Source organism: Chaetodon auriga, chromosome 20 (assembly GCF_051107435.1).
Source record: "Chaetodon auriga isolate fChaAug3 chromosome 20, fChaAug3.hap1, whole genome shotgun sequence".
Taxonomy (NCBI): domain Eukaryota; kingdom Metazoa; phylum Chordata; class Actinopteri; order Chaetodontiformes; family Chaetodontidae; genus Chaetodon; species Chaetodon auriga.
In genome coordinates, this window is record NC_135093.1 from 13,742,471 (window position 1) to 14,025,577 (window position 283,107).

The 283,107-nt window shown below is 43.6% G+C and overlaps 20 protein-coding genes and 1 non-coding gene across 33 annotated transcripts in view; 13 read left to right on the top strand and 8 right to left on the bottom strand.

Annotated features, from left to right (window-relative positions):
• The first annotated feature begins 4,020 nt into the window (after positions 1 to 4,020).
• fam20cb (FAM20C golgi associated secretory pathway kinase b) lies at positions 4,021 to 50,617 on the top strand. The gene is made up of 11 exons (XM_076759744.1): positions 4,021 to 5,369; positions 5,577 to 5,752; positions 9,614 to 9,692; positions 42,657 to 42,749; positions 45,951 to 46,066; positions 46,716 to 46,896; positions 47,217 to 47,326; positions 47,508 to 47,589; positions 48,295 to 48,354; positions 48,501 to 48,651; positions 48,762 to 50,617. Exons 1-11 carry the CDS (start codon positions 4,858 to 4,860, stop codon positions 48,876 to 48,878), a joined length of 1,677 nt encoding a protein of 558 aa, XP_076615859.1. The 5' UTR covers positions 4,021 to 4,857; the 3' UTR covers positions 48,879 to 50,617.
• Positions 45,454 to 45,526, top strand: trnar-ccu (transfer RNA arginine (anticodon CCU)). The gene has a single exon. It is a non-coding gene; the product is annotated as a tRNA-Arg (tRNA).
• A 4,402-nt stretch (positions 50,618 to 55,019) lies between the features above and the next one.
• foxl3 (forkhead box L3) lies at positions 55,020 to 57,839 on the top strand. Its single transcript, XM_076760538.1, has 3 exons — positions 55,020 to 55,211; positions 56,330 to 56,498; positions 56,636 to 57,839. Exons 1-3 carry the CDS (start codon positions 55,105 to 55,107, stop codon positions 57,107 to 57,109), a joined length of 750 nt encoding a protein of 249 aa, XP_076616653.1. The 5' UTR covers positions 55,020 to 55,104; the 3' UTR covers positions 57,110 to 57,839.
• A 5,179-nt stretch (positions 57,840 to 63,018) lies between these two features.
• Positions 63,019 to 75,324, bottom strand: tom1l2b (target of myb1 like 2 membrane trafficking protein b). Of its 2 annotated transcripts, XM_076759773.1 has the most exons (15): positions 75,220 to 75,324; positions 74,711 to 74,795; positions 73,861 to 73,939; positions 73,500 to 73,649; positions 72,220 to 72,354; positions 71,941 to 72,102; positions 71,242 to 71,358; positions 70,983 to 71,116; positions 70,793 to 70,844; positions 68,559 to 68,727; positions 68,043 to 68,172; positions 67,727 to 67,802; positions 66,817 to 66,876; positions 65,430 to 65,466; positions 63,019 to 65,331 (listed from the first exon to the last, which is right to left on the bottom strand). In XM_076759773.1, exons 1-15 carry the CDS (start codon positions 75,269 to 75,271, stop codon positions 65,183 to 65,185), a joined length of 1,587 nt encoding a protein of 528 aa, XP_076615888.1. In that variant the 5' UTR covers positions 75,272 to 75,324; the 3' UTR covers positions 63,019 to 65,182. The 2 variants fall into 2 exon arrangements, with proteins under 2 accessions (XP_076615888.1, XP_076615889.1); XM_076759774.1 differs by lacking the exon at positions 66,817 to 66,876.
• Positions 75,325 to 75,546: 222 nt separating this feature from the next.
• On the bottom strand, positions 75,547 to 79,509 carry atpaf2 (ATP synthase mitochondrial F1 complex assembly factor 2). The gene is made up of 8 exons (XM_076760860.1): positions 79,131 to 79,509; positions 78,979 to 79,023; positions 78,580 to 78,728; positions 78,010 to 78,107; positions 77,193 to 77,273; positions 76,935 to 77,047; positions 76,614 to 76,729; positions 75,547 to 76,370 (listed from the first exon to the last, which is right to left on the bottom strand). Exons 1-8 carry the CDS (start codon positions 79,246 to 79,248, stop codon positions 76,233 to 76,235), a joined length of 858 nt encoding a protein of 285 aa, XP_076616975.1. The 5' UTR covers positions 79,249 to 79,509; the 3' UTR covers positions 75,547 to 76,232.
• A 241-nt stretch (positions 79,510 to 79,750) lies between these two features.
• On the top strand, positions 79,751 to 95,311 carry LOC143339305 (uncharacterized). The gene is made up of 11 exons (XM_076760474.1): positions 79,751 to 80,110; positions 80,517 to 80,576; positions 81,084 to 81,191; positions 81,277 to 81,378; positions 81,475 to 81,605; positions 83,500 to 83,559; positions 93,619 to 93,627; positions 93,780 to 93,907; positions 93,989 to 94,096; positions 94,451 to 94,568; positions 94,687 to 95,311. Exons 1-11 carry the CDS (start codon positions 79,919 to 79,921, stop codon positions 95,309 to 95,311), a joined length of 1,641 nt encoding a protein of 546 aa, XP_076616589.1. The 5' UTR covers positions 79,751 to 79,918.
• A 6,921-nt stretch (positions 95,312 to 102,232) lies between these two features.
• On the bottom strand, positions 102,233 to 118,079 carry tex2l (testis expressed 2, like). Of its 2 annotated transcripts, none has more exons than XM_076760752.1 (12): positions 117,967 to 118,079; positions 112,442 to 113,882; positions 109,392 to 109,592; positions 108,473 to 108,791; positions 107,208 to 107,467; positions 106,753 to 106,902; positions 106,539 to 106,638; positions 105,832 to 105,964; positions 104,547 to 104,678; positions 103,987 to 104,196; positions 102,942 to 103,062; positions 102,233 to 102,856 (listed from the first exon to the last, which is right to left on the bottom strand). In XM_076760752.1, the coding sequence occupies exons 2-12, from the start codon at positions 113,849 to 113,851 to the stop codon at positions 102,683 to 102,685; spliced, it is 3,210 nt and encodes a 1,069-aa protein (XP_076616867.1). In that variant the 5' UTR covers positions 113,852 to 113,882; positions 117,967 to 118,079; the 3' UTR covers positions 102,233 to 102,682. The 2 variants fall into 2 exon arrangements, with proteins under 2 accessions (XP_076616867.1, XP_076616866.1); XM_076760751.1 differs by having other exon boundaries at positions 106,726 to 106,902.
• Positions 118,080 to 121,383: 3,304 nt separating this feature from the next.
• neurl2 (neuralized E3 ubiquitin protein ligase 2) lies at positions 121,384 to 122,962 on the top strand. Its single transcript, XM_076760715.1, has 2 exons — positions 121,384 to 122,450; positions 122,847 to 122,962. Exons 1-2 carry the CDS (start codon positions 121,664 to 121,666, stop codon positions 122,960 to 122,962), a joined length of 903 nt encoding a protein of 300 aa, XP_076616830.1. The 5' UTR covers positions 121,384 to 121,663.
• Positions 122,963 to 123,742: 780 nt separating this feature from the next.
• msrb1b (methionine sulfoxide reductase B1b) lies at positions 123,743 to 127,037 on the top strand. The gene is made up of 4 exons (XM_076760111.1): positions 123,743 to 123,914; positions 124,647 to 124,789; positions 124,874 to 124,991; positions 126,512 to 127,037. The coding sequence occupies exons 1-4, from the start codon at positions 123,860 to 123,862 to the stop codon at positions 126,526 to 126,528; spliced, it is 333 nt and encodes a 110-aa protein (XP_076616226.1). The 5' UTR covers positions 123,743 to 123,859; the 3' UTR covers positions 126,529 to 127,037.
• A 16,281-nt stretch (positions 127,038 to 143,318) lies between these two features.
• Positions 143,319 to 163,718, top strand: LOC143339073 (heparan sulfate glucosamine 3-O-sulfotransferase 6). The gene is made up of 2 exons (XM_076760082.1): positions 143,319 to 144,117; positions 161,968 to 163,718. Exons 1-2 carry the CDS (start codon positions 143,639 to 143,641, stop codon positions 162,584 to 162,586), a joined length of 1,098 nt encoding a protein of 365 aa, XP_076616197.1. The 5' UTR covers positions 143,319 to 143,638; the 3' UTR covers positions 162,587 to 163,718.
• A 20,049-nt stretch (positions 163,719 to 183,767) lies between these two features.
• meiob (meiosis specific with OB-fold) lies at positions 183,768 to 188,157 on the top strand. The gene is made up of 13 exons (XM_076760479.1): positions 183,768 to 183,824; positions 184,054 to 184,111; positions 184,303 to 184,434; positions 184,606 to 184,678; positions 184,854 to 185,049; positions 186,086 to 186,186; positions 186,408 to 186,460; positions 186,649 to 186,744; positions 186,877 to 186,969; positions 187,283 to 187,427; positions 187,538 to 187,724; positions 187,874 to 187,960; positions 188,044 to 188,157. The coding sequence occupies exons 1-13, from the start codon at positions 183,768 to 183,770 to the stop codon at positions 188,155 to 188,157; spliced, it is 1,392 nt and encodes a 463-aa protein (XP_076616594.1).
• Positions 188,158 to 188,865: 708 nt separating this feature from the next.
• On the top strand, positions 188,866 to 193,747 carry mlst8 (MTOR associated protein, LST8 homolog (S. cerevisiae)). Its single transcript, XM_076760841.1, has 9 exons — positions 188,866 to 188,926; positions 189,225 to 189,398; positions 189,857 to 189,908; positions 190,039 to 190,201; positions 190,282 to 190,357; positions 190,487 to 190,639; positions 190,747 to 190,871; positions 191,041 to 191,204; positions 191,366 to 193,747. The coding sequence occupies exons 2-9, from the start codon at positions 189,270 to 189,272 to the stop codon at positions 191,482 to 191,484; spliced, it is 981 nt and encodes a 326-aa protein (XP_076616956.1). The 5' UTR covers positions 188,866 to 188,926; positions 189,225 to 189,269; the 3' UTR covers positions 191,485 to 193,747.
• On the bottom strand, positions 192,510 to 196,330 carry bricd5 (BRICHOS domain containing 5). Its single transcript, XM_076760842.1, has 6 exons — positions 196,246 to 196,330; positions 195,817 to 195,954; positions 195,564 to 195,713; positions 195,332 to 195,439; positions 193,901 to 194,054; positions 192,510 to 192,604 (listed from the first exon to the last, which is right to left on the bottom strand). Exons 1-6 carry the CDS (start codon positions 196,297 to 196,299, stop codon positions 192,510 to 192,512), a joined length of 699 nt encoding a protein of 232 aa, XP_076616957.1. The 5' UTR covers positions 196,300 to 196,330.
• A 542-nt stretch (positions 196,331 to 196,872) lies between these two features.
• Positions 196,873 to 199,035, bottom strand: pgp (phosphoglycolate phosphatase). Its single transcript, XM_076759130.1, has 2 exons — positions 198,155 to 199,035; positions 196,873 to 197,937 (listed from the first exon to the last, which is right to left on the bottom strand). The coding sequence occupies exons 1-2, from the start codon at positions 198,747 to 198,749 to the stop codon at positions 197,612 to 197,614; spliced, it is 921 nt and encodes a 306-aa protein (XP_076615245.1). The 5' UTR covers positions 198,750 to 199,035; the 3' UTR covers positions 196,873 to 197,611.
• A 615-nt stretch (positions 199,036 to 199,650) lies between these two features.
• On the bottom strand, positions 199,651 to 201,401 carry zdhhc4 (zDHHC palmitoyltransferase 4). The gene is made up of 6 exons (XM_076759781.1): positions 201,278 to 201,401; positions 201,096 to 201,169; positions 200,794 to 200,972; positions 200,543 to 200,668; positions 200,175 to 200,419; positions 199,651 to 200,054 (listed from the first exon to the last, which is right to left on the bottom strand). The coding sequence occupies exons 1-6, from the start codon at positions 201,398 to 201,400 to the stop codon at positions 199,761 to 199,763; spliced, it is 1,041 nt and encodes a 346-aa protein (XP_076615896.1). The 5' UTR covers position 201,401; the 3' UTR covers positions 199,651 to 199,760.
• Positions 201,391 to 236,293, top strand: grid2ipb (glutamate receptor, ionotropic, delta 2 (Grid2) interacting protein, b). 6 transcript variants are annotated; one of them, XM_076759775.1, is made up of 26 exons: positions 201,391 to 201,466; positions 202,411 to 202,559; positions 206,287 to 206,540; positions 206,640 to 206,969; positions 207,459 to 207,613; positions 216,141 to 216,428; positions 218,638 to 218,723; positions 221,173 to 221,242; positions 223,205 to 223,357; positions 223,553 to 223,708; positions 224,389 to 224,540; positions 224,862 to 224,999; positions 225,965 to 226,050; positions 226,325 to 226,475; positions 227,199 to 227,500; positions 228,687 to 229,436; positions 230,038 to 230,190; positions 230,665 to 230,752; positions 231,254 to 231,343; positions 232,117 to 232,313; positions 232,405 to 232,560; positions 232,641 to 232,727; positions 232,816 to 232,945; positions 233,317 to 233,435; positions 233,528 to 233,692; positions 233,937 to 236,293. In XM_076759775.1, exons 3-26 carry the CDS (start codon positions 206,295 to 206,297, stop codon positions 234,006 to 234,008), a joined length of 4,320 nt encoding a protein of 1,439 aa, XP_076615890.1. In that variant the 5' UTR covers positions 201,391 to 201,466; positions 202,411 to 202,559; positions 206,287 to 206,294; the 3' UTR covers positions 234,009 to 236,293. The 6 variants fall into 6 exon arrangements, with proteins under 6 accessions (XP_076615890.1, XP_076615892.1, XP_076615891.1 ...); XM_076759776.1 differs by having other exon boundaries at positions 201,410 to 201,436; XM_076759778.1 differs by lacking the exons at positions 201,391 to 201,466; positions 202,411 to 202,559 and adding an exon at positions 205,425 to 205,443.
• Positions 236,294 to 236,658: 365 nt separating this feature from the next.
• Positions 236,659 to 264,019, bottom strand: arhgap17a (Rho GTPase activating protein 17a). 6 transcript variants are annotated; one of them, XM_076759787.1, is made up of 22 exons: positions 263,498 to 264,019; positions 255,735 to 255,774; positions 251,558 to 251,662; positions 251,289 to 251,321; positions 250,740 to 250,816; positions 249,916 to 250,027; positions 249,311 to 249,387; positions 249,084 to 249,201; positions 248,173 to 248,241; positions 247,906 to 247,987; positions 246,742 to 246,869; positions 245,105 to 245,216; positions 244,618 to 244,699; positions 244,362 to 244,442; positions 244,167 to 244,280; positions 243,875 to 243,966; positions 243,148 to 243,295; positions 242,528 to 242,812; positions 241,582 to 241,730; positions 240,601 to 241,143; positions 240,464 to 240,485; positions 236,659 to 238,966 (listed from the first exon to the last, which is right to left on the bottom strand). In XM_076759787.1, exons 1-21 carry the CDS (start codon positions 263,548 to 263,550, stop codon positions 240,481 to 240,483), a joined length of 2,505 nt encoding a protein of 834 aa, XP_076615902.1. In that variant the 5' UTR covers positions 263,551 to 264,019; the 3' UTR covers positions 236,659 to 238,966; positions 240,464 to 240,480. The 6 variants fall into 6 exon arrangements, with proteins under 6 accessions (XP_076615902.1, XP_076615900.1, XP_076615901.1 ...); XM_076759788.1 differs by having other exon boundaries at positions 238,832 to 238,966; positions 240,471 to 240,485; XM_076759785.1 differs by lacking the exon at positions 240,464 to 240,485.
• Positions 264,020 to 266,030: 2,011 nt separating this feature from the next.
• On the top strand, positions 266,031 to 273,149 carry lcmt1 (leucine carboxyl methyltransferase 1). Its single transcript, XM_076760756.1, has 11 exons — positions 266,031 to 266,452; positions 266,871 to 266,962; positions 267,323 to 267,444; positions 268,026 to 268,102; positions 268,655 to 268,716; positions 268,846 to 268,948; positions 270,124 to 270,244; positions 270,430 to 270,531; positions 270,617 to 270,708; positions 272,156 to 272,253; positions 272,491 to 273,149. Exons 1-11 carry the CDS (start codon positions 266,367 to 266,369, stop codon positions 272,511 to 272,513), a joined length of 978 nt encoding a protein of 325 aa, XP_076616871.1. The 5' UTR covers positions 266,031 to 266,366; the 3' UTR covers positions 272,514 to 273,149.
• A 1,700-nt stretch (positions 273,150 to 274,849) lies between these two features.
• aqp8a.1 (aquaporin 8a, tandem duplicate 1) lies at positions 274,850 to 278,454 on the top strand. Its single transcript, XM_076759904.1, has 5 exons — positions 274,850 to 275,136; positions 275,504 to 275,630; positions 275,788 to 275,996; positions 276,622 to 276,756; positions 277,652 to 278,454. The coding sequence occupies exons 1-5, from the start codon at positions 274,871 to 274,873 to the stop codon at positions 277,692 to 277,694; spliced, it is 780 nt and encodes a 259-aa protein (XP_076616019.1). The 5' UTR covers positions 274,850 to 274,870; the 3' UTR covers positions 277,695 to 278,454.
• A 1,051-nt stretch (positions 278,455 to 279,505) lies between these two features.
• aqp8a.2 (aquaporin 8a, tandem duplicate 2) lies at positions 279,506 to 281,359 on the top strand. Its single transcript, XM_076759905.1, has 5 exons — positions 279,506 to 279,765; positions 279,942 to 280,068; positions 280,174 to 280,388; positions 281,064 to 281,198; positions 281,314 to 281,359. The coding sequence occupies exons 1-5, from the start codon at positions 279,506 to 279,508 to the stop codon at positions 281,357 to 281,359; spliced, it is 783 nt and encodes a 260-aa protein (XP_076616020.1).
• Positions 281,360 to 281,678: 319 nt separating this feature from the next.
• Positions 281,679 to 283,107, bottom strand: part of hbae5 (hemoglobin, alpha embryonic 5) — a 1,598-nt gene continuing 169 nt past the window's right edge. Inside the window, exons 2-3 of the mRNA XM_076759832.1 lie at positions 282,196 to 282,403; positions 281,679 to 281,832 (exon numbers count right to left, since the gene is read on the bottom strand). Coding sequence (XP_076615947.1) covers positions 281,704 to 281,832; positions 282,196 to 282,403 — 337 coding nt within the window. The 3' untranslated portion in view covers positions 281,679 to 281,703. The remainder of the gene's footprint in view (positions 281,833 to 282,195; positions 282,404 to 283,107) is intronic.

The window sequence follows — 283,107 nt, forward strand, 5'->3', positions numbered from 1 at the left end:
TAAAGAGCTGCCAAGATGTCTTTTTTTTAAGGCCCCAGGCATCATCTTGAGGAACAGTGAATTCTCTATGAATATTACATTTCTTCTAAATGAGATGCCAATTATTTTTATCACCAACTTCCATCCTTTTGCAAGTAAGAACAAAGTAATGATGACAAAGAGAACACACATCTCTCCCGCACATCCCTAATATGCAATCAAGCAGAATGTCAACCTTGCTTTGTGCTGACACCCACAAGTGATAATTGCGTAAACAAAAGGCGCATCCTTCATTCAAACATGATCAGGAAATAGTTGAAAAGGGGTAACAAAAGAATACAAACAGTATCAAGAGGAGCCACACAGCGAAAATTAAAGAAGAGACGCTTTGGGTGACAGCGATTCAGAAGCAAGTCTGTGATTTCAAAATGTCACCAGGTCTCCTGTGATTGTGATTGTTTTTACAGCAGTGATTATCGTGACAGTTTAAACGTGTCTGTGTTTACACATCTGGCTTCTGAACTGAGCAACTGTAAATGGAGTTTAGGAGGGGCTGAAGGAAGCGGAGGAGGAGGAGGAGGAGGGTCGAGGAGACGGAGGAGCAGCGAGAGCAGCGTGAGGCTTATTGGGGCCAACAGAGGGCATTGTTATCTGTAATATCCATTCAAATGTGCCGTATCAGATGCAGTGAGTGCGGCGCTGCTCAGGGATGGAAATTAGTCTTGTTCCCCACTAAGCCCTGGTCACGCCAAGGGCAAATACAGACAAATGAATTTACTCAGACAATACATATGGAACGCTGGCGATACAGAGGGATGCATGAATGGCAGAAACAGTGGAGGGATGTGAGGCAGAGAGGTCCACGCCTCAGTACACCACCCCACCTGCCCTCACTTTCTTTTCTTCCCATAGTAAACAACAGTCAGCATTTTATTTCCACGCAGCTTCAGGGTGACTTTCCCCATTTCACTTCAACTGCATGTGCATTGCGAAAGCCTTTTACAATTCGCCCTGTTGTTACAACAAAAATCACACAATAACTGTAACCATGTATTAACAACTGAACCCATCAGACAGCTGCATGTTGTTATAATGCTTCTGCATTATGAAAAAATATCCATGTGACTTCTTGATGCACTCCAGCGTGAGACAGGATGTTAAAATGAGCCATAAGTTTTTATGAGTAAAAAAAAAAAGCACTGGGGTGTCACAACTTCCTGATTCTTCTAAATTAATAAACTGGGATGCAACCGAACATTAGTAATTTAATCTACCAGGCTATGAAATCGCTGTTAAGGATGAAAACAATCCAGGGAAAAAGCTCCAAAAAGAAGATGATATTTTGACACAGAGTGATGAAGGGACAACGTTGTCGTTCACTTTTTACGCTAAATAGATGTGTGTTATGATATGAGATATCTGCTAACAAAATGAAAATGTCACTTTTCATATTGACTTGAATCATCGCCTGCCTGAATCTATTTTCTAGACTTTGCACAGCGGCAGACCTCACCCTTCACTAGTGCAGATAGGAACACGGATAGTGCTATCTTGCTATCCCCTGTGCTATCTCGCTCAGAGACACTGTGAGGTGTAGAGGACATAAATCTTGTGTATTTACGACCTGTGCTGTAGTCAGCTATCTGTTAGGATGCCCTGCCCTCCTCCTCCTCCTCCCGATCTTGTCTGTGCAAGGTCTGGGTGCTTTTAATACTGTTGTCACATGGGCTATCAGAGGATGGTGTTTCTCAATCAGCCTGTTGTGCGACAGATTGTGATCAGGAGGATCTCCGTCGAAAAAGCCTGGTCGCAGAAAATATGACCACTGCAGACAAAAGGGTGAAATTTGACACTTGAAATCCCCGAGTTGGATCCTTTTGTCTGTGGATTTGTTGTTTTCTTGCACTGTCATGACAGCTTGCTTTTCTGCCCAGTAATAGAGTGAGATTATTAATTTTGAGTTGCAAATTGTCATCTCACAACAGTCCACTTCTATTACCAGATCTGAGGCACTAATGCCATTTGACAGCACGTAAAATGAGAGTGAAAAAAAAAACAAAAAACAACGTGTTGACAGCCACAGAGCGGGAGAATCGCGCAGTCCGTCTGTTGATCCCTCATGAAAAAGCTCAGCTACGATTGCACAAGACAGGCCTTGTGAGGAACCATTGACCCATCGACTGCTGTGATCCATGTCTGACTGACATCAATACACATTCATCTGTGTTTGTTTCACCTCGGGCTAGTGGACCACAGGCTACAGTGGCTGGCGTGAGATTCGGACGGGCAACAAGCATCACTTTGTCTTCTGCACTCGCACTATCACTGACATCAAACACCAGAGGAGGCGATCTGATGGACCTTTTTGCTTTGTTGGGAATTAGTCACTGTCAAAGGGCCCCAAAATGTCAGCGGTCGGTGTATCTTATGCATGTAAACCCTCCATTACACAGTCATTTGGAGAAACAGGCGGATTCTTACAATGTGACAACACAACAACCTTCTCTCTGTGTCTAACACAATGGACAATGTGTGGTTTCCTGAATGACACCTGATGCTTCTCTCTGGACTTACCCTGACAACTTCCCGAATGCTAACCCTAACCTTAATCCAAGTCTTCACCCTAAAATTTAATGAATTACATTTGAGCTGCAAAGATTAATCAATTAGTTGTCAACTATTAAATTAATCACCAACTATTTTGATAATTTATTAATCAGTTTGAGTAATTTTTAAGAGAAAAAAAACCCCTTGAAATTATCTGATTCCAATGACTTAAATGTGAATATTTTCTAGTTTCTTTGCTCCTTGATGACAGTAATCTGAATATCTGTGGGTTGTGGACAAAACCAGACACTCAAGGACGTCATTTTTGTCTTTGGGAAACACTGAACAATATTTTTCACCAGTCCCTGACATTTTATAGACCAAACAATTAATCAGTTAAACAGGAAAACAACTGACAGATTAATCCGCAGTCATTTGCAGCCGTAATTTACATGATGGGGACTTCCGTTTTGTCCCTATAAGGATTTTATGTCTCCACAATGTGAGCAATACACATCCACACACACACAGACAATTTAGTTGTGAGTTTCAGATTAGCAAAGATCTCTCTGCTGCTGTTTTAATTTCGCCTGTATATCAACTTCATTAAGATTCACAACTAATGTTTTGTTCCACTGGGTAAATCCCCCCATAGAGCCTATCTTAAGCTGCCTCCACTCCTCTCATGTGAATCTATTCTGTGCTGGTGCGACCGCCATCTCCCTCCCTCCCTCCCTCTCTGGGCTCTTTTTAATTATAAACTAATCTAGAGAGGTAATCACAGACAGCATGATCAGTTACTCATGCATATATGCCATACTATGAAATGCAAGCAGTTTATTACCCTGTCTCTCCTGTCTGTTTACAGCCACTAGGATGCAAGGATGCAGCCATAATGCTGTGCCAATTAGCTGTAAAAAAGACACATTAGTGCACTGACTGGATATTGGAAATTTGGTGTGTGTGCTTCGTGTGGTGTATGTAGGTTAGAGGTTGGAGCAGCAGGAAAGTGTGCAGCCAGTTTATTTCTCCACTGCATGAGTCCTTTTTTTTTTTGTTTCTCTTAAAAAGCACAGAGCTCAAAGGTTTTCATTTCATGCAGTCTTTCAACATTATTGAAGATGTGATTGCGGCTGAGTGGCAGCAGTGCAGGATGGAAGTGGATCCTCAGACTGATGAGCGGTCTAATAGGCCTGTCTAATGTATCATCGATGGATTGACTGCCGTCTCGGAGGAGACATTTCTGAGGGATTCCAGCAGATGAATTTCAGAAGAGGAAAAAAAAAGTCCTCTTTGCTGCTGCGTGTGAGTACAGGCCTGTGGAAAGACGCCCCCTTCTTGCACAGCCAGGATGTGCAGGGAGGATTTATTCCAAGTGGTCTCTCTCTCTCTCTCTCTCTCTCTCTCTCTCTCTCTCTCTCTTCTCAGCCAATCTGCGCACAGTGACGCTGCGCAAAGGCAGGATCTAGTCTTGGCTTCATCATCATATTTAACACACCCACCCAGATTCACACATGCTACAAGAGGTGTATTCTCTTATGCCGCCGTACTGCTCGAGGTTGCCTGGCCCCTGCGGGAGGATTCCTGTCTCCAGTTACCTGTGCGATTTATTCCGCTGGCTCGCCTCGGGTGATTACACGGGACTCGATGTGACAGAATTACGCACTCTGGATCGCTGAGGTGGATGAGAGCACACGCGTCGACTACTTTTCGGGGACTTTCCCTGAAATAAAAAAAAAAGAACAACAACATTTAAACGTGAAGAGCTGCACTTCCCGTTCACTTTTCCCCTGTGCTGAAGTCCCAGCCGGTCTGATCTGCTCTTCCCCGCACAGGATCGAAGCTGGATGGTGAGACCGATGCGCGCCCTCGAACCTCTTGGACACGCACGTTTAACGGATCGTTCCCCCCGCGTGTCACCGCTGCTGTTGGATCATACTCGTCTACTGCTCTGCCTTTCTTCTCAAACATTTGGTGGTCGGCAGGAGAGGGGAGAGCGGCAGCGTGAAGAGGATGTGGCTTGCGCATATCGACCGCTGGTCTGAGCCGACCCGACCTGCTTTACCTGGACGCTTGCGGATGATTTTGCGCCTCTGAAACGTCGCCAGGACACCCGCGCAAATAAAGCACGACTCTGATGTTGAGAATACAAAAGGCTGAACACTGAATCCTTTACTCAAGACGGCAAGTGAAGATGGGTCCTACGTGTTTAATGTATATTTCATTAGATTGGCGTCCAGTCTAATAAACATCATCAGCGATGTAGTCAGCCTGTTCATCTGCGTGCTGATCATTTGCAGTAAATACTCACATCTGCTCAAAAGGGAGACCATGAAGATGATCCTCCTGCGCAAATTCCGGTTTTTGATCCTCATGGTGTTCCTCATTGCATGCTCGATGCACATAATGATAGACTTACTACCGAAGCTGGAGAGGCACAGCAACAGCGGCTGCTCCTGCTCGCACACGCCGAGCGAGGAGCCTCAGAGCTGGGGGAAGCAGGGCTGGCCTAACAAGCACACCCTGCGGATCCTCCAGGACTTCAGCAACGAGCCCAGCTCCAACGTTTCCTCCCACTCCCTGGAAAGGATCCCGGTTGCAGGCGACAAAACGCAGGCGTTCAGGAGGCTGGAGCATCACGGCCAGCGTGGTGACAGGAAGAGGCAGTTCATCCAGGACGCCACGGTGACCAAGAACATGCCGGTTAAGGGTTCAAGGTTGTCGGCTCTCTATGACCATCCCTTATATAAAAGATCCGTGCCACCGCTCACAGACGAGGACACGCTGTTCAACGTCAACACGGACATCAGATTTGACCCCAAAGCAGCAGAGGATCAGGCATGGTAAAGTGTTTATAAATAAACATTTTATTAATACTACTAAAGATCGCATTAAAGGGCTTACAGTTTGGTTCTGTGCAATCACATTATTGTGACTCTGCATCTATGCCCATGGGCTGTTGTACAACACCTGCCACTCTTTACATGAAAACCTGACAATCCTCTTTCTCCCCTACCCCCCCCCCCCACCCCCTTCCTCCCCTCACCCAGGAATACTGAAGGCAACATGGATGAGTTCAGCCCAACGGGGGAGTTGACGGCCGATTCCTACCCCAACTGGCTCCGCTTCCACATTGGGATTAATCGATATGAGCTGTACTCTAGACACAACCCGGTCATCGACGCTCTCCTGAAGGACCTGGTCACCCAGAGGATCACCAGCGTCGGTGAGTCATGAGGAGGCAGAGGGATGCAGCAGCCAGCAGGAGGGCTTCAGTGCAGAGGTGGAGGGTTAGAAATACACTTAACTCTATAGATACCGAGCTGAAACAGCAGAAAACTGTTCATGCTTTGGTTAGACTGTTGAGGTTTAGGATGATCATATTTGTGCTCGTGCTGCTGTAGGACATCAGCTGGAGGTTGAATAGTTCGCCCACCTTTCAAGACCTATAATAAACAAGCTAGTAGGGATCTTCATAAAGGTCACTTGGACAGGCCACTTGTCTACTGGTGGACACACATATTGATTGTGTTTGTGGATTAAACCTGTGCCGTTATTGGCTGGGTATCTGTGTGTGTAAAAAGTCTCCATAATATTTCTGTAGTTCAGAAGATGACAAACAGATACAGACATTTGTCCCAAATACCTGCATCTAGACAACAGTACACATTTGATCTTAATAAACTTTTAAAGTTTTGTCCAAGAAATACTTTTATTCGTTTAAATAGATGAACGCAAAGCAAGGGTTGCAGTGATTCATGCAATTACCGCAACCCTTGTTACAGTAACGGTTGCAGATTACAGTAAAAGGAAAAGTGAAACTGAAATGACGTCTGGTTTTGTTAGTCATAAGTTTCTCAGTCTAAAGGTTTTTGTAGGAGAAACCATCCAAATGGTACAAAAAGTAGCACAAATTATCACAAGCCACCAAAGCAAATTTAATCCATCCAGTCAAATAATAAGAAGCCCGATTAGGTGGAAACATCCCAGTCTGGCAACACTGAGTGTCTAACAGTGCACCAAAGAGGATCGTGTGCCTCTAATATGACTGGATCTACCTGTTAAGAGTCCTAAGTGATGGACAATTGTGCTCCTTGCTGCTCCAGGCACTGTCAATGTGAATACACACGCACACACACACACACACACACACACACACACACACACACACACACAAGTATGCACGGAGATGGAAGTCAGCTGCAGGCTCTCGCACGCCAGCGCTGAATATGATCAGCCTGCACACTCCTGCCTTACAAAGTAGAAGGAATAATGAAACAGCTCAATCTTCTCTCGTGTGTCCCTACAAAGCGTCACAGCAGAATACATCAAGGCCGAGGCGTCACCTGATGTCGACGCAGCCACACATCACGGTTTGATCCGTATCAAACGCTGCGGCTCTTTTTTATTTGATTGACAAGCGCGCACTGAATCTAGCTTTCTGCACAAAGCCGCAAAGCCTTTGCTGCAAGTAGATACCTGACAGAGGTGATAATCCATGCCGGGCCCATTATATGGAGTCTATTTCTGCTTTTTTTCCCCCTTTTTGGGTGTATTGTCTTTCTTTTTGGCTCTGTCCCGCTCCCACATTCCAAGAGTGCTTGTCGACTCAAGGTCGCCCATCTTGCGCTCGCTGTACAAAGTGATTGCAGATTTCAGGTTCGCCTGCCAATGACAAAACTGTAACTGGCCTATAGCAACGATTAAATGCTTATCTGGGAGTCGGATTAGCTGTTTATAAAACTAGCATCTCTGCCCAGACTCTGAAGGAAGAATTTTGGTCTTTCTTTTCGCTCTTTCTACTCCAGATGTTCTCTAATTTTCTCCCTCTTGCTTTCTCTCCTTTCTTGCTTTCTGTCTCTCAGGCTGGGTGGATAGAGGAAGCAGTTCTCAGCGTCTCTAGCCAGCTAAATACATGGTGGCTCAGTAATTACAGAGCCTTAACACAGGCCTGGAGCAGAATACCAATAGAAGGCAATAGCAGTCGCTTATTATCTAAACTTAAGGATAGGAGCGCTTGGATGCATTATACTCTGTAACCTCTTTTGATCAGCGCTCATCAATGAAGACATAGCGTGCAAAAACAGCAGATATGATCAATGTTATTACAGATTGCAGTGAAAGTCTGTAATTTTGGTGGCTGCAGCGCACAGCTCCATAAGAGACGGGGTAAACACTTTCTCAACTTGAAGTCTGGACAAATGTGCCTTGCTTACCGTGAGTGGAGCGAAGTGAAACGGTATATTCATGGTCCCTGTATACAGTTGCTCTGAATGCATGAGTGCCTAGTAATTACAGTTAAATTTACCCTTATTTAAAATGTCTCCAGTCTCACGCTGCAGCAGTTGAGGTCAGGCAGACGTAGGTCTTTTCACTTGTAATTCTTTTCTCTGTAAATGTTTTGCTTGTCCCCACGATCCCCGTATGTAAAAATAAATGAGAGCATTGATTGAGCAGGTTGTTCTTTGGCTAAAGGCCACCAAAACACTGCTTTCAATCGATCAGTTGAAAAAAAAAATGAAAAAAGAACAGGCACAGAGGCTGCTCGGCTCTTTGTTATGTGAATTTCGTTGTATTTTAGCCCTGTATAGTCCTCAAACCAGCACTGAGCCCAGTCCCATGAGTGCCTTTAGACTGCATTATCATGTACAAAAAGGGAGGAAACATGAAGGATAGGAGGATGAATAGAAACACAAAGAGACAGAGAGGGAGAGAGAGATGGACCCTCCAGAGAATACACAGAGAGAGTAAACAGCAGAGGAACAGAGAGCGTCGGGCGAGCGCTGGCTGTCCTTCACCCCCCTCACTCTCCCTTCCCATCAAACAAACACTGTGACATCAGCACTCAAAGCACAAGCACACACACACACACACACACAGGCTCACAAACTCACATCTACGCACATATGCAAACTTGCACACACAACACAGCACCTCACCAACATGGCTGAGGAAATTGATGGTTCAGGCTTCAGGTGTGCAGTGACATGTCTGTAAAATCAGTGTCAGTCAGCGTTACATCTGAGTTCATATAAACAGAATATTGTGCTGTCGTATCACGTGTATCTGACTCAATGTCTTATCTCTGAGCTTTAGGCACTCTCCGCTTCTCATATGACACTGACCGATCGATATCTGATGTGTTTGTGTGAGTGAAACGATTAGTCTCTTAATGAACTGATCAACAGAAAAGGAACTAACAGTTTGATTATTATGGCCAATAAGAATCTACTCAGCCCTCATTTCTGCTTGGTTAATATGCCGGATATGTCCGTGCTTGTTCGATAATTTTCCACATTACGCCACAGAGCTTGGTGAGCGCACTAGTTTCTGAACATGCTTCACATGCTTAGTGTGTTTTTTCACTTGTATTTTTAAGGGGGAAAGGTTTTCAGAAAACACTTAAAGAAGAGTTTAATGAAGGATGAACAATTAATCATAATTTAAGTCATTTATGAGGCAGGATTGTCATATGTTCACTTGTTTCAGGTTGTCAAATGTGAGGATCGGCAGGCTGTCTCAGTTTTATATATTGCACATTCAGCATTTTTAGGTTTTGGACTGCTGGTTGGCGAAAACAGACAATTTAAAAAACATCACATTGGGTTTGGAGGAATTCATTCTTACTCTTTTCTGATATTTCATCATTAGACCATTAGCTGCTGCCTGATGTCTGTTTCATCTTGCTGATTTGTTGCAGCCTTGAGTTTTTCAGATTGTTTGCAAACTTGTTAGCGGAAGGCAAAAACTGGTAAAAACAGCAACTTTCAGGCAATGAGTCATTTTATTCTGTAGTCAACATGATCTAAAACAGTCATCAGCGACTTAATTATCTTACCTAAAAACGATAGTTTTGCTTGTTTGAATTTTGAAGCTAACTAGCTAACACCATTAGCTAATACTTAGCCTGTGAAGTTAACTAATCTTCAGTGCAGCCTAGCTAAAACCCCGCCCTAGTGGGTCAATTTGTGTGAAAGCCCAAAAGACTGTGAGGCCATGACTCGAGCTCATTTCTTTGGTGTAATCTTTGTATTTGCTTTAAGTTAATGTGTTGTTAATAGCAGGGTTGTCTGTTTTACTTCAACAGCAATGAAGTCTGGAGGCACCCAGCTGAAGCTCATCATGACCTTCCAGAACTACGGCCAGGCTCTCTTTAAACCCATGAAGTGAGTTATTCTGCTCTTCAGTTCAAATACATTTGACGTGTTGTATGTGTTCTTGGTAGCCCTGTTATGCCTTCGGCTAAACTGCCCTCTCATCCCTCCTCCTCTACTGTTCAGTGACGGGTCCACTCTCTTTAAGAAAAAGCAATCTCTTTCATATCGTGTTAAAGCTTGAGTGCCATTTCAGCATAAAACACCAAGTATGCAGCTTTTCTGCCTCGACTGACTTCCTCTTCGCATCCGACCACCTACTCATTCTCCTCACAACATCAATCTCATTTCCTCTTTCTCCTCTCTGGCTATATCAAATTGCTTTCATTTCAGCACAACCTTGATATTCGATTGAAGGCCGACATCATTCTGCTGTGTCAGAGCCAAATGTTGAGGAAGCGTTTCACCTCACGAGGCTGTTAGGTGACACAGCACCATCCTTTAGTGGCCATGTTGGAGGTCCTCAGGCTTTAGGAAACACTGGCTGTGTCAGATGTGTTGCTCCGTCCACCACTTTGGTCCAGACTGAAATATCTCCTCCACTATTTAATTTGATTGGCGGGAAATTTGATAGCCTAGGGGGCCTAGAGGATGAATCCTAATGATGATGATTCCCTGCCTTTTCAGATAGCACCACCATGAGGTTTACATTTGTGGTTTTGAATTAAATTTCTCAACTTACTTTTTGTTTGATAGCAAAAGACATGATAAATATAACTGCTAAAGATCAGCATGTTAGCATTGTCAGGGGCAGTGTATTAACATTGTGACAGTAGCATTTAGCTCAAAGTATAAGTACAACCTCACAGAGTCGCTAGCATGACTGTAAACTCCTGCAGGGTTCCTGAAATAATCGAAATTGCAGCTGAAAAAGTGCCAGCTCGTGTTTGTGCTATCATGCATTCCATTGTGACGTTTAATTTGACACCTTAAGGTGTCTATTTTTGGTTTAGTGCCCACTTGTGGCTAAACGCAGCCGCCACTCAGGTATCACTTTTGCTAACCCAGACGCTACATATTTTGTCATTATTTTTCTGAGCTGGTTCTCTATAATAGTGCCAGACATAATTGCTGGGAGCTTTGTCATCCAACCACTAAGCCCCTGTTCTTCGCCTCATCTCCTTCTGAATCCTATTCCAGCCGTGATATAAGAATGTCCAACCACTGAACTCTAGAATATCATTATCTTCTCATATAAAGTGGTGAAGACAAGTGAAAGCAACACTTTCATGTCCTCTTGAACCTGAGCTTACTTCGGCACACCTTGTAACACACTTTGGCTTAACTCCTAGAGAAGATAAGTCTACCCAAAACTGCACCACTGGTAGATACGGTGTAATATTTGATTAATTCACATTTCCTTTATCCACACTGTCATATTTAGACGATAACGCATCCCAAGAGAAGTGCTCTTTGCTCCTAATCCCCCCACGATTGGTGGATTTAAATGTCACCCGTCCTTTGTTATGGTAATTGTAATTTAATTGTGGGTTAATGGTTTTCTACACACAAAACCGTTGTCTGGCCTCTACATGTCAGCATGGAGAGCAGGGTTAAGCCTGTGGATGATAGGTAGCAAGGTTTTTCCGTGGGAGGAAAAGCTATTCAGAGACTGTTGTAATTACTGCTTCAATCGTACCACACTAAGTCAGGCCAGACGCAACAAGCCTGAAATCATCCTGACAGGCTGGGAAGAGGAGAGATGAGTATGAGGTGAGAGGAGAGAAGAGATGGGAGATGAGAGGTGTGAAGTGCAAGAGAGGAAGGAGGAGAGGTGAGGGGGCAAAGAGTAGAGGAGACGGGGGGGTGAGGAAGAGAGGCGGACGAGGAGAGGTGGGCAGAGAGTGTTGTCAATACAGGCACAGAGTCAAAATCCACAGATTATCTCGATGCGCCGCCTCGAATTTTAACCCAGACGGGAATGTGAAATGACATTTTCCGAGAAAAGCATGGGGTGATGGGGTTGGATAGAAATCTGTTGCTTGACAGTTGTGGTTGTCAGAGCCGCCGTGATGGTTGATAATCCTGAAGAGTGAAGGGGGGCTTTTTCATCCCCTCCTGCTTGAATGCACTTGACTTTGACAAAATAGGGCAACGCATGCTGGCATGTGTGTCCATGTGCTCATTTGGACTGCAATCAAGGTCTTGACAGATTTGCACAGTCATTCCCGCGATATACATCATTTCCCTCGCAGAGATCACACTTGCACACGTGCCAACATCCACACACACACACACACACACATCCACTTAACACCCAACATCATCTCCTAGTTCCCAAATCTGCTGGTGTGTTTCCACATGGTGCATCAAAGAGACAGAGGCTGAGAGATCAAAGACTTCTCCGGCTGTGCTCCTCTGCTCGGCTCCTCTCAACTCTAATGCAAATGTGTGCCAGGCAATCAGGCAGCGAAGGCAGGCAGGCAGGCAGGCATGCATGCGGTGTCTGGGTAACGATCGACCCTCCAACCATCCATATCTGTGGAAACCTGCACCCTCGCTACTCGGCTCTCTGTTTATCGGCCCCTCTGTGTCTATCTCATTCTCAGTATTCTCCATGATTCTTTCCCCGTCTCTGCAGCTCTGTGTGCTGTTTGTTTTTCTCTCTTGCATGTTCTTCAATGAACGGCACAGATGAAGAAATCCATTAACAGGCTTGCCATATCGATCCTTTAGGTATTCTCCTTTTTCTTTTTTTCCTCAAAGAGATAGAGAGAGAGAATGGTCAGATACGTTGGTCAGTGCCTCTGCTTTGTGGTGGCAGGGCTCCTCTTTATGTGTTGGTCAAGTTAAAAACACCTTTGCATGATTTCACTGTTTACATCACAGAGATTTTAATGAGCTTGAGACACCACAAAATGGCCTGCAATACCTGTCCACTATGATGTAAGATAGATGACTCAGCCCACAAATCTGCTGTCTGCGGTCCAGTTTTCCAGACGTGGAGTAAACCAACTCTTAACTAGTCTAATCTAACTCAAGGCTTGTTTTGCAATATTTGTGAAGACTACAGGTTTTGTGAGATCAGAGAGGCTTCAAGGGATGGTACTAAAAATCCCAGCTGATGATGCCCAGCCCTGTGTTGCTCAAGCAGACAGATGAAAACATCATGGTTGTGCTCTCTGTCACAACTGCATTATAACCTGAATAAAGCTGAGTCTGATGACTAAGCTCAATTATCATCTTCGTCATCCCCTGCATCCTGTCATGCCTGTGGCCAGGACTGAAATAACCCTGAATTGCGGCATTTCCATAATTTCTGCTTTTGTTCCCGCAAACAAACAGAATGTGTTGTCAAGTAAGGAGCGTCTACCTAACATATGTGGGTAAAATGAAAAAACATTTAGATTTTTTCCACATGGCCCTCAAAATATACAGCATATAGGCCTTTAGAGGACATTGTTCAGGAACTTAACTTGAAATAGAAAAAATGCACACTGATGCTTTGGCAGACCGAGAACAAAATAGTCCCAGTTGTCCCAATAGTTTAGTCTTATGGTGTGTAGCTTGTAGGCTATAATACTGTAAATCAAGTGGTGGGCTGAAACAAATACTTGCTTCAAAATTATTTTTTGGTTTTGTTACCGAGCCCTGTACAGTCATATGGACAGAGAACGTGCTTTCACCAAGAAGTGATAGTTCCATGACAATTTGACAATAGAAAACAATATCAAAACTGATATTCATGCTGACACATGTCAAAAAATTGAACAGAAATGTTGTCCTAATAGATGGCTAATCATTTACATAAATGCTAAATGAAAAGGGGACCTAAACAAGAGCCTTGAGGGACACCAATAGAGCACTCAGAAAATGATGTTTTTCTTCAATTCTTGTACAATGTCTTTAATTCTCGTGTGCTGAGTGGTGTTCCCGCCTTTCCCTGCAGACTGTAAATGCCCCCAGCAACCTCCACAAATCACAGCAACTCCAGCGTTGTCTTACATGTGAAACTGCGCAAAACAAAATAAACATAACTCACATTAGCTAACTTAATGCTACACTAATGCCACCAATCATGACCATTTTGACCAGCAGCTATGAGAAAACTACAGCTACAGCTAGAGACTGGGCTGTGAGCTCATGGCTGCACTCTGTAGTGCTGTGGAATAAAAAGGTACCTTTTTCTCTCTTTGAAAAAGTGCAGTCCCTTTGGGAGGACTGCTCCAGCAACAAATCATTTTGTATTGTACCTTCAAAAGCTTACCTTCAACTTCAGATAATACTAATACATATAATATGCCTTTTGCTGTCAGGAGTGTCCATGCACCTTTTAGTACAATAAAAAGGCATGCATGTAATACCTTTAGGACCACCAGGGACCTTTGTTACGAGTACCTCTGCATATCTAAAATAGACCTGTACTGTACGTGTTTGAGTCCCAGCTGTGGTGTTGTATTTTGCAGTACTTTGAACCTTGGGCCCGGGTAGAGAACACTGACAGTGAACACAAAAACAGCCTTTTATTTTTTGATTTTCTTTGTCTTTTCCTCTTTATTTTTGTCTTTCTGCCATTATGACTTTGTGCCAGCATGAAATGGGAAGACATGATTGTTATATTTACAGTGAAATTTGTCCAAGAGCACACAAAGCTCATTAGATTAAGAGCGCAGATGACTGATGAAGGGAGGTGGAGGAAGGACTGATGATTGATATAATGACGGTCTTCCGTATCTTCTCGCTTCCACTTAATTGTATTGCTTGTCAATCAGGCGACTGTTGGCTTAGCCACACACAAATCAATTCGAGTATTCATAGAAGAGATATCTACACTTTTCCGCTGCTCCTCCCCACTGAGCGATCTATATCTGTGCCAAGTCGGCTCCATGAGTAATTTTTGATTGACACGTCGGGGAGACAAGAGACGGGAGCCACCTAATGTCACCTCGTTTGTGTCAATAACATATTGACAGCAGCAGAAATAACAGCCTGGAGGAAATGTCTGTGTTAAATGTGAAATATTAGTAGGAAATTGGCTGCATATAAGAGTTGATGTTGTATCATCAAGCTGCATCAGTCGTGGGAGGTGAAAGAATAAGATTGAGGGAGCTTTGTCTGAGGATGGGGTGGGCATGTCTCAACACAAACCCTTATTATCCTTGCTTAAAGCTGCCCAGATTTGTCCTCGAACAAGGCAGCGACTGAACACAGACGCTGGTAAAAGGCAGGACAATTGTGCGATTGTTGCGTATGTCGCCACACAAAAGCACGTCAAACAAACCGACTCCTCTGTGGACCGACCTTAGTTTTTGCCCCTCATTTTTTCTGTATATTTTGTCGGTTTGGTTGTTTGCTTGTCGGCGTGCGTGCGTGCATGTGCGCTTATTTACTGTGTGATATTATATTCACAAGGTCTTCTGTGCCTGTGCTCTGACTTTGAGTCAGGAAATAAAGGGATGAAGCGCCTCAGGACAAGTCATTCAGAACACAGATGATGAGCACAGCTCTGTTTGGGAATGGAGGAAATTCACAGCAGCACAGTGGCAACATTAAAGCTGAGGGTTAGAAAGTATCATGTTAACCCTCAGACTGCTGGCCCACATGTTTGGAAATGATGCAAGACACACTTCATCCATGACATAACGCATTTAAACATTATCACAAGAGGAATTGGAGTACATATTGTAATTAATACTGTACAAACTTGTGGCATGCAATAGGTAGCACGTCAATGAAATTCACTGTAAATGTATTTGCATGCATTATATGCTTTTAATTCAAGTGAAGGATATATCTGATACAAGCAGTTTTTATGCACCCTCAAACTGACATTGCAGTTATCCCTGTGTGCACAAATAAACATCATATTCAGAATATAATGAAAAAGAATGAACTGCACTTGCATATCTTTGGATCTCCCAGCGATCACATTCAAGTTTCTCATAATCAGAATACGAGCCTACCTGGACTGTAAATGCAATAGGGCGTTCGGTTTAGGATGTGGAACACACGCTCCACATCTTAAACCGAACACTCGGGGATCATGAATAATAGTGGAGTATTGTAATCGCTTGTAAACGTACCGGCTGACCTCAGGAAATATCTCCGTACTGTTCATTTCTGCTGTAGCACTAGTTCTAGTGCTCGAGAAAACAGTTGAATAATTAATCTAAAATTACAGCCACTGTGAGATGTGTGATTTAGCAGCACTTAAGGCTCTGCACTGCTCCCTGCTTAATGTTTTGACTGTTCCCCCTATGTTATAATTGTTTCACCAGGGTATTATTGTGCGCCGTGCAGTTTGTGCTGAAGTCGAAATTAAAGTGTTTATGGCAAAAAAAAAAAAAAAAAAAAAAAAAAAATTTGGAGGAACAAGTAAAGTGCTCAGTTTAAAAGAAATAAGTACAGTACACACACACACACACACACACACACACACACACACACACACACACACACACCAGTGATCACATGTACTGTAGATGAAATTAGCGGTAGCTGAGCATATTTTTCAGAGTGCAGCAGAGTGGTACATATGATCAAATGGAGCCCCCAGGCTTAGTAATCTGACCCCTTTATCCCAGCAGACACTGTGACACGCTGCAGGCCATTGGTTCACCAGGATCATGTCGAGCACAGCCACACTGTGTTTCCCCTCTATGTGTCTGTTCTTCGCACACAAGATGGAGGAAAATTGATGAAACAAAGATGGCAAAATCTACCCTGATTCTACATGTCCTTAGAAATATAATGCTAATTAGCTTTACTGACCCTGGCTGCCCATTACACGTGTATTCAGCCCTGATGAACTGGTGAAAAGAACAGAATGAGAGCATTAGCGGAGCATCCTTGCTAGAGCAGGCTGAGTCCATAAAAACATTGCTGATGCGATCCGCGAGACAACGCAGAGTTAGATGAAGCCGTGTCGGATTCACATGGCTCAACCTTTGCTGGAAAATGAACCTGCTTGTTTTTATTCTCTTCAGTTTTGCTAGAAAGTAGAACAACAGAAATGATCAATGCCGGACAAGGCAGCGCCGTAGGGCATTGATGCAAACTGTGTTACTCAGTTGTCTGGTTTCAGTAAATCACTGCTTTTTTTATTCAAACAGATGATCAAGGCCCAAACCAGGGTGGTGCATGTTTTCTATAGAAACACAGAGGAGTCATGGTCAGGTTGTATGTGTTCCAGTGCACATTGGTCAAAGACTGGCCTACATGGAAAGGCTTTTTAGCCCTCATCACTGACTCCTACAAAATGAACCACTTTTCCTGCACAGCGAGAACATACATAATTTTCACACTATAGGACAAAAATAACTCACTCGTGCTTGCTGTGTTAAGTGAATTTTATGTTCTGATGTAAAAGTGTTTAAGGACTTGCTTGCCAAGCAGGTGCCGCTGTGAAATACCCTGTAATTAAAAATAAACAGCAAACTCAGATCATAACTTCTTTATATGAGGCTAAAGTTGCCATGGTAATGGACAATAAATAGTTCAGACCTATGGTCCAACGTACTGTAGAAGAACATGCTGTGAGGACTCAATAACAGAAGCTTATGCAACTAATCTATGGTCTGGAGGGGGTGGGAAAAAGCTGCACATGAGCAAGTACCCGCTGTAGTAATCTGTTAATGTACTGTTGGCATTCTGCCATCAGCAGTAATCAGCCATCATGATTTATGTAGAATGTAGATATTATTAAACCAGTGATGTTTTCCCCGGTAATGTATTCTAACACACTGTGCCAGTTTTAATCACTGTAGCTGATTAGCATAATCGTTAACTTTGACACGTCTGTTAGATGCTAATCCACTCCCTTTCCTCCCTTTTGCATCCTTTTTTTCTGCACTTTCTAAAAACTCAACATCAGCATCCAGTCTTCTCTCGGCCTCGTCACTCTGCGCCGCTGTCGCTACAAGTGAGATCTCAGCGTGTGTGTGTGTGTGTGTGTGTGTGTGTGTCACTGTTTTACTGCCACATCTGACCACTTTGGACCTACAGTGTACCAAACTGTCACAGTATCATACTGTATTTGCTTAGGAGACAGAGAGTGGTCATATTTCGTTGTCTTGGTGTGTTGATCTGTGTGTACGTGTGAGCCTGTTTGCTTACGCTCATGTGTGCGCCTGTGTATACGAGCACCACTCTGCAGTGATACTGTTATGGCAAATTCCACGCAGCCCTGGCTCAGGCCTTCCAGGAGCAGAAATGTCTTGACGATATTATCAGTCAACTGCCCCCTTCAGGTAAATGTTATCAGCTCTAATGTTGTGCTGAAGGAACGATAACACAGTGTTGCAGCCAGCAGAAATGACAAGCCAGCATCCAATCTGCATATCAAAGCCTCGGCTAAATTCCTCTGCCATCTGTGTGTACGCGCACGTTTGCGTGTGTGTGTGCCAGAGCTGCAGACACACACACACATACACATACACACACACACACAGGCGCGCACATGCCTGCATTTTAAATGCGTGCTGTGCTGCCATTCCTCTGCAGTCTCAGAGGCAAGTTGTTCCTGGTCTGCCACAATCGCAGTTCATCCCTGATAAACTCACTCATTGTTTCTAAGAAATGGTGAAGAGAAGCTTAATCACTTGCCCATAAACATTTGAGAAAACCTGATCCAGCTCTGTGTGTCTGCGGGAATGCAGGCTTTGATACCATCTGTCATCTTGTCTCCTTGCTTTGAAGGAGCTGTCACTCAAAGGCAGGCTTTACTCTCTGTCTGGACACAGTACACCTCAGCAGCTGATGTGACAATCGCAGCAGACATTGATTCATCTGGCCTGGGCCCGGCCCTCGCTGCTGCCACTCTTATTGTGGACCAGATGCTGAAAGCAGAGGCGCAGAGGCTGTTTCATGACTGGAAATGAGTCTTTTATGTCTTTCCATGAATCAGTGAGCAAAGGGACAAGGGTGGCGTCATGTGTCCGGGAGAGTTAAGTGGAAACAGCATTTTTAATTGTTCAGATTAAAAAACTGAATATTCATTTGGCTGAAAATGAACCTCGTTAAAGAAAGCATATAATGCTTAGATTGTAACTCACACTTTCAATGGTGTGATCACATCATAAGCCAATCCAGGGTTATTTAGTCTCAGGCTGCGTGATTACAAGGAAACCAGCTCCTATAAACAAAAGTCACTCTGACTCACAACAAACTGGTTGACTGAGCGGACTTTTGGAAAACCATCAACCTACAAGGTTGGAGATTTTTGGCAGCAGGATGACTCTGAATCAATCTAACTTGAGTCCCTTTTACTTTAGCCCAGAGTCAGGGAGTCATTTAGTTTCTGTGCTGCTTATACCGCTGAGGAGCATGTGAAGAAATAACCGAGCCTGAGCATCACTCCTCACTGCAGCTTGTTTTGCTCGGGCCGGCAGCTATCAAATGTCAGCCTTGCATTTTTGGATGTTTCCTGCAGTTGGCCTAGATACACTTCTAAGCGACGGAACCACATTTCTCTTGGAAGAAGCATTTCCACCTGTCTTGGGTCAGTTGCTTGAGTGTTCTGGCCAACTTAACTTGTAAATGCTCCCAGAAGTTGATGAAACTGCTCCAAATGCGTTTTGGGTGAAAGCGTCGTTAGTCTCATTAATTATAGAGGGAGAATGTGCTTTGATTTAGATGAAGAGAGGTTTTCTGAATGGGGCCAACATACCTACAAAAGAAGTGAACAGAAAGCTCCATGCTTTAACTTTTTTTTTTTGATCTGAGAGCTGCGATGGCCTGAAGAAACATCCGTGCTCTGTGGTTCATATAAAACACACAGTATCTGTTCTGCTGCCACGGGGCGAGACAGCTCTAGTTTTACAGAAGTATCCAGCGTTTTATAGTGTAGCGGAGCTTCATATCTGGTGTGCGGAGCTCAAGGTTTCTCCTGTGATCTCCCTCCTTGCTTTCTGTCCCCACCTTCACTTGCCATTAAAGCTTCCCGTGTCTTCACACCGTCCTGGCAGCAGAAACTGATCCTTTTTATAAGCTGTAGTTAGTGTCAGGGAAAACACCTTAGGGGGATCATTACACTGTAATGAGGCAGGAGGTAAAATACCATGTTCACCCGTCTCTCTAACATTCCTGATTGTCAGGTTTAATTATAGCCCCGCAAGGTCTTTTGGGCGTCCCTTTTTTTTTTTTACTGCATTTATCTCATTTCTTCAGCTCATCCTCCACCTCTCGCTTTCAGCAGATGGACTCTTGGTCTAATTAGGCTTTCTCTTCCCCATGAAGAGTGGCCCTCTGAGGGAGACGTGCAGGGACGTGGCATTACGAGGGCATGTTGTGATACGTAATTAGCAAACAGCAGAGCGGCGACTAAGGTTACGGTGGGAAAGAGGTTGTGTGAGCCACAGCTGTCAGTGCTCTGGCAGCGGTATAGGTGCGGCTCAAACAACATCTGTTTCGCACTGCTGCATACTGTATGAGCTTGATTAAAGTAGTCTTCCCTTACAATTCAATATCTGCAACCCCCCCCCCCCCCCCCCAAGCACCATCGCTGACGTCCTCTTCAGAGGAAAAGAAGGAGGTTGGATAGACAAAACAAGTGATGCAACCAATCTCAGATGGGAGGAGATTAAAAAGCCATCCGCAGCATCCAAGTTCCAACATGAATGGCTGCCTCACATGAAACAGGGTGGAAAAGGTTTCATGTACTGTACCGTATCAGTCAGTCTCTCTAAAACTCAGACTGCTCTTGTTGTCTTGGAAATGAGCATAATTTAAAAATGATGACAGCGTATAATTTGTTTCGCTTGGGATGTGCTGCTTAAGTGGCACAATGATATACTCAGACCGAGTCGCCTGTTTTTTATTGGCTCACTTTAATTTTAACTGTGTGTAACAATTCAGTGTCATTACAGTTTATAGGTGTTTTATTTGCACGGAATGTTATTGCAAAGAATGGCAGCCATTATGTAACGTGACAGAAGTGACAAATGCATATGGCATCATCCTCACATCAATGAAAAAAATATATTATCCACTGAAGAATGTAAAAATATTCCTCATTTTTCCAATGAATACCTTGTCAGGTCCAAAGAAATGCGTCCACACTGTTATTATGGCAGTTTTAATTGATTCTTTTGGGCACTGGGGGGCAGCTGTGAACACAGCATTGAACTATTATCATCTTATACTGCAGATAGCGCTAACATGTTAGCAAACAATGGCTTATTCGCTCACCCAGCAGACAAGGAGCAATGTTAGCATTCAATTTGAGTTTTTTTTCTGGTCATGCAACAAATTTAAGTGGCATATCGCTTTGAAATTTACGTTAAAAAATAGCAACCTCAAACCTGCAATAACTGATTGTTTGGCCACTTGGGGGCAGCACAAACAATCTGTAAGCATAAAACATATTATCGCCTTTTAAGTTGATATCGTGAATTTGTTTGTACAGTTGTTGATTTACATATCCAGCGGATATAGAAGTCATGTGTAAGGTCATTTAAACCACTGTTTTTACAAAGAAAAACCTGACTAGTGTAGCTTTAAATGTTGCTCCGTTAATTGTGTAGAACCCTTGATAGTTTCCTCATCATGTACACTAAAATACTGACATATCAATGATCTTTTAAACAATCCACTTCAATGAGAATGTCATTTCCTGCTGAAAGAAGTATAAAAGGGACAGTAGGATTATTTGACTGTGGGGAATGTTTTTGGCCCTACACCATCTCCCCAGTCCTACAGATTATTAATGTCAGTGGGGTGTGGATAAAGAAAGGATAAAGAAAAGACCATATGGTCGGTCTCACCACAGGATTATGATTTGTTGTTGTTCGCGAAAAAAGAGAGAGAGGGAGGAGAAGTGACTTCAGCATTGTTAGGCCCAGCGAGGAGAAAGCAGCTTGGCAAAATGGCACAGATTAGCGTGCTGCGAGAGGGAACGCTTTCCTACCAACTGTGATGCTGTGCTGTGTGTTCATTTAACTCAGTGCAGCGTTGGGGCGGGGGTGGGGGGTGGGGGTATTATGATGTTTGTCCAGCGCTTATTCAAATATGAGCTTTGGAGTCTCCGTTCGTGTCCAAGCACGATCTAACTTCAGAGGAGGCGTGGCCGGCTCGTCATTCAAAGTAATGATCCGGCAAAATCAAAAGCCCGGCATCTGGAGCAGGGCGGGGGCTTCCACCTTCTATTCCACATGTCCTCCCCCAATTCACTGCTCATGAACATCTCAAGCAGGCAGACCACTTAAACCCGCAGCATGCACTATCCAAAACACTCCCTCTCCTAAATATAAGAGTACAACTCATAATTTATTAGTCAGCCCGAAGAGGGGCTTTCACATCTGTCATGGCGCGTAAGGAAACATTAAAAGCAGTTTGTTTGAGCTCTCAGCCAATATGCGCTCCTTTATTCTGCATTGCAGTAATGGAGGAGCTGCAGTTAAGTGCGACAGACTTGAGAAAGGGCTATATTAAATGCATCTTTTTCAACCGTTTCTAATTTCCCAAATGAAACGTGCATGCATCTGTCATGGTGTGTACGTCATTAGCAACTGTTGCTAGCTACGTTTCAGCCCAGCTTTTCTCAAGGCTGAAGAGAAACTGGCGTGTTACACGAGGATTTACTGCTCGGTTCTCTTGTTGGAAAAAGCGTGACAGCACACAAGGAACTAAGCGGCAGTTTGAGTCTCGATGGCCAGTTGGCTGCTGCCTTTTCTTTCCTCTTTACTCGCACACTTTCTTCCCTAATGCAGGAGATGCACGGCACTGCACTGTCACTGAGCTGCTTCACTGAACTTCCTGTACACTCGTGGATTTCCTCAAAGCTGTTCATATGAGCATGTGGGTCTTCTTATATGACAGACTTGGAGGAGAAGGTGTGAAGCATCCTTTAATATCTTTGGTAAAGCTGTCAGGATTGTCTTATATCTTCTCATACGGTCATTTCATCAACGCCTTTTGTCTTCCTTTTCTCATTCTTGCTTTTATTTCCTCATCCACCTCCCTGCTTTTTTTTTGTAACCCCCATTTCCTGTTTTCCTCTGTCCCCTCTTCTCTCCCCGTCACTCCTTTTTACCATCACTGCTTTCTCCTCCGGCCACACCTCTCAATCTCTGCTCTTGGGAGAGTAGAAAGCGAGAGGAGAGTGCCGCTTACCCTCCCTGTAGCAGCACCTTCATTTTCTCCTGATATGATATGAGTGATTCAGCTGGGAGAAACAGGGCTCACTTGACGTTGTCCCTCTCCGTCCTCTCCTGTGAGTTTCTTCTACTTGCTCTCGCAACCCCCGCATCCCTGGAAAATCTGAATCTGCCGTTTATTGCTCCTCAAACTTGTTTTTCCCTGCTCATAAAGCCTCCCAGACGGTCCTCATAAATGCTTAACAAGGTCAGTTTTGGATTGTACTTTCCAGCAGCCATTCGGCTTCCTCTTGTATTTGTGGGGTTGTAATGGGGGTGAAATAAAAAAGAGGTCGCTCCTCCTGAGGTTGGAGCAGTGAGATGTTCACTTTTCCCCTCGTTTACGGCTCTTACATAACAGAAGAACTGACTCACGGCGTTAGTGAGATCTGATAAAGTTTATTGCTTGTATGTTTTGCAGTTAAATCTCCTGGATACCTTCCTCATTCCATCTGATTTGTGCTTTGTGTTTTTCTTTTTCCACTCCTCCTCCCTCTAATAGTTTATGTCTACCTCCCACCATCCATCTTCCACCTCCGTCTCTCTGTTGTTTTCCCCGGAATATTTTTGCAGCAGCGCTCTGCAGCTCCAGCTTGGAGCCTCCCCTCCTTCCCTCTGCGCCCTTGCCATGCTAGTCCCATGGCTCCAGGGTTTCCCTATGTGTATTTATAGTGTATTTATAGGCGCTGAGCCCTGCTTTCTATCTGCTTATCAACAGCCAGTGTGTACCCCACCCACCAATTTACCCGACACAGCCCTGGGATTTCAGGACACCACAGGCCCTGGCTGCAGTCACTCACAGCTCAGCAGACCTTGATGCCTGTCCTCCCCCTCTCTCATTCGCTGCTTTTACTAAAGTCTTCCCAAATCCCTTGATTTGTGTCCTGCTGATTCATTTTTTTTTTCTTTCACCACCCAGCTTTTATTATTCCTTTCTTTTACGGCCTCTCTCTGCTAACCCACTTTTTGAGGTTTCTCTCTCATCAGTCAGTTCTCTCTTCAAAACATCTGTAGGTCTGAGTGGCTCGCTGCAAAACAAAACAGCAGCAGCTTAAACGCACCTCTCCCCTGTCTTCGTCATGTGTGTATTACTTTAGCTATGAGGCGCGAACTGCGATCTGCAGAGATTTGTGTGTCATAAATCAGACACGCTAGTCGCCTATCAGAGCGTGTTGCCAGATCACATCAGAGCACATTTTTACACAATCTCTGTGTTTGTGCTTTTGCAATAACATGTGAGGCAAAAGTGGAGACACACAGAAGCACACAAGTCAGATCCTGTTACAGAGGCATGCCACCGCCTTCTCAACCATCCAGCAAACAGTATAATTAGACTAATTGTCTCAGCAATAAATTTCCATCCAGACATGAAAGAATTTGGGGGGTTTACATTGCTAATTACTCACATAGTTTGCGGCCCATGTTCAGAGATGAGACACAGGTTTTGGTGCCAGAGACTGGCAGCGGTCGATGGTGGGTAATTTTAAGCCATAGTTTATTAAAGTAAATCTCACAAGTTGAGGCACAGTTAAATGAAAATGTGCACAGCAGCAGTGAGATTAAGAATGAAAAGGGGGTCTTGTTAGTCTGGAGTGCGGTGTATGAGGGATAGAGACAACATGGGAGGCAGACAGGATGTAGTGCTGCTTGGCAGAAAAGGACACTTCGGCTGGATTTAATGGGACGTTGCGAACAGATGTATGAATGGTTTATCTTCTCGTGTCTGATTCAGCCCCACTCTGTCCTCATTGTGTGCCCCTCTGAATGAGGCGAGGCACTACAGGCAAATACAGGAGGAGAGTCCTTTCAGCCCATCCTATTGACTCTCATAAATGGTTAAAAGTAGTCACGTGCCTGACATATTATACTTCCGATAATCAGATTAGGGTTTTTTTTTAATAAAAAAAATGCTCAAATTTAATTCAGGAATGCTTTATGGATGTTTTTTTTCCACAATAGTAAATATATTGCACAATGAAAGAGTATTACGTATATCAGGGATATCCATGATTATGCAACCTGTGTTATTTGCTTTCTTGCTCAGACTCAGTTGAGAAGATTGACCCCACCATCCTCTCTGACTTTGACCCAAGAGCAAAGAGGATATTAGCTTAGCTGAAAGACTGGAAACAGGAGGAAACAGCTAGCATGGCTCTGCGCAAAGGGAAAAAAACCTCCAAACAAACCAAAATATAAATGAGTTCTGCTTTCACGTGGAGTTACATGATGTACAATTCGTGAACATTAGTGTTGGAAGGGTGACTTTTTCACCTCTGGACAGAGCCAGGCTAGCTGTTTCCTTGTATACATTTTTTGTGCTAAGCTAAGCTAACCGTCTCCTGGTTGTAGCTTAATAATTAGCACACAGACACGACAGTGGCATAAACCTCCTCTAACCCTTGGCAAGAAGACAAATAAGCATATCCATTAAAGTCCAGTTTTTCTCAACACTCAAGCATGTCCCAGTAAAGTTCAATTCAGTCCAGGCAAATTCTAAATTTTTACCTGCGTTGCCTTGTGTCATCATCCATTAATGATACACACATTAAAACACAGTCAGCCATGGTATACGATGGGCTGCATTAAACACTTCTGAAGTTTATGGTGATGAAAAGATAGGCCCTTTAGTCTCTAAATTAGCACTGTTAACAAATCCCTACTCTTCCCATCAACAGCATCTTTGTGATTTTTTTTTCTTTCTTTCAAGTCCGAAGCCACAGGAAATGAGGAAAATCCATTACCCCCCCTCATACACTCACACACACACACACACTGTACATCAGTCCAGTGGAATCGCACTCCTGCCCTGTGGGCCTGTATGGCAAGGGCAGAGGAAATGGCCAGGCATTAATGGCAGCTTTGATTACTCTCCTGTCACTAATGTAGCCAACATGAAAGACAAGAAGAGGAGAATGATGACTTCAGCCTCAATCAGAGGCAATCTGATGGCATCTACATGCAGCCAGGCCATTGGGAGCACACAGATAGGCTCTGGGGGGCACGCAGACATTGTTCGATCACCACATCCCTCCGAGCGCACACCTCTCATCTGTATATCTGGATGATTAGTTACCGGGGAGATTACAGGCTCTTAGCTCTCATCTCTGTCCTTCATCTGCCCTCTGAAGCCGGGAGGGTCGCTGTGCTGCTGTTTGCTACAGTGTTGTCGGCCAGAGATGCTTCAGCTGCAGAGATGCACGGCGTGAAGCTGCACCGCTTGCAGTCACATTGGGTGTGGCAGCCTCTCACAACCCGCTCTAAGACGTGGTGTAACATTACAAAGCTGGAGCAGAATGTCATGTGCATTGTGTTAAGAGTCTGGGCACGTTTGATTCAGTGAGTACGTGTGCTCACTTCTGAAAGAGTTTCCACTGCGTGCACCTGTGTTCATATCAGTTTTGTAAACAAGACAAGACAAGACACATGGTAAAGGAAGTGGAGACCGTATTGGCTTGTGGAAATAGAATATCTGACTTTTATATCCTATACAACCAGTCAGTGTTATTATTATGTCAATAATTAGTCACTCAAGTCACTTTTCAAGTAAAAAAAGCTGAACATTTGATGATTACAGGTTCTCAGATGTGACATTTTATGGTTTTTCTTAGTTTTATTGTAACAGAACATTTCATGACATCACCTTTGCTCTGTGATACTGTGATGGGCATTCTCGCTTTTTTTGCTTATGTTTTATAGAACAAAATAAAAGGAAATAATCATTAGTTACAGCCCTACATAAACACCGTATCATGAATAAATGAAAAGAAAAAAGCCATTAGCACTAACATGTTTCTGTTTTCCATTACAGTTTTTTCTTTGTTTCTTTGCTGTCATTTATCAACTGCGGTACTTTGGCTCTGCCCACTGAGGTTCGTCTCAGCCAGTGAGGTTCGCTCTGCCTCCAGAGACGCTCTGGCTCCTTAAAATGTTTGGATAACAAAATTTCCAATTTGCCATGTGCGTGTCCCCAAGGGCATCAGTGTGTCATATAAAACCTGATCATGTGCTCAGAGTGCAGACGTGTCGTGATCCATCCAGTTCACAATGGGAGCCTGTGCACAGTGGAGCCGTCTGTGTGTCAACCTGAGCAATGTAACGGCAGCCTGTACAGTGCCTGTCTGTACATGCACACATAGAGCCATACATACTCTACCAAGGTGGTATTTTACCACAGAAAGACTGAAGTTTTAAAGGGCTCAATTGAAGGGAAATGACTACATTTAAATTCAAATGGTTTCACTCAGTCCATTTGAAATCTATATGTATAATAGTGCATTTTGAACTTGATTTGTGTGTGAAAATATTCCCATCTCACCAGTCGCAAATGATGTCTGCGATGGAGAAGAACACACTGTCCCCCTCTAATTGAGATGCTGTAATTTGTCTTATTTGCTCAATGAATAGATGCTGGGTCCTGAGCACAGGAGAAGCGAGAGCAAAACACAAAGCTGTCTTCTAAAAAGCAGCGAGCGAGCACTTCGCACAGAGGACGCTGGACTCAGCAAAGATGTCCAAACCTGCTGTGAAGAGAATTTTTTCCCTTTGTGCTTGAGTCTAATTTTCATGCCAGCACTCATTCTGTGATGAGCGGCATTTGGAAATTCTCATTTTATACCAAATCTTGGGTGATTATAACACATAAGTGATTTTTTTGCACCTTAAATTTTTCTTAATTTGATTTTTGTTATGATGGGATTGCCAATGTTTTGAATCAAAACCCATTTAAGAAACAGGCATTTTGAAGCCATATGTGCACTGTAAATGCTTTTTAAATGACCTTAAGCACTTTATGACTAAGTTAATAATGTGAGACAGGACCCTGGAGCATTATAAACTATTAAAGCACATTGTGTCACGCTGCTGAGCTGATTGACCCCGGTTTGAGGTCCTGTGCTGTGTGTACCAGCGTTCATCGGCCATGTCCAGCTGTTTCCAGATAATCAGACTGCTCTGGCTTCAGCCTCTCTCCTGGGGAAACACGCACTCTTCACAAGCATTACTGTACAAAGATGTGTGTGTGTGCATGTCGAAGACAGCTGGTAGCCAGTGTGTGTGTGTGTGTGTGTGTGTGTGTGTGTGTGTGTGTGTGTGTGTGTGTGTGTCTGTGTACGATTTGAAATTCTACTTTTCCACCTGCTCGCTCAGCATCAAACCCTCACTGGAAATAGCATTGCCGGCTTCTCCGCTTCTGTTTCTCTCTTTTTCTCTTGCCTGCTTTCCCATCACAGATGTGGATGGTGGACTCCCCCCGGGTGCTCTTACTCTGTGCCTGGGAGTTCATTTAGTGTCAGCCCCGGCCTTATTGACTGGAGTCTACACAATGGCTACAACACATGTCCACAAGACCATCTCGCCTCCTCTGGAAAAGAATCCGCTCTCAACAGAAACATCGCTGCCATTCTCTTCTCCTTTCACTCCCTCCTCATAATTCTATTAGCGCTTCCTATTCAGGAATGGCCTGATAAGTCCACGACACAATGAGCGGCGCGATGGAGAGGTTCTTCTGGGGTTTGGATGGCGCTGGCCTGTGTGATGTTTCAGAGTGCCGTGGCTTTGTGCTCAGTAGTGTAGCAGCTAGTGCTGCTGGTACAGTAAGCTGCAGTCTATCAGCTCTGAGAGGCGCTTGATGAGCTTAGGAAAGGCCCGTGTCTTTGCCGCGGCTTTCATGCTCTGTTTCTGACGCCACAAATGGCACGACATAGCATCTTAAGCGTGTGAGTGTGTGTGTCACTAATATGCACTTGCATACACATAAATGAGCAAACCTAGAGACATATGCAAATGCAATAGCACATCCGTGTTTCTGCTGCCTCAGGGAATATATGTGTGTGTGTGTGTGTGTGTGTGTGTGTGTGTGTGCGTGTGTGTGACTTGGCCACTCTCTCAAAGGAAGATTAATATTGCCGGTGCCTGTCTGCAGTGTGGTGTTTGTGCCATTAAGCTGTGTCAAACAGAGAGCCATAATCTGGATTGAACAGTCTCTGGCATGGAGATACTCCGACTGGGTCATCATTAATGTTCTGGTTAGATGTAGAAAAGTCAGCTCTGTCAGCAACATATGTGTCATGAATGATGTATGTACATATGTGTGTGTGTGTGTGTGTGTGTGTATACAGTCAGGGGCTTCATGATGAGACACATACATTGAAGGTTTGATGGAAGGATGAATTGAGTGTAAAATGGAAAAGATAAGATGCAACTTGCTTGATGAAAAGAGGAGGCCAGTTTTCATGTTAATACAAACTCAGTGAAGCCACACAGCATCATTAAAACAGACTTGTGTCTGGTCGCAGGCACAGATGATAAAAAATGTATTTTAAAGAACGCACTCTTCTTTCCTGTCTCCTCTCGTGAATGTTGCTGTTGTGTTACCTCTTATGTGTCTTCCTCCCATGTCTGATCCCCGTCCTCTCCAGGCTTCTCCCCTCCTCACCTCCTGCACCGTGTCCGTCAGGATGTAAGCACGGTAACACTGGGCCTTCTTGGTAATACCTTCTAATAAATCCATTGCACGCTGCGAGAGCAAAAGGGCGGATGAGGGGATTGAGGGAAAGGAGAGGAGAAAGTGTGGCGAGGAGGGGGGGCGGGCATGAATAATGAAAAGCGCCAGAACTCACGCTGTCCCATCAGGCCCAGCGACACCCCGGCATCCTCCTGTGCTGTTTTGGTTACAGGCAGATGAAGGCTGTGTGTGCAGAGGGAGAGGGAGATAGGACCGGAGAAGAATGGCCTGAGAAGTGAGCGGATGGATGTGTGCTACGTGCTCCGCGTGCTAACAGCAGAAGCTGAGGAGGGCTGAGCAGCTGATAATTAGCAGTAAATGTTGTTCAGGGAGGGGGAAAAAAAGGCAATTGGTTTGGGTTTCATCTCAGGCGCTTCTCTGTTTATGTCGGAGAGTTTCTCCTGTTCTCTGCTGTGTTTGTTTGAAATGATACTTTATTACATTTCATGTAATCCCATGGCCGTACAGAACGTCTGAGTGAAAATATTGTTGCAACAATTTTCATTATCACCTAATCTGCTCTTTTATTTTCTCAACTAATCAAATGATTTTGAATGACAAATATTAAACATCAAAAAGTAGTTAAAAATGTGCCTTACAAGTCATCGAATGTCTTGTTTTGTCCAAAATTCTAAGATATTCACTTTGCTATATATAATTTCAGATAATCAAACGCAAAAAGTACTCACATTTAACAAGCTGGAACCATCAAATGTTTGGCATTTTTGCTAGAAAGCGACTCGTCTAATTACACGAAACCAATCATTTTAGTCATATAGGCTTTCATTTGTAATATGCAAACCAAAGTAGCCCCTCGGGTACAGTAGATAGATCCTTATGAGCGGCCAAGCGGACATGAAAGATGTGAAAATGAAGCAAATGCTACAGATGTGCTACCTCTGATTTTCAGGAAAATGTCATACATGCTGTGGCAGTCGGCTTGAAAAAATACAACCTCTAGAATCTACTCATTTAAATCCTTGATCTCTGAGGACATGATTTGATTGCTCACAAAGGGGGCGTGACTTAGAGCTATGCAGAGCCATAGTGAGACACATCCACACCTTCCTCATTTGTGTTATTACATCGGGATGAGGACATAGGAGATAGAAATAAAGTCGACCTCAGCCGCATTCTTTGGTCATATAAAGCACTCATCCTGCCATCATGGTGCTCTGCTAGCTGCTAAGACCCACGAGCTAATAGTCAGATTTGTTTTAATATGATTGCCAGAGGATGAAGAAATGAGATGCTATATATCTTCTGCATACAGCAAAAGATAAATGAACAGTTAACACACAACCTGAAAGTCTTCACTTTGTCTTGCTCGAAAATTCTATTAAATAACATTACATTTTACAGGGAATTGGAGGCAGCTAGTTTGTCTGTTGTGCAAAATGCAACCTGACAGCCAAACTGCCTGCAATGAACTTTGACATTTTTGACAACCAGCAAACTAAGGATTATGATCATGCCAGGATTTGAATATTCATTTGCATTTCATGGCAGGTTAGATAAACACAACCAACGCAGCCTCGGAAAATGCACAGCGCGCATCTAACCGAAAGAAAAACGTCTTTGTCGTGTGACGAAATGTTATGACCTGACCGACAACGTGTACAATGACCAGCTTGTGCGGTGTGTAAATACAGAGCTGTAAAAGCATGTTTCCCTTCTGCACAGTTCACCGCCCTGTAGGAGAAGAGAGCGAGAGACAGACAGAAAAAGAAAAAGAGAGGCTGAAATGCAGACATAAAATAAGGGAAAGAACGGCCATGACAGAGATGTAAAGGAGCAGCCCTGTATGTAGTTACATAGCGGCCAGGGCTGGAAGCTTTTGTTGCTGCACACTGGAGAGGAAAGCTCAGAGTAGCTGAGCGAGCTTACAGATGATGGAGGTATGGGGAGCTTTCAGTGAGGCTTGAAATTTAGGAGACTCTCTCTTTAGGATTACCCTTCTTAATGAGAATCACTCTTCAATTATTCATCTCAAAATGTCATAATTAATGTATTTAAAAAGGAATTATGTAGAACTACATTTTGATAGAATATGTCAAGCTTCAGATAACACAAGTATCTTGTTGGGAATTGCATTTTTACTTGAAATATATGCAGATAGAAAATGTTCCATCCATCCCTGCAATGGCTTGCAATGATTTTTTTCCCCCCATGAAAGTGGTGATGTCTTCTACAACTAACCTTTAACCCCAAGCCATCCACCTGCATCTCATTACTGCAGACAATAGCAATGGTTATCCTAACCCTACCTACAGTTACATGGGTGAGCTGTTCAATTCCAATTACACTGCTGTGATTGCAACACTGTAACAAAGCCTGCAAAGACTGTTCAATGGCGCACGACCACACACACACACACACACAGACACGCACACACACACTGGAGAGCAAGAGTGGCTATTGTTGACGCAAGGAGAATTCAGAGAGGCTACATCAATCTTGTCATCAAAAATCAACATGCTTGTTAGTCTGTGTCTGTGTGTTTGTGTGTGTGTATGCATGGGATTGGCTGTGTGTGTGTGTGTGTGTGTGTGTGTGTGTGTGTGTGTGTGTGTTTAGAAATGAGATTCACCTTTTGGTCTGAGCGAGGTTTTACTGGACTGTGGGTCGATAGATCAATGTTGAGTGGAAGGCACACACTCAGCAGAGCCAGAATAGCTCTGGAAAGGCCACAGCAATCAGTCTTAGCCAAGCCTGTCCCCTAATCATCCCGTGGAGATTCTCATTCTGAATGGAGGCTATTTTTACAAACTGGCACTTGAAGCACTTCCAATGAAGTCAAATATGCAGCAATTACAGATATGGATAATTGACTGTGATGACGCATTCACTGTCCATCTTAAATCAGGGTTGTTTATCGCGTATTTGCTGCTGTTTGATATTCTTAGTGTCACCGCTAAAAAGGAGTACAAGTTTGAATGTTACAGCAGCAGGTCAGACGTGACGTTAATACTCAGAGGCAGAAGGCAGCAGATATAATCGCTGTGCTTGAGTTCAACCTAAATGGGCACAGCCAAAACCACAGATTGCTCGCTGGCAAGCTTGAATGGCAAATAAATAACCCTGATCAAAAATGGCCAGCATCCATCAAGAGAGCGGGGATTCATAATAATACTGTAGCTGCTTTCTCTCTACCATTGAGGTTGAACTCAACCGATGAAATTGTTCCTGCCTCAGATAAAAGCTTGTTTAACCAATCTGCATTATAGAAAGGTCTTACTTACTGTACTTCCCTTTCTACTGCAATAAAAATCAGTCATCTGTAATTGTTATTATTGTAGTTGTAACTGTAGTATAATTTCATTTTGGAACTTTTAGGAAATTTTGGTTGGTGGTTACTGTCACAAAATGCAGAAAAAAAGCAAAGAAACACATGAAGTTAACTGTTTCATATCAGTTCAATTACAGTCTCATTTTAGGATTGTAGTCATGCTAACAGCAGGAACAGCAATATTGGTCTGCCTGTTGGCCAGACTGAAATAAATATTGCAAATTAGCAAAAATGTTAGCATGCTAACACACTAAACTAAGACGGTTAACATATTAAACCTTAAACGTCCTTAACATCAGCATGTTAGCATGATTATTCTGAACATGTTAGCATGCTGATGTAAGCGTTTATCTCAAAGCAATGCAACACAGCCCCAAAACAGCTGCTAGCATGGTTGTACAGTCTTAGCCTTGTCCGCTAAAGATAGATGCTAGCGCTAACAACACCATATTTTCATCGTATATTTTTTAGAAGATGTCTAGAAGCTGTGTCTTTCAGAGGAGTTGGGGGTAACATATTTAACAAATACTCCTCAGTATTAGCATGTTAGCATTATCATTCTGAACATGTCAGCATAGAGATGTTAGCATTTACCCCAGAACAATGCAGTACAGCCTTTTAGAAATGGTAACATGGCTGTACTCTCTTGTTTAAATCTAAAAATAACACTTTATTTCAATCATTCAGAATACTAAAAATGCATTTTCGTACAGTAGTACTGTTTCTTTAAAAGGAAAAATCTTTTGAGCTAAACCAGTGGTTCGCCTGCACTGTAGAACCCTTTAGTCAAATCACAGTAAAAATCTCTAATTTGCAAACCATAAAGACTGTAATCTCTCATTTTTGCCTCTCGACACAATTTAGGTTGCACCCGTGTTTCACAATATATATTTCAGAGGCACAATTCAACTCGCTATACGTTCACAGCACAATTGTGCAGTATAATGTGATTATTTGGTAAATATGCAGCCCCCTTGTGCTGTACTCCTGTGCGAAGCGACTGACGGTGGCACCGTTTCATTGATGTTGTTCATTTGGAACTGAATGAACAGTGCAGATTAAAGATCATCTTTTATGCCATACGGGGAAATTCATCATCTCCCCTTCCCACTCACCAAGACACACGCGTGTGTAATCCACCCCTGCTTTAGAAATGGAGATTAGAAAAACAGTTCAGTTTTCCTCTTATATGGCTTATATGAGAATTCAATGATGCATGTTTACATTTCTGTTAAGAGATTCGGTTTAAATCTTCAACATGTTTCATCGTCCCTCCGTGTTTCATTTCCTGGTTTGGTGCATGGAAAATAGGATTTCTTCTGCCTGTGGAAAACTCAGGAATATTAAGAGAATTTTTCTTCTATCTATCTATCTATCTATCTATCTATCTATCTATCTATCTATCTATCTATCTATCTATCTATCTATCTATCAGCATGGACGATATTCACTGTCTGTGTTTCTGTCTTTTTAAACCTTTCCTCCATCCACATTTAACTCTGAAGCATCCATCCATCCATCCATCCATCCATCCATCAATCAATCATCCATGCACACATCTTCATCTCACTCTGTCCAGCCCTTCCACTCCAGCTTTCAGCGTGGAATGAATAGCATCAGGCGTTTTGCCGCGCTTGCATTCCCAAACTGAATTTTTAATCCAATGCAATTTAATTAACTTGGAGCCCTTCCTGATTTCCTGCTGGCTTTGATGCATTTGAAACGACATGAAAAGTGATTGGATATTTCCTGTAATGTTCCAGCAGTGGAGGGATGACTCCTGGAATCATCCCGCTGGTTGCCTTCGCTCATGCAGAAGAGCTGCTGTGCTCCGCCGTGTGCACGTTCGCCCCGTCAAACCATGAAAAACATATCCCGAAAAAGTTAAAAAAAAAAGCCTGGTCTGGGATGAGTCTATTTTTTCTGAGCGGTGGATCCAGATGGAGAGAGGAGCTGACAGTCAGAGGTAGTAGGGTTGATGGGTTTTTTTTTTTTTCTTATAAAGAAAGACTTACAGAGACATGTAAGGGAGATAGAGGTGCAGAGATGAGAGCTGGTGCTGTATTAGGATGTGTACAGTCGGGAGGATGCGTCCTGCTGTCAGAGGCGGTGGTATATCTGTCTCGGATTATGTTGAGGTGATGGCTGCATCTTTATGGCCTGTTTATCTGCTCAGGATATTTACAGGATGACGTGACAACAGCTCATTCATCCGTGAGAGGAAGAGGAGGCCGGGTGGAGCATTGTTGCTCCTGGGGTATTACTGTGTGTGTTCACATGCTTGCATGTGTGCCTCTCCATGAAGGATTAATGCAAAGATAATGCACATCCTTGTAGACTTAAACTAATGGCACACACATTTCACCTTTCTGTCCCTTGTCTCTTGCCGTCATCTAAAAAGCCTCTCAATAACAATCAAGCTGAACATCCGTCTCCCAGCGTCTCCCTCCTCCTTCTCCTCCTCCTCCTTCCTCTCGCAGCTAACACTCTTCATGGTGCCTTGCCACACGTTAAACCTCTAATAGCTGTGTTTTGCTCAGTGATTTTCATTTAGGACAATTCTTTGCTCAAGCGCAGGCCTCTTTGAAGTGTCTCCAGATTGAAAAAAAAAAACCCCAATCTGTTGTGTTGTGAAGGAGTTGGCTATTTATTCAGGATGGCATCATTTACATGGTGCTGGCCCCTGAGGACTCAGAGGCTGAACTTGAAACAGGATGTTGTTTTTTTTGTTTTTTTTTTTAAATCATCTCTGTTGCATAATTCATTAAATTGACATTATCTTTATTCATACGCATTGTGATGTGTGTGAATCATGGTTATGTCTATGAATTGGTCTCAGAAGGAGGGTACGTTTAACATGAATACATAACTGTTTTTCCATGGAGAATAAGTAATTTCTAGATAGGAGGCAGGCTGTAACGGCGTGTATGTGTGTGTGTGTGTGTGTGTGTGTGTGTGTGTGTTATCCTAGTTGTCAGTATGCTAGCTTCCTATACTTTCATCACTTGCCAGTGTGTGAGTGTGTATGTGTGTCTTCTTTCTGTGTAGCCTATATATGCCTATTTGTGGCTCTCTCCTGCTCCTTCTGCATGTCTATCCTAATCTGTCTCTCCCAAATGTGTGTGTGCACGCACCTACCTATGTGCGCGTGTGTGTGTGTGTCAATGTGTCAGAGAGATAGAGCGAGAGAGAGAGAGAGAGAGGGAGGGAGGGAGGGAGAGAGAGAGAGAGCTTTGCTGGAAGGAAACAGCTGTCTGTCTGTATGTCAGGCCTGGGATCTGAAGGGGTAAGGGAGTAAAGGAGGAAGAGGAGGAGGAGGGAGGAGGAGGATGAAGAGCACTGCAGTGCCTGAGGAGCTATGACAGCCATCACACTAATAAAAGTGCAACACACCCAAGCCACACACAAAGACATGGCGCACACACACTCACCTGGACCTGGTGTGAAGGTTGTTTGGGGAGCCCTTGGGTGTTTGTGGCGCGCTAGTAAAAAATCCTTGAGTGAAATTTTTACTGGCCGGCTCATTATGTCTGTACACACCACGGTTTGACTTTGTGGGCTTTTGAAGGCCGATGCTGGTATTTTAAGACCGGGATACAGCAAGTGTTGTTACATTCGGGTGTTTTCATTTCCAGCGTTCAGGGTTTTTCTTTCAAATGTTCTGTCAGTGTGGAAAAGACGCTTTGAAACAACGTTCAGCTCTGTTGTTCAGTGGAGGATTGTTACTGTGAGACCTTCACTGAAGAATGACTTTGTACTGATCAAGTTAAATGAGTAAATAAAAACAATTCAATCATATGGCAGCAGGTAACATAACTCCTTCCTTGTTTACTTCTTTTATTCCTTGTTCCTTCCCTTGTTTTTTCATTCCTTGTTTTATTCTTTCCTTCCATTCTTCTTCTGTCATCTGTCTTCTCTTTTCTTTCCTACTTTCATCCTTGTTTTCTTCCTGTTTTCTGCCCATCTTCTTTTCTTTCTTTCAGTATTTCCTTCCTTCTTCTATATTGCTTTCCTTTGGTCAGTCTTTCTGACTTTCTGTCCTTGATTCTCCCCTTCAGTTCTGCTTCATTCCTTCATCCCTCCTTTCCTTCCTCACTTATTTCTTATTTCTTTATTTTATTCTTTCCTCCCTTCTTTCCTTCTTTCTTTCCTTCCTTCCATCCTTGTTTACTTCTTTTAGTCATTGTTCTTCCCTTGTTTTTTCTGTCCTTTCTTTCTCATCTTCATCTTTGTTATCTTCTTTCTTGCTTTGGTCTTGCCTTCGTTCCTTTCATATGTATTTACCTCTGTCCGTCCTTCCCTCTGTCTTCTTTCTGTCCCTCCTTCTTTCTTTCTTTCTGTGGATGTCTTCTCCCTGTCAAGCACAAAATGTCATCTCGGTGTGTACCACCTCCAGAGCACTCACTCATACAAAATAACCTGTCACAGCTTCCCATTTGCGCCCCACATCCTTACACAAGATTACAGTCAAGGGTTATAGCAGCGACAGCGGTAAACAGTAATGCGTATCGTCCATGCAAACATGCAGGTACCCTTGTCTTATTTGCTGGCGAAAGGCTTTATTCTCAATTTATCAAATGTCGTTGCTCAAAAGGTCAGCCTTCACATGCGTTATGCTTGAGATAAAACAATGTCCCGCCTCCGCTCATCTCCAGTCTCCCTGTGGTGGTGATGGTGGGGATTTTTTTTGACCCTTAGATGGGATTCGCTATCTTACCCTCTCATGCATTTAAAGCTTACCTGCTTCTTTGCAGCTCAACGCCTCCCTCTTGAGGTTTAAAAAACCTCTTTTTCTGTATGTGTCTGCGCGTGTACAGCATGATCCTATATTTGTGTATGGGTACATGGATGGGTGTAGATTTTGTGCGTGTGCGCGCTCACTTCGCCATGCCCGTGGGTTTGACGGATGATGTGTGACAAGTGTGTGGAGTCAGCCCTTTGGTGGGAACCCGCTGGGGCTGGAAGATGCCCTTGTCCTTTTCTATTTTACAGCATATCTTTTTACTCCTCTGCTCTGCTTCCCCTCTACGCTGTGGTCTACAACCGTGGCTTTTAGCTTATGGTGATCGATTGGCAGTTTGACTTTGAAACTACATAAAACATCCTCTCCACGCTACGCCCAAATGCACAGTAACACGGTGATACTCTGGGTATTATACATTACCTTGGAGAAGATATTCACGCTTATTGTAATGTCAAAAGAAAGAACACTTTGATCATATTTTGTTTCCATAATTCAGCTCCGTTTTGAAATGAAATGCACACAAACAAGGATTGCAGAAAAGTGAGCAAGTTGGACCATGAAAAGCTTGGAAAGAGAAGGAAAATAAAGTCCACTGTGCATTCAGTTGTGTGGAAGGAGTTCACAGTGGAAGGCCTCATGCATAATGCTGAGCTGTCACATCTTTTGGATTCTTCATAATGAATAACTTGTAGCCACTGGGATGCAACACTGATGTCTTCAAAATGGAAACATGGATTTGAGATTGTTGTGAGTGTTGTACCAAAGGAACGTTTTGCACATATTTATAATTTTGTTACTGTAATGTGACATGATTGCATTATGGGAAATGTAGGCCTTTTTGGAGCCCTAAACAAGGCACTAAAAGTCAAAATAGCTCTTCTTCCACTGCTCCAATTTTGGCCATTCCTTTAAAAAAAAAAAAAAAAAAAAAAAAAAATCTGTCTCCAAAGCCTCTCAACTTTGTGGAAAAGAAATCTTAAATCGCTCAAGTGACTGAACTTTGATAGCCTGCAACGGTGTATCAGCCAGCTGCACACGGCAGCCTCATGCTACACGTCTACCGGCTCCCTTTCAACTGATTGCCAAAGGCAGGAAAGGGACCAACATAAGAATTTTATTTGGGGAGAGTGAATCTGAAGAGTGTATTTTTATTTGCAGCTCAAGGCAAAAATACCTTTTTCCAACTTGATGTCAATAACAGGGCAAAAGGAAATGCCTCCTCCCTCGTTCCCCTCCTGCCTCTCTGTCTCCTGCTGGTGTTGCACAGGTCAGCTGCTTCCTGTATGCACAGGTAGATTTTCCAGATGCAGCGCTCCCATTCACCTTTATATTTTCACACAGCTGTGTGTTTGCTGCTAGACCTCCGCTGACCCTCTGGCTGCCGGGGCCCCTCCAGAGTGGTGAGCGGTGCCAATAAACTGTCTGGCCACCAAGTGTAAACTATGTGTTTACAGCAGGGCCAGGGTCACACTGGGCGTGCTCAGCTCAGTACGTCTCACCTGCTGCTGATGATAAAAGATCTGATGTCGGTGCAGACAGGCGGTTATAGTGGCGTCACCAAAGCCTACTTTAAAAAAATCTACCGTTTCTGCTGCTCCTTACAGAGCAGCGTTTGGCAGCTCTACTATACCTTGCTGAAGAGGAAAAGAAATATTTGCTTCTTCTGGCAGCTTGCTGCGGGATATCTTCTTATCATTCAGGATTAATCTGCTGTGGATTTGTAAATATTTTAAAGGTTAAGCTCAACCAGGCAGTCCAGAGTGAAAGGGACGAGTGGCTCTTGAGCAACGTCTCTGCCCCCCTCTCTGTTTTCTCGGAGCTCTGTGCGTAGTGTGTACTCAAACATTTATAGACTTTATTACGTGGTCATGCATTTATGTATGTTTCCTCTGCTTTGCGTTGACGGCACAGCATCCTTGAGACAACACACCCCTAATGGGTTGCTTGATCAGAACACGCTCAGATTTGCCTGAACACAGGTGCTGCTGTTAGAGGAGCCAAACGCAATGTTACATAACGCCTAACAGCTGCGTATTTGTTAGTTCAAAGAACACTAAGAGACATCTTCTGTAGTTTGTCCTCTACACTGTCCCTGGTTATCCTCCCCATTTAACTCCGCTGCCTTTATCACAGATAATCTCTTCTCCTTTCTTTACTTCTTCTCTGTCTTCAGTTGTCCTCTCTCCTGGTCAACGGTGGAGGGGGGGGGGGGGGGGGGGGCGGGCGTCATGCCATGCTCTAAATAACTTTATTGACATTTGAATTGGACGTGGATCACAGTAATTATCCAGCCTTCCTGCTTCCTGGCTGGCACTCAGTGAGAGGAGAGCATCAGTGCAGCCACATCTCAAGCCGGGCCACAGGCAGAGAAACGAGTCTCAAACGCAAACACATGCTTGTATTCACATGCCGCTCGCTCATATTCGCATTCACTTGCTCACAGAAAAGCAGGGACACAAAACATGTGCACCTCATCGAGCACACTGGAGCTCATGAATAGAAGCATGAATAAAGCAGCTTATTGTGGTATCTTCCCCTATAGAGACTGCAATGTAGTGGGACTATGTGAAGTATGCCTGTGGGTTTCTTTAAGGCTGAATGACCATGAATCATTGCACTGGAGTGTTTGCTTATCCTCCAAGAAATCTCCATGACTCCTGGCAGCGTGGTCATGAACTAGCGGCAAGTTAGAACTCATTTGTCAGTGGAACTTAAATGCAAAAAGACTTCCTGTGAATGTGACTAGATGGTGTCTTTTTTTTTTTTTTACAAAACATGATTATGTCAGGCAGCTTTAGCTTGGAAACAGGGACGCAGCTAGCCTGGCTCTGTCTGCATGTTACAAAATCCGAAATTCACTAGATGTGTATGTCACATATTAATTGTGACATGCTAAACGCTAATGCTGAAAAATATGTATAGTTACTGCATCATGGTTTTTAGGGTAATCTAGTAAATCAGGGGTTTCACGAAAAGCATGTTGAGCTAATGCTTTAGTCACCAGTTTGACTCACTAAATTACTGCTGCATCAATGTTGCGTCAGTGTTGCCGTTTTTCTTTTTCTTTTGATCTTTGGCATAAATATGCTGTTTAAAGTTGTCATTTTTAAACAGACATAACATGTTAATTAGTGAGCTTTAGAGGTGTTGATAGGTGGATTTTTTACCTTTGGACAGAGCCATGCCAGCCGTTTCCCCCCATTTCGAGTCTTTATGCTAGGCTAAGCTAACTGGCTGCTGATCTTTGCTTCATTTTCATTGCCATTGTCAAGTGGACTAAAAAGAACAGATGGAGGCCTTCTGAAACATGTCGTTTTTATCCCATCATGCAGTTCCACCAAATGATTTCATTGGCCTTCAGTTTTAATCCTTCCACCTCACTCCACTCCTAAAACAGTTTATCCCAAACTTTATCTATTGTTGTCTCCGCAAAACATCACTGATTTATTCACTCAAGACTTCCTGACATAAATCCAAGACCTGACGTAGCACAACTGTCCCCATCGATAAAACAGTTGTAGTCGCCTCGTGTGCCGGACTGAATGATATTGTCCCGTTGCAGGCGCTGGTGTAAATAGACGCCGCGCTCTGCTTTCAAAGTCAGTATCATTTTTCCTTGATGTAGAGCGAGAGCTGTGTCCCTGAAGCAAGGCTATCCAGAAGAAGAGAGCGATACAATCAACAGACAGCGCTCAGCCTTTACCGGCAGAGAAGTGAGGGATGAGCGGGAGAGAGGTGAGGAGAGCGAAGACGGCGGCATTGAGAAGCATTAAAGGAGGGAGAGGTTATCATGACAGACTGCATATGCTCCATGTGGATGCTGATCACAGCACACTGCTGTGGATATTTAAAGCTATTATCACACAAAATATCACACCACATTTTGATTTTCTGTTTACTTTGGTCAAAGTCGACCACCCAGCTGCACGTGGCTGTGTGTCAAAGGCTTACAGGGAGCTTCAGGACGGAGAAATATGAGAGAAAGACAGAACAAGAGCGATACAGAGAGGAGGAAATTGAGAATTTTTAGTGGATGATTGTGTTTCTGGGCTCCATGTTGGGTTAGTTAATGACTGGTGCATATGTCAGCCACGCAGCTGTGGAGTTACAATCAGCCAGCCAGCTGAGGGAGGGAGCGACGGATGGAAAGGAGAGAGAGAGAGGGAGAGGCAGACAGATATAAAGTATTAAGCTGTGGACGTGGAGGGAGGAAAAGCGAGAGAAAACAGTTCTGCGTGAGGGAGAGCGGGGAAGCAGAGGAGGTGAGATAGAGGATTTTGAGAGAAATAAACACAGAGAGGCATCCGGAGGGAATAGAGAGAGAAGGAGAGAAAGAGAAGTTGCCAAGATAGTTTCCATTCTTCTCCTCCTCCCTCAGCTAGCTGAAGCAGAAATGGCAGAGGCTGCAGTCCAAATCATTACACTCAGCTGCCTTCCTGGAAAGTATTTACTGTTGTCAATAAAAAAGCATTGAGAAGGCAGCGCGTATAAAAGGAAAAAGAACTAAAATATGCAGCTCCTCTGCAAGAAGGGTTCAATTTGGTGACGGACCGCTCGGCACTCCTTGTTTTTTTTTTTTTTTCTTTTCAAAGACATTAACATATTTTCTGTGTCCACCACCTTCTCGGGGAGTCTTTTCACCTCCACTTCCTTTGACTTCGCCTTTTTACCCCGGCTACCCGTCCTGCCCCATCCTGGCCCGTGTTCCATCAGCTCTGGGATTTAAGCCTTTAAGAGCCTCTTTTCCCTCCAGTAAGAGCTTTAAGGCAGAATGTGTGTGGAAAGCAGTTTTTTGGGGAAGGATCAGAGCCGGACAGAAATAGGTACAGATCGAGAACAGGAAAGGATGCTTCAGGAGGAAGTCTCTGACCTTCAATTGTCCCCTCTTCTTGTTGCCCCACAAAACACCCACAGTAGCTCCAGCGAGGGCCTCTTTGTGAGGCAAGGACACTAGTTTATTGTGCCGTGGTTATTGCTCACAAATGCTGTCGGTGGTATTAGGTACACGGGTGTGAAGCCGGAGTGTTTTATCACTGACCGGGCTCCTCAGGAGTGAGACATCAGTGGAAAGGTGAAGTTGTGATGAAGACGTCTAAATAATGCAAAATGTACTGAGTGTGTTTTGGATTGTTGGCAAGAGAAAACAAATCATTTTGGGACCTCTGCGATCCTTTTTTTTTTTTTTTTTGCTTGTATGATTCTAGAGACCAAACCACTAAATGGAGAAAATAATGGTTGCAGCTTTACTTTTAATGTGCTGCATTGTCCGGTCAGCGCTAAGCCTTTTCCATATTGCTGACTGTCAAAACCTTGGCTTTGCCTGACAGTTGTACTTGACCTCTAATTCTTTTTCCTTGTGTCTCTGCAGGCAGACCCGGGAGCAGGAGACCCCACCAGACTTCTTCTATTTCTCTGACTTTGAGAGACACAACGCTGAGATCGCTGCCTTTCACCTGGACAGGTCAGTCCCCATTAGACGGTCTCAGGGGTGTGCGCCTGTCTGTCTATGTGTGTGTCTTTGTGTGTGTGTGATGCATGTTTTTTGGGACGTCATGTTCATCTGTCTTGTCCTCTTCTCTTCTCCTCCTGTAAAACAGACATTTCAGCGTCTTGGTAAGCTAGGTGTTATCCTATGGCTGCAGGGGTGGTTTTGGTAAATAGCCTCAGACTCCCAATAATACCTTTAAAAGTGTGATTAAGTGAAACCGCTGAGCCATAAAACACAGAAACAGCTCTGGTTAACGATATAAATCAAGTGTCGGTGAGAGATGTAAGCCAGGCTGCTCCGGCTTCTGTTGTTTTGCATCTATTTGAGGAGCATTTTGCAGGCGAAAGCATTGCATTGCACTCATAAAACGCTGTCAGTTTTTTAAAAAATAATCATGATAGATGACCAGAGATGTTTTATTCCACACATTCTTCCTTCAGGTGTAGCCCTTCATGCCCAAGCACTTCTTTCCATCCTTTAGGGCCAGCCGCCTGCAGGTTCTCTTCCTCCCTGATGGTTAATTTGATTCTCTTCGTGTCAGCTCATTAACCACCAAGGGGACCAAAATTGTGCATGACACCAGACCTTAAGGGGCAGAACTGGGTACCTCTGTCTTAGCTTGTAAGGTCCCCCCAAGTATAGCAATACAGATGTGCATGCATTTGTATGCAGGCATGCCCAGCTTCTCTGCTCTTATTTGTACATTTGCTCCTTCTCACCACCTCCTTCCCTCAGAACTAGTCTTTTTGGTTTTTGTCTTTTTCAAACGCAGCGAGCGGTGTGAGCCGCTCTCGTACAGTAGAGGCTGTGATCTCCAAGAGGCCATGAGTCATAGAGAATGAATGCCGCCCTCCCGCAGCCAGCATCTGACTGAACAATGACTGCAGCCTCCTTGCTTAGCTAACCACCACGCTCTCTGACTTCACTGCCTTTACAAGGTTAACACTTTATGGCCGGCCTGCTGGAGAGACTTTAATGAAAAGAGAAAACCTCATGAGGCTCTCTGATGGACCAGAGAGAGCGTTGCGGTGGCGTTGCTATTAAAGTCCAGCTGACGTCACTGTGGCACTATGGTATTATGAGCAGAGGGATTATGTTGTAGTGTGTGAATGCTGGTGATACAAGATGATGCTGAGGTCACACACACGTACCCACATGTCCACTCACATACACACAGAGGGGCCACGGAGGGTGAGAGTGATGTTGAATCTGCTTTTCCTTGAGGCACGATGACACAGTTCAGCAGCAATTGCATTAGCAGCAGCTTTCTTCACCAGTCTGCTACACATCTGGTCCTTTATACGCGCACACACACGCGAAAATATGCTCACACACTCCCGGCATATGTGTGGGTTAAGGGGAAGAGGAGGAAACCAAAGGCATGAAAGGCCCTGTGCCCATTCTAAATATAAGCCAGGCAGGGTTTGCCAAAAGCAGCGCTTTATTTTTTTTCCTTATTTTGTCTGTTCTAAATTAGAGCCTGGCTACAGAGCTGCTGCTGCCGCTGCTGCTGGTGCAGAGACAGAGGCTACACTGCCTCCCAGGGGGCCCACAGACACACACAGGCTCTTTTAAAAGCAGCATTCACACAGGCGCGTGCATACACACAGCCCCTTGTCTTTTCTTATATAGGCTACATTGCTATAAGCATCATTAATTATGTCATTGGATTTCAGTGGGAAGTGCACTTAGCATTGCTGCATCCGGGGAGCTAAAGAGAGCAAGACACAAAGGCATACAAGGACCGATGTGATCTTAAGATATGAAACCATGCAGCTCCAAATTCATTAGACCCAGTGGTGTCTTCGGCATGTTTCAGCTGGGGAATATGCGAAGTGATGATTCCCGCTCTGTTGTTCGCGTGCAGCTCTTAGCTGGCCTCTCAGTGCCACCCTGAATAGAACACAAGTTTCAAATGGCTATCATGGGAATAAGGTTTATCCAAGGGACAAGGTTGGAAGAAAAAAAAAAAGCACGACTGATGAACAGAAGCGAAGACGGCTCTAGCTGTTCCTTTAACATGGCAGCCGGCCGGAGCCCAGCAGGCCAGATGGTGCTGTCCGGTGCCTCATCCTGCGTCCGAGGGAAGAGTCATGACTGTGGCACGATACGGGATGGCACCATTTCTGCGATGAGCTCTCAGTTAACAGTTTTCGCATGGCTCTTTCCTCTCTCTCTTCCCTCGTCTCTCTGCCCTCAGGCCTTGGCCATTAGGTGTTGTCAGGGGTATCAATTTTTAAAGAGCCTGTGCCGATGTTGTAGCCCGGGTGGTATTGACGACAGGGGCCACACATGCATAAAATAGGCATGTGGCACGCACACGGGAAGACAGGCACGCCATCTCTCAGTAAAAGACAGCTTTATTAACCCTGTCTCTCTCCATCTGACATACATATGCAGAGACACTAATGCTGGTTTCCTGTTAAATGAAGCAAAGACACAAAATCACAGTGGCCACACAAGATGGAATAGAGATATAGGTTCCCTGCATCTCCAAATCTATTACACCAGACAGCTGTGTGGAAGTTAAAAATGTGTTTGATGTAGAATGATAGCCACATAAAAACCACAGGGAGGTTTACCACCATGTGGTCTAACTGGCAGGTCATCACTTATGCCACAGTGCCCCCTGTTGGTAGCGACGTTAAATTACATGTGTGTACCCTCATCTCTGGCTGCCCCAGTGGCCTAATGGATAAGGCACTGGCCTCCTAAGCCAGGGATTGTGGGTTCGAGTCCCATCTGGGGTGGAAAGTGTTTTCTTTGTACAGACAGCTCGTCGCTGTGCGTAGACGGGTCATTAGGTGAAAACGTGAAGCTGATTAGCATTCTCCAAATGATCTTAAACAAGGCAGCGTTTTCAGAATATCAATACCATTTTTTTAACCCATGTTTGTGCACAATTTGGCAAATTGGCACCATGAAAAGTATGCCAAATTAGCTATTAACTGTTCCTGTTTGCAGTGTACCCATTGATGTACAGACGGCTGTCACTGGATCGCTTTGATCCTGAAGAAAACTAAACACGTCATGATTTTCAGACAAGTTCTGGAGTTATAAATCTGCCTTTTACATGATCTCTAAGCAGATTTATCAACATTTATCTGAGAAGGAGTCCAATTTGATTCTCCCTGACCAGACTGCAACCCCTCTGCATGTGTCTCTGTCCTGTAGGGTCCTGGACTTTCGCCGCGTCCCCCCTGTGGCCGGCAGGCTTGTCAACATGACGAAGGAGATCCGAGATGTCACGCGAGACAAAAAGCTCTGGAGGACCTTCTTCATTTCACCAGGTACACACCGAAAAAAGGGCAGAGCTATTGGTTTTTACAGACACATCTAAAAGGAACCAATTGTAACCATGATACCATGAAATTGATTTTGCAGCATTCACAGAGGTAATAAAAATGATGCACAAATTTCTTTTCTATTCTCTTTAGTTCTTGTTATGCATAGCCCAAAACGGCGGGACACACACTGTTTTACAACCGTCAGTCGCGTTTTTGTAGGGATCTCAGTGCAGTTTTTTTCATCATGCAAAAGTGAACGCCAAGCAAGAATGAGTTTCCTTCCTCATAATGTGGAGCAAAGCTGGTTCTGTGCCCTGAATTACTGTGATTTTCATTTGCATGGGATTAGTGTTATCAGGGGACTTTAGCTTGTGTCTCAGCGCGACAGTTTATTAATGATGCAACCTTTACTTTACATATTATGCACATGGAAAATCTTTACTGGATTAAAAATACTGACAGTCTCAGCAATTAATACAACTCACTGAACGTCCCCAAGTCATTTTAATCTTGAGGAAATGGTTCCTTAAATATAAGTGTTGTGCACATAATAGGCTGTATTCAAATATACCAAACGGTCACTTTTTAGCTGTTATAAACAATGTTTTCACGAAGAGGACACAACAGCTTCAGTTCTTTTTCCAATTCTCAGCCAACAACGTGTGTTTCTACGGAGAGTGTTCGTACTACTGCTCCACCGAGCATGCTCTGTGCGGTAAACCCGACCAGATAGAAGGATCCCTGGCTGCCTTCCTCCCAGACCTGGCCCTCGCCAAACGCAAGACGTGGAGGAACCCGTGGAGACGCTCCTACCACAAGCGCAAGAAGGCGGAGTAAGTGATTGATTGCACACTCACTGAATGAAGCACACACTGAGGGGTTCACTGTAGAGTCCAGTAGGTCCAGCTGCCAGAGGATGTTTATTACACTCACTGTCAGTTACCAGGAGCAGTAACTCATGAGGTCTGTGGTGTGTGAGATATCACGGAAACCATGCGTCATCCATGCCTTGGTTTCCCAAAATCATATCAGGATGCGACAAACATCTTAAAAGATTAGATTTCAGTGATGTTTTTGCAAAGCTGAAAAATTCTAGTAAAAGTGCTAAAAATGTAAAAAAGTTGTCTTTTGTGTGATATTTTAAACTCTTCAGGTGGGAGGTGGACCCGGACTACTGTGAGGAAGTCAAACAGACTCCACCCTATGACAGCGGGACGCGGCTGCTGGACATCATGGACATGACCATCTTTGACTTCCTCATGGGTGAGTTAGCGTGGTGGTCTGAGCACTGTTTCTGAGGCCAATGATGGTCAAAACATTGTGTATACACACACACACACACACACACACACACAGTGACAGTACATGACATGTAGGAAGCTGCTTTCTCTTCTTTATTTTACCACTGTTTCACTCTTAGCTGAATTTTTTACTTTCAATCCAGGAAACATGGATCGACACCATTATGAGACGTTTGAAAAGTTTGGAAATGAGACCTTCATCATCCATCTGGACAATGGCAGAGGGTACGTCACTGCATGACACTACCATGACTCAGAAAAGACTCTTTTAAACACAAATAAAACATACACTCAATTGACAACAGTACAAAGACATTATGTTTAATGTTTTACCTCATCAACTTCATTATTATTTTTATTTTCATTATTATTTTTGTAAATCAATTGATTGAGAGCATTACAAAAACAAGGACATAATGTGTGGGTGACTTGAACATACATTTGGAATAATCTCTAAAATGGTTTTACCACATAAAAATAAAACATTTACTTAAAAAACGCCCAAAATGAGTGATTAAGACGTAATAAAACTAAAGAAGCATTTTCTGAAAGGACTTATGGTCATACTTTTGGATGGCTTATAGGAAAACTCATTAATCTTAATGTGTGAATGTTACAGAAGCAAAGGGAGTGACTAAGAGCTTTAAAAACATCATTAGGCTTTAAGGCATTATAGTAAATAATTCATAAACTCTGTGTGGCATCATAATGAGCTTGCATACAGTTGATCAGTGTGTAATACTGAGCTTTTTGAAATTCAAATGAAGCCTGTTCTGGACAAGGACCGAGATATAGAGTATTCAATGGATGTATATGGGGATTGTCTGTAAATACTAAAAAAACAGCAGTTAAAATCACAACAGCAAAGGAAAAAATATAAGATACCAGTCATCGTTTCAGTTCCATTCATGCCTCTATCTTTAACCCTAGCTTTGGAAAGCACTCCCACGACGAGATGTCCATCCTGGTTCCGCTGACCCAGTGCTGCAGGTAAGACGCGTCCCTGGTGTTTTTATGTAGCTTGGTAAGATGTGATGATGTGATAGCTGTCAGTGTAACTGAGCATATGGCTGTGTGGCTGTGAGTGTGCGTGAAGCCACGCTGACTCTTCTCCCCCGGCTGCTCTCTTTCTGCAGGGTAAGGAAGTCGACCCACTTGCGTCTGCAGCTGCTGGCTAAGGAGGAGTACAAGCTGTCCATGCTTATGGCGGAATCTCTGGTGAGGGACCGCCTCAGTCCCATCCTCATCCAGCCACACCTGAATGCCATGGACAGACGACTACGCCAGGTCAGTGCTACACCAGCGCCACTAGTATGAGTAGTTTTGGGACTTAGATGACGACCTGGCACTAAAATTCAACCTTTTTTTCTCGTCTTGTGGTATTTCTTTGTCTCCAGGTGCTGAATGTGCTGTCAGAATGCATTGAAAAGGAGGGCTACAGTTATGTCGTAGAGGACGACTTCCACGGCCACCAAGGAACAGACCACGCCCACACCGGCCCGCGACGGAGGTAGCTGTCTGAGGGCGCTGGCAGCTGGACGGGACTGAATCCCTGGAGATTGGAGATCCAGTCACTGTCTTAAAACTGGACTGGCATCCTGTAACACAGATGAGCTCCATCTGTGCTGACTTTCTCAGAGGGCTTGTTTTTTTTTGGCTGAACTCACAGGGAAGCCCACCTGCCTGAGGTCAATATAAGCTGTGTGGAGGTGGAGGCCTGCTGGATGGGACTGGACTTTGAAAAACAGTGCAATGACTGGACCCTGTTGCTGATGCCCGAGACGCAGGTGATGTCGAAGACTTCTGGATGGATCTGGGGCCGGGTCACGGACAAAACTGACCCACCCCAACGTCACCTGGACTCCTTAAAATAACCAACCCCGGCTCTAGTGTAGGATAGTGTCACCCAACACCCACCGGCCCACCGCAGCACTACCAAACCATGAAAGTCTTGCAAGAGACGCCTTCTCTGTCTTGTTTGGGACCCTGTTTTGAATTCAGTGAATTCTGAGGGACTTGTAAAGAACCGCCTGACCCCCCCCCCCCCCCCCCCCTCCCCTCACTCCCACCACCCCCCTCCCTCTCCTCACAAGATGAATTATGTGTTTCTACGTATTGTTGGTATTGCAAGTGTTTCGATTCAGCGTTCACAGCAGAGGCGGAGGCGGAGGAAGACTTCCTGTTGTCTTAATTATCAAAATGATGTTTTATTGATTTGCTGGAACATGTTTCATTGCATAGTGTCTTTTTTTTTTTTTTTTATTTCTGCTGAGCCGATTCAGCTTCTGTCATTGGCATTCAAGATGGAGATATTTGATTGGAGTGCAGGTTTACTCCTGGATTTGTTCCTTAGTTTTGCCCATAAATATTACTTGTACTTGAGAGAATATTTATTAAAAATTCATATTTATTGTTTGAAATGAATACTAATCAGTAGCATCTGTTCAGATGAACCATTGACTTCACATCACAGTGGTGTACTTCCTCATTTGTCCAAAAGAGGGCAAACTGAGCATGTGCAAACATCGGTGCCTCTCAGTCAAGTTTCACCCCATCAAGCATCAAGCTCGCTCTCCGATTGGTTTACAGCTGCCAAAAGTATTGGTTATATTCAACCGAGCCTGTGTTTACATCATTTAATCCAACTACTGGTTTCATTTCTTTCAGTGCAAACAGATATGAGGTTAGATTTCTGGTACCAAAAGCCAAATGTGACACTAATAGTTTTATATTATTGTTTTCTTTGTAATATATTTGATGTCCAGATGTTGCTGTTGTGGAGAGATTATTTTTCAGGATGTATATTTCATTCATAACCAACAGCTGATAGCTTAACTGTTGGTGTCAACGATTCAGTCGCTGGCTGAAAGTTAATATATACAGTAGGAAAATCTAGTGCCTGTGCAATGATAGAAATACTTGAATGTCTGGTTTCATAGCAGAAAGGTTTCAACTCCTCCCGGGTACGAGCTATAGATAAGACACGGAGGTCTACATGTATCTGTGTGCTGACTTCATCTGATTCATGAGGGTTTTATTATACAGTCTGAGTTTCCATAGTCCTGTGTCAGGTCAGTACGGTGTGTATGGACGTGTGGGTGGATCCATGGAGAACCTTTAGATGGTGTGTTCTTAAAGTGAAAATGCTTCTTTTTTTATTCAACTCATTGTTTCTGTGGATTTTTTTTTTTTTTTTTTTTTTTTTCATTTCTTTGCATCATGGTAAAAGTGCAATAAAACAAGATAAGCAGAATACAGTGATTCTGTGCTTTCTTCAGATGTGACAGCTTGTCGGTGTGTTTTTGTCTAATAGGAACGATACTGAAGAGATGATTCTTATTTAATCATGGTGGAAGATGAATAGAAAGCTGTTATTTGATCTAAACTGGTGACCGGCAATAATTAAAACAGCTTCTTCTTCTTCATTTAGCAGCTCAGCCTCTGCTCCTGAAAGCTGTTTCAAGCTTCCAATAATCACAAACAGTCACAATTAAAGTACTAAAATATGTAAAGCAAAATGTATTTGAAGTGTTACAGTAAAAGTACTTGCTTTCACAGAGTTCTTTCATTATATCTGTGATATTGTTGGAATACCAATCATGATGCTTTAACACATAAGCAGCATTTTAACGTTACAGCCGTTGATCTACTCCTAAAGAGTCCGCCGTTTGGAGTCATTTGAGGTCACGCGGTAGCTGAGGTTGTTAAATTCCATTGTTTTGAGTGTAGAAATGTAAGTCAGAGCTTGCCAAAGGAAAAAAAAGTGAAGTTCAGATCAGTATCCTGTTTACAAAGTTTGGAACTGACACACATGCGGCTCCTGAAAATCTGAGATCACATCATGCAGCAATGACAGGAATTTGGAGTTGGACCAAAGGTGTAACTGTTTTGTGAAATATTAGTAAGCTGGAGCAACATTTGATTCCTTATAAGTATTTTTTTTTTAGCAATGTTGACTCCACTTTGAATAAATAAGCTCCTCTGTCCCACTGCAGCCATGAGCTCCAATCCAGATAAACGCAGTGGACCCCGTGAGTCAGGCTACAGCAGGAGCACCCAGGTGAGCGCAGGCCTGTTGTGGAGGTCTTATCTGCTCCCTGTGAGCCGCTGTAATTTGACAGTGAGGATGGCTGCACAGTACAGTGCAAAGGAAAATGGCCCTCAGCCCCAGCTCGTAAGCATGTTTACAGTTCCCAGTGCACTGCTGTGTTTTCATAACCTTTCCTCACAGAACAGCCCCCGGAAAAGCAACTTGGTTGGTTTACATAAATGCATGCACACACACACACATGCACACACACATACGCAGGCAGACAGAGCTATGAATGGAGGAAGCGGAGTCTGAGACAACCATCAGAGGGACAGAGAGTGACCAGAGGAGAACTAAGGGCTGTAATCACTGCGGCCGGCCGCAGACAGGACGCCAGAGGAAGCCTCGTCATGGGAGTGAACCGTGAGGTGCTTATCAGATCTCAGTTCAAACCGACCTGATACGGTGACCTCCTCCTCTCCTCTGCGCTGCCTCTCTCTGTTGGTCTTGCAGCTTTGTATGAAACGATGTGTTCTGTTGTCTGGAGCGAACGGGCCCAGACGACTCCTGACAGCTGAATGAGCTCGTTTTGGAAGCTGCTTGTTTAATAGAGTCGGTTCTGTTGATTTTGTGGAGGAGCTGCAACTGGGTGAGATCTTCACGATAACAGTCCCAGAAAATACCGCGGTTTCACGATATCACTGTGTATAGTTATTATTATTCAGATTATGATTATTATCATCAGGTACAATGATCCTTAATGAATGAAAACAGAACAGGTTCTTTTTGGTGGAACAAACACTTTATTATGATTTCATCAAATATTATGTCCTGACACACAAGAAACTACGTTTTTAAATAAATACCTTAAATGAGAAAATGTACTGTAATATGATATCCTTCATACCTCAGTATACCACAAAACTGGTATATATAGGTATATATAGGAAACTGGTATTTATAGGTTAATCAAAACAAATCCATCATTTTTAAAAAGATCACCATATTTTTGTATGTAAAATCTTAATTTCTAAGTATATCCACAGCTGAATTTGATCATCTGTATTTCTCTAGTAATCTTAAAGGAGTATGAAGAACCATGACATAGTAATACTCAAGTAGTACAGTGAATAAACGCACTTTAAAAATTCCACCCTGGCAGTACTGAGGGGGAAAAAAAATGATACATTAAATTAAAAATAAAATTGTTTTTAGGAAAGAATCATTTGAACATGAGGGTTTTGATTCATGTAATGTAAAAAATGAACTCAATGAAAAGCCTGCTACATGCTGAGACATGCTGGTGTAGCTTAGCTGATACCAAAAATCTAATCAAAGATTAGAGGGATTAAAGATTCAAAGATTTTAAAAAAACAAAAATGAAAAGAAAGAAAGACAGTTCAGTGACAAACTGAGAACACAGCAAAACACAACAATCACATGCTGCAACGAAGACATTTTTAAATTCTAACTGGAAGTTCGTCTCAAAACGCTGGTTATTAACAACATGTTAAAGTCTCCTTTTTAAATCTTCTTTTTATTCAGACTTGTTTAAAATAAAAATAAAGAATGCAGAGAAAAACAAATGATGTTGGCATATATTGATGTGATGTGTAAAACCAGTGGAAAGTCCCTGTAACTGTTCAGTTACATCACCTGTAAAAGTTAATTTTACAACAGGAAAGGTCGACATGTGCTTAAAGACATGCATTTATTCATAGGCTTAAAAGCAGGAGAATCTATATAAAGACAAAATATTAAAAACAACTGGAATCAGAGAAAAAAGCACATGAGCTCAGTGTCTCAGTGGTACAGGATTTATTTTACCTGTGCGTCAAAAACACAGTTTCATGTGACAGAGAAGAAAAAGCCCACTGATTTCTTCTCATGCTTCAAGATGCGCTGCAGCTTTCTCATAAGCCGCTTAAAAAATCTGGGCCTGCACCTCTAACTGAGTACAGCATTGACCTTTTAGCTGCTTCATTAGCCAATCAGGAATAAAGAGAAGATTGCTTCAGTGTCTCAGGGTCGGCCGATGTACTGCCTACAGGCCTCTGCTGCAGCAGCGGGGGCCACACACAGAGGCCCGGCAGACCCCAGGCTGTTTTCCCGGCCTCTGTCGCCTCACGGGAGACTTCCAATTGCCCTTCAAAATACACATCCCCCTGTTTTATAGACACGGAAACAATTTATGGCCATTATGGAGCATTATAGATAGCATCTACAAAACTTCCCGTTGTTGGCTAAACGTCTGCCAGAGTGGACGCACACACACACCCCAAAGAGTTAACGGAGAGAAAAAGAAAACAAAGATGCAAAGGATCTTGTTTGTTGGTTTGGGGCTGGCTGTTTTAAGTACAGTTAGAGAGATTAGGCTATAAAAAGAAGCAAAATAAAACATGAAGGCGGTCTACAAGCTTGGCGGACCACCCAGAATCCCGCTGGAGGTCGGGGAGAGGAGCCGTTTGTCCGGTACACTTGCTCCGGGTTCAGGCTGCTTCAGCTGAGACGGGTCCAGGTTGAAGGCGACTCCTCTGATTTGATGTGTCGAAGAGTACTACTGCATGTGTGAAAAAAGGTGTATAAAGCGTTCTGTGGCTCCAGAGGTCTGCCTCGAGTGATGTCACTTGAGTCGGTGTGAGTCACAAAAGAAGTGAGCTTACGAGACCACACCATGTCTGCTGGAGGCCAGCAGCTCGAGGCTACATTCACCACCACTGGCATGATACACCTGAACTCACACCAAAGTGTGGGTGGTTGGGTTGCATTGTGGGTAACGTAGGCAAAGTACAAAGAAGAAGAATGCAATGGAATGAAATACACGACGTCTCTGGTTCTGCTGCATTGAGCACATTTTTTTTTTTCCAACCGATCATCATGAGTCCGACTGTTTTAATGAAGTGTAATGCTAAAATGGTGATAAAGAGTTGGTGTGATCTGGATTGGGATCTGGAAACTGACCCCAGATAGCCTCCATTCATTGCTCAACAAGGGCCAACAGCCCAGAGTTGTTGTACACTGCTGAAAATACAGAAAGAAAAAGGAACAATCCAGCTCAGCCGAACAGCTAGAGCACTTAGCCGAAAGCAATGTTGGGGAACCGAAGCCCACTGGCTCTGCACTTCAGTATTTCCTGTTTGCTGGACTTGTTACTCTACACTTGAGAGAGAAAACATCCGTCTACGCCACTAAACTTACCCAACAGCTGTAGGAATGTTGGAACTTTACAGGAATTAAGTTTTAATTGCAAAAACACAGACTATTAAGATAAAAACCAGACCCTGCACAGGTACAGCATCTATAATACGGAGATATGTTTGTATATTTTATACATTTCTTTCATGTAAAAATTTAATCGAAGTTCAAGTTTAAAGCGCCGTCTGCACTAGAATAGGTTATTTTGAAAGAAGAGGTACAGTCTGCAGCGCTGTGCACGAGACCAGAAGAGCACTTCAAAGACCTCAGAGAGGTGGTCCCGAGCCTTGAGACCTGCAGCCGTTCCTGGAGAGCGGCTGGGACGAGGAGGGGGCAGAGGGGGGCTGCAGGCAGCAGTCAGCAGCAGAGCTCAGAGCGAGCAGGCGTCAGCTGGCTGAGCAGAGCATGGTGGCAGAGCAGAGCAGCAGGACAGGCTGTAGCTGCTGGGCTTTGGCCAGGAGAGTCAGAGGAGCCGAACACTCCGGGTCACACATCTGACTCCTCAAGGTGCAGACATGTTTGATAACTCTCACTACCCCTTCAACTGTTTCAACTACGATGGAGACGGATACCCTTCGTCCAGCACTGACGAGGAGAAGAAAATGTGCAGACCAGCGTACAGGTAGGAACTATTTCGTCCGTCTGCCAGTATGTCCTGTGACACTTTGCAGGTTTTCAGATTTGATAGAAAGACACTGGAGTTAAATTTCACTCAGATAAAATGTGGCCCTTAGTGTCTATTGATTCCTCATTTTTATTTCTCCTTTCAAAAGTGTAAAATTAACTTTGTTTTCAACATAATTTTTTTTAATTCATCATCATCAAGTTTGTCAGTTTGAACAAAACAAAACAAAAATATTTTTTAGAACTGCAGCCTTCTTCAGTTTTACCAGTGTGATAGCTTTTAAAACATATTATCAAAAATGAACCTTGTTTTCAGAGCCGGGGTTCCATATTGGTGCAGTTGACTCTTATATTTAAGCAGCTGCATCACTGATATTTACCATGTGCTCTTTTTCTGCTAAGATTCAGTTGATTTTTCAGTTTTTGAAAATGTTGTTTCATTGACTTTTGACACAATTTCAGGTAAAATAAAGTGGAAAGATGATTTGCATCTGTTTCAACTCAAAGTGAAATTAAAAATAATATTCAGAAGCTTCCATTCGTTCCTCACTGAGGAGGCTCCTCCATGGAAAACATTGTTTCACAGCTTCATACTTGACCATGTTTCCTAATTTTATGAGAGTAGCTCGACATAAACATGATGTTGAACTGGTGTCAGTGATCGGCTTGCTTCACCTCGCAGGCTCTCAGAGATCACGGCTGGGAAACATCCAGGACAATGAATTTTCATACGCTGTGTGTCTGACTTTTTACCACATTCAGATTTCTGTTATTGGACTTTCTTCATAAGAGATTTACTGCAGTGTAGCATCACTTATACACAGAACATAAAATGTATTATTATTTGCTGTAACAACCATGAATTATGTTAATATTTACATTTTGTCACCTTCATCAAATTGTTAAGGGTGTTGCAGAGGAAATGTTAACACTTCTTTTCTTTATATTAGGTTTGAATAGAAGAAAATAAAATAAAATCGTAATTGTCAGTATTTTTACACACACACACAGCAGTGTGGTCAGTGGGTCAAATAAGAGAATATATAAGGGTTAATAGCCTTTATCAGGTACTGTCAACGCTGTGTCACCTGACTGAAGTGTGCGTCTGTGTGTCAGCTACATAGCTCTGATAGCCATGGCCATCCAGCAGAGCCCCGAGCAGCGGGTCACTCTGTCGGGCATCTATGAGTTCATCATGAAGAGGTTTCCTTACTACCGCTCCAACCAGAGAGCCTGGCAGAACTCCATCAGACACAACCTGTCTCTCAACAGCTGCTTCATCAAGGTAGAGCACAACACACGAGGCCCCTTTAACCACGTAGTTAATGTGGGCCTGTTGACTGTTTTTAGTAGCAACAGCGTTATTGTTATCAGTTGCATAATATTTTTAGTCATCCTGAAGTGTTTTTGTATTTCCCACAGGTTCCTCGGACAGAGGGCAACGAGAAGGGAAAGGGAAACTACTGGACTTTTGCCACCGGCTGTGAATCCATGCTCGACCTGTTTGAGAACGGAAACTTTCGGCGTCGCCGGCGCAGGAGGAACATGAAAATCGGCTTCCGTGACTCAGGAGAAATCCCTTTCCACCCTTTGGAGAGCCACAGCAATCAGCGCGTACCTGCAGCTCGCCGCCCCGAGCCCGAGTCCACCATCTGCCCTCTGAACCCCGAGAGGCCGAGGCCAGGCCCCCAGCAGAACCACCTCATCCCCAACACCACCCAGCAGGGGAAACCCGAGTCAGAGATCAAGTTTAGCATTGACTACATCCTATCCACTCCGGATCCACCCCTGCCTGGGCTCAGATCCTCCCACGGCCCCGTTCACATAGGGCCCACGGGGCCGCCCATACACGTTCTGGAGCCCCAGCATCTGAACCTGCACTTCTGGACTCTGTAAGAGGAGCTCAAAGCAAAGGCTGGACTAAGTCCTTCATCGTCGTTTGTGTCCAACACTGGGAAGCACTGTGAGGACACGCAAAGACAGAAGAGAAACTCCACCGGAGGAATTTTACTGACTTGAAAATGTAAATGAGGAACAAAGAAAGGAGGTACAGTATTATGTGATGGGTTCTACAGTCACTTAGAGAAAGCATCACGCTGTCTAAGAGTTCATCTAAAATATCATATGTGAACAGTACAGAACATCACTGTAAAGCATCCGTGTTGCCATTAGTGTATGTGCAGTGTCCAGTGCTGACATAGACTAGGTTTACACTCCTCTCTCTATGTATATATACACAGGAGCTGTGAGCACACGTATGATGTGTTCAAGAACACTTGGAAAAATCTAATTAGGTGAAACAAACTGCATTTCCTGGATTTATTAGATCAGATCAGAAGTTCGGATGGTTTGCCTCATGAAAGAAGAGTTGATTCAGAATCTCATGGTTTTCCCTTGTTACCTGTCATTTAGCCAGAAAATACAGCCTGTTCACCCTGAACATGATTTAGGATTGGTTTCTGATCAATGGCAGATTTGGTTATATTGCTTATTTTGGTGATTGTCAGGACAAATGTTTTTAATCAGGAGTTCAGCTTTACAGTTTGGTAAAAACCCTTTTATTTTTAAGGCTCCTCTCCGCACAAAAATAAGTTCAAATAGTTTGTTAAAACTCAATTCTAAAAGTAGATTTACCCCCTCTCCCTCATTAAAAAAATGCTTTTTTTTCAGTATTTATGAGTATGCAAATATTTTAATTTCAAAAGTTTAACTGTGACATCCAAAGTAAAGTAACAATAAGGGAAACACATTTCTGAGCCGAGTCAGACTTTGACATTTTAACATTTAGTGAACAATGTCAACAGAAAGAAACGGAATTACTCGTCTCGTTTTAACTTTCTCACAGAGGACATTTTGACCTGTCACAGCCAGGAAAGCACGGGTTTAAAAAATAAAGTCAGTGGTGGCCGAATTCCATTTAGCTGCTTCAGCATCAGGGTCCTGTGAATGCTGGCTCACTGTCGATGTGTCCTGCACCCATAAAACATGCAAATCCTACACAGTGCTGTACATACTAACAAAGTATACAGTCTGAACAGTTAATATACTTTAAAAAAACAAACATATATTTTCATCCCATGTAGAAGGAAATGGAACAGTATGTGTGATGCTCAAAATGTGGCTTTGCAATGTGTCACTGCAAATTAGATTAAACGCAGAGAGTAGGTGTAGCTCAGATTCAGGCCTCCAGAAGTCTCTCATAGGGATATTCAGATTTTCCACTGAAAAGGTCAGGACTGCATCTCAGGACTTCCATTAAGCTGTTGCAGTGTATAGAATGGCTGAAAACCACGTCAGTGAGAGCGAAGGAATCCCATACTGATGTGCTTTGGTCTCTCATTTTGCAGGTGATGTTAGTAATTATCTGATGTGCGGAGAGTAATACTGGCACGGTTAACATTTCGAGGTCTACAGTGCAGTGATGGAGGGTCAAAAGCAGCTGGCTGATGATACATTCATTACTTTCTTTCACTTTAACTACTATGAAACATACACATTAGTGATTCAAATGTAAAATACCTAATGCAAAATATTATACATATGACACCCACGAAGGGGGGCCAGCAACTGCATCAAGGTGGGTTTGCTCTTGCCTCAATTCTCCTACAGTGCAATGCACAAAGGAAATAGAGGAGCTGCTCGCAGGTGAAAAAACTGTAATAAATTGTTGACGGTGGTGATTCTGTTGCAAGAGCACCTCAGAAAAGTTCTGTTTAATTGACAGGGCCCTTCAAAAGTCACACTTTGGCTGTCTTTGCACAGAAGGAGTATTGCATAATTTCCTGTTTTCGTCCAGATTTTTAGATTCGAACTGCAAAAAAAACTGTCTGTCTAGTCTGAATACTTTATTCTTTGTTTTCCAAGATTTTATTTTTTTTCCCAGCTGAGGAACTCCTCCGTTTGCTGTGCGGACTGCATGCACCACATCCAACATTTGTTTGGAATCAGTGTGTAGTAGGAAAACAGACACTGTCCACAGAACAGAGCCTCACATATAATAATACTACATATTAGAAGCAACACCGGTGCTTTTCCCTGCTGTGGAAAAAAAAGGCCTCTTCTGACCGAGCTCCGTCGTTTCAGACCCACTTTCTGCCCACATTTGGCTAATTTTTCATTGACCTTTTGAAATCCTGATTGAGTGACGCTTAAACCCTAATCCAGTCACTCCGTATCGTAACATATTGTACCCACACCCTTAAAAGAGGCCTAACGAAACAGAGGTCTGCCTAACATTTCTTGCCTGTACAAAGGAGATCAATCATGGCGTGTTGCTGCGCCGTCGAAGGGACATTTTTCAATTTAACCTTTATATTATGTGTTGACTACATCAGAGGAGGGTTTCAACACACTTAACATGAGTGGCATTTAATATAGCATAACACTTGCAAGGTGAGGCCGAGATGTGACCCTATTTAAATACAGAGGCCCCTGCCTGAGCCTTAACAGCAGCACCTCCCCCAACACACACACACACACACACATCCCCCCATGACGCAATTATAATTAAACACACCTTATGCCTCCTTTGCAAATGCCCCTCATCGATCTGTGAGGTTTTTAACATTCATATGTGAACTGCCCCCCAGCAAACGTCTGCGGCGGCGCAAACGTTTATGGATCAGCAAGTTTCCATTAACAAAGTTGTTGATGTTGAATAGCGGGGGCCGCCGCCGCCGCCATGATGCCGCGGATATATTTGGGTAAATTAACTTAGCATAAAGTGCTCCGAGGCTCCGGGGGTCTTCTGAGGCAGCTAAAGAGAAAGCAGCAGTCAGGCCCGAAAAGTCAATGCACATATTATGTTGTCAGTGAATATATGGAAGTGTAGCTACTGGCACAGTGTCTCAGTGAATGGCCTCTATTAAACAGCTGCTTTAAATGCACCCACTTTGTCCCAGTCATAGTTAATCCCTCGAACATCTCGAGCCAGTTGTTTATAATTATCTCAGCAATGATATTTCTCATTTCTGGGAGTGTGAATTTGTTTGAGACTTCATTACGTGTGCGCTGCCAGGTAAAATGAGCTGCTCAGGGGCAGGAAGCAGCGGGATTGCAGGTAGAAGAAATTGGGAAACTGCTGATCTGCAACGTTAATATAAAGTAAATCATAAACACAAATAGGTCATTTAATCTTGAGTGCTTGTTTAGCGATTGGATTTCACTGAGGCTGTGGTGAGGATCCCGGCGAGTGGATGGTGTTCTTCTCTGAGTGCGTATCTCTTTAGTGTGTGAGCATAATTTCTCTGATCTTAACTGTTTCCTCGTGCTGTGGCTGGGGGAGTGTGAATGGCCCGCTCTGAAAAGACACTGATGTCAGTATGAGCTGCCAGCTAATGAAGATCAGTGAAATAGCCTGAGGACTTTGACACACACTCACATCTCTGCCCTTTGCCATTTCACGGCACGTGCGAAGCCGTTGCAGGTACGGCCGGCGCACACTTTAAAGGCTGGAATATGCTATTATTTTTAAATGGCTTCAAGTGTGTGTGTCAGTAATGAGAAACTCAACACAGCATGTCAATCAATGGCAGTTGGGTGACGTGTTTACATTTGGACCGTTAGAAGGACGTCCCTGCAGAAGTGGCCGACTGGAGGTGACCAGGAGGGTTTTTTTTTTTTTTTCCAGGAAGAAAATGGAAAACAGGCAATTTAATAAAAGAAAGGGCTTGACATTCAAATGAAAATAGAACTCAGAAATCTGCCAGATATCTGTTTAAATGTGTCAGTGTGATAAACACTTCACCGGTAGTCACGCTTCAGGAAATGTTAAGTGTTTCTTACACTAGAGGGTCCCAGTTTGACCCTTTGACCCACCACTTGATAGCAGCTGCAGCCAAAACCAAAAAGAGCTCTGAAGACGTAAACTAAACAAATAACAGTGAGGCTTTGCTACATCTATAATGTCATATAATAAATATATAATAGGCGCACACACTGCCATATTGAACTACCTTTTGACAAAGCTCCAATTCAAAACTTTACTTAAGGTAAGTACAAAAGTATTTGCATCAAAATATGCTCAAAGTACCAAAAGTAAAAATACTCATAATGCGAAATAATCAGTTTGAAAATAATGGATATTATATCATTGGATTATAATTACTGATGCATCAATGTGTTCATTACTTTAATGTTCCATCACTTAAAGCCATTGGTACTAGACATACAGAGGTAAAAACAAAAAAGTAGTAAAAAGTAGTAAGAGCACATGAGTAAACCTGTGTATGCCCTCAAACTCCAACAGTAATCACAGTTCTGATGTTACTGTGTGAGAACACTTGTGTTGAAGTGCCGAGTTGTTATTTGACCAAGTTCTGTGTTGCAAAGCAGATCCATTGCACTGTGTTAGCGTGACATGCAATGCAACTACAATGCACCACAGCTCTGGGCGGCATGTCCGCTCTCATTTGGGACATGTGGAGGATGATCCAGAGGTTCCTGTGGGGGCTCTCGTTCTCTGACCGCAGGTTTACGCTGCTTTCTGCAGAGGATTCAAATTCGTAATTATTGGATGATGAATTTCTCATCCTCCTCCGCTCAGTTTGGCCTCTGACACGTGTGCCGTCAGGCTCCGCAGTCCAGCCACCAGGGTGTGCTCACTGTAAGTGCATGAGTGGTGGGAATCACAAACACCACAGTGGATCCTCCAGATTTCTGCTCTTCGTGAACCAACAGCTCCTCACGCTCTGGCCTCTGCAACAGATGACAGTCGAGTGATGTGATGCTCGGCAGAATGTGACCAGTGTGGCTAAGTTTGATTTGAAGGGGCAGCGCTGAATCTTTGTCCAGATCACTGTCTCGCCATCAACGGACAGCTTACAGGACAAACTGTGGCAGACACACAAACAGTAACATGGCACAATCTCACACCAACGAGCAGCATGTGGTACCTCAGCTAATGTTAAAAAAAATAATTTCCCTCCTGAATTAGGACCAAATATCTGAGCACGTTTCCCTCCAGTGATCTAAAATCCAGCCTAAAACAACAGCACACGCGTCTGAAAAGCCAAGACCTTTGCTTGAATCCAGTTTTCCCTCAGTTGTGAACTTGAAAACATAAAAGCATTTACCTCTGAGAGAGAAATCCAGCAGCTCTTTTGTGCTGCGTGACTTCACAGACCGTGAGGCGGTCACTCATTCAAAAGCAGCACATGTCGAGTCAAACATGGATCCTGTGTGCTGGTGCCTTCCAGTCCCACAGACACACCCCTCTTTCTTTTTGACCGGGAAAAACGCTCCAGCGTCCGAGGCGCAACGTGAGGGGCCACGTTGCGGGATGAGGCGATTCCTGGCGACCAATGGGGAAGCCCCTGGTGTGGGGCCCACAGGCCTCCAGAGTGAGGAGGGGGTGGGGGGTGGGTAAGGTAAATGGAAAGGGTTTACTACAGGTCAGCTACCATGTGAGGAGGGATCCGGGCGGAGGATGGCCCGCCGAGGAGAGGACTACAGTAGCGGCAGTGTGCTGCAGAGGAGCGAATAACAGAAAGGACTCTAGACAACAAAATAAAGACAGATGCGGACACACTGCTAATGTTTTATTAGAGTTCATGCAGAAGTCAAACAACACAAAGAGAAATGAGAGATGAGGCAACTCAGAAAAGTGGCAGTCACACAGCACAGCCTCCCTTATCAGCATCTCTTCTCAAATCATCCAGAGACGCACAAAAGAAGCGGATCGACGGCGAGTTTCAGGTGAAACACCGCCGAGACGGGCCGGGGCTGATCCGGGCCGGCTTCAAAAACAGGAGAATCACAACATGTTTTCTTTTGAACACACATTTGGAGGCTTCGTCCCCCTCCCCCCCCCCAATCAACTGAGATCAAACATTTCTGTGTTACAGAACAGCTGACACACACACACACACACACACACACTAAGTTGAACACTAAAACAAGGAAGCAGGAGGAGGAATGAGGTTTCCCTTTCAAAATGTGCAATGTTGCTGCTTTGTCCAAAGTGTCCAAAGTAGGTTAATAATGTCTGTTGTTGTCATGTGCTAGTCAGTCCAGAAAATGAAGAGTGAAGCTATTAAAACGTGTATCCTTCATGAGATGAATGGTGTGATTCTCTTCCAGCTACGGCTGCCCTTATCAACTCCGTCCGCGCTTTTACGTCACGGACACATTCAACCAACAAGAATATCCATATAACCAATAAACCCTGACAAATAAGAGAACATTAGCCAGCAGCAATGTATAAAAAGGAAAATCTGAACTCCATAAAAAGCGCTAAAACACACACCGTCGTGAGGATTTCTCAGCTCCTTTCCCATTTTCCCTACAATAAAAATGATTTCAAATACTGATCTGAACAAAAAAACACAAAAACAGTGCTGAATAAATTAATTCTAGACTCAAATATCTTCTGAACGGCTCTCATTAATTACATCAGGCTAAGTGTTAAGTGATTTACAGTACAAGTTGAAAGGTGACGCGGCTGGCAAAGTGCGCTCTTGTTTTAAGCTCGTCGTGATTGTGTAACATGTTGCTATTTGCTATTGTCTAGAACGTCTCGTTTGCGGCGCTGCGTCTGCAGCCGGCTCATTTCTGAAAACAAATGCCGCGCTGAAAGGTCAGGCCTTTTAAGGTGTCGGCGAGGGAGAAACGATAACGCGCCAACGGCTTCTGTAGTGTCACACTGGATTCTCATTACATCTCCGAGACGAAGCTGCGGATTTTGGAAGAGCGGAAAATGTGCGAGCAAAGCCCAATTATCCAGAATCTCTCACATGCGGAGGAAAGAGTTTGGTCCTCGATTTCAGAGCAAGAATCAGAAGGAAGGAGTTAAAAACGGCGTCTCCTCAGCGACCAGTAAGACCAGTCCTTACTGGAAAATAACATCCCTGTGAACTCAACCCATGTCAGTTCATTACTGTTCAGTCTGAGGGAGACTCCAGAAGCGACAGCAAATTGGAATTAAAACTACCTGCAGAAAACTCAGACAGCTGCCTCAGGCCAATAAAATCCCAGCAAAATAATCTCTTGTGACCAACTTATCATCAAAGTACTGCGGTTAAGTCTGCCAGAGAGAAGTGTACAGCATGTGACTCAGAGGAGGGTCGGCGAACACGTTTGTTGGTGTGGTGCGCAATTATGCCAATCACAAAAAGCAAATTCCCTTCTTCTTCTTCTCCTCAAAGGACTTTTTGGATATGATCCGATGTGTAAGCGTTCCCTTCTCTCGTGAAAACCCCCCAGTGAGGTACATCCCTGTCGTCAGAGCAGCTGGAAAGATAAACCCCCTCTTCAAAAAATCTACATTAAATCAACATCTCTTTCATACATATGTAGCTTAAATATACACACGAGCCATAAACTTGACATTTGTCATTTACAGATTTACAACTCAGACTGACTTGCAAAAGGAACGGACACGAACAAAATACCCAAACGAAGCGACGCCCTCGCCGGTACGCTCGCCGCGTTTCAGCAGCGCCGGCCCGGGAGGTTTTCTGCTGGGGGCTCTTTAATTGTAAGAACTGAAATGGTCGCGTTCGGTGGCGTTAATGCATGCTTTAAGGGCTTGGGTAAGAAACCGATTTGCTACAAATGACAAGAACAGCAGGACGCCTCTTTTATAAAACTCTGTTTTTAGGATTAGCTGCAACACGAAGCTCTGCAGTCCACGACAGGCGGAGGGAGACTCTTCACACATAAAAGAAGAAGGTCAAAGCAGGCCGCCTCACAGTCTCTGACACTGGTCATCGTGTGGGTGAGATCCATCGAATCGAGACGGGCCGTGTGTTTAGGTTTTCCCTTTCCTTGTGAGAAACGAATGGAAAACATGAATAATTCCCTTTTTTACGAGGAGAGCATGTACAAATCTCTGTAGTGTGAAACAGGGTAGTGTTGTGATGAGTAAGAGCGGAGGTGGATGTGTTTTAGTGTCAGGTCAGTCTGTCCTCGGGTGATGCTGCTCGGATGGTCGGGTCTGGGCCGGGGATCTGAAGGGCGAAGGTGGGAGGTCTACATGGCGAGCAAAGCGTCCTCCGGTCGGTCCGGCTTCTTGCGACTGGGGTTTCCCTGCGCTGCGCCCGGTTCGCCACTGGGGGGCGACGGTAGGCTGGGGGTCATCTCTGCAGCTTTGGCTCTCTCCTCCAGGAACTTGTCGAACTCTGGAGGCGTTGGAAAGAGAAGAGGAATGTGAATTTGAGAGTTTTGTGATCAAAATGTAGCAGGAAAATGAGAGCAAAGGAGATTTAGGTGGTCCTACCTTCACTCGTCACCCCTTCCTCACCTTCGTCTCCTTTCTGTTGAAAAACAAGGACAACAGCGTCACACCTGGGACTTGACTCTGCAAAACTTAATCCACTGCAAACCACAAACAGAGTACAACCCTGATGCTGTGCACACCACCCACATCAGCACCGCGTACATCTCTCACACACTCACCACCACTTAGCTTTTATTATACAACCAGGAGCCACTTACCTCTCATCTGCACCCACCCAAAGCTGGGCGTATTATTTGGGATATTATGCTACATTTCTTGAATTTCCACTTACACAACCCTGACTCCAAATGAGTGGAGACGCTGTTACCTAAATAAAAGCGTTTTTGCAAATGAACTGTTTTCTGAAGTGTTCCTGAACCTCTCTCCATCCTTGCTAGTGAGCGACTGAGCCTTTCCAGGACGCCCCTTCATACCCAATCATGATACTATCACCTGTTACCAATGAGACTTTCCCAGTGTTTAGTTCCTCCTGCCCCAACTTCATTGAAACGTGTCGCTACATCAAACTCAGAATAAGCAGATATTTACAAAAATCAATGAAGCTGCTGAGGTCAAACATTGAAGATACTGTCTTTGTGCTGTTAGCAGATGATCACGTGTCGTTCTAGTTATGTGTCACTCAGCGCCCCAACTTTTTTGGAATCCAGGTTGTAGGAAAGGTGTGAACACCAAAACAAATCCACCAGCTGTTTCCCAACCAAAACAGCTGGATGTTACCAAGGCAACACAGTCTCATCAATTTTTGTAAAATGAGCATGGACCCTTGGAATGCTTTACCACAAAATGAAAGCGCCGTTCTTCCCTTTTGCCAAAGAAAGAAAAAAGTTAACTTAAGTAATCTGTAGGTTTCGGTTGTGATTTGGTTTAGATGAGGCAACGAAAACTACTGGATCAGTTAGGAAACGTCACACAAACGTACAGCGACAACTAAAAATCTCACAGTGGAGGAAACTTTAACCCTGGTTGTCTGAGCCTGAGGGCAGACAGACAGTGATTTAGAAACCAGAACGTCACTGTGCTGTTTCAGTTCCAGACTACAGCCTGATTGGACACCTGACAGTGTGTCCACGGCTGGTGGGAAAGCATTACCTCAAACTGTATGCAGCAACACACATCTGCATTCAAAACCTCATGCCCATTTTACTGAATTTTGTCATAAAAAATGACAAAATTAGTTTGTCCCCACAGCACACTGTTAGTAACTTAAAGTGAACTATTAATATGTGATCAGGAAGTGAGGGAACGTGAGAGAAATAAGTTCTGGCTTTAAAAGCAGTTTTAAAATGAGATAAGAGGAGAAAAGAGAGCTGAAAAGGAAAGAAAGGGAGAGAAGTGCAGGCAGAAATAAAAATCATGATGGGCTCACCACATCAGTACACAGCCACTCCTCTATGTCATCCATGACAGAGGACTGGCCTCCGACACCCTACGGGGCAGCATCAAGACCGCCACAGGTGGCCGGAGGGGGAGGGGGGCAGCAATGCCACAACAGAAAAAAAAAAAAACGCCCAAACACAACAAAAATATGACTTAAATGAACTTCAGGGTCAACTCAAATGCAACTTAAACCATTTTGTGAGGGAAAAAATGAAGGACTGAAGATGAACGTTCGTGAAAGGAGTAGCACGCACGCACACACACAAACACACACACACACACACACACCGGTGAGAACGACAAGGGGTCACATCAATATGCAGGAGAAAGCTGAACGCGTCCGACAAGCTGAGGAAAGTAAAGCGGGTGGAGGTGAGCGCGGCGAGCAGCGTCGTGTCTGACGGCACAGCGGGTCGCTTCAGCCAGTAGCCACAGTCACTTCATTCAGCCACTTTACACAGTCAACAGCCCACAGAGCACATTCACACCAGGCGTGTTCGGAGCGCAGACGCTTCAGCGTGACTCTCTTTGGATGAGAAGATCACTTCAAACATAAAACAAACCCATTAGTGACATCTGACTGGCCTTTATTCCCTTTCCTGCTTGACAGTTCAGCAGTGTGACAACATGGTTCTAACAAGGCTGCGCACACACACACAGCAACTCAGACAAAACACGTCAGTGTTGGTAGTAATTTCTCAGCACTGCACACTTAAGAAGCTGCTGTTAAAGTCTTCCAGACAAGCTGAAACCTGCTTTTTCTCTGTGTTAACTGAGCAGCACAGGAGAAAACGGCTGCTTTGTCGTGGCACAGCTCAGTGCATGGCGCGCAATCAGACACACACTCCAACATGTTTGAAAATGAAAGCCCACACCGGACGCAAAAGCCCGAGACTCACCGCTCCTGCAGTTGGCTGTAGGACATCCAGAGTGGGAGGGAGGCTGCCGGTGGCAGCGCTGTCATCTGCAGTAGAGCTGAGACGAGATGAAGACAAGAGCCTTTGTACAGTTACACCGTGTCAATGTGAGGATTTGTTGTTTTCTGTCTTTCCTATCACTGTAATCTTTGGATTCTGGACTGTTAGTGAAACAAAACGAGAGCACCTAGACAAGAATCTTCAAAACGATGGCAGGATCTGCAAAGCCACACTTCATTTACTGTAAGTTTTGATGCCTAAAGCTGAAGGTGGGGTAGAATCAACGAGGCGTCCTTACGTCTTGCGTGCTGGTTCAGACAGAGCTCCGGTCCTGGTTTGAGCAAACACATCAAAGTCATCCTGGGTGGGAGGGGGCTTACAGCTAGACAGAGAGCTCAAGGTGCTGCTCACGCTGTCTGCGCCCATGTCTACAGAGATAAGATAAGAGAAGACAGAGAGTACACAGAATGTCAAGTAGCCCTGCAACGCAAAACAGAATCCCACTGCATGAACTGCAAAGAGGTGCGTCAAAATCCTCTAGCAACCATTAGCATCGCTGGGGGCTAAATTAAGTCAACAGTACTCTGTGGTGGTGCGACTGCATTGATTAAAGGAACAGTTCAACTTTTTGAGAATTACTTCTTCTCATATTGGTGTGATTCAGCAGCGCATGTTCACAAACACATCCAGCTCTTATTGTTAATAAGACATACGTTTAAGCCTTTTAAGTCTAATTTTAGACAGCTGCCATTGCATTTGCAAGATGTTGAACAACGTGAACGCTGGGCTAATGTCAGAGGAAGTGTGTGCGTACCAAGGCCGGCCAGGCGGGAGGCCAAGGTGGCCGGGGAGGAGGGCCTTCCCGCGGGGCCCGTGAGGACAGGCGGCAAGCTGGTCGGGGCTGCGTTTGGCATGTTGCTGACCACCGCCGGGGAGCCTGGGCCGAGGTCTATGAGGTTGTCCTCCGTGGCCTCACTCAGGACCTGGAGAGAAAGACGTGACGAGACATGCTGAAGCTCTCGTTACACGTAGGAGCTGAGGGGAGGATTCAGGGGTTCTGGCTCATGAGCAGCAAAACAAATCCGTTTGTGGGAGGCTAAGGAAAGGCAGGGTTATAACAGTATAGCGTTCCTTGCGTGTGAAATATATGAAGGAGAAAAAAAAAAAGACTTGTGGTGGAAATAAAAAATGAAGGCATGGCGCATTATGAGCACAAACGTGTTGGTTAGCTTCAGGAGAGCATGAAAATGTTTGGAACTGAGGAGAGAAGGAAATTAAGCAACTTTCTGAAAAACTGTTTCTTAAGGGGTTCCAAGTCCACATCAGGTCTACATATTTAGGTTTTAAAGGTATTCATGTAGAGGAAATGACCTTCATCCATCAATTCTTGATTATCATAAACTATAGGAGTGCCGGTTATCCACAAAGACAAAGCTATCCCCTTAAGAAGGTAGAAATACAACAAGGAGGGAGAAGGGAAGACTGAACCTCTGGGCTCTGGAGGAGTTCATATATCAAGACGGCTTTGCAAATCCCAAACTGCTTGAGATGATGCAAGCGCAACATGACAGCGATTCATTTCAGTGCCATCTTAAGCTCGTGTCATCGTCCGTCTACCTCTAGCTTCATCATATCACTGGCTGTCGGGGGCTGCATAGTCAAAACATGCCATATGGGGTGACAGATACTGGTGGAGAAAAGGGCCCATATCATTTAGCCATGTTTCAACAGTTGCTGTGTGTGGTGACACTGGTCATTTACGGAGGTTGACAATATTTTCATACTTGCCTGTCTCAGCTAGCCACAGAAACAGAAGAACAGAAAAGAACAGAAAGGAAGAGACAGTGAATACCATTAACATGCCTGTGCAGGGACACAATGCAAAGGCATGATAACTATGGAAGCTACACCATGCCTGAATAAAACTGGAAACCCAATGAAGAGGTAAGGATGTGCCAGCAGGGGGTCTTAGCTTCATGCCTTTCTTCAGACTCCTGGCAGTGACTCTGGTCAGTTTACATTTTGGTGTATAATTAAGAAAATGTGAGTTAATACAGAGATGAGGCGGAGACAACAGGAAACTGACAAAAAGGCACGATGCAGTCAAGGTCCCTACTGCAGGCATGTGATGCACAGGACATGGACCTGTTAATGAGTCCCTGGATAAAATCTGCTCTCCTTTTTTTGGATTTAAAACATTGCGAGGCGGGAAAATGTATTTCAGCACAACCCTGACGAAGCAGGATAAGTGGAAGCTAATCTGAAAACAGCGATATGATAGATAACAGACAAACAGGAGTAAGTAACAACGGTTTGCACATGTTGCTGCAAAGAGGCTTTCAACAATGCTCTCAGGTCTTTTGGCTGATGAATCCTAAAGCAGCCTTTTTGAGTGCACCACTTGGCCCGCTCTACGGCTGTGACCGGACTGCTGATTGTGTTTCATTCTGCCATTTATTTGTATTCATTCAGTTTGGTCCTCAGGGACCGTGTGCATTAATAAACATCACTGTAAATATGGCAGAATGAGCCAAAAAGAATGTGCAAACCCCGGCAACCTAAAGCCAGCCTAAATCAAGACGCAAGTTTACAATAATAATCAAGGACAACACGAGTGCATCTCTAAATACAACCAGCTCAGTTCCAGCACTTCCCAAAATGAAATGACTTTGCTTTAGACTGACTACTGTTATTGTCCCAGTCAGTGTTTCCCCCTACTGGACAGGACTTGAACGCAGCAGGCCTGCTCTGACTGAACTGTAGATGGACAATGGAAAACAGAATATTCCAAATGAATAAATAAAATTGTCAATAGTGATATTTGCTTTGCATTGTAGGATGAAATATATGTCTTTGTTGGGTTTCCACTCGATTAGGCATGTACATCTGTTAAACCACTGACAGAACAGCGCTTGAAAGACACTGCAAAGCCTGACTGGTAATGTAACATGCAATCCACATTACTGCCAACATCAGAGGATGAGAAAACATGAGCGCTGATGCAAACACTGGGCGTTTCACCACCTGAGTTAGTAACTGCTGACTCACCCCATTGTTGACGCTCTGAGCTGAGGACCTCCCAGACCTAAACCTCTCATACCTGAGGCGGAGAAAGAATGGCGTGAGAGAGATGACAAAGAACTCGTCACTGATGTGCCTAAGCAAATCTGTGCAAACACACAGTGATGTGGAGGTAAAGGTGAGCTTGCATCTGCTTTTTTGTACGTTTGGTTCTAACCTTTCGTAGCGTAGGAAAATGTTATTGAGGTCATCGTTGACATGCAGCAGCTCCTCAGTCACTGCCTCGTTGGAAACGCAGGAAATGAGCTCCACTATCCTCTGCTGCATGGCTCTGCAAGTCCTGTTCAGCTCCTGAACACACGCATGCACACAGCACATACACATATGTAGAGTGATGTCTTTATAAGAATAGAAATACTTTTTTTTTTTTAACGGATAATACACAAACGCAACCACACCCATAGGTGGTTCCTTGCCTGTAATAACTCATAGTCTGAAGCATCCTCCTGTCCCGGGACCATCTCAGTCAACATCTCTGACATCACCTTAGTGTTTCCACGAACAATGTCCAACTCACTGCGCAGCCGGCAAATCTGTGTGTCACAGAGTTACATTCAGCCACACTTAGTTTATCAGTGGGAAAAATGGTAATTTGCAGCCAACAGCATTACTTTAGGACAGTGATTCCCAGCCAGGACTACTCATAGGGGGTACTTTGTGAAGGGAATCTAAGCTAATAATTACACTTAACTAAAAAATACAAACTGGACTACAACATGTAAGTTGCCCACAGAAGTTGAAATCGTTAGCTACAGTAAAGCAGAAATATTTCAAATCATTAACAGCTGAAACTGCTCACAAAAAGTCATGAGTAAATATTTGAAATTGCTCGCTAAAAGTACTGAATAAATAATTGTTTAAACAGAACAGTTTCTTCAGCTCCAAATGTTCGTGGAACAAAATCAACCTTAACTCTGACAGTTAGCAGCCATATTCACATTATCAAAGGTGTTCACCAAAATCCAGCTTATAATCAATTCATTTGAAGATATTCTTAACATGGCTGGTGGTGAACATGACAGGACTGTGGGGGGACATCTGGCAAAAAAGGCTGGAACTGAGAACCACTGGCTCCTTGTCAAAGAGGAGCAGGTTGCTACGAGGTGATAGCGTACCTGTTCAGGTGTAGGATTGATGGATCCAGAGGCATGAATATTGGGGACCTGAGGGGTGGGGTAGGCTGGTGGGACAGCTTGTGGCGTGGGCTGAGTGGTGGTGGTGGTGGTGGTGGTGCTGTACTTATGTAGGGCGGAGTCACCCTCTGGAGCAGATGCTGCCTGGAAGCAACAGAGAAAAGACAAAATACTTAATGAACTGTGACTGATGACCTGGGAAGACAGTCACACCGTCAAACATCTCTACACGTTTAAGCTGCTTAGTACGACGCCTCCCACCCGCTGAGGTGTGTGTATAGGTGACAGGGTCTCCAGGTCGGACATGGGGAACTCGATGCCTTTCCTCTTTAGCTCCTCGTAGATTTGGACCACACCTGTGAGGTCTGGACTGCTCCTGAATGCATCAGCCCATGCCTGGAACAGGAAGAGTGAGGAAGGAGTCAAAAGAAAAGAGAGCCAGAGACTAAACAAATGAAAAAAAAACAAAAAAAAAAACAGAAAGCAAAACAATGGGCAAAGGGAAGGCTGACACAGCACACAAAGCAAGGGACGTCAGAATACTAAAAGAGGCCTGTTCTCAGATCATTTCGTTTTGTCTGCCTTGAATACATTCAGTCAGCAAACCACAAAGCTCTTGGCTCCGCTCTCTCTCTCCGCCGCGGACAGGCTGCAGCTAAACTGGGCCACTACGACAGCTCCAACACATCCCACACTTTTAGAAAATAAGTGGACAAGTGTTTTGATCCAGAAGTGTTCTCCACTTCAAACCACAAGTCAGTTTGATCTAAAATGCAAATTTCCAAAAATGGCTCCCTCGGTTTGGTTGAAGTGCGTCTGAAAACAACATAAAGCCGATGCAAAACCAATAGAGTTAATTAACTAACAATGGCTTTAAGCTCGAATGCTGTAAGGACAATTAACTGAACACACACGCTCGTTTTCATCAACTACAAGGTACACACATGAGACAGGTGGCTCTGTGGCCACACAAAGACATGTCAACAATGCTCTTGATGTTGTGTAAAGGGAGTGCTGCTCAGTGCATTTTTCCCACACAGTTTTCCCAGCTCACCCTCCTCTCACAAACTCGCTTTGCTAATGACTAGACAAATGAGAAGCAATTAGATTCTCCCTTCTCACTCAGAGGTACTGGACCCCCCCCTCCCCCCCCCCCTCCTGGACCCATGCTGTAAAGCAGGGGTCACATGGTTTCCCTGGTGGAAATAAGAGCGGCCCACATGAGCCTTGCAGGGTTACCCGAGCTGTGCCAGGTAACTAGAGCTGCTCCTGCCTGAAGCCCTGGAGACACTGTGCTTTACCTGATGCTCTGCCTGGAGAGGACAGGACACCTTCTGGACTGCCGCACAGCCACATGCACTACAACAAACGCCTATGCTGCAAACCCTCACACTGATCTACAGCATTAAAAACAGAAAATCCAGACGCAGTACCCGTCATGGGAATAGCCTATCAAGGTTTATGACATGCAATGACTAAACATGACACACAACACAAGGCAATAAACTTACACGGTGCACGAAACGTCAAAGTTATCTCACCTGAATCAGGGCGAGCACTTTATCTTGAACGATCGTGGGCGGGTTGTTTTTAGGGGAGATGACTTTCACAAGCACGCCATCGACAAAGTCCCTGCTCGTGACCAAAGCATGAAAACGATGTCCACAGTTCTTCACGCACGTCTCCAGGACCTGATGGATGCAGAGAAGAACTAATAGGTGGCAAACTGCAAATCCAACGCTGAAGCTAGACACAGGACGGGCGTGATATGTCGGACTGTTCATGCAAATTATGTGATACAATCAAGAGCCCACAGCTGATTTGCTCTAAATTAGATTACATTACGCGAGAGGTAAAAGGAGAACTAGGCTCCATGCAGCTGCCCTCCTCTTGCCCACTCACCGTTAAAGCCAGCATCACTTCCCTGTAGTTCCTGTTGCCATTCAGCCTCTTCTTCACTGCTCTAATGGCGTCCTTTGGCCTGCATACATGCAAACGCAGGGACAAAAGCACACATTAAAGGACAGCATTGCACGCTATGCACACAGCTTTTAAATGGAGCGGCAAGTCATTCAAAGCAGATCTAACACAGTTACCAAGAACTTTATGACGGAGGGCTTAAGGGGGCATTTTGAATGGCTCTGACAGGACGGTGGACACAAGTGCAAAAACTGGGAAGAATTCCAGGCGCAGGCACACGTCAATGATTCTTTGACTTGTCACAATCTCTTCAATGACAATGTGGCTCCACAGTAGTAATAATTAACTTATAAAGTCTTTGACGGATACAAACTAAAAATCAGCCTCACAGCAGCGGGCCTATAACTCCTCTCCCATTCCCCAGAGAGAAGAAAAAAGTGGAGTCAGACCTCTTTTTATAGACTGCTGATCCAGAGCGCACTGCACTAGTCTAGACCCACCTGAGCCAGTTTACAAATGACTAATCAAACAAGACCTGGACTTCACACACCAGCTTAAACATACAGTGCAAGGTTAATGGAGGGGGGGTGAGATAAGCAATGAGGCCTTGCACAAATCCACCTCACACAGCCAGAGCTCTGCTTCTTGTCTTAGTATGACACAGACAGAAACATGAGGAAAAACACTGAGTACAATAGTATATCTCGCTGCAGCAATGCCTTGACGTTAACTTAACAGCACAGGAACAAAGACGACAGAATTCAACGACTGCATGTAAGAGAGTTCATCAATAACAGGTACAGATATCGACTGACTTTCCTTGGGTACTCACCCATCCTCTGTTTCATTGATGATGTCACATATTTCCATGTTGAGGGTCCAGTCCTCACTTTGCAGAGAGCCATCGGTGGCTCTCTCTGAAAGACACGGGAAGTTAGTTGAGAAAATAACCTGAGGTGGTCTCAGTAAAACACAGCACATCGACTGAATGACGATGACCGACGGCTAGCTGACTGTTAGCTAACTTAGCTATTAGTCATCATTTAAGATACAAGTAATTGTTCTGGTTAGTGGTTTAGGCACTGACCGAATTGACAATTACAGAGAACAGACCTATAGTTTGTTAACAATATTGCTCGCACAGTGACAGTAGATGTTACCGTTACTACTGGTTAGCTAGGCGGCTAACGATGGCTTTCCAGCTGTAGAGAACTCATTCAGGGACGTTAGCATGCTAACGGTAGCAAGCCCCTAAACGACTACCACATAAAACAGATGCATTCTCACGACATATACGTCTATCTTCCCGCGGTGTAGTTCCCAAAACATCTGGTTACATACCAATGCAATGCCCCACAGGGGTACTGTAAGGATTTCCCAAAAGGAACTCCATCTTGCTCGACAACAAACAAGTCAGTCCATGGGATGATGATGATACATGAACCAAGTCCCGCCCACAGAGCAACGCAAGTGGTCAAGAAATTCTGACCTTTGGCGTGATTGGATAGCTAGATTATCCGTCACCAGAGTTGGACGATTGTAAATAAAAGGCAGCAAAGGTTGCATCGATAAAACTCAAATGGCCACTTTGTGACTGACGCACTTTATACGGACATTAGATTAATCTGAGCAGAATATGCACATGTAATTAATTATGACAGACATATGTTTTGCCTTCTTTGGGTTTTAATTCAGAAATAACTTTCACATGTATTGCTTATAATAGATGGAAAGACAACAAACATGAATGACGTTCTTTTAATTAAGCTGATCAAGCTCAATTGAAAAAAATAAGAAACTTCAGCTTTATGCATGAACATTAGGACTGGATGAGGATGCAGTCCACTTTTCTGTTAAAATCTTTCTGGAAACAGAACATTTGAATGAACTATGTTTCACCTCCTCGCCATTAGCAAAAACTACACACAGCACAGTTAGTATAAATAAAATGCTGTTAGGATGGCATTTGCGCTTTTCCAGTATTCAAACATAGCACACAGAGAAAGCAGGCATGGAATTAGCATTCCACCACTAAACAGACAACAACATTAGTCATCATTCTGTTGAAACCATGCACAGTGTCCAAAATGTCATGGATGACTGAGAACTGCCTGGAAACTTGGTGAAGGGTGTCACACTTGGCAGCTGCCACACATAAACACTGCAGAAATACAGCCAATGTTTTACTGGGGTGACATGATTCTATAACAGATCACAGACACATCAGCTGTCACGCTAACTATAACAGGTGTTTGTCTGCATTGATGTAGAAACGTGGATGAACAGAGGAGCTTGGGGTGTCTCTCAGTCTGAGGGCGTGCTCGCTAAGAGTTTCACGTTTGACCTGATCCTTCTCAGTCCTGCATAAGTTTGCTTTTGACAGATGAACTCTCAGATGAGAGGTGGACAAAAAGAGTTCCAGCAGCAGTTCGTGCCCTCAGCTCATACATGTCGTAGTCATGAGCCCACTCCACATTTCCCCAGCGCTGAATCTGTGCAGGGGGGAAAAAAATATGTTAGAGGAATAAACAGAGAACAGCAAGACTGTCTGCAGGAGGAGAAAGCATTATATGCAGCAGTACGAGATCAAAAAATAATTTGTAGAATTTCTGTAAATAAGAGCAGGACACAGACAAGCAAAGTCAGCATCTACACTGCACTGTACATTGTGTGCTACCAGGTTGGGTTATATTACCACACACACACACACACACACACACACACACACACCCTACCTGGTATTCTTCTTCCAGTCTGGAGAGCAGCACAGCCTGTTCCACACTGAGATGTCTGTCAATCATCCCCATCGACAGCACAACAGACTTCAGCTGCGTGATCACATACTCAAGACCTGCACAGGACAAAACCACATTACTCTCTATCTCTGCCCTACTGCTATTTCAGCTTCTTATAGTATGTTTACCCAAGCAATAGGATTAAATATCCCAACTATTACACTACACCACTCACATGCCAATTTCCTCATTTTTTAAAGTGTACAACTTACTGTTACTACATAACTATGCTTATCTTGGACTGGTTTGGAGATGTGTTACCTGTCAGGGACCAGAAGTTGTAAGAATTCAGGTGTTGCCGGAATGTGTCCTTGGTTGCCTCTGGGATCTCAGGACCCAAAATGCTGGATGAGGAGCCAATAGTGACATTATATCTGAAATTGAATTGTGGGAGATAGAGACTATTAGGAGAGAGCTTAATAAAGTAGCTTAATTTACAAGGACTGGATCACCATTTGGGGGGGTGTTTAGTTCCAGCCAATGTGCCATAACTATGACAAAAGCTAATGCTGCTGTTACCTGTTTTCAATCCATTGCAGCACAGGGTCCCACTCATTCTTCTGTAGCTCAACCAAACCGTAGGGTTCATCTACTCTGTAACTGCACAAACCATAAACACCATAAACATTCAGAAAGAGGAAACACTGTGCATATTCCTGCTCTGCAAGAACAAAAGCTGTTATGACATCAAAATATGCTCCTGAGTGTGAAAGATTTCAGGCATTTGGCGAGTTTCAAGGACAACCTACAACACAAAGCTTTAGAGCAACAACCTAAAAGCAGATCTTTTCAAAACTCACTCTTATAAAGACTCGGTTCTGCTCAAGACCGACTGACCCAAACCTGGAAAAGCAGCTGTGAGTAACATCATCATCTCTACCATCTGACATCAGACGCATCGCCAAAGAGAGGCAGTTGCTTCTGTCGCAGAGGTTAGTGTGATATATTCAATAATTTAGCATGGTCCTTGTGGGCTGTTGTAAAAACTGAAATGGTCCTTGATTGGAAAAAGGTTCCCCACTCCTGCTGAAAGTCAACAAGCTTGTCCAAATGCAGGACAGTATTTTTTCTGCAGCAATCAAGTTCAGGATAAGTCAGTTAAATTGCTGTTGTCACTGTGTTGATTTTCTATGTCTTTCACAAACAGAGTTTTTGATTGAAAGAGCATCCCTTCATTGAGACAATGGACATTAATATCCACTTTGTCATTATGTTGATCTCTCTTTTGCTTTCATTAAATGCATTGATGTCTAAACAATTCATAATAGTAAAGCCTTGTTTTTAAAGGGATTCATTTGATTAAAGGTTACAGCCAATAAGTAACTAAGAATTATACCAGACAGTATCAGTCTCCAGGAACTTCAGGGCGGCACTGATCATTTGGTCCTTGTTACGTTGGGTGGGATTGTCCAGAGCTGTGTTGCACAGTGTCGTCTGCAGGGGGAGCGTACAAACACTTTTAGTCAGTTCCATTTTTAGTTAAACGTCTTTTACTAGTGGCATGAAAAATCAAAAACTCCACGACGAAAATTCATCAATAGAAGATCTGGGATGCAGCCGCTCATCATGTAACCTTTGTTTCTTTCTGTCTCCTGCGTATACAGCAAATGAGGGCTTCTCATATATTTTGAAAACCATGAGCTAGCTTTCCAATCCCAAATTCTCACCTTCTCATCTGAAGAACTGTCAAGTTGCCATTTAAATTACCATGTGGCATACAGCAGGGAGTTATACATGTATTGTGTATGTACAGTAAATGAAAACACATTAAAAACATCAATATTGCTGTTTTAACATTCACTCAGAATTTCATCTGCTATATATCAAGCAACACTGAACCTGGTCTGATCCCAAGGATAAGAAAGTTCTGCTTTAAACCCCTGCAATTCCTGGTTAAAGGCCATACCAGGTGCATGGTGTAGAACTTGAGTGTGTCCCTTTGAGCATCCCACTCAGTTGCCACTGCGATGGCCAGGGCTTCATTTGGTACAGTGAACAGCTTCCCTCCAGGAGTTTTCAGTTTCCTTCTGTCTAGGTTTATCTCATATAAACCACCTATATGGAAATTGACAATATTCACTTAGCAGAAGAGTTACACAAATATGGAGAAGGACCAGTTACTTAAGTCATTACCTCTCGATCACAAACATTAAACGTGCACTTTTTATCGGAAGAGAGAGCTAGGAGAAACCTCGTCCATAGCAGACAGCACCTTTTCATCTCAAAGTTAAGTCTAAGTTAGCATCCTTATTCACAGAACTATTTTGGAGTCGGAGTTATATTACTAGTGCCATGTGCCACTTACCTTCACCTTGGGATATACTGACATCTTGATAAAACCTTTTTCTTTCTGGAAACAGCAGGGAACAGTAGACCAGTCAGCACTCGCTCAGCAAGGTTAAGTTATGCAAATGTATTTGTATTTGAGTTTTTATCCATATTGATTATGTGTCTTACCTGCTGCGGCTGTGGAGTATTTCGAGGCAAACCCAAGGTTTTGACTTCTTCGGCACACTTTGCTGAGTGAAAGGATATTTCCAAACGGACTCTGAAATCTAACAAGGCTCCTTAACATAGCGGCAGTTATATGAAGATGTAATGTTTTGAAGAAAAGCTAGCTGAAAAGCTAGCTACCTGTGTTGGCTAAGCTATCTATTTATGGCCGCAGTCCATTAGTTAATTGGATGCAACATGTCTATACGAGTGGTTGTTTTCCATAATAGCATTAATTCTCGTTTATACTGCACGGGCTAACGACGAAAGTCGCTATATCTCTAGTTAGTGCCGCACATTTCTTCGTCGGCTGTCACATAGCAGCTCTGGCGTTCAAAAGCACGCGTGTGACCTTCTGTGTACAGCAGAGAGCGTCGCAAATATTTTTACTATTTGGGAAATGTAGTTTTGTAAGTGCTTCTTCCTGCCCTCACTAAACAGGAAAAAACTACACCCAAATATTCCCATAAAGCCTTCCGCAAGTCCAACCAATGAGCGTTGACGATCTTAGAAAAGGGAACTCAGTTAACCAATGAGAAAGAAGGATTCTGCTGCCCACAGCGCCGCGTCGAAGTCCAGTTACTTTGGTGGCAGCTTGGTGCCCGGTAAACGAAACCGTGGAGGAATCCGGGGGGGAATTGAATGTTGGTGGACTTCTTTCGTCCTCCCCCACCTCTTTGTAGACGCCGACAGAGTCCATCGCCCTGACGGCAATTGCCTGCGGTCGTTGCCTACCCAGCGAAGCGGGAGCCATGCCTGTCCCCGCTGGATACATCAGCGACTCCACTGCCGCGGCCTTCGCATCCTCGGCCTCGCTTATCCCGCCGCCGCCGATAAACACCCAGCAGCCCGGCGTTGTCACCTCGCTGCTGTACAGCGGCTCCAAGTTCAGGGGCCACCAGAAGAGCAAAGGGAACTCATACGACGTGGAGGTTGTTTTGCAGGTGGGACTGTGAGGAGAATATTTCACTATTTAGGCGAGCTGTCAGGGGCTTTTGGTGATCTGTCACACGGGCGGAGTGATGATTGACAGCTGGAAAATCAATGAGCCCCGGCCTGTCGCCGAGTAACTCGCCTAGCTAGTTGTGGATGTAGCAGTGCCTGCGACTGCTTACTTGCAACCCATCTCAAGTAATTAGTAGACATTTTATTTAATGTGTTATCAAATATACCATTTAATAGAGGTTTGCTCATTTTCAGAGGAAGACTCTTTCAAACCTGCACGTTTACGGCTATTTCGATGTCGGGGATATTAGATAGTATTTCATAATATCATCCCCACTGATTGTCACTTCAGTGAAGATGAAGCTCGGTAATACTGATAAATGACGTTTCTTGTGTTGTTTTAAGCATGTCACCATGGAGGATTCCTACTTGTGTGGCTACCTGAAAATAAAAGGACTGACTGAGGTGAGTGATTCACTTTATTAAGCCACAAACGGAAATAATTTAAGCTTGGTCTGGCCACTGCTCATTGTGTTTGCGTCCTTTTTAAGGGACTGGTACAGTCTAGCTGCTGGCTTTTCCATTCTAGAGGATGTCATGTTATGCCAAAACAGATTCAAGCAAAGTCACACACAAACCAGTAAACACACAGAACGTGACAGAAAACCTATTCTGGATCAGAGGTGTGATCATGATCCAAGCACACAACCAAAGTTAATATGAACTGATTGCTTTAAATTGTATTTTTGGCAGTTGCATACATACAGTCTGACTACAGTGACTGAAGATAAACAGTGAACATCGGTCAGAAGTCATTTGTTCTGGAATGAAAACACTGAAGTGACAGACTTATTATTGGGTGCGACATTCTTTCACTTACAAAGAGAAGAAAAGACAAAGCAGCTTGTATCAGGTCAGCTGCACCTCAGCAAACAAAACATCACTGTGTCTCTGCTGCGTTCACTGTCGCAGGAATACCCAACGCTGACCACGTTCTTTGCTGGAGAGATCATCAGCAGGAAGCGGCCGTTCCTCACCCGGAAGTGGGATGCAGACGAGGACGTGGACCGTAAGCACTGGGTAAGAGCGTTCATTTGAAATCTACGCGAGTGCTCTGCTGCAGGCTGCTTCACTGTGAATTAATGCTTTTACTTTCTGTGTCAAGGGCAAGTTCCAGGCCTTCTACCAGTACGCAAAGACGTTCAACTCGGATGATTTTGACTACGAGGATCTGAAGAACTCTGACTACATTTTCATGAGGTGGAAGGTAAGGCGCTGCCTAAACTGAGCCTGACCTCATGTTGTTGTAAGTCACCTCTGAACCGCAGCTGCTGCTATTTCTCACCCTGTCCGTCGCCCTCAGGAGCAGTTCCTGGTCCCTGACCACACAATCAAAGACATCAGCGGAGCTTCCTTTGCTGGATTCTACTACATCTGCTTCCAGAAATCCACGGCAACGATCGAGGGCTACTACTACCACAGGAGCTCTGAATGGTAATGCAGCACAACGCTAGTTATTGTGAAGGGGAGTTGAGTCATTTTTACAAATCAGCAGACTAGGGAAAGGCTGCTGGATCAAATCCCAGACCAGCTTGAAGAAGTTTCCAGATTTCTAACAGCTTCTGTCAGGGTGCCCTGAATTCTTAATTTCTCCATGGGAGCCGCTCCGATGATTAGTAGATGAATGTGGCTTTTCCCAACAGCTCCAGCTCAGGCTGCGTGTAACCTTATACGGATGGAGCACAACAGTCCAAGCCGCAGTTTGTTGCATTTGATTTATACGGTCACACTGCCTGGTTATGAGCAAACCGAGGCCAGATTGCACTCTATCTTTAGTGTTTTCGTTTTTATTTGACATTCTTTGGCATTTCTTTCGACTCCCTTTGCACATAATAGTTTCGCTATTGTTACAAACGCCCTCTGATTTCATTCCATTCAGTTTTTTTTCTCTCCTCCTCTTGACCAAATACTTGGAAGCTGTTTTGTTTTCCTCTCCGATCGCGGAAAATCTCTACTACTTCATGCTATTTTTCAAAAGGGGCTTAACAGCCAGCGCCTCCGCAATACTCCTGTAACATTAGTGTTAAGAATTGTTGTGAGGACAGAGAACAGTATTCACTGCAGACTGAATGTTGTTATGGACTTCTCAGTAGTTTGTTCATAGGATCGACTTTGTGCTCTTTGCTGCCTTTTAGCACCTCTGCTGTGAACCCTGCAAAACCACACATGGAGAAAAAGCTGAATATGAGCATCAGTCCAAACTGTGGTTTGTCCTCATTTTATCCTCAGCTATAATTAACGATTGGCTTTCAGATGTCAGCATCCATCTTTTTTTATCCTAGTAAGCCCTTTCATTTGGGGTTGTTTTTGACAAACCAGACCTCATGCAGTTCATTTCACACCACGTATCCCCTGTCTTTGTGATGTAGATTCTTGTCGGATAAAGCAATGGTTTAAGTGTTATTATTGGTTGAAAAAATTCTACTTCTCTCAGTTGTAATACTTAACATTTCAGTCCTGTGCAGCAACTACAGTAGGCTACAGCAAACACTCATCCAGCTACAGAAATAACACAGAGGAGCAGCTGGTGTATCTGTTTACTGTGCAGCCAAACAAGCTCACATTGTTTTAATAAATATGTCAGCACTCTGCCTCTTTCCATCATACTAAGGGTGCGATTGGATCTCTGCTGCAGGTGGTGCAAGTAGTTTTGTCACATAGCAGCATAGCAGTAAATGCTGATGATGACTGAAATTGTTGGATGAATAATTGCAGTCGGTGCAAACCTCTGTGACAAATGCACTAAGTTTCCTGTGCCGTCTTCACAATAAAGTCCTTCCCGTGTTTCGCCACTTGCGTGGCTTTAATGTGAAGCCGTGGCAGTCGGATGTTCCGTTTGAATTAGTGGTATGATTTGGTGAAAAAAGAGGAGACATATCAGTGAGGTGGAAAATACATTAGATTACATGCACGGACTTCACCATGAATGACGGAAACTAATGCATACGGAGGCAGTTGCTGAACGTAAATACATTGAAGGGCTGTTGAAAAAGTACTGACCATAAATAAGGGTTTGATTTCATTAAATTAAGTTATTATGATTATGTCTTTAAGCCAAATAAACCACGTAAAAAGGATTTGGATTATCTAAAAACATGTTATTCTAGCCCATTAAAGGTTGATGTTTTTGGACATGCGTGGTTTTCACAGGACAGAGACCTCATGCAGCCTTGATGAACAGGGTCTATACATTATGTGCATGCTTTTTCTGGGAGCTTGTGATTACACATGATGAGTTTATGACAAAGTTGCCGTGCACTCGCTTATTTTTTCTATTTCCGACACACAGTGGTCACATTCTCTAACATGCACTGTGTTGACACTGCAGGTACCAGTCTCTAAACCTCACCCACGTTCCCGAGCACAGTGCAGCCATCTATGAGTTCCGGTGACATCGGCCGGCATCGTGGATCTTTTTTTGTTGATGGACAGAGACTTAAAGCAAAGCAGAGGTCTGCGGATGCAACCGAGGAGGAAAAGGAGAACGACCCGGGGTGAGAATTTGGGCTTTGGACAAGTGCAAACTCTTACATGTTCCCCATAAGTGGACGGGATGTGGGACAGATGAATGTATGGACGAGATGAGAAGAAAAGAAGGCAGAAAGTGCAGCTCTGCTCCCAGACCCGGGGCTTGTAAAGTTCAAACCAGCAGCTGAGACTGGGTGTGGCTCACATAGTGTACCCCGTTCTTCATTTGTTTTAACGTCTGGTTCTAAGAACGCTTGGTGCAGCATCTCGAGACACTTTAGAAGCCGAGCGGGGAATTCCCCGTCCTCTTGTCTTGCAAATGTTTCCAGCTTTCATCCGGCCGATGCGGCGCGAGCAACATAAACACATTTGACTGCGTGTTGGACAAGGACTCCTCTGAGGCGTCTGCGCTTGTAAACACAATCTCTGAAGAACTAGAAGTCTGTGCAGGCGGAAAAGGAAGAGCGAGGTTTGGATTGATTGGAGCTTTAATCAGCCCATAAGCTAGAACGACAGTATTTTTTTAAAGCTAAGCTGGTTCTTTGTTTGCCCGCCAAGAGGATATTTTGCTATTTTACCCTAAACAATGGATGCAGAGTGGCACTTTTAAAGAACGCGATGTGAGCGACACACAAAACGAGCTTTTCCCCCGTGCTCATGCGACTGCTTGGGAGATTATTATCACATGTGATTGCTGTGGATCTTGTTCTATTGAGTTACATTTGCACAAAGATGGACTTTATGTTACTAACGCTTGCCATCAGGATTTTACACTCACATGCCCGAGTATACACACATCAAGGTGGTACGTCAAGCTTTTTGACTGTGTGTGTGGGGGGGGTTCAGAGCCAAAACAGTCACATACAAGTATTCAAAAAGAGAATATTTTTACCTTGCACTCTGCATTAAACAAAGAGCTTTTTACTCCCTCATGTATCATTTTAAATTAAGGTCCCCCATCATCCCTACATGTATGTCTCCTCGACTATGCAACATTCAACGCAGCACTCTCCAAACATAACACCTTCAGCTATCAGAGACAGAAATTTATTCTATCCTTAGAGTATATGAAAAGAACAGAATCTATCTTCACTAAAGGAAATATTTTTGTTAAATTGCCTATGAAAATACTCCCTCAATCATGTTCCCTTCCCACGTGATGGTGCCATGTTTCTAAAGCTTATCAGAGTTGTATTATAACAGATCCGAAGTGTGTTTGTTTGAGAATAAGCCTGGATTTGATTGATGGTGTGGCTGTAAAGAACGGATTACGGAGTTTAAAAAAAAATCATAACAAAACACCTTTCACTGTGTCTTGCCTGTTTGACCACTGCGTTATGAATATCATGAATACTCCAGTTATATGCTTGTTTTCAAGACTTAAACTGTGAATTGTGCACAGTTAAATCAAAATTCTGAGTGTGTCAACACTGATAAAAACATAAATAATAAACTTTATATATTTCCATGCTGAGACAGTTCTAATGCTGCTCCTGGCTGAACGTTTGGAAAGTCACTTTCTACCCTGCACTGCCCTCTGGTGTGTTTAAACATTTCACACAGTCTTATGGTGTTTTTATAATAAAGAGTTATCAGAATAAGATTATTACTGCTGTTTCAGACACAGGAATATTTAGAAGAAGCATGCACTAACGCCACTTAAACGCAGTGTTTGCCTGTCAAAATTTGACAAAAAAACAACTATGATTCTTACCGTTATTAAATCTTGTGTCTTTTTACAATAATCAGGGTTGTGCAAATAACGCATGAAGCATAACTGGCAGGAGCACAGCAGATGTAGCAATAAGGAAATGGGACATTGAACAAATCATCCTTGAAAGCCCACTGAGCAAAGCCGTTGAGGACAAAACAACTAAAAAGTAAGAGTCTGCAGCCATGCTTGCAGCCTTGTGAGGCTTTACTTAGTTACCCAATGAGCTAAATGCTAATGTTAGCATGCTGATGCTGCATGGTTCGATCCCTGCCTCCTCCAGGCTTCTTGTCGAAGTGTCCCTGGCTGCTGATACTGAATTGCTCCTGATGGCTGTGCTGTTGGTGTGTGAATAGGTGAGTGTGATGTGCAGTAAAGTCGTTTAATAGACCAGAAAAGCACTTTATAAATACAGTTCATTTACTATTACTGTCCAAATTTAAATTTGGGCCTGACAATAATGCTAGATAAAAAAGTTAGGGCATCAGTGATTTCAGTTCATCCTGAGAAGAATATACAGGAAATGTATAAATATAATTGTATGTAGCAGCTTTCATGACAATCCATCCACATGTCAACCTCACGGTGGTGCTACAGGAAAAGCCAAGTGATCACCGAAGTGCCAATCCAGTGGATGGTGAGATATTTAGCAGAATAAATGAAGACTTTGACCTTGACCTAATAGATTAAAACTCAGGGAACTGCCAAAGTCGTTCTCTCTCACCTCTCTCAGATTTTTCCTGTTTTGTCAGTTCACACTCCAAGTGCAGACTGTAACTATCTTTGCTCTACATTTTAGTGTAGGTGTATTCTCTGTGCTGTACGGTAACCAGGACATATTAGGCTAAACATATCAAGTTTAACTTGACATTGTTTGACTTGGCTTAGATTTTCAAGGCTTGGTCACACTGGTGAATAGCACGTGCATCTGGTAATAATGTCAACAGATTTGCGGATATAAGCTATTAAAGCTGACCTGGCAGCAGCCTAACAATGCAATACAAATATCTTTGGTATTGGTTTCAACAGCCAGTATTAATATACAGAACAAAAGATGTGACTCAGGAGTTGATTTGTCATTCTCCTCATTTTAGGTCATTCAAGATGAAGTGAAAGCCAAAAGCTGAACAGCACGTGCATTTCCCAAACCTGCACGATTACAGGTCAAAGGGAGTCATATGGCATCATCATGCCAGTTCCTGTTAATTCGGCAAATGATAGTAGTTCAACATTCTTTCAACATAACCACAAGTGACACTGTGCTTTTGTGCCCGTGCTTATTTATAGCTGCGGTACAGCGAATGAGCCTTTCCTTCCGCAAGTCATGGAAAATGTTCCCGAATCTGCACGACTTCTCAGTTACAACCACGATTTCTGGATGACTGCAATTTGCAATCCTTTCACTTTCACGGCATTTTTAAGTCAAATTTTCAGTTTGTCCAATATTTTGGTTACTAAAAGACATTCCCATCAGCCTCGGCTGTAGCCTCAGCAGTGTGTAATGTTGATTAGCAAATGTTAGCATGCTAGTGTGCAAAACGAAGATGGCAAACATCATGTCCACAAAAAGAATAAGAATGAAATCTCAAAGGAGTCGAGGCACATAAACATAATATCCACTTTACATCAGCATGTTAGCATTGTCACGTTAGCGTTTAGCTGAGCAACTTCACATGCATGTTAGCATGGCTGGAGAGTCTTGTTAGGTTTTACTTCACGAGTTATCCCAGAAGAACTTCATTATCTCAATCATATAACTGCAGTGTGTCATTTCAGGTTTCTGCTCAGCTGTGACCCACATCAATCAATGAAACCAAAGAGTTGGATTTCAAGTTTCACAACAGCAGGTTAATCCCCACTAAGTGGAAGGAAGGGCTGCAAAGCGCGTGTGTGTCAATTGTACAAATAAAATGACTCATCAATGCCCTCCTTTTGACTTCATGCATTTGCGTTACCCTTCAGTTGTCTCATAAAGGTAAAACATCACAGGGTCATAAGAAGCCTTGTCTTTTTCAAGCCGCGGTCATAAACATCAGCTCCCCCTCCCCAAGCGTCTTTAAAAAAATTTAAAATACAAATGACCAAACATTCCAAACTAAATGCCTAAAAAGTAGAAGAAAATGACAAAGGCAACATAACACCTCTATGGAGGACATCATGAGAGCAACCAGGTGGCAGAAGAACAGCTAGTTCTAGCTGGCTTTCGTCTGTAACTTAAATGTACTGTATGCAGTAGATATACAATAAGGTCCATGTGAGCAGGGTAAACAGGTCTTCTTGCATTGCAGTGGTGAACCAGCTAACAAAAGACTACCTGTTCTGATCGTTGTTCCAACCCTTCCCGAAGATGTCCAGATCAGGTGTAATGTCAAAGAACTATGTCATTCAGTGCCAAATGTATGCAACAAAATAATAAGTGCTACATGAAATGAGAGAACACACCCTGTAAGCATAACTGTTATTCCCACCTCTGCTTCCATAGTACTACTCACAGCTGTGAGTACTACTACTCACTACTCTTCAGTATTGTGGCAGAGGGAGAGAATCCCACGGCAATAACTTCAGTCCGAATGATTCGCCCTCTGTGCCTCAATCATCGCGCCTCAACTGCACCAGTGCCCAAAGTGCACTTGAAGGACATTTACTCTATTGAAGTTAATCCAGCATATTGGAGTTTAGGTGATGGATGCTTTCTGCTTTGTGTTTAAGCTCTGAGGGAACTGAAATACATCCCACCAGCTAACCTGCCCAACAAAAGTGTCACCTCTAAACCAACTGTAAGGGAAATTCTCCTTGTTGCTTGTTGGGAGTTGCTAATTCTCAGAAGAATTACAGACTCGGTGTGATGAATCAGGTCTCTTTAATACATGCAGCATGGAGGGAAGACTCATGCAGAGTGTTCTCTGCAGATCTCCACAATGTCTTCGCATTTATACTGTTCAACAAAAGGTTGTCACATGCACCTGGTAATGATAAAATCTTTCCTTCAAAAACAATGACAATTTGGGGGAGCTCACTCATCCTGTTCCCTGAGGTTAATACTATACCATAAACTTCTCAGTTACAATGGATCGCACCCTAAAAACTTCCCCCTTCATCCTGTTCCCTCATTGAATGCTATTCTCACCTGAGTGATCAAAGGCCACAAAAAGACTTTTACAATTCACAGACTGATTCCCGAGATTAGCAAGTCATCTAATTCCTACACAACTAACCAGCCGGGTCAGACTTCAGACTTCGTTAGTCTAAGCTGGTTTTCCCAGTATGGACTCATTACAGAGGTTCACAGTGTCACACACAGAAGAAAGAATGCAACTGAGAGGTTGCACAACACAGAAAAACAATGGCTTGGCAGAAGAATATATCCTCTGATGTCTGATTAAGACTCTCAAGACTCATACCAGAGGATAGAAATATGACAAAAATAAAACAAAGAATTAATCAAATAAAACCCAAACAAAATATTGAGAAAAAAAATCCCCATGAGTCACATGATAAATTTCAGCACTCTCTATTATATTTTTGTTGACTCAGAGGGTGTATCAGGTGTAACCAGTGCAATCAAATACCCTGGGTGTTTGTGCACGTGTGGCATTATCTCTGGAGAAAACACAACATTTACTGGTACTGGCCATAGAATTACAGTCACCGGTTTGTTAATGACTGCACAGCTTCCGCCTACTTGTGATAGCCACTTATCCTCTGACTCCACCTTCTTCTGCGCGGGCTAGCGGACAATCTTCAGCCTGGTTCTCAAGAAAGACGCGGCTGTGGAAGTGTAACTATAAAGAAATGATTATTTACTAAAATAACAACAGCTTTCATATCAGCAGCATGGCGTTTGGTGTCAGGTTCACATCTGCAACTTCCTTGTAGAAGATATCTTAAATCTTTGGCTCAATAACAGTGTCAGAAATCTTGATGTGACTGATACGTGTACCTTATCAGTATTTCCTTGGCTAGAAGTCAATCTGTGCTACAAACTGATTCTGCTTTGGTATTTGGAGATTTCTATGTCTGTTTTATCACAGATCAACTGATTTATGAAATGAAGGATTTCTTCTTCTTCTTTTTTTTTTTAAAGAACTGTCTTCTCCAGTATGAGTCAGACCACCAATGTCAACCTGAAGACCCATTCACAATCTCACACCTCCTCACACACTACTTGTAAATGTTTGTCAGGCTCTCTGCGTCTTGTCACGTCCTCACCACTGTTTCAGGGGTTTCCCCCTCCACCTTTTCCTGATCAAGTGCAGTAAAACACAGACATGCAGTGCTTGTAGATGTGAATAAAACAACACAAATCACTCCCTTACTCATTACATAAAAGCGTGACAAGGACGCCATTTTTTGCTTTCTTGTCTTTGTACTTAGAATCACTTTTAAATGACAATGGACAAGGTCAGGACACTTCATCTCGAGGATCGGACGATCTGTTCCCACTCACGCAGATACAAAGGAGCCTGTCAGGCTAACATGTGCAAGTTTTTATTTCCAGCCAGTGAATTTTGCTATGCCGTAACACTCATATTCCTGTAAATGTTCAGGAGAGATAGGGGGAAATGAAAGCTATCAGCCACGCACCTGCACAATTTCTCTGACATTTCCATTGTCAGTGTCAAGGCAACCCAGACAAAGAAGTGATTGTGAAGACGGTCCAAATCAAACACAATGATGCTCTGTGGTGCTATGTGGAAAATCCTAATGAAAATATGTTGTTGTTTAAACCAGGAAGGAAAGCCATTGTGACAGAAAGAGTTATTAATCCCACCTATAAAATTTTTGGCACACAGAGATCCACTGTATAGCTGAACACCACCTCATCATTTTCAAAGACTTATATAATTGTGTGTGAGCCAACAAATGATCTTAAGGAGTACTCTGTGTTCTGCTCTGAGGAATGCACCTGACAGAAGACGGAGGACATCTGAGCAGTCAGCATGCTGCGAATTCCGTCAGCTCTTACATTTTGCAGATGTATTAATATTGCTTTTGTATACAGAATTTTGACAGCTGTGCTGGGGCGGTTTTGCTGCAGTGATATGATGGTTTCGGGGGGGGGGGGGGGGGGCTCGATCAACATCAATAAGATGTGTCTAATCAATGGGCTAACAAATGACACAACAGCTATAAGTGCCATGGAGGGATCGTTTCCTTTGAATCAATGTAGGAAATAACGTCTGTTACATCACAACTATTCGACGATTGTTCATTGTTCTGAAGGCATTGTTGTTATGACCTTGTGGTGTAAATTCCTTCCTTACATTTTTTCCACATTTCCAAGAACTACACCAGCACTTTTTAAAAAGATAATACGCATCATGATTAATGATGTGATGTTTCATGAATCAAACATTTTTGGATCTCTAAGGACTAGACTTTAGATACTGGTCTAATATCTGGTACTCTATTCTCACATCACTTAATATTGTACAGTCTAATAAAGTTTCCAAATACTCACATTGCACGTGTATGTACGCTACTTTAATACCTATTATTTGTACATTATTTGAAACATAGAAAGACCTTGAGATGTAGGTAGTTTCAGAATAGGTTAGATATGGAATGTACTTTTTATAATGTGCTACCACAATATGCTCAGAGAGAAATGTATGTGTGAGCAGTAACTGTGTGAACGACCACTTCTGGACCAAATGACTGCGTGTTGTGTGCATTTCATTGTGCTGTGTGCCCACGTGCAGCACACATGATGTATTGCTCTCTGTGCTCCATCAACAGATGCCCAAAAAATTCAGAGTCATGGTCCTTGTGCTCAGTGTGGGAAACCTCGTGTGGCTTTACTGTCAGGTGTTGACATCTCCTCAGGTCGTACACAAAGCTGGACAGTCCTGACCTTTTACACCACAGCACTACGTGTGTGTGTGCCTGTGTGTGTGTGATAGAGCTCTGGCATCACTTCAGACAAGGGCTCCACACCCACGTGCATGTGATGAGTGGTTGGGATAACCCCCTCCGACTCTGGCCCTCTCATGAAATCCTCACTTTGAAGAAACACCTGCTCCCCCCAAACACACACGTGCACGCCCCTTACCTATGTCGTCAGTCTCAACAGACACACACATACACACACAGCTCTCCACACTAGTTTCTGATAAGGGATATTGCTGTCAGATGACAAGTGTCAAGTGATGGCACGTGCAAAAAAGTTTTAATTATTGGGGTTGAGGATGCAAGAGATGGCAGGAAGCGATTGAGGAAGACAGGAGAGGAGCAGCTAATATTGTAATAATGTCTGGAGACTTTGTTTGCTCGCCTTAAAGAAATAGCTTTGTTTTCAGCATTTTGGGAATCGTGCTTATTCACTGTGAGTTACGTGGGAACATCAATACCACTCTCATGTGTGTCCGCTAAATATGCAGGTGCAGCCAGTAGACCATTAGCTTAGCTTAGCATAGAAACTGGAAACAGAGGAAACAGCTAGCCTGGGTCTGTCCAGCACCTGTAAAGTTTACCAATTAACATCTTAGCCTGTATCTCGTTTGTTTAAAAAAGAAAAGAAAAAGAAATAAAAAAGAAAACTGAAGTGTAAAAATGTCTCGTTGTGGTTTCACTAGGGGTTTGGTCCTGGACTTCTTCATGGCCCAACCAGCAGAATGAGTGATACTGGAGAGTCAGGCTAACTGTTTCCCCCTGTTGCCAGTCTTTGTGCTAAGCTAAGCTAACAATCTCCTGGCTGCACAATAGCTTAATAGTTGGGTAAGATTTTATTTATCCCACATCAGGGAAATTCAATTGTTACAGGAGCAAAATAAAAAAGAGAGGTGCAAAACAGAACATGTAAAACAAAATAGACAATTAAAAAAATAGTGTACAAATATGAGGCGATCTTCTCAACTGACTCTTGGCAAGAGGGTTAATTAACGTATTTTCCAAAATGTCTAACTGTTCTTTGTTTACACCCATACTTTGCTGATACTTTGGCAGAAATATGTCCTCTCATGGGTTTAAGTCGATCGAGTAGATGTAATATCACAGGTTTTAAAAAGCAGAATAATTAGGCTACATCACAATAACTGGTAGGTGATGATATAATAACACCATCGACGAATAATACACAGACTGAAAGCTTACCTTACTTATTTCTAAGCTGCATTATTGCCATTAATTGTTATTAGTCAATGAAAAGTCCATGTAAAGAAAAAAATAATAATTTTACAGCTTCCTCAGGGTCACATGCCTTTCTTGAAACGCCGCACCTGTGAGCGCTGCTGTCGCTACTGACCACACCTCTGGCTGCGCGCATCCTCTCCTCCAGCACTCACGTATTCCAGTCACGTCCCCGCCCTCACAGGATGTGAGAGAGGTATATCTACCGGAGCCGACGCCGAGAGCTGGCAGAGCAGCGGAGGCAAACCAGCCGGGGACTGAAGGTCAAAAGCAGCCATTCATCCACACAGCTGAGGCCCTAACCAGAGGAGCGCACGATGGCCGGTGACCAGCGTTTTGTGATCAGTGTCCGCATTATTGGCGCCGTCCACAGGGACGCACCGAAACTCAAGGCGAGTTAATACCTGAATTATGCTTTCTTTGATATGTTAGATAACTTTGCTGTGTTTGAGAAAGTGTCTGCTCTCTGATCCTTTATGCTTTTTTTTCTTTCTCTTCACAGGTGTTCATGATATCAGTGTTGTGGTCCGATGAAACTGAGGTGATTGTCTACAGGTCTTTCCAAGATTTTAAGAAACTTCATGTAAGTCCAAAAAAAAAAAAAAGAAGAAGAAGCACTTTGTGTACTTAGTCTGCTGTTTCCATAAAAAGAATAAAAAATATAATAGAAGTATTCCTCTTTTTTTCCAAACAGAGGCAGCTGAAACAGAGGTTCCCTCAAATGAACCCTCTTCGGAGAAATGACAGAGTGATCCCCAAATTCAAAGGTAAGATCAACTGTGTGCTCCCTCTGATTGATTACAAAGTCTCTATAAATGCTCTCCAGCAGCCAGTGATGAACAAAAACAGTTTTGTATCTCTACAAACAAATTTCTTTATCATATAGCAAATATTAGCTTTACAAATAGATTTCCTATGCTCATCCTCTAATATTAATCTTGAAATCCTCTCCTCTGTCCAGAAAAGGCCAAGGGAAGCAGCCCCCAGCAGAAAGGATCCAATCGATCTGTCCAACGCATGAAGATCCTGGAGAGCTACTGTGACAGACTGTTGAAGTGCAACCAAACTGTGACTCAAAGCTCAGAGGTCATCCAGTTCTTCATGCCCAAAGACCAGGACCTTCAGTCAGACTTCAGCAAGAACTGGTAGGTTTGCCATGTCAGTGTCTAGTTTGAATTGTGTGAGAGGTTTGATGGGAACTCTGTTTTCAACATAGCTTCTCTCTCGCGCAGCATCATGATCCTGCCGCCTGAAGATCTGCCTGTTGGAGAGGGTGGAGTGACCCAGCGGCCTGCCAGCAGCATCACCCAGCCGTTTGTCACCCGCACTTACTGCTGCGTGGCTGCTTATGAGACAAAGGATATGAAGAATCGTCCATTCAAGGTTGCTGTGGATGAGAAGCTGGATGTCCTGATTAAAGATCCTGCAGGTCAGTGCTTTGGCATTCTCTCTGAACCCTGAGCTCCCTTCACTCATTTCTGTTGTAGTTAAAGTTTTATTTGCTCTCCAGGTTGGTGGCTGGTGGAGAACGAGGATAAGCGTTTGGCTTGGTTTCCTGCTCCTTACCTGGAATTATGGGAAGGAGAGGAAGAGGATGATGCTGGATTCCAGGAAAGAGGTGTGATATTTACTGTTAGTCGCAGTTGAATTTTAGCGTGGGCACATACTGAAAGAACTGATCTCATTTTGCATTGGTTACATGGCTGTACTTTTGCGAGCCTGACATTGGTGTGACCATTGATTTCATTTGGACTCAACAACCCAACAGATGCACATCAGATGCACATATTACTGTGAAGCCTAGTTATTACAGACAACCAACACTGGGGAGCACTCTTGAACCAGTTAACATGCATCTATTGCCCTCTACCAAAACTCTGTGCACTCTTTTTTGTAAAGCTAATCTGTGCAGATTTTTGCCCTACAGCAGTGTCTGCTTCAGTGTTTGAGCTTGTTTTCTTGTGACCTTTAGGTGCACTGTACTGCGCCGTGAGGAGTTACTCGAGTAAGGATGCTGACGAGGTGTCTGTACCCATTGGCTCTGTGGTTGAGGTGCTGAGGAAGTCTGACAATGGCTGGTGGCTCATCAGGTATCCCACTCTTTACTGTCTGCACTGCATAAATAGAGAATAGGAAAGAGTGTTATCATAATGACCTATGATTTACAGGATGAAATAAATTCCCTTTTCCTCGCCATCCTCTCTTCAGATTCAATGGCAAGGGAGGTTATATCCCCTCCATGTACCTGCAACCCTACAACAACCCACGGGCAGGCTTCTACAGCCTGCAGAGCAAGATGCATAGCTCCACTCTGAACCTGGCAACCGGCAGGGAACCTCAGGCTTCGTCGAGTCAAGAAAACAGGCCGCAGATGGATTCTGCAGGTCCGTCCAGAGGCGTGCCCGGGCCTCTCCACAAGGCCCAATCTCTGAATGGTCTCTCTGAGATCTTGTCACAAACACAGATGGAGAGGGATGCCTCCACATCAAACGGCCGTGCACGGAGCAGCAGCAACACAAGCTTCTCTGGCCTCTCCTCAAGCAGTGAATCATCCTCGAGTTCAAGAGAGGAAGCGCAGCAGCAGCGTCACCAGCCTAATGACAGTGACAGCAGCCCCGATCTCAGCCTCTCACACCGCCGCGGCTCCAGCACAAGTTCCAGCTCTGGATCTGTCTCGTCCAAAGGCAGCGAGACGGCCTCAAATGGTCCCAGAATACCACCCAGACCCAAAACTGAGGAGATCCTGACCCGCTGCACCACCATGACCCGCAAGGCGGCCCTGGCCACCAAGACCCGACGTCAGATTCAGCCAGAGTCCATCCACAGCCGCTAGAGAATTACACTGTGACACTTTGAGTTATATCCTTAAGCATAGTCTCATGTTTATTGCAGTCTTTTTAAAAAATATTTAATCTGTTCAACTCCACAGTCAACTGGGTTTTGTCCAGCATTGGTCATATCTCTGTCTTAAATTCTTGCAATACTAATGATTGAAGAGATAGCAGTCATGACAAGATAAGTGTATGCTGAATCCCATAAGATGATGTCAAGGAATTGTCTATATCATCAAATGGAGCACGGTATCTGAGGTTTGACTGTTTCACTCAGTATAAGAATAATGTAGCTTCAGTGAAGCGCTAAACAGAAGAAAATGTGCGTGACATTTTCATACAGGAGTAAAAAATGTTTTTTTCTAGCTTTAAGGCCACTTAAGGTGACATTTAAATTGATCACTGGAGTTGAAGGGGTTAAATATCTACACTGATCTGTACCTCTTTTTGCTCTTTATCTCAGTTTTGAACACATAGAAATCAGTGTATGGTTACAAGTTATGAACTGTTTGATGCCTGATGAAAAAGCTAATAATAATAATAATAATAGTAAACTTTATTTGTATAGCACATACAAGAAATGCCTTTACAGAAAAAAAGACATGGAATGAAGATAAAAACAGAAAAAAATGTAAAATAAGATGGAGAATTTATGACTACATTATTATGTACTGTGTATTTACTATATCATTTCCAGCATTACTTTAACATTTTACGATGCATTATATTTTCACTCTAAACTGTTTCTCCTATTGGAAATGAAGGTATGGCCTCCAGCAGGTCAGCCTGTTGTAAACAGCAGCAAACAACAGTCCAGATTGAGAGCCTGTGTTAAGACCTTTTGACTGACAGCTAAATCAGAGCAGTGAGGTCTGATGGGTGTGGCAAGCAAGCTGTCAGCAGAGAGAGCGGGAGGATTTATCAGCGTCCTGCCACACACAGCATGTTCTTATTTAATGGTTACATTCTGTTTTTGTGTTGCCACTAACTGTGTGTGACTATGTTGTACCTTTATGTGCAGTATCTACTGAAGTATAGCCTGTAAGAGTTCACATGTATGAGTTCATCTCTAAGCTTCACAGCAACAGGTCAATAAAATCAAATTTGCAACAAGATCATTCATGAGTGTTTAATAAAGCACCCTAAAGCATAATTGTTTTTGTACTCGTGGAGCCAGAAGCATTAAGATAATACCAATAATAATCTTTATTTATATAGTAATTCTAACAGCATGTATATAGCTTTTGAATAAAATTACAAAGTGCTTTACAATAAAAACAAAACTAAATAAAATCCAAATATCCAAAGGACAAGATATTATATAAATAAAGTCATTTTAATGACACAAAAAAATACAACAAATACCATCAGTTAAGAAACAGCAATAAGATAAAGGTGATTTTTTAAGAAGAGATTTAACAGAGCCGCAGGACTGTGACGCCAGAACGCAGGGCTCATGCTTGTCCTGTCTGTGGTTAGTTTAGGCAACAAAACACTTTGGTTTAATGTTGATTAAGATCCTGATGTTGCTTCAGTGTTAATGAAAATCATTTTGTGGAATAGTGATTAAATTTAATCTGTAGAATCTGTGTACACGGACACAAACTTTCCATTTGAAAGGCGTGAGTGTCATGAAAAAATTAAATATTTGTGCTACAGGAATCGTATAGATGATATTTCAAGGCATGATTTGCCCCAGAGGAAGCATTTAAATAAGAGGAGACCCAGAATAGAGCGCTGGGGGACTCCACAAAATAGAGAGGGGCCTGTCTGACAGATAGAAGAACAGATCCAGAGCCACATCACTGATGCCAGCGTAGTATTTCAGACATGTTTCAAAGGCTTATATGATGCATTTCACAACAAGGTTACAAGGTTTTGCACAAATGAGGTATTTACTGTACGAGTACAACTTCAGATTACACAAGCACTGATAAAATCACAGCATAAGGAAACATAAAAGAAATGAAAAACACGTTAATAAAACCAGTCAATGAAAGCTTAAGAGATTTAAAAGCAGACACAGAGGTAGTTGAGCTGAGAGCTTCTGGTAAGCTAGTAAATCATTCACCATCTACAAGGAAGTGTTGTATTTTTGTTCTCTGGTAATTTGACTGTCTAGTTGACTTCGTGGGATAGTGTAACAGCACCATTATGTTTACTGCAGCAGCTCCAAAGAAATACGTCAGTGCTCATTTTCTCCATAAAGAGATAACACACTGACGGCGTCTGTGACACCTTTGTCAGGAGGTCCACATGCACTCTTATGGCAGAATCTGAGCGGGGAATGCTATTTGCTGACATTTGTGACTAATAATACATCTGACCTGAGGTTCAGTGTCAGCCTATCAGAATGAAGGGCTTCTTGTTGGAGCTGCTGTCAGTCAAAAACCTGTCCGAGAGGAGGCTGATGCACCTATTTTTGAATAGACAAGAGTCTCAAAGGACCAAAATATAAAGCAGCAATTCTCAACGTTCTCAACTTTGACACACATACTGCACTTGGATGCCACTTACACACACACGCGCGCACACACACACACACACACACACACACACACACACAGAAATAATATGCTGCATATGAATGGATCATGCAATCAAGCATCTGCTGCTATGTAATGGAGTTACACAAAGGAGAACAGTTACAGAGGGAAGCAGAGAAGGAAAGATGTGCTAATTATAGACAGGAACTGGCACTGTGTCTTGCAGCAGTTAGAGAAAAGCTAATGATGCATGTCACCTTATCGTACAGAACAGGTGTCAGCATCATCTGATTTAAAGTTCGTGTCTGTTTTTATTAGAATATTAATGTGAATACGAATGTTGAAAATGAGCCTGACATCACTGAAATGACTCGTGTTTCACATGCCTGTACGTGATGCTGCTCTGGTCTGCCTCTTCCAGTCTGCCTGCTCACTGCTGCTGCCACCCCTGACTCTCTCTTCTTACCCTGAAACACTTGGTCATGATGGATAAATTGCAAGCCCAGTGAACCCTAAGGAACACTGCATTCTCTACTTGCAGTGTAATCATCAGGAAAAGAACACATTAAGTCAATTTTTAACCCCCTCTTGCACTCTGTAGCTGGGAGGCTGTAATTTAGTGTTTGTACCGGACCCTGTGCTCTCTACATTCACACAAATCAGTGCTGATGGGCGATAAAGGGGTATTTCATGCATCATTATGAATTACCATCAAAAACATTTTGGAGGGTTGGGGAAGCGTATCCCCGCAGCATTGCATTGTTTTCTACAGACGTTCATGGTCCCCAGAGTCTGGTAGCTTTTCATCCAGTGCAACCAACAGGTCAGAGTTTTCACTCAGCAAGTGCAATATCTTGATATTTACAAGATGGGTTCACACGAAGTTTGCAGACATTCATGGTCCCCAGACAGTGTATCTGAATGACTTGTATCAGATGGATTGCCTGAAATTTGGTACATATATTCACACACCCCACAGGATGACTGAACTGATCGTGATCCCTTAAAATTTCATCATCAGGTCAAAATTTGAATGAATCCAATAATTTGCTTTATGACCAAATACCAGCAAAATTAATATAATTTCCTCCGCCTTTGTGCTTGCTTTTATTGCAAATCAGCAAGAACGGTAAACACCTGCCAAACATCAGCATGTCTTGTTGCCTGTTCAGGTGGGATCAGAATACGCAACAGCATCATATGTGTTGTGTGTGTGTGTGTGTGTTTGTGTGTGTCCTTAAAGTGTTTCAGGACTTTCATGCAGGTTTGCAAAGACGTTCCTCAGAGACCCAACAGCTGGCTGGGATCACAAAGGCGTTAGAGGTATTTCTGAGATTACATAAGTCAAACAAAACGTCTCATCTGAAAGGTGAGCCGCACCCTGTTCAGGTTCTTCAAACAGTGATGAAAGATTGAGCCACAGCAGGTGCATAACGATTCGGTACCTGGTTACCAAGCGTACCTTGAAACCTGGGTCATTAGTCAGTAAAAAAGTGCATTTAGCCATTGACATTAGTTCACATTTGACAAAGATAAAGTACGTCAGTGTAATATTCAGTGTTTTGAGGTTTCCCTGCTTTCAACAGTGATAAGCAGTGATCAAGCACACCGGCCTCCAAATCAAAGCATTGTTTCAGTCCTTATCGAAAAGGTTTCTGCAGCAGTGAAATATGTTGTTGTTGTTGCCTGTTGTTCCAAACACACTGTGTGACCTGAAACTCAATCGTGCAATACATCACCATATTATTCAATCTGATTTACATTTTGACATTCTTGGACAAGCACATGCAGTTGTGTAATTAGATTTTATTCTGAAATCACCTGTCAAGAAAACTTTAACCATAAGAAACGCAGTGCCCATATCATTCGTGTGCAGTGCAGTAAAAGGAACTAACTGCTGTATTTTTCTCACCAACGATCACGTGAACTCCTCAGTTTACTTGAGGAGGGTCAGTCGAGAAAGGATTTATTGTATTTACAGACAAAGACAAGGAAGCCTGAGGTGAATTATTAGTCAGAAATGTGGTGTTGATGGGAAAAGATGCCCTCTGGTTAAAGTGCCGCCATACTTTTTACAATTGCCAGTCCAATTTTATGATATAATGACTCTCTCTCTCTCTCTCTCTCTGTGTGTGTGTGTGTGTGTGTGTGTGTGTGTGTGTGTGTGTGTGAGACTGTGCTATATTTACAGTCACCGGGAACCTTCAGGAAGTGGCCTAAGATGTGGCTTTGATGAGTCAATTATGTTGAAGGAAGTCAGGAGTGCATTAGTCTATTACACACGCTGTAGACTGCTATTAGGTGTAATTACCTCCAATTCCTTTGAACAGAAACACCCTAACCCAGCTGTTGATAGCTGGTGCAGAGCAGATCTTTCTTTTTTATGTAAAACAGTGTATGAGCATGTTCAACACCAGACCCTGAAACTGAGGCAGCAAAATGGAATTCAGCCAGTATCCAGTTAACTATTGTAACAAGTCAAAATGTCTTCTGTGAGAAAGGAAATTTATTTTTCGTTGTCTTGATGTGAGGAAATATTGTCATGCACAGTCAGGTTCACATTTATTTCCACCATGAAACCTGAGCAAAATTTACAATTTAACCAAAGCTTCACATTTCAAGATAAATAAAATTTACCTAAAACAGGCAATATCTAGTCTTTACTCTGTAAAAAATGCATTCTAAAGCTAATATCACACTTCTGTAGTCGAAGTTTCACAGCTCAAGTGACTATCATCCAAAGGTGTTACTCCGCTGAGGAACACGTTTTTCAATGGAGAGAGCCCCGTTTTCAAAGACATGGAACATTTACAGCCAAAAATAAGGCATTTACTGTACATCTACAGTAGTGATGTGAGCTCTGGATTAAGATATGAACGTATCTTTTAAGAATGAGCCATGCAGTTCGCCGGCTGAAGGAGTGCTGTGCTATTGTCAGCTAAATGATGAACAGTGCTGCCCTCTATTGCTTGCCTGCTGAGCCTACGTGGCATCTGACCAGTGCACATTTTCAACAGTTTGGTAGGATCAGTGTTCCATCTAGATCTTCCTCCAGTTTCGTGTCCAAGCACTGATCGCATGTAGACCCAAAGAAAGATGTTGTGAAACTTGTAAATATGGTTGGTAAGTTGTCGACAGTTATTATAAATGACTTCATAACACGGCTGATTTCCACTGTGGAATAATTACATTCACTGCAGCGATGAATTTGCATCTCCTAACAGTTTCAAACACAGTCCTGGGGTCTGTCTAATGAACCATTCTGCAAATAAGTCAACAGTATCCCACAGAGGGACATGCACGCGCGCACACGCACACACACACAACCTCCCACACATTATCACACTTCTTCCCCATGTGATTTAATTTCATGCATCAGGACCTTTTCTCTGGTTGTGAATTTCGTACAGGCTGTTTTTCCACCACGTTCTGTTGTCGAACACTTCACTGGAATCTTTGCTTCACGTCTCGACTTCTGTGTCACTGATTTATTTGTTTTTTCTTGAATTAATGAGCATTTGTTACCATTATCTCTTATTACTGTGTTTTCATCAGTAAATTTAATATTTAAGTTCTCTTTTATGAGTGTTTCTGTTTCCAGGTCAAGCAGTTGCTAAATGTATCTGCCGTTCTTACACCTTAAATTCGGAGATGTGCATTTGAATAAATCCTGAGGTTAATGAGTCGTGATTTCTGAAGCATCGGAGCATGAAGGAGGTTTTTTTTTTTTTTTTTTGAGTGCAAAGAAGCACATTCCCCCGTCTTACAATTCGCCTTACCTCTCCTGTTAAACCGAGCTCTGCATATGAGATGATGGATGACAGTCATTTGTTCTCTCCCCCAAACTTTGTTAATTCACAACAGCTGCAAATGACATTCATATTATTCAGGTCAAGTGATCCAGATCCGTGTTGTTCCTCTCAAGCAAACCAGAAGAGTAATTTACTGTGCAATCAGGTGCTGCTGTGGTAAAAGTACACTCTCAGTCCAGCCTGTAGGGGGCAGATATTTTCTCCGACTCAACAGGGATTTGACTGAGGTTGGCGCTGATGATAAAAAGGCAAGAGCTGTCACTGAACTTTGGTTACGACACAGATTTTTGCCTTGGAACAGTGTGTTTGTATTGAGGACAGTGTAAGATATGTCAGGTCATAAGCAAAGGATCAATGAGCTACACCACAGTAAAGTCTTAATCAAATATTTTAATACACCGGAATATTATGTTTAATACATTGAAATTGAGCAGGAGGTCCGTGAAAGTGTCGCACATGAAAAATGCAAGTATGTGCAGATTATGCTGACACATTCACAAACATTTCATCTTTCCATCTATTGTTGGAAATGTAAGATTTATAGAGGTCGTGTGCTTTTTGAAAGTTTCACACTTACTCTGTGTGTGACTGTCATGTGCTTGAATCAAACTGGCAGCTGTTTTTAGAGCTTTTCTTTAATTATATCCATCATCTTAAATCCAAAGTGACATTGAGCTGTAAACATCAAAGCAGCAAATATTTAGATATATAATCTCATAGGGATCATTCACATGTAAACATTTGCAAAAGGTATCACTTGTTGCTTGTTTTTTTTTCCTTTTTTGCTTTTACATCCCTCTCTGACTACAACCCATCACACATCATACATCAATACTCCTCAGACTCTCCATCACATCACATCCACAAAGCTACACATCAGACCTTTAGAAACTCCTGGTTCAGACATAAACACAAGGGTTAGTAAGTCTGCCGAAGAGCTACTGAAGTCTGGAGGCAAAATCATGTTCTGTTTGATGATTCTCATTCTTCTTCTCTTTCTCTCACTGCGTGAATATATAATGTACTGAATCCATTTTGCAGGGTCAGTTCTCCTTTGACCGTGGACAGTGAGGCACTAGTCAGACTCTGCCCCAGAGATCTCAGCTGGGATCCTCTCTATGGACTCTGTGGAGGAGCTTTGGGACCGCTGGGACTGGGAGGACAGACGCTGCGATGCTTGAGGGCTGTCCACCCCAGAGTTCATCAGGGGTAAGTAGATGTCATCCATGTTTGGCAGCACAAACACTTTCTGGAGAAGAAAACAACATGATGTGAGAGAAAAGCTGAGAAGAAGCCATACACAGGGGTATTTTCTTCTTTTTTTTTTTTTTTACCTGGAACTCATCCTGCAGTTTCTTTTCAATCCACTCGGTCACATGACAGAAAGTCACCTCCCTCTCCCCTAGCTTGGGCCGGACATGCAGATCTAACTTCGGGGGCACACAGAAGCTGTACCTGCAGAGGAGACCGTCACATCGTCAAAGCTGTTTTTAGCCCTATACCAACCTGGCGCTGCTTTAGTGCGTCAAACAGGTCTAAGACTTGACTAAAGTGGATCGGTAGAATAAATAAATGCTCTACTGGCAGGAGATAGAGTGTGAAACATGAGTCACACCACAGAAAGTCACAAACACAACATGCCGCCGCTGAACACTGCGAAGTGAGGATTGCTTCTGAAGCATTTATGGCAGGCAGTCATTAATACATCAGGGTGACACTGGTTTTTAAAACGTATGTATACAGTCGGAAATCAGGACGGTAATCTCAGTGTCCAGAGGAGAAGTAGACCAACAAATCAGCTGATATTGCCTTATTATATTGCCTTATCTATATCTTATTGTATAACTGTATACACAAAATCATGTGTAAATATCTATTTCTATGTTTATATTTAATGACAGTGTCACCAGTACATAGTTTAACCTTTTGCCTGTTTATGAGACTTTGGATTCCTGCTTGCTCCTTATTGGTTGGACTGCCTTCTGATTTTGACCCCAGTCTGCCTCACTTGCTCTGTAAGCTTATGTACCTGAGTTTGTATCATTAAATCACTGAACAGCACCAGATCTGCCTCAGTGGGCTGCTTTTCCTCCGCGTTCCTGTGCTCCACATCAGTCATGACAGCAAATATTTGATGGACAAATTCTGCAACCATCAACTTTCCAAAGCATTTGCCTACACATTAACTGCATGGATGCTTTGGAATAGCGTCAGTACGTACCAACTGACTTCATAAATTTAGCACATTATTTATTTGAATGGTTTCTGTTTGTGTGCATATACATGAGTTAAAATCATCTAACTCAGTAATGAAGGCTGCACTCTTCTTCAGCGGACATGCATTAAACTGGATTTGAGCCCTCAAGCTTCAGCACTTACCATATCCTGTCTGTAGGGGGCGGCGGGATGTTGACCACCAGAGTCCCGGACAACTCTTGGACCTCCACAGTGAGCAGCAGGGGCGTGTTGGACATCTCCTCAAACTTCTTCTTAATGAACTCATTCTCTGCCGCCTTCTGGAAGTACTTGGATTTAGCGATTTTGTCCACAAATCTCAAAATCTTCCTCCCGGTCTTCCCACCCCCTGTCCTGTGAGAGAGGATTAGAGGAGTTTTGAATTTGAGAGCAGATTTAGTATTCAGATGCTAAAGTCAAAACCCGAGGAGAGATGTGAGTCTGAAATGTAAATGAAAGCGACAGCCATCTGGAGTGTGATGTCGGCACACTTTATTTTCTGCTTTAGAGAAAGAGAATTCACCACACAGAGGGGGAAAAGTAACACTTCCTGGTCCTGCTAAATGTTACTTTCTCCCTTTTTAAAATGGCTTTTTATATAAAACTTGACTTAACTGTCACACAAAAGAAGCTGATGATGTTACATTTTCATTTGTAATTCTTTTAATCATCATTGAAACATCTTTTTTTGTATCGGGGTTTACCCATCAGCAGCTTGTGCAGATCCCTTCTCCCCCAGTGGACCCTGAGGCTCAGACAGAAGCAGCTCTTCCTCATCAGACGAACCAGCACTGGAGGACTCCTCATCACTGTCTGCCAACACACTGAAGATGGGGCTGCAGGAACGGGCAGATGGATGACAAAATTAAGGTATGGATGGAAGAACTTTCGTCATTTTTGATGCAAAAAAAAGTGACAGCTAAGAGTGCAGATTTAAGCTCTCATCGGACGTGTGCAAAGATGTATGTATGTCAACAAATCTTGCAATTACTGTAAAGTGGAAGTTGCTTGAAAAGATTAACAACTCCCAAATTTTCTATCTCTCCTTAAAGCTTCAGTTGCAGCACAGGCAGCTAATGTGAAGCTTTGCCTGGACTGTAATCCCCAGCACTGTGGGCCTACGACGGGCAGGTCTACGCTAATCAATGTAATGTGAAGCTCTGCTCTGTGGATCAGAGGCTGGAGTGGATCAGCGGATAGAGAGATGAGTAGGTGTGTATTTGTGTGTGTGTGTGTGTGTGTGTGTGCAATAGAAATGATGACGATGAAAATACAGGGTTTTGGGCTATGACTCCTGCTACTACACCTGGGCAATATGATGAAATACAGCTTAAGGTGATAGAAATACTGAGGTATTGATTTCTTTTTTCAAAGGACCCCACAGATTTCACACAAAGGGTAGTTCACTCATCCCAAGGATTATTACTTAGCCCGAAAACAGAGCTGTATAAAAACAGCTGTACAGTGTGTGCATTGGGTTTGGACAGAGCTTTTTAAAGTTTGAGAACATAGATTTGATGATGCCCTCAGGCGCAGATGGTCTAATTAAAAAGGCTGTTGAGTTGCTTTATGGGGACTGTAGGCTCCAGCGCGTTTTAAGCTTGACTACTGACTGAAAAACGGGATGAATCTGCCTGGACTGCTTTTATTTCCACCATTAGAAATATATATATGGTGTTGTAATAAAAAATGTTTAATGAGGTACTCAATGCATTTGATGACTCAGTTATATTAAATGTATATTTTGGGCTGCAAACTGTTTTTCATATTGAATTTGTCTACATTGAGATGCTATTTTTAGCAAGCGGCTTTATGTGTTAAAAAATAGAATCCTGTTAGTCCCTTTTTGGGAGTGCTGCTAACACAACAAACAATATCATATTCACATTATTTTATCCCCAAAAGGAGCTGAAAAATGCTACAAAATGCTACTCAGAAAGCGTATAAAAGTAAACAGCTGGAGCATGTGTTCATAGTGTCTATGCTGACCGTGGGCTGCTAGCTTCAGCTGCACAGTCCGCATCCTGACCGCCCTCTTTGCCCAGCTTGGACAAGTTGAACTTGGTCTGCAGTGTCATCTGCAGGGCACCAGTGTAGACCAGCTGCAGCTCCACCCACAGGCCTGCAGGGGGCAGCACAAAGAGGTCAAAAACCAGAGCGGCGAAATTAAGACAAAGCCTAATCTGGACACACGCCGTTTAGTGGCAGATTAAATGGCTTTCACTGTGATTATCGAGCCTCGAAATTAAATTTATAATAAATTACGGCAGATTATAAATCCCCTTCAGGAGCTGACACATGTGGACTGAGCAGCAAAAACAGTCAGAAGCTGAAAACAGGATAATTTGCTGACAGACGGTTGTGTAACGGTGAAGTGGGCACAGAAACAGACAAAATCACGAGGTCACACGTAGGCACACGCTGACACACTTAAACTCCCCTCGTCATTAAGAGTGTTGTCTGCCAGATTGCCTGATTTTAAAACACACACACACACACACACACGCAAGCCAATATGCTCTAAATGTTGAAGGCCATGGAGTAATGGCTCTCCTGCTCTCTGAGATTACAACAGGATAACAGCGTCTGATCTGATGCTTTGCAGTGCTCAGCTGTAATCATGTGGGCATCTTCTCACTCATCTCTTGCTGTCACGGCGTGTGTGTGTGTGTGTGTATGTGTGTGTATGCACTCACCTCTGTGGTTGACCTCTGGTCTGGAGGTAGTGGTGATATGGGGCATGGAGCAGCCCATATCCAACTCAGTCAGAGTCAGCTCATTCATGAAGTAAGGCAGCTGTAAAGAATATAGCATATCACAGTTTTAAAGTGATGTGAAACGTCTCACACTTGTGGTTAACCTTCTCTGTGACTTTAAATTAACTTTGAGTTTGAGTTGAACCCCTCGCACTCTGATTTTGCTCAGCTTCTTCTGGATCTTGTGGGAAACCACGTCGGCCCAGTGCTTCTCTCGCAGGAAGTCCCAGAAGATTCGGCCAATTAGAGCATTAGCCCATGCAGTCTGGCTTGTCCCAGGGTGCTCTGCGAGATCACAGGTACACTGTAAAAAAGAGTAAGAGCTGAGCAAAGATGAGAATAGTGCAGCTTTAATACAGTTTAGAGCTAAAAACAGGGCAGTAAAGAACAGAATAATTTCACAAATGCTGGGAAATTCCCCACTTGCTTTTCCATTAACAACATTACATTTTATCTAGTTTACTCTGTCATTTGTTCTCTAACTTTCATTTAAGACGGTCACTTTACCGTCTGTGCATGCTATGCACCATATAAACTGTCCAATTCTTGAATGTTCCGACAGCTTCACTTAATTTGCTTTGCTTAATTTTATCTACAAGCGTGACTCACATTTGCTTTGATGGTGGGACTTGTCTCTGTGCTGCTGGCTCCAGGGCTGGAGAGCGGGGTCAACTCCTCTGTGGCCAGGAGACGAGCCATGTAGCGGGGGTAGTCTAACACGGAGCCCCTGGTGCTACTGGAGGTCTTACTGACATGAGCTGCAGAACTGCTGGGTGGAGGAGTGGAGGGGGCGTCATCATCGCTGCTGCCCATTCTGTTGCTTGGTACATTACCTGAGGCGCTAACGCTCTGTGCCAGTGCTGGGTTACCTGGGAGAATACAGGAAACATTTACCTGGCTGGTGAAGATAAGCATGGCAGAATTTTTTTTTTTTTTTTTTTTTTTTTGTCTTACTATCAGTGCTTTGGAAATGAGTGCCTTTTGGTTAAATTAGAACTAGCAAGAAGTAACTAGTGTGATTTTTGCAAGAGAGGATGCAAACACCCCTTTTCACACAGAAGATATTCACACACCCAATTATCTCTGATGCAGGTCTGTTCTGATGGGGGCGAAAAGAGAAAAACACTCACACAGGAGTGTAATTGCACTTGCAAACTTTCTAGAATTTAGTTTAAATTTTGCACTTATGAAGGATGGAAACCTGATGGTAATCGGCTGATCGGCTACTCCCATTGGTCATGTGACCCGCACCTTGCAGGTCATAGCTGTTCCAAAGTCCACATCTTTGGACAGAGCCAGGCTAGCTGTTTCCCCTTATTTTCAGTATTTATGCAAAGCTAAACTAACCGTCTCCTGGCTCCAGCTCCATACTGCACAGACATGACAGTGGTATCAGTCTTCTCATCTGCATGCCAAAAAGCAAATAAGCTTATTTGCCAGATGCCAACTATTCTTTAAAATCACTTAACCAAATCCTGTTCTTGTATTAATCATGAGCTATTCCCAGGAGTGCAACAGAGCAACTGTTTTTATATGGTGCCCATAAAACAGAGTGTAGCGATGGAAAAAGGAAGTGTGACAGATGACAGATCAGATGACAAATTTGCATAAGAAAAGCAAAAACAAATGAGTAATATGTCTGCTCATGCAACAACTCAGTCATTTTCTTCCAAATAAAGCTGGTGAATCTAATAGATGTTTTTCTGATGCCTTTGCCCTGTCAACTGTGAGATCTGTGTGTTCCCTCAGAAGGGATTGGCTTTGAAATGCAAAGAATTGGAGCATGTAATCCATAATCCACACATATAGCAGTTGTATAGATGCCTTATCTGGAAGCCTTCTCTTCTCTAATGCATTATTAACGTTTCTCGTACCCGATCTGGACGCACATCTGCCAGGCCTCTGTTTTTCCCTCTCTGTATCCATGGATGCAAACAGGAAGTGACGAAACCACTCTTCTTTCTCTCGTCCTGTGCGGCCGAAGAGGTAAAGAGTGGCGGGAGGGTCGTGGGTGTGTTTGGAGGAAATCTGCCGTGGACTTGCCGGTTCAGCTCCTGGCTCCTCTCCCAAACCGTCCTCCGACGTTCCTCCCTCACCGCCCTGGGGGTTTGCTTCCCCTGCCACTTGGATGCAGATGGGATACTTTGGGTTCCACACCCTCTTTCGAGCCAACACAGATGGCAGTAGGAATACCTTTGGGGAACAGTGGCAGAGTTTTCCTATGTCAAAGCACAAAGCAACTGTTAATTGGGCAATGCAGTCAGATGTCCCATTTATGAGTTCTAATTAATGCTGAGGAGTTTAACCAGTATTATAGGTTCATTTAACCGTTTCCTTCCAGTTAACCTTAATTTCAGCTACGCTTCTTCTCCACATTTTTTTTTATGTTCTCACACACATTACTAGCAAGTTCAGGCGTTGTACTTAATGGAAAACGTCACTACAACATGGATGCATGAATTACAACAAATCCTGTGCCTCCATTAATTGGATCCTGAATGCTTTCATCCAAAGCCCCTGCAGACAGATTTATTTCCATTTTAGCCATGCTAGCAGTGCAACTTGATGGCAATCTGTTTGTCAACCACTTGAAATATCTAGTCTGGCTGAAATCTGGCGAGCATGAGGTTGAATTAAAAGCTCTGGAGTGACTACATGTAGGATCAGAACATCACCAGAATATCAAAATATATTAGGTCTTCACTTTCTTTTCGATATCACTTTGAAAAAAAACAACAACCTCAGACACAGAACAAACCCCCCTTAATGCAGTTACTTCGGCAGACATCATACTTTGCTCTTTGCAAGCTGAAAGGAGCGTGACTTGATGAAGGTGGCCTCGAGGACTCTCTCGTCGTACATGGCCCTGCGACTAATGTTGGTACGCGGGGAGTCCAGACGGAGACAGGAGCCCTCCAGGGTGGCAAACACAGAGTGAGTCAGAGCTGGATGGTAGGTTTCAGGGTCATAGTCCTGTATCTCATTCATCCAGCCCTGCAAAGGTAGAAAATAAATGTTAATTCCAATTCTACAGTTTGAGTTTGTGTAATTAGCATTTGATCTGGAAGTCACGTTCTGATGTTTCTAATCAGCCTAAAAATGAAGATAACAGCAATAAGTAAATGTGATTTTTAACACATATTGTGGAACAAATGTCGTGCAAAAGGCAAGTTTGCGATTTGAGGGTTCAGAGGACAAGTCCAATCATTATAATGTTACAAGAGAAGATGCATGGATATATAGAAAATAGCCTTTTGTTTGGAGGGACATTGTGCTCTGGATTTTGCTTCTCAGGCAATGCATCATTCCTGGCTTCTTTCTGCTGTCAGCTAACACAGTCAGAGGCTTTAGGTTACAGATGGTTAGATGCGGGGTTGGGGTTAGAGGAAACCAATCCTATTAAACTGAACTCAGAGCAAAAGAACTCCTGACCCTCATATACACTTTACATTCAATATCAATATGATGGCCATGACATTCCAGTTTGCCATGTTGAGAAATGTGCTTGGCTAAACTAATCGACGAAGTTATGTGTGAAGTTATGTGCTAGACCTATGTCTGAGGAATGACAGCCTGCCACACTGAGACTTCCTGGAGATTTCTTAACAACCTCACAGCATCAAAAAGAATCCAGGAAGTCACTGTGATAGAGTACTGCAGGAAAGAGTCCTAAAACACAGAAATGAGTCAGCATTGTTCCACTATGCGGTTCCCTCTTCTCAAAGTCAAAGGCATAAAATATGTCAGTAAATACCGCTCTGCTGAATCCTGAAGCTTTTCTGTGTCTTAAAAAAGGCAGTTGCAAACATGTGGCTTAATGAGGCTGCAGACGTTGTCTGGTCACTAAAGGTCAACACAGAATGTGAACTGTCCAAGAGACATGTTTCATTCATGTCATTTTCATATAGAGCACCTTATACATGGGACAACCTGCAAAAGGCCTTACACTTGGACTCTCTGCCGCCACTAATTAGTATAGTGCTGGAGTGTTCATTAGAACAACTTTAAGTAACATGAATGCTGTAAAATGAACCCCCTTTAAGACCCTGATGCTCCCTCTTACTGCTCCAATTCACCAATAAACTATGTATTATACATACTGAAAATGTATTGACACAACAGTGTCAGCCTGTGCCTTGGCCCAGATGTGTTCCCACAATCAATCCCCATAACTGATCTCATTCTGTCATCTGATTATCCATCAACCTCTGAAACACCTCAAAAACCTTGCGGCTCCAACTTTCACATTGTAACAGCGCTCAGACTGAAACTGCTAATGATCAAACAAGGGAATTATCGCAACACTGAGACAGTAAACCCCCCGTTTCCAGCCATCGCCATCACCACCACTCTCCTTCCTCGCGCCCTGCCAAATTACAGCTTCCTGCTGCCTGGATCTCCCCCTAATTGCCTGTGGAACTGACAGTGTCTGGGTGGTAGCTGTCCTCTCCAGTTGCCCAGTGTCAAGCTCAGCCAGGAGGAGAGCAGTAATTACCACTGCAGCTCAGGCAGGTTTTATTATTGAAGGCTTTAATTGCATTCTGGGCACCAAGTTGTATGCCACGTCCAGAAGCTTTAATCTGTGAAGGAAACAGTCTGCAGAGATGTCACAGTGACTCGCCAACTTGACACTTTCCTAACTGCTCTATTAGCACAGCTGAAAAATAATTAGGAGTACTCTTGTTACTGTATTAAGAGTAGCCTTTGAACATGTTCACTTTGAAATCAGTCAATTTCACCACGTAGGTCTGCTGATGAATAGTCTGCAGTTATGCCATTATGGCACAGTCAGAAAGATATTAACGTTGTTTTGAGCCTTTTTTTCAGTTCTCTTGTACCAATTAGTCTCAGCAGCATCACTGAATTAGAGAAAAATTGGTTGCTAAGGTGTAGTCATATTTCATAGTTTCATAGTTCTGTAGTAATGAATGTGTCTCCATTCACTTGTTTTTATGTGCATTTTCAATTTGTGCAACCTCTGAATACATGAAACAAACCAACAGGTCCTCACTCCTGACTGGTCAGTGGCCCTATGCTTGAAACTACGTACCCCTATAGTGTCAGTTTTGCATGTACATGGCTCCATGCTCAAGTTATCAATAATAAATATGTTATGTTCAGTTAGCAAAACCTGGCTAGAGTTTCAAAATAAAGCTTGCTGAGAACTATAATAAACACATAATCAAAGTTATACTATGAAGGAATTGTCAGTGACTGTTTATAAAGAGTTTTCGGCACTGTGTCTACTATTATTGTAGCTTCCTCTTGGATACGTGCTGCTTGCAGTCTGACACCTGGTCGCTACCTTTTTATAAAGTCCTAACCTCACCTGTGCGCTGTGATCAGCTGGCAGCAACACACCAACTGAATAAAGGCTGATACCCAGAAATGTCCCAACCACAGCAAAAAAGAAGAAAAGGGGACAGCATCCCTGCAGAATAAATACACCACCACACACTCCTAGTGGGTCATACATGCTAACTGAGAGGAATTACTTTTGTGTGACTCTATGCATTGTTTTTCAGGAAAACCTGCATACTATACTATATAGATCAAGTTACACAACTCTTTTAATAATGTCTGGCTCTGTCCAAAGGTAACCATATTGGTAACCATCCACCAAACGCCAGCTATGCCTTCAAGAGACAAGTGCTGGGTAGAACAAAGAAATGACATTCAAAGTCCGATGATTTCTTTATGACACCTACATGTGTCCTTTCTCAGGTGTTATTAATGAAAGACATGATGAGAAATGTGTCAGTATTGGAGTGCGACTGAGGTGGCTGAAAATAGGGTGAGAAGAAAAATGTGCCATTTTCCTCCTTAATGACTCATTCATTTACCTTGAGGGTGTCAGGCTCAGTGGTGACAGTGGCACCTGTCATAATCCCCTCTCCCAAAAGAGTCTGTGGTGGTCTGTATGGAGCATCTGAGCAGCGAGACCTGGAGGAACCCATTCTGATGAGCCACAATCCTAGCAAGAAGCCCAGTGCTAATCCCAGAGCCAGACCCGAGAAGTATGGGCTGAGAGGCAGTATGAAGTAGCCATACGACAGCACTGCCACGCAGAATAAGCTCATGCGTGGCAGAGGACGATGGGGTTGAGAACGGGGAGAAGTCCTAATCAAGGGTGGTGCAATGACCTGAGGTCCAGCAGGTGATCTCCTCACTTGTCCATGAGTTTCAAAGGCCAATATTTGCATCATGTCATCATCTGTACATATTTCCAGCTCCTCATCCCTGTGATGTTGTCTGTTGTGATGCACAGGGCAGTGACTGCGGTGGCCTCTCCCAGGATGTCGAACAGACGGCCAGTCAAACACCGGCAAAACATCAGCATCTGCTCTTCTACTGTTCCTCACAGGAGACTCTGAGAGAACTGTGTCTGTGCTACTTTCACGGCCCAAACCTCTGCAGCTAACCTGGTGAGCAGCCTGGGTCTTACTCTGGTGTTTGGGGCTGCCTACACTCTCCTCTCTCATGATCTTGCTGAACATGCAGCTCAGAGGCTCGTGCACGGCCTCAGAGAGCTTCCTCTTGGTGTCCTCTAATTCCATTTTGAAGAAGCCCCCTTTCAGACCCTCTGCACTTGGGGAGAGTGAGCTCGGAGAAGGGGGCGCAGTGCGAGAGTCCCCATTGCTGCGGGTTTTTGATTGGGTAAGCTGCTTCCACAAGTGGAGGTTGAGGCGGGAGTCTGATTTTGACTGCGATACCTCTGGCTCTGAGCGGGAGATCTCAGTGGAGATGGACTTGACGAGGCTGAGAAGGGGCTTCGGTCTGAGGGTGGAGCCTTCTTTGAGCTCCAGCTCTGTGGAGAGAGACTTGACCAGGCTTGCAAGGGGTCTGTGGGTGGGTGAAGAAGGGCCTGGGGAGAGGAAGCTTGGGCCAATGGTGGAGCAGTTGCCCAGAGAGCCAGGGGACGAGGGAGAAAGAGGGACGTGGAAAGCTTGGGACTGCAACCCTCTGTCATCCTCAACAGAAAGCTGCCTCTCTCTGGAGAGAGAGATAGAAGGGTAGTCGTCATCGTGGTCGAGGGAGAAGATGAGCTCACTGTCATCCAGACTATCCCATTCCCCCTCTGTCCCAGTCAGCTGGATCACAATCCCACGAGGGAGATGTCTCTTGGTCCCAAGAGAGGGGGCACCGACTGGTGAGAGGCCAAGACCGAGGGTGTGGGGCTCCTGGAGAGGTCTGCCACCTCTTCTTCCATCATCCTCGCTTCTTCTTTCCCCGTTTGCTTCACTTTCTGCCATGTCTTGTTTTTACATCGCACAGCCAAGGCACCTAAGAGTCAGTGAAGGAGAATAAATAAAGTACATGGTCAGCTACATTATTAAGCCTCGGAGGCAGAGCAAACAAAAGCAGCCAGGGAATGAGCCATAGAGAGGGAGGAAGGGCATCCTTTCTACACTCATGCCTCATTTTCACAAAAACTGCTTTCCAATGCCAACTAGGCATTAATGTGTGAATGTCATGTAGTTTAGCTCTTAGGAGTTGTGCAAATCTTCATTATTCTGAAGAGAGAGCCTGAATCAGATCCAAGTGAGTACCTCTCCCAAAGCTGTCGTTCCACATACTGAGTGAGGTTTAGAGGCATGCAAAAATAGACAGTCCGTCTTCCCCAAATATTGCACAAACTAGGGCAATTCAGGCTTGGATCTAATGGTTTTTTTGGGGCTGATTGATTACACAGTAAAAGTCATTCAATTTCTGAGCAGGGGCTTTCTGCGCACATGAACATGAAATGAAAAAATCTAATTTGAGTAAAGATGCAGCCTTTCAGCAAAAAACAAAGAGCAAATACTTAATGTTTTCATGACAAAATAAGCATTACCACACATATTCAGCTTGTCATCTTTCCAAGGAAACAGCACAGTGTCTTCCAGTCTCATCCCCTAAAGAATTAACTGTCATCAGTAAAAACCTAGAGTCATAACCCTCCCTCTGATGTCTTCTCGAGCTGTTTAAGGAGTTACTTATGCAGCACTGAGATGAACAGTGGGGGGAGTTCAAAGATGCTCTCTGTCATTCTCCTCATGTGGCTTTTGTGTGTCAGTAGCACTGCATGTTTCCACATAACACATTAAACAGCCACCACATACTGACTTGTCAAAATGATACCAACCACAGAACAGGGAGGCAATGTGAATTATGAGCTGTCATTTTGTTGGAGAAAAGAGCAGTTCTGCATCACTGGACACAAGCTGAGAGACAGTACAAAGGCCCAGCAGGGACCCTTTCATTCGCTGCCTCTCTGGGTCAAGTGCCTTGCTCTTTATGCAAGTTAAACCCTACCTCTGACTGGTCAGACTTACGTAACCGTATTACAAAGCTGTGTGGCACAATTTCAACCAATTCCACAGCAGCTGGTGGATTCTGACTAATCTGCTCTCACCCAAAATGGACGGTGGGGAGACAGACACACATGCAACCCGGAAGCATTAGACCTTCAGCATAGCTTTTCACAGGGTTGAGAGAGGGACCAGAACGTGCGAGGTGCCAGGAAACAAACACGCACACGCACAGGCACATTAGGCAAGCTAAACTACTTTTAAGCCAACAATGTTTTGTCCAAGCTAATAACAGGGCAGGCGAATGTTACCATATTGTCATGCTGCTGAATATGGACTCCAGATGCTGCTGTGATTTTCACTAATCCAGATGTTCTTAAATCAGATACAAGTCAGTTTTCTGAAGTGGCCTACCCCATTGCAACTGGACCAGATCAGCAAGTTAAATCTTTTAAGTTAAGTTTGGATTGATCCACAGAGCAACATTGCTATCCACTGACTAAAGTTTAAAAGTGATAAACTGGTCATATAGGTCATATAAACTGGTTTGTGTATGGTATGCACAAATTATTAGTCCTATTTTTAAATGTTTTATTTGGAGAAATATTAAATATTTACCCCCTCTCTGATCTCTCTGCTGTCCTTTGGGTTTTGGTTTAACTGTGTTGTTAGAAGTATTCAGCTGTGACAGACCCAGAAGCCACAGAAAGCCGAGTAAAACTGTGGATTAAACAAGGAAAATGAAAGAAAGACAGAGGGTGAAACTGTTAAGATATTACATGCAAGCATGTGTTCTTTTTAATAGATCAGTGTCTGCTTGGTTTTAGGACTCCACGGGCTGTGGTCACTTGGACCAATCATGCAATTTGAGGTCCTTAACAAGATGCTTAAAGACAAACTCCTGTAGAAGAGCTGTTAAGTGTTCCATAAGGCTGTCTGTGACACACAGAGTGATCATGTGACACTGCAGCACGAAACACATCTGCTCTGAGTGCACTGCAATGTGTTCAATCAATCCATTACACTCTCAATCAGTGGCAGTATAAACACAACAGCATGTGTGTGTGTGTGTGTGTGTGTGTGTGTGTGTGTGTGTGTGTGTGTGTGTGTGTGTGTGTAGGGGTTTGTGTGTGTTTGTGTTTGTGTGCCACCCTCTGATCAGACACGAACAGTAACAATCTCAGATTAACATTAATGCAGGGTTTTACTGTGAAATCTGACAAATCACACAGCCGGATTATGAGCTAAACCAACATTTGGTGGGCCGTGTTTCCAAGCTAGCTCATCTCTGTGACCCCATGTTGATTGTTGTTATTAGTACCATCACAACCCTTCAGAGTCCATTACTATCAGTACTATTCTTCTCATGCTAAAAGTCATATACAGATGGTTGAAATATTAAAGGAAAAATCAGAATAAATGAGCAAAGAAACAGATGCAGGTGCTTCTGTACAGGGCACAGGGGTTCACTGAGGGGTCTGACGAGTTTGGAAACAGACTGCAACCATTAGGAACACCTATGGGAGATTTTGAACTGAAATGATATGCAACACTTTTCCACAGTAATTGTAACATAGTTACTGAGTATGTGGGCTGTAAAATAAAGCAATAAGTAAATATTGGGTACTATGTGGTCTATAATATGTAGCACTACTTATTCCAATACAGTCTTACCATTAAACAGAAAACAAAATGTGTCCACCTTAGTGTTAAAGCAGATGTAATGAGCAAAAACATTTGATTCGATGTCTTGTTAACAAAGCACAATGAGTATAGTTGAAGAAGTGCCACATGTTTACAAAAACTTTTTATGGCATACTGTTGGTCCCCTGTCTGGAGCCTCGAATTATTTAATGTGTACTAGATCATTTTAAAATTAGATTGTAGCGTCATTTATTGTAGCTCCCCCTCTAAAAGCAAGGCAAAGCGCACAGTTAGCTGCTAAATCAAGCTTACCTACCCATTATTAAACCTTTATTTAACCAGGGAAGTCCCTCTGAGATCTTTTTTTCAAGGGAGCCCTGGTCACGATAGTAGCATTACAGTGTTTCATGCAAACATTGAAAACACACAAAACCTACAAACATACATGCCATAAAAACTTGGATTACAGTGTTTCGAATAGTATACCCGCAAATGTAAAAAACCCAAAAAGAAAACATACAGTATCAGCAAGTTCCAGTTTGCCAACAAACCCTTCACTGTACAGAAGTTCTTCAAACCATGAAAGATGTCTTATGTCATTTCATGTGAAAGCCACACAGTATGAAGAAACTGCATGTACACCATGTGGTACACAAAACTGAAACAATTAGTCGCTTAATCAATTCGTCAACCACAAAAAAATGACCAAATATAATTAAAATTGAATTGTTCTGGTAATCAGTTATGTCTAATCAGTCACTTTTCAAGCAAACACATCTCAAATATGATGATTTGCTGCTTTTCTTTGTCATATATGACAGTGAAGGGAGTTTCGGAGTGTTCATCAAATAAAACACGAACCTGTAAACATGTCATTTTGGAAACAGACATTTTTCTCCACTTTCCGACGTTTAATAGATTCGATTAATTGATTAATTGAGAGAAAAATCAACAGATTATTACACACTGAAACTAGTTAGCTGCAGCCATATGGTACAGCTAAACGGCAAAGCACAGAGACGGATCTCTACACTACACTAACACATTATTCTGTCACAGCAAAGTACGTGACCCAGTCTGACAACAATAGGGCCATATTATAAAGTATAAATGTACACAATTAAGCATGTGGCCCCAAACTTGTGCAGTAGCTAAAATTCAGGTCACAGAATTCAGTGTGACACCTCCAGTCAGAGCTGCATTCACATCCACGAGACAAGTGTGACATGCAGACATGAAGTAGCAGCTAAAGTGACTGAAACCATGTCCCAAAACGCAGTCAGTGCGCACTGTCAGGTAAAATGTCTCTGATGCGCTCCACGTCTGTGATGTTCTTGATTCCTGGTCTGACTTTTGGATAAAACTACAGATGTCTGCTGATGCTTTGCAGAATGAGAATTCAGCATAAATGGAGACAATGGAGATATACTTACCCGAGAAATGATTCTGTGCGTGGAAATGTGACTATGCCCGCCGGTCAGCGTTGTCCGATGCTGGTTTCCTCTCCATTTGTGCGCGCAAAGACCGCGAGGTGAGGAGTCTCTCTCTCTCTCTCTCTCTCTCTCTCTCTCTCGCAGTCACACACACATACACCTCCCCTTTGCCGAGTGCATGCATCCAGATGTGTCATGCGCTGCCGAGAATCACAGCTCACCAAACTGATTATGAAAAGCATAGCCGCGCTGCATGATAATCCAGATTAGGAGTCCTGCAGCCCCAACAGACGCACACACAAACGCACCCACGCAGCTCTGCATCCAGAGTGTGAATACTGTCTAATTGTACAAAACAGGGTGACAGATGAAGTTCAGCCCGAGGGTTGAAAATCAAATGCAGAACCCAAATTGTAACTAGTAGGTCTCACTTTTTTCATATTTCTTTCATTCATGTGTTCAACAAGATGGAGTTTGGAATGTTTTTGTGATAAAAAAGAAAGAAAGAAGAGGACAAAACAAACAAATTTAACGCCTTATCTATCTGCCTCTCCATTTCTCCCTCCATCTTGGCCTACATAAGACACACTGGAAGCCCTAGAAATGACAATAAGAAGAACAGGGCAGAGTGGTGTGCAGGCTGCAGCTGGGGTGAGAGACAATAACCCCCATCCATCACTGACGGAGGAGATGTTCCTGAGCAGGCCGGCTGGCTGGATCCATGACTGACTATACTCACGCAGGACCACATATGAATGTGTGCAGAATATGTACAGTTTGGGGATTTTAATAATTTCAGTTTCTATTTTTACTGTAAGTCTTCTCTTATGTGCTCTCTGTGTATGATTAGATTTTGCTACAGATCTAGCTACACACAGTTATTACAGCATGTCAAAAGAAGAGGGCTGAAATGTGCAAAGACGTTAGACTATGAAGACTGTCTAAAATGCATTACTTATTACTCTAATAACCACCACAGTTGCATGTGTGTACTTGCTAATTTGGGGAAGGGAGCCCACTGAGGCTTCTTATGTACAGGGTCCAGATTTATGTGCTACACCACTGCTTAGAAGTAATGCAGTACACTGTAGTTTTTTCATTATTACACGTTCATGTCACTTAATAATGGAGGTATTATTGACACATGTGATTTATTCCACAGTCTCTACACAGGAGGTGTAGCGTGATCACTACGTTAGCAGAGCAGCTGCTTCAGTCCTCAGTCTAATCACTGTAGATGTGATTGTAAAACACCTTGAAGTGCTGCTTAAACCACAGCAGGGGAGGAAGCGCGTGGTGAGAGGAGCTGAGAGGTAGCTGCATTGAGACTTTTGAAGCAGTTGGAAAACTCTCGTCAGCTCAGAAGTAGAACTCAAGCTTAATAACTGCAGTATTACAACATTAATACAATCAGCCCAGGGAAGAGATGTAACACAGTACATTTACTCAAGTGCATTTATAAACAATTTTGAGATATATGTACTCTACTGTTCCTGTTATTCAGCTGACACTAAGTGTATCTCAAGCTGTTTCATGTCACTTTTCCATCAACGGGTCTCAAATATTGGTACATATGAGGGGAGACATTCAGGAGCACGATACCTGCAGGAAAATCAGCCCTGAGTTAGATCAATAATGGTGTAAACTCTCCCTGTGTGTCCTGGTAATGTGGTGTTATGTGTTGCACTTTCGATGATGTTCTCCTGTATTAGAGTGACTTTATGCTGTATCTCTCTCTGCTCTCCTTCTATGCAGACGACCTCAAGATTTTTAAAGGAAACACACTTAGCAGGTGTCACAAGGTTGTGGTCTTCCTTGTGAATGCTGCAGCACTGAAACAGACAGGGCGTTGAACACCAATCACTATGAAATTGCTGACAGGTAAGAGAGGAAAGCACCATCCTGAAGCAGCTGTGGCGTCTGGATCCACTTTCAGTATCATGAGGTGGCATGTTTTTTTTCTCTGATAAGAATCACAACAGCTTGAACTTCAAACCAGCCAGCATACTATGCTCTGGACTGCAGATCATAACTTCCACAGACAGAAGAACAGCTAGCAGCACTGCAGATTTATGACCCCATACCAGTTTGCTTATGAGACAGGCTTCCATGCTGAGGATACCAGATACATCAGGCTCATTCGATGACCTTGAGCAGGTGATGAAGATGAACTGTGCACACCAGAGAGACCATCATCTATTAATAGATCTGGTCAAGAGGATGCTGCAGCTGGACGCAGACCTGCATGTCCAACTCCCTGGTGGTTGTGCAGCATCTGCTCTTTACTTGCAGCCTCCCTAAGATGACACCTGCATCACAGCAATGGACGCAGGGGAGGCTCAGAGAGACATCATCTGGCAGCCTGCCTCATATCCAACAAAATGACACCGCCAAGGACCCAAAGGACCTGGAAGAGGCCGACGTCCCATGGGCATGCCCCCATAGGAAAAGTAGAGAAGAGTCTTGAGCGTATGACTAGCATGCTAACACTCGTGGCTCAGTCATGTCAGTTATACAGCAATATTCATGTTAAGGTTGTTAACATGAGCTAGCACGAGCCACTATGAGTTCCTGGTCATACCTGACCCAGTGAGGCTGTAGCAGCAATACTCCTGAGTGTATTGAAGTGAGTAGGGGTGTGTTTTATTTCTCACAAATGTGGATTTTCAGTTGCAAGGGAAGGTGTGGAATGGGATGGTGTTATTTCTGCTGATTAATGTACTTAGTCTCACTTTAAAGCTCTAATTGTGATCAGTGATCTCTGTCCTAAATCCTGCAAAGAAATCATTTCTTACTGTACACATGACAAATTACTGCACATTACACTTTGCACTGTAACTAAAGAGCGTTATACCAGGTATGGGGTGGTTCTGATTTATATACTGTATGATTAATACCTGATTCCCTCAGACGGAAATGATATGAACTACTGTAAATCACCTGACATAGTGTGCAGGAGCCTTTACTCTCAATCATAGGGTGTATAATGACTATAAAAAGTATCACCTTCCCTTTTTAAATACAATTTCCCTTCATATTCTTAAGCTATAAATCCATTATCATCATAAATCTCCACAGACCTCTTTATCTTGGTATATTACTTTAATTGCTGCTTTACATAAGAATGAAATCCAGAGTGTATTTGTGTGGCGTGCCTATATTTAGAGCACAGCTACGAACGGCCTGCTGTTCAACATATCTCCCTGGCATATGGTATTATGATAATTATGCAGCTATTACTTCAATACACGGGTTTGTGAAATTGAATGAGCGCTGGGCCCCCGGGGGGCTTTGTTGCTCCCACTAACCCCACCTCAATCTCTGTGCACGTCTGGTGTGTGTGAGTGAAGGCATGTGCATGTTGGCCACCCCTCTCAACACACACACATTCACACACACACATACCTTGCCATCTGTTGACATATGCAGCTGTTTAAAAATAGCCCTCTACCAGAAGCTTCCCTGAGTGGCTCACAGATAGGCAGAGCAGGGATCTTGTCAGTGCAACTTGTTGTGCCTCCAGTATGACCACGTGTTGGCTGGCAAACCGCTGCAAGACTGTTTGACTGGAAAGTTTTGGTAAGTTTGTCTGTTTGATATGTTTTTTGAAAGCTGTCCAGCTGGAAATTTCTTACTTTGGTACTTTTTGTTCCCTGAGTCAGAGTGACTGCTTCTGTTGGTGCGAACAGAACTGAAAATGGAGCCTTTTTCTGACCAGTTCATGGAATTCCACCCCATCCATGGTACCAATGTCAGACTGGACCACTCAGGGACTCAGGCCACCCGGGTGGAGAGCTTTGCAAATGGAGTGTGTTTCAGCAAACATCCTCTGAAGCCCGGGGAGATTTTTCTCATAGAGATCGAGGATAAGGAGCTGGGTTGGTGTGGACACCTCCGGGTCGGCCTGACCGCCAGGGACCCAAGGGACTTAGAGGTGGTACCTGAGTACTCCATCCCAGACCTGACAGACTTAGGTGACAGCTGGGTATTTGCCATCACTCGCAACCACAACAAGATCATAGAAGAGGCTGGAGAAGAGGGTCAAGAGGATGGAGACGGAGGACTGGCTGGGGGCCACAGGCTCGGAGGAGGGGAGGTAGAGGATGGAGCTGGGGGTGGAGATGGAGGAGGAGGCAACAGCAACAACAACAACCCAAAGACTTTCTTCACCGATTCTCACTTGTACATTGAGAATATTCGGATCCCCAGAGACAAACTGGTCGGTCGGAGCAGGCCCGGACGATATAGCCACATTTTGGATGACTTGTATAAGACTAACGCCCTGCCTCCCACTGCCAGACGCAGCAGGATAGGAGTACTGTATGTGCAGAAAGGGCGAGACCTGGCTGATATGCATATTGTCATCAATGGTGAGGACATGGGAGCGAGTGCAAAGGGAATCCCCGCCCTCCAGCCTCTCTATGCTGTGGTGGACGTCTTTGCTGCCACTAAGTGTGTCCGCATCGTCCAGGTGGAGTATGGATGTGAGTGTGACAGTGATACTTTAAATCACGGATTGATTATGAAACAATGGGCCTCTCTGGGCGTAGACGTGTTACTGTGTGTGTGTGTGTGTGTGTGTGTGTGTGTTTGTGGTGGTGCTGTACTCTTCGTGGTTGTTTTCAGTCTCTTTGTGTCTCTTTGAGACTCTTTTTTGTGTCTCTTTGTGGTTGTTGTGCGTGTCTTTGTGGTCAGATGACTGACTTTCCAAAAAGAAATATTAACTGTCACTATGAATATAGGCTCTTGCCCAGGGACCCATTTACTAATCAATCTTTCCTTCCGATGCAAATTTCTTGATTACTTTTTCTCATCGCACCATTTATTTTGCTAATCCCCGGTCTTTCTGTCTCGTTTGTCCTCTTCCCATGTTGCTTCAGTCTCATCCTTGCAGACGTTGTGTAGGAAGGCCATCCAGAAGCACATTGTCCACAGGATGGCCATTGACTGGCTGGAGCTGCCAGAAGCACTTAAGCACTACTGCAAGTATGAATGAAGGCTACAGAGCAGCAATGGGCAGAAATATCAGTTATGAGCTCTCTTCCTTTCTCTACCGAGGTTATTTATTTTCATGATGTGTCATTAATAAAATAAAGCGAACAGGGTTAGGCTCTTGATAAATGCCAGGCACAGACAACACTGACATCCTTTGTCTGCGATGACAAATAAACTGAAATAAATTCACAATAGAAGTCTGTCTGTGTGATTCTACTTTCCCCTCACAATAAAATCTGTATCATTTACTATGTAAATCCGGTTGTTGCAATGGACATGGACTATGGAAAGACATTTGACATTTATTCCATAACCTTGGTATCAGCTTTCCTTAATGGCCTCACATCAGAGCGTGTTGCACTGAGAAGGATCTGACATTAATACATTTCCTCAGAGGTTGAAAAATCAAACAAAAATCAAATGTTTAACTACAGCAGGACAGAATCCACATTCACATAGTTTTTTGGGATGTTTTACACCAACTGTCACTTGAGTTTGGGGTTTTACTAAATAACACTGAATGAAACGATGTCCCAATTGGCAAAATGTGATGGAAAATGGATAAGACAGAAAACTGACCGACTTATTGATAACTGTTTGTCTGGGTCACCGACACAAGTCCAAGTCTAGGGGCAAATCTGTGGTCGGGTGAATTTTCCCTGAGTGATTGACTGTCCATCACATGCCTCCACCGCCTCAGCGCGCCTCCTCCTGGCTCCTGTGGTCACACACTGACACCTGCTGTTCACACGGGGTACAGCAATGGGCGGAGCTCCTCCTCAATCTCCAGCCAGGATCTCTTCACACGAGAAGTGGAAAACAGGATCATCTGTGGCTGCCGTTTGAGGAAAGACTGAGCCAGATTAAGATCTATTTTGACCTGTGCAGACACCGCAGTATGTCTTTCTGTCGGTTTTTTGGCGGTGAGGTGTACAAGGATCATTTCAAACCAGGTGAGCAGGCGGCGGCTGTTCTGCAAGCAGAGGTGTGATGTAACCTCCAAACTGACTGGATTAAAATGACCGTTTTATTTTAATTTTCTGCCTTGTTTTGAAGCGTGTTTTTTGCTACAAATGGGTGATTTTTAATGTAAAGTTATTTTTCAATTTAATTGTTTAATATGACAGCCATTAGTAGAGAGTACGGGTTCGTGGTGTGACATTAGGGGATATGTCCAATTGATAAAGAGCAGTTAACCTTTATTTTAACCCAGTTAATTCAGATTTGTTTCTAAAAGACAAAGACAACTAATAAATCTGCTGTCAGTGATAATGGTAAAAACAGAGCTGCGATAAATAGAATTTAGTTTCAAACTAAAAGCTTGTCCAAGCCATAAAGTTATGGTTAATTTAAGTAAACTGACCCTCAGAGAGTGTTTCCAGCCCTTTTCAGGTGTGTGATCCCTTAAAATGAAGCCATCTGGGACCCCTCCTCACATGTTATGTTATGTTTTCAGCTGTTTCAGATTATTTCAAAGAAACAAAAAAGACGGATCTTAATTTTGTTTGTTTGTTCATTCTTATCCCTCTAATCATCTTTTGACCTTCAGATTGACCTCAGGACCCATTTAGGGTCTTGAAATCCACACTGGGAATCACTGTCCTATCGCGTTATTTAAATAATTATCATTTTCATGGAGAAAATGAAACAGTGCAACCACCGTAATGGGTAACTGTCCCCTGCAGGTATGTATGTGTGCTCCCAGTGTAACCATCCGCTGTTCTCCAGTCGGTCCAAGTTCGCCCACTCGTCTCCTTGGCCGGCTTTCACTGACACCATCAGAGAGGACAGCGTCACCAAGATGATGGAGACGCTCACTGCCTTCAAGGTTTGACTGAAACTCTTGGGTCAATACTTGATCGTGTTGTTTTAAGAGGCATGATGTTGATGAAGCTGTGTTTCATGCATGCAGGTTCTGTGTGGGAAGTGTGGCAACGGGCTGGGCCATGAGTTTGTGAACGACGGCCCGGAGGAAGGAGCATCACGGTTTTGAATATTCAGCCACTCGCTCAAGTTTGTCCCCAGCAAAGGTAAGATGACCGCAGAGGCAGGAGTGAGGCAGGACAAGATCATAAAAACAAATCTGAGCCTGCTTTCACAAAGGAGAGCGAGACCAAAGACGTCCAAAAATGCTGCATGATGACATACATACATATATATAACTGGGAGTTTGTGTCAAAAGTAACAAAAGTAAACATACTCGTGCCAAATGTCCCTTAGTTGTATGTATATTACAATGTATTCTAATTGATTTTATAATTGAGATATAATTGATGCACCACTTTAAAACATGTTGGGCTGTGTAACCTGCAGATGTCCTTTCAGTTCTTTAAAAATTGATTTGCATTGAAGAGATTTTATCACTGATCCTTGATATTTTGGAAGCAGTTCACATGTTTTCTTAATGAAAAACAATCATTAAAACATGCACAGGAAGTTACTTCTAGTTGCTTTCCACTACTGCATTTTATTCTATATGTGTTAACAAATTTGTGTCTATTTCTTCATTCATCCACTAAACTGATGCAACATTCTGCAGCTACGCTCCACATGAACCCATGATTTCTCGTCCTGTAGCGTACAGAGCACAGTGGGACTCTCCTGCAGCTTCCATCCCCTTCTTAAACTTATTAATTCTGCTTTGGCGTCTCCCTGTTACCTCGGTCGGGGACAGACACCTTGACGAGTTTGAATTTGATTTGGTCTAAGACATGGAATAATGGTTTTTTCCTCTTCCAAGCGTCGTGCTCATCAGCTGATTTATGCACCGACTTAGACTGAAGCTTACAATCTGTGCAACAGGTGCTCCCTCTCTAAATGAGGGTCCGTGGTGCGCATGTTTTGGAACTGGGTAACTGTGAAATCTCTCTGGATACATGTTGGTGAAACATTAGTAAATGTTTTCCATAAACATCTTCCATTCTGTCCAGCCATCTGGCTTTTTGGTCCGAACCCAAAGGTTGTTTTAGCACATGGAGTGAAGCGAGTCTTTCTTTCTGCTTCAACAGCTGCACAGAAGCCTGAAAAGCTGTTTCGAAGCAAACGTTGTATTTATCTTCCAGAAAATTCTACTGCCAATATTAACGGTGCACGACTGGAGACATCGTCCACCTGCTCTCACGCTCGTGCAGATATATTCTTAGGCTGTTCTAACATGCATCTTCATGAATGATCGATGGAATGGAAACAGTGTTTTTCAATATGCCTGAACTGTTTGACCTTGTGTGAAAATGTAAACTAATATAATTTATTATAGTAGTATATATTATGACTAACTTATTATCATGTTATTTCCACAACAGCACCACTTTCTTTTTTTACACATAACACTCTTATTTGCTTTGTTTCTATTTTTGTGTTTGCTATGATGTGTCTGCTGTTTAATTTGATTCATTTTATTTTTTTATTTCTTTCTTTGTTTAATTTAGTTCGACCTTTTTGTACACTTTATTTCTCACATCCACTTTCTGTCGGGTGCTGTTGAGTTTTAAAACAAATGAATAGTTGTTTGGTGTAATTGTGAATGAACTTTTTTGCTTTTGTGTTCCAGGCAAGGACAAGCAGTAAAGAGCGAGCTTTGGCTTTTACCTCCAGCTGCTGTATCTGCTGCTCGGTCCAGGACCGGTGGACAGGTCGGGTCAGCGGGTGACGTGGACGGGACAAAGGCCTGAGACGCACATCCTGTCCACTGAAGAGTCTTTGACCAGCCTGTGACGCAGGGACCGGACCACACCTCTGCAAATATTCCTTTACAACTATATTCCTCCAATACCTCATATTTAAATACGTATTAAATATTATGGCACTTGCATGCATCTGCATGTCTTGTCCATTTGCACTTTTCTGTGTTTATTTCACAGTTGTGCTACAGCAAAGCAACTGTTAACTAGCTGTATGAATCAGCCACATTTTTGTTCTTAACTGTGCAAAAATACAGGATGCATTTTACTTTGAAAAACTCACATCTGTGTCCAGAGTTTAGTGGGAATAAAGGAAGGTTTTGATTTATCCTCCGTTTTCAGTGTATTCATATGAAGGAACAATCTAATAATACAAATAAATTATAGTTTGATAGATTTTTGTGTTATGATTTAATTGCTGTGGTGAACTTTAAGTACATTTACTGTACAATTAGCAATATTTTGAGGTACTTCATACTGTTAATTTTAAGATTTTGCATTTAAGATTTCACATTCAAAACACTGCACGATGAGCACATAAAGCTTTTGATACTTTAAGTGCATTTCACCAGTAAAGCTTAAATACTTTTATAAGTAAGAATACTTTAAATTCAGGACATTTACTTACTGTATAATGGAGAATTTGTACAGTGTGATCTAGCTTAATTTGTGAGACAATCCTGACCTCTCAGATAGGCAGAGGAGCTGACTGACCTCTAGATGGAGTTCTCCTCCTGCCAGATCGCAGTCGCTCCTCTGCACAGGTTGAGGTGAAAAGTCTGATATAAACAACGTGTGATACTGTTTGTTTTTGTGTGTGCTACCTGCGCGTTTCCTCTGCTGCATGTGTAGAATCTTACTTTGGATGAACACAGGCCGGATGTGTTCGTTGCCTCGCATTAATTATGAATGTTGGATGTTTCAGGAGCTAACAGGGGCTCAGCTCTCTCTGAGGCCCAGCTGCAGGCCATATTCTCTGGGATCCGGGGGTTGGCAAACACCCTGAGGTTTAGAGGAGTAGCCTGGCCGCCTGGCGAGAGACAGAGGGCTATCATTACGAAGGAAGTACACACACACACACACACACACACACACACACAGACACACAAAACAAACACGCACGCACGCAATCCTAGAAAAACCAATCAACCTTTCGGACGTCACACACATCTCTCACGTCTCTTTTCACCTTATGTCACCACGTGAATTGATGGATGTCTTACGTACAGCACATACACACATGCCAAGACACACGCCAAGAGACACACACCGTCCTCCATTTTATTGGTCTCACCACAGACAAGTAAAGTTTGAAGCGTATTTTCTTTCAAAACATCGCTGCTTGTAGTGTGCAATTACGAGGGGTCATCATAACATTGGGGGATGTCACTGAACTCTCGGCATCGACAATTTGAATATTCTGGAGCGCCACTCCACATCCATCCAGCTTGACTTCTCCACGCTGCCAAAGGTATTCAAATGAATTTCAGGCCTCAGTGTGGTGGAGAAGCCTGACCTTGCATTGAGGTTGTCATGGCTGAGTAAATTTCCTCTTGTGTTGTCTTGGCAGGCGGACGCTCAAGCAGCGCAGCGCAGTCCATTTGGTGGATGTTTTTACCCAAGCTGCCTCACTGTGCTGCGAGTGGCCACGTTTTTAGCATAGGTGGTCCCGCTAGGAATCAAAGCCACAGCCTTGGCGGCGGCGCTGTTATGCTCTGCCCGTCAGACTCAGCAGGAGTGGCCATGTGAGATTAGCGTAAAGCGAATAGAGGGAGATGAGAGTGTGGCTGCCGCATCAGAAAACTGCAGTGAACTCCGTAATTAAAGACAAAAAAACAACCCATTCCGTCAGTCTGCCAAGTTTGGTGCATTCCAGCCACCGTTTTACGTTTCGATGAGCTCACTGTGCCTTTGACCTGTCATTTATTTTGGGTTACTTCACTTTTTTTGTCTCCCACATTAACTTTTCCTCAGAGACAGACTCGCTCCGTTGTCCCTTCATTCTTCTTCAGCTGCCTAAAAGGAGCGTCCGGTTACATTAGAAAATACTGTTACAGCCATGCTAGCAGCTGTGCTTGGGTGCATTGCACTAAGAGCTAATGTCAAAGGTGTAACATGCTCTCAATAACAATACGAACATGCTGATGTTTCACCAATGTAACCATCTTCTTTTCGTGTGTTAGCATGCATGCTAACATTTTCTAATTAATTAATTAAACCAAAATACAAATGAAACTGATGGTACAGCCAGCGCAGCGACTGTACAAACAACTAACCAACTATGGTTAAAACCCCTTTGCTGCACTTTTACTTTCAAACTTTCAGTTTATGATTTCTAATGTTTCCCACAATCGCTTTCCTTTTGATTCTCTGAGACTGAACCTTTGATGGTTTTCTTTTATTTTCCCCTCATTTTTCTTTTTCTTCCTTTCATTCTCTCTTCACCCGACGAGACACGTAACTATTTTTAATGACATAATGGCATCCTCAGGAAAAAGAAAACACACACAGACACTGTGCTTAAATGCTTTTTTCCGGGAAGGATGATGAAGGCAAACGACAGTAACCTTCCTGATTAGTGCGTTATAATTCTTTTTCCCTGCAAACCAGAATTCAAAGGAGTGTTTTTGGCACTAACAAAGTGGCATGTGTCTGGACCACTAACTGCCAAACTGGTTTAAACAGCGATGCGGTTCGTTCCTCTTGGCATTCTGTGCTCAGATACTCAGACAGATGCATCAGCAATGATTTATCTTCTCATCAGTGGCACTGCCCACCGTGTGACTCACATTTACAGACCTGTGCAGCATTCGGGGGGTTTCACATTGTGCACATTTTCAAGAATCTACAGAAGAGAAGTCCTCTCTCGAAGCAGTGTGAACTCAGGACACCTTTTTTTTTTTTTTTTTTACCACTGAACTTGAGGTTAATGGTGAACCTCCTCAAAGGTCACACGGTACGCTCCTGGGTTGCACAGGCACTGCATTAACCCAGCTGCCCTGAGACATTTTAAAGGCGAGGTTAATGTTTCATTCAGTGAGAGGGAAATGTTTGCGTAGGCACAAAAGAGCTACCTACATGATATTATAAAAGGAGAGGGTATTCAGAGGACAGCTGCACCTTCTAAAAGGTCATTTCTATTTTGCTGTTGCATTCAAGGACTTTCACCTTTCCTTTCTGGGCTGTACAGGTGAATCTTCCATTAAATATGAACAGCTAACAGGCAAAAAAAAAAAAAAAAACTCCCACAAAATGATTGAAAGGGTAAATGAAACCAAATTAGTGTATTTTCTGAAAACAAACACTTCTCCAGACTTGATCAACATTATTTTAGAGAAACAGCGGAAAAACCCACCATTTCTCTCAAAGTGGATAAAACCCCAGAGTATTTTGGAATAGACGACTTTTCACATTTACGCTCTGTAATTTCTCTGGGTTTCAGCTCATGAGCTCCAGATCAGATAAGATGATTATCCAAAATTGTCCCATCTGTCATCGCAGCCCCCAGAGCCAAAATACAGGTGGATGACATCATGGTTATTAGGGCATATTAGAGCAGCCTGCCATGCCAAAACACACAGACAAACACTAAAACACACACACAGACCAAAGTTTTGTTATAGGGCAGTGAAGCGCTGTCCTCTAGATCTAGATAAAGAGTCAGATTTTACCCACTGAACATTCAAACAGAAGTGCATCTGCTCATAGAGGCAGCTGCTGCACTTTAGCACACAAGCATTGGGGCATGTTAGTGGTATCCTGCCTGACAGGAAGACAGATAATCTCCTTTTTCAGGAGTATTCTGCAGAATGTGGCCTGGTTAAAACCACTGACTGGGAGGTGTGATTGAATGTCGCACTTACGGGAAGACGAACCCATGCAGGTATCACAAACATGTTGTAATTTACATTTTTGGTGGGAAGTTGCCCCAGAAACCAGGCCTCAGCTTGCTTTCAGGCAAAGGTGTGTGATCTAATTTTGCTTGAAGTAATTATATTCTGCTTAACCACTGTTGGCAGCCAGCTATTTCTTTAAACATCTGGGTGTGTCTCATGTTGTCTGCCATGCCCTGTACCTCTTACACCGTGATGAATCCCCCCCTGTATGAACACTGGTGCTAAATAATTTGATAGATGGTCCAAAAACTACAGGACTGTAGCATCCTGTTGGCTAAAAGGTTAAGGCGCGTACCGTACAGAGTTGTGAAGTGGGAGTTAACATACAAGCACAGGGCTCAGGACAGGATAACGAAACAAAAAGCTTTTCATTAAAACCACCAGTTTCAATTACTGTTAGCAGCGTGCATGACAGAACTTTAAGCCTGTGGTTGGATGTTTTTTTTGCAGAAATGCACCTCAGGAGTCATTTTTAACTTGTCCCCAGAACGTTTACAGACTTGTATCTTCTACTGTTTATCAAAAAAAACAGTTTTAATTTAGACGTTAGTATTTGAATTGATGATTTACCCGAGAGAGTTTCACGCCGATCTAAGCTGCAGAATAATAAAGTCGATAAGGGCCTCGTGTTCAAAAGAAGGCCTGTTAACAAAAGCTGTAAATTCAAAGTGCCAGCTAACCAGTCCATCAATGGGACAAGAGTCACTCAGCATCTGGGCTAATTTATGCCCAGTCCCCTGGACACAGAGCAAATCTCCACCATCCATCTTGATGTCCTGACATGTGGAGCCTGTGGACTGCAGCGCCCAGCTCACCAGGACTGCTCTGTCCCCAGTGTCAGCGGCATGTCTCAGGTCCCTGCGGACCCCCCACACGTATCTCCATACATCATACTCGCAGACCCAGAGCATTGAGCCGCTGCTCAATAAGTCAGCGAACAGACGGCACAGACAGCAAGGAATCGACACCTTTCAGCTCCACATTGGATTCGAGTTAGAATGCAATAAGGGATTTTTCTCACTCGCTGCCTGTCTTTCCAGATATTGCACAACGACTCCGATTCAGTCGATATGGCACGTGTCTATATGCACGTCAGTCCCTGATATGTTGCTCAGAAGAGAAGCTAACACACTGTTGCACAATGTTTCTGTTAAGAGGAGATGGTGTTTCAGGAACACGAGTCAGGGACCACTCAGTGCAGAAGACTGAAGCTGAAGGCAGCTGGAAGCCTGAGGCCGGGTGATGCTGGACGTGAACTGGTGTCAGCCACATCTGAAGGCACAATTATATGCTTTTCAAATGGCTCTACTGCAAGCCGGGTGGAGAACCCTGCCCGCATAGAGAGGGCAGGGGGCAATAGTTGTTCAAATGGAGATAAAAGCACATACTTTCCTCAGAGGTATTCATGGCGTTGCACTTATTTGTGCACACAAAAAGTGACAGAAGAAGTTGTGTGCAGAATGAAAAAAGGGAGCTTAAGGGAAAAGGTCACCCCAAAAAAAAATGAAACAAACAAAAAGAAGAACTGATTTTTATCTTCTGTACCTCTAGCGGCATCTTGCCCAATGTTTTGAGATCAATCTCTCATGACATACAATAATAGATTTTTCTGTTGTTTTTCTGTGCTGACACGTTTGATATTCTCACGTTTACTCTGGAATAAAATAGAAATAGCAGGTTTCCGGGAGCTCTTCTGTGGATTAAGCCGACCATAACATTGTTTCTGGATGGACGTGTTTTTAAATTATTTTTCAGATATTTTATGCTTTTATTGGACAAGTCAAAATAGAGAGCGAACAGGAAATAGGGGAAAGAGAGACAGATAAGAAATTAGGATTCATGGTTGACCACCAGGGTCCCCCCACTGTTTGAGTCTTTAAATGGAATTTTAAGTCTGGGCAAATAGAACCAAAGCTGTATCTGCACCTTCATATCCCACTCGCACAGTGAATGACACAATATGTGTCTTTGTCATTTGGGTGAACTGACCCTTTAACAGACATGAAAGCAGAAACAGTTTACACAAAGTGCTTGATGGCGTGTCTGGCAGCAGCGGGGTGAAACACATCCAGCTTTCGAGCTACATCTGCTCAATCATCACCGTCTGATTTGCCTTCAGTTGAGCCACGTTTCTGCTCCACCGTGGATGCCTCCTGACAGCGCCGCTGACTGTTTGTAAACATCATCTCTGAGCGCTGTCTAACTGCGTTATCTTCAGTCCCGAGAGCAGATAACAGCCAAACACAGCGACTGGCTTCAAAGCTGCTGAGCTCCCCGAGCCGGAGCGACGCACGCTCCAAAACTATTTAATCAGGAGCTTTTCTCTCGGCCTCCTGCTGCAGACCTGGAGCTGCGATATGCTCTGAAAGCAGACGTCGGTGTGTGTGAGAGCTGCTTGTGTGTGGCTGCAGTGGTTAAGGGGGTCATGTTTGTTTAGGCTGCCTGTCTCTCTCAGTGGGCCAGGCTCAGGATCATAGAGGTATAATTCTGCGGCGAGACTGCTGAAGATCTTACTAGGTTTCTGAGTTTTCCTGAGGCCCCTCGTGCACCACACTCCATTGATTTCTGCATCTTAAATTTAATAATCAAAGAGAGGATCCTAAGGCATGTCAGTGAAGTTCTAACTCTGAAAACGTAGGCGTCTACTCAAACACAATGTCAGAGCCCTCTGCAAGCATTAGTCATTTTTATTTTGTCCTTGGGTTCTGCAAGTACCTATCAGATGGTCTACCAGGGCGGCGTGCCTCTATATTTACAGCCGTGTCCAGCTTCTGATATATCATCCTCCTCTGTGGAATTTCATAGCAGAGAGAAGTGACCAGAATGATTACAGGCCAGGCTTTGTTGCATGAATGACATCATGACTGTAGATCATGGAATAGTATGGCTTTGGAAATCCTCTATACACGGCGCAGTAAATCGCACAGTAGCTGTAGCGTGCCGTCCAAGATTCTTGGCTAAATGTTTGAATTTGATGCAGAGGAAAATGGAAGGTCAGCGAGGGGATGCCTGCATGCAAGAACACACAGGCGAGCATATATACTGCACTGGAGTGGCTGACGTGTGGCTCTAATCAGCGCATTTTACAGGGTGGCCTTATTACCTTGAGCCAGATAACCTATCAAAGAAGCTGATTGCTTACTGCTGTGAAGTGCAGCGCAGATCAGCTGATAGCTCTGCTGTCTTTAACAGGGCCTGACGCCATCTGTACTGTTACTTCATTCCTGTGTTTATTTTACATACAGGAATAGTCTTTTATTTGCTTTCTTGTCCAGAGTCAGATGAGAAGGTTGATGCCATGAAGCCACAACCACGTGACAGTTAAATTAGCTTAGCTAGAAGTTAATTAAACACATTTACTCAACTATGAGACTGTACTTAAAGGACCAGTTTGACAGCTTGGGATATATGCTTATGATAAGATGACACCACTGTCATGTCTGTGTGGTAGATATGGAGCTACCGCTAGCAGCAGCCAGCTTAGCTTAGCACAAAGACTGGAAACAGAGAAACTACCAGGACAATGTGTGTGTGTGTGTGTGTGTGTGTGTGTGTGTGTGTGTGTGTGTGTGTGTGTGTGTGTGTGTGTGTGTGTTGTTGTTGTTGTTGTTGTTCTCGATCTTCTCTTGGTGAGAAAATGTAAAGGCGCCTTTCACAAAATGCTCTGCAGATAGATATCAATCTCTCAACAGATTAACGCAGTCACATAAAGAAGTTGCAACTCCAGTTTTGTTGATACTCTGTGCTTTCTATTTATGAAACCTTTTCAAACCCAGCAGCCTCAAGGAGTCACGTAGCTGGAGACAGCTGTTTAAAAAGCGAACATTTTAACAGCCTTGGACCACTTCACTCGTAGAAGGACGTGTCTGACATCTGAATGTAACGTTTTGTTTCAGCGCACTTTCTTCTCTGGATCTCGCGGCAGCAGAGATGTCAGATGTCGAGAGATAAACTGATTTCTCTCCGTGCTGTTTTGTCTGGATCTCAACGCTGCATGACACACCTGGGTGTTTTTTTTTTTTTAATCTCCTCCTGCATTCTTACACCACAATGTTCTGAATGGGCTCAAAAGGCTGGAAGCGTGTGATTGGTCAGCATGCTGTCAACAGAGATTAACAGATCATTATGGATTTCCCCCAGTTTTATCACACGGAGATTACACTTAAAGTGACTGAGAGAGTCAGAATGTTTTAAGGCAAAACCAAAAATGTTTCCAAGAAGCAGGAACCATCTGAGGTTCATTCATCCCATGACAGTTTTTCTCTCAATCGGGACACTTTTCCCTTCAGTTTACAGTCAAACAACCCCCCAAAAAATTATAATCTGACAAGAAATAAGCACAAGTAAAAGGCTGATATAGCCCCCTTTAAACAACCAGTGCAGAAGAACTGGGAGAGACATTGGCCACTGTTTAACCACAGTAACCTGCAGTAAAAGTGGAAATATGATAAGACAGAAAGGCTTCAGGTTGAGTTTCACGGAAGCAGCTACTCTCACCTTTTCCTTCAGTAATGACTCAGCTTTAAAGTGGTAAACAGTTTTTATTATTACCCTCAAATTTCCCCATGTCACACACAGCGAGGCGACGGTCCTGTGCAGGCATGCCTGCCACTTTACGTGCCTTCTTTGCTCGTCAATTGAAAACATTTTTCGAGCAGCGAGCTCGTAGCCACACCCATGTGATAATGTACAGTGCTGCCGTGCCCTATACTTACCCAGCTCGCCGCAGAGCTCTGCCCTGCAGTTATGGCTGAGAATAAGGCCCTGCCATTGGCTTTCACACAACACCCAGGATCACAGTGCACAGATGCAGGGGCTGGATGGACTATCCCATTGGCTGGTGCCTGTGCCTTGGTTGTATGTGAAGTTTTAAACTGGGAATCTACAGGGGTTTGTTTTCTTCGTGACATGCACATATTTGGTGCAGAGCAGAAATTCCTGCAGTGTTTACTGTGGTGAATGAGAGTAGATGTCAGTCACAGAGTTGGTCCAGCAGTTGCTGCAGCATTTTTTTTTTTTCCCGCTGGTTGTTTTGTTGATAGAGTAAGAGGTGTGTCCAGACAAGTTCCTGTCCCAGGTGTGTCACAGCATGGCACTGTAGCAGCAGGGGGTTAAAGCACAAATGTATCAGAACAGCTAGAACAGACACAATTGGCTAACATGAATTGTTGTCATTTTTTCCCAGTGGCCAAACACACAATGCCAACAACAAAATCCCTCCAGCCCTAAAAGCATATTCCTCACAGAGCCCCATTACATAAGAACCTACTGCAAGTGTGTGTGTGCATGCATGGCACTTGCAGAAGGGATGAAAGGACAGCATTGTATGTGTGTGTCATGGTCGTCTTGTAGACCTCTTCCTCTTTTGAGGTTTCTTTTTTTTTTTTACATAAACAGCCTCCTTGTTCACACCGTCGACCCTCTCTGTCCAAATCTTATCTTCCAGGTGGAGGTCTGGACGTTCACAAATCTGGTCTGGGCTGAGGTTGGATCTAGTGTGAAGTGTGCTGTCTCGTAGCAGTCATTTGCTTGTGGTTTCCACCACCTCCATGGATGGTAGGCATATGTTTAGAAAGTAAGCAAGTAATTGAGTTAATTCTGCAGATAATGGGCCTAATGGGGGTCCTTCTTTGTAGATCTTGGGAAGCCCAGCATGCATTGGATGGCTTCTCCAAGACACAGACGATGATACTGTTCACGACCCTTCTCCTTCTGCAGCTGTTGGAAACATTCTATGGCCTTTGTCTTGTATCAGTGGTGGGATCTCACCTCTGTGGTTCATTAGTATCAGTGAGTCTTGTGGTGACTCTGGCACGTTAGTCCACTGTGCACCTTCCTTTATGAGCCGGTAAGATAGTGATGCTTTGGTCCTTGCTCGGTGACGTCACAGCCTTCCTTACCCAGATTGTGAGGTAGGAAGGGGGTGCAGGTACCTTCAACCTGATCTATTCTGCCTCCTTTTCTATTAAGTCGTTTTTTTTTTTTTTTTTCCTTATGCCTGATTCTGTTGCAGTGATGAGGTCAACTACTGGCACATGCTGTGGTGTGATAGCAAAGTTTAATCCTTTAGCTAGCACATCTCTGCTCTGGTTAGGTAAGATCCCTGTCTGACAGGTTCTTTACCCATCTGATGTGTCTTTCATCCTGTGTGGAATTATCTTTCTTTTGCCTGCAGGTAAGGTCTTCTGCTTTCCTTGCATTGCTGGCTTGAGACTGTAGGTTTTGGAATTTCTGTGTCTGTCTTTCCTTGCTTTTGGTGTGTTGATAGTTGTGCCTTCTCAATGAAATCAGTGACCTTCTCCAGGGCTGCACCGGGCAGATTTGATTTCAGTTTCCGGAGTAAGTCGTCGGCTGCTTTATTCAAAGTTTCAATGATGGATTGGACCTGTCTCACTCTTTCATTTAGTAGTTGGTTCAGTGCCCTCTCTTAGATCAGAGATCTGGTCTTTCACCATAGACATGGCTGTTTGGTGTTAGTCTGTGTTGTCAGCATGTCAGGTTAAACCACAGGAGGTTTCTCTAGTCTGCAATTTTCCTGACTGTCATTTCATCCACCACTGCCAAGTTGTATCAAAGGTTTGTCCTGTTAACTGGAGAAATTAAAAATGTTTCCATTGCATAAGAGCATGGGATGGCAACTGTATGGCTTATGAAAAACTTGAAAATTGCATGAAAATATAAACAATTGGTCTTTTTCTTGGCAAGTGACCATGGTTTAAGTGGAACTGTTGTGTTTCGGCAGGATTTGAACAGCAGACACGTGGACAGGGGGCAGGGGTAAAATAGGAATTTATTGAGTGAATAATGAAGGAAAGGTGAGAAGGGAGATATGGATTGAAGTCCAGAAACCCTGGGGCTCGTGGCTCAAAGACACAAGAAATCAAGTACTGCTAATCGACATGAGAGAAACAAAGACTAAATATAAACTTCGACTTGCAGATAGCGCTGATAAAGCAGCCAACTCTACCACTAAGCATCTGGGCTCAAGTCCTCTGCAGTCCACAGCCTTTATGCTGTGCTTGATTGTGATGAGTCCCAGCTGTGTTGGAGCCAGCTCCCACCTGGAGAACCACGCCCAGCCTCTGCCAAAAAAGGACACACAGGAACCAAAGCCCCACACGTCTCCACAGCACACAAGAAAGTACCAGAATTTCCCAAACCACCACTGGAATAATTGGAAGGTCTTCCTGGTCTTCCCTTTCTGCCAATGTGGCATTAAAGTGGCTTATTCCCCTTTTTGACTTGCTAGCAACATCAGTAGGTCAGTGAATCACCAGGCCTCTCTTTGACTTCATAGCATTCAGGATATAAAGTAAAAAGCGCACTGGTGTGCTGTCATTAATTTAGACACTTATCCATCAACTGTCAGATGTGGTGTGGGACTCATCATGGTTACCCATACTGCTGATAACCAAGTTCATCATCTTCTCATCCAAAATAAACTGTGGTTGCAGCTGACATGTAAAATGCTATGACTGTCTGCACACAAGGATTACAGCCTGGAAAGTGTAAGAGCTTTTTCCAATATTTGAGATTGAATCATTGGACTGACTTTTAAAAAAAATCCTTGATGATTTTTGAGGGGACTTATTTCTGTGTGTGTGTGAGAGAGAGAGAGAGAAAGAGAGAGAGACACACACACACACACACATTCCATCCAGGTGAGTTAACAGGCCATTTGAAGACAGCTCTTCAGGAGCTAGTCGCATGTATTGTATCCTCAGTGATCCGGTACAACATCGGGACAATGCTTTGTGTTCTCCCGTGGGACAATGACTGCTACGCCCTTCAGGATAACTTGAGAAGTCTGGTGTTTTCACTTTGACCCGCAACAGTCAGGGGATTAGCTATTGTGAAAAACACAATAACAGAAAGCCTTTTAAAACAGACACACATCAGAAAAGCAGTGGGAGTACATGCTTTGGCTTAAAATGCATTGAATTTCTGAGGTAAATCTCTGCTCTCCCACTGTCATCAACAAGGTCAAAGGTTAAAGTGACTACAATTTAACGTGACCGTAACTTTAGAGAAAGAAAAGACTACAGTCTTTCTCTCATGAACATTAAGTTGGATGTTCACAGGAGCGTATATGAGGACCCGCTTGCCAGGTGAGACCAGAAATCATCCCTGGTAGAACAGTCTTATCTCCCTGAGCTGACCCTGACGTCTGCACACCGGGTTGATAAATGATGTAATTCCTTTTGGAAGATAAAATTTGGTCTCTCTGTCAGAGGTTAAATAAAATAGGTATTGTTAGTTTGTCTGAAAGTCAAGTACATGTGGCATGTTTTTACTGGACAGAACCTTTGGAGTCATCATATGTACAGATATCAACACTTTTCAACAGGAATCAATAAATATCTATATAAAGGCACAGGTGAGATGGTGACCTCACTGGTCGTACACGGTCCTCTGCAGCTTGGACTCTTTTTAAGTTTGAGCTCCGAAGTAGGCGAATCCGAGCTTGGAGTGATCTGTCTGGAGGAAGGCGTCCTGTCTTTGAAGCAGCCGCTGCAGGTCGTCACAGGGACTTCACGCAGAATTACAGAGCAAAACAGTCACTGCTGAGCTTTGTACAGCTGTCTGCCTTCCCACAGCCACAGACCTTACACAGGTGGGCAGGAACTCAACACGCAGGATGTCACTCACAGACACAGGTGTGTGTGTGTGTGTGTGTGTGTGTGTGTGTGTGTGTGTGTGTGTGTGTGTGTGTGTGTGTGAGAATGCCTCAATTCAGGTGTTCTCCTGTAAACTGTGAGCACAGTTCCCATACATTAGACTGTCATCCAGGATTAGACATATACTGTCCATGACACATTCAGATATGATGGTTTCTTTCTGTAGTTTAATAATCCAGAGATCAAGTTTTTTTTTTCCTTTGCATGTTATTTATGAATTATTTAGATATTCTATGTCATGGCTTATGTTTAACTCATGTTTTCATGTCTCATTGCATTGAGAAAATAAAAAAAATAAGATTATTCAGATATGCCCTCTGTTTTCACTATAAATATATATTATGTCATTTACATTTGCATTATCTACAAAACTGAGTTTAAAACACTCAGTGTCTTGGTACTGGTGTGACAGCCACAGCTCATCTTACCACTTGCAAAAAAATACATTTACTTAGTGATTTCTCCCTATTGTTATATGTTATCTAAAAATGTGCATTTTGTTGTAATGTTATCATGGTAATTCACTTGGCTAAAGCTAGCGAGCATTGCAGAGAAGCAGGAAGCGCCCTCACGGCTTTGGACTCAGTTGGAATCCATGCAAAGGTGTAATCTATCTTTAGGTCACATATTCAAATCTCCAATATAGTAAAGCAATTAATTAATTAAGACAGACAGACAGTTAACTAACAAGACAGATGCATTTAACCCTGTAAAATAAACTTGTTCTTTTTTTAATAAGTCACAATTTATTCAAAGGCAGATGCCCTTAAAAAAACATATTACAGACAAATAAACAAATATGAGCCACTTGAGCATAAAGCTGCCTTAAATAATCCCTTGACCCTTCTACCTAAAGAGAGCACAGCTCTGTGGCATACATTAAACAAAACAAAGCAAATCCACATTATTGATCACTTTGACTACAGAGTGGCACGTCTCCGATTGTTTTTCAACATCACCGCAGATCAATATGGAGGAGTGCTTGGAGAGTACAGAAGGGTAAATGATGCCTTCTCTGTTTAGAGACTTGGGGAAATTGACATACTGCCAGGTTGGAAGAAGCCGGGGTCGATAGATATTGTCATCCCCTTCAGATTTATCTTCCATATGGATGTGCTGCCATGTAGCACCTCACTTATATTTCAACATATACGGTGAAGGTGCCAATAAATTGTGATTTATACTGTAGCACATGCATTGTCAAAAACTATTTGGGGGAAAATGGGGTTTCAGAGGCATCCATTTCAGAGAGGTCTCACACTGAAGGTTGGTATTAACTCAACAAAGGAGGATTTTAATGCGATCAGCCCAAGAATGCTCCACAATGGCACAGTGAGTCTCACCTGAAACTTCATAGTACATAAAGCATGACGCCTTACCAGGAAGCTAAGTGCAGTTGAAAGAACAGTAACGAGAGCAACACTGAAAGTTTTTTAACATGTACAAATGGGACAAGGAAGGAAGAAAGCAGTACCGTACTGGGCTGCATAATGTTGTTCAAATTCTAATCCAAAATACTGCATCATGGTTGCATTCCACTAACAACACCAGCTGAGCAGATTCCAGCTGTGGCTGTGCTGCAGTCTGGCCTATTAAGGTTTCTGTGGGTTTTGGAACGAGTCGGTCTGTCTTTGTCTTCTGTGATGGAGCCTTCACTGTTCGACTGCTCATCGTCTGTGTCGAACGGGTAAGCTCTGATAAGACATGCGTAGGGAGTGACACCAAAATCTGTTTCGAAAGCCATGTTTAAATGATAACTCCTTTCGGAAACAGTTTTTGTTGTGGTACTGCCTGTTTTTTCTGGGTATCAAAATAAAAGTTAATGTAAAGAAACAGAAGAGGAGATCGTGGGGCTCAGGTACCTGTTTGGTGACACCTGAAGTTGTTGTTGTTCCCCCTGGATTCATACTTTTTACAGTGTTTTACAGCCTGCTTACATCTGTCTTTTGTTTTCCTAATTTGCATATACTGGGATTTTTTTTCTTTCTTTCTTGTTTTATTGTCTTTCCATGGACACAATATCTGGCCTTGTGAATCCTAGCAGTGGACAGTAAAAGTTATCCATGTGTTATCCATTGCTGAACAATTCATTTTTTTGGCTGCTGTTGAACTAACCACAACACTTTCTTTTGCTTTTTGGATGCAAAGGAATGCCTTTCACTGTTACCTTAAAAAGAAGGTTTTTCCTTTCAGGGCTACGTTTCTCCATTTTGTTTCAAAAAATATATTGTTTTGATTATTTATGGTCCACACTTCATAGGGATTAAATATAGAGTATCTCCGTATTATTAGCTGTCTGGACACTATAAATACTGTCAATGTCAAGTCAACATAATAATCTACTATTTAGTATCTTATTTGGCGTTAGCTGGGTCTACATCATGATTAGCTTTAGCTGCTAGCTCATTTAGTTAAAATTCAAAAAAATTCTAAGGTATAATTTTGTCAAAATTAATATTAAAAAATAACAAGTAACAATAAGGAAAAATCAGTAAAGGCTTAAATGTAGTTTTTACTTTAGCTTAGACAAAACTTGGTATACTGTCGCTCTTTGGCTTTAGCGTCTAGTCAGCTGTTTTTCTGCAGCAGAGAGTGCAGTAAAGCCTCCAGTAACTTCCTATTGTATCTAAAAATGGGGACCACTGGATTTCTGGCAAGATTTTATGTGAACCCTGATTTGGAGAAACTCACACAGCTGTAATTTTTCAAATGGATGCAACAGTGCAGCCACACAACACAGCATCTTCTACTTGGTATTTCATTCAAGCTGTGTGTCACCATAACTTTAAAGCCACTTGAGGGAGAATTTTATGGGAAATACTGGGATCATATGGGCTCAGTTAACTAAAATAGACTGAGCTGTACAGGAGCCTGCGTGTGTGTGGGTGTGTGTGTGTGTGGGTGTGTGTGTGTTAGCTTACAACACAAGACTGTGACAGTGACTCAGTGAGGAGACTCAGAGAATGGCCAAGATGGCAGAGAAAGCACGTTTCCAACAGAGGAAGCGGCTGTAAACTGTGAGAAGCATCAGGGAGCATCTTCAGGTTGCAGGAATAAAGCAAGCGGCACCTCCACTCCACCAGTATCACAAGGAGGAGACATTTTATCCCTCTGTGTCATTGCTGCTGAAAATTTAATCTGTGTCCTGAGGCTTTCTTGGCAAGATTCACGAACAAATTGGTGGAGTTCCCAGGGACACAGAAAGGAGTTTGTTCTCAAAACCTCTGTCTCAGCAAATGGCTCAAATGACAGCTACTTTTTTTTTCCCTAAAAAAAAAAAAAAATCAATTATACATTTCGTTTTGGTCTTAATGATTTAACAATATTTATCTGCGCTGCAAAAAAGAAAAGAACGTGGGAAAAAAGGGAAAAGTAAAGTTGAAAAGTAGAAGGTGGCCTCGATTCACTTAATATTTACTATAGTTAACTGTGGTCTCACATGTTTACGCAAAAGCACACACACACACACACACACACACACACACGGGGGGTGGGGGGGGGGGGTGGGTAAAGAATCTAGAGAAAGCAGATGACACCTGTCTGTCCCTCTTGGCTAGGAGCGTAAAGGTTAAATGTGTGTGTCATAGCTGGCTCCACGGGGCTGTGTGGTCAGGAGGGCGAGCCGACAGCAGGTGGCCACTCGCCGCGTCCAGAGCGCACAGTTTGGGCCAGAATCAACCTGGAGCTCGGAGGCCTCCAAATATGCACAAGGCTTCGCACTGGATTTGGTGATTTAAAAGGAAATGAGGGGAAATTGCGTCCTCAGTCTGGAATCAAAAACTAATATCCCATTTTCACCATGGCCCAAAGATCTCCCTCCTCCTCCTCCAGTGCATTAAACACAATTAAACTAACGACTGTATTTCTCTCAAATTGCTTTCAAAATAGTGAGATGAGAGTTTCTCCCTCTGTGTCAGCTTGGAGAGGATGCAGCGCGCCTATTAATTATTTTTTCGCTGTTATTTTAGCGTCGTGCGGGCTGAGGATGGAAGGGGCGTGTGTTTGATGAGCAGGGCGTGGATTTGGCAGTGAGACGGGAGGGGGGTGTTGAGGGTTTCCTATAGACTCGCTGCCAAAGGAGCGCACAGAACGTACGGAGCGCTGCGGGACAAATTCACAGTCACCTCTCAGCCGAAGCTCGCTGGGACTTTTCCTCTGCTTAATGAAAAATCTTCAAGCTGCATTTGATACTCTGACGAGCTGAAGAATTCCCACAGAGGCAAAGGGCGAGAACACAAGCGGAGGAACATGTGGAGCTTTTTGACGCGCGCAGGGCAAGTTTTGCGCCACTTGCTGTTGCGGCAGGAGCGCGGTGTTTTTTTAAAAGCTTTCTCAGTTTGAGGAACTTTTAAAGTTAATAGTATGAAGTCTTCTGATATGGCATGTTTCCTGCGTTGTGTCCTCATGCTCAGGATTGCGACTCATGGGATGTAGTAAATGGAGAGCTGCGTTCAACTTTGGACACCTGAAGGTGCAGTCCAAGCTGTCCGTCTTCTTTACCATGATCATTCTCTTCACTTACCTCTTTTACTGCCTCAACGGATACTGCGACTCTTTGCCCAGGCCTGTTTATGACCAACAAAGTAATTTCCAAAACAAAATTCTCTTAAATGATGGGCATGAGGCGTCGTCGCAGCAGCTCGGCGCGTATAACGCGTCTCAGGGCTCGTTTGTGCGGGAACAGCTGTCGGACTTGTCGAACAGCGATGCTCCATCGAACAACATCTCTATAGCCAATAATTTCGGCAGCAAAAAGTTCCCTCAGGCCATCATCATAGGGGTGAAGAAAGGTGGCACTCGGGCTCTGCTCGAGTTCCTGCGCATCCATCCGGACGTGAGAGCCGTCGGGTCTGAGCCGCACTTCTTTGACCGCTTCTACGATAAGGGACTGGAATGGTACAGGTAAGCTGTGTTTTCCGTTCTTTTCTTTCTTTCTTTAATTTTTTTTAACTTAATGATAAAACAACTCATTAAATATTTACTTAAAATCATGAGTTTCCCTGCGCTCCTCAAACGGAGGAATGACCGCAGCAGTAATGAACTGTAAGGGTCAAAGTTCAGGTCAGAAGTCCCGAACGCCTGATGAGATGTTGTGGCTGCTTACTCTCATTTGTCGGAAGTGAAATGCCTGATAATTGAAGTTTAAATTAGAGCTTTAGACTTTCTTTTTCTTCAGCAAGATCTACATACACGTGCAGAAGTCTAGCTGGAATGTTAAAAAATGCATTTGTCTTGATTTAAGATGAATTTATTAAAAAAAAAAAAAAAAAAAGATCAAACATATTAATCCTGTGATATTGCATTAGGCCTAGCAGTTTTATTTTCATGAGTAAAATCCAGTCATGCAGTGTAAGTAGACTGCAGCCCTCTTCACAAGAGTCCCCCTGTTCTTCTCTGGATTCTTCCAGACTGCTTGTAAATATGCATGATGTGTATTTTATCTTCAGCAGTTGCACATTAAGTGTCTTTAGTGGAGCTTGTGTGGGAGCTTATTTTGTTTCTTTGGAAACAGACGAAACAGACAAAGCGTGTTTAGAAAAAGGCCTTTAAATGATACCGTATGAGGGTCTCAAATTGAGAAGTGAGCGCTTTTTAGTGCCACATGTGCATCAAGGACTTTTTTCCTGTCGCGTTATCCCCAATCTGTGACCTTAATGGAAAAAAAGTGCCATCCTGAAGAGCCAAATGTACACAATCCTTTATAATCATGTATTTTCTCATTCCCTTATCACAGTAAAGAATTAAACATTAGTGGCAGAGTGAGGTGTAACAAAAACAGAGCTAATTCAAATGCACTCTCCACTTATTAGTCCACATAAAGTATGTCTTTGTAGAGGCAAACGCATTATCTCACACTGGTGTGATCGGTCCCGCTCCTCTCTTCCTGAATATCTCTCAGCACCAATAAGAGGCTCTGCTGATAGCCTCCAAAGATGGCAGCGTATTCAGTCCCCTGCCAATAAATTGCTGTTTATTGAGCTGACACGCTGCTTCCTTAAGTGTCCAATGTTGGTCCCCTGAGGGCCGCACTACCAGTCTGATCACAGGGGGAGGATGGGCTATGGCTGTGGCTGGTGTTAGTGTGGATGACCCCTCAGTCAGGTAGTCGTGTGTTTGCTTGAGGATCAGCCAAAACGACCGTATTGACGGTGGATATTTCTCTAATTAGAAATAGTCTCCATTTAATTTTTTCCAATGAAAACCAGACAAGTGAAAATTTTCATGTAGAGAAACATTAATCTCAGTTTACACATTCAAATTTCCAGGTTTAAAATCATCAGTGAAATGGCTGAGAAATATTTTGTGTAAGTTAACGATGTTTTAAGTGGCCGGCTGATGTCTGAAAGCACAGAGACCAGAGAAAAAGAGACGGAGAGGGACGGACGGACAGAGGAAAACCATTACAGAGGAAGAATGAGGAAAAAAAAAAAAACATCTGGGGAGTAAATGACAGTTTGATAAAGAGACAAGGAGAAGAGATGAGGACATGGAGGTGTGGATGAAAAAATGTGGAGTGAGAGAAGGCGACGGGAGGCGCAGGGAGAGATCAATACAGGCGGATAATGATCTGTTCACTGTGAGGCTCAGGTGGAACAGCAGTAAGTGACATCAGAGATCAAAGCGTGTGTGTGCACGAGTGTTGGTTTCCTTTCTTATTACTTAGAGCGATTGTCAGGAAGAGGAAGAGGAAGAGGCTGGGGCTTTCCTGCTGTATGCAATGCATGTGTGGTGATGATGATGATGATGCAGTTGTGGGTGAGGTGGACAGCAGCTTGTTGAGGCAGTCTGACTTTAAAAATGAGTCACCTGAAATAGTTTCAACACAAACATGTGTGTTTTACTGGAGTAATTGTTGGTTTACATAGACGTGAAGATGCAGGATGAAAAAAAAAGAAAACTAAATTTTAGCTAACTGACTCTCCTCCTGCTGTATTAATGATGGGGGATACAAACAATTATTCATTAATCTGCGGATTATTCCCTCAATCCCTAGAATCAAAGGTGACATCCTCAAATTCCCTGTTTTGGCCAACCATCAAATCATAACCCAACAATTCAGTCCACTATAGAAGACAACGAAAAGCAGGAAATCCTCACAGTTGAGAAACTGAAATCAGACAAAACGCGTCCTTTCTTCTTTTCTCTTTATTAATTTCTTTTTAGCATTACTGTCCTATTCTCAGGAGGTGTAAGGGGATACTTTGGGGAAAATGAGGGTTCGAGAGGTTAACCGTTGGGTCATGTCTCTCAGCACTCGCAGACCAAACGCACAACAGCAGGAAATACTCAGCAGCAAGTGATCCTTTAAAGCAAAGGATGCTGTAGAATATCTTAAAAAATGTATTTTATACCCTTGTATCCCTGCCCCCTCTAATATTTTCTCACCAGGTTTCAGATCTTTCTCGCCGATCGGACAGTAGATTAACAGAACTCTGCATTCAGAGACGCACAAAATGAATTCTTCTGCCATCTTCAGGAAAAAACACGCTGTAGGATCTGTAGTTATCTGAATGGTGACAAAACAGAAGTGAACACCAGAAAGGGTTAAAGGTGAGGAGCCTGGCGGCCTTCACATGTTCCTTTTACTGCTCTCTGTTGTTGGAAAACTGACCTTACCTTGTACTCTCTTAACACCGACGTGACATATTCACCTTTTTTTCTTCTTCTTCTTCTTCTTCTCTTTTTGTGTTTTGAAGGCCTAATGAAACGTGTGTGTCCTAATCCGCTGACAGCTCGTGTCAACACTGTGTGAATTGGACCGGTGTAATGACAGGACAGGCATTAACATGGACAGCTCAGGGACGTGCAGAGCGGCCTGAGAGGGATTAGGCCCCCAGTTGCAGTTAAACAAGGCCTTATGAGGCATTAGACAACACCACCAACCAGCCGCCTCCTCACCTCGCAGCGCCGACCTGAGGAGCACATCAGTATTCCTGCTACACCTCAACCTTTAGTGCAATAGGGGAAGCTTATGGTCCCCAGGGGCTGTGTAGTTCACCGCCTTACAGACAAGAAATGAAAGTTACTTGGGTTTTTATATACAGATGTAAATGTTCGGAGCATAGACAGCAACCCTGTAGCCCAGTCTTGAAGGTACTCATCCAGTCACCAGGGGACGTGTGGAGAGATTGTGGAGAAGCTCGACTTATTTGAGGTAAAAAAAAAGCCGAAAATATAATTTGATTGAAAAAATATCTCCACATTGAATCAGCTGCAACACAGAGAGCGGCTTTCCAAGAACAACAGAATCAGTTGTTTCAACGTTACACAACATCTCTCCATTCACGTGCAAAGCGCTGTTCTGGCCGTAGGTGTTGCGAGCTGTCTGTCAGGAGGAAAGCACGTAAAGAGTCCACAGAGGGATGTTTTCAGGCTGGACGGGTGGATGGACTTCACCATCGGAGCCCTCTGTTCGTTTCTCTCTGACAGTCAGCTTATTTTAACCGTAAGCAGGACAGTTCCCCAACCTAACCCTCCCTAACCGCAAGGTTGTTCCTTTAGCCATGACGATGGAGGTCCCATAATCTTAATGAAGTAATAATTTTAACCCAAACCATGACGTTCCCCAACATGTTTTCCAACAATAACTGTTTTGAGAGGCACAGACAAACGGAACGTCAGGTCATAAAACGCCTCCGTGTTGGTCTAAAGGGCAGTTACAAATAATGTTTTTTTGGTACTTAATTTGGACGACTTCTTGGCATCACCTGAACATTAGCTACGTATTATTATTACGAGGGCATGAAAACTAGTTAGCAAGCAGCACAGAAGTCTAAACTGCTATCTAAAAGTAATGGATGAATGATTACAATTAGCCTAAATTAATGGATCAGAGGTTGAACTTGTGAGCTAAAATTAACATTAATGGATAAATTGATAAAATGATAGGTAAAAGTAAAGGATAAATAATTAATATGGTTAGGTATGGTTGAAATAGTTAGATATAAGTAATGGATAGATAGTTAAAATAAGCTAAATGTAATGAATAAATAGTTAAAATACAGAGTTAGATTATAGTGATGGATGAATGTTTGAATTGTCAGCTAAAAGTAAGGGATAAATGGTTGATATAGCAGCTTAAGTGCATGGATAAGTAGTTTAAATTTCCATCTGCCACTCCAAGTGGTGCAAACCCAACTGACTTAAACCTTAACCCTTCAGTTTCAATTATCCACATTTCTATAATCGATAGTATTAAATAACATCCAGTTGGAGCTGCGGGGGTGAGTCCACTGCTCTGGTCTCTGTCTTTCCTCTCTTTTCTGTCACTTAACACACAGTTCTGAAAATATTAATTTAGTGTAATAATGTGGTAAGTATTGATTGACAGATGTCAACACTGGCCTGTCACCATATGTTGCTCGGTGGCTTAAGATTAATCAGCAGACTCATCAGACTTCCCCGTTCCTTCCTACTTTCCTTTCTTCCTCCCCTTTTCTGCCCTCCTTCCTAGGCTCTTCCATTCTTCCAGATATCATATGTAGTTATAAAAATATTATTAATTTAGTGTAATTACATCTTAAGTACCCTCTGACTCACATATATCAATTTGTAACAGAACCATTGTATGTGAAGCCAACAACATCATCTGAAACTGGGCTGGAAAGTATCACTTAAACATTTATTCTCTGACAGAGCTCTTCATTTCAAAGTGCTGTCTGTGCCTTTGAGCTTCGGAGCGAGTCTTGGCCCCTGTCTTCAGCTGGTAACCAAGTAAAACACATGGACATCCTTAAAGGAAGCATTTGGCAAATTGTTTTAGAAAAAATGCTTATATGTGGAAAAGCCTTGGCTTTGCCATCTGCTGGAAACGATTCTGTGGTTTGGTGGTGGAGAATGAGGGTTTAGACAGCCATGGTGTGCAAGTGAGTGAGTGTGAGCATGTGTGTGAGCTCCCATACACTCATACTGCTTCAGCTCTACCTGAAGTCCATCCACTCCCCCTCTTCCTCACAGCATCTCTCCACCTTTTCTTGACACTATAAATATCCAGCAGATATAAATGTCATTTCCCGATATCGATCACCCCAAATAGGTTCTTTCTATTGATCTGGCTCTCTCTGCCTTTATCACGCTGTTGCAGCAGAAATGAATTAACTTCTGAATATTCAATCTTGTTGACAAGGAGCTGTTACTCCCCTTCCACCGCTGACATTTATACCCCGCGGTCCAAGTGTTGCTCGAGTGGATTTATTGGCTCGTTCAGGTCACTCAAACTGCGTAATGTAAAGCCGCAGGACGAGTTCTCGCTCCCGTTAGAGTTGAGTCGATGTTTTTTCTGCCTGTCTCTAAATCTCTTTCCTTATTGACTCGTTTCTTTGTCTCATAGAGGCATGTTGTATAATTCGGCCGAGTGCTGGATGCGCTACCTAGACAGGAATGTCCAGGTTTTATTTCCTGTTAGACTCTTCTACCAATCACAGGGGATTCTCTGGTTGAATTCCTCCCTGCTCACATTCTTGGAAGCTGCATGTTGCGGAGAGCGTTTTTCAGACTGACAGAGGGTTTTGGGGGGAAAGAACCGAGGCTTTCATGGAAGAATTTGGAAAAATAGGAAATGTATAGATCTTCCTGGAAGAAAGACGGCCTTGTGCAGAAGACAGGGTCCAGTGCTTTGTGAGTATTTGAAGCTGCATCAGTGCAGGAAGGAAAAAGAAGCTGGTTGTATCCACGACTGTGAGCAGCGCTGTGCAGCATGTCTGTCAGAACTAATAAACATAACATGACACATGCTGCTTTACATGTAAAGAGATTCTCGTCGGAATGAATAAAATATGTAAATTAAGCTGGAAAAACTATTTGAAATAATCAAACATGACTTGAAAAATTGGTGTGGAATAGGTATGGATTTCTACTATGAGGAGAAAAAAAGGTCTGATCCAACTCCGTCATCAATATTTTGACAGCTTATCATTGGCTGACCTTTACCCTCCCAGCACGCCATGTCTCTTCCAATCAGAAATAATGGCATCATGACTGGTGAGAGATGCACGATGAGCGGATCACCGAGGAAACTCCTCAGTCGCAGTTCCAGAGTACAGAAAGAGAAAGTTCACGTCGTTCATCACTCTGACGGATTTTTAATTTTTTAATCTTCCAAATTTTCGGTCCCGACTGTCAGACTGAGAATGTGCCGTGTCAGTAAAAGACTCAAGACATGCTGTTACTCTTCCTCAGCCAAAGATTCATCAAAGTCTTCCTTTCCTTGTTAAACAGCAGAGATCAGAGATGACTGATGAGCCACCGCGTTTAACGGACCACAACAGAACAGCCATCTTTCTGCTCCTTCTCGTCTCTACATCATTTTTTTTATTTTTTGCTTCCCTCTCTCCTCTGTGTGTCATCTGCCTTGTGTTTTAGATTAGTGTGCATGCAGTCGAAAAAAAGCTCTGCATGTGGCAGAAACTGTCTTATTCATAAGAAGAAACAGATAAGGAAACTGATGTCATCATCAGATTGTGTAAGACACGTGCACTGGTCTAAAATAACTGTGTGCATTTACCATCTATTATTATTACCATGTACTTTTTGCTCTACTGACTTCTAGGTTGTCATTTGTCAAATTAATATTTGCAATACTGATGCTCAGATATGAAAACATGAAGGACTGTTCTTGATTTAAAGGATAGATTCATTTTTTTCTGTCTTAAAGCAGAGCTCACATGCGTGTCTCTTCACGGTCAGTGTAATCATTCCTCCTGCCCACACTGGACATTCTGAACGCAATTCTCCCAACGTAAGACGACTCTGTGTGTTTCAACAGAGCGTTTCCATGCTGAGATCCAGTAGAGGAATAATACTGGAACTCAAACAAGGATTTTTTTTTTTTTAAATGAAAAAGACTGAAAGATACTGACTTGACATGTCCACTGCTGAAGTTTCACAGTTCCACTGAAGTCAAAATCGATGTTTATGTGTTTTTATAACACACGTCTTGCACTATACATGACCTATATGCCAGTTACGTGGGTAAGATTAATGGTATTTTAGGCTTAAAAAATGTTGATGACTCTGTCACTAATTTTGGGTCCAATGAAACACTTTTTCAAATTTTTATGACGATGCCATAGTCAGAGTCTGGGTGAAACTCATTTTACAGAGTTTCTTGACAGACAGATAGTTTTAGTTATTATAACTAAAGTAGACAGGGACCGACTGAGACTGACAGAGGCCAGTTTGATGACAGGGAATACAGCTTCCTGATACAGATGGGGATGTGTGTAGCAAATGTTCAGCACTAACTGGCTGTTATAAACGTGATAATTTTCTCCCTTGTTGCCCGATTTCTCAGGGAACACGTTAATATGAGGAAGCAAAGGGCCCTCCGCCTTCTGTTTCATGGAAAGTGTGTGGAACAAAACTGTGGACTTAACTCCCAATCACTTACATTAAGCTCTCGTTATGGTCAGTATGGACAGGAGGATCAACTACAGTGAAGAAAAAAACGATTTAATAGCACATGTGGCACGTGAGTGTTGTTTTAAGACAGACTTAAAAATCACCCTTTAAAGCTTTTAGAATTATATGTTGAATGCTTTTCACATCATCACTGGAGATGTTATATCAACTGAGTAATTGTTTGGTTTATAAAATGTCTGAAAACAGTGAATGTCTGTTAGATTTCTTTAAGGCCAAGGTGAGGTCAAAAAACCCAACATATCCGGTGTGCAATGATATAAAGGGATATTTGGCATTATTGCAAGAAAAAATGATCTAAATGATTAATCAATTACCAGAATGGCTGTTACCAAAATTTACTGGGTATCAGCTTATCAACTAATCAATGAATTGTTTCAGCTCTGCAGTACAATATGACCAAAATGATCATTTTGAGATTTGAATCGCCCTTTAATTATGCTGCCTTCAGGCTCCATTTTCCACCGCTTGCATTGAAAAATGGATCTGAAGTTAATATGATATCGACTCTCTTTCTCCATTCACGTCAATTGCTTTATTGTTTTTGTCAGGAAAGGAGACGCACGCTGAGGTAGATGCATTTATTCACAGTTAAGGCTGCTGGCTTTCGATAGACGGAACAGATAGTAAAACCCACACCCAGTTAACCATCACTGCTCTGTCTGGAGAGGCAGGTAATTATTGACTGTGTGTGTGTGTGTGTGTGTGTGTGTGTGTGTGTGTGTGTGTGTGTGGCAGTGGACCTCTAACTGCTGTCTCTCTCTGTTTAATGTCTGACTGCCTGGGTGGGGAGGTGGAGGTTGTGAGAACCTGCAGCCACCCTGAGAATCCCACAGAGAAACACACCTTCCTTTGTCTGCTATAAAAGCTCCATAGAAAACTCCCATCCGCCTGACTTAACCAACTTAGAGGAATTGGTTAATTGTCGGTGATGTCTGTGCTGGTTTTGAGAGGAAATGAGATTAATTATGCCTGAAACTCTGGCGCAGAGAGCAAGAGCTGTATATGAGGACAAGCGAAACATCAAACAAGACACTGTGATTGGGGGAAATCTGGACGCCAACACCAGCTCCCGCTTCATGTCCATCCAAATCTACTGCGTCCTGCATGTTTGATGTGTGTGTGTAAACGTAGCCAAGGCCTCCTGAGTCCACTCTGATGAGCTTGATAGATGGTACTAATAGCAGACCGCTGAATGGACTGCTTCCAGTTGTAAAAGCCACGACTCTGCCAGCAGCGATTTCCCTTTTTCAGCTTAAGACGCCGCTAACAATGAGCTGAGAAACCACAAGGAGTGGCAGGCTGAAACTGCTCGGAAGTGGGTTTTCAGGATCGGACAGGATCGAGTGTTCTTATTGGTCGGGACCTGGGGAGTTGCCAGTCGAGCAGAAGTCCATATTGAGTCAATTACAGTGTTTCTGAGGTGTGTGCGCACATGTGTGTGTACTCATTTAGCAAAGCTGTTTAATTAGTGAAAACGTGGTTGTTTTCTCTGTCGCCGGTGCAGACTCAGAGGAGGGTAAACATTACAGTCTGTACATGTTGTCTCATGGTTAATCTTTAACTGGACTGACTGAGATGAAGACCAAACATCCATCCATCCATCCATCCATCCATCCATCCATCCATCCATCCATCCATCCATCCATCCGGCGTAATAAAATAATGTTAAAAAAGGACTATATCTCAATGTAAATTACAAAACATGGTGACTTCTTCGTTGTAATATTTGTAATAATTTCACATAAATCAAGAAATACTTACAAGTATGCTTGCTTACAGTACAATCAGTGTAATAGCTGATATTTTAAATGCATCTTGATATAAATATGTGCTCTTAGGCTGCAGCTAACAGTTATTTTTGTGACGTTTTCTCAAATGATTGATTCATTGTTTGCTCCATAAAATGCCAGAAAATACTGCAGCAAAAAAAAAAAAATTAGACAGATATCTAAGAAAACTTAGATATTCAGTTTAATATAATAGAAAATTAAAATATAAATAAACCTACAACCAGTTCTTTTTTTTTTTTTTTTTTTTTTTTTTACTTTTTTTACTTTTTTTAATGTGCTCACTCCATGAAACACTGCAAGACGTTTTTCTGACATTTACTGACATTCCCACCTCATCACACCATCCTACTAAGAGCCCACTTCGGTAATCTGTGGCGAGGACATGATGACATCACAGGGGTCAGGATCTACCCAATCTATTCGTCCGTCCCTCCCTCCACCCCTGTGTTCAGGAGATCGGATGAAGGCAGGGTGGGGCCCCCGAGGCCCCTGGCAGCTCAGAGATAAAGCAAAACAAGTAGGCCACTGTGGGCCCGGCAGGAACACGACTGCAGATTTTCCCATTTGATAAGTCAGGAGGGGTGGGAGCAATCAGCAGCAACACACACACACACACACACACACACACACACACACACACACACACACACACAAACGTTGACTTCCACTCTCACATATGGACACGTACATTACACTCATACATAAACATTCGAACACACATAACAGGTTTCATGTCAGGTCATTACAGGTTGTTATGCGATCAGAGGGAGAAAATCGCCGCCTTCCTCCTTCCTGTCCTTATTTCTCTTCTTTTCTCCGGTCATTTTGAAGTGTTTTGATGATACATTCTTGCTTATTATTAGTTAGTGAAGTCAGAGTTCTTACACTTACAGTGCTGCACTTATTTTCCTATTAATTAAAAAAGCTGTTTCAAAGTTGAAAGCAATGGCACGATTATTGTGGGAAATTACCTCATTTGTTCTGCTGCCAAGCGTCAGACGCGAGGATCTCTACCGCTCTGGTGTCTGTATGGTATAGTTGTAATAGAAAGCTTCAGTCAGCAGCCAGCTGGCTGAGCACAGACACAGGAAGCAGGGAAACAGCTAGCTTGGCTCTGTTCAAAGGTAATAAAATCCACCTAGCAGCACCTCTAAAGCCCTTTAATTACCCTTACACTTTATATCTTGTTTTATGCTGTTTTATGGGGGTCATGCGCCAGACATAACCCCCCCGTAAAATGCTGAATTGTCATTTTGACACTGTGCAGATTAAACAAACAAGATTTAATGTGTTAAAGTGTTCTGGCTGTTTCCCCATTTCCTGTCTGTATGCTAAGCTAAGCTATCAGCCCCAGCTACGTATTTAGCGTGCAGCCATGACTGTGGTATCAATCTTTACGTCTTACTCTCAGCAAGAAAGCAAGTAAGTGCATTTCAGCAAATGTTAAACTGTTCCTTTGAGACACGTCAGTATTGTTAGATCAGTCACAGAGGGAAGTCAGACAGTTGCAGGCTAATGCTGACGGTTCCTACAGTGTCTTTGCTGAAAGTCACACATACATTCACACAGCAGCAGCAGCACACACACACACATAGATCTTCCTCTGTCATTACGGCTGCCCTGCATGGTTTCTCAGAGGAAACTCTGACTGACCACTTCTGATTTACTCACCACTCTCAGGCCCTGTGATGTCTCTATTAACTGTTACGCCTCTATTTTTCCCCTCAGCTAGACACATTCTTCAGCTCTTTCCTACCGACCTACCCCAGTGATGCAAACCTCCTCGGCAAAAATACTCCTCACCACCCTGGTGCGTCAGCCAGACGGTAACCTTCAGAGTGTGTAATAGTCCGCCACACACACGCTGAAGTGAGATGTAGTAACATGAGGTGTGAGCCGCATGGGTTTATGTAAAACAGATATTAAGTGTAAGGAGCTGAAGGATGATATCTTGTGCCAGTATTCAGTGTAGAATCTGCAGGTCTTGGCGAGTCTTTAAAGCGTCGAGTTTAGTACCTCAAAAAAGACCTTGGAAGGCAGTAAAAAAAAAAAAATTGAATTTTCAATGAAATTTTAATAATAATTATTATTCTTTCCAGCCATAAATTATACTTTTTTGATCCAGGCCACATGAATTCTATTTCTAGGAATTACTGTTATATTCAACTTACCTTCAAGAAATGTGATAGAAATGTAAATAAATTCATACCTAATAATTTGACGTTGGCCCTATTCTCCCTAATTGTTTTCTAATATTCTTTGAAAAAGGTGTCCCATTGCTTTCTGTGTGGCATTTAAGGTCTTAAAAAGGCTTTAATTTTGTGAACACTTCAGACTCTGTTCAGTCCTCCACCTGAATTTTACTCTTTACAGGAAAAGCATCTGAAACTGCATTTAGACACATAAAAAAGGCAAAAACCAGATGCAATTACTTATCATTAATCGCTTTAGGCTTAAAATCTCCTTTCTGGCAACCAGAAATCTGCAAACCTGAAAAAATAAGAAAGCGATCAAGGAAGGAAGTTTTCTCTGTTTTCATAAAGCGACGGTTACATTTAACAAAAGGCTAAATATTGGCCATCCAACTAATGCAGTGGCCCAACTCCAACAGACACAAAGAGAAGCAGTACTTTACCTCCCCTTTTATTGAGTTGCTTACAGTCCGGGCTGACTTCTAATCAGCCCACAGAAGCTCCTCGGGCCCTGTATTTGCCGTCAGTAATGACAAACCTCTGCCTCCACGCAGCAGCTTTTACAGATCTTTGAACACACGCAGGCAGACTGTATCTGTCTGCATGTCCCTCTGTAGTGGTCGCGGATGTCAATGTGTTTTAAAATTCCTTCACACATGTCAAATGTATTCATAACAGTCGCACTTTGAAGGATACAGCAGAGGCCAAGTGGACGCTTTGAAGTTGTAAGAGGGAAATGGGGAAAAGTGGAAAAAATGGAGGAGGTGAGCGAAAGAGAATCGGAGGGATAGAGGAAGGAAAAGAGGAGGAAACGTCGCATGTACGCGAGAGAAATCTGCACATGATGACATGTTGCAGTACGTGATCCCCCGTGATCCCCGGTGGTCTCGCCCACTGAATCACAACCATCTGCCTCTGACCTTCAGGGTGGAAGAGTCCATTTCCACGCAAAGCAGGCTGGTGGGGATTAAGAGGGTCCGGGGGTCTGGCCTCTGGCCCAGCAGAGCCGGTACGGATCACAGCTTTCAGAGCTCCGAACCCCGGGACAAGAGGGAAACTTCCTAACCCAGAAACACTTCCCTCATCTCCGCCGTACACACACACACACACACACACACACATTGAGGACTTCATTGCTCCCAGATGTGGATCCATCCTGTGGAAGGCATGTTCACATGGTTAGAGTGTGTGTGTTGTGTTTATGCGTGTGAGTGTATGTCACAGTAGAAAGCACGGAAACAGACAGAGAGAGACGGGCGGTGTGCAAACACAGAAATGAAAATGACTGAAGTTTGTGCTTCCCACTGGAAAAGTGATAATAGCGGCTGTGTTTGCAGTGCCTGCAGGTGCCCTCTTTACTTTAAGATATACACACAGTCACATTTGATAAGCACTTCAGTGGGTGAAACCCTTCATTCGGGGCAGCAGTCCTGCCTGTGAAGTCATAAAGTAATAACTGTGCAAACAGTAAAGTTGATAGAAGAGGGCTTTCAGGGGGCATGAGAGATTAGATAAGTTAAAATGCCTTTGCTTTATGCTCTTTTAGACCATTTTACCCAAAAATAGATGGGCACAGATGACATCCTACACCTAAAAAATTATTATTATTAGGAATGTATTTAATCAACAATTAATATGAGTGATTTCGAGTTGGTCTTTCAGCGATTTATTGTGAAGTTATTGTGAGAGTTTCAAGAGACAGGTTTTTGAAAGAAAAGGTCAAAATATATGCAGCTGAGGACAAAATGTCTCAACATTTCCTTGTATGAGTGAAAATCCCAAATGACTTTATCCTACATTTCCCATAATGCAACTCAGTAGCATTTTTCGTACAACTTGATGTGCCTGGTATACACTCACCTCTTGGCCCCTGTCCCCAGATTACTTTGATGACATCACCTGGGTCATTTTTTTTACTCTAAATCACTCCACCAGAGCCTCTGAAGGAGTAGTAAGTTAGTCCTCATTACAGGTAAACCTAAAATCTGATTTTAAAGAAGATCAAATAGCGTAGAGGAGAGGAGATAGTTTTTTTTTTTAACTTTTAGCTCGCTAAGATAGGCTAGTTATACTTTAGCAGGACTAGCTCACCAAAGTTGATTTTTTTTTTTTTTTTTTTCAATTACAGATAGTAGCCAGTGGTGGGCAAAGAAACTATAGCTAGCTGTAGCTGTCTGAACACTCGCTACCTTTTACTTGACATGGCTGTCTCTCTGTGGCAGAGAGTGCAGCAAGTGGTCGACAAGCCCAGTTTACCAAGCCCGGGTGCAGAGTGCGGTCTGGCTCGGATTTTACTGCGTTTTGTAGTAACTGCAAATTCTGCGTAGCGTCTTCATGGAAATGTTACATTTCTCTGGCACCATCGTTTTGCATGTCGTAAAAACGTCAAAAGATTCTGGTGTTAACTCAATTTTGACCAAATATGCAGTCAACTTGGCTTGTAGGGCAGAAATGGAAAATGCTCTTCAAATAATCTGTCTCCTACCTCCACACGAAGCAGCCCCTGCTCCTCTCCTGTTGCTTTTATTGAGAGCCTGACGTAGGTCCATATACATAGCTCACGCATGTGTCCTCATATTGTGGTCATAAACAGTAGCCTATTAGCCTGCAGTCCTTTAAACAGGCCCTAATAAAGCTCAGCCCACCCACACAGAGCACAGCTAAATGTGAGAGCGTCTGGACGCATTCGTGCGCGCAGATAAACGCACATCTGCGTACTTTCAAACCTGACTGCATTCCTGCTCCAGATGCTAACAGTAAAGGTGTGATGAAAACAAACATCAGGCCGCGAGGTTTCCCCCAAACTCTCTCTGGAAACCACACAAAGGCCGGCGGTCAGCGGCCGCAGCAACTGCTATCAGATAAAGAGAACAAACACTGCGTTTTTTTATCTTCATGAGAGAAAACGAGATTAGACGCTTCTGAACGGTGATTCCAGGTTAATGAGAGGGTTTTCGGCCCTCTTTGCGTGCTGCTGTTTTTCTTCTCTCCATCTGTGCTCTTACCTCTCATGCCCCCTTTTCCATTTACTCTTGCCCACTCTTTTCCTTTGCTCTTCTTCTCCTATCTGCACACCCTCCTCCCCGTGCTCCACTGCTGTGTGGCCTCCTCCTGGCTTTTTGTTGTAGCCAGGCTGTTCTGTGATTACAGGCTAGTGGACTGAAATGTAAACATGATGTCAATGGAAGCCCCACTCAGCCTCGAATGCAACGCCATGGCTTCCATTAGACTGATGTGTGCTATAGACACACTCACAGAGCACCAAACAGTGCAAACATACTGGCACCTGGGCTGTTTTTTGCTTTCAGATCTGGATCTTTGGATGTCGCTGTCTGCAACCACAGAAAAATCCAAAAACTAAAAATATCTCACATGTTGTCCTGCGTCTTGCATGTCCTTTGGTAGTGTGTTTTTAATCATATCCTTAGGATAAAAAAAAAAAAATGAGATGATGCCCGTTTTCCCAGGGTCATGACAACTGTGTGATCCACAGTCCACATCAACAGTAACCCTCAAGTTTGAGTCCCTTTAGAGCAGAGGGATTATTTCAGCAGCCACTGTTTTGCACCAGCGTTCAAGAGTCATAGTGGGAGAAATTCATCTTAAAAGAAGTAGACTCCGATGACAGTTATATTGAAGCGCTGCAGCCAAAAATATGTTGATTAAAGGATGCAACTCTCCCTTTTTTCTCTTCTGAAAATACTTCATTGCTCAGGCGTGTTCCCTCGGGGGTTCTTGAGAGTCAGCTGGAAACACAGGTAAACAAGGCAGGTTGGGTAGATGCACTGAAACTGCACGCAATTACCACAAAGTAACCTCACAGATTGATGACACGTGAGAGTAACAGCTTCCGAGGGTGGAATTTCCTCTCAGAGCCAGGGTTATTAAACTGTCCTTGCAACCAAATGAGAAGTTTAGCCTCCTCTGTCTGGAATCGAGATTCATAAAAGCTATACTGCCGCTCACGTCATGTGGCGACCAGAAATAAGCCCGTCTCATAAAGTTGGCTTCTGAGCGATAGGTTGAAGCTTACGTTTTGGCCTGAAATTCTCATTTCAATACATCCCAATAGTGAGACTAGCCATAGAAACAGCACTGTTTTTGTAAACTTTTCTCCCTTTGGTATTTGCTGTATTTTTCTCCGTTTTGTTTAGCCCCGGCCCTGTAATGCAACTCAGAGGTTTCTTATGAATACCATAAGTTGTGTATTTGGTGTTACCCTCGTACTTTCATGCCAGGGGACATGCCGGACTTGGATCTGAGTGTGTGTGTTGGATCAGAGAGAGAGGAACAAGGAGTCGGCTCCATCACCACACACCAGAGCTCAGAGCCCCATAAGCCCTTCACTTACAGACCAACCACGAAGACTTCGACCCAACCATCACCACATGCCTGCTGAGGAGGGAGGGGGGAGAAGCGTGGAAATTAGCTGGGGGATCTTTCACAGTTGCAACACTGGCATTCCTCACTGCCTGGATTTCAAGAACACAAACTGAGCCCGAGATTTGAATCTCCTCTTTAAACTCAACAAAAGGAGCTGTATTTTATTTTTTTTATTTTTTTTTTTAAGAGAGGAAAATTGGCAGGATGTTTTTTCACAACGGAGGTTATTAGATTCCATTTTAGCATTACAGTAGCATTTAGATGAAATGAAGGACACGAGACAAATAGGTTTTCCTTTCCCTCCCATTTCCCTCGTTTTATATACAACGTGCTCTGACACATTATAGGGACTCTCAGTCAAACGCAGGCTTCAGTCAAGGTTTGTTGAACTTTCTGAGGTACTACTACATCTTCTCATCCTCTGAGTCATTTAAGTAGGGGCGAGGAATACGAGGAAGAGGGCAGCCCCGTCCTCTGAAAGCCAACGTGTGCCTAGAATACCTCAACCACTGATGATAATAACAATCAGAGCGCCAAAGGCAATAATCAGGATTGAATGCAAACGCATGGCTACCGAAAGACGATACTCGACTAACCTGTTTGTTAAAGGATACTTTTGGACTTTTGCCTGTTTCTATTACCAATAAAATATCTTTGGCCTTTATTTCTATCGCTAATTATAACAGTGCACTCACTGGTTAATTCATCTGGTCTGAGGACACGGCAGTGGAACAAAATCTGATTTATTCTGAGGTGAAAGTGTTTTTTTCTTTTCTTAAGTTTGTCTCGCCTTGAGGTTGCTCGCCCTGCCTTACTTCAGTTTTCCCAGATGTCAGCGATACACCTTTTCTACTGCAGACATTTTGACATGTCACAGTAGGAAAAGCACAGGTGTATATAACAAATTGATTGATGGCTGAATTCCATTTAGCTGCTTCAGTTTCAGGGAGCTGGTCTTGTGCATGCTGGCTCATCGTCACCCTGTCATAGCCTACTGCAACAAAAAAAAGGCCTCATGGGGATTGCAGTGTTTTTATTATTTATTCCATGAAAACTACAAAAATAAGATCCTACCTGCAACAAGCCAGAATTATTCTTTAACACTAATATCCATTGTGTAGTTAAAATACTCTCTTTTTTTTTCATCATTTTAATATGAGACTCAGTGTGAGAGTGCTTGGCAGACACATTATTTAGGATGATGAACATGTGATGGGTGTTGAGGAGTTGAAGTTGTTTAAAGGCACTGGGCTGAATAGCAAAAGCAACAAATAGCGTAGTTAACTTTTATGACTTTTGCTGTTGAGTCATTAGCATAATACTTTTTTCAATGAGTTAAATGTAATGAATAGAATTTTTGAGTAACTTGCCCAGCACTGCCATCTGATACGGATTAGCTTGCAGCACGTGCAAAAGGGGAAAAAATAACGAGATAAGTGAAAAACTATGGGAGCATTGACGGTAACCTTTCCAACCCCGTTGGAAGACTACAAATACCAGTGGTATGACAGTAATGTGGCTGTTATTTCAGTCTTTTGGGACAGCGGCACAGGGAGAGTCAGGCTGTTATGAGACTGTTTAGGAGGAGGCAGCGGATGAGAGGAAATTACTTTTCTGAGGTTAATATAGCCTTGTGGTTTTCCTACAGTAGCCACTCACAGACTCCCTCCCAGTCTGTGCTGACATGGTCACTCCATCAATGCCAGCAGCTAATGTCATGTTTATCTCCCTCTAATCACAGATTTAGCCCACTAATTACAAAGCAAAATCAAAAAGCCTTCAAGGCAATTGAGGCATCATCAGAGGAATGTTATGAGAAAATCAAAGGAATGCATTAATTTTTTCCAAATATGTAGATGTTATTTTTGTAGCTTACAACATAAATATGTTGGCTTTTTATCAAGTGGAAACTCATGCAACGTTTAGAGAAGAGTTTTATTAATGATCCGTCCTTCTTTTTTGTGCAGGAACCTGATGCCTCGCACTCTGGAGGGTCAGATCACCATGGAGAAGACCCCCAGCTACTTTATCACCAAAGAAGCTCCTCGCCGCGTCTTCTCCATGAGCCGCCACACCAAGCTCATCGTGGTGGTGCGTGACCCTGTGACCCGGGCTGTTTCTGATTACACCCAGACTCTGTCCAAATCTCCTGGGCTCCCGTCCTTCCAGAACCTGGCCTTCCGCAATGCCACCACAGGCCTCATCGACACATCCTGGAGTGCCGTGCGCATTGGCATCTACGCCAAGCACCTGGAGAACTGGCTGCGCTTCTTCCCTCTCTCACGCCTCCTGTTTGTCAGCGGCGAACGCCTCGTGACGGACCCAGCAGGCGAGATGGGCCGGGTCCAGGACTTCCTGGGACTCAAACGTGTGGTGACAGACAAGCACTTCTACTTCAACCAGACCAAAGGCTTCCCCTGCCTAAAGAAGCCTGAGGGGAGCAGCAGGCCACGCTGCCTGGGGAAGTCAAAGGGCAGGCCCCATCCCCAGATCCCCTCTGAGGTCCTGCTTAGGCTCAGAGACTTCTACAGACCCTTCAATCTCAAATTTTACCAAATGACCGGCCACAATTTTGGCTGGGACTGAACAGCTACTCACCAAAGCTCTTAAAAACTGTTAGTAGCATTGTTGATAAGCCAACTACCAAATCCAGACAGGGATACCCTGAAAGCCTTGTGTTTCCAAAGCTTTTACTGTGCAAAATAGGCCTTTCCCTCATTTCCTAAAGCTATGAAAACTCCTGCTTTGCTCCAGATTTACAACAGCCATGCTAACAAAGTTTGTCAGAGATTCAATCCCCTGAGCCACTTTAGCAAGGAATGCTAAACAGAAGCTTGGGAGAAGCGCTGGTTGTGGCTCGTGCTGCTGCAGTGTGACGGGCGCAAGCCGCACTGAAGCACACTGCTTATTTGCTTCAAATTGGAACTTCTAGTACTTGGCACCCCGAGTGCTAGAGGTATGCTAAGGTCTCATTGCTGTCTAAAACACTGAACAGCACAACCTCTAAATTGAAAATAACCCGAGAAAGATGCCAAGACTGGAAAGAGATGTGCCTAAAGTTAAACCAAATGGCACATGAGTAATAAGCCGTGACAGCCAGACAAAGTTACGATAAACCAAATGACATGTTGGAGTTCTGAGACACAGAAGCCCTGCTAAAAAAAACGATGCAGGCAGTGAGGAAAGAGGCAAAGGGTTTTGGATTATACACCATGGTACAATCAAAATATAAGTGAATGTGTCATGCTGAGACATAAATTAGTCATCAGGGATCATGTCAGTCCCTTCAGCATTGTTCAGTTCACCTTTGGGTAAATGATCATGTTTATACAGTCAGAGGAAGTTCTTTTTTCTTCAGCTCTTTCAGTGCAAGCCCCTATTCGGGACTATCTTTTAATTAAAAAATTAAAGATGTAGCAAATTCAGGAGGATACCTGGTAGTGGTGCAAAAAGGTACCAGAAATGTAAAACACACTCCACGATGTGCTGTAAATTTGCTGTTATTTAAGTTGCCAATACAATGCGTTGTATAAAATGTTCTTTACAGACAAGATCCTGTATCTGCGCTTGTTTTCTACTTCAACTAATCAACACTCACCTCCACAGTCAGTACATACATACAACTGTATATTTCTAGAAGCCTAATTTATAAGATGACAAACTGTTGTTGAGATGTTTTCTCTGAGACTTTTGTATTTGAAATTCTGCTGGAAATTCTGACTAAAACTTTTATTCTAAAACATGTTTTTGGGCTCATTTTTGCAGTGAACTCATTTCATCCTCTGTGTTCATGCCAAGCAAACCAATATTGCTGCTGGCAGGAATATACTGTAAGATACATCTGTTTTGCAGATGAGTGTTTTGAAGGCTGGAAGCAATCTACCAGACACCGGATGATTAGAAAAGAAAATATAATTAATCACTGTTGTGTGATTTTAAGGGACGTCTTGTTGGAAAGCTGACATTTATTTACAGTAGGTGAAACATGGCAGGTTGTTACTTTAATCTTTAACCTGTACTTATTATAAAATCAAATGTTAAACTCACAAACAGCACGACTAAATAACCTTTTAAAATGGGCTCAGTCTAGGATTTTAATGAATAAGGAACATTTTTCACATCAACGGTTGAAGCCAGGAGCCAGTTAGCATGAAGATTGGAAATAGAGGGAAACAGTTGGCCCAGTTTTGTCCAAAGATTAAAAAACATCTGACTACTAGCACTCATGTTGTTTATGACATTTACGTGAGCTACAACAGCACTGCCACAGTCTACAAAACTGTTTTCATTGCTTCACAGGGAGCCATGTTGGAAAATTAGTCTTATACTGAGCTAAGCTAACTAGCTGCTGGCTGTAGCCTTATAGTGAACAGAGATCTGTTCATGCTATCAGCAAAGCAAATAATCTTATTTCCCAAAATGTCGAGCATAAGTGAGTGGTCAGTCAGTCTTTGGCAAACACTTTCAAGTTGAAGTGTGCAGAGACAGAATGAAGTTGGTGGTGGGAGTGGGTGAAGGGGTGTGGGGATGTAGGAGGGGGTCATATGGCTGCTGGCATCCAGGGCTAAATTTGAAGTCGAAGCCGGACAGTGGCTTTTCTGATGTGTAAGCAATCAATTCACTGGGGTGATTGGAGACCTTTTGGGGATGGCAATCTTTGACCTCTTTGCTCCCCCTTGACCTGTCAGCCTGGTCACCATAAACTGCTGACCGCCACGCTGGTTAATGGAGTCGCCCTGTGTGAGCTATGAACGTGGATGCATGCTCTCATACACGTACACACACACACACACACACACACACACACACACACACACACACGAATAAACACACACACACAGGCATACAACAACTCCCCCCAATCCATTAATATTGCATTCTCAACCTCCGGGACCTCCACTGAAGGGAGATGGTCCAGATCAATAACTGCCTGTTTAGTTTATTGGTGGTGGGGATATGTGCTTATACATACCATGTCCCACTGTCACTTTGATTTAACTCAGGGGTCGAGCTCAGGTCGCTATCATACATTTGTAAAATATTATTTAACACCTGATATATCGTCCATACATTTGTAATCGATGCAGGGCCTAAACAGACATACACAAGGGCTCACACATGGATGCTGGACCAGGGTATGATTTAATCTTTCCAGGGCTGCACAGTCACTTCGCTGGTTTCTATTCCATTCGTCCATTTTGTCATTTTATTTCATTGCAAATTAGTAGTGGTATCAATTTTAGGGTTTTTCCATTATGGTGGAGTAGTTTTGCCGAGCCTTGCCGTGAAGAACCATGAGTGGGCGAGCCGTGCTGGCATAATTCGGGACTTTTTTTTTCCATTATAGTGTGCTGGTCCAGTAGAAAGAGTTGCCTACTGAGCTCACCTTGATGTTGGGGAGTTCAAGCTGTTGGTTGAATTCCCTGGTTATCATACCTGACTAGGTACACCACGAGGAGGTCATAAAATAGGGAAATCCAGCAGAGAGGAGCAAGCTGGAATCACAGTGACAAATGTAGTACAGTTTTCTGTAGACACATAACAGAGGAACTGCACTAATCAAATTTTTTGTATTAACAATGGATCGAACAACTGCATGTAATGTCAACGGGGTCATTACAGAGGATAATGGACTTGCACTTGCACACAAATATCTCAAAATGAATGCTAATGTTGCTCCATATCTGTGTAAATTAGCAGCTTTGCCAGCAGCCTCATTATATAAACGTGAAAGGTGCTAATATGTTAGTGGCATGTTTACAGCTGGTTCCTGCTGCCCTGAAGTGGCCACAGAATCTGTTACTGCAGATTTTAAGAGCAAAATAACTGAAAACAGCATTACAAAGACAATATATCAATATAGCTTCAAGTCAAGACAGCTACATTTTCACAACAGACTCCAGATGATGAGCAGTTACCTCTAGAAGTTTTTGCTAAAACTTGCTAGCATTTGACAGATGGGTGGTGTTCATTTTCCACCCTGCATACTCATCAGTTATAGAATATCCTCAAGTCACACAACCCCATTCATGGGTGAGGAGTGCGTAAAGGGAACCAGCCGGCTATGTCGTCTAGTTTCCCGCTGGTGAAAAGTTTCCTTTATGTTTCTCTCTGCACCAAAGAGCCCTGAGACTTGAGATGGCAGCAAATCTCTCATTCATCAGCTGACTGAAGTTATTCAGGCCTGAAGGTATTGATATGCAAACAAGATGGTTCAGCCGCAGGTTCGCAGAACAGGCCTTTATCCAAAAAGCCCTGGCTCCATTCCTGATACATTTCTCTGTTTCTCACACAATGACCCTCCTGTCAATGGTGCATGTGAGTGTCTGGCTCCACTGAGGGTGCATAGGATCGAAACACACATGGATTAGACCAAACCCGGATATTGGGATGGATGGGCCAATGTCACCCCTTCAGATCTTTACACCCCAATGAAAGAGACTGGTGACCCTTACTGAGTAGGTCAAGTGTCCTCGCTCGGGCGGGAGAGGAATGGTTGCTTGGGGACTGCCTGCCAGTCTGCCATCCAGCTTACAGGGCACTGCATGGGTTCAGTCAGGCGTGGAACAGCTGGAGGGTAGGGCAGAGTTTTAAAACCCACAACACTTGCCACTTCTTCTTTAATAGCTCAGTACCACAATTGAGTTCCTCAATGTGATCGAAGCATTTGCATCTTACAGCGAACACAGCAATAATTTTCACACTAGTCCTGCACATGAACAAGAGTCTGCAGTCATGCAGATTATGAATATAATGAAGCACTTGCAACCCCAGGTTCTTTATTTTTTCAAGAACTATATGATCCGTGCAATAGGTTGACAAAAATCCTGCCACTGCTGTGCTCTAAAAAACCCCAAAGAGTTAGCCTTAAAATACTGAAAACAAGTCTGTTTTGTTCCCACGGCAGCCACACACAGCCTATCTACTGTCCACATTCCCCTTTAATGATCCAGACAACATCCCCTCTCACTCCTCAAGTGACTTGAGCAACTGGTCACTGGCCACTGCTTCGCTCCACGACTTGCTCTTCCCTGTGGAGGTCAGGATCAGCCCTCTGGCCTGCCCAAAGGTCAGAGTTCAAAGTGCATTCCACCACCAGGGTCACCTATGGTCATCTGACCCTCATGTGCAGTGGGTTATTCTCAGACTAATGAGGGGAAAGTGATTATGATCTGTTACCATCCCCCTGTAATGGACTCATTTATCTATCATTTATGAATGATAGAGCTAAATTGGTCATTATTGAGGGTGAAACCCTTTCGTGTGATGTTATGTACGATCCCTAATGTTTTCCTAATGAGTGACTGTGGTGGGATTTCAGTGAGACACAAAATAATACAGCAGTCTGTAGATCACTCATTTTAACATAAGACATTAAAAAATGTGATTTAATGAAACAACTGCCTACCAGAGAGTGTTTTTTTAGTGTGTTGGGCCCTGGTGATCATTTGATGGAGTCATCTGTTGCCCCTTGACCTCAAGGTATGGCAGTGTGAGGAAGAGGAGAGTCTGCTGTCAGCCAGACATACCTGAGTCTGACACCTTAACTCTCAACTTGAAGATCCATGATTAACATGTTCCACATTTTGTCTGATGCTAACTATCTGGCTCCACTGTTTATTCCTTGTTGCCAGCAATCAGAGGATTTTTCTCAGGACGTACCACTGGACACTGAAGGTTCAGGACCGGCCACAAGCTGAAATGATTCTCAGATGATTATTATGTTAAGACTGTCACAAATTGATGGACTCTTGGCTAGCAAGCTAACAACAGGCTACATCAAAACATGTATCTTTGTTGTGGAAACCACATTAATTCCAGCACAAGAGATGCATACACACACACACACACACACAAACACACACACACACACACACACACACACACACACAGCTCATACTGTTGAGGGTGTTGACCACAACAAAGAAACAGAAAATGATCTTGAGATTGAATAAGGAATACAAAAAACCCTGAAGAAACACAAAATGACCACAAATGAATGCAAAATGACCACAAAGAGACACAAACTGTCTACAAAGAGACAACAAAGAAGCAGGTCTACGATCTAACATGATGGAGAACAACCTTAAACAATACAAAATGACCACAGCGACACAAAACAAGCACAAAAAGAGGCTAAATGACCACAGAAAGATGGAAAAACAGACAAATGCAGCTGTTTGTAGTCGTTTCTTTCGGTCTGGGTGTCTTAATCCTTTATACGACAGGTTGGGGACCCTCTGCATGTATCTCGGGGCCCATCTTCGTATCATTTAATCATATCAGCTATTTAGATTGTTATGTATTAGAAAATTTCTAGTTGTTTATTTGGCATTCACTTATTTCACTGAATAATTAAACTATAAGCGATGCACAGTTTGTTATTTACAGAATCAGGGTTTTGAATTTGAGTCTTGACACGTTTATTTATTCTGAAAATGTGCCCCCCTTCTTTAACACTGTGCAGTGTGACCCCCTGTTCAAAGCCTTTTAAACACACCTCTGGAGGGAGCGCACTGACAGTGCAGTGATTGAACTAGAGGCCCGTTCTTGAGAGCCAGAGGACTGTTGAATCTCACTCATACCCTGCTAACAAGAACTTGGTCAGTTCAAAAGCTGGAATCAAAGCCTTGAACATCAAAACCGCGTCCTTCAAACTCTCCGTCCTGCTGTTGTCTGTTTATCATAATTGCTTGAATGGACGCCAAATCATACAGCCTGTGATTGGTTTAATATGAGGCCTTCTCTGCTTTGACAAGCAAGCTTCAAATTAGGAGAAAACACTTGGTTTTGGCTGCAAGACCCGCATTCCTCCAGCCAAGCAGAGAGGATCTGCACCCGAGTATCCTCTCTAATTAGCAGATCAAGGGAAGAACAAAGACATGTACCATACATTAATTACAAATTACTGGGAATAAATCCAAGTCCTTGTGCTCCATGCTGGTAAATGCTATTTTCCATTTGAACGGCCCCCTGATGACAGTTTGCTTAATGAATGGACCCTCTCATTGATTCCACCATATGTTCAGCAGAGCCAGTTCAATGAGGTTTTGTGCTGCTTCGGATCCAAGATGTTTGGTGGTCCAGTCATTTAACGTTTCGGGAGCGGAAGGAGACAGAGAAAGAGGAGAAACAGCCAGATGAACACATTAAAAGAGTTGGATTTAATATGCTTCGTTATGGTGTTTGGGAACAGGTTGTCTCATATCATAAAAAAAAAAAAGGCTGAGCTTAAACAAAAGGTAGAAACCACAGCTGACGACTTGCCCCCAGGGAGGGTCATTAACACCTAATGAAGCTGACCCCACTGTGGGTATCTATGGATGACCTTTGACCCTTAAAGTGCATGTCACACTCCTGAAACAGACAAATTATTAGAGAGAGCATAGTTGTCCTACTGGGGATATGCAGCTCTTTTTGATTTGCTGCGGCAATTAATTATTAACGATTTGTTGACAATTACTGATGATTTGGTGAAATTCTAGAGTAACTGTGTAAAAAAATGGAATAATTTCAACAACTTTTCAACTTTTCAAACTAAGACAAATATGATTAAACAGTACTCTCAGCGGTAGTGGAGCAAAAGATATTATCATTTATGTTATGTACTCATTGTAACACACATAACAGAAAATATTTCACGTGTTCAGCTTCACACTGCAGAGAAGCCGAAACCTTCAAACGAAACAGAAAAAAATAAAACTATACAAAAGCTTTACTAAACAGTTGTTTTTTTTTTTTTTAATAATTAATTTCTAATTAACTGATTTGATAGCTAATTTATTGAGGAAGATTGAGCTGAAATAAATTAGAAACAACTCATGAAAATGTTCCTAACAGAAGGACTGAAGAAATGTGAGACTTTAGCACTTAACCTAGGAACCCTGAATGACCCCCACCTCCACCACCTCCACCACCACCACCTCGTCTGCTCACTTTTCTCCTTCCCTGTACTTTCCTCAGTGCTCATTAGCCTGCTGTGTCAGTGTTTCACTCCGTGTGAAGGGTCTGCCTTTGCGCAGCTGTTTCTGGACCCTGTGCTCTGCAGCCTGCACTCTGACAGTTCAACAGGCTGCTCACTCCAGTTTACTTCACAGACAAAGCCGAGACTCTTCTCTAGTTACATTGATATAAAACATGTCACAGGCAGATGTGATTGCATGTACGAGGCAGCGGAGATCTCTAAATCCCACTCCCTTCCCTCACACCTCCCTCCCTCCCTCCCTCCCTCCCTCCCGTCCTTTGGTTTTCCCTCAGCAGCGAAAGGTAAATCAGATGCCATTCTACAGAGCAGATGTCTGGGGAGTCAGGTCTCCTCTTGTACACTGGACTCTGTCTCTGAAGGCTCTCTTAAGTCAGATGGAGTTTCCTCTCGCTCTCGATGAGGAGACGGAGAATGTCTTCGGGGACGTGATCGTCTTTCAGCAGCTCGGGGGACGATGCAGAGAGGAAAAGTAAAAACTCCTGCTCGCATACAGAAAAAAATGTTTTCTCAGGCCTGTTCAGCAACATTATTGCTCCTGTTGTTGCTGATAAAAATGTATTTATTCGATAGTTATGGTTAAGTTATAACTTCAAAATTATTAGAGGCTCATCCTGAATACTGAAATAGTAAAAACTGCATTTATTTTTCTTTTCATTTTACTTGCATCTTTCGATTTATTTCATTATTTTTTTATTTGTGGTTGTTGTTTTTCATCAATGACTTTTATTGAATATGTGTGACCACCACCCTGCATAAAAGTACTCTTAAGATTTTTATTAGCTCATTTTCAATTTTATTTGTTTTTTTAGCGTAATGTTTTTTGGTATCTTGTAGTTTCAGATGATGGTTTAAAGGTTTCAGAGGCTATGCTATGGAGTCCCAACACTGACAACATGCAGTGAAATGTTATCGGAAAAATCAAAAATATGACTGAATACATTAATAAATAATATTGTTCAGAAATAATTAAGCAAACAAATACATAGTGTCATACTTGTCCTTTCACCTTCAATCACTTAGTAAAATAAAACAAAAAAAAAGATTTTTCTCTCTCACAATGAGCTCTCACCTTTTATGCGAGCTAACTAGCTGATGCTAACGCTAGTGCGACTTGGACTTTCACTCCAAAAATGTCTAAAAATGTCCATCAGTGCAACAATACTTATTAGTAGCCTGTTATTTTCCTGACAAAAGCTCATGTTGGTCCATGTGTGCTGATGCTGACTCAGTGTGTGCTCACTGAATGTCAGTAACTCAGCATAAGCAAATATTATCTGTCGGTATGAGTAAAGATCATGAAGCTTTATTATCTCCAGTGATTACACAAGCACAGTGGAGGCTGCGACCTCTTCCTGTGTACTGCTGGGAGCCAGGCTACAGTTAATTCCCACTTTGGAGCCGGAGATGGGAACAACATCACATCTCATCCCTCAGGGGCCTGACAGGGGACCAGATCACCTCCCCGAGTCCTATTATTTAATATCAGAGCGCTTTACTTGGGAGGCTGCAAAGAGGTCAGAGATTTACGGACAGTGTTCAATAAGAAGCATGTCACACACATGAGAAGACACGAGCACGGACACACACCAGCGCACGATTTACAGACACTAGCACTGCTGAAGAGAGGGTGAGGTAGAGAGAGAGAGAGGCAGGCTGATGCAGATGGCTACAGGGTGATTGGGACAGAGAGGTAGAGCAAAAAGATGAGACGCTGCCGATTAGACAAGGATGGAGAAAGAAGGAATGAGTCCAGCATCCAGGTCAGGCCTTCAACACCGTGAAAAGAAATGAGACGAGAGGTCCCAAGAAAAATAGAAATCGTTAGCCACACACATTTTCCATCTTTCTTTTCCTTTCCCTCCACGAAAGGAAACACACAAGTTGCGATAGAAGATCACCAACTGTAACGACAAACAGATGTGGTTAGCATTCACAGTCTAAATGATCAATAAAAATGATAAGGTACTGACAATGTAGTCATAATTACTCTTCATCGACTCCCAAATATCACATTGTTTTCCGGCCATAATGGCCATATAATGCAGTTCAGTCATATCTGTCACTCTTAGACAGACGCTCAGACATCAGACTGACATCGTTTGGTTTGAGGGATAAGAGAAACCAGAAATTAACAAAGAGAAAAATTATATACCCATGAAATTACCATTAATTCCAATGACTTGAAATAGATGAGAAGAGGTTGGAAAGACAAATATTATTACTGATAGCTTGTTTTTGATTATATGAAATGACTGCTTTGATGTAACCAACGGACCCTGTGGTCGAGTCAGGCATCTAATTCATCAGTAAGCCCATAGCACTAAATGTTTAAAAAGAGGTAATAGAAGCACTGATAGAGCCGCACATGTTCCACAATAAAAGTTCATTTTCGTACTAAAAGATTGTTATAGACCTTGACGTCTGGTCTTGTCTGGAGGTGAACCTTCACGTCCTGGAAACCCACACAAATAGGCTGTTCAAGGACAGACTGAAATACCAGACCTTTATTGGACCTTCTAATACAAATCTGATATTGGCAAATCATGACGGAGGTTCTGATTTTATTTAAGTCATTCAGCTTGTGGGAAGAACGTCAGAGGACAGGTTAATCTGACATAATGTTCTGAGGTTTTTGCAGACTCTGACAGAAGTCGCTGCCTCCGTTCTATCAAGAGCGCTATATTTACTTTCAACCATTTTATTTGGAATACTAAGTGTAATACGTTAGCATGATGACGTTGGCATTTCAATAAAAGCACGGTTCTACTGATTCAGCAAGATTTTCCAGCATGCATCAGACCAGTGTATCTCGCCTAATGCACATGATGGTCTGTGAAATTATAACAATTGCTAGACAAAACCATAACTTCCAGTTTCAGCCTCCAGAGGCCCATGCCGGTCAAAACCTACTCCGTACATCCTATGCAGGCCACCATAACGTGCTCCATAAGCTGTCCATCTGTTCCAAAGACACTTTGCATTCCCTGAGATCAATTGGAGGTAGCCTGGACAAACCATAATACCCCCACTGCCCGACGCTCCCATGGCGCACAGTCAATCCCACCACCCCGATCTGGGAGGCTGACACTAACACACAGGTAATAGAGCACATCGTAACCAGCACATGAACAGCCGCTGCAGGCGTGATCAATAGGCAGCTAAAGAAACAGGTAATATGATATTGATGGACCCTCAATTACAAGGATGGTGAGCAGATGTATGTGATTTTCTGTGTGTGTGTGTGTGTGTGTGTGTGTGTGTGTGTGTGTGTGTGTGGCATCTCTGCAGGCACCCATGCATACATGTGTGTCTGAGTTAATATATCTTTTTACAACACAAATGTATCTTTGGCCAACTCGACACGCTGTTGCATTCATAGCAGGCGCTCTCCAGGCTGCAGCTCGCTGGTGCTGATCAGTAAAACACACTGGAGTGTTCATGAGGCCTAAAGGAAATCAATTACACAGTGACTGTGTTGTTAATATGAGGACTGTATTGGCACTTATTCATGAATGAGTCCCCATTTACACTCATATCAGTTGTTATTGGAAAATAAACAAGGTTGGAAATTTCCCAAATGATCTTTTAAGGATGAATTAGCTTTCAATCACTGTCTGAAATGCCTTTATACTGTTCCTGTAAATGTTCTGCATCATTTTATCACAGTAGTTAACCGATTCGGCTGAGCAGCAATGAGCCCATTCAAAGAAAATCCTTCTAGATCAAATTATTCCTACATATAGGTATGTAATCCAGGCCAGAGTGAAATACCAGAAGCCCAACTCTGGTGGTCCAGAGTATAACGTCACTGACAGTGAAGGGGAAAACGACTTAGAGGTCAAAATAAATGTCCCAAAAAGAGAGTGGGAGAGCAAATCAGGCGAGCTGGTGTCTCCTAATCCAAATATAACAGATGCCTGTGTAGGTTCAATGAAACAGACTTGTTTTAACTCCAGACAGAGACGGTGAGCTGGCATGGAGGTCCGTATCAGGTGACCACAGTAAAAAAAGGTGAAGGAGACGGTAGCAAAATTGTTGAATTTAACCTCCGAAATAACCCAGACGGTCACAGGTCAAAAATAAGTGTGCTGCCTTCACAGGCTTAATCACAGGCAGAGGCTGAAGCAGTGACACGCAGGTCAAACTCAGAGGCTGGAATATAACATAACAGACAGTGCACTTGTCCTGATGGAGCCATTAGGATTCGCTGCATTGCTGTGGGTCTGAACTAACCTGTCATCTCCTGCGCTGGCAGCTGACCGGAGGACAGACGTGTCGCTGCATGCTGAGCTGAGGGAGAGGGCCCGGGCTGCCCACCCATGAAGCACCAGCACCCACTTTCCCTGCCAACTGCTTCGCTCGCGTCTTCGTCTGCTCTGTCACTCTCTTAATCAAGCCTGATTGACTTTTCACATTTACGTAAATAGACGACTCGGCAATGGGGGAATTAAGATGGCAGTCGCTGCGGCGAAACTCCAAGGTGGTCTCAGTAGTGGGGTTGAAACCCCCAGGAGAGGTGAAATGTCAGGGTGAGGCTCCCTGTGAGTGTCAAGACAGCTATGTCAAATAAAATAAAACTGTTATTTTGCCGAGAAGGGGCTACCTGACACCAGATCAGTCACTAACTGCTGAATATCACAGTTACACGGCAGCTAATGAGCAATTTTATGTTGAATGTTATGTCAGCTTTAATGGATGTCTCACCGAGTTTTAAAGGTAACATAAACATGCAAAATTACACAGTTTGTTAACAGGAGTGAATGTCTCATAGATCATGACAACATGTGCTAAACAACATGTGGAAAAAGAGAGTGGTTACATATAGACCCTCATCTACACTCGATCAGATGCAATTAACATGATTTTTAATACCACAAACTAGACTTACGGGACTGGTATTTACTGCATGATTATATTATGAAGTGTTTCTGCTATTTTGTCCACCGCACTTGAGGGCTGCCAAGCTGAATTTATACTCAGATGTCATACAAGTGGCCACAAATTTTCCTCAGAATTTTTGTTTTTATTGAATAAATAATGCTTTAAAATGCAAGTATTAAATATGAAGTTCTCTTTTCAGATTGTTAAAATTTTAGGGATTTTTGGAAGCATGAGAAAGCAAAACTCGCCACTATTTTACAATCAGTACTTTATTTTAGAAGAAAAAAGACATAACTTTGTGTCTCTGAACATGTTTTTGATTCCTTCCCATCCTCACCTTGTGACCCTTCCTTTTGCCTATTATTTTCATTCACTAACTCAATCAATCATCCATTTCTCTGTCTCCATTTTCACATTCCTGCAGCTCCACATCTTCCTGATTTCCTCTCATCCTCATTGGCTTCTTCTCTGTTCTATCCCCAGACTCTCTCTGCATTTTCATTTATTCACTTATTTAGCTGAGCACGACATACTCTCGCTTCCACTTTAATCAAGACTGGGCTCAACATCCTCTGTGAAACTGCTGTTGACGTTCCATTACCCCAAGCTGAGACTGTCTCTGTGCTGCCCGCAGGCTTACTCCCTCTATATATCTCTCTGTGTGTTCCCCCTCTCCACCACACCATCGAACCCTAAAAGCCTGACTGGTTATTGCTGGGAAGCTTGGCCCTTCCCAGTCACATCCTCCCCCGCTCTCTCTGTCATCCCTCCCAGTCTCTGCTGGTCTGGACTGACTGCTGAGGCCACGCTAATGCGCTGCAGTACATGATGGCCCTGGCTGGGATGGGGCCATAATTCGTTCCATTCCTTTTTATTAAACCCATAGCCACACTGTTATTAGTGCTTGGTGAGGAGAGCGGCTCTGTAACAGCATGATGTCTTCCATATGTGATGTTAGTACCATCCCAAGGAGAGAAGACTGGGAGAGACAGATGAGACGGAGCCTTTTCCCTCTAATGGCAGAGTTTGGTTTGAAGAAGGCCTAAGTGACATCCAACAGGATATGGGTTCAGAGCGGCATGGCTCGCTCTTACCGGCATCTAATGCATCAGTGCAGCGCTGCAATGCAAGACTCATTACGGCCATTTCTGCAGTGGCATCGTAGAAGTCCGTCTTTGATGTATTTCTCTTGCATCAGAGCCTTTCAGATAACCCGCTCCTTCAGAATTTGTGTTAACATCTGGTCTCTTAGAAACAGAAAACCATGACATATCTACGTCCTGTCGTCATCACTTCCGTGAGCTGCGTCTGTATATTTGGAATCGTTTGTAGACCGCTGTTCTTCTGACATCGTGTGTTGTCACTTCAATTCAATTCCTCTTCCCCTCATCCTCGTGTTCCTCTCCACATGTACTACCACAGCTCATTTTGCTTCGCTGTTTTGTTTTGCCTTCTTCGGGTTTGGACGACAGCCTGCCAGAACTTCCTGAAGCATCCAAAAACATGTTTTCAGACTAGAAACAAACCAAATCATGGTTCACTTTGCTCTGACCCCGTGTTCAGCTGTTTGGTCCAGGGGAGGTTTCACACCTGTAATTTTGGTTTCAAATTCAAATGTCATGAACACGTTAAAAAGATATGCAAGACAGTGAAGGCAAATCTGAACTGTTTTAGAGTCAGACATGCCCTCACCCTAACAGCAGATCAACTGTTCGTGCGTGCCGTGATCTTTTCACATTTATCCTTCTGCGTGTTTGGAGATCGGCCTCCCAGTCAGCTGTCAAACCTGTTACATCACCATAGAAACAAGCACTGAAAATGAGCTTTACCAAGTTTGATTAAATTGCTCTTCAAGTGCGAGAACAGTCTCGCCTCAGCTATACTTTCTGCAGATGTCACAGAACAAACACCGGGAGAATCACCATGAGGGGATCAGCAGATGTCAGCTGCAGGGTGGCAGAGCGCAAAACGACGGCGGTCAGTCATCTTTTCCAGTGAGGGGAACGCATGTTTGCCGTACCAACAGACATGAAAACCCAAACTGATCTGAAAACATTTATTTTAAAGGTCAAACACTGACTGAAACAAAAGCAAACCTGCAATCGCTGATTAGTGATCAGACACTTCTGCACACGAGTGTGGAGACGGACATACAGTCGGAGGAACAGGTGCACATAATGAAGATAAACTAATCTGTGTATAAAATAAAGATAGATACCACTCATCTAATTCAACTAAAGTGTGCAAAAACATGTTAGCCACCTGGCTATGGCTTCATATTTAATGTCAGATGAAAGGTATTGATCTTCTAAACTGACTTTTGGCAAGAAATCCTATTTTCCAAATGTCCAGCTGTGCCTTTAATATTTACAACTACTTGTTTTAGCGCATATGTCATATGTCTGGCCATCTTTTAATGGGTGACTGGAGACTGAACAGATATCTCAAAAAATACATGTCAGACACACACATGCTGTGATGTTCCTGGTAGACTAAAGGTCTTTCTATTAGCCTGAGCAACAGAGAAACGACTGTTCAACATCCTCTGAGCAGCAGCGCTTTATGTACAGCACCGACAGTAGATCTGTTGTTAATGAGCAGAACAACCTTGAGATCTTTAGACATCACAATGTCAACGTCTCTGTTATTCTGCATTTTAAATCCTGCAGTAAACAGATCATCACTATGATAAGTAACATGGGAAAGACAGAAGAAGAGAGATACTTAGAACCACACAATGAACATAAACAATGGATATGAATAAAAATACTGAGCATTTCTAACCAAGGCACCAGTAAATTAGAGGATATAAATTCCAGTGATCGTTCCACATTTGGGGAAAAAAAAGCAAAATTTATGAGATTCATGCTTAAATCTGGTTCTTTACTGGAAAGTCACATTTTTACAATAAGTCCAATAATACAGAATAATGAGTTTTATATTCCAAACTGTAGGTATTTTACTACACTTGAGGTCACTCTTATTCAAGTATTACATATTTCACTCTCCAGTGAAACAATCCATTATAAATAATAACAGAAAAGCAGTCGTCTGCATATGTTGAGGCCATACAGATGATGCTTAACACAGAACATCAGTCATATAAAATCAGCACCTAAACAAAGCGCCACTGAAATCATTTAACAATCAGCTCATAAATGCCGTTACAGCGTGAAACTGTGTCCTGCTTTGTACCGCTTTTAGTGGCGATGCTCCAGAATATAATGATTTCATTGTTCGGTGGAACACATGCGGCAACAGAAATGAAAGCTTCTGTTTCATATATCACTCAGTGATAATTGAAGAAATGTGTTTCCACCCTCATTTTTGGAAGAAAAAAAACACTTCAAAGATTTATTTTTTTTTTTAGATTTTGGAAAAGGACTCTTAGGGTCAAATCTGGAGCGAGATTATTCTGTCAGGGGTCGTCAGAGGGGAACTACCTAAACAGTGGATGTTGTGAAGACATTTGTGATAGACTGGGACAGCAGGACGGGCTTTGATGTCGCTGAAATACAGCTCTGCACCATTCCACAGTTAAAATGATGAAATGCTTTCTCTGGGTAACGTTACATTGACAGTGGCAGTATATCAGGCGGGATTTTTTTGTCTCAGTGCATAAAAAGTCTGAATTGACTGATGCTCTGGGACTCGATTCTAAAAACTACATATGCACACACGCACATATTTGAACAAGCTGCTCATGAACTGAAAATCAAGACTCAAGGATGAGTGAACGATACCTCGCTATTGTCCATAAAACATCTTGTTATGTTCCAAATTCAGATCAGAAATTAATAATGCACAATATTAGGAGCTGGGGGGATGTGTGTGCACGCAGAAAGTAGTTAGAAAAATTTTTTAAAAACTGTCTTTTCTTTATGATTCACACTTGTTTGCTGTGGATTGTGATGAGATTTGGATTGTTAGCCAGATTGCAACTGTAAGATGGTAAACGTGGTAAACATTGTACCTGCTAAACAGCAGCATGTTTGCATCGTCTGACTGATTCAGTGTTAAAAGGGTTTACCAAAATCCCCCATTCTGGATTAAGGCCATAACTGCAAGGCAGACAACATGAAGACAGAAAACATGCCTGAGCCCGGTGTGAAGCTGGTGGTGTTACCTGTTTTGTGTAAATGGCAACATGAAAGCACCCAAACCACAGCTGCATCAAAGCAGCATTCATTTCTTAACAGCATGCAAACGTTCACTGAAAAAGCGCCACAGAAAAGTTTCATTTCAGTCATGTTTCGCGACAGACATGTCACTTCTAGCCCCCCCCCCCCCCCCCCCCCCCCCCTTAGTTTGGTTGTAGTTTTTATGTCATGTAATGTTATGTTTCCTGTCTCGCTTAAGTCTCATAGGTCGGACCTGCAAAACAAGAGGACTCATAGCAATAACATGACCGATGCCGCAGTGTTCCTCCCATTACCTCAGCGTGGTGGCATAATGATGGGATCTGACATCATGCATGCCACTGATTTCTGTCTTTGTACTCCTTTTCAACAGCATGTTATTAACATCATTTAAGGTTTCCTCCACAGTCACACACCCCACCCCCCTGCCCTCACTGGACATGGGGATGAGGAGACAGAGTGCATTGTTCCACCAGGGCCCAGCTGGATTCAATGGCTGTGAGCAGACCCAACGGTGCAGCAGCCATACAGTATAGTTAGTCACACAGGTGGCAGGGAAATTACAGAGTACACATACTTGTAGTTTGGACGTCTTCCACTTCTGGAAGCCAATAAAGACTGCACAGGCTGCTGCCAACAACTGCAAAAGCTATACTTGGATGTAGAAGTTCGGGCCATGCCAAGATATTGCTCACCAAGCGGCGCTCGTACGGACCAATATGTTTTAATGATCGGATTCAATAAAATAATGATGATTGGTTCCATTAGATCCTTACAGAATATCTCTTTCAGGTGGGTGCACCGACATAACTTATTTCAGTCTTCACAATAGCACTATTGTCTATGTCTGTGCGCTTATACATTCTGCAAATGTGCATGCTTGCATGTAAAACCCTTTGATGCACCAACCAAGTACCAAGCACTCCAGCTTGTCTGCCCACTTCCTAAATTACAATAGTGTAAAGCCACATGTGTAGGGGTTTTTTGATACATCACATTTGGGTATATAAACACCAGTTTTTAGACTCCCTGATTACAAATGGTCGTTAAGATCAAGCCGTAAGTCAATGCGGCTCCGTTGTTCGACAAAAAAATAACAAGCTGAAAACTAGAGTAGAAAACTGGAGCTGTCACATCCTTTGAATCCACGCAGCTCTCAAAGGACCTGAGCTTGGCTTTGTGTTGTCTCTGTGTTGCCATGCCTCTGAGCAGTCGCCGGTGTCTGTACTTCATCCTCTCGTCTCGTGTTTTACACAGGGCGTGCAGCGGAACCACAAATCTCCTGTCTGGTGCCATCGTGGAGGTCCAGTGGACAGTTGCATTAAAAAAAACTCAAGTACAAGAGCGTTTGACCAGCAGAATATGGTTAAAGTCTCAGCGCGGGTAGCAGAAAGGCTCCTGTCTGTGTTATATAATTCAACATCTTATTATTGGATAAGACTGGATAACATGTGAGCAGCCTTTTAATGTTGTAGCTGGTTGAGGTGGAGCCAATTCATATACTTTTGGGTCATTTAATATAGCACATATCAAGATAAGATAAAACTTAATTGATCCCACAGTGGGGAAATTATCAGTGCATCATATTTTATATTCTAATGTTCAGCAAAGCAGTTAGTTACTATAGCTGTCAAATGAATATTGTGTGCAGAAGTGTAGTAATAAGTGTCATATTTGCCTCAGAATTGTGCCCATAGTGCTTAAATGAATGTACTTTGTTGCTCGCTACCACTAAGATATAAAAACCAGGCAAGAAAAGCAGAAATACCTTATCATTGAGGGGTGGGTGTGGTTCCCTTTGTGTCTGTAAAACTGAATATTTTTAGTTTTAGCTTTGGGTTCCAGTTTTTGATTTAGTACTTTGAGTTAAAGGTTTAAAAAGAGTCATTTGTTCTTTGTTTGTGGTGAACTTGCTCGTTATAGTCTGCCTTAATAAAGTAAATGTGTTTCTGTCTTTCTTCTTTATTTCCTATTTATATTTTATACTATATTTTTAGATCATTAACCCACAAAGCTTGATGAGAGAGGCCCATTCAAAAGGACAGCATAGGACACACATATAGTCACCTAAAAAAAAAAAAAAGACAACATTCACATACAGTTTATAGCATATAACACAGTAACATAGGGACATAAAGGAGAAAGCTTAACCACAAAAACAGTCATGTCCCTCGTGAAACATTCTGAACGTGGTGTTTGAATTTCTGATGTGACGTCCACGTTTCCAAATGAAGTTTTTCGTCTTATTCCAAGCTGCCCAGCGTGTGCAGTTTTCCTAAGAAGCCACAAATGTGTTCGCGAGACGATGATGTCCCGCTGAAGAACAGCACAGAAATAAACAGTCTGCCTCGTTCAGTTGAGATGGATAAGTTGGATAATTCAATCAGCTTCACCCAGTGCTGAGGACCTCCAACACAGCAAGCCTGATGGTGTGTTACTGCCTTCGGCTACACTTGAAGGCGTGCTAGCATTTTCACATTACAACCACACAAAGTATCATCTCTGATTGCAGTTATTATGCCTCATTTTCAATGCAGACTCATTTGTGCACTTTAAACAGCCCTGTGTTCATCGTGCCTCTATGACAATGAACATAGTGGGCGCATGCACAGCGCCTAGAGCCCTGCCATATGCTCTAACATGCATGGCAGAACACATCCACAGACACACACACACACACTGTGAGATGATGGATTAATAGCCGAGGAGCGGTCAGACGGCTGCAGGCCCTCCAGGGAGCCGACCTGTGGCAGAGAGGCCACCCAATCACAGCACATTCCTGCAGTGACTGTGCGCAGCCCCGCAGATGCAACACTTCCTGCCCGGCCCTCAGTAAAGCCAGGCCATCAGGAGCGATGAGCAAGACCTTAAGACTGCTTATCATGAAGACAGCGAAATAAGTTATTAAAAACACTTCAAAGCAGCCAACCCAATATTGGCTCAAAGTATGATTGATGGCAGATTAACAGAGGCCATATATTCATTATGGATAAATCATCAACCCAAAAGTTGGAGTCGCTTGATTTATCCCATGATGCTTTACAATGCTGCTGTGATTAATGGACTCACAAACTGCAGTCAGAAAAGCGTAATGAAATTAGAATTTGAAATTTTCTTTCATTTGAATAGCCAGGCCACAAGTGCAAAAAAGCAATTCGATTCTTCCACGTAGGTAAATGTATTTAATCAGTCCAGTCTCACATTATACCACATTATACAAAGTCCATCAATATGTCGATGGAACGTTCACCACCAGGCTGTCTGACGAGGACGCATCCCACCATGTTGACTTTGTGTTTTTGTGTTATGAAATGCCTTCTTGGCAGCTACAGCGCAGTGTTTAGCAGTGATTAGGAACACATTGACCGTAGAATCACATCAACATACATTTTACTGCCTGAAAATCAACATTAGTCACAGGGAGGAGATATCCGACCGCAAAGATTAGTCACCACGGAAGAGGAGCGAGGCTGTGTGAAGCTGAATAAGGGTTTACTGTTACACCTTTTGATTCTTGCTTAGGTGTACAAGACAGTATCACATGTCAAATGCAGCCATCAAAACATACCAGGAAAGTGTCAGATTCATCTCAGCAAAGGCGTCTGAGAACAAATCCCAGGCTGTGAGTGATGACTGAGATGGATTATCAAGGTAATATCAATGCCTGAGGTGCAGGAACGTTTTCCACAGAGGAGACTTTGAAAGAAATGACTCACATTGTGTACAAATGTGATATGTGTGTGTGTGTGTTTTTGTGAGGTGAATGTGTGTATCACTGACAGCTTCCAGTCAATGGCTATCACTGATGGACAGTGATAGCAGTTGCATTGTTCGGTCCCATGTCGTGCATGTTTACTCAGCTGTACAGAGAGAGGAGAAACTTTCATCGTCAAATAATAGACTTTATCATAAATACAACCAAATAAAACCTCATCCATAAATATTCTTAATAGATGAATTGGAAGAAAAATTTGTTGTGTGCAAGCATGTTTGTCTTAATGCGCTTCTCACAAGCAAAAATTTAGGAAACTATGTTATAGTGGCTTGATAATGATAGGAATATAACATCAGGCATTTGAATTAATTCAACCACATTTTTTTGTTAGAGGTTATCTAATTTGTTGCCACAATTAGGTGAGAACATATCCTATAATACTGTATGTGACATATAGAGTATGCTCTAAAACATATTGTAAATTTATATCTATCAATATGTGACAAAGCCTCTGTACTGATCGTTTTTTCACCATAAGATTAGCTTTACTTGAAATGGTAACATTTCCGACTGTGTGTGAAGGCATCATCCCTACATCTGTCGCGTGCGATAGCTAAGCCTCGAAAAACTGACTAAATTGTGAGGAGAACCGACCCAGGTAAGAATAAAACTAGTTAAAACATTAAGCTATATTAGGTATAGCTGAAAATAAGCTTTTAAAGTCAAACTAGACTTAAAGTGAATTTAATAAAATCCCTCCACGGTCACTTCCTGCTGTCAGTTAGAGGAGTAATGACAGTGAACATGTCAGTTAACGTTAGCCTTGTTTCACTGTTGGCTAGCTAACTACTTAATTAACAAGTTAGCAACTTTTGTGTATTAGTTTTAATCTGATGTCTCCTAGAAAAAGGGAGGTGAATACTTTTTATCAACATAGAATTAAAACCCAAATGTTCACCCTAATTGTTTTATTAATGTTTTGTTTGTTTGTTTTTTTCCAATTTTGTAGGCTCTGTAAATGTAATTGAAAAGTAGTAAATAAACAAAATGGCTGCTCAGACCTACATTGCCATCTCAGAGCTGCATCCCAACTTCTCCCATCCGGTGAGTTCAGATGATTTTCAGCCAGTCACAGCAATTTTAATGTATTTATCTTCTTCCAGCAGCACTTAAAACAAATCAGGGTCTAATAAGGGTAATTGTACACTGGAGAAACGGGGTGTGTTTCTGAATTTTGTAAACTGTGTTGAACTGTGAAGCCTGCACACTGTTATTGTCTTTGATGTGTTTTTTTTGTTTTTGTTGTTTGTTTGTTTGTTTTTTGTTTTTTCAGAAAGTGGCAGGCATCATCATTGGGAAAACTGATGTCAAAAGCTTTCCTGACAGAAAAAGTGTGTATCTTCTTGAATTGGTGAACCCAAGCTGTTTCTTTGACAAATTCCTCTAACAGCACTGCACCTCAGTGTCTTGTACACCAGCCCCCTCTTCTGGACAATAGATAGCCTGAATGAATGTCTGTTTTCTCTCCTTTTCCATTAAACTTCAACACTAACTGAACCTATACTGTGTGTGTGAATCACAGATATCGGTGCAGACAGATTCACTTTTGGTTTCACCGTTAAGGACTCACCTGACTTCTTCATTAATGTGAGCGCCTGGGGAAATGATGCATACATCAACGGACTCGCCAACAGCTTCAGCGTTGGAGACTGTGGTGAGGAAGTTCCCACAACTCTTTAAAATCCTTCATAATTTGTGGATGTGGCAAAATATATGTCTATTTTTATGTATTAATTACAGTAAAATCAGCATCTTGGAACACATTTCTTTAATTGGATGAAAATCAAGTTAGCCAAACACGACTGTTTCTTATTGTTTTTTCCAGTGGTCATCGAAAATCCTTTAGTTGCCAACAAGGACCCAGAGAAAGGGGACAGATTCTGTCCCTTAACACCAGGGTAATTAACACTTAGAATACAGATGTTACAGAAGAGTCATCCCCACACTGTGGTGCTTTTCAATGGCCAAAGGGCAGCAAGGTTAACACAGTTTAATGCTGTGTAAAATGTGATGTAACCATGTGTAATGTCCTCTGAGGGACTCTGGTTGAAAGGCTTGCATCTGTTGTCTCAGCCCGTACAGGCTGCTGGTGACCGAGGCTCATTCCCAGGTGTGTCTATGTGCTGACATAGACACCATCGACAGGCTGCTGCCGCTCATCCACCTGCCAGTGAAGGACTGCAGAGATTTCTACTCTCTGGGAGACATTGTGGCCAATGGAGAGAGGCTGGATGGCACAGTGATAAATGTACTGGCTGCAGTGAAGTCGGTAGGGCGCCTTAAGGCCTCGATCTTTCAGTGTTTAAAAGTTTTAAAGGAGAAACACATCTTTGCATTATTGCTTTTATATATCAGTTTAAGCATTTCTTGGAGTTATTTTTTTGTCTTAGTGGACAAGACCAGCACTTTGATCCAGTAGGACTGACAAAGTAGCTGTGGAGGACATATTCAGAGTCATAATACAGCTCTTTTGATATTTGGCTGAGAAGAAAAATGTGTCTTAAAGTTGTTTATCAGCGTGTTTTAGGCTGGATGTTTGCTCATGTGCACTGAGGGCCATCAGTTTGTTTTTTAATGCAATCAGTATCAGAGTCTTATGAAATCAGTTTGAATCCTGCCAATAGTTGTGATTTGCAATCAGATAAATGCTGGTTGTTGAGGGTTCCAACTGCTAATGAAATTTGGGGATCTCATTGATTTGAGAGAGGTGATTTTCAAACAGCGAACACGAGGAAAATTGATAAACTCATTGAGAAACCAAAATGCATTTTCCATCTTCCTCACACACTGATTGCATTAGATCGTGGTTTTTCAGCTGTCTTTTCTCCACAGTAATCTCAACTGTGGTGGAAAATAGGTTGTTAAATTTTCCTTAGCTTCAAAACAACATTAACGAGAAGGGAAGGGTGGTTAAAAAGTGGTCCCATGTAACATTTTAGAGGCCAGTCATGGAAAAGTCCTGGAACCTGACGTGAAGGCCGCGGTGGGAGGCCTGATAAGCATGAAGTGGGACATTTTTTGGACAATGAGTGTGGATGAAAATCAAGCATATCAAAGTTTTCTAAATTTGCTTAATCCATATCTCATCATTGCCTAATAGACTGCATTGTGTCTGCTTTGTCCGTGTGGTCACATGGCGCTGGGCTCGTTGTTTGCCTTGAACATAACGACTCACCATAATGGCCCTAAAGACATGCCTCGAGTTCAGAGAGAGGCCAGACCCTGCGCTTAATGTCGCTGCCTTTCTTACAGGGAGGGACGATGTTGTGATAGGAGCGTCAGATGATTGTGTTTACGTTTGGCAGATTGGAGAGATGAAGCAGTTCACCACTTCAGACGGACGCAAAGGGCAGAGGCTGGAAGTGAAGCTCTTTGATGACTCCGTCTCTTCCTTCCCTCTCGTCTGGTGCGTCATGCTCGTTTATTAATTTGGAAAATGAATACAGATTTATTACTTGTGTTGCTCTCCTGCCATATTCCATCTCACTGGCCCCTTGGATCGCTGCCGTGTATCTTTGGGTTACCGCAAAAATTTGCTCTGGTGACACGAAGCTTTCGATTAACCTGCATGTGTGTTTGATTTCCACTCTCCCCTGAGTAACTCCCTGACCTCTGTTTCACTCACAGCTGGGACAGAGAAGCCATTCAGCTCATGCAAACTTTGATACCGAAGGAGACGGGTAGGTTAACAGCTGCTGCTCACTCTCGGCCACAAAAATGAATCTTTATTTAACTGTTATTCCCGCCTGTCACGTCCCATTAGCATAATGTACTGAAGAGAAACATGGAGGCGGATATCTGAGCCCTAACTGTGTGTTTATGTTTAAGATAACTTACTGTTGTTTTAACTTTTATTCTTCATTCAAAGTGCTCTTCATAGCCGACACAAAGATTAGCTTTGACAGCTTTCGCAACAGCATGGCAGCAACTGTTAACTCGAAAACCATTATCACCATCAATCCTGGTAAGATATCACAGCAGCGTGCACAGAAACGTAGGATCTGACATGAATATCTATTATGCGAGTGATCACAATGAACTGAAATGCTATTCTGGGAAAGCAACCAGTTTCTTGCTGTAAATCATTTGCTCTCAGACACCAGAGAGGCCAGCCTGCTGTTCAGCTACGCCAAAGAAGTATCTGAGTCTGGTGCTCTGGATCAAGATGAGAAGCCAGAGGATGTGGCCGGTAGGTTACAGTGAAGAATTCGCCTCATTCTGACACTGTAGAATGAGGAGACGTAGAGGCTTCAGCTCTTATTTCTGCCATTTTTCTGTAAAATTTCTTCTTGGTTCATAATGTTAACAGACGCCTCTCTGTGTGCTGTAATTGGACGACATGATACAGGTAAATTTTAAGAAGCTCTGGTCAGAATATGGCTAAAATCAGGTAGTTTGTGCTTCAAAAGAATATGTTTTGTAATGAGCTATGTGTTCTTTACTATCATCAAATCCCATAAGACCAAAATTAATAATAAAAGGGACTGCTTTTGTCTCTGCAGTGGACTCCATCAGTGACGTGTACACGGTGAGCCAGCTGAAGCAGAAGGCCCAGGAGAACCCAGAGGTTTTCTTTGGCATCGCATACAGCTTCATCTCCAAGCTCGACCTCGACTCCTCTGTTTCAAAAGTCATCAGGACGCGGTGGTGAGTTCACGGAGGTGCACAGAGTGGGTGCAATCATTTGAATGTGCAGAATAAAACGCATTAGTTTAATGAACATGTCCTTCATCCACCTGTTTTCTCTCCTGTCTCAGCTCCAGGTGTAAGTTTCAGGCGATGGAGGACCTGCAGAGCTGCACCAACCAGTTGTGTCCAGGGAGGGATCAGGCCTTTTCAGCCACCACAGGCTTTGACCTGCTGGTGGACTTCACAGACCACACCGGCACCCTGCATGCCTGCGCCCTCAGGAGCCCAGTGGCAGAAAAAGCACTTGGCTGCACGGTCAGTACTACATCATAGAAGGCTGATTATTCAGCCTTAGTTCTGCATGCAGTAGCTTTTATGTGTAGGGATTAGAAAACATACGCTGCTGTATTATATTCATGTTTCCAACTAAGATGTCCTGGAGAGCACTTTAACTCTGTTTGCAGACAGAGGAGTTTACCAGCTTGACTGATGACCAGCGGACTGCAATGAAATGGAAGTTCCTTTTGGAGAGATGCAAAATATATGTGAAGGTACAGTAGCTTTCAGTTCTTTGCTCAGTAGATGAGCTATTAAAGCGTACAATGTGTTTAAAGAGTCTTGTAATATATTGTAGATACTTCCCTCCAATAAAGCGAGGAGTGGGATCAGGGCGGTGGTCCTGGCCTGCTCACTGGCTGACCCAGGAGAGGTGAAACAGCACATGTCTGCCCTGCTGCAGCGTCAGTGATCACAGCACACACTGACGGAGCAGGAAGGCCGGCGTGTTGCAGTGCGTTACCGGCTGTGTTGTACTGTTCTGACTGAGATGTTGACCAGGACAAGAGTCATTTACACATGTGGGCTTTGTGTTTTGTGAAAAGAGATATTCTCTGTGTTATTTATGTATTTATTTAACTTATTTATTTCAATATTAAAGAACATCCTCTTGGATCGACTGCTTTTTAAAACTGCTTTTTGTCTCAAATAGCTTCATCAACCTTTATTGTTCATGAATGGAAATATAACTTTATATAAAAATATAATTCAATAAAACTCTGTACTCACAATTAAGACAGTTTTCCAATAAAAGTTGCTGTTGCTATATTAACCTTTGTGTGTTGACTCAATTATTACTTCAGCGATAACAGTTGTGATACAAGGTACATTTGCTCAACCCTTGCTTTACCTACTGTTAATATAACTTGTAATAATTACTTTTCATGCTATTTTGTACTTCTAATCCACAACATTTCAGAGTCAAATATTGCGCTTTAGTCAGTGGTTACTTTGCAGAAGTAAATTAACACTTCTCGAACACAGTCTTAGCAAACAGTGGGCGTCTTAAACCCTCAGTCACTGCGCGGCCGTGGTCCTCTTGTCCTGCTGTTCAGAAATCAGTCAGTAGATGGCGGCAAAGCGCTGGTTATTAAAGCGGAACTCTTGAATCTTCGTTGCTATGTTGCTATGGGACATGTTACGGAGACGTACTGATTTGTCGTCAACACGAACAACTGAAGGTAATCCAAACTTGTCAGATTTGTAGCGTTTTGTGGTGAAAAGTGTCAGAAATCATGTCGTACAGTGAAATGTCGTTACAGTCTCAGTGTGTTGGCTTTTGAAATAGAGACGTTAGTTAATTTTCTGAATTGCAAGGCCCTTGAACATAGCTAGCCTGCTTTGCTAACGTTAGCCTGTATGTTCTAAGTTCATCTGTAATTTCCACAGTATGACAACAAACTGCGTTCCTGATTAAAGTTCATTTTAACGACCGTCAGAAGACTGCAGCAGCTGACTGTCTCTTGTATTTCTGCGCAGTGTCATACATGCCTCACTCCGAGCTCTGACAGCCAGCAGTGAAGCATGAATGTCAACCAGGGGACGGTGGGCAGCGACCCGGTCATTCTGGCCACGGCTGGATACGACCACACCGTCCGTTTCTGGCAAGCCCACAGCGGGATCTGCACCAGGACGGTCCAGCACCAGGACTCTGTATCCTTTCTTTGGCTAACAAACAGTTTGCCCTGACAAATGAAATCTGGAGCAGGGTTTGCGGTGTGATAGCAGATTCTACAAACAGACACATTTGTCCTGTCTGGAAAGGTTTCCTAAGCTTTCCTGTAAAAATGTGCTATAAGCAATGATTTTAAAGCTGGACCAGAGGGAGTCAGAAGCTCTGTAATGTAAGTGGGGGCAGACCATGTTGAGCCATAAAAGTTATTAAGAGAATCTTAAAATCCATCCTGAATTTAACCGGGGGCCAATAAACAGAGGCAAGAATGTGGTTAATATGGGACCTGTGATTGGTTTTGTTAAGTTAGCCATGTAGACGGTGTCATCATTATAGTGTGACTCTGCTTATTAGTGTAAGACGTTCAAGTTGACAAATTACAACTGATCTCTAAAATCTAGACAGACAAAACAATGCACTTCTTAACATTTGCTTCCAGCAAGTAAATTCACTGGAGGTCACACCTGACAGGAGTATGATCGCAGCTGCAGGTTGGTTACAGATTTTTATCAGACCTTTTCCTCATTTCTTCCATTAGTGTCTTTCATCCTACACAGCCTGGAATACAAAATTAAATTCATAGCTGCTGTATTTCACAATGATTCACACTCTTTGTTTCAGGTTATCAGCACATCCGCATGTACGACCTGAACTCCAACAACCCCAACCCTGTGATCAACTACGATGGCGTTAGCAAGAACATCACATCTGTGGGCTTCCATGAAGATGGACGCTGGATGTACACGGGAGGAGAGGACTGCATGGCTCGCATATGGGACCTTAGGTACTGGCCAGTTAAGCTCGCTATCCTAAAACACATTTCACTCTGTGTCCGGCAAATCTAACTTTGATCCCTGCTCCCAGGTCAAGAAATCTGCAGTGTCAGAGGATATTCCAGGTCAATGCTCCAATCAACTGTGTATGCCTGCATCCCAACCAGGTGAGACAAAGACCACTGAGTCCTGAATTGGCAGTGATACTACATGATATTTTAGTAGTTTAAGTGGTTATAAGTCAATTGGAGTATCTTCTTACTGCCCAAACAAGTCTGACGTTGTTTGTTTTTCAGGCAGAGCTGATTGTTGGAGACCAGAGTGGAGTGATTCACATCTGGGATCTGAAGACCGACCACAATGAACAGCTGATTCCTGAGCCGGAGGTCTCAGTCAACTCAGTTCACATTGACCCAGATGCCAGTTACATGGCAGCGGTCAACAGCTCGGTCAGTCCCCAAACACTCTGAAAAAGGTGCTGCTTGTTCATGCATTGTTGAGCTATATTAACTGATTATAAAAGGCCTCTTTCTGTCCTTTTGTCATCCTTTAACAGGGGAACTGTTATGTGTGGAACCTTGCTGGAGGCATCGGAGATGAGGTGACTCAGCTCATTCCCAAGACTAAGATCCCTGCGCACAAACGCTACTCGCTCCGCTGCAAGTTTAGCCCTGATTCCACGTGAGTTCCCTTCTCCTCTGCACATTAAGTCTTTCCCTGTTGGTTAACTCTTAAGTAACAATTCATGTTAGCGTAGCTGGAAATGGCTCGAGTCTAATTGTGACAAGAGAGTTAGTTTCCTGCTGCGATGTTGTTGCTGATCAGTTTTTCTGTTTGTCGTCATCTTCAGTCTGCTGGCCACCTGCTCGGCAGACCAGACCTGTAAGATCTGGAGGACGTCCAATTTCTCACTGATGACGGAGCTGAGCATCAAGAGCAACAATCCTGGAGAGACGTCCAGAGGCTGGATGTGGGACTGTGCTTTCTCTGGAGACTCCCAGTATATTGTAACTGGTTAGTACACGAGCAAACAGGGCAAATGGGTTGTTGCTACAATGCAACATCACTTTATTTCAAGGCCATTCTGTCATGACTCACTCATAAAAGGTAAGATATCGAGTGTAAACGTACCTTGAGGTGAATTTCGGGTTCTGACTCTTGTTCCCATCCAACAGCCTCCTCAGACAACCTGGCTCGTCTGTGGTGCGTGGAGACCGGGGAGATCAAGAGGGAATACAGCGGCCACCAGAAGGCCGTGGTGTGTCTGGCCTTCAACGACAGCGTGCTGGGCTGAGGCAGACGGTCTGCGCAGAGCTGGAACGAGGACAGAACAGCAGTGGACTCTTTAGAAGAAGTTGCAGTTGGCATTAACGGGAGTTATTCAAGACGGTCGCAGAGACGATCGTCTGCAGGAAGCGGAGGCTTGTGTTTGAACATTACGATGAATCTCAGCTGTGTGTTCCAAGACGTCTACGGTGCTCTGCATTGCCAGGTGCCTGTGAGTATTCAGCATCGCAGCAAGGCCGGATTTAAAGCCACAATCCAAATTAAAGCAAAGTTGTACGGTAAGGTTAAGACAAATGAAAATGTTCATCAGGTGCCCTCTGTGTTTTTAACTTCATCACTCTTTACACAACAGGAGATCCTGTTTTGTTTTGTTTTTTTTTTTCATAGTGCAGCGTATTTATTGTATCAAAAGGACCACATTGTTCTCATGCATGATGCATGTCATTCATTGGATTCTCTGTATTCAAACTTGTACTGTTCTTGATGATCACATGTGCTTAAGGTGTCAAGAGAAAATGATTCCACAGTTAATAACATCATTCGTAGAAGTCCTACTTTTTTTTTTCTCCCACTTTTATCAGTCGAATGAAGAAAAACTGGCCAAAAAAATACACAACGGTCTTTTATTAGACAGATCAAAACACTCTCATTGCAACAGGAATGGTTACACATAATCACACTGCAGCAGTGGGTTACAGGATATACAATTAGAGGCACATACAAAAAAAGGGGCTCTTTCCTCTGTAATCTCTGGAGCGTGCCACCAGAGAGGGTATTACGCATGAAGAGAGTGACGATGGGGCTTTGGCGATAACGTGACAGCCTGTCTCCATCTCTTCTCTCTCGGAAGGATGGAAATGGACTGGGAGGGTTGGCTGCTTCACTGGTTTACTGGCGGCTGTATGGCACAAAGGAAACAGTCAAAGCTGGCTTTTGTTCTGTTATTTTTTTCTTTTTTTTTTGTGGAGGGAGCTAAAAAGACAACTTTGTTTCCCTGATCTTTTGCTGGGAGGGGAGGAGGAGCATGCACAGTCACTCTGGTAGGTAGTAGAAGCACACAGACACGCAGATGTTGCTGGGAAAGCAGATGTCGATGCAGAAGTAGACCAGCCTCTGTTTGCCCGGGCCTGAGAACAACACAAAGACCACAGTGAGAAAGTCCTTCAACAGGCCGTCACAGAGGAGACAGAGCAGCATTTACTGTTACTGTGGGACCATGAAGGGTGGAATAATAATATTACTGCCTCCCTAAATTCAGAGTGCAATCCCTTAATTCTGTAAACATTAGACCACATTTCACTCAAGAAAACAATTTGATAATCAGTCACGCAATCAAACTTCAAAAACAATTTAGGCTCAGATTACCGTTTTTTAAGCCTAATCAATGTGGGATATTAAAGCTGCTTCTGGAGGGGGAGAATTTGTTCCCAGCAGCACATGGAGGCTGCAGAGTGAGTATAATGTTGTGTCATTTACTACATCGTTGGAAAGGTCAGTGAGCATCAGAGCTTAGGTTTCAGTTGACTAAATTTAAAACCTCCTTTCACACACTGTGTGTGGGTACTGATGTGTTTCTATTCTAGTGTGTGCTATGACCAGGCACTCTTTAATAACATTTCACATGACATTTGACACTTAAATCCAAAATGTCAGCATGCAGTTAACATGAAAACATTCGGTAGATCAAAATAATGGCTGTTCCGTCGTTTTAAGTGTGGTAATCAATGGATTTGTTGAGCGGCAGAACATGAATCTGCATCTGTTCTGATGTGAATGAATAATTTTAGTGCCAGACAAATGCCAAGATGTCATCATCTGAAATTATACTGTGCATTTTTCACTGTTTTCTGACATTTTAGACACAGCAATTAATCAAGGGAATAATCATCAGAATAACCTGATAATTAGAATAATCTTTGCATCCTGATTGGTTTTGACTTTGAGCCAAGGGTTACATGGTTCTCTATGGGCGAGGGGCTTTTTACCACTCCTATGAGACCATTTTAAGAATCAGTGGTTCAGCTAAAAACACGTGTTTTTCTGGTTTGAGGCTAAGGCTAATGAAGCAGCGGGGACTGTAGCCTTTAACAGACAACAGTCAAAAAGGAGAAAACAGTGCATTTGTTCGGAACTATTTTCAACAGTGGATTAATACATACAGTATTTGGCTCTTTTGTAAGTTTTTAAGTGGGACGGTGTGTGTGGGATTGAGTCAAAATAAACTACAGCCTGTGTTCGTGGTAATGAAGGAACATGTGACAGTGTTGCTCACTGGTGTGTTGTTTTTCATAGTTTTTCGACAACAATGAAGCTCTGTGGCACAGAGACCGTTGCTGCATAACCAAGGGCGGGTGATCAAAGATTTTTCTCCCAAATCTAACATTCTAACATGACATTTGATGTGAATGTCTGGCTGTTCTCACCCTCGGCCCTCCTGGTCCAGTGGACGGAGCTGTCCTGACACAGGGCCTGGATCGGCTCCTCCAGCGTGGACACGTCCACCTGACTGTCCGCCAGCACTCCCAGGAACTCCGTCTGCCTCTGGGTCCCGTTCCCAGACAGCTGGAACTGACTCTGCTGAGGACAGTATCGCAACATCTCAACAGAAAATCCACAACAAACGAAGAGTTTTGTCCTCCGGTGTCATTTAATAACTGTGAGACATCATATCCAACTCAACGATGACAAAGTAAAATGAATAACTTGGAGTCAAAGCGGGAAAGATATGAAGGAGATTGAAACTCAAGCTGCTATTAGCCTGATATCGTCGCTGATGAGGTCAACGGGGCTGCACATTTGTGCACTTATTCGTCACAAAGGCTGTGTGTAATTGCACCACTTACACCTCTGATTGGGTCTGATAGTGAACCACTTAAAGTGCTGTTATGCTGGAGTGGGTCATGTAACCAAGAGGATCATTGTGCTGCAGAACAGAGGGACAAACCACAGCTACTCTCCATCCATATGGGGCCAAACCCTCCTATTGTAGATTAAATGACCCCAATCAACAGCTAGGTTTGAGCACTGAGGAGCTGCATGAGATATGTGACACCGCCAGACAGGATCACAAAAACGCTCAGAGACTCTGCTTTTGATGCGTGGAATGGCCTTTTGTGCAAAAAAAAATGATAAGACGGAGAAACAAGACTCCATCTCAGTTTACCTGCAGGGTCTCACATCACATCTCTGGTCTCTATTCAAACCACAGCTTTCAAATACTCATATTGTCAAAATCACAATCGAGAATCAAGATAGACCACGGTCATCGATATTAGAGATCCAGGTACTGGACACACACACACACACAGAGGCCCTTTCCTGACCAGCCACTGCACCAGGCTGTATTTTAATCCAACAGAGGAGTCTTAAAAGCCAAATAGCCCTCACACAGAGTGACCATTGTGCCCGCTCCAGGGCTCGGGCTCGCTGCCGCAGCCTCCTGTAAGAGGATCCCGGGCCAGGCAGAGGGGGCCTGGAGGGATCAGATGTGCTGAGGAATTCAGCCGTGGAGGCGAGAGAGGGAGACTATACTTGATCTTCAAGGCTCGGTGCGGAGCAGCGGGGAAGTCATGCAAAACCTATGAAACCCAGCAGGCCCTGGCTCAGTGGCGCATTTGTGGTAAAGCTATGAATCACGGTCAGAAATGCCAGTTCACACATTAGCGTGGGTGACTTTAGAAACACCTGGCAGAGCGTAAAAGGGCAACCACAACTTTCTTTTCCTTTCATTTGCCCTTTGGTGGCTTTTCCATGCTGAGCTTTGTGGTCTCGAGTGTCCTGAACGCAGTGAGGGAGACCCTATTATGTAACATGACGGCTCGGTTCTCACGTGTTGAAGTGTCGCTGCCGGTTACCTTGTGCTTGGACTTGTGGAGGAGGGAGCGCACGTTGTCGTAGTCAGACTTGTCCATCTTTCGCAGGAAGCAGCTGTCCTGGTCCACAGGTTTGTAACATATCAAACCCTGCAACACAACAGCACACGATCAGACGTGCTTCCATCCTGGTCTGCAGAGCTTCTTGCTTTTTTTCCAGTCAGGCACACTCACACCATAAAAAATAACAATCATGCATATCACCTGAACATACATGTTTTATATCAAAGAGCACAGTGGACGTCTGATTTGCTGGTGAGGTCACAGAAAAGGTCACCAGCTCTTTCTGCGGGTCCACAACCGCTGACTGGTTAATCAGAACGCCGGTCTGATCTGGAACTGTGATCCGGACAATCTGTGCGGACTGACAAGAAGCAGACTCTGGTTAATGTGAGCAAGGTCAGGAATACTTGCTGGGACAGTATTCAGGGGTTCTGGGGGGTGCTGTTATGGACCGCCACATATACCTGAGAGTGAGGCCGGGACAGCCCCAGGTGGCCCGTCAAGCCGAGGGCGACGATGACCAGGAGCAGAGAGGCCGACAGGCTGACCCAGAATGCCTTGTGTGGGAAGTGGGACTGGGAGGACGCAGCAGAGCCCCCATCCTGAGAGATGTTTCCAGACACAAGGAGCAGTAACAAGCTATTGAAACAGTACTTGACATCTCGGTTTGGGATGGAAACACAGGCCACCTGCTGACTTTATATGAACTCTGACTGGCTGCTGAGGTTTGTCTGGAAGTCACATCCTCTAATGCAGCTGTTGCTCGAAGGGTAACAAAAGTGGCTGAATCTGCATGTAAGCAAAACTCGAAAGTTTCCTGCCCTGACCACTTTGCCAGATAACATGCAAATATTTCCTCAGTCAGTAGTTGCTGTTCTGCTAAATCTGCTTACCGTGCACTGTGCTTCCTCCAAACGGCTGTCTGAATGTTTCCAACACCTCACCATCCTGTGTCCCGTGACGGCTCCTCACTTGGTCTGCTCCCTTCTCGTAGCTATCGGCATGGAGCTGTGGTCATGTCCAGCGCTGACTGAGGCTCGGTACACCTGGCCAGCTTCTCTTTGTCCCCGCAGACCTCCTCCCTCCTCCTCTCCTCCTCCTCCTCCTCCTTTGCCTTCACCATTTCCCTCCCAAAACAGCAACCCACTTCACACAAAACTCTGCATCTTGCCAAACTCCATTTTCCACTTGTCCTCCTGCAATTTCCTCCTTTTTTTTTGTCTTCCCTGTCTAATATGCCTCTCTAACATTATCCATCTTTCCTCTACCCCCGTTCCCCCTTCACTCAAACACACACTTACACGAGAGGAATTGGCCACCCTCCCCGGCACAGACAATGGACAAAGGGGTGAGGCAGACGCAGCTTGGAAAGCCTCTCTCATCAGGTGAGAGGTGATACGAGGTTCTGGCTGTAGCGGCATCCAGCCGCTGACAACCCAAGGTGACTTTAAGCACAGGGCTAAGAGGGAGGTTTGCTGTGTTCACTTTGAACTTAAAGCACAGAGAGCAGACGTTGATTTTAGTGAAGATAGTTTACATTTTATTAAGAATCTGAGCATTTTGTTCGCTGGGAGTCGAGGACAAGTCACAAAAAAACAGATGGTAAAAGGATTGGGCTACCTTGACAAATGCACGCCAGTCTGTAAATCACCGATTCGCTAATGACGTGACAAAAACAGGGTATCATTGCACCATCCCATGAATGTAACTGCCAGTGTTAGTGCTTTCTGCTGAGGTGTGGAAATCCATAAAAAAACAGACCGCTCAAGTCAGACCCGTTCAGTGCCATCTTGCTCCGTTCTGTGGATGCTTTTTCTAGACTTTGGAACAGAGCTGTAAACCTGAACACACATATATTATCACAGTGTTGGCACATATTTTATGTGCACACTTCCCTCCTTTGAGTTTGACTTGTAGTTGCTTAAGGGGAGATTGCATCACAGACAGGGTAAGGGCCTTTAAAACACACTCACCCTCCTAAAAAAGGAACATACATCGTACTCCTTGAGTCTCTTTAACAATTACATTGAAACAATACTGAAATCACTGTAATTATGTTATTGATAATAAAACATCAGTGTCAAAGGTTTAGTCTAATAATAGAGTCTTTGCCTCCTCTGTCACACAGCAGCTGGCTGCTTGGTTGTGACTTTGTTACAGAGATGATTTGAATCATATTAATGTTAATGAAAAATATTCCCTTTTTAGAAGACAAAGGCGCCTGGCATGTGGCGGGCGAGCTGCTGCTACACTGCACTTTCACCCCTGCAGGGCCGGAAGAAGGTCTGCGATGCTCTCCACGAAATAGTCTGGCACCATCCCCTGCCTCTCCGCGCAGCCGCTCTTCTGATGGGCCTCCGCGTCCGCCACAGTGCTGACCCCCGTGAGGGTGAGGAGGGTCTTCAGGCCGCAGTTGGAGCCCAGCATGATGTCCGTGTCGAGGCGGTCGCCCACCATCATGCAGCGGCCAGGCTCCAAGTCGAACTGGGAGGCCACGCAGTCGAACATGAAGTGGTTGGGTTTGCCCACCGTCTGGGCCTGGTGCTGTGCTGCTGTCTCCACAGCCTGCAGCAGGCAGCCTGTCCCTGGGAGGACGAGACGAGGGGACCTTTTTACAACATTACTCAGCAGATCACTACAGTCAGTTCTATGGCCCTGCCTCCATCATAGCCTCAACACAGAGCACAAAACTTGACACAAGATTACCATTAAATGAAAGATGTCTTTTGTGATCAGCATGTGCTTCTCATTTAATCTGTTAGTCTCTACAATGTGTGCATGAGTGTGCAGTGAACACCCTACCTGGTACAGCCTTGCCTCCCTCCAGGGGCAGCCTGGTGTCCCTGTTGGTTCCCACAAACAGACAGTCCCGCTGGATCAGGTACTGCAAGGCTCTGTTCAGCTTCATGTAGCTGAAATGTTCATCGAAGCCGACCACCACCGCCTTCACCTCGGGATCCAGAGGCACGCCGGCCCAGTCGCTCTGTTTCCCGGAGATATGATCAGGTCCCACCCCGATCTGCTGGATCCCCACCGCCTCCAGCTCCTGCCTCATCGCGTCGCTCCCGATCAGGTACACTTTGCCCTCCAGCTTGCAGACCGTCTTCAGGTAGACGGCGGCGCAGTACGCGGTCCCGAACACCTCGTCCTCTTTCACGTTGAACCCCAGCGTGGACATTTTATCGGCGTACATCTTCCTCGTCTTGCTGCTGTTGTTGGTGAGGAAGAACACCTTCTTCCCGCTCTCCTTGAGCAGGTTTATGACCTGAGGAGCGCCGGGGATGGCCTGGTCCCCCCGCCAGATGACCCCGTCGCAGTCAAACAGGACGCTGTCCACAGAGTCCAGCACTTGTTTCACGAGCGCTCCGCTCAGCCGAGTACATTTGGATCCAGACATCAGGCAAGACTTAAACTGAGCCGTCGGATTTAAAGACGAACACCGAACTGTGCGGTCGGACGGTGCGTGCCGTTAGTGCACGTTGCTTTCCCTACCGAGCAAAGTCACGAACGTTAGGTAAGGTTATCATAAAGTTAGACAGCAAACTACTGTATGCACAAACTTCACTCCGACCTTGTGGCGAATGACAACCGGTTCAGGAAATCGGTGTGCTTTACTGAATGCAGTGTTGAAATTCACCGGATAAAAAAGCCTGACCTTCTTCTGTGTGTTGCATCAATTCAGCAGTTACTTCCGCACCGGCTTAAAGTGACAGGAACCACACACGAAGAAGCCCAGCCCCACTTCCGGTTTGACTATTAATAACTTCTGCTTACAACCTGTATTTATCCTTTAAAAACTGTGACATAACTCCAGGGTATGCTAAGCTACACAACTAATATTAAAAATATTTATCTTAGCATTGAACTGCAGCTCCCATGAGTCTTTAAAACCCAATGGCAGCCATGTTTGATGCTAAAGAAATGTAGGTAATAAAGCTAGGTCCGTCTCTACGGTGTCCCTGAGGTGGAGAACAGCAAATATAGTTACGGACACAACAGAAAACTCAACCTCAACTGCATCAACAATATAGAAAACAGAATAATGACACATAAGAGAAAGAACACAACAGACTAGTAAACATGGAAGTTTGGAGGTGTTCATGCTTCAGTTGATGGCAGGCAAAAGGATAAAAAGGGATTTAAGAAGTTGTCCTAAGCTTCCAGCTAGAACATTAGCAGACAATGATTTAATCCAACAAGGATTACTTTTGCGTTTGCTGACAACCTTGTCAGAGCTTTCAAATTCGTCACACCTTGTGAGAGATAGACACCAGAGCCCGTAAAGAAATGGGAAACTTTATTTCAAACATTAACTTTATTTCTTCAGTCAGCAGTAAATCTTAGGGACAGTAAATACCAGGGTGGTACAGTGAATGCAGCATAACAACACAGAAAGCAGAATCTCTTTTCAGTTGTCTTTTTTCTGAACAGGGTGTGGAGGGAAGAAAATCTCTCCCAGGTTTCGGAGTAGACCCCTGCTGTAGTAGTATCTTTGAGAGTGATCTGGTGCTGACAAGTGGTCCGCAGATGCAGTTGGGTGGCAGTGCTGACAGACGTAACCTCGACTTTTGTACCACTCGTTAGCGGTCTGGTTGACAAGAGCCAGGAAGGAATGGAACAGGGCGTAACCCGCCAGCAGAAAGAAGACAAAGACCAAAAATCCCAGCATGAAGACGATTCGAGGGAAAGTCAGGAACAGATGCTGGTGGGACAGAGGGAAAAAAGAACATGATTTCAATTCAATGTGAGATATTACACTGAGAACAAAATGGCTGCAGCACACGTGCGTCATATACAGTATGTCAGCAGCACTGAGTCTCACCTGTACAACAAACAGAGGCCCTGCTGCCTGCTGCTGGCCGTATTCATCAATATAACTGGCCGACAGAAGGCCTGACCGCAGTACAGCATGAAGCAGCATGTCTGCTGTTAGTAGGGCGATGTCGCCTGCCATGGCACACACGCTGAAGAGGTAAAGCAGGAAGTAACGCGTGTTCTGAGCACCGATGCAGTTGTTCACCCAGACACAATGGTGATCAAAACGTTGGACACACCTGTTGCAGACCCCTGAAATACAGTGTTTCCAGTGAGCACTGTGCAAAGCAACGACGGGTACAATATTTATTTAGTTATCAAACCCCAAGCAAGCAGAACAGCTGGTACAACAGGTATGTATAACTAAGTACTCACTGCAGTGTTTGGAGCGAGCTGGTTTGACAAGCTGGCAGGTTGGACAGGAGACTCCTGGATGAAACAGTCTCCTATCATATGGGTAAATGTGCAGCTGGTCAGCGACCTTCTTCTTCGTCACTGTGCCTACAGTCGAGAGGAGAGAGTGTATAGAAAAAAACTGAGCACACAAACATGTTACGTGTCTCATACATATGTTGTAACATTGCAGGCAACAACAATATATGTTTATATATTTCCGATCAGTTCACCTGGATCTCTCTTGATGCAGAGGTAGAAGAAGAAGGTCTTGATGGCCAACAGGATGTAAGGTACAGACAGGCTGGTCAGGGTGGTGTCCATCTCCCTGCAGAAGCCGAACACCTCGTAGCTGAACTCTGCATACACAGCAGCCTCGAGCAGGATATGCAGATAGATGAACATGTTGTTCCTGCAAATAGAAGCAACAGACTGAGGGCAAGCACCCTAAAATGAAATGCTATACATGATATTAGATCATAAAATGATGATATTCTGGCTTTTTTTCTGGAAAGATTTAAACTACATTACAAACCTTTGATGGAACAGTCTGTGCAAGGTCCACTGGGACAACTTCTGGAGCCATTTTGGCGTAAATGGTGCAATGACCTTTGAAGAAAATTGTGATTATTTTGTGTTTATTTTGTCCTAAATCAGCCTAACGGCGCCACGCAGTGTCGCTTGGCGGAATTACAGTCAAAATGTTTATTTTCTTACCTTTCCTACAGCGTTGAAGAGGATACTAAAGGGGGTTTGCTGCTGGCCTGAGTATTTGCAGACTAGGACTATACATGTCAGCACCACTGCGACGTAGATAGCAAACAGAGTGAGGAAATCCATGTTTCACCTGGCAGCTCGAGAGACACAAAACAACAGGTGTTTGTCGTCCAAACTCACAACGAACAGGTAGAAAACTCAACACGAAGCTATAATGTTGCTAACGTTGCTGCTAACTTTTTCTATTTATTCTGCTTAAAAATTCTGGAGACTTCTGAAGGAAATAATGAAGGGTGTGCCGTCTAAAGCGACTGTCATGAGCAAGTTTACGTTAGCATGCTAACCTGCGCCCAGCGTTAGCAAAGCTGCACATCTAATCCCGCTTTCTGTGCTCGTTAAAGCCATGTAGTCATTCATTTCCCCCTTACCTTCTATCCCAGCTTACACGTAGCTGCCTTTCGGTGTTTTATCTCACGTCAACATAGTTGGTTTGGTTAGCGCCGAAGCCATTAGCTTCACTTTTGGTCCATGGACATGCCCTGTAAACAATGCCACTTCCGTAGCATCGATGTAGCTCAATTCCAAGCTAACAGCTGATGGGTGCTTGCTAACATACAGAGGCTGACACAGCAGCAGGGAGGTGGGGCAAAAGGTTTGTCCGCATCTAGCTGTATGCTGATATAGATATGTTCTTTGTTTATATATCTATAGTTACACACATTACATCCTGCATCATTTTTAAATTCTTGCAAATAATTGTTTCTGTAATGAAGTCAGACTGTCATTTTGCAGTGTCTTGAATGCTTGCATTATTTTTCCACAGAGTACATCCTTTTCAACTATCACCATCACTTCTTCACAGGCTTTAAAGGTTTCCAGTCTCCCATGTGTTCATCAGAAATGTTTCTTGTTTCCTGAATGAAGAGATGTGAGACACTTCAGCTTTCACTTGGCTTCAGGAGATTAGTTTATTGCATGCAAAGAGCGCAGAACTTGTTCCAAGTCAGACCTCAAAGTAAATCAAATCACTTAGATGCTTAGTGGACTATTTTCCATGTTTTGGCATCAGCGCCCACATAAATAACTAACCTCCAGTTACTTAGTGTTGTTTTTTCTCTGTCACTGCCATCCAGTGCTCCACACAATGCCACGAGGCATCACAAGACACCTGCTGGATCTGGTTGCCGACATGGCCCAGCACTCATATTACGGCTCACAGTGCTGGAGAGGGGAGCATTACTCAGGAGCTCTGCACACACGTCTATGGATGCTGCTTAAAAAGGTAGGGAATGTTTTAGATGTTTCTTGTGTAAGATATGTGGATGGTCACAATACATTGAGTGTGTTTTCAGCTGCAGTTTGGGGTTAAGGATTCATACTTTTCACCTCCTTTACGATGAGTGAAGGCCAAGTTTTGCTTGTTATAAAGATAAATTCTTCAGGTCCCTTGTTTTTAATACAAAAACATTTGCAAAGTGTGCAGTAGAAATGCTCAAATGTGTAAATGATTTCTTTGAATAAGACTTTATTACAGTTTTACTAAGTGAGTTAAGTCGCTGAAACGTTATTATCGGACTCAGTTGCCTGTGAAATGTCCGTTTTCTGTCCGCCATTGTGTCACACACGAGTAACCGTCTTGTCTGTAGTGTAAGAGGAGAGTTTGATTGAAGTGAGCAGTCTCTGTTTGGAGATACAGACGTTGGTGTTTAATTATTCAGCTGGGTACCGGACTGCCTGTTCCTTATTGGGTACTTTGCCCCTAATGACAGTTTACACTCCAATAACCTGCAGGCTTCCTCAGTACTTTCTCTTCAGCTCTAATGAATTCTCATTTAAATTTGCTGACTGCAACATGTTAGCTGCTGTTATTGAATAACCCACCACAGATTTAACATCATATAATCTCAAATTCAAGGGTGGAAGTAATTTGTTAGATTTAGTCTGCTCTAATTTTCAAATAGAAAAGGGGAAGTCAACCCTCTCAGCTCTTTGCAGTCAGAAAAATCGTTTTTTCTCTTTTTTTTAAAACTACTCAGTCATTGTTATTCTTAAAAAGAACTGCATTCATTTTGTATTCATGTTAATTTCTATTGACCCTGCACACTTATTCTGGCTGATTTTAAGAGCTCCGCTGTGGTTGAAGTTGAGTTTAGTTGTGCTGGGGGTTACATGAGGTCACCAAACTTTATGAACTCATACAGATGATGAAGGTGGAAGTTGACTCACACTAATAAGCACAAAACAAGGAAAAAAAGCACTGCAGCCTGGAGATGTTCATATGTCTAACATAGTCATGTGACACGGTCTTATTCACCAGAATAGGTAAAAACACCTGTATGGGTGCAATGGATGGGTACCGATTCTAAACCTTGGCCTTGAAATGTTTTCATAAGTAGTGTGTGACTAATGTGCGCATTCATTTGGAGCCATGTTTCTATGATCTGTGTTCACTCTTCTAGCTCTGTTTTGGTCTCCACCAACTCCTGAGCAACATATCTGTGCCTTTAGCTGATAAATGCTGAACTATGTTGACCAGCTAGTTTCTGTTACTTGCCATTTGTTTCTGGGCAAGTAAGAGAACAGTCAGTTATCATAGCTTTTTCATCAAAAACAGCTGCCTGGTCTGACTGGAAAACGGGTTTTTGAGAACAGTGAGAGTGAACCCAAACCGTAATGTGTGAATGAGCCAAACAATGATGATGATGAAGCACTAATGATGCACATGCATGCACATGTGCACAACACAGCGCACAGTTTCACATCACTCACAGTCATTGTATGCATTGTTTTTATGGATCAACATATTGATTAGTGCAGCTTCAAGTAAAATATGGGCAAGGTTAAAACATTTCTGCTTGAGTGTGACATTGCTGCAACACAACCCTGGAGGAAAAAAAGAAATCCACAACACATTTTATCTCATTCCTCTTTCTGTTATATCATGATTTCACTGTTGTGCGGCCTCGTCAGCTGTGACCCTTTCACTCCTTATTATTAGTGGCACATAATACTGGTCATTTACAAGATTAAAGCCAAAAGGATTTGGACATTTTTGAAAAATTTGGGATTAAAAAAAAGGCTCTCTGGCCGACAGCAGTGCAAGCTGCTGCTGGCTCAAGAGGAGATACGCATAGACAACACCAGTTTTCACCAGGATTTTCTCATCTTTCTACTCTTTTCACCTGTTTTGTGCTGTCAGTCGGAGGCCTAAATTGTAAATGTTTTCATTCCAGCTCTGACCTAAACTCAGCCTCCGATACAGACTGTATCTTGACACTGCAGTGTTTTGTCACACATCCTGACTGTCACCAGATAATAATTGCCCCATGGTACACATAATTCCTGTATGACTCTGCTATAGTCAGTGTATGTATTCATCAAAGAGGGGAGCGTGCGTTCCTTCTGTATTAATGACAGGGGGCAGGAGGAGAAGATTCAGCTCATAATCCCTCTAATCCTACAGGCTAAAGTCTTAAATTGCCCCCACTCCTTCTCAATGGACCGAACACTTCGGTGTGCTCACACACACGGAAACACACACGTGGACACACAGAATTCCAGGCAAGCAGACGCTCCAATTAGTACTCATCAAGCTTCCTTGCATCGACGCAGAGTGATTCTGGGCCAGGAGCGGTCCCTCAGAGAGCCACCTAGCCGAGAGAGGAGGAGGAGGAAAAAGACACATTGGTGTATTTATAGAAAAATGAGGCCTCACAATACCCTTTTTGGAGAGAGAATTATTAAGGAACCGAGGTGCGCGGGTGCATGCGTCCCAGTTTTCTGATTAACACTGTGCAAGCAGGCTGGCCCTAGGATGAATCAGGCATGAGACGGAGGACTAACTCCTTGACACACTCACAGAGAGACTGCACTCGCTTCTCGTGCACGCTCACCCTTTGCTCATGAGGACACAGCTGTGGCTTCAGGGTGGAAGAATGGGGCAATGTTTTGACTTCGTCACCCGTCCTGTTTGACTTTGGGTTGCAGGGTGATCAGGGGGGAGTTTTTTTAAAGCATTACATTTGAGAAGACAGATTGGATATCAGGCTGCTGGCAGGCCACCTGCTATTTGACGTTCGAGATGAAGAAGTTTTTGCAAAACAAAAAAGGCCGATACTCTTTTCGGCAGAGCAAACGGGGCTCTCGATATCCATCTAAAGATTTCTGTAAGTCTTTTATCAGCTTTGTCCACTGTGTGTCCTGCTGTGGCTGTGGAGCACATCATTAACTTCCAGCTGCGTTAGAGGGTTTACAGTTGATTATATTTAGCAAAAGCCAACATGTCAATTTGTGTAATTCTGTATTAGAGATGTTTTTGAAAACTGTCACATGGATTAATTCCTCATTTTTCAGTCTAAAGTTTAGCCTTCAAGTGCCTTTATATTTGCCAGTTTACCTTACCTGGTTGTTGTTTGATGCTGTTTTCTATCTCTCACCTGCTTCGCAATGATCAGTGCAGTCAGAGACGTCCTCTGCAACTGTATTGCATAATTACCATTCAACAGGGCAGGCTCGCATGTGCGCTGAGTAAAAAAAGAAAAAAAAAAAAAAGAGCTGGAGGAACTTTTGTCTCTCAAACTAATTAAGGTCACAATCTCTGTGATGCCTTCACTTGATTGGCTGCTGTGGAGTTTGTGAACCAGGTCAGGGACCGCTGAGTGTGTCATGGTTCAGGGTAGAGGGTTACAGAGCCGCACTCGATAGTACAACTTGAGACACGGGAGATAGCAGGAGGGAGGAGAGACGGGCCACGAGTGCCTAGAATTGCAAAACATGCGAAGGATTATTTGAGCCAAAGGTGTTTTTGTGATGTCGGTAGACTTGAATATATTGGCCACAGTGGGTAAGTGTGTGTTTATCTTCTATTTTTTAGCACGCTGTCTCATAACCTCACACCTTTCTGTCAGCAGTGAACCTCCAGAGCGCAGTCCACCTTGTGGAACCCTCTCAAATATTCCATCGTTTCTTTCTCACCTCACCTGTTCTATCCCATCCTCTCCTCTCTGAAGTCCTCAGCATGCCGTCGTCCAACCAGGGCTGGCCTGAGGAGTTCGGCTTCCAGCTGGGAGGGCATGGACCCAGCTACATCCTGTCTGTGGAGGAGGGCAGCAGCGCCCACCTGGCGGGGTTGCAGGCTGGGGACCAGGTCCTGGAGATTGAGGGTCACAATGTGTCAACTCTGGGTCCCCAAGCTGTCATCGCCATCGCCCAGACTCAGAAGAACATCCCTCCCAGTATCGGAGTGGTGTCCCGCATACAGCAGGTCTAACAGCTTTTGAATCAATCGCAGCAGTAACTGGGAACCCAGGCTGATCCAGAGCCTGTTGAGTTTCTCATGTTTTTTTTTTTTCCTCCCTCACAGATGGACATCATACCAGGTCCAGACGGTCGTTTCGGATTCACCATCGTGGGAGACTGCCCCCTGCTGGTGGAGGACTGCTCACCTTGCTCTCCAGCCGGCCGCGCCGGTCTGAGGGCCGGGGATTACGTCATGGAGGTCAACGGCATTCCCGTCAGGCAGCACGAGACAGCCGCGGCGCTGATCAAGGCCTCCCAGGGGAGAACGCTCCGTCTGGGGGTGCTGTGCCTCGGCCCGAGACAGAAACACAGCATCAGCATAGAGGACAGTCAGATGGGAGGAGAGATGGCGAGACTGGACCGTAAACATAAAGCTCTGGAGTTCAACAGGAAGGTACGTTTAGATACAGAATCTCAGCCGAGTCCAGGTGAAGTCCTGCACTGAGTCCAGTTGAGCTGTGGAAAAAGTATTTTCTCAATCAGCTTCTGACTGTGAGAAATGGACTCATACATACACACAGACTTTTCTGCCAAAGTTACAACAGTTTGCTTATTTTACAAGTTTTTTTGTGCTCTTCTTACTGGTTTGAAGTTGGAAAAAGGTGATTTCTGTGCACCAATCAGAATTTAGCTGTGCTACATTTGAATCTGCTTGTTGAGTTTCCTTATGAAAAGGCGTACAGTAGAGACGACCAAGCTGAAATAATGTAGCCCTGCGTAAGGCTGCTTTCCTTTCCCAACTGCAGATGAAGTGTTGTTATGGTAACAGCCCGGCACTGTGTAAAGCTACGAGGTGACAGCACCTTCCCCCGGTTTTTTCATTTTTACTGACTTGTCCTCAAACGACTCCCAGCCTCTAACATCTTAACCCAACCTCCATCAGGTTGACCAGATTCTAGGCGATGACCCTGAAGTGAAGGAGAGACTCTTCTCTGTGCTGAAGCAGTACGCGGCCGAGAAGAGAGTTGAGTGGCTGGCGTCGGTCCTGCCCGACATACTTACCACTGACGAACATCGACAGCTCATCTCCAGCATCAGGTAAGAGCCACAGCTCCCATTACAGTGGACTGACAACCATAGTTAGTATAAACTGCTAGTAGAGCACAAGACTCAGTGAAAACACTGTGAAAGTGGCCAACCGTCCATCATAAGAAGCATTATCCTGAGCAGTCTGAGACACATTACATAACCGAGACATCCCTTGTTAGAATATTGCTGGAGGCCCCTTCTTGCTTTTATCCCCCTCTGTCTCTCCCCATCCTTCCTGTCATTCTGTGCTCTGAAATTGTCCATTAAAGCCAAAATACTCCCCAAAAAACCTAAATTTGTGCCGCTGCGAAGCTTCTGGATTATGACTCCTACTCTTGTTATTGTATCCCACACACATTCTCACTTGTCCTTTTCAAGTCCCAGCGAAAAGTAAAATAATCTACAGGGATTTAATTCATAATGACCACGTAAACAGGCTTTTCCTGTTGCTCACTCTGTTGCAGGATGGATTAGAGGGGGGTCTCCCCCGCTGCCTGGTTACTTTAAAGCTCCAGTTTTGGTTTAGGTGGGTCCCATCTGCCACCAGTAAATCCACCCTCCCGGGTAAATCCACACTCACCCTCCAAGTCGCTTAAAGTGTCATCAGTGTCAGTGAAACCAGGAGACTGAACTCACGTGGAGGGGCCCAAGCTTAGAGTTTTTAGCTGTAAATGAGGATTGGCAGCGTGAACTGAATCACAGCATGGACAGATTGAGTTGAGTACTCGCTTCATGAAAACACAATTTAATACCGGTGACCATCCAAAAAAGACAAAAATCTGAGCCAAAACCTGCAGCCAACAGGTTTTTTTTTGAAGGTGTGTGCCTGAGTGTTCCCTTGAAATGGAATAACGCCACACGACTAAACGTGAAAAACTCCTCAGATTTCAGTTCTGAGGCCGTCGGCGTGCCAGTAATGACCAGCGCTCCAGCCTCTCTCTAAACCCCCAGACAGTTCGTCCACAGATTGCTCTTCTTCCACAAGTTGAGCCAATCGAACCCTTTGTTATCTTACTACATTGGCTCCCTCCACTACTACACCACTCTGAAGTCTTTTCAGTGGTATTAATACACTGTAAGAAGGCTTTCCAGCAGTGTGAAGTCAGCGCTGAGGTAGTTTCGCTGTTCCTCTACCTGAAATGACGCAGGGTGACGCGATTTATCGGCCTTAAATTGGTCATGAATAATTCAGCCTCTATCGACTGAGAACTCCTCATTGGTATGTTTAGAATGAGGGACCCTCCTATTTGCACGAGCACCAATAATAACATTAATGCCATCTCTGTGTTTTTTTCATCCCCCACCCATCTCACAACTCTGTTACCTCTCTCTCCCCCTCTCTCCCTCTCGCTGAGGGAGGGTTTTTGTGTTTTTCTCTGATGGATTTTCTTCTTCATTATTCTGCTGAGAGCTCGGGCCGTTCCCTGCTCTCCTCTCGGTGTGTGACCGTTTTCCCTCGACACTTGATAAAGACAGCCTCCCCCATGCACCGAGGCCCCAGCGTACCTTTTATCAGCAGCACTGAAGCAGTAGCTATTACGCGGTGCAACTTAGTGTTTAGGTTCAGTTGATTTCAGAGCCATGGGTGACAGCTAGAACAATGAATTGTCTGGGGTGAGTATACCTTTCCATTCTTTTTTAGTTGAATTTGTTCAGATTTTATGAAATGTGGTTATTTTTTGAGGGAATTTCCTCAATTTTATCAGTTGCACCATTTAAACAAAGTGCCATCATAGTGATTATGCGTGTGAAGCGGGAGGTGAGTGAATATTTAATGTAATCCGAGACCAGACGACGGCTGCTGGTGATATTTGAGATCTGATGTTTTTAGCTTCGAAACCCTCTATTCCCTCGACATTTTCTAAGCTTTCTTCAAGGCAAATTCTCAAGCTTTAAATCTATAATTTATTAATACAAGTGAAGCGTCAACAGCGCGTTCATGTAGTTTGATAAGATGTGGCCGTGCACACAGTTAGCAACATAAAGACAAGCTATTGTCTCTTTAGTGGCTGAAGTCATTAGGATGAGTGATGCTCTGCTTTTAGTATGTAATCTCTTGCCACGTGTTTGAGGGTGTGCGCCTGTGTTTACCTCTGTGTGTTTGTGCGTGCTTTTGAGCTGCATGTTGATTTTTCAGATTACATAAATATTCCTTTTATCTGTGTGTGTTCTCTGAAAACAACAGGCGCTTTTAGCTTTTCTGTACCTGATGTCAGCCAGTAACTGCATGGGAAACATCATGGTCATGCAGATTTCAAAGCAGGTCCACCTTTTACCTATGTAGAACTATAGTTGTGCCCCATAGAAGAACATGAGTAGCCAGTGGTTGATCATGGTGGGTCTAAATAGCTCCTCTTGACTGTGAAGTGCATGCTGTGCACAAAGCTTTCTTTCTTTTTTAGTGCTGATAATGATGGTGTTTAATCTTAACTGCAGGAGGCAGCGGCTGCAGCTCGTTTGCAGCCGCTGCTTGAGCTGCCGCCCTGCACAAGATGAGCAACGCTAGTCGCTCGCACTCACCTCGCAAACTGTTTTCATCAAGTGGGTGATGAGCGCACACGGCACTAAAGCCAGGATATGCAGTGCGAGTTGTGTCTTTTCATCAGTGCACACAGTCCATTCATCTTTAATGGTAGGATTAGGAGCTGCTTTGTGTTACCTGCTTGTTCAGGCTGAGGGAAGAACAAAAAATCACAATGGACCAATTGTGACAGTTTGCTCTTTAGCATCAGCGGTGGCGTCGGTCTGGAGCTGACAGTGCCGGTCAGTCCGAGCGGGTCAGTCCACCACTTTGTCTGGACTGGTATATCTCCACAAGTACTGATGGATTACTATTAAATTTCCTGCATTAAAATTTGATAGTATTATAGTTAAATTAATTTTGAATTTACTCTCTGTGGTCTTTCGTTGGGAGTCAGCTGGATTCACAAGACCGCGCGAGCCGAGAATTCATTCTGCAACGACTGGCAGCTACAGGCCAGAGCAGCAACTTTTCACATGAAAACAACAAAATACTCTTGAAGACGTTAGCGCAGACGCTGCCTTAGCATCAGTTACATCAGAACTGGAGAGACTTTCTTCATCATTGGAAGAAAAGCGAAGAGAAGAACAGCACTGAAAGCTTTTCTCAATGGAAAACATGTCCTCACTCTCCTCCCGGCTGGCTTCGGCAAGAGTCCTATTACAACATATGGTTCGTTGATCTGATTGGTCGAAGTTTGCCCGTGATCGACGGTGATAGACAGATGGTTCATTCGATCACCTGCCAAGTATCTTTTGAAAGTGCTTGCCCTTTTCCAAACCGTTTCCATGGACGACTTCCCAGATGGTTCTGTGTAACCATCTGGCTCGTCAGGTTATCTGCAGTCATGCTTAAACCTGCAGTTCTGTCGATGTTATGCAACATATTTTCAGAGATTTCCCCATTTTATCTCTTATTTCAGCTTATTTTTTGTTTTATTCTTTATTTTTTTATCATGCCTTTTATATGACTATGGTCGTTTAAATGTGCTGACCTTTTTCACCAGCACAATTTTTAATCATCTACTTTGGACAAGTTCCTGGATGTAGACCGACCACCCAGCGATGCTCGTAACAGATTTGAAATCATATAATTATCTCTTAATTCCGCTGGCTTTATCCTTAAATGTGTGACCCACCGCTGTGCTTCACTTTTTCTTGGCAGGACAAAGAAAGATTCTCCATTATTTCACCCCTCTCTGTGTGTGTCAGACATGGCAGCAGCTTCACACCTGACATGTGACATTTAAGCCACATCAGGACACTGGAAATGAAACGAGGTCTCCTTTTTGCAGTTTTCTCCTTGTCATTCCTCCCTTTTGAGAAATCCGTCCCTTCCTCCCTGCTTGCTTCCTCCTCCACAACCCTCCTTCAGATAATTATAGATCTCTGTTCTGTATAAATGAGGTCAAATCAGAGCACTCATTTAGTTTCAAAGAGTTGACGTGCAAAACTTTTTGTGATGAGGTGGCTGTTTCAACAGATGGCTGTGAAATCTGAGGCGGATGAACATCTGCATTACACAACAAGCATCCGAACACAGACATGTACCGTGTGAGAGACTGAGACATATTATCACTGTGATATGAATAGATGACAAATAGCAGGGAGGCAAAGATAGCAAACAGTGAGGGACTGTGTGGGTCGCTACACCTACATCACTACAGAACATTTATTTATATCTCAGGAGTCTGCTCATTGTAGCTAGTAGTCTGTGTTCAGGCTGCAGTCAGATGTATGTGCACCTCAAACCCAATCAGACGGTGCAGACAGTGACAGCAGGCTAAGAATATGTGGCCTATATCTTTAACTGAACTGACTTGTTCCAAAAATGAGATACCCACCATTTCTTAAAGGTGGCAGCCACGCTAAAACGAGCGACAGCGTTCGGTTGAATCAAATCATGTGTGTTTTTAAAGGGATAGCTGCTAACTTAAAGCTGCTTACAGCATCTTGGCAGTATGTGAAGAAAAATTTGTTACTGTTAGTATTATTTTTACTGTTGTTATTTAGATAATATCATTAAAAAGAGGTGGTAGATTAGATTAGATCAGAGCAAGCAGAGTTGATGTTAATGTGTAAAGTTGGTGAAGCGCCCCTTTCATAGGTATTTAATTGGCTGCTTTAATCATATTTTATTACACTGCACCTGTTGTGAGCCATTAAAAGTCAGGAACAGTACGTTATACAGGCAGGAGGAAAGAAGATCATGTCAAAAACCACCAGTCCTCTTTGTCCTGTGTCCTTGTGGTGCTGAATGGAGAGCTCCTGCACAGAGCGTAGCAGCACGCAGCACAATGCCGTCAGCCACAGTGTATTTTATGATGCTGCCACTGGAGGGGCCCAAAGTCTGTCTGTGTTCTCTGTTTATTTTCTCTTTCATTTTGTATTCTTAATATCCCCTTTTATATGTCTATTATCATACTTTTTTTACTCCATAGATATGTCCTACCCTCTCCTACCTTCAGCATACTCATCTCAACTCGGTTGAGATCAACTGCAGTGATTGCATCTGTATCTTATTACAGACAAGCAGCATGAGTTGGCTTTAGTTTGTACACAGTCTGTTTTCTATGGAGAATATCTCTGACCTTTTCGCAGCATCCTCTCACATCACATAAAGAGACTACAACCCGACAGGGTTCACAAAATGTGAACGCAGAGCTGATCTAGAGTGGCGTGTCTGACATTATCAGCCAGCAGCGCAGATATATCTGTGTCTGCATAAGTAACAAGAGCTCGCAGTGCAGAAATGGCAAAGATTAATCAAGAACAGCGTCGCCAGCACATAGTTTGCCCATCAGAGAGAACTGACTGTTAAAAATATTATCAGCTGTTCGCTTCTGCGTCAGCTTCATGAAGATCGTTCTCTCATTCGTGCTCTTCTGTCACTGAAGGCCTGTCTGCACAGGCCATCTTTTCAGAAATGAGCTCCTCATCCAGGCGCCTGGTGCTGTTAAAGGAGGCTGTGACCTTTAGATTCCACATGTAAATGAGATTTCATTATATTCCACACAGCAGGAGTGGCACAGGGCTGGAAGTTCTCTATATTTACCTGAGTACCTTTTAATAAAGTGCTTAAACAGCTGTGGGTAATGAAGTGAACAGTGGCCAGGCCTCACGCTTGCTGTGAAAATACTTTTTCTCTCTCTCTCCTTCCCTTTGTACAATGAGTGTGTCCTAATTGCTTTATTTAGCTGTCAAAGTTGTTTTTATGCAGCTTAATTAGCTTCCCGTGGACACGTGCAGGGGTAGCTGTTATCTCTCTCTCGTCTCGATCAGCGAGTTTGTTGCTAATTACTCCGCTGGTGCTGTTTTTTCGCAGGCCGCGTTACACCCAGCCTGCTTACGGCTGATTCATCTGATCAGCAGATCAGCAGCAGATCAGCGAGTCAGAGCACAACAGACTGGTGTAGGTGGGCATCAAAACGCTTGTTTGTGTGAATCTGCGTTCGCTGCTTTGCTCTCAGTTGGAGCTTAATGCCTCTATGATTTAACAAACATGGATCAAATGATAAACCTCTAACTGGCTCGATGTATCAGCTGAGATTTTTATTCACATTAATCATCGCAGGCTAAACTTTTCACTTTTCATTTAGGTTTGTAAAAGACAGTTAATATGTCAGACATTTTCCCATTTTCGTGAACTTATAAGTACATTGTTGCCTTAATAAATCCTCCAAAATGAGGTGATTTTGGCCAATTCTCACTTCTTTAAGGGGCTGCTTTAGTGGGTTTAAAACAATAGTTTGATATTTTGAGAAATGCACGCAGTTCCTCTCTGGTAGGTAACAAAATCCACCTATCAGCATCTCATAAACACTGGACAGCACTGAGCTAGCTGTTTCCTCCTGTTTCCAGGCTTTATGCTAAGCTAAGTTAACTCCCTGCTAGCAGCACTGTGAGTATCCTCACAAGTAAACAATAGCTGTAGAAAACACGTGCGTGTGTGTGTGCGGGTGTGAGTGAGTGGGGGGTGTGTGCGGGTGTGTGTGTGTGGGTGGGTAGTTGTCTTTTCTCCTGGCAGCAGTTCTGATCACTTGAATGAAAAGTTGTTTTGTTGTCAGCCGAGTCTTTGTGTGCAGAGGACGAGTCATTTTGCTTTGTTCTCTGGGTCTGAGTTGTGCTTTTGTTAACCAGCTGATGCTCCATACAAAACGCCATCGAGAGTCTATACTTACTCCCCTCTTTGGCATTTTGCGTGTTTATTGTGCCACAAAATTCATGTTTTAGTCTGTTTAGTCGGGCTTGGTATCAAAACCTCATCTTTTTTGAGTATCAAACATTTTGATTCATAGTGTTTAATCAGATAGTTTGTCATTTAAATCATAATTTTGCAGATTTTGTATGGCTGTTTATATATAGTCAGAATTTAACATGAGAACTTTGGGCGTCCTTCGTTAAATATAAAAGTGGTAACTTTTGAGATGTCTGCCTCTCCTCAAACTAACCAGTCAGAAAATGTTATCGCGGTATTTCTAATGAAACTCAGGTGTCAGCATTTCAAACTTGATGTTTTTGTCACACATTTGTTTAAGGAATAGTTTGTCACTTTGGAAATATGTTTATTCACTTTCCTGCCAAGAGTTAGATGTGAAGATTGATACCACTCTCGTGTCTGTATGCTGAATATGAAGGTGTAGCCTGGAGACAGTTAGCTTAGCTTAGCATAAAGCCTGGACACAGGGTGAAACAGCTAGCCTGCCTCCACTGCTTTCTGCAACATAACCTAGCCATTTTTAAACTCTATAGTTTTTTCACAGATTAATCAAATAAGATGTTACTTGTTAATTAGTGAGCTTTATTGATGCTCCTTCCCCCTGTTTCCAGCTTTTATGCTAAGCTAAGCTAACTGCCTCCTGGCTATAGCTTCATATTTACCACACAGATATGAGGGTGGTATCAATCTTCTTACCTAAATCTCGGCAAGAAAGGCAGGGTCTAATGAAGCATTGCATCATGGGAATTGTAGGATCCTACATTTTTGGAGCTTGACCCACACTGCGGACTAAAAGTCAGTATATCTTGGTCTCTGCTGTGCCAATTTGCACCATTAGATTTTCATTTGTCTCTCATATGTCTCCCAGCTTTGTCAAAGTGTAATACTAAATCTCTGGACTAAATCTAAAGAAATTCAGGACTGCTGAGCTCCTCGTGTGTGTCTGTTTTTTCCCTTTGTTGTTGTTAGTATGTACTGAAAATGTCACCAGCTGAGCTTCTTTTGTTAGGACATGACGCTGTTGGAAAAATGCTGGACTCCTAACTCAAATGAGAATGATTTTCCTCGTTAAAACCCGTCCACCTACAGAGCGCTGCCTGGATAATTGGTAAGGTCCGAGGTCAGATAAGATGATGACAGCCTCCTTCTCTGTGCTCACACCGACAGAGTAACACAGAGGTGAGGCGTGGACGGAAGTGTAGGAGAGCGAGAGGGTGACAATGAGATACTGTAAACGGAAAGAGAGAGAGAGAGAGAGATAGCAGAGGAGAAATCCCATGCTCGCTCACTCCCACACCTTTTTCTCTTGCTGTATTCTGGCTCTGGTACCTCACGCTGCAGCAGTGAGACTTCAGCAAGCAGCGAGCGACGCCAGCATATCCTCACTGTCTCTCCTCAGAGAGAGATCTTTTCTCTCTGGCTTTTTATTCAACTTCTCTTTCTTTGTTCTCTCTGGGGACAGCAGGGAAAGACCGCCTCACCTGTCCACCAAAAGCCTTTTTCTTTCAATCTGAGTCTTGAAGCAGGAAGCCTGTTGATTTGAATTAGCGAGGCAGCAGCGGTCGAGTTGATCATCACTTTTTAATCTCTGCTCCTGCTGGATGTTTGACTTGCTGCTGTTGTTTCACTGGGAATCCAAGGCTTTTGGTTGTGGACTCTATGTTTTCCAAATGGACGGAGGTGGATCTGTGATGTAGATCCATCCTCTTTCCTACTCTTTCTCTTTTTGCTGACTCTTGTGGACAAAAACTAAAATCAACCTCCTTCATTTTCCTCACATGCCACCATGTTCGCCAGAATATTCATTCCCAAGAAGCACCGGCAGCGCTTCGACGAGGCCGTGTCCCAGAACGTGATCAACCGACTCTGCCGCAGCAAGAGCATCAGCGAGCCGCAGGGCAGGATCCGGCGCAGTCGGAGCGAGGACCCCTCCGAGCGCCACCACGGGTCCAAACGGGCCAGCTCGGTGCCCAGAGATGGAGAGCCAGGAGGGAGGGGTGAGGAGAGGGAGAGAGAAAGAGACAGGGGCTTAAGGAAGTCCATCTCTGGGTTACCTGCACATCCCCCTATTGGACCCAATCAGAGGTGAGCCCACATGTATGAGACTCCTAATGTGTTGTTTTTATAATGATATGATGTTAATGAGTCGCTTTGACTGTGTTTGAAGTGTTGTTTACTGTTTGGCTGCCAACAGGTTCATCTCAACATGTAACGCAGCAGCCAAAGACTGACTTTATTAGTCAGAAATTTAGATTCTAGAGTCTCGCCACAAAGCGACACTTGAGCTCCTTGAAACTGAAACCACCACCCCGCTTGTGTGTGTCCCCTCACTGATTCAGCATGTTAATCCTGCTCTGTTGTAGAGCCCCTGACCATTCAACATTCAACCTCTCCCGCTCATCCTCCACCCACAAACACACTGATTACACGACTGTCACTGCCACAGCGGAGTGGAGGATTAAAGGGGTGGCAGTGCACTCCCACACCGAACCAGCTAACTAAATCCCCAAATCTGCCTTCATAGAGAGATAGATGATGATGATATCAACTCACTGAACACATTTTCAAAAACAGAGATATACCAGTTTTTTTTTTAATGAATCCACCCATAGATTTGTTAAAAGTGTAGTTTTAGTGGATGGTCGATATTGTGATGATTGATATTGTATCTATACTCAATCACTATAGATTGTCAATTGTCTATTCTGGCCAATATTGGAGCTGCTGCACAATGAACCAGTAGTTGCTGTCACAGTGGTTTCATTAAGTAATTACAGTTGAAATTAAAGGATGTGCGTAGAGTAAATGCAGGTAGCATTTTGACCAGCAGCGTGTTGACAGGAATCAGGAGTGGCCTTGAGCAGCCTGACAGTTGTAGGCGCTCAGTTTGTCAAGCGTGCTCGAGGCTGATGCTGCGGCTGTTTTTTGTGGCAGCACAGCCCAACACGCTCTTCACGCACACACACACACACACACACATGCTGCACCTAATGCACCCATCTGCATTTAGCTCATCTTACATAACAGCCAGTAAACGTGGCCATCAAAGAACAGATCCCTCTGTTTTCCCTCCCTATCTTCTTCTTCACTCGTCTTCCCCCTGTTTACATATAGAGGCAGCGTTGCCTTGGGTCGTTTCCATGGCAACGCACTGTGGGTAGACAGCCCAAGTATCTCGTTTTTGATGTGATGGGAGGATCCACCGAACACTCCTCCACCGGGGTGAATGAGAGCAAAGCACCACCATCAGCGAAATGTCAAAGCTTTTTTTTTTCTTTTTTCTTTTCTCCCATGTCGAGTCTGTCGTGAATAATTTTTATTTTAGCTGGAAGCTGGAGAATAAAACTCCGAGACAGAAGTGTGGAGTGATAGGAGTTTAAGGATGCGCTAGTTTGGATTGTCATGTAGAAAAAATGAGAAAGAAAAAGCCACGTTTATCAGCCTAAATCACATTGTAGGATTGCAGTAAAGATGAGCGTCATATCCCCTCCTGTTCAGACTCCCACCGACAGGAAGTGACAAATCAAATAAGAAGTGAGGCATGACAACAGCCTTGTAAACAGCAGCGAGTGAGCGCTCCGTCCAGAGACAGCTGGGCTCCCCATCCATTCACAGAACGGTTGTGAAGCATCAGTGTAGCTAAGTGATGTCACAGTTAACGCTGAAGTGATTCACTGGTTAGAGGATTGACAACGGTTGTAATTACTGATTGATCTTTGAATCAATCAAATACCAAAGAGTCAGTCAGTGTGAGACTCTGCCACTTTTTTTTCTTCATCATATCTGGGCTCTAGGGCATTTTGACTGTCATTTTTCACTTTTTTCTGACATCTTATTGGCCGAATGATTGATCAGTGGGTCAAAAATAAAGCTGACATATTAACTGATCATGAAAATGATAATTAAGAGCAGACTTAGTGACATTAATAGTTGTCATTAGACTGATGAGAAAACCTTAGCTTTATAACCTTAACTCGACCATCTGAGGATGAAGAAATGTATTGAAAATGTCTTGATTAGCTTATTATTGGTGGCTATTGAGACATGACGTGAGAACAGACTGTGAGAAGTGTTCAAAACATCAGAACAAAGCTTTGCTTATTATTTATAAGACGATGATGTGAATGCATTTTGGAAAAAGTAACGTGAATTTAGCATACAAGAACAAAAGCAAAGCTGCAAAGCTTTTCTCCTCAATGGCGTTTCATTGATACAATAAGTGAAGGATTATTTTCAAGGCTCTGTTTGTAAACCTGCTGTCAAGTCGCTCATCTCACTTCCTGCCTTTCGTCAGGATCGTTCGTGTCTACAGGGGCAAGAAGCACTTCGGCTTCACGCTGCGAGGTCACGCTCCCGTCTGCATCGACTCTGTCATCCCAGGTACTGTTTCTATATTAAAAGCCGGTCCAGTACAGCCCTGATAGCTGCCTCCTCTCTGTGTGTGCGGTGCTTGACCCAAACATTGTTCTGTGTTGGCTGGCGAGGGTGGAGGGGGCCGGTGTGTGTGTTTTTTTTGTGGGCGAGTCTGTTGTGGTGCCAGCCGCTGGGGGTTGAAGGTGATCAGGAGGTGTTTGTGTGTGTGTGTGTGTGAGTATGACTGTACCAGGAAGTGGATTTGTCTGACTCACCAATGAAATGTTAAGAGGAAAACACTCAGAACAGGCTGTACTGTACAGCAGCAGACGCTTATAGCAGTCAGTCAGTACTACGCAGTTATATTCAGAGTTTACACAGGCTTTTATCTGGAGTTAGTCGTTCAGTTTTTTTTAGTACCCTGTTTCTTTTTTTCTCAGAGAAAGGCAGCAGTAAGTTCACGACTCGGTCCTCGAGTCTGGGAGTATACTGTATGAGTACAATCTAATCATGCTGAGATCATGATCAAATTGTCCTGATGCGTTATTGTTTTGTAGAAATTGACGATTTAGAAAAGTAAATGCCATTTCAAGCCTGCTGAAAATGAGATATAAAATAGATGAGATGTTATATAAGCATCACATAGTTTTATCATACCTTCATACTATTTGTTTTCATGCGCTTCACACACATTTCATCACAGCGTTAGAAACTATGAATTGAAAGCATACAGGTGATGTCGGGTAAGAGTGTTGAATCTTTTCTAAGAGTTTTCTAGTTCTTGAGTTTATTTAACGGACATTTGGGGAAACTCTCATTCGCTTTCTTGCCAAGAGTTGGATGAGAGGATTGACACCACTCTCAGGTCTGTCTGGTAAATATGAGGCTCCAGCTAGCAGCCAGTTAGCTTAGCTTAGCATTAAGAGTGGAAATGGGGGAAACAGCTAGCCTGGCTCTGCTTAGAGGTAACAAAATTCACCTCCCAATACCTCTAAACCACTCACTAAAAAAAGATTATTTGAGGTTTTATAGGAAAATATGTGCAGGACTGTTTCTTAACATAGCCCCCAATGAAAAACATTTTTTTATGTTTTGAATTTTGTACACAACATAGACATCCTGGTAGGCAGATCTTGTTTCCTTTGAAGAGAGCCAGGCTAACTGTTTCCCTCTGTTTCCCATCTCTGTGCTAAGCTAAGCTAACTGGCTGCTGCCTTTCACTTCATAGTGAATGGACAGACACTAGAATGCTATCAGTCTTCTCACTTAACTCCCGTCAACGAGGCAAATAAATGCATTTCCCAAAAATGGTTCCTTTGAGGTTATTGAATTGTTTTTACGATGGACCATCTCTCACATCTGGTGTTGATTCAGATAACTGTTCTTAATAGATTTACATCAACGCGTGGAATAACTACAAAGCCCTGTTAATTGGTTCAGTCAGGTCAGCCATTCAGACTTTTTAATTGTTTTTTTTTTTAATTGTTTTTTTTAATCATTATGGTCAGAGTGCCCTCAGTCGGGCGACTTCCTCTGCTGGATGAATTTTTGGATAAAATAGGACCAGAGCTTTTTACCACAGGGATTACTGGCATGAAAACCAAACACTGTTTAATATTTGTCAGGCTAATTGCCACTAAGAGCTTTTGGTGAACATGTTAATTACTTTCATTTTTTTTTTACTTCCAGCAGTAAAAGGTTATTTAATTAACTGTTATTGCCTTCCCAAATAAAAGTATCTGCAGACAAGAGAGGCTGTGAAGTTACTGTAATGGGACTTTGCCAGGCTCCTCTCTGAGGAGGGAGGTGTGTGTTGTGTGTGTGTGTGTGTGTGTGTGTGTGTGTGTGTGTGTGTGTGTGTGTGTGTGTGTGTGTGTGTGTGTATTTGATGATGACGGCACTGTTCCCACCCACCATCATCTCCCACCATCGTGTGCTGAAGCGGCCAGGGCGGACTGACTCAGTGGGCCTTATGGAGGTTGACATGGAGATAGTGGGGGTGGATGGCATGTCTCTCATCGTGATCTGTGCACGGATCCTAACTGATAACCAGGAGAGCACAAACTCAAGGATACAGAGGGTGTCCTGTGGCCTGTGAGCATGCCTAAATCTACACACACTATCACATGAAGGGTTGAAAAAAAAAAAAAAAAAGCTGGCATGTGAGGAAAATTTGGCAGCGAGTTGACAGATGAGGAGGCGACGGCGGATGGGTACAGTGCAGTCAGAACAGATTCCACCAGGGATTGTTTTGACAGCGCTGTTTCCTTACGTAATAAGATTTAGCACGGAGATCTGGTTCGCTGATGGGCTTTGTTGGATGCCATACACAGATTGACAGCATCACATTAGTCACCATCTTTCACCGTTGTCCCAGTCTGTTCAGTGCACCTTGTTAGCTGGTGAGGTTGTGCCAGGATCCATTTTCAGTCTGTGATTGATGTTTGATTTTCTGCCATCATTGTCTCCCTCTCAGATAGTCCTGCCGAGGAATGTGGACTCAAAACAGGCGACCGTATCCTCTTCCTCAATGGGCTGGACATGAGGTTTGTCTTTCATAGATGACATCATTATTAGTATTATTAGCAGCAGAAGTTGTTGTAGTATTTTGTCTACAGTCCAAGTTCTTGAACTTAAGTGTATTTTGAGATATCAGGGCTCGTTCTTCTCCAGCTGAAGCCATCTGCTGCCACTATGAAAAACGTCGTTCACAGTGCCGATAATTCATCACAGCACACTTGAAGCTTTTATCTGGTTTTGTTATAGTTGCTCTTTAATCATTTTTTCACGGTTTGTGAGCTGAGTTTGTCAACAGCAGTGCATGCATTTCGTCTGCTACCTGTCAGTCATCCGCAGGGGAAAGTGAAAGTCTCAGCCATGAAATGAAAAAAAATACTATATAGCTTTACAAAATGTATTAGCACGTGTAACTGCTCTGATTTTGGATGTATTTGTGATCCAGAAGAAAGAACCAGAATTGATGAGAGAATTTAATTGTGTATTTTGTTGTGGCGTGAACTGCAGATGGAGGGCAGGAGGCGATTTTCTATAACACACTCAAAATGTCTATGTTTTACATTGTTAACAGTTTCTCAGAACCACAGTGCTAATCCACAGGACAATAAAAGCTATGTATGTAGCAAAAAACGACACCTCTGTCATCCTGGAGCACTGTGGCACCGAGGTCATGGACCCGACAGCTTGCTTGTTAATGTCCACAAAAATCATACAAGTGTAAAAATGAGTGTGAAGTTGCGGTGTTATGGGGTTTGTGGTAGACTATTTCTTGGTCAGGCGCAGTCCCTCACTGTAAGTGTAGTGTCTCAAGATAGAACTCTTATCCAACTCTCAGCAAACAGCAAGTAGCTTGCAAAACAGCTAACCTAGTTCTGTCCAGCATTAACAAAATCCACTTCCCAGCACAGCTAAATGTCGCTAATTAACATGTTACATCTTGTTTGTTTAGTCTGTGCAAACAGTCTAAGTGGCAGACTGTGGTTTTACATGGGTTTAGGTGCTGGAAAGGATTGGAGCAGAGTCTCAAGCTAAGCTGACTGGCTGCTGGCAGTAGCCTCCTAATTAGCATTTAGACGTCAGTGGTATCGATCTTCTCATCTAACTCTCGGCAAGAAAGTGAATAAGCATAATTTCCAAAACTGTGTGTGACTGTGCAGTCAAGTCAGTTTAATTTATAGAGCCCTGTATCACAAATGTGCCTTAAGAGGCTTTACAGCATGCAGCACCCTCCATCTGTAGATGGTGCAGGTGCAGTATGCATGTATGAGGTGATGCACGTGAACACAGCCTTTATGTAAACAGAACTTTTCTTGTGGGAGTAGTCATGGTTGCTTTGTGGACTTTACAACTTCTTGACCTTCTGCCTCTGGATTTTCAGAGAGCGAGTGTGGGAGTGCAGATAAGAAGTTCAGCGTGGAAGAAATCCAGTTGAACCCATATGAGCTCAGGAAGTGCGGTATATCAAGCAACGTATCAGCCAATATATCCAGTGCTGTGCGAAGAAACAGTATTACTCACTGTGCCACCCTGATAGCCATGTGAATCGCAGAGCTGTTCCCATGGCTGCCTGATGTACTGATTTGATTGGCGCTGTATAATTTTGCTGCTCTGCCTGATAACACGGTGCAGAGGCAGTAGGAGGTTACCAGCAAAACACTTGTTCACTAGAGAGAGGGGAAGAAAATCAGGTACAAGATATGTGGGAGCGTTCGGTGTTGTGTTTACAACGTGAGCATATGGTGTTTGGCATCTACAAAACATTGGAAAATTTGATACATGAAATAATAATAATAATGATGATAATGATGTGTTCTCGTTACTTAGATTACCTGTTTCTGGTTTATCTATTTATATGCATGAAATAATAATTTTTTTATCTCACAGTCTTCATCAGTGAGTACAGACTCCAGTCTATGTGCTCTACAGCCAAAAGTCCATCATTTTCCTCTGTCCGTCTGAAATTCTCTCTCCTGTTCTGCCTCTCTTTGTAGGAACTGTTCCCATGAGAAGGTGGTGTCCATGCTGCAGGGTAGCGGAGCAATGCCCACTCTGGTAGTGGAGGAGGGTCCGTCTGACTTCTCCTCGGACCAAACCGACCCAGAGGAGTCTCCCAACCTGGCCCCCACCACGTTACCACGCTCCAGGTCAGCGCACACCAACAAACCTGACATTTTGATATGACATTTCCAGCAGTGCATGGTCCGCAGGGACAAGCGAACAAACATCAGACCTCTCTGTTGAATGCGTTGTTGAGTAAAGATGCACAACAGAGCCGAAACAATACTTCAGTCAGAATAAATGTACGAGTGGACAAATAATGGTAATCTTCCATCGTCCAGGTCTCCAGCTCTCAGTTCTCTGCAGTGGGTGGCGGAGATTCTTCCCCCGAGCATCAAAGTCCACGGGCGGACCTTCAGCCAGCAGCTGGAGCACCTGCTGACCATCCAGGAGAGGTACACGGTCTGCAAGGCTCTGGAGACGTTCTTCCAGCACAGGTCAGTGGAACCTAAATAGAAGTGGGCTGAGAGGATGGGAGGATGCATGAGGAGCACCAGCTGAGCTTTAGGTTCACCTCTCAGCATCTGTCAACCTCTTTGTGTTAAGACTGTTAACTAGCGAGCTTACATTGACTGTACTGAAAATTAGCTGTTGCCTGGGAAACTGTGTTTTTATACTCAATATATCAGGCTGTTAAGGGCACTATTAAGAGAGAAAGATTGAGAGAATGAATGATGGACAGTGAGAGGACTGAAATGCACACAGCTAAGCAGGAAGTTTATTCCTCCCAATTGGTACTGATAATATTTCCTCAAGGATGAAGGCTTGATGGAGAGAAAGAACTGGATGGATGGAGCAGGAGCTCTGCAGATGATGCAAACATGTGATGCTGCAGGATTATAACAAAATACAGTACCAAGTGAATTCTGCAGTATGTGCATACACTGTACACACCCGAGGGGATAAATCCGAGCAGAGCTGACATCCCTGTCATCCTCCCACCTTTGCCTAATCTTTCCTCATCCTTTATCTCATTCTCAGATGTACGCGTCATTACAAGAAAGAGTATAAATCAAAGCTAAATCGATTACCCATCAGGACTTGGTTATGTAAACACGGTGTGCATGTGCCTGGATGCATTGTGCGTGTGTGTGTGTTCGTGTGTGTGTGTTCGTAGGAATGTGGACACTCTGATAGTGGACGTGTTTCCGGTGTTGGACACTCCGGCCAAACAGTTGATCTGGCAGTTCATCCACCAGCTACTGACCTACGACGAACAGGAGCGCTGCCAGAGCAAGCTGTCACGCTTCCTGGGTTTCAAGAGCAGCGGTGAGCCAAGACCACGACGCGGAAATGATCCGCGTTCGGAAGAATACACGCGCAGCATCAGCAGATAGTCAGCTGCCTGTTTCATTGGAAAAACAAGAAAACGTGATTTTGACAACAGGAGAATGTTATAATTGGGTTTCGTGGACGAGTTAGATTCTTATCATATGATCATTAAAAGTAAGAAGAATTCTATGATTTAAAAAATGGTGGATGAAGTTGTTTTTTATACTCAATAAAGGCACACAGGCGCAGCTGTGCTTAATTAGCTTGCGAACAGCGACAGCACAGTGCTGAACGTGTGTGTATGTGTGTGCTTTGCAGCAGCTGTGCTGGAGCCTGACGTAGGTCCGGAGCACCACCGGCGCAGCAGCTCCATGCGCGTGACGGGGACATCATACCGCGGCTGCATCCGAGAGAGGAGCTCCGACGACTGCATTATCGGGACTCACCTGGGAATGGGTACGCCGCACGAAACGACAACAAGAACAAGGATTCACTGCCCCGCAGCACAAATCACCATAATCTCCACGGAGTTGGTTGGGTTTATACCGAGGTTTTAATAGCTTTCCAGCTCCAATCTGGATCAAAAACTTCTCACCCGAATGGGAATTTATGTCACACTCAACTGATCAGAGGATTCTTGTGTACCGAATTTCACACCATTCATCCACCAGTTACGAAGATATTTCAGTCCCATCTCATTTGGGACCATGAACAGCAAACCATCCAATAGTTCTCAAGATATTTCAGTCATTCAATAATAATAATAATAATAATAATAATAATAATAATAATAATAATAATAATCTTTATTGTAGAGTGAGTGGGATAATTGCTTTGTTATGAAAGCTAATATATATATATATATAAATGTACCTTTCATTATTAATTCAGTTTTATTGCAGTGCTTGAGCTTCCGTCAGCAGTTATTGTACTGGTAATATTCCCTTGAGCCGGATATCTGACCCCCAGTCGCCCCAGTTGAACTGCTCAGAGCTCAGTAATAAGGCCGTGTTTGCAGTGGTCAGCTCCCAGGGGGGGGAGATGTGTCTAATTGCTATAAAGTGCAGTAGACTGTGTCAGAAAAAGATCTGTGGATACATAAAGGCCACATAAGACCCAAATCGCCATCGCCAGTTCATACATTAAGTCCACATCTCTGCTGTCTTGCTTTTGAAAATGTCCTCAATCAGTCGATGTTTATTTGCAGCTGGGGCTGTTTGAGGCATCAGGTTTTTCATTCATGGTTTCTCCTGTTTTCCATTGCCATTGCTAACTCCTGCTCCAGGAGCCAAGCTTTTGCCTTTTGCTCCTCCATGCTGTTCTGCTCTGCTCCATCCTCTCTCCCCCCCCCCTGGCTGGGGGCGGATGGAAGGAGGAGGCTTACGTCCATTTGTCACTGTTCATGCCTTGTTGTGCTTCAGGAATTCATGTGGATGAATCTGGGAGCCCGGAGGAGAGGCAGTCAGGAGATGGGACCTCCTTCCCCGAGTCCCCCGACCTCAGTCATGTAGGTATAACTGCAGCTTTTCAGCGCCTTGCTATTCACCAACTGGCATAATGAATGCTAGTTATGTGTTACGTGTGCTCTCTGGCCTCACATCATTTGAAGGTCCTGCTCATAATTCCTGCAATTCAACATGTGCTATCAAATGTGATCCGTGGCCTGCAGTTAACCCGTGGCCTGCAAATTGTTCCTAAAAGGCATAAAAGTAGCAGACCTTCAAAGCGAATGTGTCGCAGCGACCGTGTGCTAACCCGCTGATCATGCCCTCCACCCGTAGATGACAGGTGTGTACACGGAGCTGGAGAACGTGTACGCAGGGAAGAGTGTGTCGCCACTGCAGGGTGGCTCCTCGGCAGAGCCCGAGGGCCCGGCGCAGACTGAGGCCTACGGGCGCTCGCTCTCCCCCCTCACGCTCCCCCCTCTCACAGGTACTCTGGGGCTGACACACATGCCCGAACACTTGCATGCACACACACAATGTGCACTTGCTTTCAGGCACATCAGTGGTTCATGTGTCATTTCGGCTCGATGCATTTGCAGAGTGAATCTTTGAAATCAGTTGCAGCACAGTATTCGGCAGGAATGAAAAGTGCATAATTTTGGGCCTCGATGGCACATGACTGATGCCATGTTCGTGTCACACTGGATTTGCTGTAAAAACAAACTGCTAAATGGGGAAAAGTGTCAGTGTCACTGGTAATTGCTGGTACTGGTGGACGTTGGTGCAGATGACTCAAAATGTTACATATAGAAGTCATGTTGGCATGAATTAATCCCATGACACTTAAATACGTATCTCTCATCTGCAGCCTTGTGTTTATGGTTGATTTAACATCAATGAAACCATTTTGGGTGTTCAAACCAGCTGCTTTTTACCAATCCGATGTGAACATGGCACGAGAACCACTGATTTTTATTTACATTCAAAGCCTACAGTCTGCAGTGTATCTCTGTGTTGCCATGGTAACCTCTCCGATGAAAGGATCCTCAAGGCGACAACGTGACCAAGAATGTCACACATACGCCATTTCTTAAGGGAATAAGTTGCATAATATAGGCTGAAAGCCACGCGTCCAATTAGAAATGATGTACACGTCTGCAGCATGAGCGTCCGTGATAGCAGCAACCACCTTTGACTTCCTGCTTTGCAGGTAACCGGAAATCCGGCCTGTCCCTGTCCTGGAAGGAGCCCCTCCCCACTCCTGTGTACGAGATCCACCACCAGAGCAGCGTGGACTCCAACCCCTACGTCAGCCTGGAAAGCCCCCCCGCCTCCCCTCAGCACTCAGACGGCGGGCCCAGCACGCTGACCCGCCGCAAGAAGCTGTTCACCTTCTCCCGCCCCCCTCGCAGCCGGGACACTGACAAGTTCCTGGACGCTCTGAGCGAGCAGCTGGGCCACCGGGTCACTCTGGTGGACGACTTCGTACCCGGGGAGAACGACTACGAGGAGGTGAGTCTGACCCGCCTCCGATCGTCAGCCATATGCACACACATCGAGCACATGCTTTGTATTGAATATACTGTTACCCTTGAGCCATGATGCTGTGAATTATAAGTACAGCTATTCATTCCTTTCACTGAACCAGTGACTGTGAGAGTTAGTGCTATGCTACAGGCGGCTTTTTTGAAAAGGAAGAGACCTGTAACACATCAGTAACTGTTCCAGGTTCAGCGAAAGGAACCACTGGCCATCAATCCTGCAATGTATCATGAGGCTAAAAATAACACTAATTATTATCTCTATTTCAAAATTATATTTCAATTGTAAAAAAAAAAACCTTTTACAATGTAATTGCTAGTATAATTGCTGTAAACATCTGAGATTGTGAACAAAGAACAATGTCATTATTTAACTGTAAGCCGCTGCCTGTTCATGGTAATTATACCACTGTCTCGTACTGTAGTTACTGTTTTACTGCTTTTCTTAAATGTTACATGTAGAAACATTCACAGACAATCTTCCTGCCGTGCATTTGCTTCTTATCAAATAACAAGCAAATTCACCTTTCACTAAAGTAAAGACGTTGTAGTGTTGCATGTTCACATTAGAGCAGCTCTAATGTACGCTACAATGAACACTTGTGTCACATGAACAGATATATCAAGGTGGTTGTCTTGGTTTCAGAAGAAGAGGGGTGCCTGTAAGTAAAACATGATACTTGGTTATACAGTAGAGTCATTTTATCTGCTTATTTCTGAGTAGACGTTTAAGGCTGTGATGAGGGGCTGGCTGATGTTAAATCACCAAGAGGACATAGCTGCGTTCTTTGTCTGGGTGGTTCGGTGTTTGTGGTCTTGGGAGGTGTGGAGAGCAGCATGTTTACATAATCCACTGGGTTGTACCTCTTTTTAGGATTCTTTTTAGTAGTTTACAGTCAACTTCACATTATTGCGTTACATTTCCTGTGTTCCATAAATAGATGTGGGTGTAATATAATATTTAAGTGCATGTGTTCTGCAATTATGTAGATGAGCACTTATTTTAATGTGCTGCTTTTTATGACTTTTCTGTTCTGTAAGTGGATAAAAAGATGGCAGTTCATAAGCAAGATTTTAAAAGTAAAAAATAGCGCTAGAGTAGGTAGAGGTGAAGGTTGTGGTTATCAGGTCTGATGGTGCCCCTCTCCGTCCTGCAGATGAGCTTCCAGGAGGACCAGGACCTGGGCTTCCTGCCCCGACAGCTCAGCAGCGGCAGCAGCGATGATCACAGCAGCAGCGACGAGGCCTCCTCTCCCTCCTACTCATCAGAATCTGAACCCATCCCCCCGCCTCCGACCCAGAGCCCCCCACCTCCCCCGCCTTTCCAGGCTCTGATACCGCCTCCTGTTCAATTCACCGACTCCCTGCCGCCCGTCCGCTTCTCCCCTGAGCACGTGCCCCGCAGCCGGATGCCCTTCCAGCCCCACCACCCCATCATCCCTCCACCCCCGCCGCCTCCCCGGACCCTCCTGTCCAGCCGCTCTCCTCTCCACAAAGTGCTCCCCACCAGAGAAGAAGCGGAGAAAGCTCACCAGCGCTTCCAGACCTCCACCCGACTGTCGCACATCCACACCACCCTGGTCTCCACCACCCTGCGCTCTTCCCAGGCGTCCCGCCCCAGCTTCCTCCCCCGGCAGCTCAGCCAGCCCCAGCCTATCCACCAGCCCTCCCCGCAGCCCTCCCCTCAGCCGCTGAGACCGAGCCAGCTCGTCCTCCAGAGGCACCACCAGCTCCACCACCAACACAGCTACCAGGGCCCGCTGCCACCATCCCTGCAGGATCACAGCCCGTCCCAGTGCCAGAGCCATGTCTCCTCGCTGCTCTCCCAGCCTCCAGCCTCCCACTCCACCCTCCCCAGTCACACTAAAACCTATGAAACCCCGCGGCAGGAACACCCGTCGCAACAGGTAACATCTTAAAACATAAAGAGTGATGTAAAATATCGCTTTCTGCCTGGTGAAAGTGCAGCAGAGAGTGCCTAGAAACAGAAGTGTCACAGAAGAAAATCAAGAATTGGCATCACACAAGCTCATACTTTGAAGCTCCGCTGCTATATTTGGCATCACTTCATGTGTGAATGCAAATGGACGACCGTGAGCCTGACATAACAGAAACCATACTGCATCTCTTGGCGGTTTGCTTCTGTGACACATTTCACGAGCGCAGAGTGAGACCACAGTGACAGGGAGATGGAAGGAAAAGGAAGCGGTGAGAGAAAGAAGGTAAACCTCCGTCAAGCGACAGCATCTGCTTAAACAGGGTGCCATGTTCGGTCGTCTTTGGGCCAAGCCTAATTGGACATTCGTTTTGTTTGCTGATGGAGAAAATGTGAACAGCTCATGAGTGCATCCCCTGAGGGTTTGGCACTCGGCGGGGAGATGATTCAGAGTTTGAATAAAAAGCACCCTGGTGAAAACTTTAGCTGTGAGCTGTGTGCTATGCAAGATTTTCCAGACTAAAAAGTGGAGTGAATTTTTAAAAAAATTAATAATTTCTTGGTCTCCCAAGGCACCGCCACCCCCACCTCCACCCCTGCCCCCACCCTGCGACCCGCCTCCGCTGCCCAAGCCAGGCCACCACGCCTCGGACGCCAACCACATGAGCGTGAAGAGGCTGCGCTGGGAGCAGGTGGAGAACTCTGAGGGAACCATATGGGGTCAGGTGAGTGGAGGTCTGACGTTCGCCTCAGATGAAGCACGTGTGACTCCGTCTGGAGAGTCAGAGCATCTTAAACACAGTAAACAATAACTTCGCTTGTGAATCTTCCCACCTTGGCTGCGTCTGTTCGCACTCCTCCTACATCTCTGGAAAGAACTACTCATGTACTCTGTTGTGTCTCTGATGAGTCATGCCATTCGTTTTTTTTTTTTTTTGTAAACAGAAAACAAGGTGGATCTCGTCTGCTCATATCTGCTGAAATGTTGCTCTTTTCTGTCCCGCTTCAGGCGTGGATATCTGTTCACAACCCTGATTCCAAGCGAATGGTCGCATCCTGTTTTTATTTGTTTTACACCGCGTCCCAACTTTTTTGGAATCAGGCTTGTATAGAAGAAGCATTTGTGAGACAGCTGCTTCTAGGTTACAGAGACTTGACGGTGTCTGGAGAGCACTGAGTGTGTCCTTGTCTATGTTTAGCTCGGAGAGGATTCAGACTACGACAAGCTCACTGACATGGTGAAGTACTTGGACCTTGATCTGCACTTCGGGACTCAACGGAGATCCAGTAAGTCGTCGCATGCTTGTGCTCAGCCTTCATCGCACCGCAGCATCGGCACCATGTATGTGCGTCATGCTTAAGTGATAATATTCCATCTGCTAGTTGAAGTCAAACTCGATCTGTGTGTTCATGTATTGACATCTCCTTTTGTTTTATACCTTCACAGTTAAGATGTTCATCATAACCTGTTTTGGAGCTGCTCCATTCACCTGTTCATCACATCTGTTCTCCATAAGGCACCATAACCCCCCCCCCCCCCATGCCTCACCTGTTCAGTAATGACACAGCTCTGCCAGAGGAGCAGCACACACTCTGACCTCGAGCAACTCTGATGGCAGAGCTGTGTTATTAACCCATCAACCTGCCACATGTAGCCACCACGTGTGTGTGTGTATGTGTGTGTGTGTGTGTGTGTGTGTGTGTGTGTGTGTGTGTGTGTGTGTGTGTGTGTGTGGATCCCCCGGTGCCTGGAGAACACATCCTTACAGTGTTTGTTGAAATTATCAGTCTCTCCTCCAGAGCCAGCCTTCTTACCAGAGAACTTTAAAAAGAAAGACGTGGTGGAGATTCTGTCTCATAAGAAAGCCTACAACGCCTGTGAGTACCACGCAAACATGGCCGCATGTCGCACACGCACACACACCTGAACGTCTCTGACACTTAATACAGTTTCTTCCGATCGCTTAGAGGAGCGAAGCTGCCTCCCTAAAATCTTCTCTTTAACGACGGGGAAGATACGCAGCAGTGAGCAGACTGAAGTATGTCAGTAAATTGTTAGTTTTGTTTATGTTTGCAGGTTTGATTTTAGGATTTGATGCGCTGAGTTGAAAAGAGGGCTGCTTCCTGCCTTGCTGTCTTTTCAGTGTGAATCAGAAGTTTTTTTTTTTTTTGTTCAAATGACAGATTTCTATTTTCATGTCAAATTAAAAGCCATATATTCTGTTCTGCTCTGTCACATTCTTTGATTCTTCTTTTTGTTTTCTTTTTGGCAGCTGTCTGGCAGGTTTGGGTTTAAGAGCTTGTTGCTTTGACAACAGTTCCAAATAAATTTTAAGCAACTTCGAAAACCCCCAAAAATCCAGCTTCATATCAAATCAGTTAACATTTTAATCTGAAGAAGGGACCCCAGCGCCCTGCCTGTGATTTTGCTATTCGTATAAGTGCTTTTGGGAACACATCACAGTTTGAAATGGGCTCACTTTCCTGTGTAAGACGGATTTGTTCTGCAATTATCACGGCCATATTAGGTGTAATTTACTGTAGTTAATTACCAGGTTGATACTGGAATTGTAGATTTCATAATTAAGGTTTTGTCTGCACTGATGTAATGTGAAAACATCAGACATAAACCCTCCACGTCCTCTCCGCAGCCATCCTCATCGCCCACCTGAAGCTCTCCACCGCCGAGCTGCGCCAGGTCTTGATGAACATGACCACCGACAGGCTGGAGCCCGCTCACATCAAGCAGCTGCTGCTCTACGCTCCCGACGATGAGGAGGTCAAACAGTACGAGCAGTTTGACCAGGACCCGGCCAAACTGAGCGAGCCCGACCAGTTCATATTCCAGGTACACCCACGAGAAGCTCCAAGGCGAAGGGCAAAGCTTCAGCAAGCGAGGTGGAGCGATTTGTGCAAAACCAGTGTTTCGTGTGTTTCAGATGCTGATGGTGCCTGAGTATAAGACCCGCCTGCGGAGCCTCCACTTCAAGACGACCCTGCAGGAAAGGACGGAGGAGATGAAGGTCGCGTACGATTACATCTATAAGGCTTCAGTGGAGCTGAAGAGCAGCAAGAAACTGGCCAAAATCCTGGAGGTGAACATCCAGAGCAGGGAAATACGTCATGTTCAGGTGTTGATAGCGGTAATTAAGTGCTTTTTTTTTTTTGCCCACAGTTTGTACTTGCAATGGGGAATTACCTGAACAATGGCCAGCCCAAGAGCCACAGGACAACCAGTTTTAAGATTAACTTCCTAACAGAGGTACGGCACTGACACCTGCGCTCCAACCACCTTTATGTGCATCTCAAATGTGCTTTTCAGTCAGTCATTCTTTCCGTCCATCTTGCAGCTAAGCACGACCAAAACAGTGGACGGGAAATCCACCTTTCTCCACATTCTGGCCAAGTCTCTGTGCCAACACTTCCCTGAGCTGCTCAACTTTTCCAGAGACCTCACAACAGTGCCTCTGGCAGCCAAAGGTACGATGGCGTTCCAGCAGCAGAGCTCTTAAAGCTCGCTCTCCTTCCTGAAAATCATTTAGTCCTTCCAGCCTGTGAAACGCTCGTTTCTGCGGAGTACATGGTGTGCTGGACGTCGAGCGGGGCTGGCAGACTTCATTAAAAGCGTCTCATTTAAAGGAGATTTATGCTGTGCTTGTTCCAGTGCCTGTCTTTAAATGACTCAACATAATGGTGTGCATATGTTAATGTGACGTTGTTAAAACCCGCTCGTTTAAAGTCTGATTTGCACATTTCCTCGCTGTTGCGTTACAATCATTCCATGCGCAGGTGTTTCATAGCTGCTACTGTTTTGGGAGCTCATCACATATATTTCCATGTGACTTGTTCAGTGAACCAGAGGGCCATCACAGCAGAGCTGAGCGACCTTCACTCCACCATCCAGGACATCAGGACGGCCTGTCTGAAGATCCCGCCCACCGCCGAGGACCACTTCGCCTCCGTCATGAGCGTACGCCGACTGCTTGAAATATACAGAATATTGTACTACGTTTGCCATCATGCAACTTCAGCTGACTTTGATGTGCCAAAATCCACCTGCAGAGCTTTTTGGAGAACAGCCACCCCGCAGTCCAGTCTCTGGAGTCCCTGCAGACCCGAGCCATGGAGGAGTTCTCCAAGGTGGCCTCCTTCTTCGGAGAGGACAGCAAGTCCACCAGAACAGAGGCCTTCTTCGGCATCTTTGCAGAGTTCATGGCCAAGTTTGAGGTGAGCTTCTTTCGGCCGTGTAGATGGAACCAGCTAGGATAAATCTGAGCGCTCATATTTTGATATATGCTGCAGGTGTTTGACAGATTCAAAACCCCAAAACATTTAGGTATTCAGCAGCCTGAGTGAGTGACAGCAGCCTGCAGCTATAAAGTGATGAAGCCACAAAGTGCTGCTCTGAATCTGAAAATAATACGGTAATATAAGCACAAGTCAGATGGGATTGTGGGGTTTTGTCTTGCAGAGAGCTCTCAGTGAAACCCAGACTCCAGAAAACCCCAGAAGCCCCAGACTGTCTTCCCCTCTGGCCTGGTAGAAGCAAAGAAAAGCGGACGGACGTCGGGCCAAACCGACTGACCATTTTCACTCTGCTCTCCACAACCAAAGTGCCAAGATCACACACACAGAGACACAGAGACCACGTCATCTATAGCAAACAGAATGGAAATACACTGTATCTACGTGTAGATAATCACAACAGTTAATGAGTGCCCCGTGTGCAGCATTGCTGTTATTTCAGGTGCTGGGTAGAGCAGGAACATTCAGGTGTCCGCAGGGCAACAGGACTCACCGCACACTGACGACTCAAACCAGTCCTCACTGCATTTACATCTCTTTTTAATGCGCCTCACATAGCAGATAGTAAGAGACACATGAGAGAAAGCGTCCATGTGTATGTGATCGCTCCACTGCATCTTCACGCTCCGTTAAAATGAGATGTAAGCAGTGAAACCCGCTGGTCTGAATATTTACAGATGACTTGTTATGTTTAATATATGACTATATAAAGTTTATATTTTCTATCAGATCATATTTGAAAATTGTAAAGATTAAGCGTAGATGTAGGCTGACGACAGTTATCTGGAATCACGAGCGTAGTTTAGCGGAGAGCCCGGCTGGCTGCTCAGAGATCAGACTGTTCACACGGTGGTGCGTTCACTGCCTCCCATACAGCAGGATTTGATTCAAAAATAGTAATTTTCCAACATCATGTGTCCACATTGCTGACTTACGGATGTGGTTATTCTCATCTAACCTACTGTGAATTTATAGGGTACCTGTCACAGGAATTCTGATAAAAAAAAAAGATAGTTTTTCTCTTCTTATGCAGCTGAAGTCAAAGTCATCCACGCCCAGCTCTGGGTCACTCTGGCCCTGTGCAGTAGACTGTAGTATTACATTTCTAAATTCCCGACGACAATCAGGCAAATCTATGGAAGCAAAATAAGGCCATTAAAAAAAAAAAAAAAAAAAAACTAAAAATTAAACATACCTAACTGTGAATTTGTATCTGTTTAACTTAATTCGTAATCCAGACATTTTAATTCAGTTTATAGCAGTGAAGTATCGCTCCCTATCTGAAGTTCATGATTTGAATTCCCCCCTTTGAAACCTGCAGTTGGTCAAGTTTTTTATTTTTATTTTTAGGGTTCACAAATTTCTATGAAAACCTGTGTTGCATCAAAATCAGCTGTTTATTTTCGGATCTGAAAATGAAAGTTTCTAATTGTTTTGGCCTTACTTGGCATCCATACTTTTCAGTATTTTTAGACGAGAGTTAGATGTATCCATAGAAACATGGCATTCGCCACCTGACTGCTAGTAAACCAGTGGATGGTCATGGCTAACTTTAGCTCCAGCTCCGTATTCAAGTGTTATCAAGAATGAAGACCTCATTCCGTTTTTTGCTTGAGTTTTAGACTCCGGTCATCGCAGCTGGACTCCTGATCACTAACGGCGCTGAAATCTGTGCAATCAGGCCAGTTTGCACAAGAACACGTGGGTGGAAAAGCCAATCTTTTACCCGCAATTTGCGTCATCTTTCAGTGCAGGAGGATAAAAAGCAGGTTTAATGTGAGAGGGCTGAGCTGCTTGTGGCTGAGAGGACAGCTCATAGTTCTGCTTCTCCGGCTGCAGAATGAATGAACATCAAATGCATGTGGAAAAAAAAAAACTTACTCTAAATGGTCATTTCCTGCTTTTCTGGTCCTCATGGTGATCTCATGACTCATCTACAGTGTACCTGTAGCTGTGTTGTGTTTATGTTGATGACTTTGTAAATTTCCTGTTTTTTGCTATGCACCGCTCATCCTTTTGTACCGCGTGCTCGTGCGTCCTCCGAGTCCTAGTTTATTTTCTTATTGAAGAGCGTCATCAGGAAACGACCGTTTTATTTCTTCTTTATTCGCAGCTTTAGTCAGCCTTACGAGGGGACTCTGATCTCGTAAAAATGCAAACCTAGCTGCTACGAGTGTGGTAACAGTGTTTTTCTTGTCCAAATCAATTGCATGTTGGTGCAGTTACTGTATTAAGATGTGCAGCTGGTAGCATTTACCCTCCCTGGATATTTAAGTTTGTTAGTCTGATTAGGTTTGTTTATTGGTTGCCTACAAATTCCCTTTTCTAACTGTTTTCTATGTTTTCATGGGAAGTTGCTCATGTTCTGTGACCGTTTTACCTTTATGTTTTGTTCAATGCTTTCAAATGAAGGATGTGTTTTTGATCTATAAAAATATCATGCTTGAAAGTGAGAACTGCCCGACTTATCTGTGGCTCCTGATGGATGATCTATAAGCTAATGTGGGTTTTTATTTCATCATAATCACCCCAATGTTCCTTCTATACTGTACATGGCATTATTTTTATTCTTTTCTTGTCCAAATTAGTCATTTTTAGACATGCCAGCATCTTGGCTCTTTGGTCCAGATGGAGCTGGACTTGTGACGGCACCATCAGGTCATTTTTTCAATGGTATATTTTAGTTTGTCACCTCAGCTATTTAGTGCTAATTAGCAAATATTAGCTTGCTAACATGCGACATTAAAACGGTGAACATGCTAAACATCATACCTGCCTTAAGAAATGCTACTTAAATCCTTCATGTGGAAGACGTGTTTTTTGGAGCTTGAGCCACATTGGTTAGTAAAAGTCCAGATATGTCTGCAAAAACCACGAGTAGATTCAAATCGTTTCTTCATATACTTTATTTTCTTTGGAAAGGGGGTATAACCAAGCATTCATATTACATATTTTTATTCCGTATTTAAGCTCACCAGACGGCATACATACAAAACTATGGAGCTCAAAAATGCAGCATTATCATTTCTAGTTTAATGGCATTTGTCCGTCTTCAAGAGCGCGGAGACACCGAGCTCTCCTGATGCACAGGGATAAGGCAGCGAGGTACGGAGCAAAGAGAGAAAGGAGGGGACTGTAACGCTCAACTGTCTCTGAGAAACACAACAAAACTCACTTTCAGGGCACCTGCAGCATCCCAGGCTTTCTCCATTGGTACCGTATTGGGTCTCACATCCAAAAAACCGAAAAGCAAAGCTTACACAGAAAATACAACAAAAGCATTTTTTTTTAATTTATTTAAATCTTTTGACCTGGCACAAATCTGACACCACATCACTACTGAGGATTCACAGCGCCGTGTGTCCTCAGCTCAGTGGGAAAGACTGGGGAAAAAAAAAAAAATCCTCTAAACCAGTTGACCAGGAAACCACTCGATGGCCAAGTGCAACACCAGCTGTTCATGCGTCTTTCTGTTCAGGATGAAGGGGCTGGTAAGAATTGTCCTTTCACTACATTCACTCACACACGGCCTACTGTAACTTCCCGGCGGACGCCAGAGAAAAACACAAATGTCGGTGGAAAAAAAAAAAAAACACAAAATACTGACTGTGTTCAGGCTGCTACTTCTGCTTCCAAACCCCAAGAAATCAACCAAAACACATTTAAATACACGACTTCTGTGGACCGATACGGAACCGTACAACACTTCTATCGCAGAGGGTCCAATCGCCTTCCTTACATCCCTGAAACATACTTGTTGCCAAGACAGCTTCTTGGAAATACTGTAGTAACAGGTGCCAAGCGCATCCTCCATACAGTAAATATATAATGCTTAGAGGTGGTTCTGGGAGGAACCGATAAGGCATGATTTACATTTAAAGACTGCATTAATTACGTCAAGCCACAGGGAATGTGTGTTTTGAAATCTGTGAATAAATACAAGAGTAAGGGGGGGAGAGAAATGATACAAAAATCAAGTGTTTGAGACGACTGGAAACCTGCAGTCACCAGCTACACTCTAAACGACAGTTTTGGTTTTTACTTCCACCTGTTGACCTTTTCCCCTCCCCCCGTGCTGTAGAAATACCTCTCATTAGACCATCTCCAACATTAAAAGTACAAAACACCTCATACCAAACTCCAAATGAGTCTCATCAGTCCAGATTTTGGTGTTTCTCGCCCTCCCCGACCCCCTCACACCCCACTCTTCCATTGCATCGTCGCTAACACGGTCGTCTGGCCGCGGTCCTCGGCTGTTTGCTGTTGATTGTCTGGAGCTCGGTCTGTGGGGGGCACAGTATGAAGAAAGAGGTGGCGTGTGGTGAAGCTCTGTGCCACACGCCTCCTTGTGACCACATCTGACACCATCATGGAGGTCAGGAGGAATTGCGGTGAGTAAAGAATGGCTAAAACAGGCTGGAGGTCAGTTTATGAGCACTCTAAGGGCTGCAATTCACAAGTAACATGCTGATTATGTTCTATCAATCATTTGGTGTGTAACATATCCAGAAACTGTGAAAAATGCCCGTCACAATTTCCCAAAACTGCTTGTTTTTGGTGTTTTACCTACATTATAGCTCATATGTGAGGCTAACCTGAACTATGTAACTCAGTGATGTTAACGTGTGTGTAAAGGCTGCTACAATAAATGCCATGTACGTTAGCTAGCATGCACATCAGATGATTTTACGAGCTGATTAAATGTGATATGTCCCAGTTAAACAGAAACCATCACAGGTGTAACTGTGGGGATGAGCAGTGTCCTCTCAAAGCATCAACACGTGTTAACTTTAGCTATTTGTTGCACCAGCCACACAAACAATCTACCATCATAGCCACTGTTTACCAAGAGCTGCGGACCTCCATCATGGCTGCCAGGCAGTGCATTATGTCACATTGATGTCCGTTATACAGGCTGGACTGGGGAAGCGTAACAGCAGTGTGGAGGGCTGCAGATACGGGCCGGGATGAAACGCGAGCAGGCTACATGAGGTGTGCATGATGGGAGGAGATGCGTGGGGGCGCTGGACCGGAGCGTGGCATCGTCTCCTTATAGGACAGTGCTCTCAGTGTCCAGGTCACAGTCTTTGGGAAGAGGCAGGGAGGAAGAGGAGGAGGAGGCCGTCGCTGGCTGCTGGTCTACAGCGAGCTCAGGGACCAACGCTCGACTCAGCCCTTTGAAAGACATCGCCGGGTCTGGAGAGCAAGAGAGAAGATGAAGGGAAACACAAGTCACGTGGAGCAAAGAGCAAAGTACCATAAACATGTTTTTTAAAAGGGAAGAGTTTAACACTACAAACTTAAAATAAATAGAATAAAATCAACTAGAAGAGATCATTTCAGTTACTGTTAGTTAATGTTTTTCATGCATGCAGGCACTCACATAGACCCCTCCACGAACATCCTACAAGGATAACTCCACAACTTAAGGCCACATTATATGAACAATGGCCATAATCACAAACACGTGCAGCTTCTTCCTGGAGTATGAAAACATTTAAAGCTGGTGCAATCATGCCATCCGACGCAGCCGTGTAATATTTTCCATAAGCTCAAAGAGCAGCAGAGGCTCGGCGGTGGAGCAGCAGAGCTGTCTGAACAGCAGGTGGCGGTGTTCGGCTGGAGACCGTGAGCGGCGAGCCACGAGCAGTGAAAGCGGATGGAAAAAGTGAAGTGAGCTGAGGCCGTCGTGAGAGCAGAGAAAATGGAGCTGGAAATCCCCAATTTACATTTGAATACTTGACAAAAGAGCTTAAACTGTGTGTTAGATCCAAGCTGACTGTACACTGTGTGCATCGTCTGCTGGGACGTCAGTGACGAGAACATTCAAGATACAAACATGCATGGCAGAGCTACGCATGCTTGATACAGGGACACTGGTTTATCACAACAACACCTACGAACACCTACAGACAATGTCCAATGCTTCACATCAAAAAAACAGGACAAAAACTGATGGTCTCACATCTCAGTGAAGACGAGTGATTCATGATAAATGACAGCCCTGACCACGACGGGTCATGTTACATATGGCAGCCTTTTACGGTCTCACTGCAGCACTCATTCCTGACATTTAATATGAAGTTGTGTATTAGATGGCGGTTGAACCTATGAGCCCGCTGGAGGGAGCGAGAACGTGCCTGTTGGTTCAGGAACATATGACATCTGCGTAAGGATGCATTGATGCAGCGAACTCAGAAACAATATCTGTGTTTCCATCCATCAGCATCATCTTGCTACGCCCTCTTCTTCTGCATTGGTATAGTGGTTTTCTGACTAGAGAACTGGCGCCACCTACTGCTTATCTCGATGAACCGACTCCTAAGAATCGCATTACAGTAGCGGATGGAAACCAGCTGTCATTTGCATTTTCCTTTGCAGACTGAAATTTGGTTCAAATCTGCGATCCTGTAAGTAATAAATAAGTAAGTAATTTGTAATATTCAATCTTCAGACTACTGAGTTCCTCTTCCCTCCTGTGTGCTGCAGCCTCTCTGTTCAATATGGACATTATGAGTAGCATTAAAGAGCAGGAATAGGTCCCTCACTGACTGATCCACAGTGTGACAGCGGCGCATCAGGGCTGAGTAAATAATATCCGAGAGAGGCAGCAGGCAGAACAAAATGGCCGTGGTGATGGGTAACAACACAAAGTGCAGGTGCTGCCAGTGAAAAGGTCAATTAACAACAAACCTCTCACCGGTGAATCTTTAATCTGTGGACGTATTACAATGTAAGACTATTAGAAACAGAGCACATTAGAGTTCTGCAGTGAATTAATAGTAAAAGCAGAACATCTGAGGTGCATAATGACATGAGACAACACTCACCCATCATCTTGTAAGCAGTGGCACAGATCCCATTGGTATCACTGGCCGGCGTGGTGGGCTGGGGTGGGGGCGGGACGCTGGGTCTGTTACGCGGTTTGGGGACGGGCCGCGGCCGGGGGAGGGAGCCCGACTGGTAGGGAGACGGGGACGGAGGAGCGACCGCATCCTGGTTGGTCGTGGAGGGAGGAGGGGTGTCTGGAGGGGTCGGGGTGCCCGGAGGCGAGGGGTCCGCGCTCCGCTGGTCCCCGCCGGACTGGCCGTGCGACACCGGCTGCGTCGGAGGGCTGGCCTGTGTCGGAGGCTCTGGGGGTGGATGGCTGGGCGCCTGGATTGGGGGCTGGTTACTGGAGTGGCGTCTGGGTGTGGCGCATGGCTGAGGGGTGGGAGAGGTGGGTGAGGTGGGCGAGTGGCTGGCCAGGGGTTTGGGAGTGGGGCTGAGGGACTGGGATGAGCCTGAGGAGGAGGCGTGGTTCATTGAATTACAGGGCTGGCTGGGTGGAGGGTTTGTTGGTTTGGGAGGGGCAGGAGCCTGCTTCTTGGTACCTGAAATGTCATGAGGATGTGATCATTGGAAGAAAAGAATAAAAAATCTATTGTGTGACAGTAAACAAGCTGCAGAAATCTAAAAACAACTATTTTTATAGTGGTTTATATGCTGAAGTATTTCCTAAAATGTCAAACTACTTCTTTAAAGAGCCAAAAAGGACAAAATGTGAATCAATAAATGGTCAAATTAACAGTCAAATTAACAGTCTGTGACTTCAGGCGGAACTTAGGAATCACAACACGAAGAAAAACTACATACAGAGGACATTCTTTAAGGTCTTATCAGCTGATAGTTGTGGGCTGGGGCTACACAATGGTCTCAGTTTGTAAGTGATCAAAAAGAGTCATTAGCATTCTTAGGTTCTCATGAAAATGATAAAGTTGATAAATGGAGGAAAACACTGCTTTCATGACCAGTTCTAGAAACACTCATACCTCTGCGCATCATATGCGGACTGGGCCCCATGGATCCAGCCCCAGACGTCCCAGTGCCCAGCTGCCCTGCAGCCTGGCCCCCTCCACTAGAGCCGTTCCTCTGCAGCAGAGGGGTCTGGGCAGGAGTGGAGTCACGTAGCTTTTGGTTGCTTTAGAGAAGAAGGAAAAAAGAAAGTCTTTTAAACCCACAAGCTCTCTGAAACACTGCTTATACAACAGCGTCCACTCATGAGCGCTTTTTATTGAACGTTTGAGCTTTTAAAATAGATACAGCACAATCTTTAACGGCAAACTTATCTACCGTATCCACTGCTGCGATGATAAACATGACAGATTTAATCTGTGCGTCTCATCCAACTGTACCTTCCCAACAGTCTGTAGGACCCAAAGAATGCTGAACTGAATAGTGTTATCTGTCTGGATATGAATGTTGTCCTTTCACCAGCTAAATCAAAGACACCCTTCAGCCGTTGCATAACAGGCACCAATGTGCAGGCTTTTCAAAGCAGTTTGGGCCAGTTAGTGTGAAGTTCCTGCTGATTCCAGTGATTCGGGGAGGAAGGCAGAGGGATGGGAAATCGAGAGGCCCTGCGAGTGACTGTGAGCAGAATGACAGCAGCCATTGTTGTGCTGTGCCTGTGGGCTGAACTCAGACCAGTCTGCATAGCTGGAACTGGTGGTGGTGTAAGAAAACTTGTGGTTTAGCTAGAAAAACAAAAAGCTGAATCATAGTGACCACGAGAAGAGGCCGTGTCTGCAAGACACCAGTGAAACATGCATTAATAATCCTCTATACTCCAAAAAGCCAATCAGACTGACCTCATCCGTTCACAGAGAGGGGCCTAATGTCTTTCCATAACATCAACACTGAAAGCATAAAAGCTGTCTGCCTGGCATGCCGTGTCATTCTCCACCAGCAGCAGAGATGCTGAGAAGCAGCCCTTACCTGAGCTCCTCCGTGTGCTGGGCTAGAAGCTGCTGAGCGGCTGCCAGAGCAGCCAGGCCCTGCGCCAAGCTATGCTGGGAAGCATCAGGCCCTGAACCCCCTGATGGAGCTTGTGGCTGGGGCTGGGGCTCAGCTGAGGGCTGGGGGACCTGCCCGGCCCCGTGCCCCTGCCCTGGAGCCTCCACAGGGGGTAAAGGAGGCTGGAAGGCAGGTGAAGTGTGCTGCTTTCTACCTAAGGTGTTACTGCCTCTACGGAGGGTGTGGTCCGAGTGCTTGTTAGGGGTGCTACACAGGAAGAGCGGGGAGACAGTGAGGGGGGGAAACAAAAACACCAAAGCTTTGATCAGAAGGTCACAGATTAGATTAGAGAATCACCATAACCCCAGAGCACAGAGAGAAGTCATGAAAAAAAAACAGCGTTAAGGATCATATTATAAAGATGTACCCCAAAATTAACAAGAAGCAAAAGAAAAGGACCAGAAAAAGCGACTGGATTAAAAGCTAAATTAATTCCAAAGCAATTAATTGGAGTAAGTAACAAATATCGTGGGCCAGAGAAACCTTGGAAACTCAGAGGTTTCCAAGAATGTAACGCTACTGAGCGACTCCGGGTCGATTACTTGTCTTTGCGTGCCGTGTCGTTCTCTGGTCCCACCATACTGACAGGCCTCTTCCTCTCGATGGTGCCACAGTCGTAGTCAAGGTGATTGTTGTGGTTGGATGCAGGCGTGGGCATCACAAACATGCCGGACACATTGAACTCCACATCTGTAGGAACAGAGAGGAAGATTTACCAAAACAAAGTATTTAATTACTCGTTTTAAACTTGAAGCAGATGGACTGCTTGGGTTCAGCTTGCATAAAGGTCGTACAGGGAAGGAGAAGGGAGCTGAACTATCACCCACTTTAGTTGAATTACACAACAAATTAAACATCCTTCACAGGTCAACAGTCCATCACAGAAGAGACAGTCATGCGTAGATTCATACCAAGCAGTAATTACAGGCCTCAATGCTTCCAGAAACTGTCTAAAGACTGTGAGAGGAATCTCCCACAGAAATAGCCAGGAGTCAGCCGAGGTCAAGCACAAGTGGTCTCTCTGTATGAGGCTCATGACGACAGTGGAGGAACAAATCCTCATAAAGGGATTTTGATTCTGAGATATCCTTTTGGATTTGAGTGACATCTGTTTTCTAAGTTCTCAGCCTTCAAGATGACCTTCACAGTATGAACCGCAGACTCGTTAAAATCAGTCACATTCACTGTGCATCCCTGGTATGAAACAGGCCCTCACTGACTCCAAAGAATGCTGAAAAATGAGTGCTGCAGGGGAAACCCTGAACCTACCCTCTGGAAAGAACCAGTCAGCATGCTGGATGATGGGCTCCACGATGGCCACCACATGCACAGAGGTAGCTGCAGCCATCTCAGCCAGACTCCTGGGTGAACACAAACAGATGAGCAAAAATGAGATGCTTTCTAACATAATGAGTGGCTGAAACAAGCTAAAATAACAGACTATGGTTTGTAGAAATCTCCACCACGCCTCTCAGGGATCATCACTTTCCTCTTGTTTTAAACACAAACCAACATGTAATATTGTATTAGCAGTATTATCTTCCTCTCTATCCGCTCTCACCCTTCAGTCTTGGCCCACAGCAGGTTGGGTCCAAGGACGATGGCGATATTGCTCGGTGTCATTTTGTTCACCTCGCTGTCCTGAGCCAGTTTGGCCAGAAACTTCACCAGATACCTGCATGAAAACACTTCATGAGCACAGGTGGAAACACTGCTCCCTGCCACAGGAGAAACTGAAGCATTGCTTTTAGCTAACCTCAGGTTGGTTTTGTTGTTCTTTGGTAGCTTATCACATACAACCCAGAGTGCCTGGAGCCTCTTGTCTGGGTCTGACACGCTGGAAATGAGAGAAAATGAAAGATGATTGACAGCAGAGCACATCATTAGTCCAGTCTCCAGATGCCCAGATGTCCAAAATTAATTATCTTTTCATTTCTCATTGCTGCACAGTAATTGGTCCACTCAATATTGGTACATGTTATTCCCAGTAACAATGTTACTGGGAGCCTTGCCTGGATGCCTGGATCCATTCATCATAAAGCTGGTAACTCATGAGAGGTTCAGGGAGCTCCCTCAGGTAGGACTTCAGCGCTCCTGAAACCACATATCCAGAGATACTTTGAATATTTCAGCGATTTTTCAAAGCAACAACATTTGTAAAATACAAGTGTAAAATACAGTACAGAAGTCACAAGGAATGGCATGGTGAACATCGTTTTTGTGAGAACAAGATTAAGTTCTGCATTTCTGACCGCGGTGATAAACTGTGCTGCTGAGGCTGAGAGGAAATCTGAGAGAACAGAAATAATTGCTGATGCTGTGAGAAAGTTTTTGGATATCGTGTGAATTCCTGGACAGGAAGTGCAAGGGTTCAGAGAGGTTTTCAGGCCCGCCCAAAGCCTGGGATGGACAAGGCTAGTTTCTATAAATTAGAGAATTGTTCGAAGTAATATACCAAGAAACAAAGAAATCCAAACACAGCTCCGGTGTGGGACGTACCAGCGACAGCGTGGGGGTCAAAGTAGAACTCCTCCAGCTGTGATGTGGAACAGTCCAGCGCTGCCTTTAGCTTCTTTAGCTTGGACGCCCCTGCTGCGATTCTGAATAGACCCTGACACACAAAGACAAATAAACCACAGTAACGTCAGTGACAAACAACAAAGACGCATGCAGGCATTCAGCGGGCACACGAGAGCCTGTGCTTTCACTGAAACATACACACACACACACACACACACACATACGCACTCTTCCAACACTCCATTACAGATAGACTCTGTATAAATCCACTACATAAACTCCCTCTGCCAGCTGCGCATAATGAAACCTTAAAGCAAGCAAACAAACACACCCACCACTCACAGCACAGCAAGCTCTTTACTTTGACACATAAACAAAGGCGGTCTTCACACCATAATAACACAGACTGGACTCACCAGGGAATGAATAGGGAGACAAATAATGTGCTTTGCAGTTAACACTTGCACTCTCTCTAGCTCTTTTTAGCCCAGACACGTACATACACACACAGGAATCTGATTTATGGGCAGGAGACAAGTAGATTCTATTGTATTCTAAATTTGTTTTGGGGAGGGGACGTCAAAAACATTTCATATATCATCGCTGAAGCGTAACGGGTGACAGCTTCTTTGGAACAGCGTTACAGAAAAGCAGGAGTTTCCTCTGTTTACAGTGTGTCTATCCGCCTTGAGTCTTAACATGTTCATGTGAACAAATAATTTACAGCTCGGTTTCAATTATGTAAATTACTAGTGGAGCCGCTAATCACAGCCACAGCTCCATGTGACTTTTAATGAGCTACGCTAGCGTTTCTTTTTACATGCATGGAAAGACAAGGACAACAAAAGAGCATTCAACTCAATAAAGCAAACAAAATCTCACTCTGTGCTATAAAATACTGCACAGGGAATCAGCTTGACTTAGATAAGGGGTGACCTCTAAAGCATGAGTGTCTGCTGGTCATCACTTAAAGCTGAACCTTCAAAACATCTGACTCTAAAACGTCAACATAAAAGTTGCATTAATTTATATTTGGTTATTACCACTGTTGACAGTTGTCATGTTACTGATTCATCAGCTGGCCAGGGACACAACGGATTTGGGTGCTGGTGAGATACTGTACACTGGGTTTATCAGTGCTGAAAACAGGTTTGATGAGCAGGACTGAGACTAAGCTGAGTAAATATGTGGGTCATAAAACCAAAACAATGAGCTACATCAAAATTAGGGCTGTACAACTGTGTATCTGCAGATTATCCTTTAAATACATAATCTGGTGTATAAAATGTCAGAAAATAGTGAAACATCACATTTTCCCAGAGCTCAAGTGACATCTGATGTCTTCAGATGTCTTCTTTTGTCAGACCAAAACACAAAGATATTAAAATTCATGACCATAGATGTTTACTTCTGAGAAGCTGGAGCCAGTGAATACTCTGCATTTTTGTTTAAAAAGAGGACTTAAAATGATTACTCAATTGCTAATTAACTACATCAATGCCTCCACCTTTCTATCCAAACAGCTGAATAATTCTGTACCAACAGGGCAGGTTTCTTTCTACTCCTCCGGTCTAATCTCTCCCAATCTCCCCACCTCTCTGTCTCAACTTCCTCACCTCTTCCTTCATGCCGGTCTCTAGAAGCATCATGACACAGGCCTCTATCGGCAGTGCGATCTCCCTTCCACTCCTTTTCAGGTGTTCATCCAGCCCAGTGCCAAATGCAGGCTTCTCCATCCACGAGTCTGAACACAAAGAGAGAAATTAATGGTGAACAATGAGGCAGCAATATGAGACATAAAACAACGGTTGTAATGAAGCTGTTGCAGATTATCTGTAAGGACTGGGGACTCGGTGTGAAACAGCCTGTTGCTGGTCTGGATGGCAGATTTCTGGGTCAACTACTCCCCCCCAGGCCAGCTCCTAACCAGCCCTCATTCCCCCCACAGGGTGCCGTCAAATAATAACCACATGCTCCGAGCCGGGAGGAATGACTGTTCAGTCATCTTTGTGTTTGCATGTGTGTGTGAGAGCTAATGTGCAAGTAAACAGGGAGGCAGAGGAGCGAGAGCCTGCAAAAACCAGGTGGGTGTGATGTGAGAAGGGGTGTGTGTGTGTGGATTTCGTGAGTCATCGCCACATGCTGGGAGACCAGGCTTGTCTGGTTTAAACCACATGTGTTTAGCACAGAAAAAAAAAAAAGCTCCTTGAATAAGACACAGCTTCAGGACTGCAAAAAAGGCAAAACCCTAGCGAAGGAGCTTGGGAGAGGAGACATTATGTTGGCAAAACGGAAAATTTGATTACTTTTGGAGGGCAAAGCGGTGAAAACAAAAGACTATTCTTTAATATCTGGGCCTCAGTTGTGGCCTTTAACAATTACTGCAACTGGAACAACTTCTGGTAGTCCAGAAGTTAGGAAAACAGACCAGAGTGATATAATTGAAAGGTACAGAAGGTGGTTTCATTTCTGAAGCCAGTTGGAAAAGTGAATAAGAAACTGTTTCTCCTCCTAGCAACTACTTGTCAGCACACCTTTGGGATAGCTTTCAAACTTCCCCCGGTGTCTAACAGGAAAAGGCTTGTTTAAAGGGACACTAAACAACACAGGAACCAAAGAAAAACAGGGGCTGTCGCTTGGGAGAAGGCACGCATGTTTTCTCCAAGAAATATGGAAAGAGGTCCCATATCATGCACCGAGCACTGTTTTCACCCATGGACCTTTGCCGCAGTGTTGTGTGTTGAACAGCTGTGTGTGTGCATGTTTGCATGTATTATTACCTTGCTGTGCCTGGATGGTTGGCAAGACATTCTCCAGAAGAGTGAGAGACTTTCTATGGTAATCAGCTTGAGCTTCTAAGAGCTACAGAAACAAAAACCACAGAGAGAAATAGAGGGGTGGGGGGCTGAGTCGAATCAGACAACCAGTAAAAGACATGACAGCAAAGTAAATAAAATGGCTGGCCAAGTCTGTGTTCCCCAGTTCCTGTGCAGCTGTGAACATTCCCACAAAAACACATGTTTGGCTTGTTGACACGCTGTACTCACTGTTACAAAGTAGCGGGCATAGTCCCCTTCTTTTGAGAAAAAACTGTACATGTCTGCAGCAAGTTGATCCTGGGTAATAAAGACAGGAATTCATACAGTTAGAGCACTGAAAGATGATAGCCACAATGTTAATACTACCAGACGAAGTCTCAATGTGACTTTGCAATGAGTGAGACAAGGAGTCGCTTTGCTGCTCTAAACTGCTATTAATTTAATAAAGCTCTTCCATCTCCACTACGCAGTGTCATCCATCAACTGAATGTGTATTTCAGGTGGCACAAGGACAGACGTCAGCGGTCAGCTAAGCCGCTGGTCTGTGCACTACGTGAGTCATAAATCCTCCCGCTGCTGGCAGGACTCAGCGAGGCTGGGAGGGAGAACTCGTGAAGGGGAAACACAAGGCTCTGCGCTTCCTGCACAGAAAACCTGACACATCAGGCAGCCACTCCACGCTAACACTCGCCAATGATTCAGTTCATTAGATGCAAAGACACACACACTGAGCTGACGGGGCACTTTCAGTCATTTGTGTGTGTCAGCAAACTGGGTCAAAGGGCCCAAGGGTCTCGGGAAGTCCATTTTATTTGCTCAGTTCACACTTCGGATGAGGCCTACTTCCAGTTTCTTGAACTCGTGAGGCCATAAATGACCTCTGTCTATCCATTCATTCAGGATAAAAGACACCAGCTTTTCTACCAGTGTGTCAAGCAGAACAGCATCATATACTGTCTTCATCTACAGAGGGTTGTCAGCAGCATATTACGACATCAGCAAGTTTTTTTTAACACCTTAAAAAGGATCTTCCATGACATGAATGCAACGTAACCCTGACAGCACAACAGCTCTGATCTTGATAAACAAGCTATAGCTTCCACAGACAGACACCAGTCATCTCTATTTATGAAGTTTACCTTGCAAAGCTCCACTTTGTTCATGGACTCGTCCATCTCCTCCTTGAGTAGGTCAGCTTTGGCCGCCAGTGCTTGAGTGTTTGTTCCTGAGATTATTGACTTGGTTGCCTGCAACCATCTGCGTTAGGAAAAACGAGGGAAAATCAGAAAAACGCGATAAGACTCTGTGATATGGAAACAACTGAGGACTGATGTGGACATAAGTCAGGACTGAGCTGTGTGGAAACCTCGCTCTGGCAGAATCATAGTCCAGCACCAACTTGGCCAGCTGTTTCCTCTGCTTCAGGATGTTGGGAATGTCCACCTACAAAAGGTATATCCAAAACACACACGAGCTAGATGAGCCTGAGAGGGTAGAATGACAAAGAAACAACGCAAAACGCAAGGTGGACGGGTACCAAGATACAGACACAACACAGCGCACAGTTAGTCATGTTTGGAGAACTTGGCATAACAAACTGAACAGGTGGCAAACCACAGCCACTAATGACAAAGAGTAAAGGCCTCATGTTTGGCTAATGCTACCAGGACTGGCACCAGTTTGTTTTGAATTCCCCATCTCCAACCTCACAGGATCACGTTACCAAAACAGGCCAAATGTGGAACAAACCTGTGAGTCCATGCGACCTACATTTGTTACTGCGCAGTGTAAAACCAAAAGACAGAAATACAAAAATTCTATTAAATAATCTATTCCACTATTATTAGATCAAAGAAAGCAAATAGTAAGGGTGTGACTGCGCTTCAAAACAAGCCAAGAGCTATGAAAGAATTTTAAATATTTAACTTGTGTTCAGTTACTGTTATGTCCAGAAGGTGTGAGGTTTCTTACCTCTGCTAGCTGGCTGAGGGGGTCCAGAACGTCTTTCTCTATCTGCAGCTCATGTTGCATCAGTTCTGATGCCAGGCGGTTCTCTGCCTCGCCGCACACTTCCATCATTTTCCTGTTAATGCACGCATCAGCACGACGAGAGAGAAGGGTGTTAAAATCACAACACAGCCGGTCTAATCGTGTGTCATTATCACATCAGCACTACTCGGTGAGGATGTGAGGCCTTCCTCACCCAATGTAAGCTCACATCTTCCTCACAAAACATAACAACACAGAGGGACGGGAATCTGGGCCACCAGCTCTGTCTCTGTTCTCAGTCAATAACTGAGAGCAAAACAAGGTTATTGTAATGTCATCATTTTAGCCGCCCAGAGCAGGAGCACACAGTGACCTAGTGAAAGATGATCTATGTGAATCAGGGTTTTGGGCCAATGAAATCCCAAAGCCTTAAATACACAAAGAGAACACCACCGTCTAAGCTGACAGCTGACATGAATGCATCACGTCTACTAGCGGGCCAAGTGGCGTACTTTCCCTTCCTCATTACTTCCAGACAGACATTTGGAGACATTCACTTTCTAGATCCTCAACTCCAGTCTGTCTGCTCCTGTTCTGTGTGTTCCTCTCAGTCAATGTGAATGATTTGAAGCTCATTTAAGGAACTACTGAAAGTCCCGTCGACAGAAAAACCAAACTGGGCAGACTGCTCGGCCTGAATGCATGGCCTCATATTTCATGCTCCCTGGGGTGCATCTGCTGCATTAGCAACAGTTGCCACAGAGGAGTAATTGGTTATCCGGCCTGTCAATCAATCACAAACTCACCCTATCAAGGAGTCCTCTCCCAACTGGTTTCCGCCTTCCACCATGGCCTGGGATAGTGAAGTCAGAGGAAGCTTTTTCTGTGGTGTGTGTGTGGAAGGGGGGACAGATGCAGACAATGATTAGACTCATATTGAAACATAAACTACTTTAAACTATGCAGATGGACCAAGAGTACCCATTTCTTCAGTATTTGATGTTCAAGCCAATGGAAAATTCATCAAGGACTTTCCATTGAGTAGTAAATTCAGTCAGGAAAGAGGAAGAGAGCTTTCTGAGCAAAGGAGGAAAATACAGACGTTTAATGGGTTTGAAGATGCAAACTAGGGAAGTGAGACAGCTATCAAACGACCACACTGGAGCTCATTTTCACAGCTGCACAGTTCACATTTGTGCAAAACATCTACAAGTGTTCAACATCCTGTTTTTACCACAGAATCCCCAAGGTAAAGGTTTCATGCAGAGTGAATAAAGATGACAGATGTCTGAATGGGAAATGGAGCAAGTGGTTCCGAGAACCGGAGAGGTGGAATAAGTAATCAGTGTTTTTACCTGACCATTTCCTGTATAGAGGCGTGGTACGGACTGTGGTGCATTTTTGGGTGGTGTGGGGTAGAAAACACAAAAGACAAATCATGGACTGTAGGCCTACTGCGGACACTTTGAAAACAATGAGAACTCAAACTTTGCGTGGGAGGCGATACTAAAAATGAAGTTATTAGGCATCCTGGAACAGCTGACTGATCCGGGTTGGTTTGTTTTTAAAAGGTAAGCCGGAGCTACTTGACAAATGTTTTGTTGTGAAAAGCTTGATGTCTTACATGTCTCTTCTCTGCATCTGCACCAATGTGCCCCTGTAGACAGGACACCATCCTCTTGTGTGTGTTGTGGGACACCACACGCACCAACTCCATGCGCCGTTCAATCTGTGCATAAGACAAAGCGTGCAAGAACACATAGCAAATGTCACGGCACCATAAGTTATCCCAGAGCAAGGTGCAATGATTCATAAGCTGCAGGTCACATGACAAGTTCGCATTTTGTTGTAGGAATGTGTCTTTTTCACATTAAAACACAACACAAGCTCTATTTTGATAAACCTAAGAACTTGGACTGGACTAAATTCTGCCGTGTTTGTCTTTTGCTTAATCTCATCATTAACATTGTCTCTATAAACCAGCACAACAGTGAGTCTGCAGTGTCGATGGCTGATGAGGTCCAGCTCCACGCTGAGATTTGTGTTGTGGCTGCCTTGAGGGAGACAGGGGTCAAAGGTCATGCATGATTGATAAGGCTTGTCCCCGCGGAACAACGCTGGAATGTTATCTTTCAAACACATGACTCATCGGAAGTGTCTCTATAGCAACAGCCACTGGGCTGAGACTGAGAGCGAGGGGTTCCTCGGCTTTAAAAAGGTCTTTTTGATTACACAGGCTTTCTCCTGTCTGCTAGCCTAACGACACAGATCCACTCTGTGCTTTTCGCCTGACGAGATATAATACTGTCATTGACAGAGGCCAACTCAAGCTCTGCAGGATGACTATTCACTGTCCTTGTCACGCCAGGTGTCTGACTGGGAGAGTCAGAGTCAAGTCATTAGGCTGGTTGTTACTAACCCATGAATAGAACTGATGATTGAAAGTTACTGTTGGAGTCTACTTAAAAGTCTGGCCGACGTAGTCTGACGATGTAAAGAACTGGTTTATGTTGGCAGTGCTTGTGAGAAAGTCAAAACCAGATTCCACGCGCAAGTTCCAAACAGAACAGGTGTGTCCTTTAAAATTAAAAGCACAACTGATGAGAGAAAGTGGGAGTCTGAGAGTCTCTCAAAAGGGACAAACATGTGCTCAAAAGTCCCGACAAACAGCGTTCCAAATATAAATGGGAACACTGAGGTCTAAAGAGCAAAATGAGCAGAAACAGAGAGAGACAAATGCAGAGGGAGGATCAACCAAATACCAGACGATTGTGTTCCAAAAACAGAATGGAGTCGGAACTCAGGAATTCCACAGCAGATATCCGCCTCCGTACGCCGCCCCCTCCTCTCCTTTCCCCCCCTCTGCTCTCGCGCTCTTACGTCATTCCCGACCCGTGGTGGCCCCCGGCATTCCCAAAACAGCTGGGTCAAATACAAACTTCCAACACACACTCCCACAAGTACACACTCTGCTTCCACAGGCTACAGGCTTGGGAATACTTAGTGCACCCAGCACAGTTAGTACCTGGCACAAAACAAGCAGGGGATTCCCCTCCCTGTCCTCTAAGAGGGACGATGTTCCTGTGTGGGTGGACTGGAAATGTCTGGGCTACATGGCACTGGGAGTATTCTTCTTCCTTTCATTGTCACAAACTGGGGTTAGACACACAACACCATGCAGTCAAAAAATAACATATGCGGAGGAGTGGAAGAGCCTAGGCCAAAAGGCAGGGTGTGTTTTTTCCTCCTGCAATGTGATGTCAACACACGGTCAATCCCATGACGCGTCACTGAGCAGGGAATCCCAATAATGAGTGAGATAGACGGGGAGAAAAAAAAAAAAAAAGAGAGACAGAGAGGGTGTCTGTCTGTGTGACTGTTTGTTTATTGGTTCCTAAGAGAAAGGATGTTAACATGTCTGGACATATCCAGAATGAGCAAAAATAACACAACATGACGCATTACGGGTGGAATTATGCAGCGAGCCACTGATGGTAATCAAAACACTGTTTGTATGTATTAGGGATGTGTGACAGTAGTGTTCTAAACAGCTGGTTGCTACCTTACAAAATGCCCTCAGTGACTACACTCAACTACAAGGCTGTGTGCAAGCAGGCAGCGTGGTTTTTCTGTTGGTACACCCCTGTGGATGAGCTGCTATGCAGGGGAGCAGCAAGGAATGCACAGCTGGCACAAGAATGCCGGAGGACCATGTTTAAAAAAAAAAGCGCTTAAGATAAAGTGCTAAGAATAAGCCAAAGGCTAAAGATTCACACCTAAAATGCAAATGGGATCAAATGAAGGGTCCCACTGGGTGATGACAGAGGTGGCTGGGTGCAGCATCAGATGGTATGACATGGTGAGCTAAGGATAGCTAAAACTCAGACAACCTCCTGAATCTCAGATGGTGCTTCCAGTGGTCACTTTGCATGCCCTCTTTCATTTCTTCACAAGACATTGTAGATGGCAGTGATTAAATGAAGATTGCACCATGAAAATCCTGGTAAAACCAAAGTATATTTTGTTGTGGCGTGTAGAGAAATTTCAGAGACAACCCCATCGGTAGTGGGAAGTGAGGAAAAGAATATAGCTGACATAACACGGCACAAATATCCCACGATGGGTTTTCCATTAACTAAAGGATAAAGTGAGATTTTTTGTCGACGAGCGACACAGCCGTCTCAGGAATTATGGTGGTCGAGCGATTTCCATCTCTCCATCCCTTACTCCTTTTTTCCTTTATCAGACAACATCGCTATGAAGTGAGACACATAGCCCCCACAGTCCCAATGGCTGATTTCTAGACAGAGGCAGAACAATTGTGCTGTTGAGGAACAGTGAAAGTCAACTGTCAGCCTTAATATAACGTCCTCTCTTGAGTGAAAAGTACCCTAAAGCAGTCAGTCACCACTGTTCGCTTGTCCACTTGCATTACCGTAACTCATGCTGGTGCTAAATCTAGCTGTGATGTTCTAGCTGTCACTCAATCACATCTTTGCCCATATAAAGGCCTACATCACCTGAGAGTGACGGGGTGTTGTTTGTTTATGCACCAGCTATAAAAAGGTGGAGAGAGGAATAATAAGAATAAAGTGTGCCAGGACACTGTGGCTGTGGGTGTTCTCAAGGAGTAATGTAAAGCCACCTGAGTTTAATGTCTCTGACACCTCGCACTCAAACACAATGACGATCTTCATTGTTGGAATATCTTTGCTGAGCAGCCAGTATTTTGTCCCAACCCCACCTGCAGTTTTCCCATGCACACACACAGCACTATGTGGATATGTCACTTACATCGACACACTCACATCTACACTGGCCTCTGTGAAGCTTCTTGAGGCCTTGTCACCACAGAAGTGCTTCTCAACCTTGTCAGTAACAGTCTCAAGACTTTGCAGGTGTTCATTTCAACACCAGCTGAACCCACTGATTAGCAATCACAGAGGAGGATCTAATAAGTGATGGCAGCTGCTGTTTGGCTGGCATACTTTTGGGCCTGATCAGCACACGACACCAAATGTTGCATGTTCTGTTGCCTCTTACAAGAAGTGGTCACAGTTTAGGTGTTTGTTCTGCGTCCAATTCTGCCAAGGTCATATTGTAATATTAAGGTATGTCAATGCAGAGATGTAGCGGATGAGTTTCCTAAGAAAGTATAAAAATCTAATCGGTGTTGAGAGCAGAAACTTGAAAGGCCTCTGTAAGACAAATACAGGTTGCATAATTGATGCATGAATCAGTCACAGACAAGCAAGTTCAGTTTCTTCTATTCAGTCACTTTGTCACCAAATGAACTGAAGTTGTGAAGCGGAGACATTGTTAGTGCCTACGTGACAGGAACCAAGAGTCATAACTTCACCTGTATAATTATGCCATTTAGAAAGGTCACATCATTTTAATTCAGTAGAGTGCAGATCTCCAACAGGTGTGGCTGGGTTCATGAGGTTGGGGAACAGGTGGCAGAGGGCAGGCTGTGTGTCCTCAAGCTGGACGTGCATGAGTAGTGGAATATAGGAGAAACAATAGGCAGTTTCCAAAACTGCAGGAATGTGAAATGTCAATTTCAAAGTGAAAATGCCAACAAAGGAATCCGCCAACACTAATGTGACCGCCACATACGAGCATATAAACAGCTGACATGTTCCAATTATTTCATTTCACATACTTGTATATATAAATACATCAGGAGGTTTTGTGAAACTAACTGATTTGATTCAGACGGGATAAAGCTGGTTTGTGTAACAGATGCAAACCATTCCAGGGCTAAAAGCTGGTCAGAGCCCATCAGATTAATGATTTACCTGCAGGAGGTCATCGCTGAGGACTTCTGTTTTCTCCGCTCTGTGGGTGAGAAAAGACAACAGAGAGTGCAGAGATTAGCACCGACAGACAACGATAGCACATAAGTAGCTGTACTTAAAACACGCTGTGCAGTCATGGTGAAAGCATCTGCTAGACAAATGACACTGCTACTGACAGGCCGGCTTCCACGCTCAGCTTCAACACTAAAACAGAGTCAGGTGTTGACCTGGGCATCTGTGGGAACATTTCAACAGAGGGTGGGTCTCTTTAGTTGGTTGCCATGGCTCAATCAACCCAGTAACAGGCTGATATCCAGACTGGAGGCAAAACATGACTCACTGTAGACCACAGTGCTGCAGCTGCATGAGCTGTCACAAGCTTGAATTGTATCTGATAATAAACATTGCAGATGCAGACACACTGCAGAAGGCATGTTTCTGCTGTTCAACAAGTTTTGATTTCCTTAAGCCCCAGCTAGCAGGGCTCACAGTGTCGTGCACATGGTAGCCACGCAGTCTTGCTCTGCCTGAGCCTATTAATAGCAATCTAATAGTTGGACTTGGAGAGGTCAGACAGATTAGATTCACTTAAAGGGAGAAGGCTGAGAAACACTGGCTAAGCTCATACTGCTTATCAACACCTTCACACAGGGCTGATGGCTTCTGTGGCTACTGGGCATTGAATGAAACACAAGATGGACCAATTTAGCAAAAAAGCAAAAGCACACCAGAACTAGCATGGGAATTTATTACCAGTACAGAATCTGTCCAATTATGATGGCTGGTGCGTCGTGTTATAGCTGGGAATTTTAGTTTGATGTTAAAGTCTTTTGATTGACTGGTGAATGTTTAGATTCTGTGCATAAAGAGCTAGCTGCATGGTTTAGCGCTAACATAAAAGTACTGCTGCATTCCTACGGATATGCTGTAAAACGTGCTGTGATCTCAGCAAAGCAGGATGTGTGCTAGCAAACCGATCTAATGTGAGCTGCATAATACTCCCCAGGAAATGGAGCTAATGAGCAAACCAGTAATATCCCTCTATCCTCTCACTCACGTGACTATTGCTGAGCTTTCTGTCTCTTTACTGTCACGCAGAATGAAGAATGTGCAGGTATTTTTGTGTCGAACTAATGTGCAAACTTTCAGCCTTCTGACTGAAGTGACCTGTAGACAGTCGCCTGCCTGCATTTTGGGTAACTGGAGCTCGAAATGAAGCCTGGGCCCTCCTCCAAAAACTGCTCTCTATGAACTATAGTAACCTCGTCACAGCTGCTTTCAATTACAACACAGGCAGGGAGAAACAGAAAGAGACTGACAGAGCAGGGACGACAGTGTGGGGGCTCCAAGGAAAGAAATATAAATATAGAGATGTTTTGGGGAGTTGGGGGTTAAAAACTCCTAAAACTGCCAAACCAGAGGAATCTAGAGGCTGCAAATGAATGGAAAGATTTTCACTGGAGGAGAGCCATAGCCAAGCTGGTGAGGTCACACGTGCAGAGTGAGGACCTATAGCCCACAGAAACCTACAGACAAGACTTCGAGCTTACTGCGGGAAAAAAAAAAAAAAAAAAGTGAGCCACACACACTTTATGATGAACACATACACAAACAGTGCGTGATCATAAAGCCACAATCTGGAATCCATGTTCTGGTGTAGTCTACATGCTGAAGAGCTCTTTATGTGGTCCCGTGGAGTGCCTGATCCTAAAAACCACTGTGTTCATCAAGCAGCCTTATCCTTTCATGAATACACAGCTATGGCTCATACACCGCCTGTGTAAACTGATCATTCAGTATGTCTAGATGCACATGAATAACTTCCCCCATAGCCTAAGTTTACAAGACCTATTTGCTGTGTTGCTAGCAGACTTTCAACACGTATTGAAACTATGACATTTGCAAATATTGCACTGACTTGACTGTAATTGACCGACCAGAACAAATGTGGAGACACTTGTGTTTGACGCCCTGGTAACACTTGTGTGACCCATCCCCAAAAAGCACCGCGTCACAGAGGCAAAAATAGGCTGTGTGCAGCCCGGGCAGAGCACAAGCAACAACAAACAAAACAACAATTGTTTTGCCGGCATCAGCTGACCTAGAGCGAACAGAGCTGACCCCATCGTGCCTCATTGAAGCAGCAGTCTTTGGAGAAAGTGTGTCACTGTGCACTGCATGTGACTTCTTAACAACATGGATCCTCGCTGCGCAGCCGTGCATCAGAATGGTAACCATGGCGATCTACTATCAGAGTGGATAGAGAGTAAGTGAATACTGCAGTCCTCAGCACAATAGAGCGGCTGTTAGCGGTCACTCAACACAATCAGCGCACTCTGAAGTAGGGAGGGTCTGCCTCTTAAGGTTGCAACAGTTGGCAGCTTAAGGTATAAGGTAATGGATACCGGACCCAGATGAAAGGAGCTGCAGAATAATTGAGTGACTCAGCCCATACAACTTCCCTAATGTGGCTGATTATGTGAGCTGTAGCGCTAACATCAGATCCCGGGCAAGAGCAAGCAAAACATGGAGGTAAAAACTGAGGAGCTTTTGTCCAGTTGTATTGGTGTGGCACTGTGTAAAAATGAATCAAGGCTAGGCTTAACCTGTGCATCATGACAAAGCAGGATGCTTCCTTCCCGGCAGATATTTATATCCCAATGTGTAACATGACTCATCATTGTGTCTACACGATACAATGCCAGAGAAAATTTCACAATTTCTCAAAACACCCAATGATTTCATAAAATCACTGACAGATATTTAGTCTATGGTCACACAAGATAAAGAAAATGATTGATTCATTATTGCTTCAGCTCCAATATTGTGACATTTTCTCAATAGTCCAACCTTACTCAAAGAAACCTTGAGCATACTTTGGTTTTAAACTTGGTCATGACTACCCATTAGTAAACAGTTTCCTGTAAATGAGGCCAATTATTATGATTTTCATGATTAAAATAGCATCTTCATTTTTGTCATGCCATGTCTGGCTAATTTAGGATTTGGGTGAAAGCAAAAATTTGTGTCAGGGTAAACAAACAACAGCCCAGCCTGACAGCTCGCGTCAATCACTAGCAGCACCACAAAGGGATCCCAGCTGACACACCTCTTTGTCCCAGAGGCACTGGCCTGGTGAGGCACAGGGAAACGCCCAGAGTCACCTATCCTTGTTAATTCAACACTGACATTTTGCTGAGCCTGCTGGGAAACTGTCCTTTCAACATGAAAAGACAGCTTAACTTCTCGAGTGAGTCAAGAACTTCCAAATGACACGGGCCTGCATGAGAGTGAAACACACTGCGCTAGTGAGTAGATTGATGGAGTCGATACGGCATCAAAAGGGATTTAATAATGCAGCTGTTTACAATGCCAGTGAATGATTAACAGCGAGGGTGGAGAAGAGCTCAGATGAAAACTGTGCACATACTGTCATCTCACTCTGTTGACCCCACTTTGGTGACCAGTGAGCAGCAGAACAGGCCTGTACTTAACAGGGATTCAGACTTGTTATAAGCCCCAGTCTGTGCTGATTCACCGACTGACGTTACTGTGTGGCACAATAAAAATCTCACCAAGCAAGATAAACTCAAAGTGATGTAGCAATTACACTAATGAGGTATGCAACATATCAGGGTTTTCCCCCCAAGAAACTGGTTAGCTGAGAAGATAAATGTTGGCCTGTTTGTATCTACTTTCCTCTTTCATCTTGAAGCACAATACTGCCGAGTGAACAAATCGATCAATCAATGTCGGCTGCTGAGCTGCGTGGGGATTAAACAAACAAGATGTAGCATGTTAACTGCTGAGCTTTAGCAGGGATTCGGACCAAAAACAGCCCTGCATTAATGGGGGCTGTGTTGGTGGGGGGGCTGTTATTTACCAGAGAGATAATGAAAAACAATCCAGGAAGTCCAGTTTGAGTAACAAATGGATGCGTTTAAAGGTCTATCGGACACACACACTGCACAACTGTTTGTATACAGACAGGATTTTACAGCTCTGGAAAGTTATAGCTGCTACAACCATTTTGCCTTTATTTTTTATTTGCACAGTAAAAACAAAGCAGAAAAAAACAACAACAACCAAAAAAAAGCAAAGTGGGCAGGTGAGATTTACAAAAACCCTTGACGCTTGTGGAAAATCTTACCTCAATATCCATTATAAGCAAATACAAGTCATATATTCTGGAAAAAAAAAAAGCAAACAACGATCGGCAGGTAACAAGCATGTGACTGTCAACACCTCCCCTGCACTAACAGACCGGCTCCATTCACCTGATTAAGAGGCTGGGGCTACTGTCGGTCTAAACACGGCCTTAGAGGTGCTGGTAGGTTAATTTTGCGACTGTCAGAAAGAGCCAGGCTACCTGTTTCCCCCTGTTTCCAGTCTTGACGCTAAGCTACGCTAACCAGCTTAGCTTTACATTTAACTGACAGATACAAGGCCGGTATCAATCTGCTAATCTCACTCACTCCCAGTAAGTCAATAAGCATATTTCCCAAAATATCAAACTATTGCTTTAGTAAGCCTTATACAGTATCTAATAAAAGTCTAACTGTGGAGGCTCTCCTTATTTCAGGCTAGGCAGGGGCATGTCCACTACAAAGCACTGCGCAGGAACCCTGCATATGTGACAAAATGTCTCTTTGAAAGATTTGCAACCAACCAGCTGAGTGACTTCTACAAGCGGCTAGTGGCTACAATCATTTGAGCAGGCAACGGCTCAGGCGCCCCAAAGAAACTCAGACATGCGTTTCGTTGGTTCATCTCTGTTCACACTCCTTGATTGGATCACACCATGCGAGCCAGTGATTATCAAATTCCTTCCTCAGCCACTGAAAACGTTATCAAAGGCTGATTTCCAGGCAGTCAGAGGTGATGTCATTATCACAAGCCAAACAGAGGAAAACATAAACATTACCTGTACAGTGCAAAATTCTGACATCACTCTGAGTCTGTGGAGCATGACTGTTAGTTTAAAGGTGTTACTATGTGACCACATTAACCTGCAGCAAGCATGCATGTATGGGGCCATAGGGTTCAAAGGCAGCAAACTGAAATAAGTTCCACAAACAGCTAAAAGTCCTCGTCATATTCCCTGACATGAATCACTTGTTGTTTTTTTCCCTGCACCTCAGCTTCAGCCTCCTCATCAATCTCCCCGGCTTTCTCTCTCCTCCTCTCTAGAAAGCACTAGCATGACTCTGGGAGGCAGTTTCCTGTTTGCCGAAGAAGAAGGAGAGATTTCCTCAGAGCGGCTGCTCGCTGGACACAGTGTTCTGCCTTTGCACAATCACAGGAACCCAGGGCACAGCGGAGAGGGCCTTTGCACTCCAAACTCTTGCAAATGCAGATACACGAACTTAACGGACAAAGCAGAGCACGCTTGCTTTGCTCTAATCCAAATGCTGACAGATCACTCTCTCAGAGGGGCATGTATATGAGTGTACAATTAAGCCGACTTGTGCATACAAAAGAGCAAGCAACTACTGCACACACCCGCACGCACACACACATATACACACAAATGTCTGTTTTCTACATTACACTCTCTCCACTTCTAATTTACTGCAGTGAGGAAATTATGAGTATTCCAGCTGCCCTGTTTCTCCTGGTCTTGAATTTTGGCTGCAGGACCATCTCTTTGTAGACTCGGCTGACGGTGTCACCATCAAATAAACACTGCCTGGATGGCAAGAAGGCAATTATTGTGTGTAGTGCATCTCTGCAAAACACCCTATTTCTCTCAGTCAACTAACAACTCCCTCTGGTTTTGTCTGATTATTTTCATTTTCACCTCATCTATCATCATTCTAAATGAGTTCGTTGATCATGTAGTCGATGATATGACAAAAATAATGACGAATGCTCATTAAAAGTCAGAGCACAAAGTAATTTCTTCCAAGTGTGTAGTCCTCTGATGAAGGGCCACAGCCAAAACATCATGTTTTACAGCTATATTTCTGTACAAAGTCTCTTTTGTGTTCATATTAACTAATTTAAAGCAAGGCGGTCACTGAAAAACAAGACTGCACAATTATAGCTAAGATCATTTTTCTTTTTGCAACTTTTATTGTAATCTTGACTTTTATTTACATAGAAGTGCAACTGAAATTCTGTAATAACATGGAAATGTTTTACGATTTTTAAATCTGGAAACTTGTTTGGCATTGCTGCCTCTCCCTGTTTAAGGATAACACATTATTGTTTTCAGCCTGTCTAGCTTTATCTGGTACCATCCAGTACTGGGAGCACCCATTGTAGACCTGAGGTGGCAAACACTGTTGATGCACTAACAAAACAACACACACACAAAATGCCACACAAGATGAAAACTTCTCTGGCATTTCTCACCCTCCTGTCCACACAAGGCCAGGCTGAAGCCATCACTGCTTCAGATATCCAGTTACAGAGGGCCACTGTGTGCCATCACACGACAGCATAACAGCACCAGTTAACAAACCTAAATACTGCAGAACACAGTGTCATTGTTCACCGTTTTACTCTGCTTTTAGGGGGTGGATTCATTCACTTAATAGCTTTGACACTGCATCGTGTTTTACATTCCAAGGAAGTGAAGACAGACATACTGAATCCATCACTTACCCGCACTAATCTATTTTATGTTTTAAGTCTGATGTCTGGTTGAAGCTTGGCGTCTAGTGTTTCACAAATGGGGAAGCTCTTACTGCCACTTTACCAGCGCAGAGTGAAAGTGAAGCTTGCTGCATGATGCAGAGTGCATAACAGTTCATCCCCGGCCCCGTGTTAGTCCTGTTGCACTGAAATCTCACTTTTTCCCTGTTTGACATCTGAACTCAGCTGTGCAGGGGCAAGTAAGACCAGACTCATACTGGGTAGCAAAGGTCTGATCCCTGGCTAGTGATGCACCAAGACATCTTGATAATTTTGTATCTGTTTTCGGCTGATATCGGCTCATCGGTGTAAGCTCAATCATATTTTCAACCATCAATATGAGGTCTGTTGGGAGACTGGTGTTTTTGTGATCTCGCAGCTTATGCCACATGACACACTGTCACGTTTGCACAATTTACACAGCAAACTCAATTCCCATACAGAGGACATGTCTGGAATCCTTACCCGCTTCTGCAGCAGCAGTTATAATGAAGGCTCTTGCAAAAATGCATTTACAGTAGGTGTCAGATGACAGCGTCTCAAACATCCACACTGCCTTCAAAAATATGTACTGCATGCATCCCTACCCTTGGCTGCATGCCTGACTGTCCAAAATTTGCCCAACCTTTATGCTTTTGTATAGTACTGTGAAAGAAAGTGGCTGATCAAACTGAGGAAGAGTGAGAGAGCTGAAGAAAGTGCACCATCACTGGACTTCTCGCCGCTATTCATTTCCCTTGCAGACAGGGCTAACACTGCGTAGATGGCTGATTCAGTCCTTTGAGGAGGGCATCTGGTTGGGTTCAGACAGCGGTGTGGACACATCAAGGAAAGCATTCCCTCATCCTGTTTTTATTTATCCAGACAGTGCCATAAGCCTGGCTGTCAGCCATTAAAAGCAAACGGTTCACTCATCAAAAAAGCCCTCCCTGTCAACCAGGCCAACTTATCAGACTTTTTTTTTGTAGTAAAGTTACTTCATGACATGTTAAGTGGCAAGTTAAGTAAAAGTATGCTGAGGGGCTAAAAGGTAAATGATCTAAAAGCCCTGGAAGTCACGTTAGAAAAGCCGAAAGAACGTGTGTTTGCTAGTTTGTTGATGAGCTTCAGTAAACAATACTTGCCTGCCAACTGTTTGATTGGCGAGCTGCTTCATCCGATTGAACTGCTTCTTCATTTTCGGTCCCTTGCCAGTGTAGCCTTCCGAAACTGCTCTTCAAAGCCCGGCTTTGGTTTGTCATGAAGTTCACAGGGCTTCTCCCCCGTTTTTAATTTCCCAAGCTGTCGCTATGACAGGGAAAAACAAGCGAGAGCCATTGAGCCCAAAGCCAATTAAAAATAGTTTGTAGCCTCGCTAGCCCCTAAGCTAGCCTTTCCCAAGTGGAAATTCTAGAGCAAAGTCCCCGTTGGGGGCGACGACATGACCCGCGAACCTCCTTTTTTGTTTATTTCCGTACATTAAAGTCCCGAAGCGGGCCGTGGCTAACTTTCACTGGCTACAGCGGCTTTTCATAGCTCTCATCTGTGGCCGTCTTGACCGTTAGCCGACGAGCTAACGTGACCGAGCTGGATAATCCGTCGGCCGCTTTTTCCCAGAGCGGAGCAGCAGAGCCGAGTGAACAGCGGCAGCAGCAGCAGCAGCAGCTCACCTCCGCCACTGCCAGCGCGCGGGGAGAGCAGCAGGAAGTAACGTTAGCATCTGCCAGACAGCACCACCTCCCCCTGGACACTGACAGCAGGAGATACACGCATATGGAGCACTGTTGTAATGGAGAAAATAAAAAAAAAGAGGTAGCATAGTGAAAATAAAGACCTCAAATTTTAAGTCATGCATTCTTACGTTTGCTTTTATTTGCCTGCCTTTTATTGTGCATTAACTTTTCAAAACATTGCCCACATGATAAACTAAGTGCTATAATCAGCGGCATGAATCGGGTTTTTTTTTTTTTTTAAATACGGTTTTTCGTTTCAGGTGCTTCTCACGCACCAAGCCCGCTCTGCGTAATATGTGGCGACAGGCTCGCAAATGAGGCAAGAAGCCTTCTCGTTGAAGAGAAACAAGCGCAGGGCCCACTAATTACAACAATTTCATTCAGGGTAATGGTGAGTTGTATATTTAATAATTAGTTTTTATTCGTTTCTATGCTGGTCCCGAAAGTTATTGCTGAAAACCGGTCCGTGACGAAAACAGGTTAGGGACCGCTGCTGTAGATGCGCCAGACTGCTTCAACTCACACAACACTTAATGTTTTGTTTTGTTTTTTTTTTCCAGGTTTTGCATGTAAAACCTACACAAGCTGCTATTTTGAAAGTGCCTACCACCAATAAGCAGAGTGAAACAGATTTTGCATTGACATTGAAATTTTAAAGTGCCAGCATATCTCAACAAGTGGTGACAATGATGGCAATAATTGCTTGCACACTCTGCAGTCAGCTCATGGTTGTGCAGTGTTATGAGCCGGAATTGTTTGACATCTAATTTTTGTTAATTCATCCATCTTGAATGAACTTTTTGAAAGAGTGATCGCAGACGCTTGGAATATTGAAAAGGCATATGGTGGTGTTGATCAAATATGTGGAATAATACTTAGATCATCCATCCTAATTAAAAAAGCAGTGGTGCTTTACATTTAAAGAGTGCATATAGTAATAATGGGCCACAAGAGAAGAAAGTCAGATTTAATATTATCTTCAGTCCACTTGACATCACACACATGCTTCCTCTGCAATCTGTCCAATTTGTGTGTTGTTTTGCTGACACTCTGAACATTTTGCTTTAACTGAGACCAAAAGTACTGACTTTCATTCTCATGGTTTCTCCCCTGTGTGGGTTCTCAAATGGATTTTTAATGGACCCGCTGAAGTTTCTTCCACAAGTAGGACAAGTCTCTGTCTTTCATCTGACTTTTTACATACTGCATCAGGTTCTCTGAGGAATTCAGACACACTCATCAGATGCCACAAATGAAGTCTTGGTTAGCTGAGAGGCAGGAGGCTTCCTTAATGAGGTTGGCTTTGTAATGGTGGGAGTTTCCCACACAATTTGTGAGAAAATGTGTCAGTGACTGTTTCACACACTGTTCTGCACTGTTTTGATGTTTTCCCCCTCTGTAAATGTCTTTTTTAACTCCCCATAGTCTTTTCACTTTCATCATTCTCACTGTTTTCGCTCCCATTTTTATAATGAAACAATTGAGAGTGGTTTGCTGGTTCCGATGCCACTTACTCAAATGCGTCTTTCACTGATTTATCTGATTTTTGACTATTCAGAAGAATCACATTACCTCTTTATACCCAAATTCGAGGTAGCAACAGGAATAAATAATCCTTCCAAAAACTGGTTTAAATGTGAATGCTATGCAGAAAGCAAAGTGACCCTAACCAGGTCTCTGTAAGACATACTCCACAAACCATCTGTCGGTAAAAATGACAATAATTACCAATTTCACGTTAAAAGTCAACGAGTACAAGGCTAAACGGGTTTGCTTCTGTCCATCAAAAGATAATGGCCACCCTCAGTGTAGACACCGACGTAAGTGGAGTAGGTTAAATAGGCTTAAAATGCTCAGTGTGTAGCGCTTTGCATTTAGTGTAGTTTATTTTATTTGTGTGCACAATGACAACCTCCTCAGTCATACTTTTAATCTGAAAAATGTTAACCGGAAGTGTCGTCTGGTCGGAATTGTCGTAAAATTGTTGCTCGGTGCAAGTTGTTAGTAGCTAGCAAAATAGTATTTTCTCGTTAAATACTGCTTGTTGTCATTCAACGCTCAGTTTGTTCACTCTACATAGATGCCCGAATAACTCGACTATGATAACAGTTTTATTTTTCTTCCTCCCCGTTTTGTTAACGTTAAATGAGCCCACCTGTCAAATTGAGCTAGCCAGTTAGCTTGTTGTAACGTTAGCTAGCCAGTGTAACGTTGAATCAGGTGGGCGAGATTTTTTCATCACTTAGAGCTTTAATGTTGAGTACATAACGTTAGGACATTAATGGCAGCTCGACAACCCTTCACAGACTCGGATACTGCCGACGAAGCAGTGAGGGCGACCTGTGACGATGCAACCACATGCAAAAGGTAACAGCAGAATATGCAGTAGCAAAGTTCATTATTTAGCATTACAATCATAAGGCTGCAGTAGCACCATGTTAAGGTAACTTAAGTTGAAAAAACAAAGACGTTATTGCAGATCAAAGGTCATGCTGCACCGATTTGACGTTATAATCGCCTATGACAAGTAAGGCTAGCCAACAATGAGCCGTACCTCATTCGTAATTTAATAATTATGCTCAATAACATCTTCAGATCACCCAAGCTTGTTGCATGTTTTGATGCTCAGCTGCAAACTATTGAATATTCAAATTCTAGGACTCAAAGATGCACCATAAAAAACAGTGCAGCCGGTCATGTGATTCAAGAATAATAACAAACTTGTTTCATTAGGGCTTGAATTATGTATATCACCTCCTCATCAAGCGTATGATTTGTGTACCAGGTTTGCTACCAGTAAAAGCTACTGGAAGGACCCCTATATCCAGTATTTTGCAAGATCTGTTGGGGAGCGAAAGGCTCCTGAAATCAATAGAGGTAAGTGATACAGTCTGTTCTTTTACACAAACTTTTACTTTATTCATAAGTAACTCTTTGAAAGAACGTGTGCAGTGTACAGAGTAATGACAGCTTATATGATGGCTGCATATATAAACAGCCATCAGCACCGCACTTTACACTGTGCTTTGTGAGGAGTTGTCAGCAGTAAATCCTCCCACTCACACAGTCAAAATGTTTACAAGTACAAATGTAGGCTTTTGGCTCCTATACTTATGATTTTGTACATTTTTTAGTATTTTAAGTGCTACATTGCAACAGTGGTCAGAGAAATGCCTGAAATAACCCAGGTGTGTGTTTTATGAGATTATTTTTCTGTCCACTTATCTCATTTGACAGGTTACTATGCCCGTGTTAAAGGAGTTAATCATCTCCTTGATGCATTTATAAGGAAAACAGAGTGTGACTGTCAAGTAATCAACGTAGGTGCTGGACTGGACACCACGTTTTGGAGACTAAAGGTTTGCAGCATTGTGGCTCACTGCCAGGACTCTGGTCTAAATGTGACTCACAGTTGGTCTGATGTGGCTTTTGATGTCCAATTTGACTGGACTGCATCAAATACAAGCCTGATTCCCAAAAAGGGGCACTGTGTGTTTTACCTCATCGGCTTCATTGATTTTTGTAAATATCTGCTTATTCTGAATTTGATGCAGCAACACATTTCAAGGCAACAAAAGAGTTGTGGGATGCTCCAAAAACACTTGTTTGGAACTTTCCACAGGGAAACAGGTTCACTGGTAACAGGTGATAGCATCATGATTGGGTATGAAATGTGCAACCTCGAAAGGCTCAGTCATTCACAGGTTCGAGGTTCACCCCTTTGTGAACACATGATTGGATAAAGGATAGTAGTCCATGGACTCAGGAACACTTCGTAAAACTTTTGTCAGTAAAAACAATTTGTTTGCAAATGATTGCAATTCTACTAACTTTTTTGGAATCAGGGTCGTTCACTAATCTTTTTTTTTTAAGTGTTGGGCAATACACAGATATTGAGAATATTTGTGTGTGTGTGTGTGTGTGTGTGTGTGTGATATAGGATGAAAACCTTTTGCCGCGGAAGTTCTTTGAAGTGGACTTTCCAACAGTTGTGGCCAGGAAAATACACAATATTAAGTAAGCTGACTATGCTATTATTATATTTATTGTAGCTGTTATATCATAGTTTATTGTTATCATATCAGATGTGCATGAACCAGAGCAGCCCAAGCTTCCCTCACAGATTAGAATATCTGGTTATGATGGTTATAGATTAAGCCATGGAATGAAAAATATTTTTAATTCAAGCTTTAGTTAGTTATAAGTGTCATTGTAAGTATGATGCTTTTCCTTCTCTGGCTTTAGTGTTGTAATGTGAGGTTGAGATCTGTAGAGGGAGACAGAGCTCTTTGTTACAGAGTAGCAGCTCTACATTAGTGCAGTGGCAGTGTATCTATACTGTGTGTTATCATTCCATGTAGGTCTTATTGATGTAAGCATATCTGTAATGGATTTATTTATATATAACTATGTATACTCACAACTAACTATGTAATGTATAGAAATATATATGACGCTTTTTGGAGATTTTGAAGAGTGGAGCATGTAAAAAGCCTTATTGTAGCCTAGCGTTACTGTGGACGGGCAGTTTTAGTTATGAATGGTGATGCTGTGTCTTTCTTTGATTAGGACAAAACCGCCCCTCTCCAAACCCCTCATTGAAACTCACTCAACAGACTCCTTACTACTAGGTAACAAACAAGCTAGAATCATTACACAACACATTGGTAATAACACTCATCTTGTCAGAAGATCTTTGGGTGCGTCTGTTCAGTGTCTTTTCCAGCTTCCTTCCAGTGTATGTGTGTGTTTTTGCTCAGATGCCCACAGCCTGGACTCAGACCGTTACTGTATCGTCGGGGCAGACCTCAGAGACATCTCTAATTTGGATGAAAAACTGAAGAAGTTCCAGCTTAATCCAGAGTATGTGACCATGTGTTTTGCTTATCTCTGATTCATGCTAAGCAAACAGTTTAGTTTTAGAAGAAAGTCAAGCTGAAGTTGATGTTATTTTAGTGGAATAAGTCTCTCGTACTTCTCTGTGTCAGCTGTCATTTGTTTACCAGCATGTTTTAAGAAGTCCAAGGATTGAAGCTTGAGTCACTCTACATAGTGTCTGTGTGGCTGTAATGCAGGTGTAATGTTTGACGTCTGGAGCCTGATTTGAAAAGATGCCTCACCCAAAATGTGTGTTTTCAGCATCAAACACTCAGCCCCCTTGTGGACGCCCAGTGTTGGCAGTAGTTGGCAGTAAGAGGTTTCACTTAGGAGCCATCAATAAATTCCCATTTGATACAAAATCAGTGTTATTTTCAATACCTTTGTGCTGACACGACCATATTAGTCAAAATTAAGGCACAAAACTGTGTCATGTTGCACACCTCAATTAGAGTTTGATGCTTTTGGGCGGAGGACCATTTAATCCGTAGCGGTGGCTCATGACACGTCACTCTTTTATAGTAGGATGTTGGATGGCACAGACATCCTTTCTCGTACGATAGGATGTTTTCTGTGGACTCCTTCACTTCAGCTCGTAACTCACGTATCATTACGTTTATTTATCCAGGGAAGTCTGACAAAGAGCGAGGCACTTTTTACAGGAAGCTGCCGGGTGTGAATTTAAGTGTTTATTAGTCTTTATTGTTTAAGAGCGAGAGTTATTACTTCTTTGTGTTCTGCCTAATCGCACTAAAGAGTGGAGTGAAAATTTGATATTCCTTGGTGAATATAAAAGATTTTATTGTGTAAGTGGTTGTCAGATCATAGAGTACAAAGGATAAACACTCCAGCGCTCTGATTGGTGTGAAGGCAGGTTGTCGTGCTCAACTGACTGAAGCAAATCCTGAATGTAACTGTTATGTATCTTTGTGCCTCTCCTGATAATTATCATAAGCAAGGAGGTTATGTTTTATCTGATATCTGGAAAACCTTGGAAATGTCAATGAAAGCTGGTGGAAAGGAAATGTCTGTAGTGTCCCTCCTGATCCATGTGTGTGTCAAAGAAACTGCAAACCAGTTTCACATTTTCCTTCTGTGCTGTTTAAATGAATGAAAAAAGATCTGCACACTATGATTATGTGTCGTGTTCTCGCTCCCAGATTGCCCACATTGCTCCTGTCAGAGTGTGTGCTGGTCTACATGACGCCCTCCCAGTCCTCCAATCTAGTTCGCTGGGCAGCAGAAACCTTCCACACTGCCATGTTCATCAACTACGAACAGGTTAACAACACAAACGACTTCATCCCGGCACAGCAGAAGATCACAGTTGTTGGCTTCTGTCACATTTATCTGGATTAAGCAAGTGTCTGGATTTCATATTTGTATAGAAGCACTTCTGTGTCGCTGTGCTGGATTAGTTTGTAGCAGACAGACACAGGTAGCATGTTTTTGATCTGTGTATCCAGGTGAACATGAGCGATCGATTTGGCCAGGTGATGATCGAGAACCTGCAGCGTCGCCAATGCGCCCTGGCAGGAGTGGAGGCCTGCCAGTCTCTGGATTCGCAGGTAACCATCTGTTGTTTCTTCTATCTTGTTTTTTTTTTTTTGGGAGAGCATCCAGACATGAGGTATTTTAACATGTTGTTTGCAGAAGGAGCGGTTTTTGAAGACAGGCTGGGATCATGCCGATGCTCTGGACATGATGACGGTCTACAGCATGCTGCCCCAGGATGATGTGGCAAGGTAACGCCATTAAGCCCACTTGTACCTTTTATACCTCCTTGCTGGGTACAGCCATGGCCAGAGGCATTATGTTTTCAGGTTGTCTGTCCATCGTCTGTGTGTACATACATTTGTCAGCCTCCTTCTTGTGAAAGCAGGGACACTTTTGGGAAATTCAAATTGGGCACAAACACTATTACTTGACCTCCAGGATGAATTGATTAGAATTTGTTGGTCAAAGTCACCGTGATCTCGCAAAACACGTTTTTGGGTATAACTCAAGAATTTGTACCCTAATTATGACAAAATTTCACACAAATGTCTCTCAGGATAAAATGATGAAGTGATGACATTTTATATCCAAAAGGTCAAAGGTCAGCTTCACTGTGACATCATAATGTTCTGCAAAAACACTTTCCTGTGTTAGAGGCTTTGCTATTATCTGTCAGTAGAGCAGTGCAAGCTTAAAGGGACACTTGATTTTTACACGTGAAGATCACTTTACTCGTTAAAAAGGTGCTAATATCCTGTGAAAGTTTTAGGTTCCTGGGAATCAGCATCACAGAAAACCTGTCATGGATGTCACACATCTCCACCCTGGTTAAAAAAGCTCAGAAGCCACTTAAGAGAAGTTAAGAAGGCAAAATTCCTGCGCAAAGCTGTTGTTAGCTGACGTAGAAAGCATCCTGACTGGAAACATGACAAATTGGCGTTGTTTGTACTCAGCCCAGGAAAGGAGGGCTCTGCAGTGGGTCATTAAAACCACCTAGAACATCATTGGTCCTTGTCTACCGAGCATCAGTGATACCAGTGAGGTGAGGTGTCAGCGCAGAGCCCAAAGGACCCTAAAAGACAGTACCCACCCCAGCCACAGCCTCTCCACCGTGCTGTCGGCTGGCAGGCGATACAGAAGTATCTCCTGCTGTCCCGCCAGACTACAGAGCAGCTTCTTTCCTCACACTGTGAGACTCCTCAAACCATCCTCCGCTCTCCACCATAGAAAATATTTTTATTGCATACCATAAAGAAACTACAACTCTGCATTTCATTGTGCAACCCTGTGTTGTTAATGACAAATATATGAACCTTGAACCCGGTCAACAGCTGTATTATGTCTTCAGTGGCTCTAAGGGAGCTTTCTGATGTGAGTGAAAGTCATCCTGATATATCATCAGATGTTATCTCATCTTCGGCTTGGAGGTGAGAAGTTGGTAATAGAAAACCAGCATTATTGTGGGTTGTTCTGGGTCGTAATGTATGCTGAATACCTGGAGTACCCCTTTTAACACTTTCCATGTTGAGGTTTTACGGATGGTTTAAAAATAGAGCCGCATATCGCCTCAACAAATGAGTGTTGATGTTGATATCTGTTGCTTTTTAAGACCTTTTTTTTTTTGGGTCTGTGTATAATCTGATGTGAAATATGACATTTTGAGGCGAAATACCCTGTTTGTTTCATTTCTTGCAGAATTGAGCGTCTGGAGTTCCTGGATGAGAAGGAGCTGCTGCAACAACTCCTTCAACACTACAGCATCTGCTGGGCCAGCAAGGACAAGCTGAGTCTGGGTAATTCCCAATTATGTTACCTGTAAATGAATGATTACATTAGATGTAGCAGGAAATGCGAAACTATGACTGCTCAGTTCCAGGACCACCTGTGACCACAATGGCGCCACGCTGTCCTTTAGTGTATTTACTTAGCCTTACTCATATGCGTTAAATTTTTCATATTTCCACCCATCCGTCCAGTTTGAACGTCTGCTGCGGTCATTTGCAAGAAAAGGTCATGTTCTGTTTCCTCAGGTCTGTCACACTTGGCATTTTGAGTGTGAAAGCGCTCCACCTTTGGACACGCTTCACACGTGTGGACGCCAAAATCAACAACTGGAGAAGACGTGTACGGGGGGACGTTTGGAAAGAGGAAGCCCTGATTCTCCAGCAAGCCCTCGTCCGTTCCGGCGTGAAAACCACCGCATCAGCAGAATGTGATTTCATGAGCGTTCTTTATAGCGCAGTATGTGTTGAAGATAAGAGGCGGCATGGAGGTGTTTGTCCATACACTGGTACTGAATTACCAACTGTAAAAATTCATTTTCTTCATTTGCGTACAGACACGTTGTCTGTGACTGCGCAGCCACTTAAAAAAAAATTAGTTTAAAATTCCGCTCACCCGCGTTGGAGACTGAAGAACGCGTGAAGTTTTCAGATGTCATATGTTTGCCGTCGTTTGGTTTTTATGTGCCATTTAGATTTTATTTATTAATCAGTTGTACTTGCCTCATTTTTCTTACAAAACGCACGCATGTAATAGAGCTAGTATCAAACTGCAAGAAAAGCTTTTTCAATACTTGGTCTTATCTTTCAAGCAGCAACGAGGACATGGCAGATTAGTTTGTGACAGATTATATTTGATGACTGCTGGTCAAGTGCAGATGAATTCAAAATAAAATCCTTTTGTGTAAGACTGTCTCTGTTCTTTTATGTACTTTGTCATTGACTTCATAACAAGCTATCAGGTGGCTTATCTGCAGTGAGGGACATGCTGAGGGGAGATGTCACTACTAAGTTTTATGAATGCTTGCGTGCATTTTTATTTATGCTTTTAGTACTTGAAACATTGTGCTGTAAGGCCATTCATTCACAGAGGTCAGGAGTTTGATCATTTTATACTGTGCAGGCATCTATAGTATAAGCTTATCAGTCATCTTATTGAGCTTTAATCAGTGTTTATACTACAGTAAAGGATCACCCGAATTAAACCCTGGTATGCACAGGTCATCACTTCACAGAGTCAAGGTGTTTAAACTCTTTGGGGTTTGGTTGGATGAAAAGACCTCTTGGGATCCTCATATTGATGAAAGAATCAGTAAATGTGAAAATATTAATATCCCCCTCAGTTTGTCTGGTAGAGATTGGCTATCAGAGCGAGATACTTTTACTTATTATTTAACAGGCAATGATTAGGATCAATTATACTTATGTTGCGTGTGGATCTAGTTAAATCCGTCCTCAGTAAACTTGACTGGATTCAGGCTTAGGTCATTCGATTGTGTCATGGAGGCTTTAAACAACTCCCATCAAGATTGATCAAATCAGGTCTACATCATTGGTTCAAATTAAGCAGCATTAAAGGAGACTCTACTTTGCAAGACACAGTGAAAAGGCAAAAGTTATATTTCAGATCCAACGGAAGAATGTGCAGAAAAGAAAAGAAAAAATGTGTATGTGACAAATGATTATTATGACCTTCATATCCAAAAACACTAAATTCATATTACTGATCTTTAATTTGAGAGCTGTGTGTGTATTTATGTGCTTTTTTTTAATATATGTCATTCATCACATCCCACCCAAATTCACTGCTTGGAGGTCTTTACGGGGTCAAGAAGGTCACAGGGGGTCAGGGGAGGCTCGGGTACAGGAGAGGGTCAGAAGAGGACACTGAGTTCTAGCAAATGTTCATTCAAAACAGGAGGGTTGTATCAAAGCTGCCAAGAGGTCGACATTAAACATTAAACTGACCAATAAGATAATAATAATAATGATCCTTGGCATCCATCTGATTACTGATAATAAACACGTGTGGAGGAGGGAAGTTGACAGGTGCACCTGACACTGTGCTTCTGTCTTCTGTATCTATTACAGCTGTTCTCAAAGTGGGGGACGGGCTCCCCTGGAGGGGGGGCACAGAACCACCGCAGGGCATCGGGATGACCAGGGGAAAAATATGGAGTGAAACTATTATAGGTTTAGGTTAGGCTGCTAAGTGTTAATTAAAATTAGCTGCACCAGCTCCAATGTTACAGTGATGTGCACATAAATGCAGCACTAATTAAAGACCAGCTATATTAGATTTATTAAAAGGATTTTGCTGATAGAAAACTAAAAGAAGCTGTTTTGCTGTTGACTGATAAGACACCCCTCATCCTTATCTGTGTGTACGCCCTCTCTGACACAAGCAGCGCCAGTAATTTTATGAGCCTCGCATGATCGATTGCCAACAGCCTTGGGAGTATAAACAATTGCAGGAAGGTGGGGCATCAGAGAAAAAAAATGTGGATGTGCGTATGTCCTTTATTCATCACCCTAAGCATGGCACATATACATAACTGCACACACACCAGACCACTTAATTGCAGGCTGCAGTTCACACTGGGCAGAAGGGGCTTCACTCCAGTTCAAGATGTCAGGGGTAGAAACCAAGACAGAAGACTTCAGAATAAGTGAGATGGGAGAGCTGGCGGCAGAGAGAGACAGCACAGACCACAAGAGAGGCGTCTTTGAGCGTTATGTGCAGCCCTGCCTGGCTGAGCTGGTCGGGACGACCCTGTTCGTGTTTGTCGGCTGTGCGTCCGTTGTTGGGAATGTGGGATCGCTTGGTGTCCTCCAGCCTGCTGTGGCACATGGATTAGCGCTGGGAGTGATGATCGCAGTGTTTGGGCAAATTAGGTAACGGCTGATGACTGATTCAGTGTTGTTTTGTGCTTTAGATGCTTGATGTTGTGTGATTTTGAGTTGAGTGGTCTTGTTTTTGCAATAGCAGTAAGGTCTCTGTGATGTTTTGGTTGCTTGCACTTAACTTCCTGACAAACACACCTGTAGAGCCAAAGCCAACATAAATTGACTTATTTAAAGTGAATTTGCCTGAATGTGAGAGTGAGATTACCGCAATTTTTTAATGATTTTCAGAACTTTATGAAATTCCCATGTAGGATGGGTTTGTTATTATCCATCATTTGAAAGGCAGAGAGTGAAGTTATGTTGATGATGATGATGATGATGATGATGATGATGATGATGATGATGATTCTTACAGTGGAGGCCACTTTAACCCTGTGGTGTCTCTGGCTGCCTACCTGTGTGGAGGGATGGAGCTCATGCTGCTGGTGCCTTATATCGTGGCTCAGATGTTGGGAGGGATGGCTGGTGCTGGTCTGGCCAGGGTAAGAGAAACTGTGGAGGAAACAGAGTTGCTCATAAGAAGAGAAAAATAATTGTGGCAAGTCAAAATTGAATATACAGTCGAAATTTCTGATGTATTCCTGTCAAGTCCATCATGCCGTGGATGATGATGATATGTTCGCTTTGTTCTGCTTTCAGGCTGTGTGCTCCTCTGCTCTGTATGATACCACCCTTGGAGGCGCTTTTACCATAGTCTCCAGTGATCTGGCCTTGATCACGCTGGCAGAGGCGATCATGACCACCTTCCTCACCATGGTGGTGTGCTTGGGGGCCATCAACAGCCAGACCCGCTCACCGTTGGCTCCTTTCTGCGTGGGCCTCACTGTTACAGCCAGCATAATTGCAGGGTGAGATTCTTAGCTGGGAAGTCATCCCCATCATCACCATTATGTCAGTCTACCATAACTGTAGCATGACAGCAAAAAGAAAGTATAAAAACAGATTTTTCAGACAGCTGTCGAGTTATATTTTGTTTCTATGTTAATGTTTTATATCAATAACTGCTCATAAACTCAGCTAATGAAACTAAAGTAACTGTTTTACCTATTTAGCAGGGATGTGCACAGAGGTTTTGAGGGGCTGTTGCTATAAGCTGCCTCTCGGCTAGCCAAGATTGGCTCATAATTAAAGACAGCACTGCACAACCTGATGCAAACATGACTGTACATTGAGGTGAAGCAAATGTGGAGATTTTCATACTCATGGCATCCCACTGTATTGCTAATCACATCCACAACTTCCAGAAATTCACCTGAAGCCCTGCATTTGTGGTTTACTCATATTTACAGTCACAACAGCAAACATAAAACTTGTTTAGCCAAAGAGGCCAAATACCTCTACCATGTCTATTTTTGGGTGTGTTTGCTGCTGAAAACTAGCTGCTACCCCGAACATGAGAGGCATGTTATTGAGTTGCATCACTCAGGTCAGCAGCTGTGTTACAGTGTTGGTATGTGCCGGCTGTTGTTTCAGAGGGACAGTGTCTGGAGCCTGTATGAACCCTGCCCGAGCCTTTGGACCTGCAGTGGTTGCCAACCACTGGAACCATCACTGGATCTTCTGGGTTGGACCCATTTGTGGTGCTCTGATCACTGTCAGCCTTGTCAGGTACATGCAGTTTCCTCATGCTGTCTAGATTTGTTTTGTTTTTTTTTGAATGTAATAAAATCTTCAGTTTGTCATAGTTTGCATTGTATCGCTACATAGATTTTTCCTTGCAAGTAGTTTAGTAGCAACAGTAGTAAAAGCCCTCCTCCTTTTCCAGTGGACTTCATTCTCACCTCACACAGAGCCAAAGAACTGTGCTCCTGCGGCTCCACCCAGTGAGCTTTAAGCTTTACTATAGTCTGACCTCCTGCTTTATTTTAGTCCAGCTATTATTATTAGATATGTCTGATTAACCATAGATGGATTATGAGACAATGGGCACAGACATGTAAAACACCCCTCACCCCTCCTACATAGGAGCAAAACCCCCAGATTTAAAGGACCAGTGTGTAGGCTTTAGTGGCATCTAGTGGTGGTCCTTTTGAGTCTCATTGTAGTTGTTTCGCATCTCTTTGTAGTCATTTGATGTCTCATTGGGGTCATTTGTGTCTCTTTGTTGTTGTTTTGTATAATTTTGTGTCTCTTTGTGCTTGTTTTGAGTTTCTTTGTACTGATTTTATGTCTCTTTATGATCATTTTGTGTCCCTTTGTGCTTGTTTTACACCTTTTTGTTGTTGCTTTGTGTCTCTGTCTAATTGTTTTAGGTCATGTCTCTTTGAACTCAACTCTTCTTAGTGCTTTTGTACCTTTTTGTGGTCATTTTGCATCTCGTAGTTGTTTTGTGTCTCTGCCCTTTAATGAATTGTTGCAGGTGAATCCCAGGGAGCCCTGATCTCTTTGTTCCTTTGGCCTGTGTACAGTGGGCCCATTCAATCATCCATCCGTGTTCTTAACATGATATTAAATCATTCTAAATAATGACCAGTGCACTAACTGAGGTATCACTCTTTTGCAGGGGTGTGCTTGGCGACAAGAAGACTCGAGCTGTGTTCAAGTGAATGTCAACTTTACTAAAGATGAAGAGAGAGGGGACATCCCCACTGACCTGAGGACAGCTTTTCTATTCAGATGTTTATATATTGTGCAGCAATTAGACTGTAAAACTTCAATTTGGAGCAAAATGTGTACAAACATACCGCATATATCCTTGAACCAACTATAATTGCTGACTCCTACTAAATGATATGTTTATTTTTCAAGAGTCAATAAAGTGTTTAATGATATGATAGGGATCTGATAGCTACGCCCAGCTTGGACTTTACATGTTAGATGATGGTGCTGGAAAAAGTCCAGAGACATTTCATAATAAATTCCATATGTAAAATTTCATATGCAGGATCACACTTTCAGTTATCCATTTACAGTCTTTTATGCTCATTCTTTGGGGCAAAGTGCTGAATGGAAAACCATGCTTTAATAGCTTTATTGTGCAACAAGGACAGGCCTCTAGACCATACAATAAAGCTAGATTAGAATCATAAACTGGTGCCCTTAGATCAGCTGGAAGATACCAATAAGTTAGAACGAAAATCTTTAGAAAAACAGAGTTATCTCAAAACTATCATATGCATCTTTATAAATGGATGGTGATGGTTGGAATATTGATGAAGAGGGATCATCAGCACTGCGCACCCATGCCAACACATCCATTCATTGTGCAGGTGCAAGACTGCTGCAATTACACATAGAAGCTGCATGCAACTTTATTTGTTTTGTAAAAATAATATTCCTACAAAATCAAATTCTGCAGCATATGAATATTTCGTGTTCCTCCATCTTTCTCCGTAGCACAGTTCGTATCATTTCAAACTTGTATATTGTATTTCAAAGCTCATCATTATTGTCTGTAAATACTTTTTTTTAAATTATCATTGCTGTTTATTTCAATCATGTATTATTTCTTCTGTGGCTCTGTTTTTATTCTTATTCTTGTGTGTTGTATTTGTGGAGCAAGCGCAAAGACGTATTCTTTGTGTGCTTGCATATTTGGAAAATAAAAAGTATTCCGATTCAGAGTCTGATATACATGAATGTGAATAAAGAGTTACACATTTAAATACATGGGTGATAAATTAAAGGACAAGCCAACATGAAATGAGGTGCAAGACCACTACAAGCCTCCAGAGGGTAGTTGTACCACTCTTAAAAAAAGATATTTCTTTATTTGGTGTCTGGTGGAAAAATAAGTACAGGACAGTCCTGTAATATGTATTTGATAAATATGCTCAGTTGCATAGTTGCCCAAATGTAGAAGTACTCAATTAAATATGATCTAACATGAATTTGTGTACCATGAGCGTAACACACGCAGGTGCTTAGAATAGAGAGTGTGTGAAAGCCATTGCACATAAAGTCTATGGTTCAGGTCAGTCTTATCTATATAGGTTACTGTGCATTGACGGAAGAAATGATGATGACGTATAAAGTGCACTTCTGGATCCCTCTGACTTTGATCTGCCTCCTCAGACTGAGGTCGACCATAATCAGCCTGTGCCTTGTTTTGGACCTTATCATTCCTTTTAGGACTCCTTCATCGACTGGATTAGCCTATCTGGCCTGAGCTAAGCTGAGGACGGAACGGGGCAGGTGTCAGGGAAGGAGATTGTATTGGTGTGGCGGATCATAGACCATGCTTCACCTTTGATGTTTTATGACAGGTTCAGTGTGCCAGGTGCTGGTGATGATTATAAATAACCACAACACCAAGGAGTGGCCTTCACTTGCACGTACAGGCGCTGGTGGTGCTGAGCTAGTGTGAGACTCATCCTGGAACAGAAGCCTCTTACAGGCAAGAGTCAAACAAGCAACAATGGCAGTCGAGAAAATGGAAATGGAAGACGGGGACTCGACTCTGATGGAGAAGCGCAGGAAGCCACCTGCGTCCAAAGCTCCCAACAAGTTTGAGAAAATGTTCCAGCCCTGCGCGGCCGAGATATTGGGGACCACGTTCTTCGTTTTCATCGGCTGTGTGTCTGTGATCGAGAATGTGCCTGCAGCTGGACGGCTGCAGCCGGCTCTGGTGCATGGACTGGCTGTGGCAGTGTTGGTGGCTGTCATGGACAACATCAGGTAATTTGAGCAAAGGATAGAATGAAACAGAGTCCGGTGCTCTGCAGGTTTGTGTTATCTTTGCTGCATGATAATTAAACTCAGCCACTTGGCAGAATCATATATTTTGAGTAGGATGACTCATTTGCAGTTTCCAGCCTGATCTCCACTTTTCTCTGCTGCCTCTCTTCCTCTAGTGGCTCCCATTTCAACCCTCCCTTCACTATTGCCATCTACCTGTGTGGAGGCATGGAGCTGATAATGGTGGGACCCTACCTGGCCAGCCAGCTGATTGGAGGAGTGCTGGGAGCTGCAATGGCCAAGGTCAGGTGCAAGTTAACTGCACAATACCATGAAAGGATGTTTTTGGCTCTCACACCTCAGCCTATTAAATCTTATTCAAAGTGACCCTAGTGATACCTTTCGTAGATGATGACCCCTGCAGATCGCTACCTGAACGCCACAGGAGCAGCCTTCGATATCCTCAAGTCAGAGAGCCAGCTGTCTGGAGCCATCTTTGGGGAGGTGGCCATGACCTGCCTAGTCACCATGGTGGTGCTGCTGGTGGCGGTCAACGGAAAGACGAAAACCCCGCTGGCTCCTTTCCTAGTGGGCTGTACTGTCATCATTAACATCCTGGCTGGGTGAGATAAAAGAGCGATGACTAATGTTTAGTGTGTCTGCACTGAAACCAGTAACCAGTTGCAGCCAATCGCTGCTTGGCACTTCTCGCCCCTCAGACTTCTTTAAGACTCTTTTGCGCATGTTTATTTATTTATTTATGGTGGGACAGCATCCAAAAACACTAAGAGCATTTGAAGGTGGCACTATGTTTTATTTTTCTTTTTATATGTTTTGACTTACCTCTGTTAAATTAATTCAATTGAACGTTTTTGCGAAGCTCAATAATGCAATAATTTCAAAATAAAACGGTTACAAAATGATTTCAAAATCAAGTCAATAATCTCTTTTTTAAGTTAATATTTCCGATTTCACCACAATAAAAAAATCTAATTGTATAAATGTGAAGATAACGACATTATTACTAATTATATGATGACAGTGTAACTTTATATTATTTCTGCTGATACACTTGTATCACCTGACACATTTTTAGATAGAAATAAAACCATATATATAAATTAAAAATAATCAATATAAGCAATAATAATAATAATAATAATAATAATAATAATAATAATAATAATAATAATACACAATATAATTGCGTATATATATATATATATATATATATATATATATATATATATATATATATATAATTTTATTTTTATTTATTTATTTATTTTCCCTTGCAGGGGTGATGTATCAGGAACATGTCTGAACCCCGCCAGGGCTTTTGGTCCAGCTGTGATGGCCAACTACTGGACCTACCACTGGGTTTACTGGGCGGGCCCCATAGGAGGAGGTCTGGTGGCCGCTGCTCTGCTCAGGTAAGAGACGCCAGGTGTGACTGGGGGTTGTTATTAAATGAATGAATGAATGAATGAATAAATAAGATGCCGTGAGTGATAACACCAGCCTCACAATGCCTCTCTTCTGTTACAGGCTCATTCTCGGCGATGACAAGTTACGAGTTGTTATGAAATCGTAACAGCCTCTTTTGTGTGGCCACTGCCAAACGACAATAAATCTGTAAACAGTCTCTGTCTCGTCGTATCAGCAGATACTTGTGACTCATGTCATAATGACAGGCGGCCAGCTTTATGTTGCTTAGTTTATGATGTTTATTTTATTACATGTCAAACTGTGTGATCACTGTGGATTTGTCAGCATAGGCTATGAAATTCTGAAAACATATTGATGATCTCTTCATTTATTCCCCTGTCCATAAAAAAGACAAATAAAAGACACAGTAGTATGTATTTTTGCCAGCGTGAAGTTTATTCTTTCATTTTTCACCGTGAGTGACGGGCCGCATGCCACCCTGCGGGCAGCTTAGCGGTACTTCTCAGCGAGAGCCAGGGCCAAGGCCACCAGGAATTTATCCAAGGCGACGTGGGCCTCAGGGGTGAAGTCATTGGGGAACATGGTGGCGATCACCACGAGAATGCAGTGGGAGAGGATCTGTGGATGACAGAGAAACGACGGTCATAGCAAACAAGCAAAAAAAAAATAAAATAAAATAAAAAAAATCCACTTTCCTCCCGTGTAGCTTCAAATCTGCAAAGCCAGTGTAGTGCAAAACGTGCTCCACCTGCAGTCTCAAAACTGCTGGATCGGCTTTGGGGATTTCTCTCGGTCGTTAACAGAAATTTAGATTGAAGACTGCAATTTTTGCAGCACAAAATTCGTCATTTTTGCGTGAATCAAGCACGACTCATGCGTAAAAGTCGTGTCGGTGAGCGCTAACCTGGATGTAATGTGAAAATAACATCATCTCAGCACTTACATCATGATGTACGTGATGTCAAATGAAACCTGTCTCACCTTGAAGTTGGCCGGGTCCACCCTCAGCTGGAAGGCGTGCTGCTCGCTGAGGTCCAGGAGGCCGTTGGTCATGTCGTCAATCTTGGCCACAGCCTGACCAACTCCACCCATCACCTTCTTGCCGTGAGCCTTCACGGGGGCAGAGCCGGGACTCGTGTCTGGCCAGTGGGAGAAGTAAGTCTTGGTTTGCGGGTAGACGACGAACATTCTGTGGAAGGAAAGAGGACGTTAAGCGGCGGGCGTGTTGAAGAGCTGCGCCAACTGAGCGCAAAACAAACCAATGACACGTAGCCCAGCCAGTTTCTCTATAAAGTTTTTTTTTTTTTTTTTTTTTTTTTTCTTCAGTGTTTAGGCTTCGAATTGAATTTACTGTTAGACGGAGCAATCGGCTCTAAGACTGTGATGCTGAGGTTGCGAGGTCGAGCCTCACCTGGAGCACTCAGCCTCATTATCATCATCATTATTATTATGTTATTGATGAGGATGATAACGCTCCATAACACTAGAAACCTTTCGGACTGATCTGTATACGTGTGCGCTCTGAAAAATAGGCCCAGCCTCTATAATAATTCAAAAATTATGTCTTTTTTGCGTTAAATTTGCATTTATCAGTTTATTTTCCACCGCTGGAATGTCAGGCAGGCTTCTTCTTCTTCTTCTTTCATTCAACAAAGCTTAAAGTTTAATTCACTCTAATTTAATTTATGAAACGAATTAACTCAATTTAGACAAAACAAAATAAAGTTAAAAAAACAAAAACAAAAACAAAAAAACGACAAAAGTCCCCCACTGATGCGCCTACTCGGGACATTATGGCTGTGCAGGTGAACTGCGTTAATCAAGCAGGCTCGTACGTTCATAATGTTTAATAAAGAGAGAAAAAAAATTAAACAAATAGCTGATCAGCTGCAG

Coding starts and splice junctions, on each gene's coding strand:
- fam20cb (XM_076759744.1), top strand. CDS start 4,858: ATGAAGATGATCCTCCTGCGCAAATTCCGGTTTTTGATCCTCATGGTG. Junction 9,693..42,656: donor GCTCTCTTTAAACCCATGAA/GTGAGTTATTCT, acceptor GTGTCTCTGCAG/GCAGACCCGGGAGCAGGAGA. Junction 46,067..46,715: donor GACCTTCTTCATTTCACCAG/GTACACACCGAA, acceptor TCCAATTCTCAG/CCAACAACGTGTGTTTCTAC.
- foxl3 (XM_076760538.1), top strand. CDS start 55,105: ATGTTTGATAACTCTCACTACCCCTTCAACTGTTTCAACTACGATGGA. Junction 55,212..56,329: donor ATGTGCAGACCAGCGTACAG/GTAGGAACTATT, acceptor TCTGTGTGTCAG/CTACATAGCTCTGATAGCCA. Junction 56,499..56,635: donor TCAACAGCTGCTTCATCAAG/GTAGAGCACAAC, acceptor TATTTCCCACAG/GTTCCTCGGACAGAGGGCAA.
- tom1l2b (XM_076759773.1), bottom strand. CDS start 75,271: ATGGAGTTCCTTTTGGGAAATCCTTACAGTACCCCTGTGGGGCATTGC. Junction 68,728..70,792: donor CTCAGAGCGTCAACAATGGG/GTGAGTCAGCAG, acceptor CTTTCTCTCCAG/GTCCTGAGTGAGGCCACGGA. Junction 65,467..66,816: donor AGTGGCTGTGTACTGATGTG/GTGAGCCCATCA, acceptor GTTTTTCAACAG/AAAGGAGACGAAGGTGAGGA.
- atpaf2 (XM_076760860.1), bottom strand. CDS start 79,248: ATGTTAAGGAGCCTTGTTAGATTTCAGAGTCCGTTTGGAAATATCCTT. Junction 76,730..76,934: donor CAACTTCTGGTCCCTGACAG/GTAACACATCTC, acceptor TGTCCTGTGCAG/GTCTTGAGTATGTGATCACG. Junction 76,371..76,613: donor GACTGGAAGAAGAATACCAG/GTAGGGTGTGTG, acceptor CCCCCTGCACAG/ATTCAGCGCTGGGGAAATGT.
- LOC143339305 (XM_076760474.1), top strand. CDS start 79,919: ATGCCTGTCCCCGCTGGATACATCAGCGACTCCACTGCCGCGGCCTTC. Junction 80,111..80,516: donor ACGTGGAGGTTGTTTTGCAG/GTGGGACTGTGA, acceptor TGTTGTTTTAAG/CATGTCACCATGGAGGATTC. Junction 80,577..81,083: donor AAATAAAAGGACTGACTGAG/GTGAGTGATTCA, acceptor TCACTGTCGCAG/GAATACCCAACGCTGACCAC.
- tex2l (XM_076760751.1), bottom strand. CDS start 113,851: ATGGCAGAAAGTGAAGCAAACGGGGAAAGAAGAAGCGAGGATGATGGA. Junction 109,593..112,441: donor CTGAGCCTGACACCCTCAAG/GTAAATGAATGA, acceptor CTACCTTTGCAG/GGCTGGATGAATGAGATACA. Junction 104,197..104,546: donor TCTGCACAAGCTGCTGATGG/GTAAACCCCGAT, acceptor CCTCTCTCACAG/GACAGGGGGTGGGAAGACCG.
- neurl2 (XM_076760715.1), top strand. CDS start 121,664: ATGGAGCCTTTTTCTGACCAGTTCATGGAATTCCACCCCATCCATGGT. Junction 122,451..122,846: donor CGTCCAGGTGGAGTATGGAT/GTGAGTGTGACA, acceptor ATGTTGCTTCAG/TCTCATCCTTGCAGACGTTG.
- LOC143339073 (XM_076760082.1), top strand. CDS start 143,639: ATGGGATGTAGTAAATGGAGAGCTGCGTTCAACTTTGGACACCTGAAG. Junction 144,118..161,967: donor AAGGGACTGGAATGGTACAG/GTAAGCTGTGTT, acceptor TTTTTTGTGCAG/GAACCTGATGCCTCGCACTC.
- meiob (XM_076760479.1), top strand. CDS start 183,768: ATGGCTGCTCAGACCTACATTGCCATCTCAGAGCTGCATCCCAACTTC. Junction 186,745..186,876: donor CATTATCACCATCAATCCTG/GTAAGATATCAC, acceptor ATTTGCTCTCAG/ACACCAGAGAGGCCAGCCTG. Junction 187,725..187,873: donor AAAAAGCACTTGGCTGCACG/GTCAGTACTACA, acceptor CTCTGTTTGCAG/ACAGAGGAGTTTACCAGCTT.
- mlst8 (XM_076760841.1), top strand. CDS start 189,270: ATGAATGTCAACCAGGGGACGGTGGGCAGCGACCCGGTCATTCTGGCC. Junction 189,399..189,856: donor CGGTCCAGCACCAGGACTCT/GTATCCTTTCTT, acceptor ATTTGCTTCCAG/CAAGTAAATTCACTGGAGGT. Junction 190,872..191,040: donor AAGTTTAGCCCTGATTCCAC/GTGAGTTCCCTT, acceptor CGTCATCTTCAG/TCTGCTGGCCACCTGCTCGG.
- bricd5 (XM_076760842.1), bottom strand. CDS start 196,299: ATGGTGAGGTGTTGGAAACATTCAGACAGCCGTTTGGAGGAAGCACAG. Junction 195,714..195,816: donor TGTCCCGGCCTCACTCTCAG/GTATATGTGGCG, acceptor GCTTCTTGTCAG/TCCGCACAGATTGTCCGGAT. Junction 194,055..195,331: donor TCCACAAGTCCAAGCACAAG/GTAACCGGCAGC, acceptor TACTGTCCTCAG/CAGAGTCAGTTCCAGCTGTC.
- pgp (XM_076759130.1), bottom strand. CDS start 198,749: ATGTCTGGATCCAAATGTACTCGGCTGAGCGGAGCGCTCGTGAAACAA. Junction 197,938..198,154: donor GGGAGGCAAGGCTGTACCAG/GTAGGGTGTTCA, acceptor TCGTCCTCCCAG/GGACAGGCTGCCTGCTGCAG.
- zdhhc4 (XM_076759781.1), bottom strand. CDS start 201,400: ATGGATTTCCTCACTCTGTTTGCTATCTACGTCGCAGTGGTGCTGACA. Junction 200,669..200,793: donor CTGCATCAAGAGAGATCCAG/GTGAACTGATCG, acceptor TCTCGACTGTAG/GCACAGTGACGAAGAAGAAG. Junction 200,420..200,542: donor AGCTCGCTCCAAACACTGCA/GTGAGTACTTAG, acceptor ACTGTATTTCAG/GGGTCTGCAACAGGTGTGTC.
- grid2ipb (XM_076759775.1), top strand. CDS start 206,295: ATGCCGTCGTCCAACCAGGGCTGGCCTGAGGAGTTCGGCTTCCAGCTG. Junction 225,000..225,964: donor CGGGACTCACCTGGGAATGG/GTACGCCGCACG, acceptor GTTGTGCTTCAG/GAATTCATGTGGATGAATCT. Junction 232,561..232,640: donor AACTGGCCAAAATCCTGGAG/GTGAACATCCAG, acceptor TTTTGCCCACAG/TTTGTACTTGCAATGGGGAA.
- arhgap17a (XM_076759785.1), bottom strand. CDS start 263,550: ATGAAGAAGCAGTTCAATCGGATGAAGCAGCTCGCCAATCAAACAGTT. Junction 245,217..246,741: donor AGACCGGCATGAAGGAAGAG/GTGAGGAAGTTG, acceptor TTTGTGTGTCAG/GGTCTATTCAGAATCGCAGC. Junction 241,144..241,581: donor TCCGCATATGATGCGCAGAG/GTATGAGTGTTT, acceptor ATGACATTTCAG/GTACCAAGAAGCAGGCTCCT.
- lcmt1 (XM_076760756.1), top strand. CDS start 266,367: ATGGCAGCTCGACAACCCTTCACAGACTCGGATACTGCCGACGAAGCA. Junction 270,245..270,429: donor TGTTCATCAACTACGAACAG/GTTAACAACACA, acceptor CTGTGTATCCAG/GTGAACATGAGCGATCGATT. Junction 270,709..272,155: donor CCCCAGGATGATGTGGCAAG/GTAACGCCATTA, acceptor CATTTCTTGCAG/AATTGAGCGTCTGGAGTTCC.
- aqp8a.1 (XM_076759904.1), top strand. CDS start 274,871: ATGTCAGGGGTAGAAACCAAGACAGAAGACTTCAGAATAAGTGAGATG. Junction 275,137..275,503: donor GCAGTGTTTGGGCAAATTAG/GTAACGGCTGAT, acceptor TGATTCTTACAG/TGGAGGCCACTTTAACCCTG. Junction 275,631..275,787: donor CTGGTGCTGGTCTGGCCAGG/GTAAGAGAAACT, acceptor TTCTGCTTTCAG/GCTGTGTGCTCCTCTGCTCT.
- aqp8a.2 (XM_076759905.1), top strand. CDS start 279,506: ATGGCAGTCGAGAAAATGGAAATGGAAGACGGGGACTCGACTCTGATG. Junction 280,069..280,173: donor TGGGAGCTGCAATGGCCAAG/GTCAGGTGCAAG, acceptor TACCTTTCGTAG/ATGATGACCCCTGCAGATCG. Junction 280,389..281,063: donor ATCATTAACATCCTGGCTGG/GTGAGATAAAAG, acceptor TTTCCCTTGCAG/GGGTGATGTATCAGGAACAT.